A 240,512-nucleotide genomic window follows, 5' to 3' on the forward strand; every position below is an offset into this window, starting at 1 on the left:
GCCAAGGGGGTCCCAGTGCCTCTGGGCAGGACCCGGATCCGCACCCACCCCAGGAGGCATTGCTGCAGCTGGGCTGATGCTGGCGATGCTCAGGGAACGGGTGAAACTGCATCGCTGGCTCCCACGGGGTGTCCCACAGAGGAGCGACATCCCCAGGGCTGTGCCAGCTCGCCCCATGTCCCAGCAGGGTTTGGCTGCCTTCATCCCATGGGAGCAGGAGGACACCAGGGATTTGGCTCCTGGAAAATGTGCTCAGAGGCGTGTGGGTACCACCCTGCAGTGAGGCGTGCGACGCATGCGGCACTCATGCTGCAAGACCACGGCACCACCTGTGGTCCAAGCCTCTGCAAACTTGTTTCACACACTCAAAAATACCAAACAATCCATACTGAGGTTATACTGAACGCTCGAGCTCCCCACGGAAGTGTTTTATCATGTTCAAAAATATTTAATCCCAGCAATTTTCACATTGTTCTTATAAAAACAGACAGGTATGAAGGGAAATGAAATGCTTAGTACATTTTTGGCACATTTTTTTTTCCTTTTTTTTTTTTACTTTTACAAATTACAAACACACATTCATTGTTTTTAAAGGAAAAAAGAAACCCACCCTAAGTCTGAGCTGTACACTGGAGAGATGCACTCACCATCCCAAATCTAGATCAGCATCCCGTGGTTAAAATTGTTGTTTTACAAGGACAAAAGAAAGCCCCCAGCAGCCAAGGACACGTCGGTGGTTTCACTGCCCTCCCCAGGGCCTGGCTGGAGAGGGTCCCTGTCCTCACAGATAGAAGGGAGCCCCTCTGGTGTAGGGGTGAAGGCAGCAAAGGAGTGCAGGGGATGCTGAGGCTTGAGCTGGGGTTCGCCTGCGATGGGACCAGCGCTGATTTCTGCCTGTTTTGCTCCTGTGCTGGAGCCCTGCCTGGCCTTCGCATCCCAAAATAAACCTCCACCTCCAGCCTCTGCCCCCTCCGTCTGCCACCCCAGCAAGGTGCCAGCCCCAAGGGGCTCTGGGTGGGAGCTGCAGCCCCGCAGAGCCTGCCCGGCACCGTGCTGGCGTGGCTGCCCACGCACCGGGGGAGGCAGCGGATCCTCCTGCCATGAACAGGGACCGCGAGCCAGTGGGAGGGAGCCCAGTCCATCCTGCTTACCCTGAGATGCTACTGGGGAGCAAGGGGTGACCTCTAGCCATTAGAGGGACCAGGGTTTTCCTGGGAAGGGCCACGGTAAGAGTTGCTAAAGAGGAATAACGGGTGTGGGCAAAGAGGCACCAGCAGCGGAGCTCCTCATCGCTTGCAGGGATGCTTCCCCCAGCTCCCCCGGGTCACTGGTTAATGCTTCTTCTCCATCGAGCTCCGAGTCCTGGCTCGCTGCCTCTCCAGCATCCAAAGCAAAGCGGGAAAAGAAAGCAGAATCTACCTCGTGCATGCCAGGCCATCCCCTGCTTCCCAGCACGGCAAGCAGAGCTCTGCACCATCCGGCAGCTTTCCTGAGCCACGCTCCGCTTCCCTGAAGCGAGGAGGGTCCCTGCGCTGGTGACAGTCCCCGAGCCCCCGGCTGCACCTCCTGCTTGGGGCGAGGGGAGCCGGGAGCTGCGGGACGGGGAGGGTGGGCAGCGCCACTGGGACCCCGCGGCAAACCCTGCACCTACCTCAGCTCCAAGCAATCAACTGCAGGCTCTTGCAATGGAGACATTTTTAATTTCGAACAACATCAGAACTGCAAAAAAATGGCCCCGCATGTTGTGTGTGGGCAGCGGCGAGGGCTGCGCCGCTGTGCCGGGACGGGGACGGCGGGTGCCCCCGTGCCCCCCTGGCCTCGCCGGGACACGGCTCTGCCCTGGCTCCCGCTGCTGTCTGCGCCCGGGGCTCTGCAGCACGCCTATCGCAGTTTAAATAGAATAAATACAGTGAAGAAAACAGTAAAATCTTCAATAAAGAGGCAAAAGGAAAGACAACAGCAGGTCCAGGGGTCCAACCAAACTCCACGTGGTCTCTGGATTAGTTACTGAGGAAGTTCTATGAGAGCACATTAAGTTCGCAGCCGGAGACTCTCTTACCGCTGTCCTTATATTGAAACCTCGTATTCTCTTGTTTCCTGAAAAGAAGGAAAAGCCAGTTGAGGGCAGCAGCTGCATTTCAAGATAATCCTCCCATTCCTAGGCAGCAGGAGATGCCTTGGCTGTTGTTTTGCTCCTGGGGAAGCTGTGCCCTCCCTGCCAGGACCCTGCAGCCCCCTCTGCCTCCTCCTGCCCAGCAGAGCCCCCTGGCCCCTTGGGGATGGAGCTTTCCATCCCATTGCTCAGCGCTCCTGCGTCACGACAGCTTGCCTCATGCCCGGTGAAACCCACATTTCCCCACCCAGGGAGGAAGGGGAGCAGCAGGACTCACCCCTGTCTCATAAATCGGATTGTCGAACTCCGTTTCTACCGTGATCTGGCTGTAGGGGTGGGAGTACATCAGGGGCAGGCGGAGGCTGGAGTAGTACCGACACCTGCAGGGGTGATGCAGCCGTCACCAGGATGCACAGCATGACCCCAAGCATCGCCAGCCCCATCCTCCCACTGCCCCCCAGCACCCTAGGGACCCTGGAGCTGGAGGTTCGTGCCCAGGTTCCCAGGGCCGTGCCCAGGGCAAGTGGCTGGTGAGGACATGGTGATGCTGGGCCAGCCCTGGCCACGTCCCCACAGAGCTCTGACACTGGCCCCCCAGCCCGACCACGTGCCCCACCTTGTGAGATAGATGTACGCTCCTCCCAGCAGCAAGGAGATGATCAGCACGGGGATGAAGATGGCTAAGGCCATATTTCCCCCCTCGAGCGATGTCTCTGCAGCAGCTTCTGCTACTAAAAGGACAACAAGTGTTATGCTGGATTTGCAAGCACCTTCTGATCCCATCGCTGCCTCTGCTTCTCCCCTCCCTCCGCCCAGAGGCCATGGTTTACTCAGCACAGTGGGGTTAGGCTGACAGTTGGACTGGATGAGCTTAGAGGTCTTTTCCAGCCTTAATGATTCCATGATTCTATGACTCCTGGGCTCCATGCAGGGTCAGGCTGAGGGCCCTGTGCAGGGTTCATCCAGCAAATGCCTGTCACTCACCTTCCAGAGCATGTTCAAAGCTGTCTTGATTCACTGGAAGAGAAACAGAGAGTTACAGGTACGTAACGGGGTGCTGGCAGCTGTGGGCTGCATGCAAAGCCCAGATTTGGGGTGTCTCTGTCCCATTTAGCCCCAAGCCCCACTGCAAACTTTCAGTTTTCAATAAGCTCTCAGTTTCCACAAGCGCACACATGGGACTGAGCGGGCTGGGCAATCGAGACACCCGCGGGACGGCTCTGCCTGGGGTGGTGCTGCCCTGCGGAGAGCCCCGCGGCCCCAGAGACAAGGTCTCCACTTATTCTCACTAAGCAGTAATTAATAACAGCTCATCCCTGCAGCTTAGTGGCAGTGGGAGGCTCCACCTTTGTCCAGAAAGTGCTCTAAGACAAGACCTTATTTAGACCTAACGGGTCCCCTGGTGCTGAGCTCCCCTGTCTTGGTGGGTGCACGAGGAGAGCATCCCTGCTGAGCCTGGGCAAACCACTATAGGAAGCAACAAAGCAACAAGAGCAAGAGAACAGCCAGGTCCACCCCACCCCACCAGCGCAGTGGCCAGAGGGTTTGCTCCCCCTCCCCGGGGCTGTAGATCTCGCTCAGCTCACATCCAGTAAAGCAGCCAGGTCTCCAATGAGTTTAGCACTCAACTAGAGACCCATGGGGTGTCTGCAGCCAGACAAAGGTCCCTGGGCTGTCCCAGGGTGGGGACAGAGCGCTGGCTGCCCTCTCACCCCCACCGGTACCTTTGCAGATGGGGAGGGGTCCGCTCCAGTGGGACGGCTGGCCCAGGATGCATTTGATGGTGACCTCCCCCATCAGTTCAAAGCCCTCGTAGCACATGAAGGTCAGGGACTCTCCCGGCAGGTAGAGGCGCTTATAAAGTATTTGGTAGCCGTTCTCTGGCAGACCTGGATTATCACACGCCAGTGACTCCTCAGCTGAAAGAGAACACGTCACGAGGTGAGCTCTGGGGAGGGAAGGAGCCTGGGGGGCAGCAGAGAAGGATGCAGAGTGACAGGGCATGGGGAATGGCTTTAAATTGGGAGGGGGAAGAGTTAGATTAGACATTAGGGGAAAAATTCTTCTCCATGAGGTTGGGGTCTCCCCAACCTGGCCCAGGTTGCCCAGAGCAGTGGTGGCTGCCCCATCCCTGGAGGGGTTCTAGGCCAGGTTGGATGGGGCTTGGAGCCCCTGATCCAGTGGGATGTGCCCCTGCCCATGGCAGGGATGGAACTGGATGGGCTTCAAGGTCCCTTCCAACCCAAACTGTTGTACTATTCTATGGGTGAGCAGGAGAAACTGCCTGGACTTACAGACACAGTGCGGGAGCCGCGAAGTCCAGATGGGTGTCCCTGTCTCTCGGCTGTAGCAGGTGAGCAGCGAGCTGCCCTCCAGCACGAAGCCGGGGTTGCACGTGTACTGAATCGTGGTCCCCACCAGCAGTACCGGGTCGGAGATGAGGCGGGTCGAGTGCTCCACCTCCCCTGGGTCCGTGCAGTACATAACTGGGGAAAAGAGACCGTGTGAGGAGGGAGTCCCAGCTCGGTCACAGGGACAATACGGGGACAGCAGGACAAGGCGTGAGGCACTTACTCTTTTCGCAGAAGGGGGGGTCGCTGCTCCAGCTGAGGTCCCACTGGCAGGTGAGGGTGTCGCTCCCCACAATGTCATAGCCCGGGTCGCACTGGTAGGTGATCTTGGCCCCTCTCACCAGCTCCGTGTGGGACGTGGTCTTCCAGCCATTCTGGATCTCGGGCAGGTCAGAGCAGGAGTCGTTGCGGGACACCTCTGCAGCCAAGAGAGATGCTGGCTGTCACCCACCGAGAGACACCCCGTGGCACAGCCCTCCTAGAGCTGCTGCACATGGACACACAGCTCTTCACCGCATCCCTCCCCAAGAGCTCTCGAGTCCCGTGCATGGCCACAGCCCAGCCTGGTGGCATCCCCTGGGCATGGGGAAGGGGCAGCAGGGCAGCAGGAACTGGGCTCTTTGAAGCCACCCAAGCCCTGACCCTAAAAGTGGAATGCTGTGCTGATGAAACCAGGGATTTTTTATTTTTTTTTCCTGAACTCAGGACAAAAAGAGCAACCTGGGAGCACCAGGCTCAGCTCTGACTGACAGCTGGTTTGCTCCTGTGAGGGGTTTCTGCCCTGCTGTCCCTAACCCCGTGCCTGCTGAGCGCGGCCGCGTGTGCTGCAGCGCACAGAGCGGGGCACCTGCAGCCTCGCAGGTGATCTGCATTGCAGCTTGCTCCGTTTGTTGTAGCCAGAGCTGTCAGCTGTGCAAGGAAAACACGCTCCGAAGAAGGCTGCCAGGGGAAGACAGGCGGGAGCAGAGTCAAGCAGTGAGACTGCAGGCAGCCGTGGGGAAGAAACACCCTTCCCAGTCCTTGTCCCTTCAGCATCAGCCACCCTGGTCTGGCAGATGCACCAAAGAACAGTGCGAACAGGCGTCTCCAGGTGCAGCCTAAGCCTCTGTGGAACAGGTTGCTGTGAGCTGGGAACATCCGTCTCCGGAGCCCACGTAGGGATTGGCTTCAGTGATCTCTCCTAGGAGAACATCTCCCTGCGATGCCTCAGTACCACCAGCTTCGTGCCCAACAGTGTGTGTGGTGGGGATCCTACATCTCTGTTTCCACTAATTTCTTCCCCTGCTCTGCTCCGCAGTGGCACTGGGACAATAAAAGGCTGACAGGGACCAAAATTGCCACTGCCTTCCTGCCAGCCTGGGAGAAGGAAGACATACAGGGACACCCCAAAACTGACTGACCCAGGGACCTGAAGTGGGGCTGGGGCTTTCGGCAGGAGCTCAGTGTGATCTGGAGAGGGATGCTGGTGTCACAGCGATTCTCCCTGCTTCCAAACCCATCACGTGGACAACTTGGTGTGGCTGACTGTCACAGTCCCTGCCTGCACTGCCCTGGCAGAGGATGCACCCAGTGCCCTGCTCTCCCTACCTATGTAGTTCATGATGAATCCTTGCCCTTTTCCAAAGATGAGCCCAGCAGGATCTGAGTGGAACTGGATGGTGAGGTCAGGGCTAGAGGAGTAGAGCTTCTGGGGACCACTGCTGCCGATGTACTGCCCCAGGATGCGAGCGGTGAGCTCGTCCCCATCGTAAATGGTGAGGATGTCGCTGTTGGTGAGGTTCAGGCTGGAAAAAAGAGAGCTTGGTTAGAGGGCAGCTTGGGCAGGGAGCCCAGGCGGGATGTGATGGTGCTAGGCTCAAGGGGCAGCAAGGTGACTGCCTGCCCCAGCGCTGCAGCTCTTGGGATGTAGTGGGGTGGGAATTTCCCTGTGCAGCACTAGGAACTGGTGCTTCTTGAGGTTCAACAAGACCAAGTGTCTTCCAGTTAGGACACAACAACCCTGTGCAGCGCTCCAGGCTCGGGGAAGAGCGGCTGGAAAGCTGCCTGGAAGAGAAGGACCTGGGGGTGTTGATCAACAGCAGCTGAACATGAGGCAGCAGTGGCCCAGGTGGCCAAGAAGGCCAACAGCGTCCTGGGTTGGATCAGAAACAGCGTGACCAGCACAAGCAGGGAATTGGTTCAGCCTCTGTTCTCAGCACTGGTGAGGCTGCACCTCAAATCCTGGGTTGTTTTGGCCCCTCACTACAAGGAGGACATTGAAGGGTTGGAGCACGTCCAGAGAAGGGAATAAGGCTGGGGAAGGGTCTGGAGAACAAGGGTTTTGGGAGCAGCTGAGGGACCTGGGGTTGTTTAGCCTGGAGAAAAGGAGGCTGAGGGGAGACATCACTGTCTGCAGATCCCTGAAAGGAGGTTGTGGCGAGATGGGAGCTGATCTTTTCTCCCAGGCGATAGGAAGAGAGGGAATGATCTCAAGTTGCACCAGGGGAGGCTCATATGGGATATCAGGAAAAATTTCTTCACCAAAAGGGTTCTCAAGCACTGGCAGAGGCTGCGAGGGAGGTGGTTGAGTCCCCATCCCTGGAGGGGTTTCAAACACAGGCAGATGAGGTGCTCAGGGATCTGGTTTAGTAGCGGACAGGTATGGTTGGTGGACTCAATGATCTCAAAGGTCTTTTCCAACCAAGCGATTCTACAATTCCTCACGGCCAGCAGAGAGCAGTGGCAGCCCAGGAATGGTGCATGAGCTGGAGCTGCTGGGCAGGGCTGGCTGGGATCCTGCCAGGCGGCAGCAATCTCTGCTCCAGAGCCAGAACCAGCACTGCAGCCTCCATCCATCCCCTCTGCAGCAGGGATGTGGCTGCCTCTCGAGCAGGAGGGGACAAGGGGCTCTCTCCTTGCCCCCAGGCAAAGGGCAGGTGATGGATGCTTATCCCGGGGAAACATTGCTGTGGGGCTGGCAGCTGTTTCTCTTGCCTTGCCAGCTGCCTGCTTGGTGCTGGTAGCGGTAGAGTGGGGGAAACCATCAGAAAGACCCCAAGGATGAGCATGGACATCACCTTCTCCCACTGACGGCTCTGCCTCACCCTGTGTTTCAGCCAGGAGAGAGCCCCTCATCCCCTCCTGCTCAAGGGGCAGCTGCAGCCCTGCAGTGCTTGGGATAAATGCAGGAGAGGATGGGGAAGAAAGGGGCTGGGGCAGGGACACCATGTCCTCCCCTTTCTCCATGGGGAAGAGGGGTGATGGGGAGCATCAGGATGCTCCTGGCCCCACGGGAGGGGTCTCCATCAGGTTGGAGCCTGAAGCAACTTTCCGAGCCAGGCCTGGACTCCTGCACACAGGCAGGATCCGACCGGCTGCGTTTCATAAGACTCGTGGGCCCAGGACACGCTCGGTCACCACGGGACCTGCCCATCTCATTCAGCCTTGTCTGGAGATGCCTGAGCCAATCCCCAAATGTTTTATTAAGAATGTTCTTGGAAGGCACCCAGCTAATCCCCGTGGCAAGCTGACATTTGTAGTAAATCTCTGCTTTCTGTCAAACACGATTTTCCCGGTGACATTTATGTTTGATGACTTCAAATCACTTGGCCTCCAGATCTGCTCAGCCCAAAGCACCCACAAAGCCGGCAGAGATGCACGGGGAGCTCCGACTTGTGATTTTTACAGGAAGCTTTAAAGCGTTTATGATTCTAAGCCCCTGCTTGAAACATGCCCTCCTCTTCAAAACCCAAAATAGCATGGAAGGAGATTCCCTTTGCATTGGCAGCGTAATCATGCCAAGGGCTCTCAGCCTGGCATCAAATCCCATATCCCTCTGACCCCTGGACGTGCAGCAAGGGCTGCTGTGCCTGCCCATGCAGGATGGGATGGTTGAACCCTTGCTGAGTAGCTCTGCCCTGCAGCTTTCTGAGCTGAGCTGCTGAACGGTGCAGGAGCAAGCAGGCAGTCAGGAGGGGAACTGATGCACTTTGTAAAGACAAGTTGTTCCCATGAGAGAATGAACGCAGGGCACGGAAGGGAGGGCTGGGCAGAGCCTCCCTGTGCTCCTCACCCTCCCTTAGTGCCTGGATCACATTCAGCCCAGAGATTTAAGCTGAGGTTCCCAGCCTGTGGATGCCCCTAAGCTTCCCTAACCCTGTAGGAACCAGCCCGTGGTGATGCTGGTGTCACTCCTGTCACTGCTGTGGCATCGCTCCCGGTGACTTTGCTCTGGAGGAGTTCAGAAGCTATCTAGGGAGCAATTAACTGCTGCAATAGGTGCTGTAACAGCGCTTTGAATGCGGGCAGCAGCACTCAGCACTATCCTGTACTTCCTCAAGGGTACCCAGTACGTCATAAGTGATGAAGAAAGCTCCTAGTGGGAAAGGATCTGATCCCTGGGGCAAGGGGGACAGAGATACTGCAGCAAAGCGAGCACAGGCAGGGCAGAGGCATGCACCGAGGTCTCAACTACTCACAGCTGGATGTCCAAGAAGAGCCGCTTCTCCTCACCAACGTGGACCCTCCAGATGCAGTCCTCCCCCTCCGTGTAGGGCTCCGGCCAGTTCGGGGAGAGGATCACCCCAGCCACAGCGGTCAGCTCTCCCCCACACATGGCTGCAGGAGCGAGAGGCAGGCAGGGCTCAAACAGGGTCCCTTGTGGGGTTGTGCCCACTGCCCAGCATCACCCCGTGGTGCGGGACTGACCTCGGCACAGCGGCTCCGTGTCGTTCCAGTACGGGTCCCGCATGTTGATGCACTCGATGATGGCAGGACCCTGCTCCAGGGAGTGCCCGGGGTCACACGTAAACTCCACGGTGGTGCCCAGGTTGTAGGTGGGGTCGGAGGTGGTGAAGTTCCCATTCTGGATGTAGGGTTCGTAGCAGTGGCCCCGCTCAAAGGCTGGAAGAGAAACCTCCATAAGCACACGGAGATGGCTGGGGGAGTGGAACTGGCAGGAAGATGTGCCAGGAAGGGTTTGGTTGGACATAAGGCAAAGGTTCTTCACGCAGAGGGTGGTGGAGCACAGGAGCAGCTCCCCAGGGAAGCAGTCACAGCACCAGGCCCTCAGACACACAGTGAGAATGCTGGGGTCATCCTGTGCAGGGACAGGAGCTGGATTTGATGATCCTTGTGTGTCCTTTCCAACTCAGGGCATTCTTTGATTCTATGCTTCTCACATCTAGAGCTTTGGGGCTTTGCTAGATGAGCCCTGGTTTTTGCTGCTGTCCCAGCTAGAAACCCATCCTTCCATCCCCATTGTGCATGGATGGCTTCTTCCATGGTGTATTTTACAGGCAATTAGGATTAACAGCAGTTTAGCTGTCCTGAGCCATGCAGGCTTAACCAAACCTCACTTCCATTGTGTATCAGCATCGGTAATGCACTCGCTGGGTTGCCGGTTGCCGTATTTGCTGAGCAATCTCCCCTGGGATTGCTGCACGTTATTGAGCTTGCTCAGAGGCGAGGGATTCCTGTGGGACTGATCCCAGCAGCAGGATGCACTTAAATGACAACCGAAGCAAATCTGTGTGAGCTGCCCAGTGCTTGTCCACCACCCCGACCACGAAGGAGCTGCGGGGTGGTCTGGAGGAAAGCAGCTTGGCAAGCAAGCACTGCAGTGAGAGTGGGGGCCAGGACAGCCCCTGTCCCTGCAGCTGGCGTGGGCGCGGGACAGACTGAGCCTTTGGGGTTGACGGGCACTGCAGGCTGTGTAATTCTCACAGCACTAGTGGCTTTTTCAGCCTGAGTTTGGAGAGATCCCACCCTGCACACAGCACCCACTGCCCAGGGCTGCCCTGCAGCAGGCACAGGAGATGCATTCCATGGACACTCAGCTCACCAGCAAACCTTTCTGTTGGACTAAATGAGATTTAATTATCTCTTTTCCTATTTCTTGCTAGGCAAATCTACTCCACTCCCAGGTGAAGTTTGGATTGCCCTGCATGAGCAGCAGAGCATCAGGTCTCCAGTGCTGGGGGCACCCAAGACCCTTCCTACACCCGTATCTCTATTAATTGCCCAAATATCCTGAGTCTCAGGGTACCAAAATGAGAGCACATCACCTTCGAAGCGTATGTTGAAAGCCGTAGCAGCTGCGGGCTCCTCAGCGAGGAAGTCGATCCTGATGGAGGAGCCGTCGCTGATGACCCCTTCGAAGGGGACGCTGTCGGCACGCAGTGAGTCGTAGAGGATGGCAGACTGGTTTGTGTCCCCGCTGTACACCACCATCCTGCACAGGAGGACACGGCACGTTAGGTGGCAGGTGTGTCCTCACGTCCCCTCCCTAGAGCATCACTTGCCCCCTCATTGTCAGCGTCTGCTCTCTAATGCTCCCAGAATCCAGCATTTTAAAGAAATTGTGCAAACAAGAACTCGCCAACCAGATAAGTCTCTTTTACAGTGTCATAAACAGAGGCTTTATTCTTTTATTTTACTACAAGCCATAAACCTGCTTTACTGCCTGGTACCAGACTGAATGTTAATGCTCTTTAAACACAAGCATCGGCACCATAAGCGTGTGCGTTGTGTTATGGATGCTGACAGCATGGAACCTGCGGCTTCTTGTGCCGTGGGAATGAGGAGCACTGGGTGTTTGGGGGAAGGAGAGGACAAGCGTGACACAGCATGCAGCATCACCTCACAGCTAGCAGGATTGGAAGACCGGCAAGATGAGCTGGCACAAAGTGCAGGGCCTGAGGGCAGCAGGGGCTGGTGCTCTGCGCCTGCCTCTTGCGGCTCTTTTGGCTCAAAGACCTGTCTTTGCCTCCTGAGTGCTTGAACACTGAAATCGGGAACCTCCTCTTCCACACCACGACCTTCCTCTGCCCTCAATCCCCACCATTCTCTGGCTGGCAACCTCCTCCCTGCTGCATCCCAAGCTTGGGTCGGTGATGCTTCTCAGGATACCTGCAGCCCAGGTGTTGTGAGGGCAGGAGGTGCGAGGTGGGGGACATGACACCAGCTTGGACCTTGCAAGCCTCAGTATATTCAGTTCCTCACTCCTCACCTTGAGCAGAGCAAAGATCTCAGTCCCCAGAGGGGTCAGAGAGACAGGCTCACCTCAGACCTCACCACCAGCCAGGGGTACCCAGGCACACAAGCAGCTTGCAGAGCCTCACCTGTCCTTCTCGGTCAGCAGGAGCTTCTCAAAGTGCAGATGCAGCTTCTGGCCCAGGGGTGCCCCGATCACCCAGACGCAGTACATGCTGCTCGACTGGTTCCCGGTGTAGCTGGGCGAGAGGACGCGGCCGATGGTGGCGTTGTGGACTGTCCCCCCGCAGGGCGCTGCCAACACAGAGCACGGCCCCGCTGAGACCGGCAAGGAGACAGGGCAAGGCAAAGGGGCAGGCATGTGCACCCAGGACTTCTCTACAGCAAGGGGGATGAGCCCCTCCACTGATGCCTGTCCAGCTCTTCTCAGCAGTCTTTAATCTTGGAATGGTTTGGGTTGGAAGGGACCTCAAAGCCCAGCCGGTTCCACCCCTGCCATGGGCAGGGACACCTCCCACTGGATCAGGGGCTCCAAGCCCCATCCAACCTGGCCTTGAACCCCTCCAGGGATGGGGCAGCCACCCCTGCTCTGGGCAGCCTGGGCCAGGGCCTCCCCACCCTCACAGCAAGATGTTTCTTCCCAAGATCTCATCTCAACCTTCCCTCTTTCAGCTGAAAACCATACCTCAGGCTGCATTGTGAGCAGAGCTGGGAGGTGCTTTTGCTCTCTGCCAGGACTGCATTCAACTCATGATGCAAAGAAAGCAATCCTAATCTTGTTCTCTTCGGGGCTCTCAGTTTTCTCAGCTCTGAGACCATCTAACAAGGAGTGTACCTGAACAGATTGGCTCTGGGCTGCTCCAGTGTGGCCTCGATGCGTTGATGCACGTGAGCACCCTGGGACCCTGCAGCTCGTAGCCCAGGTGGCAGTGAAAATGAGCAATTCCTCCAGAGTGCAAATCCATCACGGTGACATCTCCAAAGTCAGGTCTCCGTGGAAAGTTGCAGCTCAGCATAAACACTGGAGAAAGAAAACACATTTTCGAGCTTAGGGCTTGTCTGCTCTGATCCACCCCATAGTCAGAGGAAAGCAGTGAGGACGTGCTGGATGTGCCCATGGTGCCACAGACAGACCCTGCGGTCAGGTGCCAGTCACAGGGCACCAACAAACCACCACGCTGCTGCATCTCCACCTGTTACTGCCTTTGCCCAGACCCAGTTTCTATTTTAAAAAGAATTTGCTTGAACTCATCTATTTTTCATAGCTCTTCAAGGAAAAAATAGACTTACAGTCTGAGTCTGCAAGAGGAGCTGCTGCATGGGGAAAGAAATGGGGCAAGGTGGGGTAAGGAGCACAGCAGGTGCCCAGGGCTGGGAAATTGCTGCCTCTTGAACCCTCTGCCCCGAGCATGACATGATCTGCTGCTCACCCCCAACCCCAGCAGACGCTCTAAGTGCAGGCATGCAGTGGAACAGGAGCCAAACTGGTCCATGAAGGCAGAACCCAGCGTCCTTCCATCCCTGCAGCCCCACATGACTGGTCATAGAATGGTTTGGGTTGGAAGGGACCTCAAAACCCATCCAGTTCCATCCCCTGCCATGGGCAGGGACACCTCCCACTGGATCAGGGGCTCCAAGCCCCATTCTATCCCTTCAATCCCTGATCAAGGGCCCCTCCCCACCTTTCCTAAAGCCCCTTTCAGTACTGGTGTCCCATCCCACCCCTCCTCGCACGCCAGCAGCAGGGAGGCACCCACCCTGGTAGTGGAGCTGGAAGGTCCCCACCATCTCATCCTGGAAGGTGCGGAAGTAGACAGAGATGGTGTTGGTGGGGCTGCGGATCACCTGGCCCTCCACCAGCAGGGTCTGGTTGGCCAGGACCACCAGGGAATCGCCGTCCACCCCACGGATGGAGAGCACCTCCCCGTCCGACAGGTTCACGCTCTTCACCTGGGTGGGAGCAGAGAACCATGAGCTGCAGGTTAACATCAAGGTCCTTGCAGGGTTCTGGTTGAGGGGTCATAGCCCAGCCCCATACACCCATAGAGCTTTGCACCATTGCAGCCTTCCCTTTGCACCACTCTAAGCAGCAGGATCTCATTGCAGACAGGAGCTGCTTTTCAGATATGACAGAATAGTTTGCACCCTGCATGAGCCTGAGGGACCCCCGTGACCACTGACCCCTTCCCCATCCCCTGAGACAGCCAATGGAGCTTCCTACTGGAGACACATTTAAAGCTGGACGCTCCTGCGCAGCACAAATTGACCCACGTTTAGGTCGATGCTGAAAGAGCATTTATGCAGGTGGGTAGAGGGGGTGAAAGTTAGAATCATAGAATCATCAGGTTGGAAAAGACCCACTGGATCATCAAGTCCAACCATTCATTCATTCAACCAACCGTTCATTAGGAGGAAGAATCACCACTCAGGGGAGCAGCAGGGTCCCAACCCCACTGCACCAGCCCCTCAGGGGGCAGACCTGCACCTCAGGGCATGAAGCAGCAGCTGAGCTGTTTGTCACAGATCTGCAACCAAACCAGGGCACCTTCCTAGGGCTCAGTGATCACCATCCACCCTCCCTGGGATCCCTCATCCACACCAGGGAGCGCAAGGGGAGTCACACAGCAAATGTGCCTAATGAGCAGTCCCAAAAAGCTTTAATTATTATTTGGAAATAGCTGAGAAGTAACCTCACATTTGCGTTTCACATCCATTTAGCTTAATAAATGGGCTTGTATTTCAGCCGAAAGATGCTCATCAGATCACTTGTTTCCTTCAGCGTGCGAGGCCCAGGGCTCTATATTTAGCGCACGCCACAGCCTTAGCCTGTAATTGCGAGCACTCCCGAGGATGTTGTGACTAGAAGGATTTGCTGCTGCTTTCACAACCACGTCCATCTACCCCACCCAGCGCACGAGGCAGGGATGTGCCCAGCTCTGGTGCTGCTCACAGAGCCACCCACAGGGCTCAGCATCCCTGGACCTTCTGGTTACCCCACTGGGTAACTTCTTGCCTCCCCTAAAGGTCTGTCAGCGCCTGGAAAAGTCTGGTCCTTGCTGTGGGGCTGGGCTGAGCAGCTCCCAGGCTGGGTCAGAGCATGCCAGGGTCCACTCTGACCGTGCTTTTAACCCAGGGTGAGCTGATTTTGCCTTGTTTTGCAGCAGAGCGTGGGGTCACTGCAGGGAGTCTCTGGTCCACAGTGCAAGGGGAAGGAGACCTTGGTCCTCATGGTCAGAAACATGGGGCAAGCGCGTGCCCTGGCCCCCAGCCTGCCCAGGATCAATTCTTCTCCAGGTTTTGTCCTGGAAAATCTGCCTTTCCAGCACAGCATCTACATCCATTGTGCGTGGTGGGCTGGCTAAGATTTAATTAATCCCATTTATTAATAATTAGATGTTATTGGGGATGAGTTATTTAGAGTGTGGGATCCAGGGATGCTAGCTGGGCTGTGTCCAATGCTAACGACTTCCCCCCAGCTCCCACTGGGGCAGAGTTCTGCTTCCTGAGCCAGGGCTGAATCACTGCAAAGATGCTTCCAGGATGTTTCTAACACATTTTGTTCTGAAATCACTCAAAGACAAACACGCTTCCCAGCTAACTTCCTCCAGTGATGGATGACTAGCATCAAACACATTAGGTAGCACTGAACCACACCAGCAAATTAGGAAGAGAAACAGTCAGGAGTGCCCCCCCGCGAGCAGCTGATTGCTCTCCATCCTCAGTTCTACTGCTGGGAAGGGGGTTCAGAGGAGTAGCTCAAGCAGACAAAGCTCAGCAGCAGGGAGGGAGCTGCCAGTACCAGGTAAGCGGGCATCCTCAGAGGACCCTGTCCACTCTGGAGTTACCAGTGGGTCCAGACAGATGCAGCAGCCTCGTGCCAGGGCTCATCGCTGGCTGTGAGGGACCACACGTGAGCCCCTGTCAGGGGCTGTGGAGGACAGGTTCTTACTTTAATCAAAGACTGCGCCAATGTCAGCTCCTACAGAGTCTGCTGGGAAGACAGGAGGGATCCTCGGTTCAGGCTGCCAGTCCTGCTCACCCACTAGAAAATCTCTTTAGGGAAATTCTATTTCCTGCCAAGAAGATTCAAGAATTTTAAAGATAGCTATAATTTAACTCAGCATTCAGCTCCAGCTGGAGCATCCCTTACTCCACTTAGAACCACAGAATGTCCTGAGGTGGAAGGGACCCACAAGGATCATCGAATCCAGCTCCTGTCCCTGCACAGCACAACGCCCATGTTCACACCTTGTGGCTGAGGGCGTTGGCCAAATGCTTCTGGAATATTGTCAGGCTTGGCACCTTGACTGCTTCCCTGGGAGCTGTTCCAGTGCTCCATCACCCTTTGGGGAAGAACCTGCTCCTAATGTCCAACCTAACCCTCTCCTGGCACATCTTCCTGCAGTTCCCTTGGGTCCAGAGAGAAGAGCTCAGCAACTGCACCTCCTCCCCTCATGAAGAAGCAAACATGGACAATTCTCCTGCACCCTGCTGTGTGCCTCTTCTATGGGCTCATCAGCACGAATTGTGTGTGACATCTCCTGCACGGATTAAAGAGATGGAGTAAATCTGTTGTGTCTCGCTTGCCATGAGCGCTATTTCCAGCTTCCTTGGGACATAAATCACACTGCTGCTGCTGCCCAAGATGGTTAAAAAGCTTTCTGCAATTCTCGCTGCCTGCAGAGGCAGCTGGAGCACATCAATCCTTGCCCATGGGACCTGTGGAGGTGCCCTGGGGTGCAAGGCAGGGTCTGGCAGCTCCCTCGCCTCCTCAGCCCATCTCTGCTGTGCTGCTGCTCACCCTGGGGCTGGGCACGGGCAGGCTTGGAGCTGCACTCAGCTGCAGGCAGCAGCTCCGGGGCACTCAGCATCGCTGCCTGCAGCCCCAGCACCCATCCTCCTCCAGCTCCCACCAGTGCCCATGCAGCCGGGGTAGCTCAGGGCTGAGCAGGGCATTGCAGGCACCTCGAGGGATGTTGCTGGACAGGCTGCATGCACTCTGCATGCTCAGCCAGCTACAGATGAGGCTGTGACCAGCCAGTGCGGACCTGCTGTTGGGAGTTAATTTGTTTGAAGGGCTCAGAAGAATCAGCATAGCGAAATGCAAAGCTGGAGGGGTGGAGAGGCTAATTTTATGCTCCATTAAAATCTCAGCTCACAATGGAGCGAGGTCAGGAGTGGTGTCACCTGATGGATTATGGACAGAGGTGAATTTACAACGGAGCAGCCTGTCTTTAGCACTCTGCAGGTGTGGGAAGACCAAGTTACTGCCATGGAAAAGTGTCTGAGATGCACACACATCCCAGGGCTCACCCTGGTGCTGCTGCTGCCTGGCTCTGCAGCTCCCAGGGCAACATCCTCTGTGGGGCTCACTTCCACAGCAGCTATTACACCACCGAGGTCAGTCCCTCCTGCCCTCCAGAGGGACAGCAGGAACAAGCTCACTGGAACTACTACTCCTTTCGATGCACGTTCTTAATTACATGGATCAAAAGTTAATGGATTTTCATTGGGTACAAATGGTGACATGGGGAAAAGGCGAGAACAAGAAAGGATTGCACACCAGAGCACAGAGATCATGGACTGATGAAACGTGTCAAGGTCCCTGCCCCGTTCCCACCCCTGTTAGGTTGTGGGATGGAGCATTTCGTGGAGAGCTGACCAAGCACGTGGTGATGCCCACACCAATGCGCTTCTTACCTGGAGCTCGACGCCGTAGCCCGTGTAGACGGTGACATTGTAGGTACACTCCAGGTAGCTGTGCAGGGGCAGCGGGGGGTAGTCCGTGGAGTCGATGTAGCCCTCGGGTTCATGGAAACTCATGCTGCAGAGGACTGGGAGGAACAAACATCAACAACTGCCCCTGGGAAACAACTCACCTGCAGTTCCCTCCCGCACCTGGGTGCTCCCACTGCCCTGAACCCCAGCACCCCGATCCCTGCTCCAGCAGCCAACCTCTCTGAAGTGCAGGAGGTTTTAGGCAGCTCCACAGAGCCAGGCTGCGCACAGAGCTGCTCCCCACCAGCTATCATGACCCCACTCCCGTGTTGCCCAGCACAGCGCGGCTCACCTGGCGTGGGCTCTGTGGTTATGACAGTGGTGGTGATGATGGTGGATGTGGTGGTTTCTTGGCTTTCTTCTGATGCAGAGCCGTGCGTCTCGCTCTCCACACTGTTTGTCCGGTTCACGGCGGCACTGGCAGGAGCCACAGTCGGAGCCTCCCCGGCATCGCCCGCTCCATCGGGGAAGAGCCGAGGGACCACCGGCGGCAGGGTGGATGGGGAGATCTGCAGTGCGGGGTGGCTGGTGGTGGCCCAGGGCAGCTCGGGGGGGCTCTGCTCCACATTCCCCATCCCAGCCGCTGCCTCTGCCGATGCACGTGGCTCCTGGAAGGCAGCAGGGAGCCCAGAGCCCAGCGGGTTGGCTGGGGTGACAGCCCTGGGGGGCGCTGGCAGGGTGGGCTTGGGCCGCGGGTGCTTCCTTGCGGTATTTACTTTCTTTAAAGTAGGTGGCTTTTTCTTAACAGGGAAAGTTTGTTTGGCATCAGCGCTGGGGGCGGCAGTGGGTGTTTGCAGGATGCGGCTCCGCACCAGCGGCGTTGGCTCCGCTGCAGGATCGATGCCGTCCTCTGCGGCCGGCAGCAGGTTGAGGGCAGTGACATGACCGAGCTTCCCGGCTCCACCAGCTGAACCCATGGTGTGATCGAGATCCCTGGCTCCACCAGCTGAACCCGTGGCGTGACTGAGCTTCCCAGCTCTGCCAGCTGAACCCGAGGGGTGCTCGAGCTCTCCTGCTCCACCAGCTGAACCTGTGGCATGCCCGAGCTCCCCAGCTCTCCTGGCTGAACCCGTGGCATGCTCGAGCTCCCCAGCTTTTCTGGCTGAACCCATGGAGTGCACAAGCTCCCCAGCTCCGCCAGCCACCTTCTCCACCTGCTCATCCACAGCAAGAGGGTCCGGGCTGGAGGGGACCAGCGCTGCTCCTGATCCGCTGTCTGCAAAGAAATGGGGAAAAGTGAGATTTGGGCAATTCCGGGCGTGAAATTACAGCTGTGCTTGTGGCATGAAATCAGCCCCTCGGGGAGCTGTGGCTGATTGAACGCCTGCTGCTCTCCCAAATGGGCCCATTATGGGAAAGCAATAACGAGCCTGTGCTGATTCCCTGAAAGCTGGGTTTCTGCTGGAACTCAGTGGCCTTATCGCACCATTTTAGAGCTGCTTGTTGGTCTCTTTATCTAGAGGTCACTTGTTCAGGGAGATTCACCCGCTCCTGCTGAGTCTGTTGCTCTGGCTCGGTCTCAGTGAAAAGCCTTTATTTTTGCAATGGTCATCAGCAAATAGGGCTGTTTCAAAGCACGGGATCAGGCTGGGTCTCTTTCCCATTGTTGTCCCCACACTGCTGCCTGGTGGGGAACAGATACCGATTAACCGGCTTCCTTCAGCCTCCTGCAGCAAAACACCACCCGCTTCTGCAAAGTCTCTCCTTAGGCACCACTAACCTTTTGTGTTGGGCAGAGCAATGCGCAGCAATGAGCCGGGGAGGAAGGGTAATCAAAGCCACTGCCTTGGCCAGGGAGTTTAATTGCATGCGATACAGATTTATCCACCACCAATGGGTCTGGTTGGGCTGCGGTGCATGGTGAAAATAAGCTGCGAGCAGTGCCAAGGCTCTGTGAAATGCTGCAGAAAGCTCCGAGAGGCAGAAAGTCAACATTTTCCATGGAAACGGCAGTTGCCAGGGAAGGTGTTTAATACGCGGTACTTAAAGACCGTAATTCCAGTCCCTTCAGCTCCCCTGGGAGGGTTTGGAGTCTGAGATTCCAAGGGGGCTCCCTGTCCTTGGTGTGGGGGGATGCCTGGCTGGGCATGGGGTGATGTCTTTGAGCCCCCAGCCCTGCTGCTTCCCAGGGCTCCCCGGGCACACGCTCCCCTCTGCGACTACAAACGGAGACACCGACCTGCTCCGAAACACGATTTGAGCTGCTATGGAACGCCCGTGGGATGCGTGTCTGCCACAGTGCCCAGTCTCCGCGGGACTGGGGACCGGAGCAGCAGCCAAGGTTTCTTTCCCAAAAAGACTTCAGCAAAGCTCGATGAACCTCTGGCTCACCCAGGGTGCTTCATTGCAATTAGCGTTGCAGGTATTTTAAACAAAAGCACAACACTTACTTTAAATTTAACTTGCGTTTTGGTTGGTTTTTTTTTTTTTTTGCATTTCAAATTCTAATAATTGAGGTAGGACTGGGATAAAAAGGAAGAAAGGAGCTTTTGGATGTGAAACCTTAAACACAAGGACACTGCAGGGTGATTGCCATGGGGGAGTACAGTTCCCTGGCAGTCCAACCACCCTTTCTATCACCCTGTGACTATAATGTGTTTCAACTCTTGCTTCTGATGCCTTAGCAGTCGTTTGGCTGTTACACAGCTGGTGAGCACCGTGCCGGGCACTCGGCATGCAGCGTGGCACAGCACCTGAGCCACTCCTGCTCCTTGGTCCCCAAGAGTCCCTGCATTGCCTGGGTTGGTCCCTAACTCTGGGTCCCCAGGACAGCCTGGGCTGTGCCTGCACCCGCCCCAAGCCACTGCTCCCTGCTCTCAGCCGGCCAAGCCGCAGACAAAGCTGCAGAAAAGCCAGTCCCAGCTACCCAGGGCTTCCTGCTCTCCTGTTACACTTCCCATGACTTAAAAAAATTAATCCTTTAATTAGCAGTGGCTCAGAAATTCATTAGCTGATTCCCTTAGCACATTAGGAGACATTTCACACACATTATCTGCAACCGCTGACTTGTGTTGGCTCTGAATAATCTCCCCCAGCTCCTTCTGGGGAGGCTGGGTGCCTTGGTGTCTCCATGCACTATGCTGGTGGGATAGCCCAGGAGCCCTAGAACCCTCTGCTCATTTCTGAGTGACTCCGTGGATGCCTCTGTGGGCATCCTGCCATGGGGCAGTGAGCATCCTGCCGTGGGGCGCTGGGGGGACATCGGTCCCCAAGGCAGTGCCAGCATCAGCTCTTCTTCCTGACAAATTTTGCAGGGCTTTCACATGCTTTAGGCTTCGTCTCCCAGCCCAAGCCCTGGACACACAGCCAGCAGCTGCTCTTCCACTGCTGCTGGTCTGGCCGTAGCTCAGCTCATTGGTTTTACTGTTTGGCAGCAAAACTATTTCTCCATCACAGGAGAAGATGGGTCTGTCACACAAGGAGGAGATAGCAAAGGTAAGGAAGAAAGCTTGGTGGGACACCACCTCATGTTGGGACAGCTGGGGTGTTCCTGCAGGAACCTGAGTCCTTAAAGCTGATGTGTTATCAGAAACAACAAAACAGCCTCCCCAGGTTATTTGTCATCCTAAGTCTAATTCTTAACGCATGTTGCCATTAAACCATATTTTATGCTTTTGGAAAGTTGACTAATTTCTTATTAGATCCTTTGCCAGGATGCATTTAAACAGTTCTGCCCTTAACAAAGCATGAAATAAAACACTCTGTATAGCGACTCTGTAATGAGATACTTAACATGCTTTAGTTTGTAAAGGGCAAATGTGTAATTCAGGGAAGCACATGTAGCCAGGCTGGAGCAGGGAAATGGAGGCGCAGGGGGCGCTGGCACCAGTGATTAATAAGGGCATATTCTGCGTTACCAGAAAAAGAAGTGATTAATGATCTTAACCACCAAACCAGAGCTGTGCTCCAGCGCATCCCTGAGATCTAAACGCAAAGAGCTCTTCTCCCACCCCCGAGAACTATGGGGTAATCACAGCGAGGAACTTGGCTGGGGCCTGGGGCAGCAGAGCAGGACCCTTCCCAGCTGCCAAAATCCATCCTGTTCATCACAAGCGATCAGTCCAGAGGCACCGGAGACACCGAGCTGGTAGAAGAGAAATGGTCACGTTTGACCTTGATCTAATCTGCTAACCCATCTCTGGAGGAAGTAAATGCTATCAAGACGGACGAGGGATTTATCTTATGTCTTGATCAGGAACACTCTGCAGGCAGTTGGAGACTGGAAAGGCTTCTCCAAATCCACAAAAGCCTCCAGAGTGGCCCTCGAAGTCCTTGTTCCCCTTGGGCATGGCAAGACATGTGGGGCTCTGCGCTCTGCACAGGTGGCTGCTCCTGCAAGATGGGACAGAAATGTCCAGGAGAGTTTGGAGCACAAATGACCTTAATGCAAAACGACAACTCATCTTCAGGTCTATTTTGGGATCTGCCTAGATACCGGCATGTAAACACCAAGGAAGGGAGCTCGGCTCTGGGGAGGACGTCTCCAACCAGCTTTCACTCCCCCGCGATTTATACTTAGCTGCCGTCGGAAGCGCTTTCTCCTCTGCAGGGCACGGGTGCCGAGCATGCCGTGCTGCGCGGGGGCCAGTCCCCAGGGCCGGGGTGATACAGCCCCGGGCTTCACCACCTTTTTGGTAAAGAAATTTTTCCTAATATCCAGTCTAAACCTCCCCTGGCACAACTTGAGGCCATTCCCTCTCATCCTATCACTTGTCACTTGGGAGAAGAGCCCGGCACCCACCTCACCACAACCTCCTTTCAGGGAGCTGCAGAGGACGATGAGGTCTCCCCTCAGCCTCCTCTTCTCCAGGCTGAACAGCTCCAGACCCCTCAGCCACTCCGAATATATTTGTGCTTATACAAATGCCCCCTTTAAACTTGCTCTCAGCAAGAAATATCAACATCAAAGACCATTGTAACCGTTGTCTCTCTTCCCCACACAATCCTCCTGCCCATAAAATGAATAACTAATTGCTCTGGCAATATTTTTGCAGGTGCAAACAGCCTGTGTTTTGCCATTTAGGATGGTTTTATCTCACTCTTTTGGAGAATTTCATTTTCCTGCTACTCAGAAATGAACCTGCTTATTGCCTGTGATCTGCGTGCACGCAGAGCACGTCTTGGGTTGTGGCCTGGAATTCTCTGTGCTGGCCCAGGCGCAGTCATGGAGTGAACTGCAATGTGTTAAACAAGTGGATGAATGAGATTGCGAGGCCAGGCGAATGAAAGAAAACTAATTAAACATGAGCTCAATCTCCCCCCTTTGCCACAATTTCATATGCTATCAGCTCTCGCTCTCCATCAAAGTGAAACAGGTGTTTTAGCATTGCCTCTCACAAAGCAGCTTGCAGAGCAGCTTGCACAGGGCAGGGACACGGTCTGGCCAGGCTTTGCTGCTGCCTGGTAGCCACAGTGCCAGCATCTCTACGTTCCTTCTGAGGGGCACCCAGATGCACTCCTGGGGCACCCCCAGACTCTGCCTCCTCAGAGCCAGGCTGCAGCCACGTCGTCCCCACAGGAGGCTCAGCCCCAGGCACCCACGGTTGCCTCCCCAGCCCCAAAGCTTCATCTCCATGAGAGAGGGTCCCCAGGACTCCCTGCAGCCCCAGTCAGGGAGACGGGATCACATCCTGCAGCCGTGGCCAGCAAGAGCCGACACTCCTGCGCTGCTTCAGAGGTGCCGTGGCTGGAGAGAGCCAGGCAAATCTGATTGCTGCCGGTATCTCAACCAGAGGGGCTTAGAGGAATTAGAGAACTGCAAATGCCTGATAAAAGGATGCTGAAATAATCAGGGAACTCATTTTGCTGCTGTGCTCCTGAAAGAGCTAAACCATGAGTAGCTGTATCACCGGGTTCCCATTACTAATGCCGATGCTATCGCTGCCTCGCTGCGAGCGCACGATCCCAGGCTGCTGGGGGATGGCGGCTTGATTGCTCGAGTTCAGTAGTTACCGTCCTGAAGGTTTTAGTGATCTGATTAAACCAGAAAAGCTGAGAAGCTTATACGGATGCTATTAATGGTGGTGTTCAGCCCCCGTGCTCTGCCTGTGCGACGGGCTTAGGCGGATTGCGCTGGGACTGGCTAATCCTCCCCGGAGCTACTTCTGCTGCCGATGTCTCACCCGAGCCCTCTCTGAGTGCTGGGACTGATCCTGCACCCCCTGGCACCCCAGACTCTGCACATCTCCAGCTCTTGGGAATGAGCCCCCTTCAAGGGTCCCTGGGAGCAGCTGGCCCCACTCTGCAATAAAGCCAGACCCAGGTGGATGGGCTTGGCTTGGGCATAAGGGCTTCCCACGGCTTTGCAGCAAGATGTGAGGATTTCTCTAAGTCCAGGCATGCTGCAAGGAAGTCCACCAGTCTGTGCTGTGTCACTCCATGCCGGGCTGCCTGCATGGGCACAGACGGTGGGACACACTGGCTGCCCAGGAGCAGGGAGGCATCGTGGTACCTTCGCAGGGATATCTGAGAAGAACACAGCCTTTGTGCATCTGCAGGGTGAGTCAGGGGTGGTGGCTGACTGTGGCCGAGGAGGGGACTCTCCAGGGAGTGGGTTGCTGGGAGTGGCACATGGCATCACTCTGGTAGAGAACCCGTGTTCAAGGATGCTCTGTGCTGGCAGAGCTGCTCCTCCAAACCAGCCAGGAACACACAATTCCCTTCAAAAGATGCTGCCTTGATTTATCTGCGGAGTGCAGTTCAGTTTTTTATTGTGTTCCCTGCTTTGAATGAGGTTCTCTGAAGGGTGAGATGGATGGCACAGCGGGGACCGAGGCAGCGAGGAGAGGGGACTGAGCAGAGAAATGAACCCCAGCAGATGGTTCATCTCGGCCTTGTCACGGGCTCCATCGGCAGGTGAACGGGGCGATCAATAGCCATAATGAGCATAACTGCCTCTGTGCGCTAGCCGGCACTGCTCCTGTGGCGTGAAGGATGAGCTCTGGAGCAGAGCCTGCCTCTGTTCCTGGGCTTGGCTGAGCGAAATGCCAAGGTGGGGTGGCTTGGGCAGGTCTCCAGAGCCATACTCTCCCTCGGCACTGAGCTGGGTGAGCCCTGGAGGGCCCTGGCTGGTGTTTGCCTCCCTTCTGTGTTTCCCTGTGCCCATCGAAGCCGCTCAGGTGGCCACGCCAGTTCTGCTGTTAACAAAGGAGCCCATCAGCCTCCGCTGCAGCCTGGGGTGTCAGGATGCTACAGCCACTTTGATTAAGCCAAATCTGTCTTCCCAAAGATAATTGCCTCATCACCTCAAAGCCTGCGGTGCGTGCAGGCAGAAGGGTGATCTGAAGCCCATGATGGTGTGTGAGCAGACACAGGAGCCGGCTGAACCCCCGGAATTCCCAGTTCCCACCAGGATGATGAAGGAGGGTCAGCAGATGCTGCCATTTGGCACAAGGGGAGAAACTGGATCACGTGTGCACAGAGAGATGTGAACACTTGCACAGAGCTACTGCACCCACCGCAGCGTGAGTACCTGTAGGCAACCATGGCTGGTCCGGAGAGCTTGGTTCCTGCCTGCAGGCAGAGGCAGGGCTCAGGCTGGCTGCTGCCAGGCTGGTGGGTGTGCAGAGCTCCTGTCCCGGTCATCCTCCTGCCCTCCAACCTGGCCCCCTGCCCACCTTGGCAGCTAAGGCAGGCGTGCATTGCTAATTACATCCAAAACGTCCTTCTGTGAGTTCATGCAGGGCTGATGCAGGTCGCAGATAAAATAGGGGTCTTGAGGTCCGTCTCTGTTGCAACCCATGTCGATGGAGAGCTGCCTGGGTGGGCAGGGGCAGCGCACATCGTGTTCTCCCAGGATCTCCATCCCACACCGATCTCCAGCACATGGTTTCATCATCAGGGAGGAAAAAGACAGAGGGCTTGAGTGTGAACCAAGGATGTGAAAAAAAAGCAGGTTTGTTCCATCGAAACACTGCGATGGGATGGACTGGAAATGTTTTGGTTCGATTTCAGATTTAAGAAGATTTTTACCTTAAATCTTGAAAAGCAGAAAAACCCGAATGAAAACAGTCTTTCACTTTCAAAACGTCAGAACAGACCAATAGAACCTGGATAGCCACGCGTCTCCAAACAAGGGATTTGAAACCTGTTCTTTTCTGTGGTTCCATTTTCAGCAAATTAAGTTTTTCCAGCAGTAAGAGAAAGTTTTCCTCAAGCACATCCTGGCAGTTCCACTTATAAGCAAATAAAATAGTAGCGTTCTGATCACCAGTGAGTCATCCATGTGGGAGCACAGATAAAGGCAGCCAGAGCATTATCTGCCCGTCGCATCGGGCGTTTCTGAGCCGCTCTCCTGCGTGAAGGCTGTTTTGTACCACCTGGCGAGGCGGGAGCGGGGAGGCTCGTGGATGGCTTTCATCCAAACCTTCCTATTGCAGTCAGAGAGCAGAAAATAACTCTCTGATAATTTGGTGCCCAGCACAAGGGATGAAGGAGCAGTACCCATCCCCAGATCCTCCTGCTCCATGGGCATGAGAGATCAGGTGTGCGGGGAGCCCCCAGACTCCAGCGCTCCATCCTGCTTGCTGGGAAGATGTGGATGTTGTGCGTTCAAGGGTGGGAGGAGTGCCCTGCAGTGATTCCCAGTGCTTGTGCAAAGCAAGTTGCTCTTAAAAATGAATGTTGGGGTGCAGTGGGGTGCTCTGGGGTGTTGGGGGTGGCTCCAGCTGGCTGTGGATGATGGAGCCAGCCAGCTCCTCTTCCCCAAAGCTGCCCCAAAGAGCAATTAATAGGAGATAATTCAGAAGAAGAGAGATGCCCAACCTTTGCTGAGGAGGAGGCTATGTTGGAGGTCAAGGAGCTTCAGAACCCATCTGCATCACTTTCCTGCGGGCATCTGGGTGTCCTTCCCGTGCAGTCCCTGGGTGCCGCATCTTCTGCAGCACAGGTTTGTAACCAGCACCTTTCCTTGCTCATTTGATCCTACCCTGGATCTCGGGGCTGTGCAGGGCTCTGTGCCGGCTTCAGGCCAGGGACCCAGCTCAGCGCTGGAGCTCCTGGGGTGGGATGGGGTCAGGGTGATTTTTCCTTCCATTTCCATGGCTTTCCTGATGCCCCAGAGGCTCCCTTGCCCTGGGGAGTTTCCGAACTGCTTTAAAATGCTGTTAAATTGGCCGTGTGCAGGGGTTTATTTATGCTCCTAGGACTGTGGTCTGAATATTTCATTTTAAAATTTACATCTGTGTCACTATCCACGCTCACATACGGTTGCCATGGAAACCTCTCATTACCGGCAAGGATGCTGACAGTGGTGCCCAGCCTGAGGAGCCGTGGCTGGGAAGGACCAGGCTCTCCTCGCTGCCCTGGCCACGACTCCCGTGCCCAGTGGGTTTGTCAATAAAGGCAAACAAAAGGAAAGATGTTTCATTGGTGTCTGCTACCCGTGGTCAGAGCAGGGTTTGATGAGATGCTTGGGGACCTGCTGTGCTGGCAGGGGACGCAGTCCTGGGTGACAGCCCATGTGTGGCTTCAGCTCTGGGCTGAGATAGGTGGAAAAGCCCCAAGGAGTGGCCATGGCAAGGGGTTTTTGGTCATGGGTGGGAGCAGCAGGTCCAAAAATGAAATGCTCCTATAAAACCCACTTTGGTGGAGGATCCACACTGCCTGTGCCTGACTTGCTTTCATCAGGAGCAGGGATGCTTCCAGGACTATGGGAGTTAAACTTGCAAACCTCTCCCCATCCTGTGCTCAGAGAAGCTAGTAACTGCTCTAACGATCCACAGCGGCCTGACTGATGCCTGGATATTACACACTTCTCCAAGCTCTAAGGAAAATGGATTTTCCTCCTCAGTGCTGCTTGGCAGAGCTGGAATCAATGAGACTTTGACTCTCAGGCATTTGTTTTGGCCAGGCCAGCTTGGCACAAGCACCTGCAGCTCCCGTAGCTTTGGGAGGACCTGCTGAAGCTCCCCTTTGCTCTGGAAGTAGCTGCCTATGGGTCCTTATGATGCTCCAGCCCAACCGTGCCCTGAGCACCACAGTCCTGGCATCCCCCCCAGCATCACCCCTGGCAGAGCTCCCCATCCCCAGGGATGAATCAAACTCACACTGGGAATACCCAACACCTTCCCAAAGGGATGCAAGAGCCCACAAGCCAGGTCGCTGCTCGGCTGCAGGAGGAGCAGCAGCAGCTAACGAGGAAATGGATTTAAAGAGGCTCATCCAATTACGGAGGAATCAAGAGATTTACAGCGTGGAAACGATATGACCTGTCGTGTGCTGACTTGTCCCAGCTCGGTACCACTGCTGCTGCCTCCTCAGCTGATGGGTGTGAATAATTACCCTGGTATTTCAGCAGAGATACACGAGCTGGTGGGGACCACAGAGCAGGGGAGTAAAGCCATTAGAGATAGTGACACTTTGATGCAGACGTTAATTTGAATTCGCAGCAGTTTTTTATAATTTCAGATGTAAGGAAGAAATGATCCCTGCATTGTTATGGGCAGATAGGCCTGTCTGAAATGAATTAGCAGGGTGGTTTCAAGGAGTAATTCCTTTTTTTCTGAAAGCTGAGCCTCGCTAGGTGTAAATTGAAAGTTTCCCGCAGAGTTTTCCAGTCTTCCCGGTGAATCCCCAATGCCAAACCTCCAACCTCGGCCAGATGTGCCCCAGCTGGGCCCCAAACACAGACAATTGGGGTGGGGGAGACCTGCCCTGCCCATGCTCTCTCCTGTCCTCTGCTGCCATGTCCCTGCTCTGAAGAGGGTTTGTCACATGGATGAAGAAGCAAAGACAAATCGATCCTGTGGCTCTCCTGGGCTCTGTGTTCAGGATGCTCATTCCTCAGGGTCTGCCTGGAGAGAGGAAATTGAGTAGTTTGGCATCTTTTCAGGCTACAAATTGAACTGCGGGAAGAGAAGCTCCTTCTTTCTCGACCAATCATCCAGCCTAGTCGTCTATATCAGGGTATAAAATTAAATGGGTTCCTAAAGAGAGGGTATATTTAGATACAAAAAGCCCATTCTAATCAGCTATCTGAGACTAAAATAATTAATCTCCCATCACTGTTAAGATGCAGTGGAGCAGATCTTGAGAAGTGAGTGCTGCAATTAACTCTTTGGGAGCAGATCAGCCCTGTGAAACGCAGCTCTGGCCCTGCTCTGTGCTCTGATGCCATGGGGGCTCCTGCCAGCTTCTGCCCCAGCCAAGCTGTGCTCAGCCTCACCGCTGTCGTGCCAGGGCAGTGCCTGAAGACTCGTGTCTGCCCTGTCACTGCCTTTTGGGTGATGGCAGGGATGCAGGAACCATGTCAGGGATGCAGGAACCCTGTCAAGGATGCAGAAGCCCCAGCAGGGATGCAGGAACCCCATCAGGGATGCAGAAGCCCCATCAGGGATGCAGGAGCCCTGGCAGGGAGGCAGCCCAGGTTTCAGCGGCTCTGCTGCAGGTGGGAAATTGCTTTTGGGGAGCCAGGAACCCTCTGCCCCTGTACCCCTCACTGAGGAGCTGTGGTGATCTGGCATCTGGGTTTAGTTAAAACTCTCAGCATCTGGGGATGGCAGGGAAACAATTACAGATACACAGCCATAAAACATCTGGAGAGACAAAGTTTATTCTAATTATAATAGATGGCTATTTCACTGCCTGGCTATAAATCATTCATGCTCTTACTTCCAGGCAGTGACATCCATGGATTATCTGACTCTTCAAACACTTCTCCTGTTGTTCTACCTGTCGAGTGTGTTCACGGCGTGGTTTGATTTGATTTCCCCTCCAGAATGGGAAATACGAAGTGACAATATGATGTTAGAGATCCAGGTGCCCAGAACAGCCCCGTGCTCAGACGCAGCATCGCTGCCCTGCGCTCCTCAGGCTGGGGGAGCTCCTGCACCAACTGCAAGGCATGGCTAGAGCTGAGCTGTCTTTTGCCAAATCTGCTTGGCAAGGCTTTATATTTCTTTCACAAGATGTAACAGGAATCACAGCGCGGCTCCAGTTCCAAGCTCCTGAGAGAGCAGATACAGGCAGCCCCCTTGGGGTCATAAATGTATGTATTTTGTGGAGGTACCCAAAAAGATGCTCTTGGGCATCTCTGCATAGGATTTGGAGCCTGCTAGATCCTGGTCATTTTCCCGGGGTGCAGAGGTGCCGCAGAGCAATGAGGGAAGCACAGGAGAAGCCTGGCACAGTGGTACATGCTGGGTTTTGCTGTCCCTGCCTAATGCACTTTCTGCTGTGTGGACGCAGCACCCGGCGATCGCACTGGGCAGAGCTGGAGATGCTCAGTGCAAGGGAAGGGGGACAGGGCTGGGGGTTCATTGTACCCCAGCCGGTGCCTTTGTCCCCTGCATCCCCAGTCCCCCGTGCATGGCCCATTTCTCCCTCGCCAGGGACAAAGTGAGGTCAGTGTGTCCATGTAGGATGCATCTCCCTAAAGGACCTGCCCTGGGAAGGAGAAACTTTTATCCAAGCAGTGCTTCTCTTCGCATTTTCTCCCTTCACAGAGGCCGTGCAGAAACCTGCTCACCTGCTGCCTGTGTCTGCACCGTGCCCTTGAACAGACCCCGTCGTACTCCTCGGAAATGATGTGGCTCTGGCATCTAATGATTCCTGACAGATTGCCAGCGGTCCTGCTGCCAGCAATCAGGAAGGCAGGGAAACTGTTGGGTTACTGATGTTTGTGGTTATTACAGCGATCGGTCTCCATCGATTGTGGGGACGGTCTGTGCCACAGAGGCTGTTAGTAACTAGGGCAAAGCCAGCGCTCCTCGTTCCCGTGCCGGCTGCCAGCCCGGTGAAGTGGCGTGATCGCAACTTAAAATCACACATAGATAAGAGACAGGACCCTCTCTGCTCCCAAACGCTGTTTAACGGCTCGGAACACCACCAGGCAGATGTGATGCAGTTTGTCAGCCAGTCACCTCCTCCATCCCTTAGTATTTTCCTTCTACAGAAAGAAATAAACTGCACTCCAGCTGCCAGACCCTCATTATGTCAAAACAATCGTGGGTTTGGCAGCCGAGCCGCTCCCTGGGCTGGCGGCACAGCCCACTGCTCACCTCCACGTGTCACCACGCATCCAGCCTGGCTGTGGATGCACCAGTGTGCCGTGCCGGCTTATTTTTTCCAGAAATCAGCTTGTTTCTGGACAAGACTCAGCTGAAGAAATACAAAATTCAAATTTTTAATATACTTTTTTACTTTCCTTCTTAAAGGCAGAGTTGTTCTGCTCGGGGCTGGCACCGGCTTCGACATCCTGCCCTACTCTGCATCAGGGCATCCAGGCTGCTGCTGCTCAGCCCTCGTATGGTTTCCAGCAACGCTATTTCTTATGTAATTAATTGTCAGCTGTATCAGTCATCAGTGATTTGTGTTTTAAAGATGGCCTGGCAGAACTAATTCCATTTCTGCACTGTGTTGTGCTGGATGATGATAACCTATGTACGGCTTCTCCCACAGAGCCTAATGACGAGCCGCTGCATTTTATTTTAATTAATGCAGATAGCTAATATATTTTCATTAGCCATTAGGATGTCAAGAGAGAAGCACAGTCATCCTGCATGGTGAACAGCAGTGGTTTCTTCCCTCCCAGGGCAGCATGCATCCCACAGCCCTGCCCAGTCCCCTCTGCTCGGAGGTCTCCCCACAGCCTTCTCTTCTCCAGGCTGAACAACCCCAGCTCTCTCAGCCTGTCCTTGTACAGGAGATGCTCCAGCCCTCAGATCATCTCCGTGGTCTCCTCTGAACTTGCTCCAACAGCTCCACATCCTCCTGTGCTGAGGACTCCAGAACCGGACGCAGGGCTCCAGGTGAGGTCTCACTAGAACGGAGCAGAGGGGCAGAATCCCTTCTCTCACCCCGCTGCCCCCACTGCTTTGGATGCAGACAAGGAGAGGGTTGGCTTCAGACCCTTGAAAAAATGAATTTAGCTGTGTTGCCTGGGGGTGCAGTGCCTGCAGGGCCAAAAGCTCTCTGTGGGGCAGGCACTGTACTTTCTCGGAGACAAAGCCTTTCTCAAGGTCTCTCCTCCCTCCAGCGCATGAGGACATGCAATTATAAGGCATGTTTTCAGTTCCTTTGAAATTTAGAACAATTAAGCTGGCTCCCTGGTATTTTGATGAAAGCAGCCCCTTGTTCCCTGAGGGACTAACAGCCTTCCTTGACCTCTGCTCTATTATTCCATTTGATTGATCTTAATTATATTGGAAAGGATAATGATAGTTATCGTGGGGGTGCAAGAACATGCGGAACAAAGACACCAGGCTCTTTGTTGAGAGCGCACGAGGGCTTCTGTGCCCAGCTAACGAGCTTGACGAGGTGCGGGATGCCTGGTCCTCTGCTCCCAGTGCTCCCTGGGCACCACCAACGCCCAGGAAATCCACTATTCCCCAAAACGGAGCAGGAAAAGGCTAAAAGTGTATCATAAACAAGCAGAGAGGACTTGGTCCTCTGGCTGGAGCATGGCAAGCAGCAAGGATGGTGTCTCTGCCTCTCCTGTCATGCCTCAGAAGATGCTTGCTGTAAGTAACTCCCTGGTGTTCTCCTGTGCATCCTGCCCGCACGGAGATGCCTCACGTTCCTCTGCACCCATGCAGAGGCCCCATCTGGTTCTGAGCTCCAGGCAGCAGGTTCTGCGCCCCGACAGTGGCTTCACTGCCCCTCAGCCATGAGAGCAGGTAGAGGGATGCTGAAGAGGAGCATGAAAACACCCCTCCCTTTTGAGGGAACTGGCACTGTCCCCTTCCCCTACTCCCAAGAATTCCTGAAATTAAAAAAAATCAGAAAAGAGAAATGTGTAAATGATCACCTGGTTTGTTCATTAATCACAGCTGGATTGAGTTACATAAGAAAGCCCTTAAATGCCTGCCCTCGAGGCTCAGTCCTACCTCACAGCTCTCTCCAGCTCCCTGAAAGGAGGATGTGGCAAGGTGAGTGCTGGTCTTTTCTCCTGAGAGAGAGGAAACAGTCTCAAGTTGCACTAGGGGAGGTTCAGATTGGATATTAGGAAATGTTTCTTTACCAAAGGAGTGATGAAGCACTGGCAGAGGCTGCCCAGAGTGGGATGGGGTCTCCATCCCTGGGAGGGTTCAAAAAAACATGTAGCTGTTGCACTTTGGGACACGGTTCAGCAGGCTCAGTGGGGTCAGGCTGATGGTTGAACTGGATGAGCTTGGAGGTCTTTTCCAGCCTTAGTGATCTGATGGTTCTACCACAACCCCTGTCTCAGGCAGGGTGTACTGGAAAGCGGGGTGCTGGCAGCTCGGAGCTGGCTGTGCTGTGGGAGCATTGGGCTCTCCTTGGGGACAGCTCTTTGATTTGCAGCTTTTCTTCTCCCATCCAAACAGCTTTAGCATCGTGTGACACCAGAGTGGCACTCAACAAGCCTCTCTAGAAGAGCTTTGATATTGGAATCAGTGTGTGGAGAGAGGGGCTTTGTCAGATGTTCCTCATATATTCTTGTAAAAAACACATGTCGCGTTGCTGGTGCCTGTGCGTGTTCCCTGGTGATATTATTTTTGACACACCCTGCTGACTGAGAAATGCAGAGAGAAAGTACCTGACTCTGTTCCTCCCAGCAGGTAATGAATCAGCAAATTATAAAAAGCAGTGTGTCGTCCAGCTCGGATAAGGGCTTTTTCTACTGCTGCTATTGTTTAGGATCCTACAGGGTAATTGTAATTTTTAATATCCTTTTGGTAGCATTGTAGTATGATTAAAATGGGCACATTGGAGAAATAAATCTGGTTTTAAAGATTGCCTTTTTGACATGCAATATTAACTGCTCGGGGAAGGACCAGGAGCTGCTAGAGGGGACCTGGGCTGTCCCTGGGTGAGGACAATCCTTCCAGATCCTGCAGGGAGGGCAGTGAGTGGCTGCAGAGCTGCTGAGGCTCAGACCCCACCATCTGCTCCTTGTAAATTTATGGCTCATCACCTTTACGGGTGTTGCTGTCACCAAAATGATGGTCACATTCTGTGCCGGTGGCTGCTGGTGCTCAGCACAAACCTGCAAGGTTCAGTGTGGTTTCTGGGGCAATAGATTTGGTCTCTTTGCTCATGCAAAATGCTTCAGCTGATTCAAGGGAGCAGGAAGAGCAGCAGCAAGTTCAACATCAACTTGTGCAAAGGGGTTTCCATCAGGGAATGCTCTGGGCTGTAGCTGGGAAGCGGTGCTGGGGGGCTTGGGAAGGAATTGTTCAAAGCTGAGGGCCTTCTTCAGAGTTGACTCCAACTCTGGGCTCATAGACCAGATGCTAGTAAATGCTGTAATGCTGTAAAATTAGAGAAAAACTTTGCTTGTGAGGCTAGTTTGATGGCTGTGGAGCAGAAACGTGGAAAAACACAGCCCTTGCCCATGGAAGCCAGCGTGGATTGGATAATCTGAGTCACTCGGATGTTATTTGCAGTGACTCAATTCAATTTGTGCGGTTGGGTGACGGCGCACCGATGAGCGATAATGAGTCGCAATCGCCCTGCCCTGCGTCCCACTGGCAGAGCTGGGCGGCTTGCACCATGGAGCATCTCCCCAGCATGTTTCCCCATCAGCTGCTGAGCCGAGCTGCCTGCAGCCCAGCTCCACGCTCTTCCCATTGCTGTGCCCGTGTCTCTGCCGCCTTGGTTTTCCCTCGTTGACTTGCAAGAGCTGGCTCCTCGCAGCATGGGCAGAGCGTGAGGTGGTGCTGGGCTTGCAAATAGGCTGTCTTGCTAATTCCTGAGGCTGGCAAGCATTTTTCCAGCTCCCAGTGTAATGCTGAGGCACGCACGGTTCCTGAGCCTGCAGGAAATATTGGATGCTTTGCTCAGATGAGCAACGGGCGCTGTTGGTTCTGCCATCGCTTGGCTCTGAGGGAACCATTCAGATGCTCGCTGGTGCCGAGGGCTACAGAGCAGCAGTGATGCTGTTGTCAGAGCAGACAAGGTGCCTCTGCCATGAGCCACTAACGTGCTGAAATGGCTCTGCCCACAGAGCAGGGTGGTGGGGACACATCCTTCAACCCTCTGCTCCACGCAAGTTTTCAGCATGCGCAAGAGCAGCCAAAGCTTGTAGAAGACAAGTATGGATGCTGACATCTAACAGAGCCATTTAGCTATGTCAGGTGGGTCCTAGAGAAGGAGCTGTGGTGGCTTCTGTCTGGGACTCAACTGCTGGAGAACCAGCAGCACAGCTTGTCTTTCACTGCAGAGACTCTAGATAAGCCCCAACTCGAGGAAAGGAAACCGCTTTCTAATTTAGATGATGTAAAAGACATTTTGCAGGGGAAAAGCTAAAGAGATTTGCCTCTGGGGGAGCAGGCTGATGGTCCCCTGTGTCGCTGTCAGGAGAGGCTGCAGCTGGAAGGGCTCTTGTTTTGCCGCACGCTTCCCTCCCTACCTTTCCTAATGAATTCCAAGAAAGCCTCAATGCATTCCTAAATGGGAACACAGCCTGTGTCCTTCACAGTCATCTACACAATAAAGACAGCCATTTCACCGCTGCCAGGCATGGGCTCCTCTGTGTACTGGAAACAAAAGCTGAAAAGCAGCTTTTTTTTTTTTTTTTTGATTAGATAGCTTGAAAAGTTTGCTTTTAATTGAAATTGCCTCACTGATCTCATCTGAGTGTCAGCTCCAGCCCCTCATGGGGGAGCAGCTCCAGCTCCTCACAGAGGCTGCACAGATCCCCAGCCTCTCCTGGGAGGTGTGCATCAAAGGGCCCAGGAGAAGCAGGAATCTTTGTGATTTTTAGGGTGCTGCTGTGGGTTAGGAGACCAAAAGCTGGTTTTGCTCTTTATGCAAGGAGCAGCGCTACTGCTGAGCAAATGCCAGAAAGCTCAGCTCACCCGAGAACAGTGATGCTGCCAACCTGGGACTGAGGCCAGGACCATAGGAACCTGGGATGGTTTGAGTTGGAAGGGACCTCAAAGTCCATCCAGTTCCACCCCTGCCATGGGCAGGGACACCTCCCACTGCATGAGGGGCTCCAAGCCCCATCCAGCCTGGCCTTGAACCCCTCCAAGGATGGGTCAACCAGTTCTTACCCCAAATCCACAGCCACCCACCAACACCATCCACCCCTGGGGACGCTGAGGGATGCCTCATCCCTACCATGTGGCTCCAAGCATGCTGTGTGTGCAGAGAAACTGCATTTAATTTGGGTTTCTAGAGAATGAATAAGGCGAAAAGATTATTGGGGTAATTTTCTTTTTGGGAAACTCTGGCACCAAGACAAATTGAAATATTTCCATGCCGGCTGGGGACTGAATCTTGGATAAAAATAAAGCGGGAGGTGGCAGCACCTTCCCGATTACATTAGCTCCATTCATCTACCCACTGACACTGCAGCCGTTTCACTGGCAGCGTACAAAGGCAGTAGAAGCTACGTTTCCCTTCACTATTTCTCAAATATATTTATTCTGGGAGATGTTTGTGGAGGTACATCGTGTGCCTCAGGCAGAGGATTAATTCCGAACTGTCACCTCGCTTTCTGACGAGTTTGTAAATTCTGCTCTGTTGATTTGTACTCTCAGTAAATTGATAAAATCCTCTTTCCAAAACCTAATACACCATTAAGAGCTCACCAGAGTTTTAGACCTCATTGGTTCACATATTTATGTAAATATAGTGTCCGACAGCAAGTTAAGAACCGCTATATGAATAATCTGGATGGATGATAAGGGGTGAAGGGAGCCAAGTTGTCTGATGGGAGCTGTGTGCTCTGGAAAGCAGGTTTTCTGTTTCTTGGGATGCTTGGGCTTTGCGGGTGGGAGGTTGCTTTGGGCAGGATCTGTCTCCTCTGCACCTCTGCTGACTAACCATGATGGCGTGGGGTAGGTTTCGTGTCTCTAAGGATGCTCTTGGCACCAGGGCACAGCCTGGCATCCCACCCCAGGCCAGCCTGGGTACCAGACTGACAGAGCCACGCGCGTCCCTAATAGTGAAGCAGCATTTGGATCATGTTTTCAATGTTGTTAGCACCATCTACTCCTCTTATTTAAAATCATCCCCTCATTTGTATCCTGTGCAATGGGGGAAAGGACAGCTGATGTGTCCAAGTGGACATCTGCTCGGTTGTATTTGCAGAGCTCCTCGCTGTGGGCAGAGATGCTACCATTGTGCTGGGAGCACTGGGAGGCTGTTAGGGCTCACGCAAGAGTAGCCCTTCAGATGAGGGACTTGGTATCTTTGCAAATGGAAGTTTAGGACTGTCAGGAATAGCCTGATCTTTACTGAAATGGCATTTAAATCATCATCAGAGAACACAAGCCTGGTTTCTGCGTGTCCTCACGCAGCCCTGTTGTTGGGGGAAGAGCTGCGGGGCTGCAGGCGGAGGGCGTATCAGGAGTGATGTCCTCCTGTATTGTCCCCCAGCCACCGATCTACCCGAGATGAAGGCTCTCATCCACAAAATGTTGACATGCTCCATTAATCCACCCTAAAAAGTCAGATGGAGATCCTCTCTTGAATTTTAAATATTTTCAGCTGTTCTGACTAGCTCTGAAATCACCATGAATTGACCAGTTTCCAGAAAATTCCCTAACTCCCCTTGAGTTATTCCTGTCTCATCACTGCCTGGATGCTTGGAATAATTTAATATCTTCATCAGTTGATTGCTCTGCTCGCAGGACTGCACCGAGCCCAACGGTAAGTGCCACAAGACCTTGCAGGAGACCCCTCCAGCTGGCTCTGCCACCCCCTTTCCTTCCCTGTCCAGAGAGGATCATTCCCACTGGCACCTGCCTGCTCTGCCCCAGCTCACTGCTTCACTGACAGGTCCCACAGTAGCTCCCTTGTCACTGGGCTGAAGCACATCAATAAAACTCCCCGGCACCCTGGGAAGCACAGTTGCTGGCCCTTCTCTGGGGCCGCCCCTGCAGAACCCCACCTTGTGAGCACAGCTCGTGGTGCCATGGGTCCTTGCTTTGGCACGTAATGCACAACTGTGTGAGACAGTGAGACTGACAAAGATGAAAATCCTTTTTTGCCAAGCAGATTACAGTGCTCCGGAATCGGTCCCACAGATATTCCTTCTGTTGCGCTTGAATTCTTGGATGCCTTTGCATTTGGCACCAGATTTCCTTTCCAGACTCAGGCTTTACATTTGGAATCGCACCTCCAGAGCTGGGTTTAGTGGCCAGGCTGCTCCTACATTCCCTCCCTGCTGCTGCCAGGAGCTTGGCTTTCAATTGCATGAAGTTCCCTTGTGCCTTCCTGCTCAGCCATCTGTCCTGGGACGCTGATGTCCTTTTGCTTTCTGCACCCCTCACTCCTGCCAGAGGGGACACAAAGCAAAGTCCCTGCCCCAGGGGGAGTCGTTTGCATCACCAGGGTTTGAAATCTTCTACTGGGGTTGGGAAAAGGAAGAAGGATCTGGACAAACTCTGCTTGTCCCTGTGCAACGCAGACTTGGAAATCTGGGCAAAGCTTCCTTGCTTTGCATCAGGAAAGCTCCTGGTTCAGTCAGAACTTGAGTCCCTTTTGGTCAGCTGCTTTTCTGGGTGCTCCCCAGGGAAAGAAAAAGGAAAAGATGGGGCTCTCTGCCCACACTCTGAGTGCTTCAGCCTCAGCTGCACCACAGCCGTGAATTTTAACAAGCAAAGAAGAACCTAGAGGAAACCAGCTTCTCGCAGTACAATGGGAACGGAGTCTCTGCTGAGCAAAGATGCTCCAGCACAGGGATGGCATTATTTCCGTGTGGAACACGGCTCTGCAGTGGAGGGTCCCCCGTCGCCCCTCCTCGCCACCCAGTCTGGGATAAGTGCCCACAGAGGGGACCACGGAGCAGAATTCAGGCTCCCCCTGCTCGCTCCCCTGCAGGCTCTGGCTGCAGGCAAGGATTGAGCCACTCAGCTGGAGCCCTGCTTTTACAAATCAGTGCAACTCCAGCGGCTCTAGCAGTGTGACGCTAACTCACAGCAGCACACTTCAAAGGGTTTGTTATTCCACACCCATGTCATCTAAGAAAGATATTAGGCCAGAAATAGTGTCTTCTCGAAAGCACGGGAGGAGCTCTACCTGCCTGTGCCAGCTTCTAAAGGTCCCAGCAGCTCCTTGCTAATGTCCCACACCCCCATTTTTGGGGGTCCCAGGCCTGCCAGGACACAAGTACTGGCTGGGACTGCTTGAGCATCCCCAGCTGTAGGGACCATGGCCATGTATTCAAGTAGAAGATAGCAATGCTTGCCCTTGTTTACCAAGCCTGTGCCAAAGCCTCTGCTAGAAATCCACAACGCTTCACGCTCTGTGACTAAAAATGAGTTTGACTTCCTCTAGCTGTTTCCCAGCTTTGCCTCTTCCACCCCAGGCTCTGGTCAGCTCCTCCTGTTTCCCAGCTCTGTGGATCTCCTCTGATTTCTGAAATCCTTAGAGATGAAGCCTGAGAGTTATTATGGGGCCGAGTAACAAGGGGGTCACTGCAAGTGTCCAAAGTTCATTTATTCCTCTTATTCATCTTCCCAGTGGTGCAGTTGCTGTTGCAGGGGAGCTGCCTGTCCTGCCCAAGCTGCTCTGCTTTCTTTGGGACAATCGCTGAAAGGCGTGGGGTGCAGAAGGTCCCTGAGAAAGCATCCATCTGTCCTGAGCTTTCCTCTCCTGCTGGGGTAAGGCTGCAGCAGGTGGATCTTCACTGGAGGAGGATGCAGATTAGAGCAGACCATAGAGCTGTGCAAGAACAGCCTCAACAACTTGTCTGTTAACAAGCTGTGAAACGAGACAGGCAGGCAGGTATCTGGTGGCCTGTCCTCTGAAATGAAGGACACCTTCCCTCAGCAGAAAAGGGCTGCTCTCCGCAAAGCATTTCTCTTTTACTTAATCCAGGCTCATGGAGATGGAGTTACTGAGTTGGACTTGGGCTGCAGTGAGAACAGCTGAGGCACCTCTATCGCACGGGTCTCCTCTGTGCATCCAAACTGCTTATGTGCACATCAGCATGAAAAATAATCTTGTGAAATGGGTCCTTTTGGGAAGGGCTCTGGGAAGCCATGGAACAGTTGTGAGCAGCAGCTAAGCTGCAGAAACCTGAGACAGAGTGACACCAAATACTCCCTTGTCCCACTGCAGCCACCTCAGAGCCTTCCTGACACTTGTGATTTGCTCTCCTTCCCGGCAGGGCAGCAGCGTGCAGCACCGTCCTGTGCCCAAGGGCCTCACGGCGCTGCTGCACAGCCTGGCTGGAGATCTCCCAGGCTTCAGCCGGGATCACAGAGCTCCAGCTCTGTAGCATCCAGTGTTTTTACCTTAGGACACTTTCAAGATCATTCTGTCTCTCTTTGAATCACATTGTCTGCCAAACATCTTTCCCTTGGAGTCAGCAGAGGGGACAGTGCCCCTCCCAGCATGGTAGGTGCTGTGGGGTGGGCAGTGGGGCTCCCTGCCCCTCTCTGGCAGCGCTCAGATGGCTTTGGCTGGTCCAGCTGCTCGTGCACAACCTCCCTCTGAAAGCAGCTGTGGAAAAGCAGCTCCCCTGGGCTCTGCCTGTGCCCTCCCTGAGGGACATTGATCCTGGCGCAGCACAAACACAAGGATTTTGAAGCACTGTTGTTTGCAGCCCTGCTGCCCCCAGAAGAGAGAAACCCCTTGGGGCACCTTCCTCCTTGCTGCTGCCCTAAGGCCATGGTTGGAGGGACAGCAGAACCCCATCCCCACCACCAAGGGTTCTCCTGAGCTGCAATCTGCTGGAAACATCAGCTTTGGCCCAGATACCACTTTGCTAATGAAAGGGAATGGCCGGACATCACCAATGGCACCGTGTTTGACACCAGCATGGCTCATCCTGGTGCTCGTCCTGCAGAAGCCCTGAAGGTGAGCAGGGTGCTGGGCGCTTGTCAGGGTGCCCAGATGGGCAGGGGGATCCTCCTACAACCTCTTGGGTCCCTTGGACTGATGTGGGGACACAGTCCTGCCTTGCCAAGCACCCTCTGCCCGCAAGGTAAGTGGTCAAAGACACAGAGCTATCTCACTGCTGAACACAGCAATTTCATACCCCTGACAAGAGTGTAAATCCATCCTGATGGACTGGAAAATTGGAAAGCCAGTGCTCAGGCTGTATTTTCTATAGACATCTATTTGAACTCCCCAAAGATACATTTATTGGCAGGCTCCAGTCCCAGCCATGTAACTGCACGTTATGCTAATTAAAATATAGCCTGTGTTTTGTAACAGGATTTCCTTGGAGCATATTTGAGTGTTCAGCCACACTTGCAAATATTTGAAAAACTAAAATCGCATCAAGTAAATAACTTTGGGATTGCTCACAGAATGTTAGGATGTTGGTTTGGTGCTTTTTTTTTTTTTTTTCCCAAAGCCCACTGGAACTGGCTGTACTCATTGCAATGATGGAGGGATGTAAAATACACTGATCTTGGAGGCTGCTTGTAGTCTAGATCAAAAGCTGTCTGTTTTATTTAATCATATAGGGCTCATTTCATTAAGAAAACAACTTGTTTGTACAAAATGGGATATGGAAGCTTCACAGAGCTTGGCTGTGACCCCAAATACCTGTGGAAACACCCCTGCCCTCTGGCACAATGTGCTGGTCTCACACCAGGCACTTTTAATGCCTGCATCACCCACACAGTGATGCCCTGCCACACTTCTGTGCATGCTGCCTCATCTAGGAATTATTATCTATTAATTTCTGAACCCAGCAGAAGTTGACGTAGAGATTTATACACCCATATGTTCTGCACTTCCCTTTTTACACGGTTTGCTTTAAGAAGACTTCTGTGAGGCATTTGGTATGGCAAGTGAGCACAGTTAGCTTAATACTTGTGTCCAATTCCCCACTGCCAGAGGAGTTAAAAATATATAGAAGGAAACATTGTGATGGTGTAGCATCCACAAAATGTACATATTAACAGCATCTTTATGTATTCATAATGTCAAAAATAGGGAGAATTAGAAGGCTAAGAGATATTGATTTCACTTGCGTCTGATTCAGACTTTCCTTATTCTTTCTGCTAAGGAGGAGAGGAGGAAGAGGAAACCTCTGATACCTCCCCATCAGATAAATTCCACTCCCTGTTAGCTCTGGCCGCACAACCCGCTGGCAGCCTGACTGTGTGCTATTATCTCATTCCTTGAGATGATACCGCTCGGGGTGCTGCTGATTGCAGCGAGAGCACAGCACTCACTTGTTGCAGCCCTCACTGAGCCCACGCTCTGTTTTCCTCCCTGCTGGACACACCTGATTTTCAGGAACAATTCTCCTGTGGTGCTTTGCTCACCACGAAGCCAGGTGAACCTCTGTGGCTTGTTATCCTGTGATGCCAACCAGCCTGGGGGTGCCCGAATGCTTTGAAAGAAAGAAGGGGGAGCGCAAATGATGGCGCTACGGAGGAGCTGGATGCTCAGCACCACCCGGGCTGTGTTTCTGATCCTGGCACCGCGGGAAGGATTTACCAGTCTCATCACAACCTCTAGTGGACGTGAATCTGCATGGCCATCACCACATGAAAGGGGGATATCTTTAGAAACCCTGTCTCTCCCAGGGGTCTGGATGCGTCCCTGCCATCCCCAGTGATCAGGCTTTGCCCAGCCCTGGTCCTGGCCCGAATCCACCTGGGAGCACAAGCAGTGATGCCAGACTGTATACACCTGCCCACACCCACATGGTTCTAAATATCTGTGCTGATGACCGCACTCCTTGCACGCTGCCCAGAGCCTCCTGGCACGAGTCCTTGGGAAGGGACGCGCCTGTGCTGCCTGTTCCGCTGCTGTGCGCGATGCTGGTGGGTGGGTGCAAGCGGATGTTCGGAGGAGAGGCTTTCACACCTCCTCTCTGTTGATTTAAATGGTTCCACAAGAGCAAAGCACCAAAAAGCCAGCAGCTGAGCAACCGAACAGTGCAAGTCATGTGAAATTAGTTGTTTCTGTGAAGAATGAACTGAAAGAGCAGGCAGATGGAGCACAAGGAACAATCTCTCTGCAGGGTCTGATCCTGCTCCCCCTCACAGTTTGAGAGCAGCGGGGTTTGCTAATCTGGGCCCTGGCTGTGACCTGTGAGCAGAGTGACGAGCCTTCCCCCGGGCACAGGCAGAGCTGCCAAGTGGCCGCTGGCTCCTGGGCTGCACGTGCAGGAGTTTGGGATTTTACAGCAATAATTCACCAAGCCTCATAAAGGGTCAACTATTTATCAGCTCCCTCTTTGCCAAGAAAAGCAGAGTTTGGAACGCTGTGTTCTCATACCCTGAGATTCATGACAGATTGTGCTTGCTGTAAGGGCCAAATCCTGTTCCTGAGGAGCAGGGCTGCCTGCTGGTGCTCCCAATGGGTGCTCGGGACCCGGGTGCCCCATGTAATCATGGAATTGTTTGGATTGGAAGGGACCTTAAAGATCAGGGGCAGGGGGGGTGTCCTTCCTCCAAGGTATGAGGCAGCAGAGCTGTGAGCCCCTTCCTGTGCCCAGCACTCAACTTGGTTGGTTTGCCCGACTCCCCCAGACGCTCTCAGGGCAGCACAGAGCAGCCTGTAGCAGCCTGGACAAGAGCATTTGTGTAACACATTGGAAAAAAGGGTATTTCTGTTTGTTCTGCTGCTGAAACAGGCTGCCAGCATTTGTGGATAGAGACTTCGGGTGAGATTCCTTCCTATGTATGTGCATGTCCATACACAGAGCACAAATCCACGCAGGTGAGAGAGAAAATGCTATAATCTACGCCCAGTTCTGTTTTGTTACCCAGAAAGGATAGATTGTGTAATATAACCTCCATATGAAAGCTAGGTAAACCAAAAAGTCAAAGACTCTCAATGCAATCTGGACTAGAGAGCAGAAATGAAAGCCTGGCGGGCAGCACTGCACAGCACTCCTGACACAGGGAGCTGTTAATCTTTGCTCAAACCACACCGCTGGCCCCAGAGGTCGGTCTCCAGACCCTGCACAAACACTGCAGCACAAGCAGACGTCGGCCTCTCCCGTTCTCCCTCTGATCAATCCGCATCGGTAACCACGGCCAGCAGCGCACCAAAACCCATCTGCCTCGTCCTCACAGCCTTCCAGCAAGGGGAGACTGGGAGCAGCACAGATTTAGCAGCCTCTAAGCACCCTGCTAGTTTGCAACGACTTCGTCAAGTCACCCGCAGACAGGTCCCGAAGCCTGTTCACAGGCTGTCATCGCAGCAGGATGACAGGGGGAAAGGGAGAAGGAGCGGATTCGCGTGGAGACGTGAAACACGTGGAATGAACATGTGGCCCCTGGGTAAACACTCACCACCCCACTGCCCCCAGGCTGGCGAGACAGGAGCACCAGTGGGGACCAGGGGTGCTGTGGGTTGAAGACACCAAGGGCTGGAGACACTAGAAGGCTGGGGATACAGGGAGTGGGATTACTCGGGGAGCTGGAAACATTGTGTGCTGGGGGCACCAGAGGGTTGAGGACAGCAGGAGTGGGGACATCATTGTGCTGGGGATAATGGGAGCTGGGAACACTGGAGGGCTGGGGACGTTGGGAGCAGGGATACTGGGGATACTGGGAGCTGGGAACACTTGAGGGCTGGGGACATTGGGAGCAGGGATACTGGGAGCCTGGGACACTGGGCTGTGCTTCCTGCAGGAGGGAGGCAGAGGGTCCAGGACGGCTCCCTGTTAGCTCACGAATCTCCATTAGGGCACGGACCCCGCCAGCCCGCGGACCCCGTTCGGAGCGGCCCGGCGGCGGGAGCTGTCCGCGGTGCTGAACCCCCGCCGGGCCCCGTTACCGGAGCCGTTACCGGCGCTGTCCCTGGTGCTGCTCCCGGGGCCCCTCCCGGTGCCGTTACCGGTACTGCTACCACCGGTGCCGCTCCCGGTGTCGTTACCGGTGCTGCTAACATGGGTGCTGCTCCCGGTGCTGCGCCTAGTGCCGTTACCGGTGCCGTTACCGGTGCTGCTACCACCGCTGCCGTTCCCCGTGCCTTCCCCAGCTCCGTTCCCAGCGCCAACGCTGCGCTCTCCCGGCAATGCCAGAAGTTTCGGCTCGGCCCGGGGAGCAGCAGAACCGGGGATCCCCGCTCGGGGCCGTTTCCAGCTCCCCTTCCCGGTCCCGCTCCCCCCTCCCCGGTCACTGCTGCACAAACACCATCGCCCCCCCCCCCCCGCCCCTGCCTCCCCCTCCTCCCGAGGGCCGGTGCCCCCGGGGTCCCCGCTTACCGGGGCGCGGGGCCGCGGGGCTGGCGAGCAGCAGGGCGAGCAGGCAGAGCCCGCGGGGCCCCGGCATCGTGCGGCGGCGGCGGAGCCTCCGCGGGGCTGCGAGCCGAGCCGAGCGGGGCCGGGCCGGGGGCGGGGGCTGCGCCGGGGATGGGGCTGGGGCTGGGGATGGAGCTGCTGCCGGAGCCTGAGCGGGGGAGGGCGGAGAGGAGGGGAGCGAGGGGCGGGGAAGGGAGCCCGCAGCCTCTCCAGCCCCGCCCGCGGCTCCCCCGGTTAGCCCCGGCCCCACCGACCCCCTACTCTTCCCCGCCCGGGGCTCCCTCAACCCCCCCGGTTCGACCCAGTCCCCCCAACCCCTCTTTTTCCTCTGTCGGGGCTCCCCAAGTCCCCCCACCCCAGCTTGTCCCAGCCCCACCGACCTCCTCCTCCTCTTCTTCCCCTGCTGGGGCTCCCCTGGCTCCCCCCAAGCCCCCCGACCAACTGCTCTTCCACTGCCAGGGCTTCCCCAGCTCCCCACATGCCTCCCCGCCGCCTCCCTGGTCCCGCAGTTCTTCCCTGTTCCCCTGTTCACCCTCCTCCCCCCGGCTCCAGGAGCCCCAGTGCCCCCCAGCCTGGGCAGCGCTCCCCGCTGCAGGCCAAATCCATGCCCGGTTTCTCTTATTATCACACTGTCCCTTGTCCCTGAGTTCCCCATGGCACCCCAAGACCCTCTCAGCATCCCAAACCCCTCTCAGCATCCCAAACTCCTTCAACATCCCAACCCGTGCTTGGCATCCCAACCCACTTTCTGCATCCCAAGCCCCTCTCGGCATCCCCAGACACTCTCAAGCACCCCAAGACCCTCTTGCCTCACCTCCCACCCTTCCCTCGAGGTCCCCCAAAGCAGGGCAGTGGTGCCATAGGAGGGGCAGACACAGTCCCCATCATCCCCTTGGGATCACGGGGGCATCAGGGGCTGATTCTGCTGCTGCAGTCCACTCAGCTGAGGTGGCCTGATGGGCTCTGGGCATGTTCATGGCTCATGGAAGCTGCACAGGCTTCTGTGCCCTGCGATGCGGGGCTGGCACCACGGCCATGGGTGAGCACCGGCGTCTCCTCAGTCCTGCTGCAAAAGGAGAAACACACCCACTCAGCACCCCAGACCAGAGCTCCACCACCCCTTCCTCTGTGGGTAGGACTGTTGGGTTTGATGGAACCCCCTGCCCAGCCTGGTCCTGCCCGACCCTGAGCCACCCGCAGCCTCAGTAAGCTGAGAGCTTCCAGCAGGGCTCTCCTGAGCCTGTCAGAGCGCACGGTGTAATTACACTGACTTTGATAAGAACAGGAATGGAGGCTTCTTTCTCTTGAAACCCCAAATCCTACCCTGAAATGTTTACTGTAAATCACTTCCCAGGGAGAGATGCCTGGTCCTCCCAGCCACTCTGCCTGTCAACTCAAATAGCCGGAGCAGTATCACAAAGCACAGCACTAGTGTCAAACACCACAAGAGCAAGGCCAGCCTGCCCCCAAATCACCAGTTTGTTGACGCTGCCATCTAAGAAGTCCCTGCTACCTTTGAGAGAGCAATTACACTGATTCAGTTACCTCAGCAACAATAATCACATTCTGGGATTGCTACAAATGCCACCACGCAGAACACACGGAGTCGAGGACCTGTCCAGACATGGGGACTGATCCTGCTGCTTTTTCTCCTTGCTGCAGAGTTCCAACGGTGCAAGGAGGAGAAGCAGCAGCAGCCGGGGGATTTTGAGGAGCGTGAGGCTGTGCAGGCAGAGGGGTCATTTGCATTCCCTGTGTCACTCCTGGCTGCTGCCAGCTGGGAGCAGTTGGGCAGCAGGCGAGAGAAGGACAAAATAAGAAAGGGAGAGAAATCACTGAGAGGTGCAGTATATTATTTAACACTGTCATTTTCATATACAAAGTGGGATTCGCTTGCTCAGAGGTTTAATTTGGTCTAACAAAGCTATCTGCAGCAGAGCGAGTGCAGCCTGCTCTGGTCCCCACTCTGCTCCATCCCCGGCTTCCCTCATGACCTGCTGTTATTAAAGATAAAAGTTGCCTCTCATTTAGCAGTTTTCCTTGAGTGATTTTTATTGCATTCATCTGCATTGTAGTAAACTCCTAAGATAACCAGATAATAACACCAGCACCATGGTAACAGGCAGGGGAAAAAGAACAAATGCTGGATTTGTGTTGTAGAAATGCCCGCTAAGTGGCAAAAGTTGTTAGTGATGGAGAGGGAACAGTTAAGCTCAAGCCTTGGCTCATCAGCCGGGATTAGGGAGTGCAGCTGGGCCCAGCTCCCAACCCGCACAGCACCTCGTGAGCCCTGGACATCACATCTGGAACAGGCTGGGGTTTGCTGATGCCCTGCTGAGAGATGGTGAGGCTCTTGGGGCACGTTTCCCAACTCCCCGTGCCAGGAGAGGCCAGTGGCTGCTGGGGACAGTGCTGCTCAGTGAGTCTGGGGGTCGCACAGAGGTGCTTAGATCCTCAGAGGCTTCACCAGGGTCTTGGGTGAGCTGGGAGGCAGTGGAGAGAAGGGACTGTGTGCAGGGGGGATGCCATGCAGGGGAGGATGCGCCATGGGATGCACTCCCCATAGCTGGTGTTTGAATAATTTTCTTCCCGCAGCCTCCCTGCACAGCCAGCGCGAAGCCTAATGGCTTGTGAAATTACAGTCTGAGTAACAACCTCACTGTGCGCAGTGGGAAAACCAGCAGCCTCGGCATTCCCTGGTCACTGCGCTCCTGCTGCCCCTGCCCGTACACTAGGACTCGTGGCTGGGACTCGACACTCTGAGCCCCCTCCAGCCAGATGAGCTTCTTCAGGTCTGTGCATCACTGTGCATTGTCGTGCATCACTGCACATCATCGTGCATCACCATGCACCACCATGCATTGCTGCACATCACCATGCTTCACTGTGCACCACCACTCATAGAATCATAGAATAACCTGGTTGGAAGAGACCCACTGGATCATCAAGTCCAACCATTCCTATCAAATACTAAACCATGTCCCTCAGCACCTCGTCCACCCGTGCCTTAAACCCCTCCAGGGAAGGGGACTCAACCCCCTCCCTGGGCAGCCTCTGCCAGTGCCCAGTGACCCTTTCTGTGAAAATTTTTTTCCTAATGTCCAGCCTGAACTTCCCCTGGCAGAGCTTGAGGCCATTCCCTCTCGTCCTGTCCCCTGTCCCTTGGGAGAAGAGCCCAGCTCCCTCCTCTCCACAACCTCCTTTCAGGTAGCTGGAGAGAGCAATGAGGTCTCCCCTCAGCCTCCTCTTCTCCAAGCTAAACACCCCCAGCTCTCTCAGCCGCTCCTCATAAGGCACCGCTGTATATCACTGTGTTTTGCTGTGCATCACTGCACAACAACATGCATTGCCATGCATTGCTGCACATCACCGTGCATCACCGCACATCACCATGCATCACCACACATTACCATGCATCGCCGTGCATCGCCGTATGCGCATCCTGGCTGCGTTCAGGGAGCGCTGCGGATAGGAGTGGGCGAGACAGGGAGCAGGCAGGGCCAGAAGCCACATGGGTGCATGTAAGAAAGAGATATTGTTATTACTCCTTCGGCTACGCTCAAGGCTGGAGGTGTTTGTGTGGTCAGAAAGCTGAGGTATTTGAAAAGAAATAAAGAGCAGCATCTCCTGGGGCCACTTTAGTGGGCATTGCTCTAATTAGCACCATGTTCATTGGCAGTTACCTCAGACCTTTGATTAAGAGTGAAGAAAATCAATAAGCACACTAAAAATTCAGATAAGTTTCACAGCTAATTTTAATTTCACATTTTAATCTTGTATTAATGTCAATCTTAATTACCATAATTAAGTCAGATGTGACTTAGCAAGAGAAGCTTGAAGATAAGACGCTACAAGAAAGACAGTGGCTTTCTGGTGAGCAGAGAAGTGCCGCTCACTGTGCTTGGAATTTGACTGATGCCAGCATTGGGCTGTGGCTGCTGGGTGTCAGAGAGCAGAGGGCTTGCACGTAGGAGCCCAGGGCACTGTGCTTCCCCACGCCTCCCTTTGTCCCCAGCCTTGCCTGGCATTTGTCCCCTGTGGTGCCAGAGAGAGCCTGAATCCCTCAGACTTGATTTGGGATGCCGGAATCTCCAGCCACCTCCCAGCTGCCACCCCTTCTGTGGCACACAGGAGCACAGCGAGGCGTGATCCCCACCGTGCTGGCCATGCCTGCGCTCTGCTTGTCACAGCTGGTGAGATCCATGAGCTCCAAACCTCCCGGAAAATCAATCTCTCATTTATTTGCCTGATGGTGCTGCAGCAGCCAGCGCTGCTGCATTTGTTCTGCAGTTCCACCTATCAATAGCCGTCCGGCTCAGCTCCCTGCACCTCGCGGGATAGGAGCAGTGCTAGTGGGGGCTCCATCCAGCCTGCCCATCACCTAAGGATCCTTCAGACACGTCCTCCTAGCAGGAAGCATCCCACAGCCTGGCATCACCTGCCCACAGCGGCGTGGGGCTACCCTGACCCCATTGGAGCCCCCAGCACCTCGCAGGTGGCTGGTGGGCAGAGACCAGGCTCCACACAGCGCAGAAGGGGCACAGACACACAGCGGGGTTGGTTGCTGGGCTGAAACCCCCCTGTGCAAGAGCAGGGATGAAGTGAGACGTGGTCTGTGTGCCTGCACACCTTGGGTCCGGCCATCCCCACCCGAGCAGGGAGGCTGCAGGGGTTTTGCCTGCGGTGTTTGTGGCACTGCCAGCGAGGCAGCCAGCATCCTCATGGGTTTTGCTCTCCCACAGCCACACTATGAGCCTCGCTGAGTGCCCAGCCTGTAAAAACACTCACAGGATGACTCCCTGGCTCTGAAGTTTTCTAGCTCAGCTGAGAGACTAGACCCCTTGGCTGATTTCATGGGCAGTGACACATCTCTGGGTCCTGGTTCCTAGCCCTCCAAGGATAGCCAGGTCCCCCCACGAGCCGAGGCCAGAGCATCACTGCTGGGTGGGTGGGGATGGATGCACCAGCAGCAGCCAAGCAGAGAGCAGACCCATACCAGCTCTGCCCCAGCAGCTCATAGCAGGAGCAGGCAGCGGCAGCTCCAATGCTGCAGGAAGGAGCTTTCCCAGTCTGGGTACAGCTGTTTCTCCTGATGAGCTGAGATCCCCACCCTGAGATACCAGAAACCCCACAGCTTAAATGTGGGTTGGGTGCAGGTCCCTTTCCCTAGTGCCAGTGCAAAGAGAGCAGGGGCTCACAGCAATGATGCTGTTGGTCAGCAGCAAGGTGGGTTTTCCCTGGTGCTTGTGGGGTACTGAGGCCCCAGTGTACATGTGGGGTGAAGGGCAGCTGGCTGGGAGAGGGGGATGGAGGTAGCAGAAGGGCAGACCCCAGCCAGGGTATATCTGGGGCTCCTGGCTCCAGACCCGTGCTGAGCTGCCTCAAAGTGCTTGGGGGCTCCTGTTTAGACCTCAAACTTGTATATCTGCTCTGTGGTGCCAAGGAGGGCTCCTGTGAGGCACACAGGGGCAGGTGTGGGCTACAAAGCTCCTGCCCCACCATGCACATATGGGGCCAGCCTCCTCCCCACAGCTTTCTTAAGAAGCTTCCACTCCCTTCTCCACGGTGCCCAAAAAGGCTTTAATGGCAGGAGGAAGCGGAAAAACAGCCTTGGCTTTAGAGTTAGAAGCTGAGGTCTCCTGTAGCGAAGCTGAATGGTGGCTCTGAGGAGCGGTCTCCAGGCTCTGCTAGCTGGGGGGGCATCGCTGCTCCCAGGGCAGAAAAGGCCTTTGTCCCTCTGAGATGGCAGAGCCACTTCAGCTTTTGGCTTTCAAAGCAAGCTGCCTCCCTGCTCTGCCTTACAAATGCCAGCGCTGAATGGGGGGTTTGAGTCCCATGCCAGGCTCAGTTCCAGCCCCTTTGAGCGGGCGCAGCTGGGGGCCCTTTCAGGAGGGAAGTCCTTGTTCCTTGTCGACAGAAGAAGACTTTGCACAGCTCAAAAATAGGCTCTGTATTGCCCACTGGGGTTTGGAGGGGGCTGAGGGAAACAAACCCGCTGTGGGGATGGCAGGCAGCGGCGTCCCTGCAGAGTGGGAAGGAAGGGACCCTGCGGGATGCTGGGTGGCCTGGGCTCTGGGCAGCTCCTTGGCCAAGCACTGGCCAGGGTTGGGCAGCTGTGACCCGTAGCATCACCTCTGAACCCCACCTCCCATCCTTTAGCCATGCAATGCCCCTGCAGGGGCAATCGGTCACAGCACGGCTGTGCAGACAGAGCCCCTGTGGCTCTGAGGGAGACATCCCATCATCAGAGCAAAGGCTTTCATCATGCAGCAGGGATGAAGCCTGGGAGCACTTACCTGAGTCCGTGGTACCTCAGTTCCCCAGCCATAAATCAGAATGTTGTCTGATCCTCTATGCATAATTCATAGCTTAATTAACTAAGGCTCCTCAGAGCAGCACCCAGAGAGGCTCCCACCCCCTTCAGGCATGGCAGCTCTTCCAGCTCCCTCCAATCTATGGTTAACAGGCTCTTTACCAAGGCAATAATGCTGTTCTGGTTGCCATTTCCATAACTCACTGCTGTGCTGTGCTGTCCAAAAGTTTTAAAGATTTTTTAGTAGTAGTTTTCATTTTTTTACTCTGCCAGAATTTGCCTTGGGGAGGTTTTAGTCTGAGCTCCAGGTCCAAGCTCTTCAGTGCCCATGAATCATTTAATGATTTGTGTCTGAAGGGACCTCAAAGCCCATCCAGTCCCACCCCTGCCATGGGCAGGGACACCTCCCACTGGATCAGGGGCTCCAAGCCCCATCCAGCCTGGCCTTGAACCCTTCCAGGGATGGGGCAGCCACCACTGCTGGTCTCCTGTGGACTCACTCCGACAGCTCCATGTCCTTGTGCTGAGGATGCAGGGCTCCAGGTGAGGTCTCATGAGAGTAGAGGGGCAGAATCCCTTTCCTTGCCCCTCTGGTCATACTTCTAATTTTTCACTAATATTCTGTGTTTGTTTCAGCCTCAGTTTTCTCAAAGCTCTTCTCGCCTCTCCCCTCTCCAGCAAGGCAAACCTCTCACCACCCAACAAGTCTTCCAGCTGCTTTGCTCCAAGAGACGTGGGTCTGGATCTTTGCAAGGACAGGCAGTGTTCTGGTATTTCTCTTCCCGATGAAGCTCAGTACTGACAGCCTCGAGCATCTCGAGAAAACTACCTTCTACACATCACCAGCTGCCAAAAAAATATTTATTCTTTTGAGGCTTCCTACCTAGGCCTCCGTTCTCAGTATTCATTTCAGAATCTGTATTCGTGCCAGGACACTGCTGGTATTTACTCATCGTGTCCCATATAAATTGCAAGGTAAGTTACTCTGTGCCAGCTACTGTTACTGATAGGGAAAAGTGAATTTGTAAATTCATGAGTACACAGAATTACATTGTCCTCACTAGCACTTTTTCCTTGAAGAACAAAAAAGTTCTGTTAAAAGTTTGTTTTCAAGTGAGGCACATCGCTATGACTTTCCAGTACCTGAAAGGAGCCTACAAGAAAGCTGGGGAGGGACTGTTCATAAAGGCTTGTGGTGATAGGACAAGGGGGAACGGTTATAAACTGGAAAAGGGCAGATTTAGACTAGACATTAGGAAGAATTTCTTCACCATGAGAGTGGAGAGACCCTGGAACAGGTTGCCCAGGGAAGTTGTGGCTGCCCCATCCCTGGAGGTGTTCAAGGGCATGTTGGATGGGGCTTGGGTGACCTGATATAGTGGGATGACCCTGCCCATGGCAGGAGGGTTGGAACTAGATGTTCTTTAAGGTCACTTCCAACCGTAACTATTCTATGATTCTATGACTTTAGTCCAATCTCTAGAAAACTGTTTTCTTTGCCTCTGCACTATTTTACACTTGGAGTACTCCATTAATCATCTCTGGGAAGATGTCCTGGCTCTCTCACTTACATCAGCATCTCCACATGCTTCTCAAGGTCCCTTTTCAGGGCACAGCACCAGTGCTCAGCACCTCGAGCTGGGCAGGAATGCCCTAGGGAGGGCTTGAAGTGTCTGTAAGACAGTCTGAGTGCCACCCGCAGACCTTGGGCCCTGAGCATTGACCAAAGATGGATATCTTTAATCCAGTTGGTCCAAATGATTTCCCCACAGGAATCCTAAGAGCACTCTCTGAGGAGCTGATGCAATCGGCATCTCTCCATCATGCTGATTGGGAATAAAACGTGAGATACAAGAGCGACTGGAGGGAGCAGGTGAGCACCAACGCCTGGGCCAGCAAACCCAGCCACTGGGTGGATAGAGTAAAAGGAACAGTGACATGAGGGAAGCAGGAAAAAGAAGGGAAGAGGAGATTACAATTAGCACCAGTAACCATGGCATTCTGAAAACCACGTTTTGTCAAATAGCTGATTGTAATCTTTGAAGAGATTATGCATTTGATGGAGGAAGGTACATGAATCACTGTTACAGGTTGTTGTAACGTATTTGATGTGGTATCAAGCAGTATTCTCATGAAAAGCAGCAGGATGCAGTATCAGTGCAGTGCATCTTATGTGGGTTAAGAACTGGCTCATTGACAGATCTCAGAGAAAAGCAAGGAGGAATCATCTTCAAATGAAGGAATTATTAATGAGTCCATTAAGAACTGGTGCTTAGCTCTGCTACTGCTTCACGTTCTCGCTTATTGTCTGCAGGTAGATATAAAATCACTAGTGATTAGATTTACAAGTGGGAGATTAGCAGGCTGGTTAATTTGCGTGGAGACGTGCAGTCATACGGCACAACCCAGATCGCAATGCAGAATGAATTATGAAAGTAAATGTACTTTAGCCAGTCAAATATTAAATCCTGTGCCATGAGAGAGCCTTGGGAGGGGAGAGCTCTGTGCTGGGCAGCAGTGAAAGGGATTTGGAGGTCCAAAGGACTGACGAGTCCTTCCGCAGTGGCAAAAAGCTGTTGGCATCCCTCGTGTCAGAGAAACCCCTGTAGCAACGGCAGCTCCTCCAGCTGCTTGAGAACCTTTTCATCTCCAAACGGAGAAAGGAATTATGCTTTAGTTAATCACAGCCTTGCAGAGAGGCCGTGGCAGCCCTCATGCACAGCAGATTCCTGATGGTGTCTGTGCCTTGGCTGTGGGGTGGAAAGGACATACTTGCAATTCCCATGCTTTGGGCATCACCCAGAGAGCCAGAAGCTGTGATCTGGGTGACACAGGGAGAAGGACAGTGGCACTGAGTGACAATGACTTATCTTACCTTGGTGGGGAGGCAGTGATTCCCTCCCTGCCCACTGGTGGCAGCCCTGTGGGTGCTCCCCAAAGCCCTGCAGCTGGTTTTCTCTGCAGGGGCTGTTTGCTCTCTTTGTGTGGGCAAGACGATTTGTTCTAAAGCTCTTTTAATGAAAAAAAAAGAAAAAAAAAAAGAATAATCCATACTGTGCTGCTTTGCTCTGCCCCGTCCTCCAAGCTGTGATGCTTTAATTGATTAGCTTGTAAGAGCTTGGCAGCAGAGCCCGTGCTTTGTTGGTAGTGTTTCCGCAGCTCCCGCAGGTGGAAAGCTATTAACTGCCTCCAGACCCGTCCCTCTGCCTGTAAAGTGCCTTTGGGTGGATGCTTTTCAGTGGTTTTCAGAGAAAAGCCACTAAAAGATGCAGCCCACGTGCCTGTGGCTGTGTCGGTCCTCGTGCTGTGGCTCCAGCGAGGAGGTTGGGGTGCGTCCCATGCCTGGTGCCACCCCCACCCACGGTCCTGCCGCGCCGTAGGGTTATGTGGATACAGGTTACATGGATACAGCCTATTTCTTCCCAGAGATCTTAGCAAAATAATAACGGCTCACTTGTGCAGAGCTATTATCGAGGCTCGCTCTAACTTCATGCTGCCGAGTGTGTCAGTATGATGAGGGGCTGGTAATAAAGCTACCAGCAGTCACTAAGTGCTGCTGTAGAAATGCCTCATCTCAAAGAGCAGCACTTTGGCTCTCCAGCACCTGCTCAGGGGCCTGTGAGCAGGGATTTGTCAAGGCTGAAAGGTTCAGTGTCAGTTCCTGGTACTTTGTGCAGCTGGTTATGGGCTCCAGCAGATCTTACGCACAGCACAACCTGATCCAGTGGGAGGTGTCCCTGCCCAGAGCAGGGGGTGGAACTGGAGGGGCTTTAAGGTCCTTTCCAACCAAAACCATTCCATGATTCTGTGAAGTGAGGGACTGGATGCAGCACTTGCAAAGTCACAAGGGCCGGAAAGAGGATGAAAGAGGTTAAAAATCAAATCCTTCTGTCATTCAAATAGAACATCTGGGCAGTTGTGGTGTGCTGGATGCTGGCGTGCTCAGCTCAGCTCACTCGAGCTGCGCAGTGCGGAGCTGTGAAGTGTCTTTGCAGCAAAGCCCCTTTTGCAAAGCCTCACCTCAAAATTCACCTCCACTAGGAGGCTGAGCCGCGTGAATTGTGGGTGCTTAGCCTCCAAGTTGCAAGCTCTCCTGTCCCCAGGCTAAGGACACAGTCCTGATGATCATGGAATGATAGAACAGCTCCGTGTTCCCAGCAAGGTCTGGCCCCAGGTCTGTGCAGGCATTTGTTCTGAGCAATTTAGAAGCTGGGAAGCCCATCTCTGCCACCGTGCTGGCTCTGGCACCCTGCAGCATCAGCTGGCACATGAAGACATTGGAGCCTCAGCCCCATGTCCCTTCCCTGTTTGTAGAGGGTTTCAGTGCCTGGGGAGGCTCTGTGGGGATCCAGGCATGACTTGGAAAGGCAGGAGGGAAGCTGAGGAGGAAGGAGGAGCAGGCAGACTTGGAAAGAACACGTGTGGGGCCCTGGCAGGGCTTCAGCATCGCAGTGTGTGTGCATGTGCATTCACATGGTGGGAGATGTAGTGCAAACTGAAATGAGATTAGCTAATGTACTGCAAACACAAACCATCTAGGAAGGAAATATCTCTCTCCAACAAATGTAAACCTTTACGCCCAGTTTACTGCATAATGTTGCCCATTAACCCCTGTACCCTGCCTGCTGGGGAGGGGAGGCAGGTAAATGCTTGTGTGGAGAATGGTCCCTCGATGGAAAGTAACCCGGTGTTGTGCCCTGCAGCTCTGGCACATTGCAAGCAGCGCTTGTACCACTCTGAAAGGACCTGCCTCTTCACAGCACACTCTTCACAGGTTCCAAGAGCTGCCAGGCATGGCCCTGCCCATGCGCTGCCTGCAGCCCTCGCCCACAGGCAGAGCTTACGCCTGCAGCCTGCGTCTAGGGACAGGAGCATGGATAGTTTCTCCAGGCACATCTCACGTGGAGCAAGGCCGTGGTACCTTGTAGGATTGCAGCCAGCTGCCCTGGAGGCAGAGCCTAAGGGTTCTGGGGTCGGTGTGCAGCCGCTGATATCCAGTTATGTCCCTCAGCACCTCTGTTAGAATGAGCACAAAGCCACGTGTTTTCAGATGCTGCTCTTGGCCAGGATCGCAGGTGCTTGGCAGAGCAAAGTAATTGTCATGGAAGGGGCTTCTGCAGGCTGCAGGCTTGCTTTTAACCCTCAGTACCTGCAAGCCCCAGAGCAGAAAGGTCTCTGCAGACACATAGCTGCACTTGTAATGTCGATGATGGTGACAACTGCAACAGGAGAGATTAGTTTTTCTTCTCTCCTTTATGAACACATGTTCCACAAGAGGACAAGCTCCTTGTAGAGCAGAGTAAGGGCTCCTTACCAGTGTTAAACACCTCCGTGCCTACATCTCTGCACGGGAAGAGAAGATGTGTGGACACAGGCAGCCCCTGCACAGGGAACATCCCTAGTGGTGGCATCCCTCCCAATCCAGGAAAACAAGTCATGTGCAGCTCCAGCTGCTTTGCAGCCCAGTGAGTTTAGTTGCCTGTCAGGGAAACACAACAGCGTTACTTGCGGTTTGCAATCCATTCTGCAGTGCCATGTCCGAAGAGCTCAGCACCCCCACACAGCTCCTACCCTACTGCCAGCACTGCAGAAGGAGTTTCCAGTTGCATCTGATTACTGTGCAAAGCAGCGAGCCTGCTGCGATTGCCAGCTGAATGACACGAGTGCGCTCAACGGCAGCTCAGCTCTTTATGGCCCCTGGGGAGATGTCCTGCCCAGGCCTCTCACCCTGAGATGGCATCGAAGCACGTAGCTGCTCGGGCTGCGGCTCAGACAGGGCTGGGAGATGGGCTCTGCACTGGTGAGCGGCTGGGAGAGCAGGGAAGGAGTGATGTCTGCGGGTTAAAGGGAGGTCATGCTGTTGCAGGGATGACTGCTGAGCTGCCCGGAGCGGCCGCAGGGTTAATAGAATAAACCAGTGGAATTTGTAAAGCATTCCTGAGCGCCCAAGAGATCAGTTTGGGCTTTGTGTTTGGCAGTAGAAGCAAATACTATGCCACTTTCCCCTGACCTGGTGCTCAGGATGACTTAGGGAGGACTATTTTTGACTCCCAGGAGGTTTTTACACACCTTAGCAAAGCTCTGTGGGGTCAGGCATGCTGCTCGCTACCCGGGCTCCGTGAGTGCTCAGTGGCACATGCCCAAGCCCTGCATGATCTGATGCTGCTGATGCCCTTCCCATGGAATGCCCACAGGGTTCGTTCTGCACTTTTATATCATTGCCAGCTGTGTGTGAAGGTGTGAAGTTGGGGATGCATATCTGGAGAGCTTAAAGTCATCATACATTGACCAGTCTTCTGCAGAATCTTCACACAGTCATGAAGTGGAGATAGGAGGGAACAACTGACGGCAAAGAGACTGTCCCGGGGCTGTGTCTGGCCTTGGACTTCACCTGTTCTTGGGGTAGGTGCCCTCAAAGCGGGGAATGGTGTTGCTTTTACTGATGCTGCTACTGGAATTATCCATGGCACCAGGGTATCCTGAGCTGGCTTTCTTCCCCTAGTTTCAGGGAGCACCCACTGACCGTGCAGAACCAGCTGTGCTCTGGGGCAGCCCCGTCGTGGATGACTCTCTCATATATCTCCAGGAATAATGATGTCCTGCTGATACTCACATTGCATCACTGCGTCTCCTCCAAAACATAGCCCTTGTTTTCAGGAAATCACTCCTGTGGGCTTTCCCTCCCGCTGCGGGTGTGTTTCTCCACCCCGAAGCCCAGCGTGGTCGCAGGAGGACAAGGCTGCAGCCCCGCTCTGGGCTGAACGGACACAATCTGCACGGCCCCCTGAGCCCGATGAGTTAACAACATTGTGGGGGATTTAAAATTGAAGGAGCCTCCTGACGGCCCTCATGTAGGTCTAATAATTTACTATAACTGCTTTTATGGCAGACCGTAAAAATCTAAACTAAGGCTGGGAATTGTCAGAGAAACCCACATGGAGCTGAATTTCTGCATAACCACAATTTTTTTAGGCTCTGGAGCCTTTCTCTGGAAAGCCTCAGTCCCCAAGTCCCTGGGAAAGTCTTTTTGCTTTCGTGAGCACAGTTTCACATCATTGCTGCTGCCCAAACCCTGACACGTTCCATGGGCTTCCTCAGCACTGGTGATGGGTGGTTGATTGATGGGGTCACTGATGCAGCTGGACCAGGAGATCTCAAGAAGTCTTGCCCATCCTGAACAATTCTGTGATCCTAAAGGTCCCCGGATCACATCCAGAGGCTGAAGAGCAGCTCCTCGCCTTGCACCCTCCAGACCATCTTCCCACCCTCCCCAGCCCCTCCCCAAGGACCACCATCCCAGGGGAGGCAGAGAAGGATTTTTTTCCCAGGTTTGAGCTCTCCAGGCCTTTCTTTATGGCACAGGGAGACTATTGCCTGTCTCTGGAGGGTGACATTAAGCACTGAGGTAATTCTGCCTCTGAGAGCTAACCCCAAGCAGTAGTTACTGCAATTACTCTGAGTGCCACCGGATGATACTCGGTAATTACACAGCTCTTTCATCTGGGGATCTCTGAGCACTTACTGATCAATTAATTAAACTTTGCAGCAGGCTTTTGCCACAGCGCAGGATGCCGCTGGATCAATAATCCCTCTCCAGTGACACGGTGGCTCCAAACGGTGCAGCTGTGCCAGTAGGGCTCAAACCCAGGGCCAGAGGGCAGGGGAGAGATGGGGGATGCAGAGGATGAGGTCGTGAAAAACTCATTGCTGAGAAGTACCAGAGGAAACAGTTGGAGTCCCTGGCTTTTCTCCCGAGAAGGAAGGAAAACATTGGGCATTTTGTTGGCTCTTTTGTTTGTTTCCTTGGGCTGTGGCTGCAAATTCCCTCTGAGCCTAAGCCTGATCTAAGCTTGATCCCAATTCTGATCTCACAGCTCCGAGCAGCACCGTGTTTGCAAATCCCTTTCTGAACATCTTGCTGCCTGCAGTCAGTGGGGTGCAGTCCTTGCAGCTCCCCTTCCATCTCTTCCCCACCCTTCAAAGGCCTCATGCACTGGCTGCCAGGGACCCCAGGAGAAGGGGAAGCGCTGAGCAACTCCTCATCGTCCTCACAGCCCCGAGACAAGCTGTTTACTTCAAAAGCTTTGGGCACAACATAAACCCCCGCCGTTTGGAGGAGTCCTGGCAGGAGCCTCGCTGTTAGCACAGATTGTAAATCTCCTCCTAACGAGCAGCCTGGCTTTGCCCAAGTCTGGATTTATAAATATGGATAAGATGGAAAGCAGCAGTTCCCCTCGGGGCACACAGAAGTGGAAACCACATGTTCTCCCCCCAGAAATGCACCTTTGCATTAGTTACTGCCAGCAGGAGGAAACTTCCCAAGTTCAGGTTATTTTTGGTACCTGGGGTAAGTCTTTATTGGTCTCTTGGTGTTTGTCTTTCGGACAGCTGAATAAATCACCCTGTGGCAGTAGCCCAGCAGGCGCTGAGGCAAAGATGCTTTGCTGGGAGGCTGGGCAGGGAGAGAACTGCCAAAAGCTGTGGTTCCGTGATGGATCCATCACCCCCCTGGCAGGCACTGAGGGTGGGTTTGGGTGGGAAAAGCAGCAGGCTCTGCCTTTGGTTGGGGTGCTTGTGCAGGGGCTGAGCCCAAGTGGATATGGGAGCTTGTGGCTTGTTGGGACCCATCCATGGGCCAGCTGCAAGTCCACAGGTTTTCTTGGGTTTTAGTACAGTGATCTTTTCCTCCCAGAGCTGTCCTGCATTAAACTAAATGACACAGTTGGGGAGTTGTCTGTTCTCTCTCTTTACAGAGTCACGGGATGGTTTTGGTTGGAAAAGACCTTTAAGATCGAGTCCAACCATCAATCCAGTCCACCACCAGACTGTGTCCACAAGTATGACATCTACCAGTTTTTTAAACCCCTCCAGGGTTGGTGATTCAACCACCTCCCTGGGCAGCCCGTGCCAATGCTTGATGACCTTTTCAGTAAAGAAATTCTTCCTCATATCCAACCGTTCCCATTGCATTGCTGCACTATCAGCTCTTCAGAAATGCAAGACTGAAAGCCAAGGTGAAACGAGTGCAGGAGCTGTCCTCCATCAGGGCACCAAAGCTATTTGACAACCTGGAACTAAATTGAAGCATTTGCAGCCTGTCCCTGGTAGAAGAGCTGCAGGTTGGACCGTCCCTAATCCAACTCACTGCTGAAAATCACCAATCGCAGGCGGAGAAACATTTCCCCCCCGATGTCCCCACTGCTCAGCCGAGCTGCTCTCATTCACCTCCTGCTATGGCCAAAGGGGGATTTATCATTCCTCAACCTGACATCGTTTTCCTGGCTGCCCTCAGCAGAAATGTCCTCTCCCCTGCGATACCTGGCTAGCAGAGCCGTGGCACGGTGCTTTCTGCTGAACCCATGGCTTCCAGCCTCTCCGCTTGGCACCGGTGGGGGACAGTGGATCACAATGACGAGGAATAGGAGGCAGAGTGATTTTGGGGGGCTGGGCTGCAAGTGGCTCAGCTTTTGCTTGCCCTGAGCACTTGGCTGTCCTTCCTTCCTTCCTTCCAGGCAACCTTTCAGCCCAGATGGAGAGCACCATAAGGAGTTTTGTTTCCTTCCCGTAACACACGGCACGTTCTCCGCCTGTCTAACAAGGTGTCTGCGCAGGGCTGCGCTACGCGGCGCAAGGCACAATTGGCTCGGCAGGAATCATTCATGCTCCTTCCCTCAGCCTCTGCGGTGGGGAGCAATGGGGAGCCCTCTGCCCCCGCGTGCCACGTGTTCAGCTGGAGCAGAGCCCCACGTCTTGCACCCGGGGACGCGTTGTGGATTCGTGACATGCTGTGCCCAGAAGGCACCATGCGTCTGCCCCGCAGCAAACACGGTGCCAGCCTGCTCAGAGCGTGCAGGGGATAACTCAGCTACACCAGCATCAGCTGGGGATGCTCACCTCCACCTGGAGCTCATTATTGAGAGCCTTAAAAAGGGCTGGGGCTGCCTTTCCCAGGAGGCTGCTGGTGTGGAGGAGGCTGCAGGTGGAGGATGGCTGGGCTGATGCTGTGCAAATGGTATGTAGCTGTATGCTAGCAGGGCTGGCTTGTGAGAGGGTTTCTTGCGGAGAGCCCCACTCAGGACTTGGTATCCTCCATGTGTCCTGGTGTTGGATGCCAAAGCCTGGCTCTCTGCAGTGGGAAGGGGAGATCTGTCAGCGGAGCTGGGCTTCCCACCCTACTTTACAGCAATACCCTTGTGTTCGCTGGAGTCTCTGGCCCCTTGGTGGGTAGATGAGGGAGGGTGTGCGGAATGCCAGCCTCTCCAGGGACCTTGTGGCAGGGCAGCAGTGCTGGCTGCTTTCCCCATGCACGTTGGAAGGTTTGGCACAGCTAGGGAAGGTTGCTGGAGCAAACTCAGGCTGACCTGGTCTGTTACTCCCACTATAACCAGCACCCAGGAGGTTGTAGGACCATCCCCAGCTGCTGTGTGTTTTCCCCCAGAAGGAACTGAGTTTGGAAGGTTTTGGAGGGGGTCTGGAGGCTGAGGTACCGCTCTGCCCCTGCTATCCCTATCGGCAAGATCACAGCATGATCCCTCTGGGCACCCAGCACAGCAGGGCTGCTTATGAGGGTGAGATAAGGCTGAAGGACACAGGCTCTGCTGCACTGGAAAACAAGTGGTTTGAGGCAGGAAAACAAATGGCTTGAGGCAGCAAAAAAGAATCGGTGCCTTATGGTGCTTCAGGCTCTGATCTTGACAAAATCATGAAGGATGGGGATGGGGGGAGGGTCTGAGAGGGGGCGCAGGGGGGATGCCCAGGCACTGGGGTGAGGGCGGAGGAGGGAGCTGCCAGCTGGGATTGCTCCAGCACTTCAGCTAACTTCATATTCTCTGCTATGAAACACAGCCATGATTTCTGCGTTACAAGTGTGATTGCTTACAACAGCATGAAATTACAGCCAGAACTGATCAGCCTGGCAGCGAATAAGGGAAGCTGTCAAGTGTGGTAGTGTGTTATTGCACAGGGGGATCAGAAGGAAGGAGGCTGGAAGCCCCCAGGCAAACCAGCTCTAGGACAAGCCGCTTCTTCAGGCTATCTCAGAGGGATGGTGATGCTCCTGGGGCGATGGCTCTGCTCACTGCTGCAGGATTAGACCTGGCAGTGATGGAGGCTGGAGAGGGCTGGACGAGATGTGCACTCAGAAAGGCTCAGATTTGTAATAAATGTGTGGTCTGCCCAATCCAAAGCATCTTTAGTTTCTCACTAGGGGGGGCTCCAGCTCTGCATGCCCTGGTTCTAATGATTTTGTGTTAATTAGCAAATAATTAGAAGGGGAGTAGTGGGGGCAGAGGCAAAGTGGGGCAGGTGGGTAAAAAAGGGCAGAAGGGGTAGAAGAAAGGATGGAGGAGGCAGCATGGGGGCAGAAAGGGGACACAGGGGAGAAGGGGGTGAGGGAGGAGATGGTCTGCAGCCAGAGATGACAGCTTGTTGTACAGGAGTGCCATCATTCATGCTTATGTCATACCCATGTGCTCACAGCATGGATATCTGACAAGGTGATGATCCAATATAGAAGTGGGAGGTATTTATTTTTTTCCTTTCTGGGATTGTGTTTATTTTCTTGGCATGCTTCAAGAATTTCTGCTGTAGGGGTGCAAGGGATGAACAGGCTGTCCCAGAGGTGCCTGGATGCAGGTTTGAAGAGGGAGCCAGGGTTAGAGACTCAGTGTGAGTGGTCCTGGAGCAGAGACTGACTTTTTCTTTAGTCACTGCATTGCTTTTGCCTAAGATGCTCTGGGGCTCTTGGCTTAGGTGGATCAGAGAGACCATTTTGTCATAGTTCCATAGAATGGTTTGTGTTGGAAGGCACTTCAAAGCCCATCCAGTTCCACCCCTCTGCCACAGGCAGGGACACCTCCACTGAACCAGGTTGCTCAAATTCCCATCCAACCTGGCCTTGAACCCCTCCAGGGATGGGGCAGCCACCACTGCTCTGGGCAACCTGGGCCAGGGCCTCCCCACCCTCATAGGAAAACATTTCTGCCTAAGATCACATCTAAATCTCCCCTCTTTCAGCATAAAACTGTTCCCCTTCATCCTATCCCTGATCAAGAGCCCCTCCCCAGCTTTCCTGGAGCCCCTTTCAGCACTGGAAGCTGCTCTAAGGTCTCCCCATATCCTTCTCTTCTCCAGGCTGAACAACCCCAACTCTCTCAGCCTGTCCTCGTATGGGAGATGCTCGACTTCTATTTACTCAAGTTTGCTTGGTCTTGAAACAAAAAGCTGAAGGGAACACAAGAGCTTGAGCAGGGAAAGGTTCTTGGCTATATGAGAAGGAAGTTTTTGTAGTCTCCAGCTGTGGGATCCAGGACTGCATTAGCATTGACCTCAGGTATGGCAAGCTGCAGAAATTTCTTCACTCAGCACACTGCTTCTACTCTAAATCTTACCTAATGCTGTGTGCATCGATAGCACCTGCCTTGCAGGAGCGTTTAGGGGCTTGATTAATCAATGTCTGCAAAAATGCATTTGTGCCTGGAGATGAACAATGCTCTGTCAGTAGGAAATGCTCCTGTGGTTGCTAATTGTGTGTCATGCACAAACGTGGCATCTGTAACCTTCTTGTGCAAAACAAATGTTCTGCTGAGCAAGATCCTCTTGGGGAAGGAGGGAGAGAGGCTGCCTCTGAGCTGGGCTGGGGAAAATAAGGCTCCTCTTGCTCTTCTGCCTGGGCAACAGGCTTTGTTGGGGGGGGAATATAGCAGCGAGGGAGTACTGGCTGCTCCCTGAGGAGGGGCTATTGCAGTAACACGGCACTGTGCAGGGCAGGAGAAAGTGATGTGCACCCATCTCTGGTGCAGAACATCCCTGAGCAGCTCATTCTCCGTTCTTGGTATCGGTGAGGTCCTTGCACTGCAGCTCTGCCCCAGCACAGCACCAGGCTGAAATCAGAAAGAACAGGAGATGGTTGTAAAGTCTTGTGCCACTTGCAGGGATGAACGATCCAGGAAAAATGCAGTCTCTTTCCCTCCGTGGGCTCCCAAACTGCTTTGGCTTTCATAAGCTTTCTTCTGCAAGCAAGCAGAGCTAAAGTGAGGGTGAAATCAGAGCTGTCTTCCCCCAGCAATTCGGATCCAGTCAATCTCGGGAGGCTCCAAATACTTAATTAATACAATGATTGGGTGATTTGGCCATCACTGCAGCTGTCTGTCACAGCGAGAAAGAAAAGCGTATTCCTTGTTTTTTCTGATGTCTCCTGGCATGCTGTTCCTCCACTGCAGAACACAATGTAAAAGCAGGGTGAGTCACAGTCAAGGATTTGTATTCAATATCAGTTCAGATTACATTAGCTTTGCCTAATGCCTTAGCAATAAAGTGCCTCTTCATTGTATAGCTGCAATTTATTTCAGCTCCTGGGTTGGTACAGAGCAAACATCAGTCATGCTGCAACACGTGTGCCCTGCGATGGGAGCAAGCGGTGGATGTTTGCTGCCCTCGGGGATGGTGGAAGATGCAGCCTGCACACTGGCTACTGTGCTGCCTCACCTCTCGCTCCTGGCAGGAGCTTTGTGACGCTGCTACCGCTGCCCGGCGTGCTCTGATGGCAGACAGGCTCTTTGACAAGGGCAGTTTTTAAAGCCATCACTTGGAAGCTGAGACGGACGTGTCTGTAGAGGAGAGCAGCCAGGCAGTGTCACGCTAGGGGTGCATGAGGCAGGACCCCCCGTTATCCACTTGTACAGTCATAAACCTGCCCAGTGCTGCAGGTTGGCTGCTATTTCGAACAGGAGGCTGCCTGAAAGTGGTGGCTCTTTTCCCAGGTGGGGTGTGTTTGCTCCAGCTCAGCACTGCTGCTGGGTGCTTTGCTCCAGGAACACTTTCTTTAATCCCCTTGTAGCAAGCTGCAGGTCCTAGAGCAGCATTTCAGCCCCTTGCTTCCCTGGGGCCATGCTCCCCACACTGCACAGGCTGTAAGAAGTGCTTCACAGCAGTGAACAAGGGTTTGGGCTGGGGTTTGAAGCCACCCGAGTCCCTTGAGACCTGCTTTCCCAGCAGGTCCCTGAGCTGATGGAGTTCAGGTCATTCTTCCCCTGCTACAAATGCTGCTCTCTCGGCTCTGCCTTGGCTCAGGGTGCCTTTCCCTAGCGCTTCTCCCCTGTGTGCAATTGCCTTTGCAGAATAAAAGGCATGCAGGAAAAAAAAAAGGGCAGCAAAGACTGCTGAAAGCACAGTTAATTCTGTGTTTCTGCACTGGCTGCAGATGCTTGGCAAAGGTTTCTTGTGCTGGGACTTTGGCAGCTCAGCACTGCCAACAGAGCTGAGAACAAGGGCGAGGGGACAGCCAGGATTTCTTTTTATAGTGGGAAGGCAAAGGTCCAGGAAAATGCAGCATTTTCCTTTATGACTTTATGAGACCAAATGATGATTCACGTGGGCGGCAGTGTGAGGGTCTTACCTTTACTTGGTGACTTCTTGATGCTGGAGTGGAGCACCTTGTTCCACAAAGACCATCCCGGAGCACTTCTGCAAGGCCTTGGCTCTGGTGAGAGGAGGGATGAGCAAGTCATCAATGATTCATAAACCTCCCCTGTGCAGGGCAAGGTCCCCATCCTGCCTCTCGCAGAGGCACCCAGCTTGACAAAAGGAAACTGGCCTCTGTCTCGCTCAAAGAAGATGCCAGAGATCCTCCTTATTGCTGAAGAAACACCCCCTCCGCACATCCTGCTGTGTTGTGGTAGGTGTTGCGTCTCATCTCGCTTGTTTGTCACCCAGCCAAGAAGCAGGAGTGATGCTGTGTCAGTACACAGCCACCAAACACAAATAGCAAGGCGTGAGTAATCCCAGCCAAACTCTCTGCGGGCATCCCCTGACCTGGAAAACATCCACGGATGCTGTTTGGTGAATACCTACAAATGTCAAAGCCACCCATCTGAAAGGGGAGCCAGGTTCACCCGGTGGTGACACGAAATCCCACACAACAGGGAGAATCATAGAATTGTAGAATGGTTTGAGTAGGAAGAGACCCACAAGGATCATCGAGTCCAACTCCAGTCCCTGCACTGGAAAAACTCAACGGTCTCACGTTGGGGCTGAGGGTGGTGGACAAATGCTTCAGGAATATTGTCAGGCTTGGCTCCATGACTGCTTCTCTAGGAGTTGTTCCAGTGCTCCACCGCCCTCTGGGGAAGAACCTTTGCTTACTGTCCACACTGACCTTCCCCTGTCACGTCTTCCTGCCATTCCCTCCAGTCCTAAATGAAGAGGTGAAGAGCTTGACTGCAGGACTGGGTTGGGATGGATGGCCCTGGGCTGGGATTGTTAAAGCTAGCGCTAGCTGAGCACTGCGGTCTCTCCTAATTAGAGTGTGCAGTGCTAAGATTGTGATGCTTGTGCTAACGGTGTCGCTGGGGGCTGGGTGGCTGGGCAGACTGCTGGTGTCAGCAGGCAGGGAACAGAGCTGTCCTACTCGCACACTGCTGAGCTGGTGGTGATGCTCAAGTTGACATAGAATTGCTGAGAACCCCTCAGGCTTGCTCCCCTGTCATTGCAGGCAGGACTGGATTGGTTCTAGCACCGGGTGCTGTGGTGGCAGCCAGTGCTTGCCCAGCCTGGGGTGGGGTGCTCCTCACTGGTCTGCTCTGATTTCTAAACCACAGCTCTAGGGGATGCATTCTCACACCCCCACGCACCTCTGCCTTCTCCTGGGGGGTGTCTTGACCACCCACGGCACACCAGTACGTGCCACTGGGAAAGCCTTGGGGAGAGCTGTGAGCACTGAGCAGGGCTGGAAGTTCCCCCAGTGCTTCCTGGGATGTTGTAGCTGATGAGAAGGGCAGTGGGGATCCCTGAGAGGCAGCACTGCCCTGATCCCCGCATCAACACACTGTTACTCCCTCTAAGGAGCTTAAGCCATGGGGCCCGATGCTAAACCTATTAGCACTGGCAGTGGTGCCTGGGATCTGAGCCGCTTGCTGCTGAAAGTGCCAGTGCCGAGGGCACTTCTGCAGGATTAAGAAACAGCTCGAGCTCTCTGACAAGCTTGCTGTCTTGCAAAATTTGGATGCCACTGGTAAGCAGCTCCAGAACTGTATTTGAGACCACTGGTGAGAGGGGAGGGGGTCTGGGTTACATGGTAAAGAATGTGTTTTAATACAACGCAAGGTGATGTTGCAGTCTAGAGACAGAAAATATGGGCCATGCACGCAAACTGGGAGCCTGTGTCCCAGAAAATGTGATGTTTCGCATTATCAGATGTAAAAATAATTTGGAGGCTGTAGGAAAAAGCAACTTGACAGGAACTCTTAGAGCTGCACTTTGTGATACGCTTTGACACTTACCTTCATGCTGGAGCAAACAGCCCCAGCACGGCTGTGATGTGTGGCCAGGGTGGTTTTGTCTTTCCAGGACCAAGAAGAACATCCCAGGCAGGTCTGGGAGCTGTGGTTAATTAAAGAGGGGTTTGGGTAAACAGGACAGGGTGAATAAAAGAGGTAGGAAAACTCTTTGAGATCTTGGAAAAATGCCTCTGGGAAGTGAGGGAAAGCACGGTCCATGTGGTTTAGCAAAAGGAGGATCCAAAGGTGCCTTGAATCCACTGTGAAAAGACTTTCTTGGGATAAAGTGGGCTCTGAAAGGGCCCTTTAGCAGGGAAAGCATAACAAGAACTGATGACTGGAAGCTGGAGCCAAACACACTTTAATTAGAACAAAGGACACATTTCTAACAGTGAGGGTAATTAACCACTGGAACCAACTGCTGCGGGAAGTGGTACTTTCTCCATCTCTTGAAGTTTTTGCATTAAGATGGGATGTTTTTTCCAAGAAGAACCTTTACTTGAGCGCAAATAACTGGGCTTTGTCTAGCAGTGACTGGAGGAATTTAATTGCCTGTGCTCAAAGTTCAGCCCAGACCCTGCAGAGCCCCTCAGTGCAAACATGTTTTGATGAGGCTGGTGGAAGCTTTAAGGCAAAACTAAGTTCGAGTCACCACCGTGAGCTGGGAGAGGTGAGGTGTTTCCCAGCATAGTCCCCATCCTCAGCCAAGCCAGGGCTGCTGGCCCTGCCAATGTCCCTGCTTTTACATGTGGTGCCAATGGGGCATTTTCTTTGCTTATTTTTTTTTTTTTTTGATGCAGTGGTGCTCTGTACAAAATTTGAAGTTCAAAAGTGGTCTGGATGCAGCCCCAGGGGCTCTGCCCTGTGTGATGGGGCTGCAGCTCCTCAGTGCACCCTGGAAGTGGAGCCCTATCCAAGCTGGGTCTCTTCTCGCGGAACTCTGTATATATAAATATATACCTATCTATGCATCCTGATGGGCAGTTGCTCCTCAGCTCCTCCAGCAGCTGAGCGGGTGCAGGCAGGGGCTGGGATGCTGTAGCAGCCCAGTTGCAAAGGCCATGCTCGATACGAAGGCATCCCTGCGTGTTTGGTGTCAAACAGCTTAACCCTCCCTGTGAGCCAGAGCTGATCTGGGCAGGGAAGTCAATCTGAGCCACTCCACAGAGCCATGGTCCTGTAATTACTCTGCGATTAAATAAAAACGTAATTCCTTCGACACCTCTGCACTCCTGCTGTATTGCAGGAGAGCCCACACAAGGAATTAATGTTTAAATAATTGCTTTCTTCCCCAGGAGCAGACTCCAAAACAGGCAGGAATGTGTTGATGCTCTGTCCCACGTATGGGAGCGAGAAGCTCTTTGCTGTGGGGCTGGGACACAGGGGGCTGCAGTGCAGCATCCACAGGGAGTTTCCCAGCAACTGGTATCTCCAGGACTTCTGTCCTCTCTGGATGTGGTCGAGGGGTCCCTGCAGGCAGAGCCTGTGCATGCAGCCCCCGCAAAGCACTTTCCAGGCACCTCTGTGCTGTTGGCTGGTGCCAGGTACCTTCCTTGGTGCGGCGCCAGCTCATGCCGGGTTGGAAACCACCCAGTAAATTTTGCAGTTCAGATGTAAGTTTAATGACCAGAGGAGTGCAGAGAATTTCAGCTGCTTGCTGCACTGATTTTCTTTTTATATCAGCAGATGCCAGCTAAGCGTACCTTGTGAAGAACGGCCTCTCCCTGCAAAGGGCTACGCCGTTTCCAACGTCTTTATTAAACTGAGCACAATTCTGTGCAATAGAAATGGAAGAGAAGCCCCCAGTAAGCAGGACTAGCCATTTCCTCAAGTTCCTGATCTCCTTGGTTACAGCAATCCCACGCAACATGTGATACCAATACAGTTTTGGAGACCAGGCTGTCAGCACCAGCTCCTCAGCTAGAAAGTTCGAATCCTAAGTTTGAGAGAGACAGCGAGGTGGGGAATCTCTCCACCTCATCCCACCCCACAGGACCTCGGGGCTTTGGTGATGGTGCTGGAAGGATGCTCTGCAGCAGGGGACAGCGTGCAGGTGCTCACACTTGGGTTTGCAGAGCTGGCTGAGCCCTGCAGATAAGGCAGAGTCGATGGTTTCAGTGCAATCCCAGTTACCAGCTGCTGCCACTGCAAGCGTTGCGTGGGGTTGGTTTTTGGTTGCCTTCAGCCATGTCAAAGAGCAGCATTGGTTTGGACCAAAGCAGCTCTATTTGCATGTCTCTGCAGGGTCTCATCTTCTGTAGCCATGGCAGGAAAACTGTAATGGGCTCAGCTCTTCCCGAGGGGTGGGAGCCTCATTTTCCTCAGCATGGGGCAGGAGCTGCATGTGTGGCACCTCTGGAGACACTCCCCAGAGTCCCTGTGCTCCAGTGTGAGGGTTTGGTTTGAACTGATCTTGTCCTTTTTTGCTGCTTCTGAATTCAGACCAGGCTTTGCCCCAGACCGTGGTCTCCGGTGCCTCTCCAGCTGCATCCCTGGGCCGTGCACCAGCTGCGGGCAGCACTCGCAGTAAGGTAAGACTTAGGAATCTGTTAAGATTTCACAGAAATTGTTTAATGTCTCTTGGTAGTGATTTTGTTTATTTTTTGATGTTGGAGTTATCTACAGCCAAGCCCAGCCTAAACCTCAGGCCAGGAGATGGTATGGGAAGAGGAATCCTGTGAGTGCGTGAAACCAGAGATGCTAGAAAGGGCAGTGACTGGTGCAGGTTGTCACTCAGCTTCCTCTCCAGAAGGGAAAGGAGTTTTCCCCCAGCAAAACAAGCTCTGATTTCCAGGAGCCCTTGTCCCTGGGCAGGGAGAGGAGCTGCAGCCTCCTCCTCGGCACTCACCAGAAGGGATGTCAGTGCAGAAGCCCAAAGCCAGTGGCTCCTTCCCCGCAGCTTTGCTGTTAGGCAGGGATTTAGGCTAAGCCCAGCAGGAGAATGAGCCAAAACCTGTCCTGTAACAAGTTTCCCAAGGCTTCAAGAGCAGCAGGAGGACCTGGACCTGCAAAGTCAAAGTGGTCACCCCTGCCCAGCTGCTAATGCTCCTAATCTGCCTGAAATCCTGGGGGATTTGCTCGCTGGGCTGAGAGGAACAGCCTGTGTCGTGCCCTGTGTGGGTGAGGGTAGCACCACCCCAGCAAGCAGGGAGTGGGGGAGCCTGGCCCGAGGCTGCGGGGTCACCCAGCGATTGCTCATCATCACAGCACCGGGGCACAGCGCAGCCTTCGCGCGGCAGCCAGGGCAGGAGGCCACGGCTGCTGGGGGATTGCCCTGCGTGTTTCTCAGTTAATCTCTATACAAGCGAAAGCCAGAGCTTCTCCCCTCCCTCCTGTGCCCTCTCTTGCTATGGTAATTTAGCAGTATTAGCTCCAGTTAGGAAATCGGCTTTGGGAAGCGCAGCCCGAGTGGTACCTGCACAGGGATCTCTGGAGCTGGGATAGCTCTGCTGTGCCCCTGGGAACATCCCCTGGCCGTGTTCACCCCACAGCCCTGCCCTGACAGAGACAAACCCCATTTTAGGAGGCTTAGCACAGCCCAAAGAGCAGGATGGGGCATTTTCCAGGTAGGAGAATTAGAGGAGGAAACAAAGTCCTGTGCAAGGTGTCTAAAGCTTCTGCTCTCAGGTGGCTGAAGGTGAAAGTTGGGGTTGTTCAGCCTGGAGAAGAGAAGGCTGCAAGGAGACCTTTGAGCAGCTTCCAGCACTGAAAGGGGCTCCAGGAAATCTGGGGAGATGTATTTTACAAGGGTGTGGAGTGATAGGACAAAAGGAATGGCATTAAACTGGAAGGGGAAAGATTTAGATTAGACAATAGAAAGAAATTTTTTACAATGAGGGTGGGGGGCCCTGGCCCAGGTTGCCCAGAGCAGGGGTGGCTGCCCCATCCCTGGAGGGGTTCAAGGCCAGGCTGGATGGGGCTTGGAGCCCCTGATCCATGGGAGGTGTCCCTGCCCATGGCAGGAGCTTGGAACTGGATGGGCTTTGAGATCCCTTCCAACCAAAACCATTCCATGATTCTATAAATAGGATTTTTCTGGCAGGAAACGCCTTGGTAGCATCATTGCAGAAGCAGTTCCTCCAGCGTTATTGGCCTCGTCCTTGACACGAAGCTGGGTGCTATTAATAGGGAGCTGCACACACTGTGGATGCACCAGCCTGGGCCAGAGTGGAGCTCTCTGGCTCCATCCTCCTGCTGGACTCCCAGAGAACATCCCGTCCGTGCCCCACAGTTCCACTTCCCACACTAATTTTAATCACTGCATAATTCCAGAGCAACCTCCCCACTGTGCTGTATTATTCATCAAGAAGCAGACAGGCTCATGCAGCCCAGACAAGCTGCTCTGAGGTGAGGTATTAACAAGGCATAAGATTAATTGGCTGGTGGGAGCTGCCAAAGGGGGGATGCACTCCCCTTTCTACCTGGCGTGGGACCTGGCACAGGGCTCAGTTTGCCTCTCCCAGCACCTCCTGTGAAGCAGGGTGATGTTCTGAGTGCTGGTGCACCAGGGAGATGTAGGTGTGGTGCTGCTATCAAGGAGATGCAGCTCCACGACTGCATTGCCCTGATGCTCTGTAAGCAAATGCTTTCTTGGGTCCTGCTTCCCCTCCAGGGCTGAGTGGGGCTGGGCATAGCCTTGCTGCAGCATCATCCATGCCTGAATCAGCAGCTCCTTGCCCCTTTCCATGTTCCCTCTGTGCGGCCACCACAGCACCTTGCAGCTGGGAAACAAGCCCTGGTCACAGGGCTCCCCAGCTCCTTCCTAAAGACAGCCCTTATGAGAAGGCAGCATGCTCTTCTGGTGCAAAATGTAAAATAAAAGGTGCTCGGAGGATTTTCTCACCCTCCAACCTAGCGCTGGGTGCAGGGTCAGCCTTGGGAGCTGCAGGATGCTCGCAGGACTGGGGGATGGAGGCAAGTGACCCTTCGCTAGCTGGGTTTGTCACATAGCTGCCATCTCCTGTGATGTGAGCAGCTTAAATCCAAGTAGAGGCTATTTTCTGTGTTGACCTTGCATCCATAACACGCCCGCAGTGCCTCGTGCAGCTGATGCTGGCTCTGTGGTGTCACGCAGGGGATCACTGTCACACGGACACGCGCAGCCAACCTGTGCCGAGCCATTAGTAACACGATCCACTCGCTGGTCAGAGCCTTCCGTAGCTATGGTAATGAACCACCATAATTCACAATTATAATGTCAAACTTAAACCCTGGGCTTGTGCAAAAGATAAAAATACCTCTTTGCTCATGGGATTTCAGTATTATTTGCTTAGCTATATTGGAAGCTAAATGCGCTCTGTAACATCAAGCGATTGCTCTGAGATTAAACACTTCTCTTCCGTTTATGCATGTTTCGCCCTTTTATGGTTTTATTAAAATGCTGGCTGCACTTTCAATTAAGCAAATCCATTTTGCAATTGTAAGCACATTTTGTATGAATAAATAATTTAATTTGCAGGGTGTTTTGGGCTCAGAACCACGATTGGCGACATCAATGCAAAGATGCTTGAAGGGTGCAGAGCTGGCAACCCCCACCGAGGCTCCTTTGCAGCAGAAGGGAGTTGGACATCACCACTCCTGCTTGGTAAGTGGGCAGGAATGTCAGCACGAAGCCCTCGATCTCTTCCGTGGGTGCACACCTTCACATGGTTGGTCTGCACCATGGGCTCTACCAGCCACCCTTCAAACTGGGGAACCTGTGGGGTGAGAGGGATCCTCATCAACATCGCCCACAGCTCCCCTTCCCACGCACCTTCATCCCTTGCATTGTCATCAGCCATCGATCACGGTAATAATCCTTGACCCCTTTCATCTGAGGATCCCAAAGCCCTCTGCAGATATTAATTAATTATCAAAGCGGCACAGCTTGTGCTCTGTGAAACTCACAGTCATCGTTTCAAGGAATCTCTCATAGAAAAAAAAATATGTCTGTTTTCTGCCATTTCTTAACCTCCAAATGTTGCTTTCTTGGCACTTTCCGTAAAGCACATGTTCACGTTTTCAGCACGGAGCCGTGTTTCCCTGGATCCCAGCCTGCACTCCCCAGGTCCCAGGGCTGGTGTGCGGCTGTGTGCCCCAACCCCTGGCACCCCAGCAGCCGTGGGAGCAAGCCCCGCTCCTCCTCACCAGCCCCTCTTCTCAGCAGCAGGAGCTCTGGCTCAGCGGGGCTGTCCGTCTGTCCTGCACCCTGCTTTTTATACAGCTCTGTGCTTGAAAGCTTCCAGGCAATCACACTTTTGTTGGGAAGCTTTGGCAAAGCAGAACGGTTTCCTCCTATAGGATGGCAGCTGACAAAGCTTGTGCTGTTGGAAAGTAATGAAAATGGACAGATACCAAACCCCGTGACCTTTGTCTTTAAATAAAATAAAACAAGATTTTGAGCTATTTTTAACATTCCAGCAATAACAAAAAAAAAAAAGCAGAAGGGTGATTGCCTCCTCTCACCATCCCAGGATCACAGCTGCCTCTGAGGGCCCCGTTTCCCAAGGCACAGTCATTGTGCCTAGGCCCTTCCAGACAGCAGTTGAGAACATTAATATTCATTTTAAAAATAATTTTCAGCATCAACCGTTTGCCCCAGTTCTGGCTTGTGCAGTCGCTCCTGTAAGTGATGTCTGGGTGGGTTGAATTTGTCTTGCCGGTGCCGAAGCTCCGCAACAGGAATGCAAATGAACCTCAGAGTAGTGATTTTCTTCTGCTGGGTTTATTTTGTTCCCTTTACAAACCTCCCTCTACTCCAGGTTTCTTAAATGCCAGCACGTTGCTCTGAAAGGTTCCTAGTGTAGAAATTTCCCTCTCCAGCTGCTTTGCACGAGCACAGGGACCTTTGCCTCGCAGAGCCGGCCGGCAGCACCAGGAGGGTGAGAACCCAGCGGTGCTTGGAGGCAGCAAAACCCTGAAACGCACCCAGCACCCGTGTCTGGAGTCCAGCCCTGCTTAGCATCATCACCACCCTCAGGCTCTGAAGCCTGATCTACAAATGCTGCCTGGACGAGGTGTCCCTTTGCAGTTCATTTTTAATCTCATCTCAAAGCGTCGCATAAATTGCTCATTATTTAGTGGCTGTAGCAAAATGATCCCTTTGACGCCGAGCCTTTGATTGGGAATCACTGCAGCAGCGGGTTCGCTGAGCATTAAGCTCTCACTACTTAAACTTGCAAAAGAAAAGCAGGTTTGTGTGTAATACACTGACTTCTTTTTCTTCTTTGTGCTTTGCAGGACACGATGGAAATTGCGTTGTCACTTGGAATGGCTTCGCACATCCTTTAACAACAAACCAGAGAAAAATGATGCTTGGACTGGAGCTTTTCAGGCTGAGTCCAGAGAATTGTTTGCCCTTGAAGCAGCCCAAGCAGGAGAGGAGAGCGATGCTCATGGGCAGCAAGAACAAGCCATCCATCAGTGCTGGCCGGTAATAAATACCTCACATATACAGCACGGGGTGTGAAAATGCCCATTCACAAATGTGCAGGAGACAAGTAACCGATGGTCAGGTCAGTCAAGTTTAGAACCACGGCAGTTTATAGCCTGGAGTAGGAGGACAAGAGTTATTCTCTTCGCCCCTATATTTTAGCCACATTTACCTGCTTTCAGCACAAGAGCTTTGCCGTTTGTAGCTGTGAGGGATGGTGCCTGAGAGGAGGAAAGCACCACTTTGGGAAGAAACCTGTGCCTCCACACTATTCAAAGTGGCTACGATGGGCTTTGCTGCTGAGACACAGGTGTTGCCAGCCCAGCCAGGGGCTGCTGTGTGCTCTCGCTTGCAGGGGACATCCCTCTGGGGTTGTCCACGTCACCCTCAAGGAATGGAGGGTGCAGCCAGTCTAGAGCCTGCGTGCACCCCAGCGCCTGGATCAGGCTGGTGTTGCAATTAGAAACTGCCAAGTTTCTAAGTAGCATAATTAAAGCATGCTCTTTTCTTCCAATGGTTGTGCCTTTGGAGAGCCTTGATCGGAGAAATGATCTCTGTAAAGAGCTCCTTCGTTTGCGAGATGCTTATCATTTAAGATCGAGTGTCCAAAGCCATCCTGCTGCTGACTGCAGTACTGATGGAGCCTGGGCCGGGCTGGTCTCCTGCTGGAAGATGCTTTCCTTGGCACAATACGCCCATAACTGATAGAAAATTGAATGCAGAGTGGGTGAGGCCAGGCAACGCACACTCCCAGCTGCAGAGAGTACCGGCTCCCCACCAGTGATGCCCTTGCAGGAGCTGGGGGTCAGGGAGATGCTCTGTGGGCCCCTCCAGTGCTCTCAAGAACTCTGTTATACGTCTGAGCTTATTAACCAGGTATGTGACCATCTTTTGCAACCAATACACTGTTTTTCACTGTGCTGGCACCTGGAATCACTCCGCTTTGATCCATAACCCTGCTCAGTGGGGTGGCGGTGCACATTCTCACCACGACTCTACTGGGGACAGGACCTGGTAGAGCAGCTGGGGTTTCTGTGGGCTGATGGCTCAGACAGCCGGGAGGGGAGCGAGGAGCCTCCCCTCTGCCCACACAGCAGGGCTGGGCAGCACTCGGCTCCCGCCCCGCATCCGACAGGATTCAATTTCACGCCTCTTGGATGCAGGGAGTTAATACCCGATTGCTGCCATGCACGGAGCCTCTGCCATTTAAATGTCTCCCTTCCAAAAGGGAGATATAATTGAAATTATTCTTCCTGCAGGCGATTCAACAGGCGTGGAAGCCTCCTCTTGCTCTCCTCAATGTTTGCCATTGTGGCTGGTCGCACACCCCAGCAGCTCTGACAGCAGCCAAGACCACCTTCATTAAAATGATTTGTTGGGGACCTTCAAACGGGCTTGGGCAAGGGAATTTTGCTCTGCAAAGAGGTGAGACAAGGCTTTGTTGGCATGGTGGAAAATGAAAATCACCCTCGTGCAGTCTTGGCCCACCTCCCTGTGTGGATGGAGAGCAGGGACTGTGCCCCCAGGCGATGTGGGAACACTAAGTGTCACCTCCAGCCCCAGGTTCTCACCAGGACTGGGGGCAGCAATGCCCATCCCTGCCTGGAGTGTCCTCCCAACATCCAACTCCCACCCTGGCACGGGGACCAGCGGGGAGGAATGCTGCGTGTGTGCCCACAGTCCTTGGCTGGGAGGATGGAGGCAGGATTTGTGCTCCCTGCCCAGCTCCCCACTGCTGCTTTTCTCCCCAGCTCAGGGCTGAGCGGCTGCGGATTCAAGACCATCTGTCAGATTTGGGAATTTGTTTTATCAGGCTGAGTTTTATCCTTGCCGAAGTCCCGCTAGGTTTCCTACATCAGCGCGAGGCAGCTCGCACCCTCCTGCCGCGCCGGTGACAGTTGTGTGCCGTGCTCCGACGAGGCTCCCCATAATCCCAGCGGAGCAGAGAGTGTGCAGGCTAATCTGGTGAATAATTAACTCCACCGTGCACACACATGCCATCATGTCATCCTCGGAGTGGGAGAGATTCCCTAAAGTCAGGACAAGGACCTGGAGGAAGAGCTGGTGTCTTTGGGCTGAGGCTCAGCTTCAGCTGGCACTAAATACTCTGTATTTTATGTGTCTTTGTATTATAGAGATGCTTGGTACATCATCAAATAGCTGGTACAGTATAATTACCCTCATTCTCTTTTCCAGTACTCACTAAAGGTACTTTTGTTTGAACTGTTACAATTAATTTCTGTTTTCTTTTTCTTATTTTCTTTTCCAGTGTAGTTCCATGCAGGATTTTCCTACGTGTATCGAGAGAGGTAATTTTTACCATACACTCACTGATGGCCACCCCTGCGTGTTAAGCAAAGCTGCTGCAGAATGAAGCTGATACAACTATGCTTCAGTGGAGAAGCAGTAATCATTTCTAATAATTTAGAAGATGATCAGAGGGCTGGAGCACCTCCCATATGAGGACAAGCTGGAAGAGCTGGGGTTGTTCAGCCTGGAGAGGAGAAGGCTCTACAGAGACCTTATAGCATCTTCCAGAACTGAAAGGGGCTCCAGGAAAGCTGGGGAGGGGCTCTGGATCAGAGAGGGCAGGGAGAGGATGGGGGGGAACAGTTTGAAGCTGAAAGAGGGGAGATTGTGATGAGATCTTGAGCAGAAATGTTTTGCTGTGAGGGAGGGGAGACCCTGGCCCCGGCTGCTCGGAGCAGGGGTGGCTGCCCCATCCCTGGAGGGGTTCAATCGGCTTTGAGGTCTGTTCAAACCCAAACCATTCCATGATGCTACGAAATTGGAAGGGCGGACCATGTGTTAGCTGAATGACACAATCTGTGGATTTTCTTTTTTCATCTGAAAGCACAGAAGGGAGGACAGGCTTTTTTGTACTCTTATTTTTTTTTTTCTGTGCGTTGCATACTTTATGCAGAGAGAACTGAGGAGAAGATGTTTTTCCCTTAATTTGTGAAATTGCAGGGACTGCAATGATGGCACAATGCACTGCAGTTTGCCAGTTTCAAGGGGAAAAAAATACTTTAAAAAGCCCCAAGCCATACACATGCTGTCTTATTGGGGTTGCACTGAGTTCTGAGGGAACTGAACGTGCTCACAGAAAGCACCACTAACAGCCAGCACTGCAGGGACCCTGAGAAGGAGTCACAGTGGTAAAAGCTGGCTCCTCACTTCCCGAAGCGAAGTGCATGTGCAGATAAACACTGGAGATAAATCATCTTAATTGCATGTGCAATGACACCCACCTATGACTCGTCAGGAGGAGTCTGGGTGAAGGACCACGCTGCAGCTTGCTGTGCGGTGGTTTTCTTGCTGTTGAGCTCTGAAACCAGCCCAAGGAGACACCCATCCCTGTCCTCAGGAGCATGAAATCCAGCTGGAGAACAAGAATTGCTGCAAAGAGCAAAGAACAGGGTGTCCTGGCCCTGTGGTGATACAGAGCCCAAAGCCACCCACCCAACTTGGTCCTCAAGGGCTGCGTTACCCCGGCAGCATCGTGCTGCCACGCGTCCTGCACCCGCCCAGGGTACCAAACCAGCTAAGAAGGAGCAGAATCCAACCAATCCCCCAAAACACACGTACCTGGGGGTGATGCCCCTCCAGGTGTGTGCTGGGGGTGGTGCTGAGGCACACAAAAACCCCAGAACACAATGGAATGCATTTTTCTTGTTCCCAGGAATCACGGCATCATTCCAAAGACCAATTTTAAACTCGTTAGAGTCAATTTCTGCATTCATCGTCTTCTTGCGTGAGTCACACCTTGTGAAAAGGAGACCTAGAAGTGCAGGGAATGTCACCTTGTGCAGAGCCACCTCCTGCCTGCTGGGCCGCGTGGAGCTGGCTGGGAGCGAGGAATTGCTGGGAATTGCTGACAGCCCAAGGCGGGGGCTGAGCAAACTGCTGATGTGAACCCACATCCGAGGGGTTCGCGTTCATCTGTGACAATAAAAATGCCTCCTGCTGCAAGACTTTTCTTTAGATTAGAAACGAATGTGAAGAATCCAAGAGGGAAAAAAAAAATGCTGAAAACCACTCAATTCACCTTTAAAGCCGACACTGCAGAGGGTCCGGAAAGGTTGTGTAAATTGGTGGAAATGTCCCTGTTGAGCAAATCACTTAGAAATTACTCTTGGAAAGGAGAAGTTGTTCATCTACCTGTAGAATTTTGCCACAAACCTTTGGTAAATGAGTAAGTTTGGACCTAGTCTAGGAAAGAAAGCTGGGGCTGAAAGATCTCTTTGTGAGTGCAGAGAGCTGGAGAGGGATGGATCCAGCTCTGCACCGCGCTGCTTCCATGGATCTGCTCTCTCTGCCGGGAGGGGAAAGACAAGAGGAGGCTCGTATCAAAGAAGCAAATATTTTATTGTGTAAAAACCAAGCAGACAGTCCAAGCTGGGTTTGAATTACAGCACCAACTCCTGAGTTAAACAACTGCAGGAGAACAAGAAAGTCCCTCGTCCCCACGGCTGGCCCTGAGCTGAAGCTGCAGTGAAGGGAAACAGCGCAGGGGCATAAAGAAAAGCAGGGTGTGTTTAAAAACAAAAGGTCTCATCATCTGTAAAACCATCTCATGGCTTTTGGGGAGGCACTTTCAGTCTCTGTGTAAATTATCCGATCAGAGAACTCTTCCAAAGCAGCAGAGAATGGGTTTGCCTGGTCACAGCTCCTCTCTGGGCACAACGTTGAGGCCAGTTGCTGCGGTTTAGTGAAACAAAGGCTGGAGAAAGTGGGATGTTTCATTATGCAAATTGTGCTTCCTGGAAAGAAATGTTTTATTAACGCGCGCTCCCTTCTTGTGTTGGCTTAGTCAATTTGGTCACAGCTTGACATCCAGTAAGTTAGTCTAAAGGCAGTGGTTTTACAAAATGTTTTCCTAATCTATTTTAAACACTTAATTACAGTTGTGGCGCATTCATTAGGGATTTTGCTTTCAAACCTGGATTGCAGCAATAAATCCTAATTCTCAAAGTGTCAGTTGCAATACAGAGACTGGAGCCAAATGGTTGTCAGAGGCAGTTGCTAACTAGGGGAAGCACGTCTGATCCAGGCAGGACCCTCTGCTCCAGAGGCGCTGACCTCCAGCATCCACACAAAGCAAACTGCAAGTTAACCAAGCTAACACAGGACAGGGCTCAGGAGGATGTAGGTGGCATGGTAAGAGCTGGGGGACACTATGTTCTGGAAACCCAGAGGCTGGGAACCCCAGTGGACTCAGAGCTGGTGTTTTGGCCAGCCTTGATGGTGTTCTCAGCATCAGCAGTGTCCTCATTGCCCAATCCCACCACATTCCCCTCCTTGGGAATGCTCAGCACCACAAACCCACCACCACTGCTCTGAGCTATCGGTCAGCAGCTCAGCACGGTTACCTTAGTCTTTTCCCAGATACTTCTTCATGATGCTGCTGACATCGTCTTCCTTCCCTTCTGCCTCCGCTCGGCGGCTTGTGCCACTGCTCTGGGTGCTGGCTTTGCCCTCCCCATCCCCTCTCTGGGGCTGTGGCCGGCGCTTGATGCTGCCGGTGCTCCGGGAGGAGAGGGCAGAGCCAGAAGATGAGGAGGAGTCGGAGTGCTCCCCAGGGTCCTCGTGGGGTGCTGGGCTGCGCTTGGCCATGCCCTTTGTCTCCGAGGACGCCGAGCTGCCCACCACAGCCTCATCCTGGAAGCGGACGGTGAGGGGCCGGTGGCCGTCCCTTCTGTCCCTGCCGGGCTTGGCCAGGCTGCTGGTGGAGCGGGATTTGCGAATGGCTGGGAGGAAGTCGTCGAAGTCAACATTGGTTCTCCTCTCGAAGTTGAGGGTGGGTATTCTCCAGAGGAAGGGGTCGCTCCCCTTCCCCTCGCCCAGCACATTGCTGGATGGTGAGCTCAGGAGCCCCCCAGAGCCCCTTTCCACCTCCACATCTTCCACTGATGGCTCCAGGCAGCTTCTCCAGGAACTCAGCCTCAGCTGGCCTGTCGTCTCCATCCCTGCAGCTGGAGAGCTCGGCCGGTAGCCAGAGCCATCGAGGGTTTGCAAGAGGGAGTCGTAGGAGCCAAACTTCGATGCTCTTTTCAGCACCGGCGAGCGTGCTGGCTCGGCTGGCTCCGAGGCCATGCTCCGCAGGCTGGAGGAGCGCACAAGGCTGGCACCAGCTCCTTCACCTTCCCCTAGCTGATTCCTGTCCAGCTTCCCCTGAGAATCCTCCACTGCTGGGAAAGGTTGGGAGCGTCGCAGGGCTGCGGCACCAGTGGTGCGGTAAATGGGAAGGGGAGAGGTGTCACGCAGTGCTGGGAGCCCTTGCTCCCGCTCCGCTCCCCGCTGCCGCCGCAGCTCCTCCACGTACTCGGAGAGGGCAGCCGATGAGCTGGGCACCGGCCCTGCTGCCGGAGAGAGCCTTCTCCTCCTCGGCACCGTTGGAGACAGGGGGCTGGGGAACCTCCCGTCTGGGGCTGGGGAGCCCCCGCGCCGCAGCACCGATGGTGACGTCCTTCCTATCCTATCCTCAGGCTTCTTTGGGCTCTCCAGCTCCTCTTCATCTGCTGGAGATTTTCCATATTCCCGTCTTCTAGTACTGAGCAAGGGACTCCTCATCCTCCCCAGATCTGCAGCATCGACAGACCTGGCAGCGCTCTGGGAAGAAGCTGGACGGCTCGGTGCTGGTTCCTTGGTGTCTCTGCTCCCCCTAAACAACAGATGTTTGTGTTAGTTTAAGCTTCATGGTTTCCAGTGCCTACAATATACATTTAGCAAGGACAAGGCTGAGCAATGAAACGCTGGTATTGGCATGGTAGTCTCAGAATAAACTCCCGCTGCAGCATCGAGCAGATGGGCAGTGCCCAAAGATTTTATCTTAAATAACTCAAAGTCAGCCAACTCGACTGAATCCACCACGTAGGGTATGCAGCGTGAGTACCTTTAGCTCTACACGCTCCTCCTCCCCTAGAAGCATCTATGTTGGGTTGAAGGGCTAAAAAACTGGGGGGGTTGCCCATTCCACTGTAGGGAAAGGCAAAGGACACCCATGAAACAAAGCAGGCGCTCTGCAGAGCTGCATGGTGCCTCTCCTTGGCATGTTGCTTTAGATCAATGCTATCCAGATGCTCTCTGTATGCTGCTCGCATGCAGACGCTTGCCGGTGAGACAAGGAGTGTAGGTGCCTGCGAGCGATGTCGTTTGACAAAGGCTGCACCCAGTGCAGCTGCTGCTGGTGGATTATCCCCACTTGTGGGTACCTTTGGCATCACTCAGCCAAGGGGGACTGGAATTTGCCCTAATGAGAAGGCTTCCAGGATGTAAATTTGTCTGAGAAAGAAAGGAGAAGGTAAAAACAAAGCAAAGGGTAGAATAAAGGAATAGAACCTAAATATAACTACATCTCTGGGAGGCCAGCAGGCTTTGAGGTGTGGGAGCAGTGGTCAAGTTTTACATCGCCAGTAATGAAGCATCCTGCCCTGGGAATGCTGGGGTTGCCATGGGAACGGGGTGAGAGCAGATAATCTCAGCCACCACGCTGGACCCATTTCCACCAGGCTGCTCTGACCCGTGAAATAATTTACATGCCGAGATGAGTTGAAGACAATCTTCACGGCTGGGAAACGCAAGCGATTACAGAAGCGATGGGATAATAGAGTGGCTCCAGGTCCCTGGTGCCCACTGGCACAGCCCAGGGCACGGAGATGCCCACCTGGTTCCAGCACTCAGAGCCGAGCTGTGCACCCATGGTTCATTAAACGATCCCAAACCTTTTGATTATCCAATGCAAAATGAATTAACCAGAGATTTAATCTGCCTGGAACACAACTACCTTCAGGGTTACCTTACACCACTGCACCCAGCACTGCTGAAGTCTCACAGCTGATTAATAGTTTGAGACGTTTCGATAATGCTGGGTTTTAGGATTCTAAGTCACAAATTACATCTTACCTAAATAGCTGGTGTAATCCTTCCATGAGAATTCGTACGGAAATTGCTCCAATCACTCTCTACGTTCCCAAATAATATTGTAAACTGACTGCAGTGCAATCGTCTTTCATAAATTAAACAGCCAGTTTCAATATTTTCCTTTGGTTTTTAGGACAGAGATAAAAGTGAGCTGAGGAGGTAAGAAACACTAATGGGCTGTGAGCATGGACAGTTTACATGCTGCTGTTTATTGTCCTGTTCAGTGTGACAGACGGTTACTATTTTCATGAAAACCTTTAATGCCTGAATTGGAGTGAAAGCTGCAAACACAGCACTGTTCCTCCAGCTCCCATGGAAGGAACAAGCCTGGCCACCGAGGCCCTGGAGCCCTGAGGGTCATAGAATCATAGACTCACAGGGTCATTAAGGTTGGAAAAGACATCTTAGATCCAGTCCAACCATCATCCCAATCCCACCGTGCCGACTAAACCATGTCTGAAGTGCCACATCTACATGTTTTTTAAACCCCTCCAGGGATGGAGACTCCACCACTTCCCTGGGCCACCTCTGCCAGGGCTTCACCACTCTTTCAGCAAAGAAATTTCTCCTAACATCCAGTCTAAACCTCCCCTGGCAACACTTGAGGTCAATTCCTCCCATCCTATCACTTGTCACTTGGTTGAAGATACCCGCGCCCACCTCATTACATCCTCCTTTCAGGGAGCTGTAGAAGGCAACGAGGTCTCCCCTCAGCCTCCTCTTCTCCAGGCTGAACAATCCCAGGTCTCTCAGCCGTTCCTCACAAGACTTGTGCTCCAGACCCTTCGCCAGCTCTGTTGCTGTTCTCTGGACTTGCTCCAGCAGCTTCATGCAACATGTTCTTGAAGGAACAAGCCCAGAAGCCTGTGTTGCTGCTGCGTCCCACTGCAGTCCCATGTCACTGATCAAGCTTTGCCACTGTGGCTGCACCCCAACCTCATCATTTGTGTACCCGTACCCTGATGGCTACCAAAGAACCCCACCCCAAAATCATGGCTCATCTTTTTGCTGTCCTCAAGCCTCCACCCAAGGCAGAGCACAAGTACCTACAGCATCCTCTGCCCATCCATAGCTCTCACAGATTGGAATAACCCTCAGGAGCCCTGGCACACACCCTGCAGCTGGTCCGGGTCTCCTGCTCAAGGTGGTGGGAGAAGTATCAGGAGCTACAGCCACCAAGCAAACCATCACTCCTCACCTCGCTGTCAGAGAGGATTTTCCTGAGCCAAAGGCAAAAGCGGGGCCCAATGCAGAACTCCGAAGGCATCTGTAAGCCAAACGGAGTTCTGCAATATGCCTTTCCCACCAAAGCAAATGACATACAACAATAATTAGTGAAGATTACATAGCAATTAGCATGATTACAATTATGCTAGTTGAAACCATTTATACAATAAATTCCACACATGCACAGCAACACATGACCAGGGATGAAAGTGTGGCTTGGATGCTTTTCCTGGTAGCTCAAAAATAAAGCCCAGACAACTGCATTTCAGGGAGAGAGAAGATACTTCTGTCAGAAGAGGATTTTCTTGTCACTACAGAAGAGCTCCCTCTTCCCCATAAAATAATTTGCTTCCTGACACAATAATGTTTAAAAATAAACATGCCAGATCCACACCAGGCACGAGACCCAGGCTCCTTCTTTATGGAAGAAGAAGGTGAAAGGATGTGAGGGTGATGCCGGGGCTGCAGATACCACAGGATTCAGGAGCACAGAGGCAGAGCCCTGTGCTGCAAGTCCATTTGCTGCTGCACCTCAGGATCAGCCCCTCTACTGCCTGGTCAGGGGAAGGATAAATGCATCAAGGACTTGGGGGTGCTGGTAGATGAGAAGCTCAACATGAGCCAGCAATGTGTGCTCACAGCCCAGAAACCAGCCATGCTCTGGGCTGCATCCAGAGCACTGGGACCAGAACAGAGGAAGCCCAGAAGGGGCTCCAGGAAAGCTGGGGAAGGATTTTTTACAAGGACATGGAGTGACAGGATGAGGGGGAATGGGTTTAAATTGGAAGGGGGAGATTTAGATGAGACCTCAGGAACAAGCTCTTCAAGATGAAGATGGGGAGACCCTAGCCCAGGTTACCCAGAGCAGTGGTGGCTGCCCCATCCCTGGAGGGGTTCAAGGCCAGGTTGGATGGGGCTTGGATCCAGTGGGAGGTGTCCCTGCCCATGGCTCAGGGGGCTGGAACTGGATGGGCTTTAAGGTCCCTTCCGACCCCACCCATTCTAGGATTCTGTGATTCAAAGTTTTGAATTGGCTTCCTAAGGAAAAAAACTAACATTTTATTCCACCTCTGCAATGTGCCGTATTTATTGAGGCTTAGCCCTGCTGGCCAACATTTTGTACAAGCATTCAGATAGCAGAGAATTAAAGAAAATGTTAATCAAATCTTTCATTCCTGTACACTACACTGACGATAACAGCCTCCTCTGCTCTCCTCTGGCTTTTGGCAGCTGTTTGTTCAGGAAATATCCCATATGTAGTGCTGAGAAACGCTAGCAAGATTCATTTTTCATTACTGGGTGCTTGTGCAAGACAAAGGAATCTTAATAAGGAAGAGCTCATTTCGCTGATCTCATTTTTATTACCTTACCAGCCTCATCGTCTGTTTGTTTGCATTTCATACAGCCTCCTCTCTCACATTTCCATCTTTGATTAGCTGAAGCCAAACACAGCTACGACACCAGCATTTGCAATTTGCCTCTTCATGACCCCCAGGACAGAGGCAGATTGTCACAGTCTTTCCAGGTTTAAGTAAAAAATTGCCTCTCACAATGGCCATGGTCAGTCCAGCCCTTTTATTATGAATCCAGTGTATTTCAGCTCAAAAATACAATATTAGCCATAACTCCTGATTTGCTGCCATTCATTTATGAACAGAGTTGGGTCATTTGGACCAAAGATCCCTAAGCAATAGTAAAAGAGGGGTGAAGAATTGGACCAGGCTCCCTAGGGCAGTTGTGGAGTCCCCGTCACTGGAGGGTTTCAAAAACCCTGTAGATGTGGCACTTTAGGACATGGTTTAGTAGGCATGGTGGTTGGACTGGATGAGCTTTTCCAACCTATAAAGGTTCTATGATACTGTAATACCCAAGATCTGCTTCCCTGAGAGGTGCTGGGGTGGGGTGCATGGAACCAGCAAGCTCAGCCATCTGCTCTCAGGTCTCCCATCCATCACATCGCTGCAGGTCCCAGCCCTGCTCAAGTGCTCTTAAACACTGCCTTGTATCAGCAATTGACCCCTTCAAACCACTCCAGCAACGGCTCTGCTGCCAAGGGACTTGCTCTCCAGAAAATTAATTCTGGCAGTAGTTATTTTACTGTACAAAGCAGGGGAGTGCAGTGGGGACAGATCTCGCCAGAATCAGAGCAGGGAGCTTAATACTAATGTCTGTGATGAAACAGCAGCCTGCAAACCCTATTAAACCCTGCCCGCTCTGAGCATCTCTCGACAGACGTGCACATGAACAGGGAGCAGGCAGGTGCCTCGGGGAGATGTGCTGAGTGTCAGCTGAGCCCCTGCCCTGCTTCCCAGGGGAAAAAAATGACTTAAACAGTGACACCCATCCTGATACACCATCCCTGAGAAAACAGTGTGGCAGGGAGCCCCAGGGCAGGGGCCACAGGCCACCAGACCTGCCCACCCTGAACTTGGCTACTCATCTTTCCTCCCCCTTGCACTGCTGGCTGCCACCGCTTCCCACCGCAATCAGTGCTACAGATCATGCATTATGTAAAAAGGTGAGCTTTTATTTTTTACAAAGCTATCACTTTGCAGATGCCAAGCCTCTTGCTTACATGGGGATGATGCTCTCTAGAGCCACTTCAGCTTCCAGCCCCAGGACTCAAAGCTCCATCTCTGCTCTCCCAAGCCCCTAGAAGACCCGACAACCTCCTCTGTCCCATCACCTCCCTTCTGAGACGCACCAACTAAACCCAGAGCTATTCAGACCTCAACCCATACAATTGCTTCACATCTGAAACACAAAGAACTGATTTCTCTGCGACCCTGTGGTGTCAGGAGAGCTGTAAAACAGGGTGTTTGTCTCTGGGCTGATAGGAATGGTTGGACTCGATGATACGGTGGGTCTTTTCCAACCTGGTGATTCTATGATTCTATGATTCTATGATTCTATGATTCTACGACAGGCACCCATGCGAGGTGGCACCCCCTGAGCCCCATACAGCCCAGCCACGGGGCAGCTCCGTGGGAGCCAAGCTGAGGCAGTTTGGCCACGCGAACGCTTGGGCCACTCTCCAACTCCCTGGCAGCCCATTAGCATTACCATCAAAAATTAACATATTTTATATTAGAACTGTATAAATGCATACTGTTTCCTCAGCAGCGAAAAGCGAGCATATGGTGTACAAATCCTCAAATAGGCTGCATCGCCTCTTTAAATTATCTCTAGAGAATACATCAAGGGATATTATAGTGCTTGAAGCATGTTTTTGATGTAGCGTCTTTCATCTAGTGTTTCACTGATCCTGGCGTGGCTGTGACTACCTTCCTTGATTTGATGTTTTGACCTTAAATACCATGAATCTCCCCAAGCTCCTTTCTGCACATCCTGGAAGGATGTCTGTGGTCCCCTGACCAGCATCCGCAGCACTCCCAGTGAGCCAGAGGGGCATCCCTGTCCCCAAGAAGCCACCAGCCACTGCAGGGGGAGCAGCCACACGTCTGTCACTACTGGAGGTGGCCGTGCCCTGGATGGGCTGGGGGTCCCTTACCTTGCGCCCTGGGTGCTACGGCTGCTGACAGACTGCACCGAGATGCTTCCAGCCATGCTGGCGCTCGCTGGGGAAGATCGGCTCACAGACGACCCCGGCCAGGACTTGATGCTCTCTGCGGGCTCCAGACTGAGCGTGGAGCTAATGATGGAGCAGGTATCCCTGTGGGGAGAGATGAGACCACATTAGCTCTGCAAGTGAAGGCAGGAGGGCCAGGTTTTAGGGGCAGCCCGGGCACAGACCAAAAGCTCCTTCACAGCAGCAGCAGCTCCAGCTGGTGGCTCTGCTTTGGCTGTATTGTGATACCAGCAGAGATTAGAAAAACCAAACATTTCAGGCAACCTGGTCCCTGTGCCATTGCTGCTGCCATTAACTATTTCCCTTGTGCTTTTATTAGCACCCTGTAACCTGTGGACAGTGGGTAAGAAAAGCCTGCGGCTGCCTGCAGTGCCCAGGACCAGAGCTGCAGGGGCCACTGTGACCCCGGGCACCCCACTGCACCCCTGGGCTCCCCCAGGGCCAGAGCTGCCCCTACCCACCCATTGGGACCCCTCAGACCAGCTGTGGCAGATTAAATCCTTTAGGATCTCAGTTTTCCTTCAAAGTCATGGATCAGTTTTCACATTCTCAAATTGCAGCCTAGAGAGATCATCCTGCCTGGTTTAACCAAGGGAGCTTGCAGGAAAGTGAACAGCTCAAAGGGCAGGTAAGGCACACAAAACCAGCACCCCCTGAAGCCCACCCGTGCCCAAGCAGACAGGCTAGTGGTCCATAACCCATCACACAACCCAGCACAGGCTCCAAGCCTTCGGCTGGCAGCTCCCCAGGGCTCACTCACATCTCTTTCCTGGAGCTCAGAGACTCCCGCGCTGTCTGCACGCTGCAAGGGAAACAAAGAAGAGTCAGCTGCGGCACTGCCTGTGGCTTGCATGGTCTCCCTGATGCCACCACAAGAGTCTGACAAGATGAAAACTTCCCAGACTGACGGTGTCTAACTCTGGCAGCTGGTACAGCTGGAGCTGGGTTTTGCCTGAGCTGCACAACATACCCTCACAACAGCCTGAGAAGAGCTGCAGTGGGGACTGGAGCAGCAGCCAGCATGGGTAAAAACCATCTCACCCGCTCCCTGCACTGGCCAGGCCCTGGGATGCAAGAGTACCAAAAGGATATGGAGCTGGTGGAGCATGTTCAGAGGAAGACAGCGACACTGGAGAGGGGTCGGGAGCACAAGTCTTATAAGAAGCGGCTAAGGGACCCGGGGCTCTTTAGTCTGGAGAAGAGGAGACTGAGGGGAGACTGCATCACTCCCTGCAGCTCCTGAAAGGAGGTTGGAGTGAGGTGGTGGTTGGTCTCTTCAACCAAGGAACAAGTGATAGGATGAGAGAAAATGGCCTCAAGTTGTGCCAGAGGAGGCTTAGATTGGATATTGAGAAAAATTTCTTTACCAAAAAGAACTGGAAGAGGCTGCCCAGGGCAGTGGTGGAGTCTCCATCCCTGGAGGGGTTCAAAAACGTGTAGATGCAGCACGTCAGGACATGGTTTAGCAGGTACAGTGATGTTGGGCTGATGGTTGGACTGGATGAGCTTAGAGGTCTTTTCAACCCTTAACGATTCTATGATCCTATGGTTCTAGGGACCCCAGTGCAGGCTCCCCCATGGCAGAGACGGCAGCTGCTGCAGCGGTTGTTGCATTATTACTCTCAAAACACCTCGGGGTGCTTGTGCTGGTGAAGGGCAGGGAGCAAAACCCATCACTTTCCCTGCCCCAGCAGCTGCAGTCAGTCCCTGCTGGGAAGCGCTTCTCACCTCCTGCTAATGTGTCAGTTGTATTGGAAATCACTTTTGTTTTACGAAGGAGTGAATTTCTGAGCTCACGGTTTCTGTCTCACCCTTCTCTGGTTTAATCACTACATAAAGAAAATCTCTTCTCATGGCAGGGTGACAAGTACTTCTCTAGGGTTTTTTCATTTTTAATGCATTTATCTATTTTGTCTCCATTTGTTGTGTAGCAGAGGAGAAAATTGAAGGGCCCTAGAAATAACACCTGAAAAATTCTCTGGAAATTTTTCCTAGTAGAATATTCCACTCAATCTGCCCAGCTTCACGGGTTCCTCCACTCCCCAGCTCCTGGGGCTGAGCAAAATGCAGGATTTTCAATCCATCAATCCAGCACTGGGGCACCCACAGAAGGGCAGCAGCGCACATGCTGCTTGGGTGGGAACTTGCTCTGTGAATGGGGCTATCTCCACCTCTTTTGCATACTTTAAGCTGAGTCACACTATTATTTTTAAGGGTAACCATTATTCATGAAATCTTTCATTAACATGAAGTTCTGTGTTCATAATGATGTGCTGTTGCAGCAATAATGTACAAGGATGCATGGCCCTTGCATGGTGCAGCATCCTCCTCCACCACAAAGCATCTGAGCCTGCCCCTCTGCAGCCCCACCACCCAGCAAGCCACCCACAGCCTCCCAGTTCCCAGCACTCCCCACCTCTCGGCATCGCTCTCGTCGCTGGAGCGCAGCTCCTCCAGGGCCACCTGCAGATCTGCGATGCGCCGGATGGAGGTGCCCAGATCCGCCTGCAGGACCTGCCGCACCGCTGCCAGCTCTGCCAGCTGCTGCTCCTGTGTGGACAGGTGATTCTATGATTCTATGACAGCATCAGGTTAGTGCCTGCACCCTAAACTGTGCAGCAGGAGAGCAAGGCATCTCCTCAAGGTCCTCCCACCCCGGTGCTCCCATCACTTGCTGCCCATCCCTGCACCCTGCTGCCCGTGCAATAGTTTGTGTAATGCAAACTTCTTACACAAGAAAAGGAGCAAATGAAACTGAACCCCTTCACGACTGACCAACAGCTTCCACAATGGAAAAAGGGTTTGAGGAGATGAGCCTAAAATCCTGAGCACAGGGCAGGACGTAAGGAGCCACCAGTGATCACCATGCAGAATTGAACTGAGGGGAGGGTGACCTTGGTTTGAGGGACACGGCTGCACCGGGACACTGTCAGGTTGTACAAAGCCTTCCTCGAGATAATTACTACAGAGCGATGCTTTTGTGAGCCAACCAGACCAGCTGCCAGGGGAACATAGATGTGGCTCAGAGCAACCTCAAGTATAAAACCTAGACAAGTAATAAAACAAACTTTGAAGAACAACAGGCTTGAGCTGGCTTCGCCCTACACATCCCTTCCTGCAGCTGTAGCATCAGGTCTGAACACTGAGTGGGGTGTATATCACAACTGCTGTACGGTGCCCATGCTGTGATTTCAGTACACCATGGTATTGCTCTGTTAAATCAAAATGTAACACTGCTATATCATATGAGTAAATCCGATATTAAATATTAACTTCCTCTCTGCACCCATGTAAAAGTAATGACTGTGAGAGCACCACGTCCCTGTCAGGGATAGGGCAGGGCACAGGTTGCAGGGATGCTCCCAGGCATTTCAGGGCTGCTCTTCCACTCCCACACACCACATACCTGCTTGAAAACAAAAGCACCTTCCAGAAACACTGGAGCAAATAACAAAACCCAGAAACTCAATTCATAATTTAAGCTACGGGGAAGAAAATCTGGACGAGTAGCACAAGGCAGATGGCACCACGGACCCAGCATCGCCCATGTCCGGGCAGCCTCACAGAACCCCAAGGATGCTGATGTGGCTCTGCCCACCCACCGTGGCTGAGAACTACCACGTTCATTGGATTCCAAGTCCTTTCAGCTCGGAAGGAAATCTTCTAACCCATCACACAGCGGAGAGAAAAGGAGCATGAGCGTGAGCTGCAAATTCAACGTGATTGAAGCTGCCAGCTGTAAAATTGCCATCTCAGTGGTGACAAGGTGAGAGATGATTTGCAGCGCGGGCTGCGACAGGCTGCAACGCAGGAGCCAGTGGGCTGTCAGGGTAAATAATGAAAGCCCTGGGATCACCGGGCATGCAGGCCCAAGGGGAAGAGCATCCCAGTTCATAAAAACAGGGAAAGAAAAATCCCAGCTTGGACTGCACAGCATCACAGTTGCTGCTGGAAATGCTCCAGTATTGGTAAAACCTGAACGCTGGCAAGAAGCTTTCTGAAACTCAGCACTTTTGGGCCCTTTGTGCCCCTCCCAGCTCAGGCAAATGCAGAGGGTGGAATGGACCTGTTTTGTTGTAGGAAACTGCTCCGAGTCACAGAGAGATGGTCCAATGCCCAGGCAGGGGCAGGTGCTCCTCACACCAGGGCCAGCCCTGCAAGTGGCCGAGAGCTCAGGAGAGGACACACAGTGAAACACTGACCCTTGAGAGAGGGTTGAGGCTCAGGATGCCCAGAGAAGTGGTGGTGTTCAAAACTGGATGGGGCTTTGAGCCCCCTGATCCATTGGGAGGTGTCCCTGCGCATGGCAGGGAGTTGAAACTGGATGGGCTTTAAAGTCTCTTCTAACCCAAACCATTCTGTGATTCTATGAGAAGCCCAAGGGGAGAAAGGCTCAGTCTTTGCCTGGCTACGTGCCTGTATTCAGCTATTTGCAACTGCAAGACCAGGCAGTAAAACAACCACTAACCGCTAGATAAAAAGCTCAGCCCTTCAAACAGGCTGATAAGAGCCTCTATTGAACTAGTTCCTCAGCTCCAGGATACGGCGCAAATTAAATATAGTTCAGTGGCTGCATTTAATTCCTTTCTTTCCTTCTCCTATTATTGACCTGACAGTGACTGGCAGGGAGGCAGCACATAGTGGTGTGCACCCCTCCCAGGACCTCAACCCTGCTTCCTCTGGCTGGTGACAAATGAAATCGCCTGGGTACACCAGAAAGAGCAGCAAACAACATGTCCTGGTGGCTGGTGGGGTCCTGTGGCACCCGTGCTGTGGGACAGGGAGGAGCTCGGCTCCTCTTGGGGATGCCCCAGTCCCCGGGCACCCACAGCCCATGGCACTCGCGCTGCCCCAGGAGGGGCTGCACAGGGCACCCAGGTGACTTTGGGGACTGCTTGGCCACGGGGTCTGTGTACCATGCGTGGCCTTGGAGTCCCCTGAGTGTCAATTTGAATGCGAGCCTGAAAATACCTGTTTCTTAATGGAGTTGACACTGTTCAAGCAATGCAATGTTGCTAAACCAAACACCTTCCAGCGGAGACACTGTCACCCCTGGCATCACCCCAGGTACCCGGGCTGGTTAAATGCAGAGGAAAGCACCAGCCACATTCCAAGAGCAATCTGGGGCTGCTCCATGCTCACTCTCTCCTGAGTGACTTGCACAAGCCTATGTGGAAAGTGGATTTTAGCTCTCAGGGCTCAGGCATTACTGTAAAGTGAATTCTGGTGACATAAATCTGCAGAAAAAGGATGTGGGTAAGAGAAATGGTACTGCTCGGTTTCTGTGCTCTGCCCTTCAGCGTGGGCTCAGCACATCTGCAGCTCAGCAAGGAGGAGGAGGAGAAGGAGGAGGCCAGCAGAGCTGCAGCCAGGGGAAAATCTTCTGAGTAAAGGTGCTGCTCAGCATTTTGGGCTGAAATCAGTGCAAAATAGAAAAGTTTGTGCTTACAGAGCCACAGAGCAGCTATGTTGATCAGCCCCAAGCTCATAAAGACAGCGTGGTCATGGGGAGAAGGCTGCAAACCCCACGTCCCACCTATCCCAGTGCCCAGTCCCAGATCCTGTGCATGGATGCACTTTATATTTTACTCTGTACCACACAATTGTCTCAAGGACAGGAATAATTATGTCAATATAATTAAATATCAAATTAAAAAAAAATACCTTTGTAATATAAACTGACAAGGATGGTCCCAGCATCAGGACACTGCTGTCCCAGGAGCGATCAGACACCTCTGACTCACATTGTTTCAATCTAAATGTAAATGCAAGCAGCTTTTCCTTTTTAATACGGCAACCAGTCTGGGCTTTTACACCCTCACTCAGGATGAGCTGGGAGCGTTGCTGGCTTTTTGTTCCCTCTGAGCAGAAAAGAGTGGGGAAAAGGAGGCAATACATTGATTGAGGAAGCTCTTAACCCACCTGCTCATGTGGCTCTGGAGCAAGGGCACTGCCTGGGAGAGAAACGCTGCCTGGAGAAGAGCGAGCGCTGATGCACCCACAGCAGTGCCTTCTCCTCATCCAACCAGACCCTGGGGTTGAGCCCGTCCCCCCCAACCCCAGGCAGCAGCCAGGAGCCAAGGGAATCACCCAGACACAGAAGCACTGGGCGACAGTGTTGCTGCACCCCACCAGCATCTCCAGCGTCCGCAGAGCCCCACCTCACCCATGCACGAAGAAACCTGCTGCCCCCCTTCCCTGCACATCGTAACTTGGTGGCCACAGCCAGAGCCAGCCACCCACGACCCTTCATCACGCACAAGGAACCACGCAAGACACCGAACAAGAGGCTGCCAAGGACTAGGGTGATACGCCAGGGCTGGATCTGAGGGGTGGGGGTGATGGAAGGTGACCTAGACATCATTTTACCCGCGTTATTCATTGCTAATGCCTGTTTTCAGAGCCTCTGCCTTCCAGCTGGCACTGCTGATGACGGGGATCCCGGACGGCCACTGGGGTGGCTGCAATCAGAGGAGCCGTGCTGATGAACGAAGCTTATAAAACAACGGCTGCCAGGGGAATGAGCCCTTTCTACCTAATCAGGGAGAGGGCAGAGCCCGGAGCAGCTGCCCTCACGCCACACAGCGCCTGAGGAGCAAGGCGGCAATTTTCCAACTGCTTATGAGCTTTCTTATTCTGCTACTCTTTAGCCTCCACAGGGATCTAATATTCATTCCCGGGCAAACTGGTTTGTAGGGGGAATTCATCCCTGACCACACACACACCACTCAGCGAGCTCACAGCACACTGGGAGCGGCTCTGGGGCTGCCCCGTGGGAGCCCAGCACCTCCCGGGGTGGGAACTGGACCAGCACTGGAGCTGCTGGCTAGGAAGCTTCTGTGTGCAGGACTGCACTTCCAAAAGGATCCCCGTCAGCCTCTGGAAGCACGTTCCCTCCTGCCAAGACACACAGATCATTGCCTTCTCCTTTGCAGAACAGCAGAGAGAAGGCTTGTGGAAAGCTCCAGTGCTCCTGAAAGGGGCTACAGCTACCACCACAAACCAGAGAGGGTGAAGCAGAGCTAACCATCCTTTGCCTCACATGCGTGTTCATTTTTAGGTGAAGGCTCCGCTAATTTCCCCCCTGCCTTGCAGTGGTTTGGAGCAGTCCTATCCTCTCCATCCACCAAGGCCAGCAAGGAACCTACCCACACACGTGGGGAGCTTGAGGAGAGATGAGGACGTGACACCAGCTGTAAGCCCAGGGAAAGATGCTCCAGTTTCCCAAACAGGGATCTGAGAGCACTTCTGCTACACAGGCTCAGGAGCATCCTCTGCCATCACACCCTGGTCCCTCTTGGCACCAGTATATCTGGCTCCTTCCACCACACCAGCCAGTCACGTGCAGCAGAAACCAGCCTGACCAGCTCAGAACCCCTGGCTGATGCATATTTTATAATCAATAAATAAAACAGAAGTCTGCCTGGGTTTGCATACCTCTCCTAATTCAGGTCTCCCATTCATAGCATATCCACAGACAGATCACCCCAGAGCACAGCACGCCCCAAACCCAACAGCACCAGTCTGCTGGCAGGTCGAAAGCATTTCTGCATTTTAGGAAGCTGAGGTTAATTTCTGCTGACAGGGAGCCTGAGTTGCAGGCTCTCTCAAGACAAGGGGGACAGGAGCTCGCACATGGCAAACCCCATTGAGAGGCTGGTGCACCCAGCCCCGATTCGTGTCCTCACTTGCAGGGTGCTGCTGCACATCCATGCTTGAAAGACCCCAAAACCATGAATTACACCACAAAAAAAAATTGATTCCTAATGCGAGGGTCAGAGCTGAGTGCTCAGCCACCTTTCCTTGCATTTCATACAGCTCCTCTGCACCCATCCTGCCCAAAGACCTCGTAGCCACCACCGCACCCACCCCTCTCACATTGCAAGAACGAAAAGGAAGAGGAAAAGGAAGAGATTTCCCACAAACAACACAGCCAGTTGGTGGGTGCCCAGGCAAGAGAAAGCTGAGGGAGGGTTGGCGAGGGCGCAGTGCGGTGCTGTCACGGCACGGCAGCAGGGCTGTCACCCAGCAGGCAGCCAGCACCACGGCGAAAGAGGTCAAGACAAATGCGTGCTCGGCACCAGGCAAGGATAGCCAGCAAGGAAAGGAGAAAACATGGGCTGGCAGGTCCTGGGGGGCTCCTGCTGCCCCAGTCTGTCCCTGTGCTGCTGGCAAGGGAACCCTCGATGCCCACTGTCTCCTCAAGCATCGCTGGGGCTTTCTCCTGTGCTTCACCAGGTTTTTTTCCAACAGCCAGGAAAAGATGGTCCACATGCCGCTGCTCAAGCCCTCGCAGCCTGCACTGGGGGAGCTCACCCACTGCAGCACCCACCTGGAAGCAGGGGGAGAGGGGACACCTCAGCTGGCAACTCCCTACCTCCCACCTCTGTCCCCCTCTCCCCCTCCACATCCTGCCTTTGCTTTCTTTCCTTCTCTGGAAAGGATTTTCTAAACCCTCTTTTTCTTAAGAATTTCTTTTTCATCTAATTTTGTCTCAGAAGCATTTGAAGATAAGTTAAAAGGAGCGGAGCAAAAACAGGAGTGAAATAATTTATGGGGCTATAAAGGATGCTGAGGCAGACACCGCGGAGCATCCAGCACCACGTCCTCATCGCTGTCTTTTGTTTTTGTTTGTGGTTCTGCTGTCACAACACAACCTTTGCAAGTTCCCATCCACCTGAAGTGAAGTGTAATCTAATTAGTCCAATTTGGATTGCTCCTATTTGAATAACTGAGTGTACAGCTGCGGTATTCATCAATCATTATTATTTTTAATTAAGTAATTAACTCACGAGTTTTTCAGAAAGTTTGAAGTGACAAAATCTGGAGTGAGATGGGGCGCGCGGCTCTTTCTGCGTTTGCGAACGCCGGCGTTACCGGTAATTGGTGTGAGCAGCCACAAGTGCTGATTATTGCCTGAAGAATTTACTTCTTTAATGGCAAACCAGCAATCACAGCCTGCTCTACGGCAGCACTAATTAGCGTGTATACTGAGGGGTTTGCACTCACAGCTCCTCCATACCCAACCTCACCTCTAAGGACCGGTTCCCTTTGATGATAATTGTTGTTATACTTCACCAAAGTCATTAGCTTTTATAGAAAAGAGCAGCTCAGAGAGACCCAGGCATGGGTGGTGCTGGGACCGAGGGCTGCGGGGACATCAGAGGGTTTGGCTGGGACCCTGCTGGGACATCAGAGGGTTTGGCTGGGTGGGAGTGCAGCATTCCCAGCTGGAGGCACAAACAGCCCCCACTTCACTTCTCAAGTTCACTGGGAGCACCAAAAAAATAGATCTTTAAAGCTAACAAACGGAAAAACAAAATCCCTACAATCATAGAGATCAGAATGTAACGTGCTTCGGCACTCAGGATTGTGGGGTGAGAACAGGGCTGCGCTACAAAGGAGATCCACTATCAGAGGAACGAGGAAAAAAAAAGGTTATTTACACTGTGACTCTCACCTTGTTTTGAAAAGAAAAGTGTGAAGAATATCTTCGCACCTGTGCTTCAGTTTTCAGGAAAAAGAGTTAATTATTATGCTGATGAATTTCACAGCTTCATTAAAGAAAGCTAATTTTAACATAGTGCCCTCAAGCCCCCCCCCAGCATGGCATTGGAGGGGGGTGCATGTTTAGCAGAGTGCTCCAGCCCCCTTCCCAGAGCTCCCATTCCAGAGCTCTTTTCCCAGAGCTCTTTTCCCAGAGCTCCCATCCCAGAGCTCCCTTTCCAGAGCCCCCTTCCCAGCCTCCAGCAGCTGCTTGTTTTCTCCTGTGAACTCCAAGCTGCAGGGGCAGCTCAGTCATCAGCAGCACAGTCATAGGTGCTCCCTTTAAGCCTTTTAGCTATTGTTTGGCATGAACTGGAAGAATCACTCTCTCAAGGGTGGAATTAGTCCATCCTGGCTTGTTAGCAGTGTGCATCTCCCTCCTCCGCTGCAGCAAACCCGCAGGTAAGGAGTGAGATGCTCTGCCAGAAGCTCTGGGAAAAGAGCCCCTCAAGGCAAGGCGTGGGACAGGAGGTCCTCAAGGAGCATCCCTGCCTCTACCCCAGTCCTGTCCCTGCCTAGAGCTTCCAGTGGTGGCTGTAGACACCCACAGCAGCTGAGATGAGCCTTCTTGCAAACACATCCTTGTCTCCCTGATGCTTACGATGGACCATCGACCCAGCCCCAGCACCATCTCCAGAGCAGCAAAGCCATCCCAGCACCCAGCACCACCCTGACCTTGCAGTGTTAGGAGGGAAATCCCACCTGACTGCAGTGCTGGCAGCTCATCACCCTACACACCTCAGCTCCTGCTCCATCCTCCTCTCCACCACATCGTGCAGCTTCTCCAGGGGATGCTTGTATCGGCACAAGCACAAGTACCTATACATACATGATGAGCGAGGAGACCAGGGCTTGTTTTTGAGCTCCCCAGGACTTGGTCTAATTTGGAAATGCATCTCTCACTTCTCGCTATGACTCAGTTTCTGCCACGGCCTGAGGAGATCAGGCGGCTGGGTCTTGCCTGTTAAGCAATGGGTGTCAGCACAGCAGCTGAGAAACAAGGAGCTGTTGCAGACTGGGATCCAGATTTTATCCAAAGAGGAGCTCCAGCTCCACGGAGGGAATTCAGTAAATGCAACTGGAGCAAAGACAGAGACAACTAGGGCCAAGTACTACCCCCACCATTAGAAACATGCCTCCCTCGCTGCGATGGCACTGGGCTTGGAAAGTGTTCAAACCCCATTCTTCCTACAAAATTCATAAGGCAGAGCCATCTGCCTGGCAGTCAGTTCTCCGGCTTCCATCCCTGCTTCCCGCTGGAGTTTCCCTGCTGCCTGTGCACGGCTGAGCCTGCTCCCCACTGCCCAGAGCTGGGGTGAAAAGGCTGGAGAGATGGGAATAGCTGCTCTGAGACAGGGTGAAGGCGTGGGGACAGGGGGACAGGTTTTTCAATTGCCTCAAACGATGATAAATGTGAGCTGTGAGAATAAAATACCTTATATACAGGCACCAGCTCTGAGGAGTGCAGCAAACAAGATGGGATTTCTCACCCAATCTGTACAATGAATTTGTCTCTTCTGTGCATCACTTAAACCCTGACAGAGTGTAGCAAGTCCACAACCTCGCAACTGTTTATTTAAATGCATTTTAAAAAATTTGTTAGGTGCAGACCACGACTTAAGTAATGTTAAGTGAATAATTCATGCAGTATTTATAATTGATGGGGGATTTAACAGGAGCAGAGCCATAAGTGGCTTTCTATTAACTATTGATGCTCTCTGCCAGCCTCTCGATGAGCACGGCTGGGCTCTGTGATCACAGCTCTCCCGCGATGTTTTATTTAAGCACTGTTAAGAGTGCACACAGTCTGGGGGAATGCCCCTGCTCCCAGGGCACGCTGCAATGCTCTGCGTGGCAGCTCCTGGTGTGGTTGTGCCACTGTGGGCTCGTGGAGCCCCTATCCCCACAGAGCAATCACCCTGACCAGCGGGGAGAAACCTGGAGCTGGTGGGATGTGTCTGGGTAAGCTCAGCACTGCAGGGCTCACCTGGCTCCTTCCTCCTGCGCCTGCCACAGCAGATGCCAGATAATCTCTAATATCTGGGTGTCTGGATAAACCCAGGCCCCTCAGTAGTGGCTAACCAGTTTGTCCCTTCATGGAGTTTTGTGTCTTATTCCAGGGAGGTGCCTCTCAAATCCCTTTCAGGCTTCTTTGCAAACTTCATTTGTGAGAACAGAAGCGTGCTAAGAAGACCAAGCATCTTGCTGCACCCATCATTCACATACCGACATGAAACATTCAACAAGCTTCTAAAAATACAGGCACAAATACAGAAATACAGTTAAAAGAGCCCACCCGCATCCTACCAGACGGCGCATCTGTGTTCCAAAACATCACATTTCTAACAAAGCTGCAGTGAACACACAGTTATCAAAGCAGCTGAAGCAGTGTCTCGCTCGGCACCTGCAGGGGAAGCAGCAGGGTCTGGCCCTGGGGTGCGATGCTGCGAGCCCAGCGGGCAGCCCTGCAGCCCAGGGAGATGCTCAGCATGCCCAGCGCCGGGCACAGCATCCAGCAAAGAATCTCATTTTTAAAATGAGTCTCTCCAGCCTAGTGGAGAGATTCCTTTTGTGCCGGGGTGAGGGTGTTCTAGCAGCCAGAGCTGCGTGCGAGCACGTAGGATTCGGGGTGGCAGCCCAAGGACAAAGCCTGTTCACAGCGCAGGCAGACGAGGTGGAATAATTCACACTAAAGCACCGTTCCCTTCAGAAAGACTGGCAGCCTCAGGGCAAAATAAATGCTGAAGTCTCCTTGATTGTTAAATAAAAGATTATTGATAAAATAACTGCTTCTAACATGGCTGTGGTGCCAGCAGAAACACAATATCTTTCAATTACTACTCGGAAGCACGGCTTTCCTTTTGTTTACTGAAAAAAAAAAAACATAAAAGGGTTGCTCGTAGTGGACTGTAAGATGAAGGTGAATCTATTTTTGCCACGCTCCAAATCTGGTTGGGGCTTTGCCTGCACAGAGCAGGTTAGATGCTTGTCAGCACTGTCTTGCCGTGCCACAGGGGAGCTATTTGGCCAGGGCTGGAATCACAGTGAGGAGCTGGTTCCTGAACCAAGCCCTGGCATGTCGAGCCACGCTGTCAGCACGTGGGGGGCACAGGGAATTTCTCCTGTGCCAAGGGACCATGTGGCATCACCACAGTTCTGCCTGACACAAGGAAAACCAGCACAAGGAGGTGCAGGAATGACCCGAGCAGTTTCCTAGCATTTTTTCGAGCTGAACAGGCAAAGCAATGTCTTTCTTGGAACAAAACACGGAGCAGAGGGACTTCCCAGGCTGTCAAGCACAGCTACGGAGATATGAAATGCTAGGGGCCTCAATAACAGCTTTGGTTCAATGGTTTGGGGCTGGGGAGGCGTGTGACACAATCCACTGCCCTTCCAAGCGTTCCACGGCTTTGCTTGCCAAAGCCAAGCCTGACACCTCAGTGTTAGGAACACCCAGGGCAGCCGTGGTGGAGCTGCTGGGAGACACAGCTTAATTGCAGGGGGGCCAGGGAACAGCAGATGGGGCAGCTCCTTCTCCAAACGCAGAGCACACAAAGCACCATGCTGAAAATTGCTTTTCTGGGAGCTTCAGGCCAGTCTTCAACTTATGGAGAGGTAACCTACAGCAACACCGAACCCACCCCATGGGAGCAGCATCTCCTTACCAGCTCCACACGCCGGCGGCTGGACTCCAACTCCCTCTGCACCAGCTCGTCCATGTCAGCCTTCATCTCCTCCATCCTCCTCTGGTAGTACCGGGTGCTTTCCTTCTCCCGCGCCTCCGACTCAGCCGCCTTCTCCAGCTCCTCACCCATCTTTATGATGCTGTCTCGCAAGCGCAGCACCAGCACCTGGAGAGGCAGCAAGGAGGGCACAAGGTGGAGCACGGGAGATGGAGTCGAGGAGTTACGAAGCCCTCCATGAACAGGGAACGGCCTCAAGCTGCACCAGGGGAGGTTCAGGCTGGACATTAGGAAAAAATCTTTCACAGAAACAATCATTGGGCACTGGCAGAGGCTGCCCGGGGAGGGGGTTGAGTCCCCTTCCCTGGAGGGGTTTAAGGGACGGGTGGATGAGGTGCTGAGGGACAAGGTTTAGTGATTGATGGGAACGGTTGGACTCGATGATCCAGTGGGTCTCTTCCAACCTGGTGATTCTATGATCAATTGCTCCCTCCCCGACTCATGCACAGGACCAGTTGCTTTTATCATCATTATCAAGCATTGCTCTGGTGCCAGCAGCAGGTGTCTGCAGAGTGTGTGGACCCCAGTGACCCCAGCCCATCCCTGCACCCAGCTCTGCACCCACCATCATCTCCAGTGGCCACACCGTGTCCCTCAGGGCTCCCACAGAGCCAGCTTTGAGAGCACAAGAGAATCTCCCTGTGTCTCTGCATCCTCTCTGCAAGCCATGAAGATGTGATACCTCAAAGCGCTTCATCTGCACGGCCTGGAAGTCCAGCTGGCTCTCCAGGTCGCGGATGCGGGCTTCCTGCCGGCTGACGATGGAACGCTCAGGCGGGCTCTGCTCCAGCTGCACCACTCTTGCCTGTGCTGCCTGCAGCTGCAGGAGGATGGGATATGTTAGCACCTCCCGATCTCCTGACCCACGCTAACACCTCCTGGTCCCTTTCCCACACCTCCCATCAGTCCCAACCCCTGGCGTGGCATGCATCGAGAACCTCTCACAACTCCTGAGACAAACTGGATGTGTAGGATCTGGCTTAGGCTGCCAGGCACTATGGAAAAGCATTGCCTGCAGTGGCCTCAAGGACTCCCTGCTGTTGATGCCATACAATAAATGCATGACTAACATGTATTTTTTTAATGAAAAATGTGCCAGAAGATGTGCAGAATACATTTGTCTGCACCTCTTTGCTTTTCTCTTCTCAGCAAACTCTTTGAGGACAGCAGGCATAAAAATATCACAATTTATCCCTGTGTGGAAAGCTGCCTGGACCAAGTTGTTTCTTCAGCCGTTACACCAGGCTCTCCAAAGCAAACTGCCCTTTTAGGGATCCTGGTACGAGTTTGGTTCAGACTTTTTATTTGACCAGGAAGCATGGGAATTTGTCTTTGTTTATCTGGCCTATCTCTAAAGCACCACCTGCTCCGCCTCGGATGGAGCAAGTCCTGCTGCTGGTTCCTGAGCAGCTGATCTACGGTCCAGTAAAGCACTTAAATTAATGGGATTACTGCTGTGTTTAAAATTAAATCCACACGTCCCAGGAAGGCTGGTGTACCAGCAGAGGCGAGACAGTGCAGCACCCACAGGTACCCACCCTGGGCTCAACCCCATCCCAGGGTCAGGCCTTATCCCAGGATCAGCCCCATCCTGGGATTAGTCCCCACCCCAGGGTCAGCCTCCATCCCAAGCTTGCTCAGCCCCATGGGGCCGCTCCTGCCATGGAATCATCAGCTCGGAAAAGGAGGAGGGAGAACTGGGGCTCTCCATCCTAAGAGCCTTGCCAGGGAAAGCTTTCTCCAGCCCAGGGTCATTCCCAGCAGAGCCCTACAGCCCATCCTGGCCACAGAGAGGAGAGGAACCTGCCATATTACAAAGGAGAAATGGTTTTGCACCACCGGGGTGGACACTTGGTCTGATTTCAGACAAGAACATGCCATCCACATCTGGCACCAGCGACGCACCAGGCACAGATGTCAGAGATGTCTAGATGCCTTTCACTCCTCAGCCCCAGGTTCTACAGGCCAGGGAGGAATTACCTTCTCCTGAAGGCTCTGCTTTTCTTTCTTCACATCCTCCACCTTCGTCTGCAGCTCCCGTATCTGAGCGATATCCGTTGCCGACTGCGGAAAGAGAAAGCACAGTTGTGGAAGCAGACCCGAGGGCTTGGAGCAGAGGGCATGTGCCTTGAGAAGCGCAGTGTTAAAGGCTGGCTGGTGCCTACACCTCCTACCACCACAACAGTTAGCCGCTCCTGCACTGGACTGAAGGAACTTAATCCTCCTGATGCAACGAACTTTCTAATTTTCACAAGTACTTGCAGCTCAGGATAGAAAGCATGCTGTCAGGTCCTTGGGGTCCCTTCAGAGACAGACTTCTAGCTCCATAACAGTGCTGCAAAGGGCACCAGACTGTGAATTTGCAGTCTCATCAGCCTCTCCCTGCTCCACCGGGAGCCTTGGAGTCCCTCAGCTCCAGGCACAATCCTTTGGGAGAGCCTGCCTTAGTCTGGATATTGCACCGAAAGCCCAGGGCTGTCTGTCAGCACTTCTTAAGCTCTGCATGAGAAAGTAGTGAAAGAAAGACCAGAAAGGGATCCAGACAGGGATACTATAGGATTTTCCAACTATTGAAACTAAAACCAAGACGCCTCTTGAAAGAATACACAAAACTGTGAGTGAGAGGAGCTGTAGCCATAGGGCCTTTCTTCCTCTCACCTTATTTCAGGAAGGACATGGATCTGTTGGGGTGAGTCCAGAGGAGGCCACAGAGATGATGTCAGGGCCGGGGATGCTGCTCATCCTCCACTGCCCCAGCTCCTACCTGGGCGATCAGAGCCTTGTGCTTCTCCATGAGCTCGTTCAGGTCTTCCTGGTCCTCATCGATGCGTTTCAGGAGGTCGGCTCTCTCGTGCTGCAGCTGGTACAGCTGCTCATCCACCTGCAGGAGGACCAATGGGGCTGTTGATTATAGCATTCCATGGAGAACCCACCACACAGCACCACCCAGACCGCAGCATCCTTTGGGACATGACGCCACCAGCCTCACACCCCATCCTGGCACCAAGAGAGGCAAAGGGAGCTCCTGTGTGTCTGTAGAGGACTATGGGATGCTGCACCCTTATCCATCCGTTCAGCCAACCATGGGCTGTTGTTCCCGAAGAGGTTGGGTGATTTAGTAAATACACTGGCTATTGCCGCTGTAGTACAAAATATGAGGGTTGCTATCAAACAGGAGGGCAGGGCCACCACCCCAGCCTCATCTCTGTACCAGGGTCTTGTTTCTGTTGAGGGTCTCCAGCTCCACATGCAAGTTCTCCAGCTCCGAGGCTGCCATCTGCTGGGACCTCTGGGCCTCCGCACACTTGGCTTCGCTCTCTTCCAACTGGGGAAGAAAAAAATAAGGGAGATCATCATTAAAGGAGGGTTTGGTGTCTGCAGAAACCATGTGCTGATTATTCTGTTCCCCTTGCTGCACAGCCACGTCTATTTACACTTCCCTCCCAGAGCATTTTCCCCTGCTAACGCACAACGAAGCTCGACCTTTTAAAATCTGTGCTGCTTTTCAGCCTGGTTTACAGTGAAAAGGGCTTCCTTGGCAGCTCCTGGCACATGTAACTGTGGATCCTGACACCACCGGCCGTCCTGCTGAGCACTGGAACAAGCGCCTTGATCTGCACATCCACCCTCTGCCTCAGCGCTGCCGTGGGGAGGTGGAGCTGGCATCGTTAATTTGCAAAACTATGTGAATTACATGTAATTCCTGATTAGAGCAATTCACCATTCGGAGTTTGCAAATGGGCTTTTCATGTGGCCTAAATTGCATTTGCAAATACATAAGAAATCTCACATTTATAAATGCTAATTTGCTCTTATTCTTTTATAGTGCAGCCATTAAGATCACAATGATCTTAAGTGGGCTGCAAACATCTGGAAGATGCAGCATCATCCCCGAAACTCACACCGCCAGGGTGGAGGGGATGATGTAGGCTGTACCTGAACATCCAGTTCCTTCCCTTGCTCACTTGGGTTTCTTTCTTTTCTTTATGCAAAAGCAAAACCAAACCCCAGCACTTGCTACTCATCTCTTGTGCCTGGTCCCTGCTCCCCTGTGGGGGATGCGGAGCTTCCAGGGGCAACAGGAGGCACTGCTCATCATGTAGAATCATGGAATGGTTTGGGTTGGAATGGATCTCAAAGACCAGCCAGTTCCAACCTCCTGCCACGGGCACGGACACCTCCCCCTTGGATCAGGGTGCCCAAAGCCACATTCAACCCAGTCTTGAACACCTCTGCCTTTGAACCCCAAACCATTCTATGACTTTATGATCTTTGAGTCTCCAGCTACAGTGACCACCAGAAGCGGCTCACTGTGGGGAATAAAAAGCTCTGGCACGAAGACATTTAAGCAGTTTGAATCCAGCACATGCTGATGGATTGTCTAGCTGGTCTATTCATCCATCTGCAGAGCCGCTCTCACAGCGACACATACCGGGTTCCCCTTTCTTCCACCAGCTGAAAAATAGCCTTTGTGTTTTGCATAAAGCTTGTGTTTGTTGCCAAAGCGGCCTGAGCAATAGCTGCTGGGAAGCGTTAAAGATTCTCAGTTCGACTGACTGTTCAGTTTACGGCCAAGGGACTTCCACCTGCCCAGCTTCGGGCTCCTCCAGAAGCAACCCCTGGAACTATTTCTTCCCCTGCCATGATTACACTAAAACTCTATGTTTGAATCAGAAAAACATCTCCAGGACCTCTTCTTAAATACCAGCTTCCATTTCACTTCACGTAGTGGAATTTTCCCACTTTGGAAGAAGATATTGAAATCCCCCCTAAAAAAATGTATAATGTATGAACTTCTGAACAGCGTTAGTTTGCTGTGTTCCACCATCTGTTAAATACCTGCGTAAAAATGGATGCTCCAGCCTTATTAAAAAACAATGCTCTACTTCTGGCCATATGGATTTTGATTAACAGAAATGTAGTGTTTTAGCAAAGCTTTTATTCCTGTGGAGGTTTGTGGGCTGGTGGGAGGAAGCATTGGCTTTTGAGAAAGTCGTCATGAATGCCATTAGAAATCATTTACATTTAAAGGGCAGCGTAATCACGAGGCATTTTTAGCACACGCAGAGTTGCAGTGTTGGTAGCACAATAAAAACTCAATATCCCCCATGTTAAGGCTTTCTGCTTTCCTTGTCCAAAGCAGCTGGGAAAGTCACCCACCGAGGGAGCTGGGATGGTCTGCAAGGCTCCACGAGGAAGAGAAAGCAACATCCCACGTGATTCTGCATCCCTGCAGGGACCAAGCTGCTTGGGGCACAAGATTTTCCCCTAGTAAGATAGGGCTGGATGCCACGGGGATGGACATGCTCGCCAGCATCACCATGGCATCCCTAGCTGCTCCTTCTAGCGCACCTCGTGGACCTCACGTCCCACCATGGGGGCACCTCAGGTACCCCACACAGTGGGTGTTCACCCAAGAGAACTTGGAGAAAAGATCCTGGGTCTAAGCACCACAGCTCCTGTTTGCATCCTGCTGGAGAAACAAGCAGTGCAAAATGTAAGCCATGAATTTGCACAGAGCTGGTTTTCCTTCAGCCATTTAGGGATATGAAGTCCTTGAGGATGCTGGCCCTGCACTCTTGCGTGTGGCTGCTTGGTCCTTCAGATCAGCACGTGGAAGAGGTCACAGCACTGCCCACTGCACCAGTATGGGTAGAGATCCTTCTCCGTCGGTGCAGGTGGGAACAGCTGCTGCTCACAGATGTTATTTACACAGAACTCTTATCTCAATTATATATGGATGTTGTTGGAGACACTCGTGTTCCCCCATTAGTTTGTTTCCAGAGGAAATGTACGGTATGGATTAATTACTGAGTGGTTTCAGAGGACCATCACCATGAGCTCAGCCCTGGGATGCACACGGACAGCCAGCCTGGGGATGGATAGCCCCATGCCACCCCTGTCCCACGTCCCCGAGGGACCCCAGCCTCCCTCCAAGGCTGAGGCCACCCCTGGCTGGCGGCACAGTGGGCACGAGCATGGCACGTGCAGGCAGCCGCTTGCTGTGAACCTGGCTTGTCTGCACTAAAACCATGGCAAATCCACCACGATCTCCGCTCCTGCCTTAGAGCATCCCTATGGCAACACCTCCCTAACCCAGCACCGCTGGGGCTCGTTATTAGACAGATAGAAAGGATGCGGAACAGAAGGTAATTAACAGGGCTGGGGGGAAGGAAAAAAAATACTTAACCACTGTTGGCTTAATTACAGAGAAGTGCTGATACAAGGAGACCCTCATCAGTGCAAGAGGCGCTTCTCACCCTGGCCCAGACGGAGGGATGCTCACCCCATGGGATCACCATGCATAAGGAAAACCAGGAGATGTACAAGTGCTCCCTGCAATTTCCCCTGGGCTGATGGAGAGGGGGATGCTCACAGGGAGATGCCCACTCACCCAAAGGCACCTACCTGCTTGCGCAGCCGCTCCAGCTCCTGGGTGTCGGCGCTGGGCTCCGCGGGGGCTGCCAGCAGCAGTTGGACATCGGCGAGAAGAGCGCGTGTTCGCCGCAGGTCCCGCCGCAGACGCTTCTCCATGTCAAAGTCACGGTGGCCAATCTGGGGAGGGAAAAGGGGGTATCTTGAGCCCTACCACCCCATAGAAACCCTGTCAGACCATTCCATCCCACCCCAAGGCACTCCCCATGAAATTGGGGAATAGGGGATTATTTTGGTCGCACTGAAGTCGTGATGCAGGAAGATATTAAATATCTATGAGTAGATATCACAGTTTTCTCTTTCTATCCAATGAAACTAATTTAATAGTTAAATAAATGGGAGAAAATAAATTACATAAACATCAAAACTAGTAAGTTCCCCTGAAACACCACGTTTTTTCCTCACCAGAAAGCTGTTCCTCTGAAAACATCAGCCCACCCCTGCTCTCCAGCCACAGTGACTACCCCTGAGGCCAGAGGGACAGCCTGGATGCAGATCTGGGGACAAAAGCAGGCACTGTGGGTCCCCAGAGCCATCGAGCCCTGTCCTCACCAACACCAGGAAACTACTGTGGCACAGAAAATGCAAACGAGTGACAAAGGCAGGAGAGATTCAGCCCAAAATGGGAAGAGAGGGAAAACTCTGATGAGGAAAGCTTCATTAGGAGTTATTTACACATCTCTAACGCAAGGCATCTGGAGTCCCCGTCAGCTGCAGAGGGACATAACTGATGCTGCCGCCTTCTGCGGGGGAGGCAGCGATCTCTCGTGCGTGAAAACCCAGCGGTGCTGGTGGAAAACAACTGCTAGTGATTTTAGAGGCACGTCCCCACGTCGCTCTGAAGCCTTTTAAAGAAGGGAAGTAGGAAGCACCTTAAAAAAACCCAAAACCTTCTACGCTCCCCCCCCAAAGCTGAGAGCAACCATGGTTACAAGGATAAAAGAATTAGAAAAACACCAGATAAACAGGGATGTGGTTTCAGTGCTGGATTTCAGACCAATTGAAATACAAGAACATTTTCCATTTAGTCTACTCTTCACAGCTCTTCTTGGTTTGAACCCATCCTCCTGTTTTCTGTTCACTGGCTAAAATTAATCGCGCGGATGTGACCCTGTAACCTGGTTTAGAGCTGGCTGGCATTTGCTGGAACCAGAAATCGTTGGCATCTCCATTTCCTTAATTAGTTTCCTGGACTGGCTTCTTTTTTCCCCTTTTTTAATAAACTGCTCTGAAGCACCCTGGCCACTGTAAATCAGACAGCGTTTATAACCACGCTGCAGAGCAGCAGCTCTGCTGTTATCCCTCCCATCCCTACAGACTCTATCTTGGATGCCGTTCAGCAGCATTTTTCTGTGGTTCGGGGTCTGCCTGATGCCACAAAGGATGGATTTTGTGTCGTAAGTGGAAGCAGCAGGTACACCCATCGCCTCTTCCCACTGCAGCCCAGTGCTTTTTGAGTTGCAAAGCTGGAATTTCATTTAACAGCTGCCTTCAAGGCTCCAGCTTTATCCCCCACACGCTATAGCTATCCCCACTGTGCCACCTCCCCTTCTCTCAGCAGGGGCTGGTGCTGCCAGGGCAGTGCCTGGGGACAGTCCAAGCCTTTCCTCAAGAGCCCCCCTGGCTTTTTGCAGCTCCTGCTGCCTCCTCATTCATCTTTGTTCTGCACGGAACAAGAGGGACGTGTTGGACAGAGTGGTAGTTATAATAAAACCTGCTTTTAAAGAGCAAGGTTTATTCTGCCAGTTCCCAAAACGTTTTATAAGCTGGGAGCTGGGGGTTCATTATGGATAAACCTCATCAGAGGATGTTTTGCCTACTTGAAATACGCCCACCGTTCCAGTGTTGCACAGCTCCCAGATTCATCCCATTTAATGAACACACGCAATTGCCAGGGCCAGTGAAACACTGAAATCCAGCCAGCTCACGCTGGAGAACACGTTGTTTAATTACCGTAACTGCAGACAATCAGCTCCTCTTCTGCACGTGTGAGGTGAGTTGCAATGCCATGAGGGCTGTGCAAAGGCACAACCCCAGCCTTGCTGAGCTCCAGGGTGCCCTGGGGTGCAGCATCACCTAGAGACAACTCATTCCTCAGCCCTGGCACCACCGTGGCACCAGGGCAGGGCAAAGTGGGACCTTGCTTAGCCACCAGAGCTCCTTCAGCAGGGGCTGGTGCAGGAGGCAGACACCAGGCCTGGCTGCTCAGCGATGCTAAGTGATGCCCAGGCTGATAAACACTGTTGAATGATGCTGAGCTCAGCCCCTCGCCTTCTAATTTAACAGGGAGCAGCTGTGTGTGCTTTTCCCATTAGGTGCACTTCAATCACTGCCACAGACATATTAGAGAGTGAAAAAGGATGCGTTCAACAAATGTGTCTGGGACAGGATTCCTCTGCAAAGTGTGGAATCTGATAAAATGCTTTTCTGGGCAGTTGGATCTGTTCCAGTGTTCGTACCGAGTAGTCTGGCTGTCATGAAAATACCAGCAAGAAGTGGATGCTGCCCCCCTGCTTGGATAACCCTCCTGGAGAAAAGGGAACCGTTGCTGTCTGTGGGTCCTTGGTGGAACCGGCTGTCTCCTTGATGATGCCTGATGTCCCCAAGCCCCCCCGGGTACCCAGTGCCAGCTGCAGCACACGCTGCTGCTCTGACAGGTGGTGCTGGGAAGAGGTGAGGCCTGGAAGGCATCACAGCCAGCTGCACACGTGTGAACAACCAAGGTGTTGCACCATACACACACGCGTTCACACTCCCTCCTGCATTTGGAGGCAGGGCGCAGCTATCCAAGCCGCTTGGCTGGCTGGGAGGGAGCAGCAAGGAGAGCAGACAACGCTTCTCCTACCCCACAGCCCTGCTGGGCTGGCCCTGTGGTGGACACCGTCCTCTTACCTGCTCACACAGGGTGCCGATGAGCCCTTCCAGGTCCTGCTTCTCGTGCAGCACCTTCTGCTTCTCCTCATACTCCTGTTCCAGCTGCATCTCCAGCTGCCGGAGCTGTGTATGGGAGACAACCCCAGCCATGCTCAGAGCCTGGCCAGCCCTTCCCAAAGGCTCACAACCCAGAAAGGCACAGCCACCACCACCACGAGGACCTGGGTGGCTGAGCAGCTGCTGGGAGAGGGTGTGCACCAAAGCCTCCCATCACTGCTGGGGACCAGGACTGGGAGATGAAACTACTCCTGGCAGGACAAGCAAAGGGAAGCTTTCCAGGAGCTTGCAGGTCTTTCAGGGACACAATGGACTCTGCTCGCTCTGGCTCCTCACCAGCGAGAAGGTGGCACTGGCCTCACAAGGCAGAATGTGCTACAAAGGCAGGATTTGTGCTGCTCCTGGGAGCAAAGGGAGCCTTGGAACCACCACCGAGTGTGGGAGCCTGCATCCCTCTGCCTTTGCCCTTGCTTAAGCATCGCCATCCCGCAGGGCTGCAGCAACAGCAAGTGCTTTGCAGGAGGGAACTGGATCTGAGGGAGCATTGCAGAGCTGCGAAAGGTCCAGCAGGTCCAGCTGGTGGTGGTGGTGGTGGAAACACGTTAAAAAATCAAGACAGCCCATTCCACAGGCTGCTCCTCCCCTCGGAAGCAGCTGCCTGGCTGTGCCTGCAGGAGCAGACGTGCCAGGCTGAGACCCTGGCACAGATCCCCGGTGCCTTCCCTGTCCCAGCCGCCTCCTGCACCCGCAGCTGCTGCTCAGAAACAGGGTTTGAAAGGGGAACAGGAGCAGGCTGCTAAATACCGACTGCTCTCCAGAGTGTCTCTGCCATTTACTCATTTGGAAAATAACATTCAGGCCAGGCAGGGGGAGGGAGAGAAAGGATGAACGACACCTTGTCAGCTGACAGCAGCCACAAGGCACTGCATCCCCTGTAGTGATGCGGGCAGCACCTTGCTCCATGCACAGGGCAATGAAACAGAGAAGGGCAGGGAGAACCCTGCGAGGAGCCCTGAGCAACGTGTCCTTGCGACCACATGGGAGCTTCAGCGAGGGCTGGAGGATGGAGAGGGGCAGAAAGCTGTTGCTGCACCATCCAGCAGGTGGGCAGCACCGCAGGAAGGCATCGCGGTGGGAAACGGCAGCACCTGCAGCCGGTGCAGCCCCCGAGCAGCCACCCCAACACGCAGAACCTTATGGCTTAGGATACAACCGCGCTCTGACAGGAGCAGAGATTGCCTCGTTTGCCCTCCCGTTTGTCCTGCCTTCCTAAAATAGCACATGCAAAGCCCCACCGACTGCTTCATGAAGCCTCAGCAATGTTAATTCGCTATCGACAGCCAGGTACACCCCAGGGCTAATGGGAACTGGCTGCTACCATGCAGCCCCACATAAAACACCCTGGTGAATTCAGAGAAATCAGAATTCGTGTTTGTATGCTACCAACCTCACAGCCTTGTTGTAAGGGTGTTTTCTATTCATATCATCAAACACAGAGCCCTAGATGTCTGGAGCTGGTGCCCTTGGCACAACACTGGTGTTACTGGGAGCACCATGCCCCTGTGCCTCATCACACATGGTTCTCATGCAGTGTCCCCAGTAGCTCCTCCAGCACAGCAGGGACTCATGCCAGACCCAGGCATGCACCACAAGGCTGTGATGGGGCTGGTGGTGGGGAGGAAGAACCCCAGGAACACCTCCTCCTCTGCATTGTGGACAGGGGGAGCTCAGGGGGAGCACCCAGCATCGTCCCCCCCTCTCCCCAACACCAACCTACCCTCTTCTGGCAGGACTGCCTCACGTCCTCCAGCTCCTCATCTTTGTCTTCCAGCTCCTTCTGGTGAATCTGCTTCATCCGCTCTATCTCCAGCTCCAGCCTCTGATGGAGCTAAAAGATGAAAGCACAGCGGTTGCACATAACACCAGGAGGAGGAGGATGGTGTTGGTGCAGGCTTGGCATGCCCATGTGGGGCTGAACATCCCCAGGGTACCTCAGGTAGGGGCTGCATTACCTGCTCCAGGTGATCAACGGCAGATGTTTGCCGCTCCAGCTCTTTCCGCTGCTCGGCAGCGCTGGCCTCCAGGTCCCAGAGCTGCTTTTTGAGTGCGGGTGCGGTGCGGGCATCCAGGGCACTGGGGGTGCTGAGCTCCTGCACCCGGCTGGCCAGCATCGTCGTCCGCTGTGCCAGACTGGCCACCTCTGCCTCTTTCTGCTGCTCAACAGGGGCAAAGGAATGAGTCAGCTGAGCCTCAAACACAGGGAGAAGCCTTGCACGCACACCTGGCTCTTAAAACCCAGACTGTTTCCAACAGCATCACCAAAAACTCCCCCTTACCTGCATCAACAACCCCATCCCCATCACGAGCCCTGAGCAATCCTTTCCCTCTTGGTTTTGGATGCTCACTCCTGACCTCACCGCCTTCTCCCCACGGGCTGTCCCGTGTCTTTGCTAAATTGCAAAGATAACAGCTTTCCAAGAGCTGCTCCCAACCCTGGATATAATGCAGCGAGGCTGGATGCTTTCCTTCTACCTCCAAGCTCTGCTGAAGTTTGCCCATCTCCCATCGGATGCTGGTGTTCTCCTGTGCCAGTTTTTCCCGGAGGCTCTTCTCAAAGGCAGATTCCCCCAGGGCCTGGGCCAGCTGCAGGTCAAATCTGGAGGGAGAAGCACACAGCATCTCTCCTGAGCAGGGCTGTGCCAGCGGCACGGCTGCCTCCTGGCCTGAGGAGCTGCGCCACGCAGGCAGGGAGGGAGCCTCAGCTGGCAGCAAGCAGCTTCTCATGCCACTGGACTTTGTGAGGGCTTTAAAGAGGACAAACCCCCCCCAGTCTGTTGTCTGTAAAGTGCTGGTATCGTTTGGTGAAAAATTACTCCACACAAGTGCCAGCCGCGGGGAGCAGATGGTGTGGAGCAGCAGTGATGTGCACATGGGCAGTGACCAGGACCAGAGCGCAAAAACCTGCTGCGGTTGGCTGCTCCAGACCCAAAATACCCCAAAATGCAGGGCAGTAGCCCTCTGCCTCCCATCACCGTGGGCAGGTCTGTCCCCAGGGCCAGCCAGGGCTCCACCACATCCAAGGGTTTGGTTTCTGCTCAGGAAGTGTTGCTGTTTCAGAGCAATAATCCACAGAGCTTCTCAGCATCTCTAGGTCAGACCAAGCCCAGCCCACAGTCAGTGTCTCAGCACAGGCACACAGGGAATACCAGTGATGAAGAATAAATTACAAGAAACTATAAGCAATTGGTGATTTCCATGTTTTCTGTGCCTGGTTGGTCTCAGTATCCTATTTTGGAGTAGAAAACCTATTTGCTTTGTGGGTACCAGAGAGCAGCAGTAAAACACTGGGTTCATTTCTTATCTACAGGGCTCCTCTTCACTGTGCTGGGTGCCTGGTTTGCTAGCAGTGTTCCCAGCATGGGCACATCCACACCAAGAGCAGAGCAAAGCCTGGGTTGCCCAGTGACAGGGGAGCCAGCATGCTCCACGATGCCACCAAGCACTGCATTGGGAGTGATTTCTATTACAGAAGCGTGTTTCAGTCCCACAGCAACGAGATGCAAAAATAACCTCCTGGCTTGGAGCAACCTCCAGCAGTTGAAGTGGATGAAAATAGCAGCCCTTCCAGGAATTCCTCACCCAGAGCCAGGCAGGGACCTCGCTGCACCTGAGCTTTGCGCTGCAGCAAAGCGATGAGCCTCCCTCCCACTGAACAGCCCCAGCCCCTCCAGGTTCTTCCACCAGCCTTACTTCTTCTGCCTCTTCTCCAGCTCGTGGCTGCGGCTCTGCTGGCTCTCGGCGAGCACCCGCGCATCCTCCAGCTCACAGGCCAGCCGCCTGCTCTGCCGCCGCAGCTGCTGGGACACCTTCTTGGCCATCTCGCACGCTGCCTGCGCCTCGCTGAGCTGTGGGCAGAGGAGGAGGTGAGCAGCAGAGGGTCCCCCCAGCGCACGCAGCCCACAGATACTCCCCACTACTCTGACATCAAGGGATGGTTCACCTTTTGCCAGACAAGGATAAATTTAGGTGACCTGAGCCCCAAGACTCCAGGCAGCCTCCTGTGCCCTCCTGCTGCCCCAGGGGCAGATGCCCGATCCCATTTCTCCATAAAAGAACAGTGTCTGGACCAAAGGAGCTGGATCCCCTCAAGGATTTGCATCACGTTTGGGGCAGAGATAAGCAGAGCTCTCACCAGCCAGAGAATGGAGTCATCAAGCAATGACTTTAAATAAGCAAAACATCGCATTAATGGAGCCTGTAATTCCAAACTAACTATCTGAAAGCAAATGGGCTGGTTTGCATTACCCAAGCTCTTAAGACAGGGTTGCTTTTCTTATTACTTTTTAATGTTCCATGAATAATATGCACTTCTTTATTTTATCCTTATGGGAACTGACCTGACTCCCAGACACTGCTCAGGGAAGCACGTTGGCTTTTTCCCTCCTCAAGGAAAAGCTCAGGAGCTGCCAGCTCTTTACATCAGCAGCTCTTCGCACAACAGATGGTGCAAGCACAAGTCCAGTATCCAAAAGCCAGACCAACACCAAGACCCACCGCTGAGCCCCTCTCCTCCCCATAGCCTTCCACTCTGTGCTCATGCTTGACCAAGGCTGAATTTCCTCACGTTCTGGTGCAAAAGCAATATTTTAAGCTTTAAAGGAAGCTCAAGCCAGCAGAAAACAGCCAGTTTCCCCTGCTCAGTGAGAGCATCAGCAGAAAAAAAACTGTGTTTCTGAGCCTGTGAAGCTTTGCCTGCCCCAGGAGTGAGGAGAAGATAACAGCTCCAGCAGCAGCCCTGCTCCATGCACGCAAAACCAGCAATGCTTGCCTTTTGCTCGAGCCCCGTCCTGGTGCCCAGCTCGGACTCCAGCCGCTCCTCCAGCTGCGCCAGCCGCTTCTGCAGGAAGGCGATCTCCGTCTGCGCACAGTCAAAGCGCACTTGCCACTCATCCTCTGCAGAGGGAGAGACCCAAAGGTGCTGGGTGGGAGCTCAGGCCTGACCAGCCATGCTGGGGTCGGGTGGATGAAAGCACAACAGCACCGTGGCTCCCACAGGGCACGAATGCTGGTGTCAAGCTCTTAGGGTGCAGGTCTGCCTTGTGCATCCAGGGCTGCCCTGGCTCACACAGCACATGTATCCCTGCCTTGGGCAAAGCACACATCCCATTCCATTCCATTCTGTCCCGTCCCACTAGTATCATAGCAGCCTTCTCATCACTCCAAAACATGCTTCAAACACACTTTGAGCCACCCAGAGTGCTGGGGAGTGTTAGCAAGTGCCAGCAGCCCCCTTAGGCCAAGCCTCTGCTCATTGCTAGAGGCTTTGCTGCCCCACTGGGGTGGCTGTGCTGGACGTCCAGAGCATGCGTTGCTCCCAAAGGGATGCCCCTACCTCCTCCAGAGCCACTGATCTTCATCTCACGCAACTGAACCAGCTGCTGGGCCTCTTCCAGCTGCTTTTCCACTGAGCCTAGTTTCTTCTGCACTTGGTCGTGTTTGCTCTGGGAAAGGAAGGGAGGGAGCAACTCTATCTGTCTCCAGGGTCCAGCAGTGCAGCATCACCACCAGGATGACTCGATGGCTCAGGGCTCTCCTACCTGCAGCTCCTGCAGCTCACGGACACACCGCAGCCTCTCTGCCCGCTCCCCATCCAGCACCTGGCAGGTGACATCTCCCTTGTACCGCTCATCTGACAGCTCTGTCGTCAGGTCGATGATCTGGGGGAGCAACGTGGAGTCAGGCTGGGCATCACCGTACACGCCGCATCAAGCCAAGTATCCTGACTGCTCTTATTTGGCAGCTGCCCATTGCCTAGGGGATGCGGTGAGCACACACCATCACCGACCAGTGTCACCAGTGCCCAGCAAAGAGCAAGTGCTGCTGAGCCTGTGGCTGCACCCCCATGGCAAGGGAGCTGCCCGTGACGACCACACAGCCAGCACCAACAATGCCCTGCGCTGCCTGCATTTTATTCTGCACCATTCTAGTTGATTAGCACCAAGATTCACTTAAAACAAGCAGCAGCAGAATGAAGGGGGGAATTATTAATCTGGATTCCACTCCCCACAAAGCAGAGGTGAACAAGGTCCATCCCGCTCAGCGAGTTGAGCAAGGGGCTTCAAAGGCAGCAGGGCCACACAGGCTTCCAATGCTCCTTTTCCTCCGTCTGACAGCTTTTTAAGGCATTTCACATTTTACGGGCTCACTACACAAGCTCCTCAGGGGCTCCAACAAGTTTGACTCGGTCAGTAAAACCCAGCATGTTTCCTCTCCCTGGGGAGCCAGCATTTTTCTAGGTCTGTCCTGAAGCGTTAGCTTCACACAGCAGCCCAGTCTCCTGAGTGTGATTTCAGTTTTCACGCAAAGCTTAAGCAAAACCATGTTTAGATGCTTCCCAGCGGCTCCCTGGACCTCGGGGCTGTTGGTACCAGTAACCAGAGCTGCAGGGCTATGCCCAGACCACAGCTCAGCCACCCCTCACGAGTGGCAAACGCTGCAGCCCAGCAAGCTGGGTAAACTCAGGGTATTTATAGCAAATTTGGAAGCTTCTTCTCCTCCCTTGCTTAACAAAACCTCAGCTGCAATCGTGCAGGAGTCTGTGCATCAGAGAGGACACTCCGCACAGGACCAGCAGCCAGCTGGGGATGCATGTGGTGCCTCCTGCTGCAGTGTAGCTAGTGCTCATATTTAACCCAAGATGGCTTAATTTCCAACTTGACCAAGCAGGGATGGGGCAGAAGCATTTTTGGTTTAGACACTACCTTGCTTTCCAGGTTTTCTGCCGTCTGCCTGAGCTCGCTGCATGCCTGCTCGGATTTTTCCAGCTTCCTTCTCAGCGCTGCCAGCTCCTCCTAGGGAAGATTGCAAACTAACACACATGGAAATCTCCAGCATCCTAAATTTATTTATAAAAAAGTCATGGTTTCTGTTAAAAATAAGTCAGAGAGACATAGCTGCCTTATTAATAGAATTTACCAGGCAACTTTGAAGGCTGCTCACTGCAAATTGCCAGGACTACAGCTCCTGACATGAATTTCATTGGAGGGAATGTCAGCTTTGGTGTGCGTACAGAGCACATTTTAAACCTCAAAAGCCTGGGATGAAGAGCCAAACATCTGAATTTTGCTCATGGAGCGTTCCTAGGGCCCTGGCAGGTTATCACAGAGCGGCTGCAAAGGCACATTGTTTTCTGTGATTCTTTTTCAGGCAGCCTGGCTGTAACAGCAGAAAGAGCTGCTCCGTGCAGCCTTGTCCTGCTTTGATGTTCAACACTGAGCAGAAGCAGAACGTGCAGAGTTGTGATAAAAACAGGGGTTAACGGGTGATGGGGCCTGACGGATCCCAGGCGGGTTTAGAGAAAGAAGCAGAGGCTTGGGCAGCTTTTATTTCATCTGAACCAGCCTGAAAACCTCTTGTTAAAACCACAGTAAGGTAAGAGGAGGAGCAGGATGCCAAGAAAGAAGGACTAAGAATTTAGCGCAGTCCTCAGACAGTGCAGAGGGGACAAAGGTGCTTTTCCCAGGTCAGCAAACACCCATTAACATCTGCATCACCAGCAGCAGCTCAGCTGGAAGACAGAGGAGTTCTGGTGACAGCACAGAGCAGAGTCCCCTGTGTCAAGGATGTGTTCAGGCCTGCGATGGGGCTTCAGCTGCAGGGACACGGTGGATTTGCTAGTGTCCCTTGAAGGAAGGAGAGTTATTCCTCCCTGCACAGCTCTGCAGAGCAGATTACTTTGGAGAAAAATTGCAGTGCTGAGAATAGGTGATTCCTTCTGTATGGTCAGTAAAACAATTCAGCCCTGGCAGGAGTGACTTCCAGTTTGATGACCCCGCTGGACAGAGACCCTAAAGCATCCCTTCCCACCCCATTTCATCCCACCCCATCCCATTTCATCCCATCCCACCCCATCCCATCACTTGGTGTGTACCTCTTTTGCACGGAGCTGCTCTTCTACAAGGTTAACACTGAGCAAGGGCCGCACGCGACTCAGCAGCTGCCACCACGGCCAGTGCCGGACCACCTGGAAGACCCCCAGGTTCTTCTGGATGCAGCGGATGGCGAGGCGCTGGATCTGTAGGGAGACAAAGCTGGCAGTGACTCTCAACCAGCCACCACCAAGCCAGCCAGGAAGAACCAGGCTGGGCCACCAGGCTGGAGAGAGATGAGGTGGAGGAGGAAATCTGCATTGCAGGGGATGTCAGTGCAGCACCTTATGGCTGACTACAGAGCAGGTTGCTGCAAAGGAGCAGTGATTTGGGTGCTCTGGGTCATATCACAGCAGCACTGAGCCCCTGCAGCAGCCTGAACCCACTTTTTGGTGGGTTTCTTGACCCACAGGATGGATACCTTCAACCTCTTGAACTTCTGACGGCTGAGGAAGCCCTTGCAGGCAGCCTGGAGAAGGATCATCTTCTGGGCTATCAGCTTGTCACGCTGCTTCTCCAGTCGGGAGATGACCCCTGGCTTCAGGAATACCTGGTAGCAAGCAACAGAGGTTATAAATCCCCAGGATGAGGTCTGAAACCTGCTCACAGACAGCAGGAAGCATTTCTGGCTAACACTCTGCAGCCTCCCCCAAGACCTCCAGGAGACTGAAGGTCTTTGGACCAGACAGGACCAGAGAGTGAAACCACTGACCAGTCTGAAACATCAGGCTGGAAGAGGACTTCCTGGCACACAACCAGATAGCAGCAAAGATCACAGTTTACAATAAGAAAAACAAAATTAACCACATCGTTTTCTTAACTGAACTCATCAGAACTCCTCATAAATTATACAGATTTGCTGATGCCATTGAATTCAGCCCAGTATCGATCTCTCAGGGTAAGACATCTCTTGGTCATTGCCTGGCAAAGCTCTTGGAACATGGGGCCCATCACTCCTGAATACTGCACCTCGTTTGCATAATACAGCTTTCATAAAAACTGAATTACACTTGTGAAGCCGGTGGCATACTTAAAGAGCTGCATTTTTAAGATGCCAAATTGAATCAAAGGACAATTCCAAGGAAACTCACTTCCTTGAGATAATGCTATGATTGCTCCACCACCTATTTGATTGTCTCATTAATGTCTGTATTAACTTCACAAGCCAGCGAGTTTTAGAAGCTAGGACAAAATCAATGCTCAAAGCGATGGCAGAACTAACTCCTCTATAACAAGATGTGACTGGAGTTGCTCTCGCACTATTGATTAAGTGCAAGGGTTTCATAGGAGAGATAATTGCAAACTGCTCTGTGCAGGATAAAAGAAAGTTATTTTGCTCCTCAGAACTGTTTCATGAGTTCTTTCTTTATACGCTCTGAAGGTGAGCGTGCATGCAAAATGCATTTTCCTTTGCGATTGTCACATTTAAGTTCAAATGCTGTTGCTGCGACAGTTCTCGCAGCTGCCTGGCTGTGCGGCATTAACCCCAGCCCACCAAAACCATGAGCTGCCCAAGCCCCACGAGACATCAAAGGTAATTAGGAGCTTCAGTGCCACGAGGGGCCAGATTTCCATAATTAGGCACAGAGTTACGAGGGGCCAGATTTCCATAATTAGGCACAGAGTTTAGGCAGGGTAACACTTTCAAATGTGAATTAGGAGCCTTCTGCTTAGGTTTTCATCAAGGCTTGGTTTCTCAGCCCACCTGGGTGCCATGGGGAGCAGTGGAGGAGAGGTTTTCTCATCAGATTGGGAAGCTTTGAGCAACTGGCAGTGCCCAGCACAGGGCTGGCTGTGCCCTTACCCACCCAGAGCAACGGGGAAGCAGAGACCAGAGCCATCGTACCTGGCTGCGTCCTATCACAACGCTCTTCTTCTCCAGATCCAGTGCCTGGAAGAGCTCCTCTATGGCCTGCAGAGAAGGAGCACATCACAGAGAAACATTTACACCCTGTATAAGCCTGCTGAAATGGGGTGCAGGAAGCCCCAGTCATTTTGAGATCCAGTAAGGGTGCATCCAGCTTACAGGTACCCAGCAGGGTTGAAAGGAGTGGGGGAAGCAACAATGCCCCTCTTGAGCCCACCAGTGCAGAACCAAGCCCCCACATGGAGGCAAGCAGATTAGTCCTGAGCCATGAAAAATTCCTGAACTCAATTACTCTGTGTTCTGACCAACACGGAAACGTAACAGCGAGCAATACCGTGCATTTCTGCAAGGCAGCAAACATTATCAGGATGGATGGGTGATTCGAAAATCCCAGAGCTCCACAAACTGTATCAAAAATCCCCCACTAATACTTCACTCTACAACATCCTCCAGCTGCCTCGCATCTGCTCCACAAAGGACAAACCCGAATACTTCATCTCAGCCCTGGGAGAACATCGCTGCAGCAGAAATGCTCCCCTAGCCCTCGCCACCTGCTGTGCTTGCCCCGGGGCAACGCAGGGATGGAGCATGCGAGTGGTATGAACCACCACAGGGCATGAAACTGTGCTGGAGAGAAGCTCCTGCAGCGCTGCTGCGACTGGGGCACAGGGCTGTGCAGGACCAGTGCATCCCGTTGCATCCCATTGCATCCCATCGCATCCCATCGCATCCAATCACATCCCATTGCATCCCATCGCATCCACAACGGCACAAGCACAGGGGCGGTTGTTTCTGCACCATCACCCTCACTACCAACAAGCATCTCCTGTGCTCCAGTGGCCGAGTTAACGCAGCATTCTCCACGTGGCACCAAGCTCTGGGGAAGATGGGATTTTGCTTGCACACTGCTGACGAGGCGCCCTCTGCCTCCTTACAGCGTTTAATAACAATATTGACCTTTACTGACTGTCAAACTTGCCTTATTAAATCCCGAGGTCTTAACTGAATTTACACATGCTGGCCAGCAGTTTGCACAACAGAGCACGTGCCTATGTTTAATTCATCTCCTCTCAGCTCTTCCCAGCTCCCCGCGCTTCTTGGCTCACTCATAGCCTGTTCCAGGGGCAGGAGTTCTTCCCATTTGCTGTGAATTTATTATGAAACAATTAAAACTGGCAAATCTCTGCCTTTGTTGCTGAAGTCCTTTGACTTCCAGTCTTCATGGGGCAAGGTGAGGAACCACCCTGGGCTGCTGCTTTACAGGGATCTGAAAGCAGGTGGTGCCCAGTCCCTTTAGAACCTCCCTGTGCTCTCTTAGGACCCTGACAATGCTGCCTGGCTTGTCCTCAGCCATCTGGTTTTTAGGGGAGCTGGCATGAAGGATGGGGCATCGCCAGGACAGGCCAGAGCAATGCACAGATCCTGCCCTCCTGTTTGCGTCCTGCCTTGCAAAACCTACCATGTACACAGGACCGAGGCACAGCCCTCAGCAAGCAGGATTTTTAAAGTATTTCCCCCTTGAGTATTAAAAAGTAACAATAACAGGAATCATTTCCAGGCTGTTTTCTCCAAGTCCTCTCCACAGTGCAATAACGTTGGCAAATGCAGCCCACGCCAGGCATGTTTACTGCCTCTGCACAAACAGTCCTTGGGGAGAAACTCCGGGATGAAGAGCGGAGCTTGGCTGCCCTGCCAGGAGCCGCCACGCCGGTTGCTGGAGGACCCACATCTCTCCGTGCTCGGGCACGTGTGGGAAGGGTGAAGAAGAGCAGGATGCAAATCCACCCCCTGCAGCCCAGCGCTGCACCAGGCTGCAGTCCTGCTGCCAGGTCACTCCTGGTCATTGCTAGGAAGCTCCCACAGCCCAAGAGCCCGAATCCCCAGGCTGACCCTGCAGGATCCCAAACCCAATCTCCATCCTTTGGCAGCACTACAAACGCTGGTTGGACTCGATGATCCGGTGGGTCTCTTCCAACCTGGTTATTCTATGAGTCTATGATTCTGCCCTGAGCCTTGCCGAACATGGTTTTACTCCTTCATCCCCAGTTCCCGAGGGCAGACTCGTGTTTAATTAACCCTTGGACCTGCACTGGCACCTCTGCTACTCAACAACTCTGCTTCACACCAGCTGTCCAGATGTGTGCTCCCACCCCTGCTGGGTCCTGCAGCAACAGAGCAAAGGAGCATCCCCCATGGCTGTCAGCAGACACTGGAGCTCAGCAGCCCCCAGAGAGTGGAACCTACAGCAGTCAAAGGACAACATCAGCAACACCATGAACCTAAGTGAGGCAGGGACTGGAGAACAGCTCCTGTTCCAGGGCGGAGAGGTGCTGGCCATGATCTAGCTTGTGTGGATAGAGTACAGCCGGTCTCATGCAGGATACAGGCAGGATACAGGCAATGCCTGCACTGGGGCTGCCTGCAGGGAGCTCCAAGAACTGCAAATAAAGCCTTGACTATGTTGGGGAGGGCTAGAACTCCACCACCAGCAGAAGCCTGAGTGAAGCTTTCAACCCACGCTCTCCAGCCCAGCCCATGACATACCTTGCTCTCGTCCGGCAGCTCGTAGGCTGAGGTGTACTTCTTCATGACATCAGGAGCCAGGACCTGGAAGCGCCTTCGGAACTGGGTCAGGAGCAGGCGATCCGCATACCCTGTGGGCAGGCAAATATTTCTAGTGGGGGCTGCTGCAAAGGGTGGCAAGTCCTGCGCACAGCAATAGGTATTGCAGGAGGTGGGGACCAGGGGAGCTGCCCTTAGCCTAAAGAAACCCCTGCAGCAAGGGCAGGGCGGAGAAGCAGTGGAGATGCACTTGAGGTGGCCAAGCACCATCCCAGACTTTCTTGTCATGCAGGAGATGGTCAAGTTCTCCTGCATGGGTGCCTCTCTCCCTGTCTTGGATGGTGAGTGAAGTCAGTGTAGGTCTAGCCTGATGCATGGATGCTCCAAGGAGGACATGGGGGAACCCCACCAAGCTGCAGCCACCATGCTCAGGCTGTGCCACCCAGCAGCAGAGCAGCCTGCAGACAGGAGAGGGGCTGGGAACCCCTGCAAAAAAGCAGCAATAAGAACTTAGAGGCTTTCTGCAGCAGGGCTGGCAAGATGTAGGTAATGAGCAAAGCGTGGAAGGGCTGAGTAGCCAGCAGGGCAGCACTGGTGGGTGGGACTGGCACAGCACACGGCAGTGGTGGAGGGTTGGGTGTACCGATGCGGTGGAGGCGCAGGGCATCCAGGAGCTGGCTCGCCTCCAGCTGGGCACGCAGGGCCGGCACGTCCAGCCGCAGGGCTGCATCAGGTGGTGCAGGAGGCTGAGGGTCCGACCGCTCCATCCCTGTTCCGGGGAGGAAGCAGTGGACAAAGTGCAGCTGGGACCGTCGGAGAAGGTTCATGAGCGCATCCTGCCAGGCAAAGAGAGATCAGGGGGAATGGAGAGAGGCAGCATGTGGTGATGGTGGGAAACACGCCCTGTGCATCCACTGCAGGGTGTCTGAGCAGGTACAGGAGTCATCCTCAGAGCCTCAAAGCCCAGGTGCATGTTAGGAACAAGGGCTCTGGTCAAAGAGAGCCTGAGGTGCAGGTCACAGATGTTGAGCAGGACTCTTCCTCTTAATGACCCATGTTTTCACTCAACAGGCTACAAAAAGTCCTCAGGGTTGAGGTTTGCTGGGTTGAGGTTTGCCAGAGGTCACCAGGACCACAAAGAGGGCTGGCCAAGGAGTCTACAGAGCCTGATCCTCATCTCCTCAGGAGAGTTTAGGCACCTCATTATGGCCAAGATCAGCAGAAGCTTGGCACGTGCCCAGCATGGAGGACTAGTCCCCTCATCTGAGTGCTTAAGAGGATTAAGCAGCAGCACAGCAAGGTGCATGTGTAATCTGCTTTATGATTTGTTTGCCTGGGATACTTTTCCTGAGCGACAATGATGCTGGGGAGGCTTGTGGCCACCTGTGGCCAGAGCAGCATCCTGGCCAAGAGCCCTGCAGGACACAGAGCCACCCCACTGCCCCCCAGCCCTGCATCACAGGAGGTGCCTGTCAAGGGGTGCAGGACTCCCCGATGAGGAGTGTGTCTAAGGCAGGGTCTCATTGTGGGGTCAGGATAAAAAGAGCTGCAGCACCCTGTCCTGCAGCCACGAGGGTCCCAGTGCCCACACTCACCACCTGCAGTTTGAGCTGAGCGCACACCGATCTCTTCCTCACGGCCGCGAAGCTGCTTGCGAAGGTCTTCCTCACACAGCCGTTGCGGTGCAGGACGGCCTGGGAGCGTCCCTCCAGCCCCGCCACGGCTCGGCAGGCCAGCGGCACCCGGGAGCGTGGCAGCACCAGCTCCTTCACGGTGGCTCTGTCAAGGTGAGGAATGAATGGTGGCAGCAGCACCAGGAAACCTCGGCTTCCCAACCCCTTCAAATAGGGATGCAGCACCTGGCACCCCAAATTCAGCACTGGTGCTGCTGCAGGGCACTCATAGAATCATAGAATCATAGAATAACCAGGTTGGAAGAGACCCACTGGATCATCGAGTCCAACCATTCCCATCAATCACTAACCCATGTCCCTCAGCACCTCGTCCACCCGTGCCTTAAACCCCTCCAGGGAAGGGGACTCAACCACCTCCCTGGGCAGCCTCGAACAGGGAACAATGACCCTTTCTGTGAAAAATTTTTTCCTAATGTCCAGCCTAAACCTCCCCTGGCAGAGCTTGAGGCCATTCCCTCTCGTCCTGTCCCCTGTCCCTTGGGAGAAGAGCCCAGCTCCCTCCTCTCCACAACCTCCTTTCAGGTAGTTGGAGAGAGCAATGAGGTCTCCCCTCAGCCTCCTCTTCTCCAGGCTAAACACCCCCAGCTCTCTCAGCCGCTCACTCAGACACGGAGCAGAGCAGGATGAGCCCACACACCCCCTGTTCCTCTCTGGTTTGGGCACCGAGCCGTTCACTGCTGTTAAAACAACCCTGAATTGAAGCCTGAAACCAAATGAACTGGGAGTGTTTAAGCAGAAGGTTAAAATCACCCCATGCGCAGAGATACCTGCAGCAGCTCAGTTACATTTCAATTCCAATTTAGTGTATGAGCTTCCTCAAAATGGTAAAGAAAACCTAGGTGGTTGCTGCATGAAAAATTGTCCTCTGCTGGTGATGTCTCACAGCCCAAACCCATGCCAGAGACCCAGCCCCATCACCCTGCAGAGCTGAGGACATTGTGGGGTCTCAGTGATGCTCCCACATGCAGAAGGGCCCCCACTGAAACATCAACAGCCTGGATCTGCTGACTCAAAGCAAGCAGACAGCTTTGATGGAAAGCTGTTCACAGCAGCATTATTCACCAGCTCGCTCTGTAGCGTCTACTGCAATCACAACGTGTACATCTGGCTGTCAGTCAGCCCGGGGGCTTGATGGCTGCAAGTCAAACGGTTTGACATCTGCTCCCCCCGCCTTAACCGAGCTCTCAAGATCCCCACAAAGCTGGGTTGAAAGCTGCGGTGTTTTCTCTGGTTTCCTTGCAATTTTTCCTCCAGGCGGAGCTGGACTCAGGCAATGCGATGCCAGTGATGGCAGATACCTCAGGCTGCCTCAAAGATGGGATCTGCTGGAGATTCCATCCTCTCCTTGCCCACCCAAGGCTGGATCAGCTCCATCCCCATCGGGCACAGGCAGGGATCCCTTCACAGCCAGTGCCGAGGTTGGTCTTGGCCAGGCTATGGGTCTCTCCTCTTCACTGAGATGGCTCACAACCCTCTGCTTTCCCCACCACAAAGCACCCCTTGGAGCTGGGGCAGGTTTACTCTCTCCACCGCAGCTGGAGCAACACAACTCATGATGGGAGCCATCCCAAACCACTCTCATGGACGTGGAGATGACCAGCCTTGCAGCACCCCCTCGTACTTACACCTTGGAGCGCTGCAGCACCTGGATGGCGTTCTGAGCCGAGAGGTTGAGCTTGGCTTTGCTGACCCAGCCCGTGAGGTCGTAGCGCACGGGGTCTGTGCCCAGCTGGTGGGAGATTTCGAAGTGCAACGCCTGCTCACACCTGCGCATGTAGGCATCCCCTGCACCAGCATCCCAGAATCGCCAGGAGAAGAAAAGCCCAACAAGATATTTAATTTGCTGCGTGGTATCTTAGATCTTCAAAGCTAAATGGCGATGCCCAAAGATAGGCATGATCCAGACTTACCATCCTGATCAGGTCCCTTTGTGGCAAAGTAGGAGCAGAGGCGGTCAAAGGCAGCACCGTCCCCAGAGCCTGGGATCAGCACCTCCTCATCCAGGATCCAGAGCAGCCCCCTGCGATCAGCCCCCGGGCTGCCGGGCAGTGTCTGTGGCTGCCGAAGGGAGGTGGCTTTGGTGACAGGGAAGGAGGGCTGTGGACAGCCAGCTCCGGCCACAGCCATGCCAGCCTGCTCCCACCCCGCTCCCCAACACCTCTGTGTCCCCTGCCCCAGACGAGGGTCAAAAAACCCTCCTGGCTTGATCCAGCTCTTGGCATCCCCCCTGAGGCCCCTGCAGTCAGACACTGTGTCCTGGAAAGACCAGTCATCCCAGTTCTGCAGCCAGGCTGGGAGGGTTCTTCAGGTTGCAGGGCTTGAGTAAGAAGGGTGATTGTATTTTAAGAAGCCAAAAAGGCCTTGGTCAATGCCAACACCTGCAACACCCAAGGCTGCTCTATGCAAAATACACCATGGGGTCCCACTCTGCCTCTGAAATCCTCACTCCTCTGAGCACAAGGATGCTCCAAGCACGGCCAGAGCAACCAACTCCCACCACGGCCACAGGGACAGGTTACCTGTGAGCAGCCCAGGTCGATGATGGACAGCGTGGCCAGTGGTGAGCGCTCTGGAAGATCAAAAGACACCTCAACATTTTCCTGGAAAACATTATTTAAAAGCTTGCTTCAGTCATGGTCTGGAGTCTGGAAGGCAAGAGGAGACCGGTTTGCAGAGAGTGGGAGGAGGATGGCGAGGGCCTTGCTCCTACTCAGCTTTGTGGGGATCCAGCGCCAGCAGAGCAGCCACCAGAGACGCCTCTGACACGGAGGCACCTCCACCTCTGCCCCCACAGGCAGGGCTGTCGGTACCACCACCCCCACCAGGCTACTGCAGCGCTCCGTGGATGTCAGACAAGCTGCATAAATCACAGGTGCGATAATAACCAAAGATTTCACGAGAAAGCACCAAGAAAGCAATCAATTATTTAATTTGCATCTTGCAGGCACTGTTTCCTTTCCTCAGCCGAGGGCTTCAGGCTGTGAACCCCTGGCTGCGGGGCTCATCCAGCATCCACAGCTCCAGCATCCCATCCCAACACCCCCACGCTGTGCCCTGGAGCATGGGATGTCCCCGGGAATGGCAGGGTAAGCACGGCTTGCTCTTGCTCACGTGCGACCAGGGATGTTCAGCAGGAGCCATAGCTTTTATGTCTCTCCATGGTAACATGGTGAGATCTCGCTCAGGAATTCAGGTTTGCAGCCTGAACGTGCCGGTGGAGCAGAAAGCAGCAGCGAGGCCCGAGTTTCATCCTATCGAAGGCGTGTGCCACCCTCACCCATGTGCATGACCCAGTTCTGCGAGTAAATGGGTCACTGGGGCTCGGGCTCCCAAGCGCAGCCCTGTGGCTCGTGGGGAAGCGTCTCGCACCGGGGCAGCTGTTTTTAGCCAGCAACAAAGCCAAGACAAGACGAGCCTGCTGAGCCCGCTGCCATTTCAAGCTCAGCCAGTAACTATAACATTCCTCGCTACTGAAGAGTCCATACACACTGACCTGGCACAAGTGATCCGTGGATATTAAGCCATGGGAATTCAACTATTTTCCCAGGGCTAAAGGTGCTGAAGTAATTTCTGCAAGCCTAGTAAGTTCATCTCTGCTTGTAGGTTCTTCAGCAGCTTATTTCTGCAGTAATTTATTTTTTTCCTTTCTATTTTCTGTCATTCAGCGCCAAAGGAAAAACTTGACTGCGCAACATGGGAGTGCAAAGCCTCTAGCTTTGGTTCTAGCCAAGAGTTCCAGCCTTGAGTTGGAACAAGGTGGCCCAAAGAGATGCCCAGACAGCCTGGCATCTCTAGCATGTTGGAAATACCTGATAAGATATATGACTGGGACAGAAGGGATGAGAGACACAGCTCAAGGCTACTGCTCCATGCAAACTCCTCATTTCTGCAACAGCCCCCTTGTTAAAGCTGCTGGGTGTGTTATTCTGTCACACCACAGCACAGGGGCTGTCCCCAGGTGCTGGGGAGCTGCTTCCCAGGATGCTGCTCCAAGCCCTCGCTCCTCACCTCTCTGTACCTCTCCATTTCCAAAACAAAGGTTTTCTCGTAGAAGAGAGCCTGCAGCCGCTCATGCACGTAGTTGTGGCAGAGCTCTTCAAAAGTCGCCGCTCGCTCAGCCCGCTGGTGCCGTGGGTTGTGAAAGCCAGGAGTGTCCACCACCGCGATGGAAGCCATGGAGAGGTGCTGGGAGGAGAAAGACCTGGAGAAAAAGCCACACACACCAGTTTTTACTCACAGATGCACCTCAGTTCTCCCTTCAGAGGCGACGCTGCCTTCTATCCACAATGTGCACCATCCCATGGAGCAGTGACCAGCCCAGGATTTCCCATCTCCCACTCTCCCAGTGTCTCCTGTCAGGGTGCACCCACACCTCCTAGTCTGGGGACCTGGTCCTTACGCCACTGTTAAATCATTGCATTTATCTGAGTAGATAATTTCAGATAATGTCCAGTGCATAAAAGGGGGCTCCAGAAAGCTGGGGAGGGCAGGGGCAGAATGAGGGGGAATGGTTTTGAGCTGAAAGTGGGGAGATTGAGATGAGATATCAAGAAGAAATGTTTTACTGTGAGGGTAGGGAGGCCCTGGCCCAGGCTGCCCAGAGCAGGGGTGGCTGCCCCATCCCTGGAGGGGTTCAAGGCCAGGCTGGATGGGGCTTGGAGCCCCTGATCCAGCGGGAGGTGTCCCTGCCCATGGCAGGGGGTGGGACTGGATCATCTCTAAGGTCCCTTCCCCTCAAACCACTCTGATTTTATGAAGGAGCATCGCCCACAGACAATCCCAGCGCAGCGCCCAGCAGTTCCGTACCTGTTGATCAGGGAGACAACGGCAGCAAAGAGCTCTTCATAGAGACCCGAAGCCATCCCCTCCACGCACTCCACACCCGTCATCTTCGGCCCTGGCACAGGCAGAGAGAAGGGCAGGCAAAGCCACATCATTTATTCCCAGCCAAGTTCAGCCCAGATGGAGCTGTGCTGGTACCAGGGATTCCCTGGCTCGACGGGCAGGATACCCCAACCGGCTCCAAGCCTCTGCCTGCCAGGCACAGCATTGCTCTGGTTCCACAAGCAGCGCACATCCACCCGCTTGCCTTGAGCTCCTCCAATGCCCCCCACCTAATGTATGTTTAAGAAATAAAACTATTGCCACTTTCAAGGCCAGTTCTCCAAGTTCTTGCCTTGCAGCGGCCCAGCTGTAATTCTCCTGCCAAGGACTTGCTGGGTGTGGAAAGGCTGATTCTGAAGCCAGGAGATATCTCACACGCCCTGCATGCTGGATCTGCCTCCATGAATCAGATCCATCTATTAAACTGGGATTTATAGTGTTTCAGCAGGAGTTTGTCCTTCAGGAGCACAACCCTCTGCCGTGGCCAGGTCTCCATGCAGGATGTGGGTGTGCAGAGCACAACTGAGGCACAGCTTCATTTGTGGGAACAGGGAAAAGATGCCCACCCCTGCTTTGAGGGGTTTCCTCATTTTCTAGAGAGAGCATTTAGACCACTTATCTGGCAGAGGCAATATCTGAATTTACCTGATCTTCGTGTGCCCCTAAGGATGGACAGGCAGGGCCAGCTGAGGGCAGCTCCACGATAGAGCACAGTTAATGATTTAATTAACATGAACAAGCTTAAATGGAGCTCACTGCCTGAAAAGAGTGGATCGCCTCTCCCTGCAACACTCACCCAGAGCACAGTATTCTCCCATCACCCATAAATAAAGGAAAAAGGGATGCAGCACCCTGGTACCTGCTGGGCTCTCCTCCTCTGGGGGCAGCTGGTGGCCCCGCGCTGTCACCTGTGCCAGGATCTGCTTCAGGTGGTGTTTGAAGACGGCAGTGGTGAGCTCCTCCAGGTCACAGCCCAGCACCTCTGCGGCGTTGCTCGCACATTCGAATTTCATGAACTGCTTCCTGCCAACTGGGGAGGGGGACACGGTGGGCACGAAGGGCACTAGCAGAGCCAGCCTGAGCGGAGCTGAGCAGGGGCTCCATATCTCCGGTTAGCATCCCTACCCACTGCCATGTACAGCCCCCCAAAATCAAAAGCAAATAAAATGAAACCACACTATCGTTTGCAGCATGGGATGGGGAGGCAGGGATGCTGTACCAAGGCACCTCAGTTTCCTTCCATCTCTTCAAAACTGCTGGATCAGCCCTTCCCTCGCATCCCTAACAGGCAGTTCCAAGTAGGCACTGCCCTTGCTGACCTGATCACAGCAACAACCCTGCAGAGCACAGCCTGGAAATGCCCTTTGGGCCAAGACCTGGCCTGGGCAAAGCAGGCAGGAGCTGTGTCGGTGGGCAGGGAGAGGGATTCTGTCCCCCAGCAGCACTTCGATGCTTGGCTATATATTAACCTACACAGAGAGACCGTTTCCACCTTGAAGGCAGAGCTGCTAGGATGAGTTTAGCATTACCTAGCTGCTCATCTGCATAGCATCACCAACCGAACTGGAAAGATTATTTCTCCTTAAAGACGCACAATCCCTTCTCCTTCAGACACAACTCTAGTATCCCTCCCTAGGTGCCAGACCCAGTCTGGTGGCTGGTCCTGCTCCCACAGCACCCCACACGTGGGGCCCGGGCTCCTGCTAACAACAGCTGTAGGGATTTTCTCAGCTTTGCAGGTCACTTATCATATTAAAGGCTGGCTGACTCAGAAAGTTGACAGCTTTGTCCCTTGGGCAATCATTTAGAGTAAGAGGACCTCTTTTTATCGGTCAGAAGATCATTCCTATGAATGCTTTTGAACCTATACTCCTCACTATAGTGCTCCTTGGGTGCTTAGAGCATCCCATCTGCGCAATGAGACTGAGCAGAGAGGAAACCTGCTCCAAGGAGATGTTTTGAGGCAATTCAGAGCAAGTCAGGAACCAGGTGGACCTGGAACCTCCCCAGCACAGCATCATGCATGTCAAGAGCTTCAGTGGGGCAAAGTAGCAGATGTGCTTATGGAAGCTGATGGGATTATGAACCAATCCCTCAAAATCCTGGATCGCCTTCCTCAGCCCCAGGAATGTTTGCTGTCCCCATTAACCCAAGAGCAGCACTCCTCCCAGCGCCATCGCAAACAAAGCTGGTGCACAATGTTTACATCCAGCAACAGTGATTCCGCAGTAATGACTAAAATCAATAGCAATGCAATTTGCAGGATAAATCTTTTTACAAATCCTGGGTGGGAAGGTGCTGTGGAGGCAGCTGGCCAGCACATGTTGAGGACAGGCAGAAACAGGAGCAGATGAACGAAGTCACCCAGAGACATCAGAGCAGCACTTCAAGGTGGTGACTGATGAGGAGCTGGCCCAGAAGCTAAAGGCTAAGATGAGCCCTTAAGACATGGCTGGCAGCTGGTGGCAGGGGAGAAGGTTTGGGATGGAGAGCAGGAGATGGCCAGATCCTGGTCAGCCCCACAGGGGACCTGGGCCCCCTGCTCCTGGTTGAGGTGATGCACAAAGCTGCAAAAGGCCACATTCCCCAGGGCTGAGAGCAGAGAAGCTACTTGACAGCATCCGACAAGAGTCATCCCCCTCTTCCCCTTTGATCTATTCCCATTATTATTTATTCTGACTGAAGGACTCCAACATCAAGGGCTGGGCTGGAGCAGACAGAGGAATTGCCCCCACAGTCTGGGCTTTGATTTATTTTGTTTTCACTTGGTTTTGTATTTGCTGGCTGGACAGAGGCTGATTCCAGTCAGACAGAAGATCTCTGCACATTGCTGCCCTGCCAGCTAGGCTCCTGCAGCTAGCATCTCACACTGCCACCTCCAGCACCCCTCACTGCCACCTCCAGCACCCCACACACTTAGAACCATTTGGCTGGAAAAGATCTTTGAGATCACCAAGCTCAACTGTACCTGTCCATTACTAAAGCAGATCTGCTTGTCTTTGTCACCATCCCTCCAGGGGATGGTGAATCCATCACCTCCCTGGCAGCCTCTGCCAGTGCCTGAGAACCCTTTTGGTGGAGAATTTTTTCCTGATGCCTAATCTGAGCTTGCTTTCACTTGCTACTTGGGAGAAGAGCCCAGCACGCACCTCACCACAACCTCCTTTCCAGAAGCTGCAGAGCGATGAGGTCTCCCCTCAGCCTCCTTTTCTCCAGGCTCAACAGCCCCAGGTCCCTTAGCTGCCTCTCATAACCCCTGTTCTCCAGCCCCTTCTCCAGCTCTGTTCCCTTCTCTGGACATGCCCCAGCCCCTCAATGTCCTTCTTGCAGTGAGAGGCTCAAAACTGAACCCAGGATTTGAGGCTTTGTCAACCTGCTCTTTTTCTTCCACTTATTTTGCCATTAAAACATTTGCACTGCTAATGGGACAAATAAAACAGCCTGTTTGTTCCCTTTTATTACCCCAGGAGGGGACAGGGAGAGAGAGGAGGCTCCTCCTGGCTCGAGCGCTTAATTTATTTGCCCTGCACTAAATTCTCTAGTCTATTCTCTGTTGACCCATCGCCTGATGTATGACATATCAAAGCCTATATATAACAAAGGGAAGAGCTGTGTAATAGTGTGATTAAAGAAATCTGCCATTCTGGCTGCATTTCCCTGACTGTTTGTAATAAAGACGTCAAAGAGCTGAACGGATGGTGCCATAACTCGATGCGTGGGGAGGCAGCCAGCCTGGACCGGGGGCCGTGGGAGGGATCGTAAAAACCTCCACAAAGGAAAAGCAATGTCAGCAGGAACCAGACCCCAGAGCTTTCCCCAACACCCCAATGAGCCAGCAGCAGCAGCCAGGATCCAGCCAGGATTCCACTTTCTGCTCCCGCTGGCCCAGCTCTGGACCCTGGACCATAGTCGGGATATGGAGGAAAATCAACTCTCACGCTGAGCAGGGATGCATTTGGGTGCAGACCCCTCGGCACCTGCCTCGCATGGGGCTGGATCTCCCTCCTGCTCCCTGCGTGGGGCCTGAGCTGCTCAAAGCACAATTTCCAGCAAATCACCTCGTTTTGCAGACCCAGGCAGGAGATCATGAAGCTCTTCCCAGTTTGTGCTCCAAACCAGGCTCTCCCTGCCCCAGCAGAGAGGTGTAATTCTCTCTAAATCCTCTTGCCTGGGGAAAAGAAATCTTAAGGACATCCTCCAATGTACAGAGGCTTGTGGCTGGATGGTCACTGCACCAAGATCAAGCCCCTGGAGACTGGGGCACCCAGGTTTAGGTCTTTTCCATGAAGCCAACAAGCTTCATCCGGGCAAAACTACTGAAGAAGCACAGAGAACCACCACCCTACTGAAAATAAACCATGCAAAATCAACTGTGCTTCTCTCTACAGTAAGAAAACCAACGTGCCAAAGAGCAAAAGGCTTTAGGAGAGTGAGAGAGAGAAAAATTGGCAAGATGGAGAGGCCAACTCTAACGCGATCCTTTCCAAGAATCATTTTGATGAACGATGCTGGAAAGCAGAGGAGCTGTTCCCGGCAGGAGTGAGGTGTCTGCCACTCACTCGTGGCACAGACCTACAGCAAAACCAGTGATTTAACTGCACCCAAGGTCAGTGTCGGGGCAGCAACCCCAGGACAGCTGCTCTGCAAAGGGACAGCAAAGCTAAAGCGGAGGCAGAGGCTCCCTGTGCTGAGTCCTGTTCACCTCCAGTGCCAGCACGGCTGTTGCAGCCGGTGCCAGGGAACACGCTCTGGGCACCACGAACAAAGCAACAGTCACTGACAAAACCACGACTTGTAAAGCCGTGTCCTCTACGTCTACAGAATCCCAGGGAAAGGAGGAGCTGGAGCAGGCTCCCCACACACAGACAGGTCCCTGGGCAAACTGAGAGCATCTCAAATTGGAGAGGAATGATCGTTACACGGCTTCGTGATGTTGCTGTTTGCATTTTCTGCCTGACCCCCTCTCCCACCTCAGCTCCATCCCACCCACGGCGCTGCAGCCACCGGCGCATCCTCCCCTCCACAACCTCAATCACCCCAGGGATGGGTATGTTAGTGATGGAAGGGAAACTCTGGTGCAGTGCTGATTATGGGTATGATGTTCCCTCCTCCTTTTAGCAACAAGCAGCAATCAAAAAATTAGGGTAAATCTGGGCATCGAGCTTGGATGGAAATAAGAACAAAGTGTCATTTCCACATCAATTAAGAAAAGGTCAGTACATCTCAGAGGCCGTAAAAAGGGAGCAATAATGCAGGTTTAAAGCTTTTTTCTCATCTCTGCTGGGAAAGTAATAAATCAGCCGAGTCCATTCCTGATTGACACATATACTCAGGATGCTGCATAATTAATGCCCACCAGATCCTGCCAGGTACTCTCCCTCTTAGATTTTGATGGATATCCCCATTATTGTACTTGGCTAAATGGCTTCCAGCCCTTCTGGAAACTTTCACAAAGCTAAAAGGGTGTTTGTGGGGTTTCATCCCTGCTGCCCCTGCCAGCCCCATGTCCCTGCAGACAGACGGCAGGGCAGGGCACACCAGCACATGGGACCCCAGGCTCAGATCCTCCTTCTGCTCCGGCCCTGGCACCACACAGGCCCATCTCACGAGATGCTCAGATGCCTGTTTTCTGGGTTTGAAACAGGAATGCTCATTCTCCTGCATCCTGTGAGGACACGATGCTGCAGCAGTGGGGCTGTGCAGGACCCAGCCTGGGACACAGCAGCCTGCACCTGCTGGAAGATCAGGAACTGACCCCTGGCTACTTGCTGGGGGTCTTCCACACCAGACCCCAAAATCCCTTCTGGCTACCTGGGCATTCCCACCCCTCCACCATCCAAGCTGCTGCTGCAGGGAACCAGCCCCGTCCCCGCAGCCACCGTGTGAGGATGCTGCCCTGGTGCCACCAACCTCAGCAAGGCTTAGGGGTGCTTGGAGCTTCCCCAACCTGAGCAGCAGCTCCAGCCCCCTCTCCTGCACTTCTGCTCTTTGGGATTTCCTCTGTTTAAGGTGTCGAGGCTGCTGTTTTTGCAGAATCCTCTGCTTAGTGCTCTGCGGGGTCCAGGAGGAGCCCTGCTTGGTTCCCATCCACAGCGCGCGCCCGCCTGCAGCTCCAGGAGGACTCCAGTGACTTGGAGCTACTGGAAATCCAGTCGCCTCTATTGAAGGCGCGTGGTGGGAAGCCCTGCAGCACGCAGGGAGCTGCGGCGCTTTATTTTTATTACAGTCAGCAAAACGGGCAGCTTGAGAGCGAGCTGAATGCTGACCCCCAGCTGCGCCCGAAACTTCCTTCCTGGTTAAAGAGGCAATGAATAAATGGAAATATGTAATATTCTGCAGCCCACAAAAGGAGCTGGAAGCACTTAGGTGAATGGGTACCTGGGATGCCCTGCTGGCCTCCGGCTGTTAGGCTGCTTCCTCACAAAAAGAGCTGCTCTAACACGTTTCAAAGGCAATGGGAAATGCTGACACTGGGATGGAGCTGGCTTTTGAAATTCAACCTTTTCTTCTCGATGTTTTTCTAGCTGCAAATGTATTTTCCACTCTCAACCAGAGACGGGCGGTGCAATTCCCTCCTGCTTTATTCCTGGGCAAACTGAATTAGTGACAAGATGATAGGCAGCAGCAGAAGGGAAAAAAAGATGCATTTAACCTGTGCTGGGGCAGAACAGCCGAGCAGGGCACGTGGAGGGGCCACTGTCAGGGGACGGCAGTGGCGGAGGCTGTGACAGTGCCTGCCTGCACTCCTGAATGCCGGGGAAAAAAACAGTGCTGAGGCTCCCTTTGGTGAGATTTCAAGGAGAGGATTCTGAATATACAACTTCAAAGTGCATGAAAGGGGAAGGGAAGAGATGGCTATCAGGAGACAGGTTTAACAGCATTAAAAGAGTCATCACCCCCTCTGAGACTTTTGCTCCATCCAGCTTTGATACATTTTTTATCCATACTTCCTTTCATTTCTCCCCTTTTGTTGATGCACGATGGGGGAATCAATAGCAGAGTGAGTGATGCTGAGACATGCTCTGGTTGTTAATCCCATACCCAAGTCCGCTCTGAAGCCACCAGCCCTGCCTGGGCCCCCTATCAGCATTCCTAGTCATGTTGAAATAATTCACAGAATAGTTTTGGTTGGAAAAGACCTTTAAGATCATTGAATCCAACCATTAGTCCAGACCTGCGAAGTCCACCATCAGACCATGTCTCCAATCTACTAGTCTTTTAAACCCCATCAGGGATGGTGACTCAACCACCTCCCTGGGCAGCCTCTTTCCATGCTCGACAACCTTTTCAGTAAAGAAATTCCTCCTAATATCCAACCTAAACCTCCCCTGGTGCATCTTGAGGCCATTTCCCCTTGTCCTCCCTCTGTCTACCAGGGAGAAGAGACCAACACCCACCTTGCAACAACCTCCTTTTAGGTAGTTTTAGACAGTGATGAAGTCTCCCCTCAGCCTCCTCTTCACCAGGCTAAACACCCCCAGGTCCCTCAGCTGCTCTTCATAAAGCTTGTGCTCTCAATCCTAATTACAACAAGATTTGTTGAGTACAGCACTCGATTCATTTCTAGGCTGACTTGCAGGATGCCTGGGACAGAAAGTTCAGCAACTTTGAGCAAACCAAACTAGCTCACCCAGCAAACCCTTCAGGGCCAACACAGTAACTGTCCCTCCATCTGCCTTTGAGCTGGTCACTGTTAAAATGAGACACATCACCATCTGCTCTCCTGAAAACTTTTGAAGCAGAAGGACTTTCATTCTTTTGCCAAGAGCCTTATCACACGCTGCAGCCTGAGACAGCAAGTTCATTGTTTTAAAAGTTGGAAGGGCATTAGGGGAGATGGAAACGGAGAAAGAGAACACCAGAAAGGAGAAAGAGAACTCGCTGTAAGTGCTGACAACATTCATCCTTTTAAAATAATTAATAGATGATTAATTGCATAAATTACCATAAGGTATGTTATGATATGTTGCAGAGACATTTATAAATGTCTATGGCTTATTTTATAGCAGCCTTTATGCAGCCTTCATAAAGTGAAGTGTGTAAATCAATGTGGCTGTGTCTAAAATGGGTTAGAGCACACCTTAAAATAATTTATAAGGAATAAGGCAATTTCTATGTGCCTGCATTAACAAAGTCTTTACAAATACAATCTTCATCCAGACTCATCCTATTATAATTCAGTTACTGTACTGGGCACTCAAGAGATGATGGAATTATTGCTCCCTGAGGTCGTCCCTTCGCAGTGTCACTGGGGACAAAGTGCCAGCAAATGAGTTACCTACCCTGGTCCTTCCCAAAGAGCAGGTACAAGGTGATGCCTTGCAGCCACTGACCTGTCTACCCATGGTCGGGAGGACAGACTGACTCCAGAAGTCTCCACAGGACAGGACACCAGCACGCAGAATCGCTCAGCTCCTCCAGAGGCAACGAAGAGCTCAGAGCAAAACCACCCATGCAAAGCCTCTGGGCAAGCATCACTCCTGAATGCTTCTTGGTGTGCAGCGCACACAAGCACCAAACACTTCTAGGACATGTTTTCTCACCCTCCTGTAACCACCGGCTCTGAGAGGAGGTATAAGGAAAAGAAATACAGAAGATCCGCTTACCTTTACAGGCGCCAGCGGCTCCCAGGTGGTAGATGCCAGCTAAGATGCGCCAGACAGCCGCCTGCTCCTCCGCCGTGATGCCCAGCGTGCCCATGGCAGCCTGGAGCTGGGCGAATGCCACCGAGGCTTTCTGCTTCTCCTCGGACTGGGAGAGATGGGAGAGGAAACATCACTGCCTCTGTCGGAGAATCCTGGGCGCTGACTACAGGGATACACACCGGGGGAACCACGTTGGGCAGGAGTGTTGGTCTGTTTGAGGGCAGGAAGGGTCTACAGAGGGATCTGGAGAGGCTGGATTGATGGATGGAGGCCAATTATATGAGTCTCAACAAGGTCAAGTGCTGAGTCCTGAACTGGGGTCACAACAACCCCGTGCAACAGTCGAGGTTTGGGGAAAAGAGGCTGGAAAGCTGCCCGGCAGGCTAGGACCTCGGGGTGTTGGTCAACAGCAACTAACCATGAGCTAGCAGTGGCCAAGAAGGCCACCAGCATCCTGGCTTGCAGAAGGAGGATCAAACCCCACCTCTGAACCCAAATTTGCTGCTGCATCAGCAGGATGAGGACCCATGGTACCTCGCTGTGCTCTCCACAAGAGCTGCTGCTCAAAGAGCTGATTCCTTTGGCCACCAGACCACAGCAGGAGCTCCTTGATGAAGATCAAATATTGAATTCATCAATAGGTGATGTAACTGCATATTGCTGTGATTCATTCCAGCACTTTGGCTCACAGGCAATCTGCCTGATCTTTGCAAACAGCTCTGACTAATAAGGAGCTGGTGCTGGAAAGCAAACGCAATACTCTATCCCCTAAAATATCACATTCTGGGCTCTCAAAGGAGACATTCTCCTCCCACCTCAGGATCTGCTGCCACAGGAAAACATCAGAGGTTGTTGGCCCTGAAGCAGCAGGCTGTGTCCTTGGGGTGGACTGACAGTGTCCAAAACCTGAGCACAGATACCAAGCAGCATCCCCCTGCAGGCAGTTGCATGGATCCAGCATTTTTCCCTACCTTCGAGAACGGCTTGATCCCAAAGGAATTGCTCTCAGCCGTCTGGTGCAAGTGCAGTGTCGTCCTGGAAGCAGTTACAGAAAATAAGACTCAAGCTCCTTCCTGTCCCCAGCCCTTCCCAAGCCCCCTGCTCTCTCCTCAGGGAGCATCTCTGACTCCCACAGACCCCTTTGCCTTTACAGGGATGTCCAAGGGTCTCCATCAGGAAAGGCTCCTGCATCTCTGCCCCAGACAGGGGGATGAAGCCAGCACCAGATGGGACAGGACCCTTCACCCAAGGTGGTGCTAGTGAAGGGGCAAAAAAAGCACAGAAAATGTCCCTGTTTCCTAGAAAATCTCTGATATAGGAGTGTATAAAAATCCCTGCAGCATCACTAATGTGATCACCCTCAAAATCTCCTTATCAGAGAGGTCTCAAAAACCACATTGCTGGAGCAAACTTGGCTATAAACTACGAGGGAGCTCCTAGGTGATGAGGGTACCCATCAGCTGAGCATCCAGGAGAGGAGTGGAGCCGCACACCCACCTCTGCGCCGCATCCAGCCCTGCCAGCATCAGGGGGAAGACGTTGAAGTTGCTCTCTCCGTGGGGCTGCTGGGCGACACGGCCCCTCTCCAGCAGCACGGTCTGGGAAGGGAGCAGAGGCAGGTGTGAGCAGCACCCCCCAAACCCAACCAGGCAGGGACAGCCTCTCAGCACCAGCAGCGTGGCTGGTGCTCCGAGGCAGCCTGGCATGTAGGGAAGAGAGGGGATAGTGGAACCCAGAGACTGGGAGATGCTACTGGGAGCTGTGAAGGAGGGGATGGATTTCTCCTTCCAGGGGCAAAGCTGCTTTTGAGGTAGCTTCTTCTGCCCTAGGTGTGCACCAAGGGGTGACATTTCAGCACACGGGTGCAACACCCACGGTCCCTTCCCACCTCCAGAGGTCTGGGCAAGGGGATGGCCCTAGCAGAGATGCCACAGTCTCTGGATGAGCCATTGCCTGGGCTTGAGACGAGCCTAGATCAGCTTCCAGCCTTGTCAAGGTTGTTCAATGCCAGCACCAGCACCAGGAGAAAGCCCCTTTAGAGCCAGGACTTCCAGTTGTGCTGTTCTCTCCATGAGCATCCCAGGATAGAACTGGTGGTCTGGAGAGCTCCCACGGGCACAGTCCCACCCCTGCACAAGGACAGCTACACTGGACAATCAGCTCCCCACCAGTGCCTGAGGCAGAGCAGGGGCAGCCACGGAAGCCCTGATGTTCCAGGACACAATCTCGAGCTCTCTCCTCCATCAGAAGAGCCCTGGGGCACAAGAAGCTCTGATTAAAGTGCCCTGATGTTGATGAAAGCCCCCAGACAATTCTGCTCAAGGCTGATGTGTAAGGTGCTGCTAATGAAATGATGAATTATACATTTCCTCATAAACATTTCATTCCAGTGCTGTTCTGCGCTCCCTGCCAGGGGAGGGGTGATGGGCTGCATGGGACCCCACCAAGCCACTGACAGAGCTCCTGCTCAGCTGTGATTTGAGGCATCTTTGGTCTGGGAGAAGCAGAAGGGAGCATCATTCCTGTACCCCTCCCAGGGCCACTGCCACTCTCATCCCTAAGCTGTTGGCCCTTGTCATCCCAAGGACACCCAGTTTCAGCCACAGCCCTTCCCATCTCACCAGGCAGTAGGAGCAATGGGATACCTGGAGATGAGCAGCGGTTATCTGGCCAGTGGCAGTGAAATCCAGTGACAGGACCATGGAGAAGCGCGTGGAGTTGCTGTTGTGGCTGGTGGTCACTGACCCAAAAGCTCCCAGGACTGTGAACATCGCTTGGATCTTCTCCACTGCAAAACCAGCACCGGCAGCACCGTGAGCCTCCCTGCAGTGGCTGCAGCTCTGCATTGCTCCGGTGCTCGCTGAGAGAGAGACAGACCCTGCTGCTGCTGCACCAGTGCGGCCTCAGGGCTGCAGCCAGGTTCTAGAGGAGGCTTCTCCTCCTGCCTGCACCTCTGCCTGCTCCTCTCAGGGCTCTGTCCCAGCGCATGGGGACCCAAGGTACCAGCTGAGCTTAGCATGAGGTTAGCATCCTGTACCATGACAGCACATGTGTCCTGGGAATGCACCAGCCTGCCCACACCTCCAACCTCTCCCAGACCATTTGTCAATCCTTTGTGAGAGCATGATGTACCCGGAGCTCACCCGGACCTCTGAAATCCAAACCTGCCCTCTAAAGCTACTCATTGCTCAACGGCGCTTCCTCTCCCATCACCTGTAACTTGAGCAGATGGGAAAAGCACTGCCCCAAGCACACAAGTAATTCCCTTCTGCTGCTTACTCGGGTGTTTATCAAAATAGCAAATCTGTTGGGTCTGGGAGGGGTAAAAGGCAGCGACACTCACAGCCGTGCCTCTCATCTTCTTCCCAGGCTGCAGCCTCGTGGCCCCAGCAGCCCGTGCTGTGCTTGCACAGCCACACAAAGCCACCCCAGTAGGGCAGGAATCAGACTGGGAATGAGTCAAATGGAGACCACCAGCTGGTAACAGCTTCTCATTCACATTTCCACACGTTCCCCAGACTCTTCTTGCCAATTCTGCCACCCTACAGCCCCGTTGCTTTGCTCCAGGGCTCACAGTGGCCACACAGCCCCATACCTGAGACCCTGCCGTCCACGCTGCCTGCCGTGCCCACCAAGTACTCCAGGGCTCTCTGGCAGCACGTGGTCTTCCCAGCCCCGCTGCGTCCCAGGGACACGATGGCCTGATCCTGCCGCTGCATCAGGAGGTTCCTGTAGGCTCTCTGTGCCACCGAGCAGATGTGCGCGGGCATGCTGTCCCGCTTCCCCTTCAACGCCTGCGGAGAGAGTGGGAGAGCACGTCCCAAAATAGGCTCCTGGTAGAGAAAGTCCTGAAGAGGTGTCACACTCACGGTGATGGTCTCTCCCAGACCACCCCCAAGATTCCCAGGAGAAGGGGAAAAGCCACCCAGCCCAACAAGCCTGGCGTCGCTGCACCAGCACCCAGGGAGCCCCCAGCAGGACCTGCTATGGCTTGGCTCATGAGCAAACACCACACCAGGCACTGCGCCCTGGGACCGTTCTCTCCCCAGCCTTGGCACCCCCAGGCCACTCAGGGGGCGCACTCATAGCAACACAGCGATTTTCTCATGGAAACCATGAAAAAAATCTGTGCTGGGAGCAATGCCCAGCTGAAAGCATCCCTGGCTCTGAGTGTGCACAGCCCCAAATGTGCTCAGAGCATCCCTAGTCCTGATTGTCCTCAGAGCATCCCTGGTCCCAAGTGTCCTCAAAGCATCTCTGGCCCTCAGTGTCCTCAGAGCAACCCTGATCCCAAGTGTCCTCAGAGCATCCCCGGCCCTCAGTGTCCTCAGAGCATCCCTGGTCTCAAAGTGTCCTCAGAGCATCCCTGGCCCTCAGTGTCCTCAGAGCATCCCTGGTCCCAAAGTGTCCTCAGAGCATCCCTGATCCTCAGTGTCCTCAGAGCATCCCTGATCCTCAGTGTCCTCAGAGCATCCCTGGTCTCAAAGTGTCCTCAGAGCATCCCTGATCCTCAGTGTCCTCAGAGCATCCCTGGTCCCAAAGTGTCCTCAGAGCATCCCTGGTCCCAAAGTGTCCTCAGAGCATCCCTGATCCTCAGTGTCCTCAGAGCATCCCTGGTCCCAAAGTGTCCTCAGAGCATCCCTGGGCCTTGGTGTCCTCAGAGCATCCCTGGTCCTCAGTATGCTCAGAGCATCCCTGGCCCCGAGTGTCCCCAGAACATCCCTGGCTCTCAGAGCATCCCTGGCCGTTTTGCTTCCCGGCCGCGGGCCTCTCCAGCCCCGAGCATCCCTGCATCCCCGAGCATCCCTGCATCCCCGAGCATCCCTGCATCCCCGAGCATCCCCGCATCCCCTCCCTGCGCTCTGACGGTCCCACGGTGCCACCTGCCGGCCCCGCACTGCCCGGCGCCCTCGGCCACTGTCCCCACGCGGGTGGGTGACCGCTTCCCACGGGAGGTGCCCCCGCTCACCTTCCCGGAGCTGCTGCTGGCCGCAAAGCTGGGTCTGATGGCCACCAGGCTGGGTCCAGCATAGGTGCAGGGCAGCCGGGACTGGTAGCGCTGCTGCAGCGTGTGCACGGCGCTGCACTCGTTGAGGCTGATGAGCGCGGCCAGATCCTCAGCGTAATCCAGGTTGGGGGGGTTGGTCTGCAAGAAGAGAGCCAGAGGTGCCCCCAAGCCATGCCAGGCTGTGTCCGACCCCACCAGCACCCTGACCCCTCGGTCCCATCCACCCTGGGACGATGGTTTGAGCAGCGGGGATGCTCCGGGTCTCATCCTGCCTGGGTGCTGCCACGCACCAGGTGCTGCAAGGTCCCTCCCTTGCAGCAGGCAAACCCGAGGAGGGGGCTCACCCGCTGGATGCTGTCCTCGTCCACCTCGGTGATGCTGCCGTCTGCCTCCCGGCGTACCCTCACCCTCCCTGCTGGCAGCTCAGGGGTCCCCTCGTCCGGTTTCAGCTGCGTAGCTGCAACGAGAGGCCACTGAGTCCCACCAGCACAGCACGGCCGAGGTAGCTGCGACCTTGGGACCTACCAAGGGACCACGTCCCATCACACCCACCCTGGTCCTTATTCACTTCCCAGTCCAGAGCCTCCCCAGCCCCAGCCATTCCTTGTCCTGAGCGTCCTCAAGCATCCCTGGTCCCAAGTGTCTTTGAGCATCCCTCGTCCTGAGTGTCCTCAGCGCATCCCTTGTCCTGAGCATCCTTGAGCATCCCTGGCCCCAAGTGTCACTGAGCATCCCTCATCCCGAGTGTCCTCAGCACATCCCTTGTCCTCAGTGTCCTCGGAGCATCCCTGGTCCTGGGTGTTCCCAGATCACCCCTAGCTACCATGTTTCCAACCCAGCCCCGAGCCCCCACTGGCCCTGAGTGTCCCCAGTCCCAAGTGTCCTCAGAGCATCCCCAGCCCCGAGTGTGGGACAGTAGCCCAGCACCAGAGCAGCACCTGGTGCCCCCCCTGCCCCTGACCCCACAGCCGGGTCAGATACAGCTCTCAGCTTGGGGCAGAAGAAGGCAAGTTACCGAGAGTGAATCCATCCTGCTGGACAAGCCAGACCTTTTCCGCTTCGTACCAAACGTCCCTCGGAGCCTGTGGGGAGGAGAGAGGGAAACGATGCAGGAGCCAGAGGAAAACTGAGCTGGAAAAAACATCCCTTGTCTCCTGGACAGCAACACTTCCAGCCAGACCCTTGTCTGGCCCCAGGACCACCTTCCCCAGCCCCAGCTGAGCCCACAGGACAGGAAGAGCTACATGAAACCAGAAAAACAGCATCATTGCCTCGAGATGAGGGGTAACAGCCCGGCAGGTCTACAGACACTTTACCTGGTCTTTGTCCGTGCTCTTGCCTTCTTCGCTCTCTCTGGGTGCCTCTTTCCCCTCTCCCTGTTCTTCTTTCACCTTTTCAATCTCCTTTGCCACATCTTCTGACTTTTCTTGGATCCCTCCCTGTTCCCTCTTGAGTTCCTCTGACTTGTTTGTAGTTTTTCCAGGCTTTTTGATTTCCTTTGGTTCCTTCTTCCCACCTCCAACATCTTTCTTCATCTTCTCTGGCTCTTTCCTGGCCAGCCCCAGCTCCTTCTTGACTCTTGCCTTGGCTGGGGGCTCCTTGTGGCTTGTGAGTGCTCCCTTCTCCTTCTTGGTGCTCTCAGAACTGGTCCCCTCGGGTTTGTCCCCCTCTGCCACTGGGACTTTGCCGCAGTGCTGGGCGTCCTTGGTGGGTGCAGGGGCCGGAGCTGGGGGGCTGCCCCCTGGGGAAGGGTCCGTGGGGCTCTTCTCAGCACTCGACGACTTTGCTGCCTTGGAAGCCTCCAGGAGAGGGGTCTCCACTGGTTTGGTGGCAGCTGCCGCCGTGCTGGGTGTGGGGGATTTGGCTTTGCTGGAGGTGGCCCCCGGCACAGCTCTCCCGGGGTCCTGGCGTGGGGGCACCGAGACCCCCTCGCTGCCTGCGTGCAGCCCGTTCTGCAGCAACTGCCCCTCGATGGCCACTTCTCCCGCAGAAACTGGGGTGTCCCTGGCTTGGGTCTCGCTGTCCTCCCTTGCAGGCTGCCGAGCAAAGGAGAGGAGCGGGTCTGACAGGGACAAGGGCGAAGGACCCAACCCCAGGAGCCGCCGTCCGCTCTGGGATGCTCGTGCAGAGCAGAGCCTGGCGGGACACGTGGCTCCAGCCCTGACCTCGTTGCTCTGGGCACGGTCAATGCTCGTGGGTGCTGGCCCAGACCTGGCTGCAGGGCAGAGTTGGTGGCATCCCCCTCCTTCTCCCTCTTGCTTGGCCACATCCCCTCCCTCTACCTGCTGTCCTGGGTCACTGCTTGATGCCGTGTACCTGATGCCCCATGCAGTCCCCTTCCTGCACTCATTGATCTGAACAGGAGCGTGTCAAGCTCTGCTTAATTACTCACCTTCCAACTAAGCAAGACAGGAATGGCAAGCAGCATTAAGAAAACCTGCAGCATTAATTGCTCGAGGCTAGGGCTGCACTTTGCTGCAGCTACGAGCCCAGACCTCACCATCCAACCCATCTCATGCGAAAAACCCCTCAGGCTCCCAGCTGGGGCTCCCCAGCCCCCCAGGAATCGCTTTGGGATGGGGACAGGCGGGGACATCTGGCCAGTGCCGACGCAGGACACGCTGATGCTGTGTGGGGTCCGTTGTGGCTCACCTCCTCTTTCAAGCTCGCTTTGGTCTCCTTCCTCAGCTTCGCCGCCTTGGCCTCCTTCTCGGTCTCCCGCACGAGCTGCTTGATGAACCCCCCGGGAATGACGGAGAGGAGCAGAGGGGGGGCAGAGGGAGGTGGCCCCCGGTCCTCCTCCCGTATCTGTTTGCAGAAGCAGAGGTTATGGGGCACAGCGTGGGGACAGGAGACCCTGCAAAGCCAGCCCCACCAGCACATTAGCGGCACGAGCAGCAGAGCATAGAGTCACAGGACGGTTTGGAATGGAAGGGACCTCAAAGCCCATCCAGTTCCACCCCCAGCCATGGGCAGGGACACCTCCCACTGGATCAGGGGCTCCAAGCCCCATCCAAGCTGATCCTGCACTGCCAGTGGGACCAGCTGAGGCTGCAGCCACCCTGCAGGCTGCCAGCGAGGCCGTGGGCCACCCGCGAGCCCCACGCTGGGTTGTGGATGCTGTGGCGAGCAGGAGAAGCACTGAGAACAAAAGCCCCACAGAGAAGCACGGAGGTTTCTGCGTGCCACCCAGGGCTGGGTGCAGCGAGGAGCCCGCGTGCACTGCCAGCTCTGCGCAAAGCCCAGCAGCTCCGACACAGCCGTGGGAGGAACCATCCTGGCCACAGAAAGTCAAGAAGTGGTTCCTGGCATCACTGGGGCCGCGTGCAGACCTGCAGGTCCCTTCATGCTGGGCCCCAAGCTGAAACCTGGCCCCACATCCCACAGCTCCCCCAGCAAAGGGCTCTTCCAGCCGTGCCACCGTGCAGCAGCGCCAGCACCAAGCCCTGCAGCGAACCGCTGGCCCTGCACACTAGCAAAATGGCTCAAACCAGAGCATCCAGGCTGCCAAGGTGCCCACAGGAGCAACATGCGCAGTGAGGCGAGGGGATTGACCCCGAGGAGTGCAGAAAATGTGCTGCGGTGCATCCCCCCGACCCAGCACCGAGCATCCAGCCCCAAACCATCGCTGGTGCCACCCCAGACCGAGACTTTCCTTCTGCTCCCAGAGCGCAAGGCGCGAGGAGATGGCCATGCCGGCGGAGAGGTGGGACGGTGCTGGTGGAGAACGGTGGGCACGTGGGGCAGAGAGAGAGGAGAGAGTTAGCCAGGGGCTCCCACCAGCATCGGGGCCGCAGAACCATCACCTCATCCAGTATCACCCACGGCAGCGGCTGGAGCGCAGCAGCCCAGGCACGGAGAGGATGGGTTGTTTGGTGGTGCTGGGGAGGGCACAGCCATGTGCAGCCACCTCCAGTCCCTGGTACAGCCCAGCGAGGGGCCAGGAGGGGTGAGGAGGTGGGGGCACAAGGTGTTGGTGGCACCAGGATGGTGCTGGGACCCCCCTGCCCCGGGCTCGGTGGCACAAGGCAGCTGCGGGAGCTTGTTCACGCCACATTTCAGGCTGACCCCAGCTTCACCTGTCGGGATCATTCATGCACCGAGCGGGTCGGGGCTCATCTGGCCCTGCCGCTCGCGCCAGCAGCCTCATCTCCTTGTACAGTAAAGGGCAGGAGCGCCGGGAGCGGCCAGGACCTGGCTGAGGAATGTCACTTGCCTTCTAGGGCGGCAGCCCCGAGCACCACGTGCCTTCAGTCCTGTTGGGAACCGGTGCTGCCCCCCACGCCGTCCCCCCAGCATGGGGGAAAACCATCCCTGAATGGCTCAGCCAGAGCCCCAAGCCTGGAGGGTGCTTGTGGCAGGAGCCCCACACCCGCCAGCTGGAGCTGGGTCCTCAGTCCCAGCTCTGCGAATGGGGAAACTGAGGCACAGAGGGAGACGTGCCTCAACCAAGCAGACAACATGGCACGAACAAGGGCTGAGGACCATCATCATCATCGTTATCTGTCTCCCCTGGCCCATGGAGCAGGATGTGGCCCTGTTTGAGCCACAGCCACCTGGGTCTGGTCTCCAGGCAGAGCCCAGCTGGGAACTCGCTCCTGCTGCCACCCAGGGCCCACGGCCACCCTGGTGAGCACCAAGAGCCAAGGCCATCAAGGGGTCCCTGGCCACCGTCCTGCACAGGACACGGATCACCATCCCCATTCCCATCCCCGCTCCCATCACAGCCCTCCTGAACACCTCTCCTCGGCACAGAACGGTGCCTGGAAGCCTCCCCCAAAGCCGGCGTTGCCGCTATCACCATCCATCCCCACCTAAAAATAGCCCTCAACGCCAAGGGGCCCACAGCCCAGCTGCCAACGCTCCCAAAAACCTCCATCTCAACCCAACCCCTCGTCTTGAAGCCCCCGTACCTGGGTGAGGGGCTGCGGGCACCGGGGGGGTGACGGCCCACGGCAGCCCCGGGCTGAGCCGCCGGTGTGGGACCCCAGCGAGCCGGAGCGCGAAGGCGGCGTGCGGGACAGCGGCAGCAGCACGCGCCTCCCCCCGCCACCCCCTGCCACGGCGGCAGCTGAGGTGACACATGTCATGGCTAAAAATACTCGCGGCGGTGGCACCGGGGCCTCGGCGGGGGAGAGATGGCACTGGGGGGCCCTCCTGTTCCCTGGCCTCTCCGCATCACCCCAACACGTGTGTGTCACCCGCGTCCTCCCTGGCACGGGTGTCTGTGCCCTCCCCGCCGCACGGCTGCGCCCACAGGACTGCTGTGGGGTGATACGGAATTTAGAACGGTTTGGGCTGGAAGGGACCCCAAAGCCCATCCAGTCCCACCCTTGGAGACACCTCCCACTGGATCAGGGGCTCCAAGCCCCATCCAACCTGGCCTTGAACCCCTCCAGGGATGGGGCAGCCACCCCTGCTCTGGGCAACCTGGGCCAGGGCCTCCCCACCCTTCCCACGAGCCACCCGTGAGCAAGATGGGGCTGCCCCCAGCCCCCCAGGGCTGCCCTGGCTCTCTCTGAGTACCCCAAATCCCTCCCACCAGCCCCAGCCCTGGGACGGGGGAGCAGAGCTGCGGAGGGACTCGAGGGCAGAGCTCAAAATAGCCTCTCCCGTCGGTGGAAAGAAAAAGTCACCATGGCCCCGACGCCAACGTGGTCAGCAGCCCGGCCAGGTGGGGAGGGAGCGGGAGCCGCAGTCCCCAGCCTCATATAGGAATGGTTGGACTCGATGATCCGGTGGGTCTCTTCCCACCTGGTGATTCTCTGATTCTATTCTATGATTCTATATCCCAGGGACAGAGCACAGAGCGGGGCAGAAGGTGACCACGTCGGGTAGAAGGACCAGCATCCCACCCAGCACCAGCATCCGACACCCAGCCAGGTCCGCAGGACGCGGGATCAGCTGCCAAGGTGAAACCCACCCTCTGCAGCTCCGTAGCTCCCCGATCCATCCTAGGATTCTATGACAAGGCACCATCCACGCAAAGAACGGCTTCTCCAGCGAGCAAAGGGACTCACCTGCACATAGAGCAGCGTTCGCCCCACGGCGCCGTGCGGGAAGGGGCAGGCGAGACGGAAAGAACCAGGCGGCAGCAGACACGCAAAGGACGGTTTTTATTGGGGTTCTCGTCGTATGAGAGCAGTTGTACTGACCAACACACAGAAGCAGCTTAGCTGTGCCAAAAGAATCCTTTTAAAAAAAAATAAGGGTGGAATTAACCAAGTGGGGCACCTCGGCCACAAACCGCAGAGGGCTGCGAACTCGGGGACAGTTTGTGTGAGCGGCACGACCGGCACGTGCAGCAGCATTCACCGGCACAGCCTCCTCCGCACAATAAATATGAAAAGAGCCAAGTACAGAAACAAAGAATGATTCTCATAGATACAATATCTAAAGTTATTTACAGATACTGGCTTTGCTTACCATTAAATTACACATTGAAAACAGGTTCTTTGTCAATATATCTCTATAATAGTAGCCTTTCGTGTGATTCTGCTCCTTTTTTGTTTTAAACCGAAATGTAGGCACTGAAACAGTGCTTGTAAAACACCTCTCCTAGGATGCTCGTGCTTTATTCTGTTTTTCAGAGTTGTTTTTATTTGCCACCTCACCTGGTATCTCCCTTTCTGCCCAGAAAGCCTCTTCCCAGCCCCACAACCAGACACGCCTGTAGCTATATCTGCTCTCTTTTTCCGCTCTAGCAGCCCAAAGAGCTACACAAACCCAGATAAATCCCGACTCTGGATGAAGAACCAGCTTCCTGATCCCCTCCCCAGGTTTTCTAACGCAGCCCTATTTGGGCAGGCGTCGGGTTTGCAGCTCCAGGCTCAGCACTATCCCACTCACCGCCTGTTTCTGGCAGGTGATGCCGAGAAACCACGATCCTACTGGCTCCTGTGTGGTTTCACACCCGCTACTCGCCTCTCCCTCCCTCTGGATGCTCTCGGGCAGAGCAGCTCAACACCACAGGTTCTCAGCCGCAGGAAAAAAACACAATCAGGCAGGCATGAGAGGGGAAAGTGGAAAAAAAGGCAAGAACTACTACGAGGGGGAAAGTGGGCACCCCTACCACACTTCATGCAGCGCCTCACAAAGAGGCAGCTCCAGCACGTTTGGCAAAAGCCACATTTCACCCCCGAGATGTCATTCGTTTTAGCCCCGAGGAGCATGTACTTTGAGCTCCACTCCAGTGAAAATTCAAAGCATGTGCTGCAATACCTTCAGCGTCCCTCAAACTGCAGAGCCCACGGCTGCAACTGGAATTATTTTTAGCCAACGAGTTATCTGATGAATTTGGTGCTATTTCTGTGCCTGGCTGGCGAGGGAGGTGCCTGGCTGGGCTGCGTGCAGCTGTGCCCGGAGGCAGCAGCGCTCCAGCGAGCACACCTGGCAGGCAGAGCGAGCCCATGGGCTCTCGGTGCCATGGAGGATGGCAGCGAGGCTGATCCTGCTCCCCGCCTGGCTCAGCCTTTCCCACCGCTGCTCGCAGCTTGGGGAGTGCAGGTTCACCTTCTCAACACCCCAGGTGCCAGGGGGGCCCAACTCCCCTCCTCGGTTCATGGGGGCAGCAAACAGTCCTGCACCATAAAAACCATCTCCAGTACGTATTTTTGCAACCACTGATGCCCATTAGTCCTTCTCTGCCCTAAACCCACACCAGCCGACACAAGCCACTGCCCTGAGCAGAGCTGCACCAGCCCTGCTCCAGCATCCAACACCGCAGCCTCGCCGGGCTTGCCCTTCCACTCAGCCCTTGCCCCTGGAATTAGAGCTTTGCAAATATCCGAGCTGACATCTGAGCTTTTCAACAAGTCCAGCTGATTCTCTGCCCCAATCTGAGGTCATTAATTCTCATTAACCCCACGCAGATTCACGTAAATAAAAGCCCGGTCTCCAGAATGCAGAGGAATAAAGGGGAAATTTAGAAATCAAATCGAGGGGGTTTACTTGCAAGAGGTTTTCAGGTGTTTCTGCGCTCACTGCACTTCAAGACGGCTCTTGGCAGCGCCTGGAAGTCACGATGCTCTCATAGAAGGATAAGCTGGACGGACTGACGGAAGCTATTTCGACTTTATTATGAAAAACAGAATAAAGCTGACTGATCCCGCTTGAAAGGAACTGCCGTTTCTATACAGATGCAGAGCAGAAACTCTGTGGAATGTCAGAAGTTGGAGAAAACATGTATTTAATAAATAATATAAAATGCTTTGTTTTGTTAAAATAGAAATCTCGGTTTTATCCCTACATAGCATAGCAACCTTTACGTAAACAAAATAAAGCTGAGTCTGTGATGATTAGTTTAACACAAAATAAAAATACAATTTGACAATAGTATTAAACCAGCCGATGTTCAATCCACACAATATGTACACCATGGAATAGAAATCGATAAAAACAAAAGTAAATTATCTTGAAATCCCTCGGACATCGGGATATACATATGTTCTCTCTATAGTTTAGATATCTTCCTTTTTTTTTACAATAGTAAAATTAATACTTTGCTTTTTCAAAATACGCTTTTCAGAGTTTTCTCTTTAATTTGCAGAATTGACTCACTCCGTATATTAATCAACACAACTAGAATTATTTACTTTCTACTGTACACTTCAAAATAATCCTTCCTCCATATACATGAAAAGTGTGAGCATTTCTGAGTTAAAGGAACCGCATCGCTGCCACGTGGGGAACAGTGGAACCACTGTGCCATCGCCAACACCCGCAGTTTGCAGACACCTATGTGACAGCACAGGACAACGTGGTCCTAAAAATGACCAGCTGCCAGGAAAAAAGTAACACAGAGCTCCAGGTATTTCTATTTTCATCTGCTTGCAGCCCCTGATCCAGTGGGAGGTGTCCCTGCCCATGGCAGGGGTGGAACTGGATGGACTTTGAGGTCCCTTCCAACCCAAACCATCCTGTCATTCTCTGAATCTATATTAAAACCAAACCCAATGATGGTATTTCTCTTTTTCTCCCTTGTCAGAAGTGGGAGAAGCACAACTCCTGCTGCGTTTCCAAAGGAGAGCTGTTGAAATGAAGGACAACTGGAAGGTGCCTAAGCTGAGGTGTCCCTCCTGGAGCTGCGAGCCCTCACCACGCAGCCAGCACAGCGTGATCCCTACCTGCCAGGCTTCCCCTCCGCACATCCAACTATTATTAGCATGCTCGCAGCCTTTGTTTTTGAAGCCTAACGGGGCGGGAACATACCAGGAACATTGATGCAAGTTGGATCAGCTCCAGTATTTACACCAGCAAGGCTTATCTCACAGCAGCCGTTGAGCTGTAACTCGAGAGACTGCAGCCCTAGACGCTGCTGGACCAGTGACAAGACATAAAGCTCAAACACAGCTCAAATGAAGATTTTCTACTTGGAAAACCGGATGGCCTACACTTAGATGAAGGATGCAAATTATTCCTAAATATTCCTTTAGCAGTTTCATGAATTGGCCAAATAATTACCAAATAAATACGAAGAACAATTGCCTAAGTTATACCTGCAGTGATGGGACATCTCGGCTGAGACGCGTCCAGGGAACACTGCAGAGCCAAGCTCATGCCCAGTCCAACAGGTTTCTCAGTCACACTCTGCTCGCAGCAGGAATAATTCACTTAAATTTCAACTCGCCACAGCCTGGTTTGGGCTAGAATTTGCTCTATCCCTATTCCTGAAGCAAGACATTCATTTACACCAACTCCCACATATCAAAGCCACCACCCTACCTCAGACTGGAAGAGCACATGGGATAGAGCTGGAGCTCTCCTAAAAGTCACTGCGACCCTGAGCCCAGCTCTGCAGGAATCACACAGCTTCCTGCATCCCGTCACTCCTGCTTTCCAGGATCCAATCTTACTGCTTGTACATCAGAGACAAAGAATAATTAGACACTAATCCCCACAGCACCGCAGGCGTGGGGAGGTGTCAGGGGAGTGTTCAATACGGCTCTAGCTGGCACATAATTCTCTATTTTGAAACACAAGAAACAATTCCCATACATGTGTAAATCTCCAGCACTACTGATTTTTTTTTAAAGGACTTCCAGATAATTTGTTTAAAAGCCCATGTTTAATCATCCACTCAGCACTGTTGATGCCTGGAGCTCTAAGTTCTTTTATCTTTACTTCCCTCAACATTTAAAAAAAAAAAACAAAAGACTCCTACAAATGTGGTCAAAATCTGTAAAAGACAACACTGCGCCTTATACTCTGCGTTCAACAAGATTTCCTACACAAGCAGCTGAAGACCCTCGTGTAAAATAATACCACTGAGAACCTCTGTCCAAGAAAAAGCTTCAGGAAATCTGGTACCTGAACCAGGAACGAGCAGCCCAGAGCAGTATCCAATATTTTGCTTTGGGGGGCAGAATTCCAGCTCTCCCTCCGCACCAGAAGTTCCAGTCCCTTCCACGCAGAACCCCGTTTGTTACTGGGATCCCAACGTCCTCCGGGTGTACGCGAGATTTTGGCTACGGGAACCTCCTTCTCCCCTAACAGCGCTGCTGTAGGTGAGTCACAGATACAAAGCTTTTATAAAACTTTCCATAAATCAGTTGACTAAAGAAAAATAAGGATTACAGTTCTTTTACTATTCCATTCCCATCTGACACTTCCAAGCAGTGTCAGCTGCCATGTGCCTGCACAAGGGAATAAGGACTGTGCTAACCAGCATGTTCCAGGGCCATCCCAGCTCCGCTGCCCTTCAAAATGCACACATTTCTCTAAGTCGATACACAGCCTTTGTTTCATATAAAATCTATGCGTTTGAGGCACAACGTCCTAATTCCAGAGCTGTCTCTCCCCTCCTCATGGACACCACGGTCCAGAATCCACAAAATCCTCATCAGAAACTGCCAAACTCTGCCTACAAGGATTGAGCAAAAAGCAACCACAGAAAAGAAGAAAAAGAGAAGAATGGAATTGATAACTAAGAACAACTTGCATGAGAATGAAAAGCAGCTTTTAGCACATTCTGAGGGGTTTTTTTGCAAATCAAGAAGAAAAATAAGAGCATTGCATGGTATTGTAGGAAAAGCTCAACAACATCCAGTGCACAGCCAGTGCCAGTACATGAGATATTTTCTATTCCAAACCTCAGTAAAACACCACCGCTGCTCCTTACAGAGGATGCTGAGATGCTAAACATCACTTACCAGTACAAATGATGAAGTTGTGATTCTCTATACAGAATAATTTGAAAAGTAAAGGGGGAAAAAAATTATTAAACGCTATCCCCTGACTCACACGGGGTATTTTTCCTTTTAGGCGACACCAGACAATAAGCCAGAGTTCACACAGCTGTGAAAGCACGTGCTACGCAGAGTTACATCACTCCCACTTCTAGAAGCAAATACATCCAATTGCATTACAAGTGTGTTCAGGATAAACAAACGCTTTCAAAATAATTCTCCTATTTTTGCCAATTTGTACCTTTTCTGCAAGGAAACAGGTCTAGAACTGTGTGGTTACCTGCTGGCAGCACACGCTGGACAAAGAATGCACAGGAGGTGGAGAGAGGAAGCTGTCAGTGCGACCGCTGTTCCCATTTACACAGGTGCAATTCCCATCACCTTCAGGGACCATGAGAGCTGCACCACTGTAACCGGGCAGAAAATATTCTCTAAGGTGTTTACTGAATCAGAAAAAAGCCTAACTTAAGCCCTGGCCTGTCTCTTAGCAAACATCACGATAATCAGGGAAAGGCTGACTTCACAGGCTTAAAGTGATATCTTTACTTCAGTAAGATGATATCTTTACTTTAGCAAGGGCTTCCACATGACACGACTGATGCCTCAAGTAGAATACATACAAATCTGGCATTTGATCAGCTCCCTTTGCCAGCTCCATCCTCAGAACTCTCAGACTGTTTTCAATGTGGGCAGTTTGGAACTCTCTAGGAAAGAAAATCAGAACTCCTTTCGCGAGCTGCGCCGTGTGATGTGCGCGTGAACCTCCTGGGCTGAACTACAGTGACAGCCTGGGGTATCTACGCTATGAGAACACACTTGCTTATTGGTTTTTGTGTACAACAGAGAAGGATCCACACGTTCCACTGCTGAAGAGTGATCCAGAATACATACCGAGGCAGCCAGACATTGTAACCCAGTACATGCGCTAGAATGCATTGGATTTGAATAACTTCTTTTTAATATTTAAAAAGTGCAGTTGACCTGAAATGGAAAAGAACTGTCTTTATGTTCACTGTAAACTTGTCAAAAGGAATCTGCTCTTTAAAAACTGTGCTAAAATAGTCAATTTATACAACAGAGCACTAGATGAAGCTACCATAAATTCCTCTTCACCAATTATTACTCTATTGTGTCAGTTATAGTACTGCATATATGTAGAAGAAGCAAAACGGTTGTAGGTACTATTAGTGAGTACAACAAACCAAGTGAATAACTTGAGTTCAACGCTTCCATGAAGTAGCAATAACATTTAAACCACAGGACAGTTAGAATTCAGTACGTTGAAGTGCATAAGAGTCACACTGTTGATCATCAGCAGTATGGAGAAAGGTTATTATAAAGTCAGCAGTAATGGTTGGAAAGAACATGGCAACACGACAGATTAAAGGTTATCCAACATGGCAAGTCTGCAGCTCCTTCCACAGTTGAGGGTTCGTGGGTATCACACACGCAGGTGTAACCCTAGCCAGCAGTAACCATTTCAGTCTCCAAGTTTGGTACCCACCACATGTGGGTATTGCAGAGAAAACACTATCTTCCTTCCATCAGTAGTTCTGGAGTAACGGACCATGTCTGAGGCACCGCCAGGGTGCAGGGACGCATGGGAGCAATAGGCAGCCTCTACGCTTGGTAATTTCCACCACTGCTAGGAGCATGAATTTGCTTGCCATTGTTCCAGTCTTCACTACCTCCAGAGACAGAGTTCTGACATTATCCCATGCTGTAAACATCTAATTCTTCCTCTTTTAAGCACATCCCGCATCCAGGATTGCACAAAGTAATTCATAAGGATTCTGTGAAACTCAACATGTCCACGAAGTAGCTTTCCCTAAGCGAACTTTGTTCCGTTTCTCCTACAGACCATTGCTATTCCTGTGGCTGAGCGGTGGTTTTGAAAGCTCTACAACTGTTGAGCGAGATTTATTGAGAAACTTTGGAGCCCGACGCAGTAACCTCTGTGCCTCAGTAAAAGCTTCTGTCAGCTCTTTTTTCCATTGAACAAATTCGGGGTCACTCTGAAAGAGATACAGAAGTAGTTTGGCACTTCATAGTAAACTGTCAGTAGTGTCTGTTCTCTTAAACACCACTTCAAGCAACTTAGTTTAATTTTCTGAAGAAACAGGTAACTTTGGATACCGAAAATGTGAAACCCTTTGCTTCTCTGACAAAGCGGGCACGAAGGCAGCAACTACAGCTGGTCAAGATGCTTTGAGGACTTGTGTTCTTCCTCCCGCGCTACATAAATGTATTAATACATTTGCTACCATGAACTAACTGCACTGAAGCACATGCCAATAAGGCCTTCAAAGCCCACATAGGTCGAGAAGTTTTCAAGTTTTTAGCCATTTAATAAACAGAACTAATTTTGGCCCAAATACCATTGAAATCTGGGACAGAAACTGGCATCACTGCAGGTTTCCTGCGTCAAAATTTGAGAGTGATAAAAACTTCCTGGTTTTGCTTAGGTTCAGCTAAGCTTCATAACGTACCCTTAGTTAATCTATAACAGGAGGACCTGAAATACTTCCATCATGTGCAAACCTATCTGATTAGCAGTTATCGAAAAACAAGGGGCTCACCTCACACTGTAGGACAAATTGCTTCCCTCCTTTAATTCGCAGCAAGATGCATTTCTTATCTTTAATTTGTGTTTCTTCAACAGACACTATTTGTTCCATTGTCAGGAGGTTTTGCTGTGGCATTTGCAAAAAAAGCAAAGAGATGATTCGAAATAAACTGCTGCCCATCAAATAAAGCCAGTATCTAAATTTTCTGGATGAGCCACATAAACCGAATGATGAACATTAACAGTCATCACACAGACATTTCTTTATTTCTGAGGACTAGGTCAGGAGCTAAAGATAGATCATAAGGTAAGAGAGAGATATAGCAAGGGGCTTGGTTGTTCCAACAGAGACAATGAAACATAAGCTAAGAAAGCCAGTAATGACAGCATGAAATAAGAATCTACAAAGAGGTGTGTCTACAAACAAAAGTCACTGGTTTCCTTCCAGAGTTGCATATAATTTTATATATCTTCCAAGTATTACTGCTGTTAAAAAAACAAGGGCAATCTGACTATTTCCAAGAGCTGAAAGGGAATATTTAAGCACTCTAGACTTGCAAAGAAGCAAACATACATGACAGTTCGCACTAAAGCTTTCCCTACAGACTGTAAGAGGAGAACAACGTTCTGGAATTCCCAAACCTTACTTGACTGAACATACAAATGATCTGCCTCACACATGGGCTAAACTAAAGGTACTATAGCATTTTGTCAGAAATAAAATGCTATAGCATTTATGACCTTACCAGTTTATGTTTTTTTGTATAAATAGTCCAGAGGTCCTAAATGAAAAACAACACCATGAACTACCAAATCCTTTTTAAAACATAACAACACATAGTAAACAGGTTTCTCAAGTCAGCTTTATGTTTCCTCAATGCAGTGTAGCTACCCATTAACTAAAGCGATACTCAAGATAAGTTACGCAAATCCTCTGGTTGTTTACTTGGACAAAAACTCTACTTCCAGGGAAGGAACACCCGAGTACGAGTTCTCGGATTTCCTTCAACATCCTCGTGTCTTTCATGCCCTCGGAAGCTGCTGCTCTCCAGAGTAACCTCACTTACCCGTGACTCTCCTTCTCCTCGCCATTCAAGTCGGTTTGGGAAGAGGTAAAAGTAACGCCGTTGCCACTGAGTCAAGAATGGGTTCCCCAATTTCAGCATGTATCCATGCATAATGCAATCCTTCCCAAGTGCGTAATCTAGAACGGGAGGAAACATCAGCCTGCAAACCAAGGTACTGCCTTAAAGCATTCTGCTCATGTGCTGTGTTGAGGAAGGACACAGAGCTGATCACAACATGACTCCATGTGCTCTCACAAGGCTTGCAACACCACTGCCATGTGCACAGGAACACACAGAGCCAATTCTGCTTTGCTTACATGAGCTGATGTGGGTTCCTGACAAACTATCTTATTAACTATTAATAAAAAGTACCTTGCTAAGCAAAGTGGTGTGAATGCTGGGGTTGTCCTATGCAGGGACAGGAGTTGGACTCAATGATTCTTGTGGGTCCCTGCCAACTCCAGACATCCTACGATTCTATGCAAGTTCAGAGTCTGAGATGCAACGAGGGAATTCTGCTGTACAGGACCTCCCGTTTGCCTTCCTGGCTTCCTCATCATGAAATCAAAACCCACACACTCTTTTCCGAGTTTACACCATAAACAAAAATGATGAAAGGCTGTACATGATAATCTTCAAAAGAGAGTACAAAAGATTTTCCAAAACATTATGTCATCACACAGCATTTCAAAACATTAAGAAATGGCTTAAAAAACACGATACTGCCTAAATGAATTCTAACAATTACTGGTGAATGACAGTAATATGAGAGTTTGCTGCGGGGAACTTCAAACACATGAATTACTACCTAGCAGGAAAAGATGGAGAAATGTATTTGAAGGATTACCTTCTTCGTGGCCAAGCTGCTTATTTTTAGCCCTTTTCCTGGCCTCGATTTTATCTGTGTCTGCATTTACTGCATCATAAACAGTTTCTGCTACTTCTTGCTGCCAGCGCTCCGATATTACCAGAGGGAAGTTCTTATACAATTCCTGGTCACTATCAAGCAACTTGCAAGAGAAAACCAACAAAAAATCCAACATTTTAATAACTTCTACTATTTTTATCCCCGATAGTTAATAGATACCCATATAACACCATTATTTTAAAATACATATTGATCTCTAATCTTACCAAAACAAAAAAGTGCAAACAAAAGAAAGCACAGATAATAATTGAAGCAGAGATATTCATTTATACACAGAGAGCAGGCCATCTGCTCAAAGTTGTTTGGTTTGATAGCTCTAAAAGCCCTACTGTGTTGCATAATCAGCGTTAACAAAATGCCTAATTGTGTTAAAAACTTTCCCAGCACACAAATTCCATGAATAAATGAAAAGATACCTTTTACACAATGATGCCTTCCATGTTTCCACAGCTTAATTTTACATTCTTAATAATTAACCTACAAAATTCAGCAGAGCATGCTGCAGACCTCAACTTTCCTGTTTCATAGATACTTTTCTCCCCTAATCCTTAGCTACAGACTTAAATTGAATTGCACTGACAGAAACTAGAATTACTGGATCTTCAGGAAGGACTGTGTGTTGCTTGACATGGCCATACTCTGGGTTTAGCCACAAGGCACTTGGATGCAGCACGGAAAGGTGATCAATGTTTTCCCTGTAAAATCATTACATGTTTTCATTTGGGGATGAGTTTAAACTCTCTACAGCTACCCCTCAGCTGCTTCGATTTCTTTCAGTTGGAAGAGAAACCAGACCTTTCTTGCACAGAGAAGATAAAGAGGTATCCTTGGTCTTATGAAGGTCTGGTCCTCGCTGCGCCAGGGAGCAGGAGAAGGCAGATCCCAACCAAAGGAGACACACACATTGCTGCTCTTAGCAAATCCAGTGACTCTAGCCGCTGCTGCAGGACACAGCAGGAGTAGAGTCTTCCTGAATTCTTCTTATGCAGCCAGGCCAGCCATTCCCCAAGTAGATCTTCTCCTTTTCAGAGCTCCATAGCCATATCACAGTACGAAAATATATGGTGGATCCAAAGGGAGAAGACTTCTCTGCAGTTCTGGCATAACCAGCTTACAGGGACCCCTTAGAGCATCCAAGTGAGATGGAAAGCCACAGGCATCCACTGGTGGCTTTCCAGTTTGTAACCTCAATGAACACATGTTCCTTTCGGTGTCACAGGACACTCTGGAGTATAAACATAATCCACAGGGGCAAGGGAGGAGAGCAAGGCACTCAAACCCAGTGTCTTCACAGGCAGAGATGGCTCCTGACACCTTAATGGAAGCCCCGTCTGCAGCTGACTCAGAGGCATGAATTATTCAGCCCCTTTTTAAGGCTGTGACATCCCAGCAAAAACGCACAGCAAAGACTCTGTACATGATACCCCTCACTGACTCATGACTAAGAATAAATTCATCTTACAGGCAGCCTGAACAAAGATTACGTAGAGGTGATCCGGTTTTAGCATTTACAGGCCTTGCTGAGAATACCTGATCCCCTCAATAAATAAAAAGACCACCTGGTTTCTCCTTGCAAAATGTTCCTCTGCATTATGGCACCCCAGAATTGCAGGGAACTGGAATCCTGTTGGACTAACTCCAACACCGAAGATGTGAAGTCCTCTAGGCTGAAGAACATCTTGGGTTCTCTGAGTTTCTCTTTAAACATGTAAAATCTTTTCTGTGCCAGCATCTGTAATTGCAGCTGGTGACACTGACAGATAGGATCCTTTTCAAGTACAGTCAGTACTGAACATGTTTATTTGCTTATAAAGTTTAGAAAATTAGTTTCTCTCCCAATTCCATTCTGCAATAACAAGAATAAAGGTTGATCTACTGAAGTAATGTCTGATAAAAATAACAAACTGGGCAGATCCAAGACAAGCACTGATCCACCGATTGTCTCAAAGTGCCAGGGAAGCTCCAGAACAGGCGATGAACACGCAGGGTACATCACACCACCTCCACATGAGCCAGAAACGGTCCAGCAGCTTTAACTTCTCATTCTTTTCCTTTGCGTTGTTTTCATTAGATTTTGGATAAAATTGAAAGTTTCTTCTATCACCTTTCTACCTCAGAAAGTTGTTACCATTAATGCATCGTTTGAGTTTTCCACTGCACTCTCTGACCCTGAACGTAACGCTATTAAATAAGGTTTCATTCAGTTTATCCAAGCTACCAGAAGAGAATTACAATTTTTAAAACTACAAACCATTAAGTATTCCTGAAAATCTGAGGATATCCCAAAAGTTGAATTATTTTCTTTATCATATAACTCTTTTGATAGGGAGGTAGATTTCAGTCAATCTAAAAATAAAAACACAAGAACTTGACAAAACCCAACAAACCAGCCCAAGCTACCTCTGCATACCTCTGGATTAAGTTTCCAAACTTGAATGCGATTCCTGGCACATTCAGTAGTCCCCGAAGTAAAGGAAGGGCACTCACAACAAAAAGTTAAGCCCAGCAGTCACAATGCCATTCTCTACCTATTATTTAAAGTTATTTACCTTAATGCCTTTAGTGTCCTCTTCATCAAATGACCCAATATCAAAGGCATCCGCTGCATTTACTTCTCCCCGAGGAGGAATTAATGGTGGAGGATACTAGAAATTAAAAGCAGAATAATTAAAGACAAATTAATAGGCATTATTGAAATCTACTCTATGATATATACGGCCTTTTTAATTATTGCACAAATCACACGTGACTGTGTGAAAGGACGTTCCTTGAAATGAAAATTCGGTCCAAAGAAGCTCTCTACTCCTTTAATAAACAGCCCTCCAAAAACTAGGGAATAAACCCTACAGTTTAGAAACTGACGAGCAGCAGTAACTAAACAGTCATTTGACCCTGAAACAGCAACAACTCAGTACAACCAGTCAGGAAGAGTTGTAGTGATGAATATAGAGCAATTTTCATCAGCAACCCTCCATGCATTTGTGCAAATGAGCACAAGCGACAGGGATTGGAACCCTGTCATTTTCTGTCCATTAACCTGTTTAGGCTTAATTTCTTTTTAGTGCTTTACCAAGTCAGCCAAGGTTACTGTCTTAATCCTTTACCTTTTGCAAATAGACCTGCTGCCAATCAATGCCTTTGAAGAAAGGATGTTCTTTAACTTCTTGTGCACTGCAAAACAAAAGTAACTGAAGTCAACAAAATCAAGGAGCTTTTCAAATGCATTTGAAAAATAAAAAGCCTTCAAAGGTCACATTTTATCACTTGAGAATGCTGGGAAAATGCTTTTTTTCCAAGGAAAATAGAAGTCTTCCTACGTAAACAACAGGAGAGAAAACTTTCATATGGAAACATTGGAAATTGTGTTGTAGGTCTGGCAAGCAACTGCTCTTGTTTTGCTGTGATATTCCATCATCTCTAACAACAAACAACACCATCTCTTGTCAGATCCCATACACTACTTCTAAGTTACAGCTTATTCCATGTCATTTCCTATTATACATATTTCATGGCAAAATAAGCAACTGCTTTTGATAGGCCCAATGCTGGAAAGCAATCTCAGGCCACTATCACGGAGGTTTCCATGACAAAAACCCCTCTGAACATCTTGCTGGAATTGGGGCCAGCCCAGTCTCAGGCGCGACTATCAGTCAGCTGTTATCACCTACTGCCCATAGTTTCTCAACAGTTATTTACTCCTCCCATACTTTTCTCTCCTGGATCTCACCAGAGGTACACACTGGCTTTTAAGTAGGTACTAACAACAATTTCAGCTATGAGCAAGGTAAGCTTGGCAGGAGCAAGCAGCCTTTTATAGACAATAAACCAAAAAATGCCCTTTTCCTTAGAATTATGAAATGAAAAGTGTGCCTCTAGAAATAGAGACGACCCAAAATGAAGGCAGTATTCAAAGCTTTCTGGTGGGTTTGAGATTCAGGATTTGAGTATATGATGTAATATACTCATAATTCCAGATACAACATAAGCGATAATTTTTAGCTATCAGTGTATCTGAGACAAGTAACATGAGTTCATGCCAAAAAGATCAGGCAAAACTATAAAAACAACTCAGGGATGAAAAGTATGAACACCACCCAATGTAACCATGACTGCTGAGAACTCAGGGGACGGCTCTAATGACAGAAATGGTCCAAAAATTTGTCCAAAGCAAAGGAAGCCAAAACGTAATTCCATACAGCAGCACTTTTTAATGTTCTCTTTCCAAAATGAAAATCATCACAACAGGACGCAGATTTTTACTTGAAATGAATTCATTCATTTACAGAGAAGTCGAAATTTTTAGAGGCAGTGGTCCAAGGAGAAGCCAACACCTACCTTCTTCCTTGGCACCCAAGCCTCTTGCTAACATCTCGTTGCAGGAGCCCTTCCAAAAGGGACTTCAGTTCAGGAGAAAACGAATCTGGTAGCTCCACATTCTATGAAAAAAATAAGAACAAAAAAGAGATGCGTCATTATCCAAGTAGGGTGATCTGCTTTCCTCACACAGGAGAGAAGCTTTTCTTTGATGGTGTTTGTAAACAACTCTCCCACATGCAGATACAGTTTCTTCAGAAAGCAGGCTACAGAGTTCCAGTTTTTAGAGGAAATGGGGCTTTACTAAAACAAGAGGAATGTAACCACGACTGTCATCAGGCTCCTTACCACGGTGAGCGTCATCCGGTCGATCTCATGCTTATCTTTGGTTTTGTGTTGTCTGAAAGGACTGTGACTGTAGAAATAAGAAAATGCACTAATAAATGTAAAGCCATAACATATCACGTTATTTCAGCTGTGGCAACCCCTGTAGAATCCTTTTACCTTTTAGAGGTAAGAGCTTCTAATTAATTATATGTGAGGGTAGAGGATGATCTAACCAATGATCAATCTTTACAGAGGAGCATTCTGAAAAGCCTAACAGTTGATTTCTGTTTTACCATTAACACTGAGGATGCTATTTTCAACAAACACTGCCAATCAGGGCTTACTGAGTGTTCAAATAAATCCTTCACCTTAATAAATCCTACATAGCCTTTTACATTTACTGAGAAGGTAATAAATAGTTGACAAAGCTCTAATTGCCATATACTTTTGTATACGATTACAGGCCAAGTTCAGCAAATGGAAGCATCCACACATTAGAACTTACCCCAACACTACAGAAGGAAAAGCTGATTATCACACCAAAAAGGGAACAGCGCAGCAAAGAGTTTCACGGGAACAGAAGGTCTTAAGCATAAAATGAAGTCCATAATTTAACAGGGCTGCTAGTGTATATCAACAATGAATAACATCATATCATTTAAAGTACTAACGACTGTCAAGAGGTGAGTAAATTGCCTGTCAGTAGAAGTCAAAAGAGAGGACAGAGCATCTGCCTTCTTCACTGCCCCACACTGGCACCTACTAAAATGAGCAAGGCTTGTGTTTTGGAAGCAAAAGCAGCCTGGTTTAGTCTTACAGGCAGACGTGGTCTAAATGGCAGAGATGGCAGTAAGATATCATTTCCGATAATGTGCAATACGTTAGACACTAGTATTTCAAGGGACAGAGAATGACGAGGCCTGGGCTAAAGAAAAAAGGACCCCTGGATGTGAAACTTCACTCACCCTCTGAGAAGTTTGAAAAGCATGCAGCCTAAGGAGAACCAGTCCGCACTGCTGTCGTAGGCTGTTCCCTTCTGGAGCACCTCTGGGGCCATGTATCCATGGGTACCTCTGACAAGCAGAAAGGGACAAAATCTTAATTACAACCAACACTACCACTGGGAAAAAGAAAGGTGTTTTCTCAATCAGACAGCCTAATTTTAAAATAATTCATTTTAAACATGATTTTATTTTGCTTCTGCTTTGGCCAAACATACATATGCATGTTTTGTGTGTATTTACTGAGGAATTACCTTACAACATAAACAACAGAAATCATTAGGCAAACTGAAGTGGGCACAGCAAGATGCAGCAGACTCAGTACCAGAGTCAGCCAGCAGCCTTCTGTCTAAGAGCAGAACACATCAGAGAGGTGGAAACGTTGTGGAAACGTCCTTGCTTTACAGGGCACAGGCACGGCCCCTAATATTTCAAGCCAGCCCACACCAGCCCTGGGCCCTGCAAGACTGAGACCTGCTCATACTCAAAACCCCAGAAACAGGGTAGGCAGAGCTGCCTTGTGCTTTCTCGATGCATTTCCCGTCTCTCCTCCCAGCTAACACTGTGGGCTGGATTTAACAACAAGACACCTCCTCCAGCAGTCAGCGCTGGTCACCACGAGAAAGCAGCCACCGCATGCTGCTTCCACCCTTGATGCAATCAGAACGCATGAGCCTTTACAAGAAGCTACTGAATTGCAAATCTTTTAAGATATGACAGGATGAAGCTTTCCTTCCTGCATAAATTCTGAGACTAAATCAGGGCAAATGAGGACCTAAGAATAAAACGTGCCAGATAAGATATGGAATCCAAGCACAACCCAAGAAATTCGGATCCCAGTTACGACCTGATGCCAAGAGGCAGAAAGGAACACAATTTGCCTCCAGTCCTACAAAGATCCAGAAAGGGAAAGACACAATAAATCCTGGGGTTTTTAGTCATTTTCAGAATATTTAATTATCATTTAGGACAATTAAAACAATCTGGTACTTCAACTCAGTCAGGTTCCTATCTTCTCTTCCCTGAACAGTGAATCATCCCGCAATAATGTGTCATCTTCCAGCCAAGCCTACACATCAGCTGCTACAACTGTGCAGGAAAACAGAAAGAGGAGACTCAAAACCCTTATTAGTGTACCCAGCGTAGCTGTGTTATAAAGCAAGCCCCTGCCACACAAGTGTTATTTTTTTCCTTTAGGCAAAGTTAAGTTATAAAGACACACAGAGGATTTATTTAGCAATAACTGTACCTGCAGCAAAGCTCCCATAATACTTACACACTAGCATGTGGCTTCTTCTTGGAGAAATCACACGCCAGCCCAAGGTCTGATATCCTCACGTGCCCATGTTCATCCAACAAGATATTTGCAGGCTGGAAGTGCAGACACAGAAAGGTTACTGCTTGGTATTTTTCAGTAGAACCATGTTAAAAAATAATGGAAAATCAGTTAAAGATAAACAAATAATCTGTATTCTTCTAAAGAAAAGGTTTCAGGTAAGACACGTCATTTAACTCATCAGTATCTCTGGGTTGTTTGCTGCTATCTAACAACCAGCTGTGTGAACACAGTCACTACGTTAACAATTACCTTTAGGTCTCTGTATACCACAAAGCGATTGTGCATATGTTCTAAACCCAGGATGATTTCAGTAGCATAAAACCTCATTTCTTTTTCAGAAAACACTCCATGCTGGGAGAGGTGGTAGTGCAAATCTCCTCCTAAAATTAGAAGAATTGAGATGCAATTAGAAGTAAAAAAAAAAAAAAAGTAAAAACAGTAAAATCTTGCCTCCCAAGCAGACAGGATGATGGAAGGAGGGAACAGCATAGCATTTGTAGGTTATAGTGGAGCATATAGGAACTCAGACAAACACTCTGCAGGTACACATAGTGACAAGTTAATAAATAAATTAGATCAATATGGTTTTAAAAATACAATTATCTCATACACGTTTGAATTCAGTGACAAATACAGCAACTGCACCTCATCGCAAAAGATTTCTGCAGGAATTAAATTACAATTGCATACGTGGGTTTCTGGAGAACTCAACAGACTAGCAGATAGACAAGCCCAGGTCAGAAGGGACCTCAAAAGGTTACCTGGGCCAAAATACTCAAATATTCTTGCCAGGGGGTGTTTGCACACTTCCCTGATCAAAGAACAGCCAAAATACAATGCTCTGTGAGCTAACCCATACCATCAACACAGAAAGTTGCAACTATTCCTGGAGAACTGCTCCTAATCAAGCTACAGATTTAAAACAATCAAACCAGTTACGCAACCAGTGAATGTGTCTTACAGATTAGATTGCAATGAGAATCTTCACTTGCAAAACACCAAAACCAGGCTCTTACTTACAGGATATGAGCTCTATTTCTCAACTAAATGTTGAGCTTTGCAACACGGTACATGCAGATGCATCCAACACCTTTTGGTGCTTACTGCAGGACCACAGTCATGGTGGAGTCTAAGCCCCAAAAGGGCTGAGCACCCTTAGCTAATAAGTGCACTGCAGCATCTTCGCTCTCTTAACTCTGCCAATTTCTCTGTGTGTTCTCACAGAGTTATGCTAAGGCTCCTGGGTATAATTCCTTTCTTTTGAGGAAGGCTTCCCCCATCCATTTCCTTTGCAGACCTCTTTACAGAACACAAGTTTTATGAGGAGTGGCTGAGGGAACTGGGGTTGTTTAGTCTGGAGAAGAGGAGGCTGAGGGGAGAACTCATCGCTCTCTGCAGCTCCCTGAAAGGAGGTTGTGGCGAGGTGGGTGCTGGTCTCTTCTCCGATATGACAAGATGGAATGGCTTCAAGTTGCGCCCGGGAGGTTTAGGTTGGATGTTAGGAAAAATACCTTCACAGAAAGGGTTGTCAAACATTGGAAGAGGCTTCCCAGGGCAGTGGTGGAGTCACCGTCCCTGGAGGGGCTAAAAAAACATGTAGATGTGGCACTTTAGGACATGGTTTAGAAGGCACAGTGGGGCTGGGCTGGCGGTTGGACTGGATGACCTTAAGAGGTCTGTTCCAACCTTAATGACTCTCTGGTTCTGTGACAGCAGCCTTTTATTTTCCTTCTGAAAGCTGCGTCCCTGATCATCTCACATATTTCTCCACATGCCAATGACCTCCTTAAGCTTCCAGGCTAGCAAGCCCTTTAATAAACGTCATTTCACTGTGTTAACACTATAAGGTAACAGTAATTTTGCAGCCTGCTCTATGCATTCCCTGGTTTAGATCAATTTACCCTTCCTGCTCACAGGCTGACGCTTCACACCTCAGTTCATTTTCCTTCATTTTCCTCATGATCTCAGCAAGCCCTCCTGCCACTATTTCTGTAATACTGTCATCTTCAGCATCAGCCTTGCTTACCATTCATCAGGTCCAGAATGAAACAGAGTTTGTCAGGGGTGTGGAAGGCATAGGTCATACACACTATAAATGGACAGTCCTGGAAGGAAAGGACCAGAGAGTTCACGTCAGATGATAAGCAAAGAACTACTTAGAGAAGCTAAAAATACATGCAGTATTTTTCCTATGGTATCTTGTCAATATTCATAGCAATTTTCTAAAGCAGTTTGTGTACTTATCTCCATACTCTGAGGTTTCACTTAGAGATCAGAGATCTGAGATTTCTGTGTCTCTTTTCAATACAAAAATAAAAAGCGTACAGCAAGGCAAAGGCTCAAAACAATGCAGACAGCATCCCTGTCTTCTAAAGACTTTCAACTACGGCAGCTAGAAATATTTAGGTGAGTTTGCAGCTGACTTACATGAAAGATACACTAAAGCTAACAAGCTTTAGGCCAGCTCAGACAAAAATAAAGCTGTTCCACGCAGTGTAAAGGACACACATTATTTCCTACGATTGAATATTCGGCTGTCAGAACACCGAGAACCTGAGTCACATCACGTTCAGAATCCCAAAGGAAAGGAAGATTTTCCCTCACCTATACATTACAAGCACCCTGTCCACGTCGCTGAGCTCCCTGCAGAGCTGCGCAACGGCGACAGGGAGGCGTTCTGCCACCCGCTGCTGCCCTGCAGCCCTCCAGCAGCAGTGACAACTGATGATTAAAAGCAACAGAAATACACGAGGAAGGAAGTCACAGCTCTGACGTGTCTAGAATGCACGGGAAGCAAGGACAGCAAGGGCCAGATTAGGCAAAATCCAGCTAACGAGCGTGGTGGGGCGCAGATGCCAGGTTGTCGCTGTGGAGCAGCCACGCACAGGGGTGAGGTACGGGGAGTCCACTCCTGCTTCTTGATTCACAGGGATGTTTTAAGACAAGCAGGCGTAAAAAAATACACCTAGAAAAGCACCTCTTCACCACCAGCACTCGACATAACACAAGACACTGGGTCAGGCAGCTGGCAGACTGAGGAGAGACCTCATTGCTCTCTCCAATTCCCTGAAAGGAGGCTGCGGAGAGGAGGGAGCTGGGCTCTTCTCCCAAGGGACAGGGGACAGGACGAGAGGGAATGGCCTCAAGCTCCACCAGGGGAGGGTCAGGCTGGACATTAGGAAAAAATTTTTCACAGGAAGGGTGATTGGGCCCTGGCAGAGGCTGCCCAGGGAGGGGGTTGAGTCCCCTTCCCTGGAGGGGTTTAAGGCACGGTGGATGAGGTGCTAAGGGACATGGGTTAGTGATTGATAGGAATGCTTGGACTCTTCCAACCTGGTTATTCTATGATTCTATGATTCTCCAAAGCCACACGAAATCAGGGCTGTTCAGCTGCTCTACAATAAATCTTCAGGAGAGCCGTGCTGTGGGACGAGCCTGGATGGCACGGTGAGAGCGACGGACGGTGGCCTGACCCCAGAGCGCAGGGGGCTGGCAGGAAGACCAGCTAAAAGGAGCTTAACTGCTGACAAGCCAGGACACCACACAGGAAGCACCAACGTGACCTAATGTGACTTAAACAATGTGTTAATTCTTGCGGTGCTGATAGTGAAAGCTCTGGGAATCTCTAACAGAAACCCATTTCCTTCCCAACGGAGAAGCAGCACAACAGGGCGGCCTTGGGCAGAGCGGGGGCCGTGGGACCCGCCTCGGGGTGCCGAGCAGGAAAAGGAGGCAACAGCAAAGCCATCCTCACCCATCAAGGCAGTTTGAGGTCATCCTTCCACTAAACCTCAAACACAAAGCTTTATAAACTCAACCGTAACCCCCAAGGACTCCCACACCAGTTGACCTGATCCTGCAGTAACGTTCAGTCCTAACTGTATTTTATTGTTTACAGTGCAAACACCAATCCCAAACGCATCCCTGCAGGTATCTGAAACAACCTGCAGAAATTAATTAACGCTTAACAGCTAAATGGTCCTAGAAATAAGGAGAACATAGGCAAGGCAATATAGCATCTAACGAAGATATCACCTCTCCTTATAAACTTTGTGTCGATCAGAACTGCTCCCTACTGTAGTTACCTCTTAACTTCAGAGTAAAAGCTTTAGTATAATTATTAACTTAATTTTCTGAACGAAGTGGGTAATTCAGAAGCACCTTCAAGCCGGCTTCCTAAAACCTAGAGCAAAATAGTTACCCAGGAGGATTTAGTCATAGAACTTAGTCACCATGCACTGAAAAATAAAAGGTTGTTTCTACACAGTGCATGTCAGTATTTTTATGGATCTCACTTTTTAAAAGAAAATAAACCTGCAAGTGTAAATGTGATGCATAATTCATTTTGTCTAAGCCTTCCTAATATAATCACTACCTTTTCACTGTTTATCAGATGAGAAATTGTAGTGCCACAATATTTTTCTGACATACAAACCACTACAAAAGAGTATTTTCCAGAAAAACAATAACAAAAACCTTACAGCTGTTTTTTTTAAATGAAGCATAAAGCAAATTTCCCAAAGGAGTAATAGCTTGCTGCACTCAAGCTTCTGCTCTGAAAAAAAAATAAGCAACAATGTGTGAATTAAGAATAGTTTGGAAATAGTTCCTGACATGCAAACAATCCTGGATTAAGTCAAAAAACTTCCAGAAGAGAAATTACTGGCAATAAAACCATGCAGAAGCAAAAAAAAAAAAATAAAATCAGAATAACTATAAAAAAAATTGTAGGAACATAATAATTTAAAGACATTACCACACTAGCAATGACTTTAGAAGGAAGCATTTGATTCTGACTCTGAGAATACAGCCTTCAAGCACGGCTGTAGGAGTGACAGCAAGCAGGTTAAAAATGTGTTCAGAGCTCGGAGCAGCTGCACAGCATCTTTAAGCAAAGGGTGGCTCTGTCTTGACAGCTCTCGCTCAGGAAGATGTTCAAGTCAGCGATGGAAGCACAGAGCTGTTATCTGCCATGCCCACGGGTGTTCCCTCAAGTGAGTATCAAGATTTGGGAATATATTCTGGTTTTTGAGTGAAATTGAGACTCCTACAAACCTCAGTTCAAAACAACGTACCTGTTCTTGGAAAAAAACACTTGATGATTGATCTCAGATGTTTACTATTCGGCCTGTCTGCTCTTGCCATACCTTGTATTTATCAACCCTTGAGGGAATCTTGAATCCAATCTTAAATCAAATTATCCACAAAATATTTTGGTAAGAGCTTAACTGCCTGGTTTTTCAGAACGAGAGAAGCAGAAGACATGGTGGATAGGAGCCACAGCCCTGCCAAGCCCCTGCTCTTGCACAGCCTGCTGGAATGACCCCCTTCTACCCACTGGGAAAGGATTCATTAAATAACTGCTTCCTTCCAAAAACAGCATCTTTCGCAGGATTGTTTTACAGTCCATCAGCAGCGATGGGCTTCATCCTTCCGATGTTCCATTTCTTGAATGCCAGGCAAATATTGGGTATTAAATACGTAATTCTTTTTCTTTTAGCAGAAAGTATTTCCCTGACTATGCTAAGAATATCAAAATGCATTTCAGCTTCCAGCCTGAACATCTCTATGGGAGAAGAAGACAGGGCTCGCATCTTACAGAACAGGAAACCCAAACCTCAGCAACAGTTTGTCCGCGTTCCACCAACAGCCAGTGACAAAGCAAATACACCAGAGGAGAATCCAAGCAACACAGAGCTTGCTTTTTGTATCATCAGGCCACTCCAAGCAGCTTCCTGTGCCCTGCAGAGGTGTCTGTCCAACTCCTGAGCTGTGCTGATTCGAAACACGACCATGACAAGCTACTCTCACAATGCAGCCACGATGTACTTGACTTTGGGAGCTCCCTATTCAAGAAGTAGTTGTGAATGCCAAAATTTTACATGGATTATCAAAAATGATTACACAAACGTATGTGTAATCTGCACAGCTGTTATTATGTGCTTTGCAGAGACATCTGGATTCCCAGTTAAATGACTAATTGTACTGTGATGAACTTACCAGTTCCATTTTCTTCCAGGCAGCACATGAATCCTGTTGCTGGGGAAGGCATGCGCCATTCAATCCTAACAGTTTATACACAGGAATTAAATGAATCACCTTATTCTACTCTTTTCAAACCTTCTTAATTCTGCATATTCACAACCGCTCCGGTTTCTTTTGCACCAGCAGGTGGATCTGACCTGAATGGGCAGCATTTTGTACAAAATTTCGCTTTTCAAACTCTCTTTCAAATTTCTGAGAATCTAAGGAAGTTACGTTCCAATGAGTTGATAATCCTGAACAGAAAAATCCGACTGGTTTCTCTCGCTGTTCTGTTGCTTAATGACTCGCTGTGCGCTCTCACATAAGAAAACCAGCTCTGCCATTAGCAGCCTTATGAGCAATTTTCTTTTTGAATCGCTAAACATGAACATTCACATTCAGCACTGCAGCAACAGAATCACAAATTCAAGTTAATAGGACAATTATTACTAATTTGCCTACATGCCTTGTCTAGCCTCCACTCCAGGGCTTTGCCCCACCAGCTCTCAAGACTCATGACACTTCTGGACAAGCTGCAACTTCTCTGCAGTGACAAAAGTTAATTCAAAATGTCTAGCTGACAAATCCAAATTGCTAATTTCACAGATAAAAGAGCAAAGAAGTGCTTTCCAGGCCTTTGTCTATCTTTATGTTCAAGCCAAATGCAAATGTAATTCTGTGTTAAAGGAAATTCACTGACTCTTCATTTCAGCGCCTGCCTGCCCTTCTGCAAGGAAAAGTTGAGGAGAGGAGTTTCCAGTGTAGGATACAAGAAGAAACACCTCGTCCTTCCTTTAGAGCTTTGCAACAAGGGAAAAGTCCAACCCTGCAACGACACCTTGATGTGTAGCTTCCCTAGTTTCTGGTTTAGGACTTGCTTTACCAGGCTGTTTCTAACAGTAGAGGAAAATGATCTGATAGGTGGGAAGGAAAGTTCAAAAGCTCATCTTCTAGGGATGAAGCAGCAGCTTTCCTGTTCTGCCAATCTGCACCAGAGAGCACCTCAAATGTGTCTTGAGGCTGATAAGTACCAAGCGTGGCCTGATTCACAATGTTTCCACTTGACAATAAAAGGGCGCTGTGCAGCAATTATAACTGTAATGTATATGTAAGCCCTGAAAAAAACACCTCCATGATGTCAAGTCATGTTCACAGAAGACAAGGGCCACCACAGCCCGGGCAGCTCTCCTGCAGTGCCAAGTCTTGGACTATTGGTGGCTTTGAGACAACCCACCTTGAAGGCACTCAGATCAATGGACTCCCTGAACAACAGAACACAGCATGGAAGCTGTGCATGCACTTAAAGACAAAACAACGCGAAATGCATCACAAGTGAGATTTTGTTTTAAAAGAAATCCATATTTACTAACCCACCTGCGTCATGAGAACCAAAACCAGGATTTCCCTAATCTCTGCCACCTTCTAAGCCAAGTCAGCAATCCTCCCTCACGGTGGATGTTACGCTATTTGCACACCTATTGTACAAGCCTAGAACAAAATCACGCAGGATTCCTTCTCTGGGATGAGAAAAGGGGACGCATTTACACCGAGCTGCAAACTGAAATGTTTAATTCGTACACCACAACAGTCATGAGGAAAATTAACCTTTTTTTACCAGCACCACCTGTAACCATGGTGACACAAGCTGATTTCAAGTTTGGTTTAATGAGGCCAGTGTGCTCAGAAGGCTCTGGCACTGCGACGCCTGCTCTGAAGCTGCCTGAGCACAATGTGCTGTGGCCACTGCCCAACTGCTCTTTTGCAGGTAACACAGTCTGGAGAGACGAACGCCTCTTGGGTTGCTTTTTATGCACATTAGTGATACCAATAACTTGTGTGCTAGACAGGCAGACGTACTTTGTACACCTTGATAGGTTCTCAGCTGAAGTACATAAAGAAACAAAATGGAAAAGCTGGATAAGCTAATGTCAGTCACAGGAAAGGGAGGACAAACAGATCACTGAATTTTTTTCTCCAAAATAGCACCCTATATTCTACCAAGTCCTGTCTAACTAAAGCAGAAAAGGCAATTCTTTTACAAGGTGGAATAAATATTGGAAAAAGGAATATTTAAGAAATCAGAAGGGAGGCAGAGAGAAAGAGAGAGAATAAATTACTGAAGAAACAGAAACCTCCTCAAGCCTCTTTAGCACCCAAACTGAAAAACAAGCCTGCTTTTCCATTCTTATTCCAGACACGTTGCTAGTATCAGGGGGAAGGTTCTGGGTGGGTTATCTTTTGCACGTCACACAGGTGAACTGATGGAATATTTATCATATGTAACAGCTTTTATATTATTTGCAATAAAAAAAGAATAACAAATCAGTGATACTTACTCCTGTACTGACAAGAGACAGCATAATTCTTTCATTTAAGGCTAATGTTTCTCCTTGCTTCATCTTGATTCTCTTCTTATCTAAACATTTCATTGCATACCTGAAAATATTAACCGTTCAGAAAAAGTCCAAGAAAAAACCCTCCTATACTCAGAATTATCCGCTAGCAGTTATGCCATGCCTATTTATGGCATCCTGAAAGCAAGCTCTTTAACGACATACTTGGTACTAAAAAAATCATTACACGACTAAACAAGCAAACCTCACAGAATTAAAACATTCTCAACAGAAGCTTCCTAGCAGAGAAATGTGCTTTAACAAATAATTCTGTGTCTAAACAACCAGTGATAGAGGAATTACACATCATACATTCATTTTTTCAATATCTACAAGCAAGGATTTGCAGTGTGAATTCAATAACAGAAACCCTATTACAGTGGAGTAATTAATTCGAACAGTCTCAGCTCTACCAGGAAAGTAATATCTTGAACACACATCGAGTTTTTTTTTCACAAAAGAAAGGGTTTTTAATCTTCTACTGTCTGTATTAAGGTAATAACTTGTGCTCAAAAAAAGAACGTCACCCTAACAACCATCAAACACCAGCAGGATATAATTAGTCTGTGGATAGTTTTTCAAACCGTTAGGTGAGCCTACGATGAGAGAACAGCTGAGAAGGACATGTGTACTCCTCCAGAGAAGGTTTCCAGACACGGGCAGCCCTGGATTTTTAGGCCATTCGGTTTAAAATATGCTGAGGAAAACACCATCAACTGCTCATCAACTGCCTACGCCGTGCCAGCTCCGCACAGAAACAGGGCCTCGTATCACTTTCACTCTGCGCTCCCTGGAACAGCCACGTCATCCCTCGCCATGCATGTGTGGGGAGTGGGGGAAGAGTGAGCGTGAACATACTGGAATTTGAAGTTTCCAAAACAAGGAATATATTCACAGCACGTGCTCTCACTGAGAGTTCTGTAAACGGTGACTATAAATAACATTTCACACGCTACCCTTCATTTATGCTTTGACACCGCTGATCAGAGTGAACGGCTGGGGCCGCTTAAGGCTGACTGAAATCAAGGATCTCATTCTTCTATCGAGCTGCGTGCTCAAAAGCACTGCCGTCCCTCCCGCTTTGGACTGCTTTCTGCATTGTGCTGCTGGCCCCTATTTAGATGTCCTTGAAGGAGGTGATGTGAAAGAAGCCTCAGGTGTATCTTGGTGGGTTAGTGCAACACCGATGGCATTTACCTTAGAGGGGTGGCTTCCCAAGCTCCTTGCAGGCAGTAAGCGCAGCAGAGGCAGCCATCTAGAGTGGACGGGATCTGGATTAGGGATGGGTAAACAGGTTTGGATTAAGAAAGAACTAAACCAAACCTCTACCCAGAAACTGAACCTAATCTAAAGGTTTGCTTCAAATTTGAAAAAAAGGTTGGTTTTCCCACATTTCAGTTCTCTTTGCTCTATTTATACTTGATAAAAACTGTCCTTTGCTTCCCTTGCCAGTCCCAAGGTTTATCCACCTCTTGCCAGAGCAAAACTCAGACATGAAAATGACTGGGAATGTGAGAACTACCTCGTATGGGTGGATGCCTGCTTAGCGTGGCTCAAGCTAAATAAAACGTTTGGGTTGGTACACGGGCAAAAAAGTACCAAAGCAGGAATAAAGACAGTTTTGTTAGTACCAGGATTAATATAAATGCTTCAGGTCACTGCAAAAATACTGACCGTGATAGCAACATTAAGATGTCTTTCACTTGTTAATAGCTCAGAAATTTATTATTGTGAAGGATGCCAAGCACACACAAGTGCCAGTGAAGCCAGCCATAACCACAGAGACTTGGCACTTCAAACACGACACTCTTACTTAGAAAAGCGTAAGGATGGTCCCTTGGACTAAAATTGTTAGGAGAAAAGGAAGATGAAAGGGGTGGGGTGTAAATAAATATATAGATATTGGGAACAATTCGCTAAATCAACACTCAGATGTTCAAATCTGAACAAACCAGGACAATTCTGCCTAGGAATTGAAAACTGGTGAACAGTAAGACTAGAAAAAGAAAAATGCACACAGGGCTGATTCTTGGAGTTCTTACCAAGAGCTCTGTTAAACAGAAGTTCAGCACTGAACCTATTTTATTCCAAATGTACGTGAGGATCATTGCTTTCACCAGCGGAATGTGCTCATCAGGGCAGAAACCTCTGCAACTACACAAATCTAGAGTTTCACATTCAGGCTCTGCCCAGACCTGGCCCTACAGACTGAAGAGCACTGAGGTCACACTCCTGAGTCCTCCTCCAATGTTATGTCAGCACCAGCTCCGTGACACACTTTGCTGTGTGAAGAACAACAGGGGTAACCCCTCACACAATCACCACAGCTTCCACAAGAACATCGCTCGGCAGAGTCAGGCTCTGAGCCAGGAAATCATTTAAGTACATACTTAATTTTCAATACGTGTGCAGTCTCCATTCATTTTGACAAGAGCATTTAAATAAAAGATGTGCTTAAGAGCTCTGCCAGACTGAAGCCCTACTGCTTGGCAGGATTAAATATCAAAATATCCAAAACTCAGAACCTCTTGGGATAAAATTTAGTAACAAAGAACTCCACAGTAATGCAATGCTGCTTTCCAGTGACTTTGTAAGAAACAACTGCAAAGATTTCCTTACTAGTTCAGAGTTTACAATTACCTCTAAAAAAAGTGTGTATATACTCACATTTTTCCAGTGTCTGCTTTTCTGCAACCATACACTTCACCAAATCCACCTCTTCCTATTATTCTATGTACACTAAAATCATTCATTGTCAGCTGCAAATGACAAAAACCAAAACAAAATCAGACTTGATTTTTCAGTACTTAAAAACTTACTGTAAAAACATCTAAATCATTATTAGCTGCAACTCTAATAATTATTGTCGAGAAAACGGCCTCAGCTTGCACCAGAGGAGGTTTAGATTGTTTATCAGGAAAAATTACTGAAAGAGTGGAAGAGGCCGCCCAGGGCAGTGGTAGAGTCTCCAAACCTGGAGGGGTTCAAAACACGTGTAGAAGTGGCACTTTGGGACGTGCTTTAGCAGGCACGGTGGTGTTGGGCTGACCATTGCACTGGATGAGCTTAGAGCTCTTTTCCAACCTTAATCATTCTATAATTAACGTTTTAAAATACTTAATCATTGTAATTTGTAGTGCATTTATTGTTTTGGTAAAAGGAGCCCCTTTATTGTTTCTGTTTCAATATCAGTGCAAGCACTATGGTCTGAAGGACAAACAAGAGGAATGAGAGTGTTATTGCCAACGACTGACCACCTCATTTGTACCACAGCCTGCAGGAGAGGAGGGTTCTCCCTACAGACAGGGGCGTAATGGAGCCACAGACAGGGACAGAAGCAGGGGCACTAGGGACAATGTCAGAACGGCAGTGGGAAAAGGAGACGGACGGTGTCTGAGGTCAAGAGAAGCAATTCTGGCAGCTCAGGTTCTTTCAGCTATGATCAAAAATCAAAAAAACTATTAACTTAAGACAGGACATCCAGAAAGGAACTGTTAGGCCTGGATCATCTTTAAGGTCCCTTCCAACCCAAACCAGTCTATGATTCTACAACTGTTCACAGCACCTTCTCTACTGTCTGAGAACAGAAGAGCAGTTCAGTAACATTCCCCACCCTCCTCAACAAGGCTTTCCAGAAGCAGCTTTCAAACCCGAACATCATCTTTCCCGCATCAGCATGTGACAGGATAAATACACATAGAGCTACTTACATGAATATTTAGTTCTACATTTTTCCATTGACAAAATCTTGTAAACTTGTCACTGTAAAAAAAAGTTTGAAAGTTGTCTGAGACCACTGTGAATTATTACAGGAAATGTCAAAATTCTGGTATTTAAAATAAAGTTTGTGCTAGGGTGTGTTGTGATATTTATTAAACAACAGCCTTCCTTTCAAACAATTGTAATCTTACCCCCACCAAGAAAAACAATTACTGGGCAGTACACACTTAATATTTTACATTCTTCTAATAGAAAGATCTCAGATAACCTTATCCCTGTAACTCTAAGTGCTCAGCGTGTCCTCACAGCTCTCCTTCAGAGTTTTTAATTTTTAAGACAACTCAGTTTGGAACTAACAGACATTTAAATTGCGTAAAGAGGAAGATAATTCTACGAAAACAGAGGCAGCTCATTTATGTTAATGAACCTCCGTATACTCCAAGGAACACTTTAAACTCATTTTATCTTCAAATAGGAAAAACGTCAATAATACCGCAAGCTGTTGCCAAAAAATAGTTTCTCATTTCTCCATAAATAATTAAGTATTTGTTTTCAGAGTAAGAAATAATAGCTCGATGGAAGCGTTTCTACAATTATCTCAATTTGGCTGCAGCACATCACCATATTGGTTATACAGCAGGTTTGGCTGCTGCTGGATGAGAGCCGTGCTTCACATACCCTGCCTGAACGAGCAGCTCCGTTAAGGGTAAGGGGGCTGCTCGGCTGAACCAGGTCTATGTCTCGTACACTTTACCAGACCTTTCCTGCCCCACCCCTGGAGGTGTTCAAGGCCAGGTTGGATGGGCCTTGGGCAGCCTGATCCAGAGGGAGGTGTCCCTGCCCATCACAGGGGGCTGGAACTGGAAGATTTTTAAGGCCCCTTCCAACCCAAACTATTCTATGATTCTAAGAATGTAGTTCTGCATTCTTAAACCTCTGAGATCAAACTGCAATCTACTACTAGTGCTATACAGAGCAACAACAAAACCTATCATCTTAACAACCTTTCCATCTTGACATTAATCACGATATACAACATGGCTACTCATTTGCTGATAATTCAATTAAATGAAGTTTATTCAACATTTGTAGCCTTATTTTACAGTAGTACTTAAGGGACCTGGCTTCCTGCTCCATCAGGTACAAAGTCCAGACAATGTCATACTCATACCTTTCCATAAATTTCTGAAATATTTTTCCTCGGAGACTATCACAAATTTCTTCTATATATGGCTAAAAGGGTGAAGAAACACAAATAGTATTTAAGCATACAACAAACCGATCATGCAATACCACCCATTACAGATATCCCACACTGGCCCTACACAACCACAGCAAAGCATTCTCTTTAAGGGCTCCATGAAGCATTTCAGCTTCCTTTGGCCTTCAAGATCCGAGCAGGTGCCCTGAAGTCAAACATAAAATATTGCCATGAGCTAGAAAACCTTAAATGTTTGCCCTGGGGGCTGTACCAAAGCACAGCACATGCCTGAGGACAGGACTGACAACAACAAATCCTGCAGAGCCTGTACTTCCCAGAGCTCCTGCCAGGCTCCATCCTTTTGGTGCTTCTTTCTTCTCTGTCCTTAGTAAGGAACCAGCACCTTCATTTAACCAGTGACTCTAAAGAAATGCTGTCTCTCAGCGTGTAAAGGCAGGCAGTGATCTCAAATCCCAACCCAATTAGCGGTGAGATATAACTGCAGCGATGGAGTTATCAATTTGTCAGTTTGTCCAATTGCTATATCAAAACTAGTTCGCAATCTGCATATTTTTGCAATATATAAAAATACATTCAGAAACGTTGAGGCTTTGAACAACCTGATCCAGTGGAAGGTGTCCCTGCCCATGGCAGCTGGGGGGAACTGGATGGGCTTTGAGGTTCCTCCTGATCCAAACCATTCTATGATTAATTTGTAATTTTTATTTGACATAGAAAAGCATTCTAATATCACTATTAGCAAAGCGTAAGTCCCAGTACCAATTTATTCCGTCTCCTTAAATAACAGGTACAAAGTCACTTACTACGAAAGAAGTGAAGAAAACTCTGAACATTCAGACTGTCTTAACTCACCTGAAAAAGGCTGGCTGGCACTTGTTTCTTGACTAAATGTGTTTGTACATGATCTACAGCTTGTTTGGAGAAAGGCTTTGGAAAAAGAAAAAGAATGATTTCAAACAGTTGAAATGTAAGAAGTTTCATTAAGGTCCACAGTACTGTTGTTAAAGCTTCAAACGTATTAAAAAAATGCACACACTACAGCATAAATGCAATATATTAAATACATTGAAGTATATTCTTGTGAAACATGCAGAATGAGCCAGTAAAACAGATATCCTAAAGCAGAAAAGTGGGAGAAAGTAATGTGAGGAGGAGAAAGGTGAAGGTAAACGGGCTAGAAGATCCTCCTTTAGTGAATTCATGACAAATCCCACACACAGGATCAGCTCCAGGGACAGAAAATGACAGGGACTTTCTAACCCTACAGAGCTGATAAAGCACGCTTGACAAAAACTGCTTACACCCTTCATCCAAAGGGCCTAGAGAGCCCTACTGCAGACGTAAAACACAATGGAAATTTTCCTTTAAAATAAGAGTAAATTAAGCTGTTCAATACGTATCAATGAGCCAAAGCCTCAGATGGGAGAAACACGCACTGTCATCAACAAGTCTTAATTGTTCTCTGAATGAAACAGCAGTTACTTTGAATTATCACCATGTCAAGCTACTCAAGTAAGGTGAAGAGCAGTGTGAAACTGGAACAATACACACATGGGAACAGGACAGAAGCTCCTTCATGATGTACGTGTCATAAATCTGCCGACTTCGGGTTAGACGCTCATCCTCAGAATCCAGTTTCTCATATTCTTTTATCTGCAATAAAAAAAGAAGGATCCACTGGATGAGCCCATTCCTAATGAATTTCCATTAACAATAGGACTCCAGCTGAAGTTTGATTTTACTTTATTCTTGATTTAATAAAGACTTAAAGGAAAAACATCTGCAGTACCATCATTATGGTTGACCTTAGACTATCCCCCCCTCCTAGGATTTTTATGCAAGGAAACCAATTTGCTTAAAAATACTACAAAGCTTTGTGTTCTTCAATTGGAAAGGGACTAAGCTGAAGCAGCCTGTTTCCCTCCACCTACCTGTCGCCAGAGCATGAACCTGTGCAGGGGAAGTCAGAAGCAAACTGAGCGAGAGCAGGACAAGCAAACGTGCACAGCAACATTGCTGAAGGTTTTCTTCCCCTCTGCTCTGTTAATAGATGACGAGCGCTGACCCTGCTCACCTAACACTCAAGAGCGCTGACCCCTTTCTCGGATTATTTCACTCGATGCTCTGTACTATGCATGCACATCAGACCGTGCCCTTTTCCAAGCTCCTGGGACTGGCAGAGGAGTTGTGATATTACCCAGGCAGCCCAACCATCGCGTGGGGACAGCCCTTGGCTACCAGCGCAGCGCCTGAGCATCCCTCTCCAGGGCAATTACTGCACGCTAAGGACAGATATCCAAGCAAGAATGTAAAGTACGTTTCAAAGTGTTCACCCAGCTCAGCTACACACTGAATGCGAATCCTAAAGGTGGCTAGAAAAACAGTTTCATAAAACATGGTGAGTTTCTTCAGGTGTGATGCAGGAGGTCAGTGTGTTCCAGGTGAAGCAACAGCAATCACATCAGAGCAATTTACAGAACAAACCCAGAAAATCAGTTCCAGACCAAAAAAAAAAAAATCTCACTAAGTCCAAGGGTCCTTTGGATTGTATTTAGGGAAAGAGTTCATCAGAAGGGACCTCAAAGCCCAGCCAGTCCCACTCTCTGCCACGGGCAGGGACACCTCCCACTGGATCAGGGGCTCCAAGCCTCATTCAACCTGGCCTTGAACCCCTCCAGGGATGGGGCAGCCACCACTGCTGTGGGCAGGAAGCTGCTGCTTAGGAAGAACAGTTCTTCCTAAGGTCTCGTCTAAATCTGCCCTCTTGCAGCTGCAAAGAGTTCCCCCTCATCCTATCCCTGCGCTCCCTGATCAAGAGCCCCCTCCCAGCTCTCCTGTAGGCAGGAGTTCCTCCAGGTCCGACAGAATGTGAAAACGCATACAAGATATTTAGGGAAAAATTTAGGTCAGCTCTCATTGCTGGACCCCCCTAGCATCAGCCTGTGAGGTCCCAGCATCCATTTGAACGTCAGTGTGCAGACTTGCTCTGGATCCCTACAACAACCCAAGAAAACCAGGGCAGAGTTAAAACCCAGCTGGATTTAATTCAGTGCCTGTCTGAGAAGGAACAGGCCATACCCGAGCCGTCTGTGCTGTCAGCCCACAGACTAAACCCTGCACAAACCATGTATCAGAGCATCTCCTTCGAGGCAGTCAGAACATCCTGGCTGGCCCTCCAGGCACGAGAAGTACAGCTCGGCTGCTCCTGCCAGCCACGCTTTAATAGCCAGAGCAGCACCAGGGCTGACAGAAAGCACATTTTTCAGGACTTTTAAAAGTAAAGACTTTTAAAGATGAGATTTGCCTCTACATCACAATAAACTTTTCTTTCCCTTCATTCAGAGGCTGCTCCTTTTACCAGATGAGCTGTACCTCATAGCTCTTGAACAGGTCTCCACATGACAAACCCAGGCCAATCTATCCTGGAAGGTAGAACACTGTAATTAAACTCGTTATTTTTCTAGCTGTAATCCTCTTGTTTGCTGACTACGATAAGGCAACAGTTCCACCACGATTTGCCATCTGTGACTACTTCCCCCTTGGTACCGATTTATAATTAAAATGATTCAAAACATCTTTGCCAAAGAAACACTTTTTAATTAATGCAATGCTGGAAAATAATTAGAAGCACAGGAGAAAGCCTAATGCATATCAGATTATCTTACCTGAACATAATCTCCTGCCTTTCAATACCTATTTTATTAAAGCACCTAACTGCACCCAAAGCAGAGGGGGCTCTCAAAACAGCCCCCCCAACACGCTGGCACCAGGACAGCAGCTCTCCCACCTGCACTCACAGTGAGCTCTGCAACCTAAGTCCCTTTGCTTTAAAGGATCATAGAATAATTAAGGATGGAAAAGATTTCTAAGATCATCAAGTCCAACCATCAACCCAGCCTGCTAAATCATGTCCCAACGCACCACATCTACACATTTTTTCAACCCCTCCAGGAAAGGAGACTCCACCACTGCCCTGGGCAGACCCTTTCAATGTTTCACCACTCTTTCAGGAAACAAATTTGTCCTACTATCCAATCTAAGCCTCTCCTGGTGCAACTTGAGGCCATTTTCTCTCATCACTTCCACTTGTTACTTGGGAGAGGAGACCAACATCCACCTCGCCACAACCACCTTTCAGGAGCTGCAGAGAGGCATGAGGTCTCCCCTCAGCCTCATCCTCTCCAGGCTGAACAACCTCTCGTCCCTCAGCCACTCCTCATGAGACTCGTGCTCCAGACCCTTCCCCAGCTCTGTTCCCTTCTTCAGACACGCTCCAACCCCTCAATGTCCTTCTTGTACTGAGGGGCTCAGTATTCAAGGTGTGGCCTCACCAGCACTGAGTACAGGGGCACAATCGGTTCCTTGGTCCTGCTGGCCATGCTACTTGTGATGCAACCCAGGATGCTGTTGGCCTTCCTGGCCACCTGGGCCACTGCTGGCTCATGTTCAGCCGCTGTTGACCAGCACCCTCAGGTCCTTCTCTGCCAGGCAGCTTTCCAGCCGCTCTTTTGCAAGCCTGGAGCGCCTCACGGGGTTGTTGTGTCCCAAGTACAGGACTCAGCACTTGGCCTTGTTCAACCTCATCCCACTGGCCTCGGCCCAATTCTATTTGTAAAGATTTGGAGAAGGGGACAACAGGTGACAAAGTCACATATTCCCCAGCTGCTCAGCTGAGAGAACGTCCTCCCAAACGCACTGCCAGACACCTCTCCTCATACAGGTGATGTGATGAGACACCACTCCTGTGATCACATTGAACATGCGCCTCTGACATATCAAACCAGTTTTACAAGTTCATTAAACAGAACATTACTGCACCTTGCCAAAAAAGACAGCGACAGGCAGAGCTGGGAGTGTCACCATTTATACTCATCATCTGTCTCCCTCAGTATCGCTCCCGCCCCACAGAGAATGCACCGTGTCAGCTTGCATTTCAACCCTTCCCTGGCAAACTCCAGCTCGCCTCAAGGAAAGTGTCTGACAAGGTATCTTTTCAAAAACTGAAATCGGAATGCATCAGTTTTCAAGCATCTAGCAGCTCTTTTTCTTCTTTTTTTTCCTCTCTTTTTTTTTAATTGAAACCGATCTGGATGAATCATCCAGCCAGTAAATGCTCGATCGTGACTTAAACTGCAGTAACATGAAATCCCTGGAGTAAGGAGCCCTTCTACATGAAGCAGTTTTTAACGTAGCAACGTACTGGAATTATCCTACATGTAATAAATGCAGTCAGTACATCAAATATATGAAAAAAAGACAAGCTTCTGAATCGGCTGTCATAGAAGAAAACGCAATGAACCTCCCTTTAAATATCTTTAATGGGATCTTTCGAAAAGTAGATGACAAAGCACTGAAATTCTTTTTAGGCAACATTTTGCTAATAACCTAAAAATACAATCTCAAATTGCTTCAGAGATAAAGAGGCAGCCAAAAATATCTCACTAAACAATCTTTTACAACACCTCTTTTTGATTACTTATGAGAGTGGTATCTTCAGTGCATAAAAACATGAAAACAATAGAGAAAGATTCTTTATTGACAGCAAGTATCTAATTTGAGTGGGGAAACTGCGTATTGCTGAGTCTTTATCTCTGAACTGATAACCGGTTCAGCCTATTTTGTGCTGCTAGCCCACAAGCAAGAAACGTTTTATATCAGCAGCTTCCCAGTAATCCAGACAAGAGGTTATCTCAGGCAGCATTTCTAATTAATACAGAGCAATACAGGCTGCATTCACAAAGCACGTGTGCCTGTTTTAACCAAAGCCAGCACCTACGACAGGATTAACCGCAGTTTTATATTTAGAGTGTCACAAAAATAACAAGGAATGAATGGAGCGATGAGACTCATCAGGTTTCCGGAGCAGCCCTTGCAGGAGCGCTGCCGGGGCCCTCTCTGCGAGGGAAGGACACGGCATGCTCTACCCGTGCTCTTCAGAAATATTAATCCCTCGGGATGCATGCCTGCCCCAGGCACCATGCCTGTTTGTTTCTTTGTTCTTTATCTCATGATAATGGAGAACAACTGACCTTATCGATCTAAAGCATCTCCTCTACTTCATTCTGCAGGATCCTCTTACCCATCTGCAGTGCTTGGCAGGGCTTTTCTGCATCCCTGTGGCTGGGACTCCTTAGAAATCTCAGAAGCCAGTGCCAGCCTCAGCTGTCCTTACATCACTCATACAACACCATGGACAGCTGGACTCTGTTGTCTTTTCTATAGGTAAAGGATGTTTGAGAAAGCAAAGTCCTCCTCAGCCTCACCCCCCTGCAGCCCAGACCCCAAACTCAATGAGCACCCGCTTACCTCTTCATAAAACTTGAGTTGAGGGACGGCTTCATCGATCTCATTCATGCAATAGTCTTTAAAAAGCAGAAATCCTGGAAAGAAAAGAATAAAACATATAAAATTACAGATAAAATGTATCATTTAACTTGTAAGGAGAGATACAAACCCACCCGGGTAATATCATGGATTGCACATACCTGTCTAAGTACCCCTGATTGCCAGGGCTTAGCAATACTGACTATCAAGCAGCTCTGTTCCGAACACAACAGCATCATAAACCTCTCTCACCTCCCATAGGTATACGAAGCATATTCCAATTTCTAACTGCTTACAGTTCTACAAGATGTTTTCACAATGCACTGAAATATCTCACTCCTCTTCACGGAGAACATTTGGTTTCTTTTTTTCAGAGTAAAACCTGGCTGCTATTCATGTTTTGGGTTTTTTGAAACAGATCTACCTACTTTTTATTGATAAAATACCAACCTCTTCTGCGCTCCAATTTTGGAATTACTGGTTAATATCATCTCTAATAGCGTTTACAGCACAATAAACTACATCGTGATCTTTATCATTCCTTTGCAAGTAATTGAAAACATGACTTCTGCAGCCTGCTGATGAGTATTTTCCATTATAAGCATTTTAATGCTCTTTTACAAGCTTCATCTCATGGAATTGCTGTCTTTACATCCACCTGAGCTGGTACCTGCTGCCCTTTGCAGGGGTAACTTGGTGCTGTTCACTGTATGGGACATCCGCAAGCCCCTTGGAGCTGTAAACGGATGGGCTTGTAGTTCACTGCAGCAGGCAATACCTTCCTTTCTTTAAAATCACTGCACACCCATCTTTTGGAGGTAAGAACACAAAGGCATAAACCAAAATAACAACACAAGCGAGAGAAGGCAGAGCAGCAAACACGAGGGCTGGCACTGGCTGAGAACCGCTCCATCCTGCTCCCCTGCTCCGTTCCTTTCCCAACAGGGCAGCGCATCAAGATATAAAACACCCCTTTTTAATTTAAAACATATATATATATATATTTCTTTTTACATTTTTTTAATCAAAATGTAATTGTAATTTGAACTTACAACAAAATTCTATAACCCAAAAATGAGCACAACACTGTATGCTCAACAAAGAAATAAAGGGACCCTCTACACCATCTCATGTTTTCCAGAGCTTCTTTAAAAACCTGCAAATCAACTCCACATGCCTGGTACTGATTTCATTGCCGTGCATTCAGGGAAGCACTGAACTGTCAGTTATGAACATCACATCCTTTCAACTCGCTATCACCTCATTTTATCAAAGACTTAAATAAGAAAGAAACCCACCAGCTGCCCAGAAGTGAAACCATCAGTCACAGAGGGACAAAGCAAGGCTAATCAGGCAAAGAAAACCTTTAATTTATGTATAATGACATTAATCAGCTTCTTGGTAGCCCCTCCAGCTATATCTGGACCCCAAGTTATTTTTCCTATTGGAAGTGCTTGTTTTCCTGGAGTCCCCTGGGTTTATTTGGTCCCAATCAGAACACTAGAAAAGGGATTACAACCAGACAATTCCTATATTTCACTTCACTTATTTAGCCGATCACAATGAGATTTCGAAGATTATACAAATTGAGTTTGGTTGCCGAAATAAGGGTGAGATCTAATTACGAGATTCTCTTATGAGATTCTCCAAACTTTCTAATTATTGTCAACAAAAACAATCATTCTTGAAATGTTTTCTAAATAACTGTGCTTTTTCCGAAAGCAAACAAACAAACTGACCCTGAGTTTTCAATTCCTTAAAAGCAATTTGCAATTAGAGTGCTTTTTTTTTCCTCTCTTTTTTTAAGGGCTTCTCTTGGTTCCTATTTTACTGGAAATGCTCTCAATAAGTTGCCTTCCCTTCTTGCAGAGGAGACTGAAGCACAGCCCAGGAGCAGCCCCTGCAATCCCTGGGATGGAAACAGCAGCAGAACGGAGCAAAATAACGCTGAATTGACTGAACTTTTATTTGGACAATGAACCAAAGACGATTACAGCCGTGTAATTAAGAGACTAAAGAGTGGCACAAACAGCAATGAATGCAGTGAAAGAAAAATCCCTGGCATGGTCCCAGCTCCTGGCTGGTCCCCAACAAAACCCACAAACAACAAAAAAAAAAAGCCCACAAAGACAACTGTGGGAGGAGTGTGAAAATATCCCAACACAAATTTGCAACAATGCCATGCCAAACATTTCAGCCCTGCTTAATATTTTCCAAACTTTTTAATTTAATTATTGTAGAGAAAGAAAAGGCTTGCAAGGCTGGAGAACAAGGAACAATAGGCGGCTTCTGCTGCCTGCCTTACCCAGCCCGCTTCAACCCAAGCCTCTGTTCTAAACCACAGGGCTCTGCAAAAAAAATGAGAGATATCCAAACCAAGGAGTTAGAAACTTCTATAGATGATCTGATCTCTCCAGGGAGACCTCATAGCTGCCTTCCAGTAAGTACTGCTTATACACAAGTATAGACATTCAGAAATGGGCCAAGAAGGCTCAAGTGAGTGCAGGCAGAGAGAAAACACCATCTTTGGTATGGAAATCACTTTGCTCTGTATCAAGGATGGGACAGGCTGAGAGAGTCGGGGTTGTTCAACCTGGAGAAGAGAAGGCTGCAGGGAGACCTCAGAGCAGCTTCCAGCACTGAAAGGGGCTCCAGGAAAGCTGGGGAGGGGCTCTGGATCAGGGAGGGCAGGGGAGAGGACGAGGGGGAATGGCTTTAAGCTGAAAGAAAGCACATAAAGATTAGAAAATAGGATGAAATGTTTTGCTGTGAGGGTGGGGAGGTCCTGGCCCACGTTGCCCAGATCAGGGGTGGCTGCCCCATCCCTGGAGGGGTTCAAGGCCAGGTTGGATGGGGCTTGGAGCCCCTGATCCAGTGGGAGGTGTCCCTGCCCATGGCAGGCGTGGGACTGGATGGGCTCTGAGGTCCCATCCATCCCAAACCATTCCATGATTAATACAGTCGCAATAAGTTACAGCCGTATGAATCAATACTGAGAAAGCACTGTTAGGTTCCAGCGAGGATGAGCGAATTATAACAGCAGCATTTTAAAACGCATGATAAAAAAAACCCCCAACCATTAAAAAATGCTGCAGTAAAACAAATTGTAGCATGAAACATCTCTTCTCCATGAAGTTACCAAGGTTGAATTATTCACTAGTAGGACATCCAAGAGACGTGCAAGCCCACGACAGCAGCGTTCTCCCAGCAACCTGAAGATCAGCTGGGCAGTGGGAGACAATGTGGTCCTCAGCCCCGGTGGGTGGGTACCCCGCACGGGGATGGATCCTGCTCTTCACCCTGAGCACAGCCCTGTCTGTTACGGCAGGAGCTCACAGGGAAATTTTCTTGTAATGAGAAGAATGGTTAAGTGCTTTTTTTTTATTGTAATTTTTACAAGTTGCAAGAGGGGAAAAAATAACCACTTGAAAAGGTCAGCACCATTTGAGAAGAATATTATTCTAGCACTTGGGGAGTGTTTAACACATAAATTAGTGCATTGGCTTTCATCAGCTATTCACCACTGTCTTTAACAAAAAATACATTACCTATTCAGAAAAGCTGTTTGATAGCAGTTAGGTTTAAAGAAAAATACATTTTGCAAGTTTAATGAAGAGTCTATGGGCTGGAAGCATTTATGTCCATAGATCAAGATACATTGAATACGCACCTGCAGCTCATCAAAAACCTGGGATTGCACACAGGCCAACTCCCCTCAACTGAAAGGTTTTGGGTATTATTTTTTGAGAAGATGTGCTAGAACCCAACCACGACAGGGAATCTGTTCCATAAGCTTTCCAGTTTAGAAAGCCAGACACACGTGCTGCTTTGCAAACGAGCACCAGGCTATTTCACAGAATCACAGGATGGGTTGGGTCAGAAGAGACCTTAAAGCCCATCCAGTCCCACCCCTGCCATGGGCACGGACACCTCCCACTGGATCAGGGGCTCCAAGCCCCATCCAACCTGGCCTTGAACCCTTCCAGGGATGGGGCAGCCACCCCTGCTCTGGGCAACCTGGGCCAGGACCTCCCCACCCTCACAGCAAAATATTTCTGCCAAAGATCTCATCTCAATCTCCCCTCTTTCAGCTGAAACCCATTCCCCCTCGTCCTACACCTGCCCTCCCTGATCCAGAGCCCCTCCCCAGCTTTCCTGGAGCCCCTTTCAGTTCTGGAAGCTGCTCTGAGGTCTCCTTGTAGCCTTATCTCCAGGCTGAACAACCTCAACTCTCTCAGCCTGTCTTTGGATGGGAGACGCTTCAGCCCTCGGATTATCTTCATAGCTCTCTTCCAGACTCACTCCAACAGGTCCACGTCCTTCCTGTGCTGAGGATTCAAGAACTGGACACAGGTAGGGTCACAGAGCGGAGCAGAGGGGCAGAATCCCCTTCCTCCCTGCTGGTCCCAGTGCTCTGGATGCAGCCCAGGACAGGGTTGGTTTCTGGGCTGTGAGCTCACGTTGCTGGTTGATGTTGAGCTCCTCATCCACCGACAGACCCACATCCTTGTCTTCAGGGCTGCTCTCAATCCATTCTTACAACTGGAACCTACAGATTCTGAACGCCTCTGAGAACTTATTTCTAATGACGATGTGACGGTGCCTGCACCAATCACTGAAATTCTGTGTGGTGGCTCCAGCACTAGGAAAACACTTAAGAATGGACCTAGGGAGCCAGCTGCAGAATTCATTACCGCTCCTGCAATGAAAGCAACCACTCGTCCCACATGGGAACCACGCCAGCAGCCTCAGGCAAAGGGGTCCAGGTGCTACAGCCGCTCTCTCCCTGTGCTGGGGAAATGACCTTCCTCCCAACAACGACATTCCACGTCTGACTGGTGGGAATCAGGTTCTTCCGGAGTTCTGGTACATCCTAATGCTCGGCTTCATTAGGCAACCCTGAGTGCTGCTCTTAAAAATATTAGAAACACAGGCATCAGGGAAAATTTGTGGGTGTCCAGCACTACATTTGTTGCATCTGGGGAAGTAGAAGCTGAGTGATGGAGTTCTTGTTAATTAATTGCTAATCTTGCAATCAGTATCTGAAGAAAACAGGGGAAAAGGTTGTCAAGACAGGCACTTTCTCTGCCAAATTGAGAGCAATGCCACACAGCAACATGCAGGCAGCGCAATGCATCCCTCCTGGCTCTGCCTGGACCGAGAGCTGCTCTTCTGCGCAGGTTCCGCGTCACTGGCTGAGGAGCAGCTGCATCCCACGGCCGTGCTGGGAAGTAGCTGGAGGAGGGGAATCGCTGCCACGGTGCCAGGAAGACGGGAGATCTGCAAGAAAACTTTACGTCCAAGGATGATTGATCTGAGGCTGATGGTAAAGGACCAGGAATGAAGAAGGATCTGGGGACTAAAAGAGGCTCTCGCAGAGCCTGCAGGACAGAGATGTTATGGAAAAATCTTCAGGGAAACCAAGAAACAAAACCAGATTGCCAGGCAATGACAGCTGGTTTTAGTGACTTGTAACTAGTTCACTGAAGGTTTACAACAAAGGAAAGCAGAATCAGAATCTCCACTACCTAGTTGAGAGCACTGCTTGAAAGGAAGTAAAACTCCTAAGTATAAAAAAAAAAAAAAATCAGAATTCCTTATTTAAGAAGTCCTATTCTGTGTTTTACCTTTTTTTTTGAATGATTTACTTTAAACTGTTAACTCTTATAGCACAAATGCAAACACACTCCTCCTCCGTCTTGCACTTGCAGCTTGTCTGACCATGCAACCCACATCATGGAACAGTTTGGGTTGGAAGGGACCTTAAAGCTCATTCAGTTCCACCCCTGCCATGGGCAGGGACACCTCCCACTGGATCAGGCTGCTCAAAGCTTCATCCACCCTGCCCTTGGACACCTCCAGGGATGGGGCAGCCACCCCTGCTCTGGGCAAAAATCTTGAATCTTTAAATATTCCAACTTTCCAGAATTCAAACACACACAAGTAGAGCCCAACATTCTCCATCCTGAAAGCATTTCTGTTCTGACCTCCCATTGTACCAACGGATTCTGCCCTTCAGCATAGAGAAAATCACCTCTTTCACTGCTGTTCTTAGATCGAGTGCAAAATTATTAGCCAGGAACTGTAGCTCTCAGATAATGGCAAAACTAATTGACAGGCACAGCACTGAATAAGTGACAGGAGCTTTAAGAAGTTCAGAGAGAACTGACGAAAAGCACAATAAGTACAGTTCACTCCACACAGGAAAATAAGACCAAGAACAGAAAGCAGGAATTAAAAAAATGATAGCGTTAAGTAACAGATAAAAGGAACCAGCAATTATTTATGAAATAAAGATGCTGACAGGTTTTGCTTTAAAGATTCCTTCTCCTATACCATGTAATTTCTGCAACAACCAGATCACTAGTTGTTAAGGGGGGAAAAATAGTTTTGAAAAGCTTTTTCTGGTAACCCTGAAGTGATGGATGATGTCAATAATACATCTATGCAAGTGCCTCGGCTTCCCCAGTCTCTAGACATTATTCTTTTCCCATTATCTTTCTATGGACAATCCCACACAGCTAAGCTTGCCAAATGCCATTAATTGCCCTAACTCCATTACCAAGACAAAACGACTCTCCAGGAGGGATAGAGACAGCCCTTGAGGTTTACAGCTCAGTCTTAACCAGGCGCTCACGAACAGGTAAAGATGGGGAGATCCAGAGAGGAGCCAAACACCAGGGGACATGTGCGAGAAAGCTGCACCCACTTGAGTAAAAGAGCCACTCCCAGAGCTCATCCCCAAGCGGACAAAGTCCATTTCACGACCCTCTTCAGTTGCCCTGGTTTGATGCAACCCAGCACTTCCCAGCAGCCACCCTGGACTCTGCATCAAGATGATGCCTGCAGGACGTATGCACCCAGGCTCCATCTGAACCCCCCCAAAACAGCCTCCCAGCATGGGACTGCACAGCACTTTGAGACCAAGGGAACCAGGCGCTGCAGTGCCAAGACACGGCATATTTAAAAGCTACCTGTTTGTTACTAGTTTTTTTGAACAAAGAAATAAAACCCACAATGTAGAACCCTTCTCTTAGAGTTTTAACAAAGAAATGCTGCCCTTTCCCCCTCATACAGATTAAAGTTGCCTTCTCATTTCACAGTTACTTGTAATTTTCCTGCCCTGCTCTCAGTACTATTGAAGCAGGACACATCGCCCCGTCAGCGGGTTCTGCTGGCGTCAAGTCACGCTCAGCCTGGACGGCTCCTCCAACACTCACCAGCGCGACCGCAGCTCAAGCCACGCTGCCAGCCAGCCAGAGGGCGAGCACTGGCCTCCTGTCTTCTGCTACCGGCTAAAGGTCACCTCTGCATTCCTAACGCCGTATCCTGATCCTCACAACAGCGTCAATTAACTGAGAGCACAGAGTAATAATAAAAAAATTAATGAGGAAAACTCTGTAATAAAACAAACCTTGAAGAAAATTACTTACCACATCTTAATTGAAATTTTATTAGTATCTGATTCAAAACCCTTTTAACAGGAGTAAGTAAAAATGTTATTAAAGCAAACAGAAGCGACTAGGTAAGACAGCAGGGTTAAAAATAGAGACGTTTAGCCCTGATCTAAGTACTCACAATGCCACTGATTGAAAGGAAGCTGCAGCTATTTACAGCAGACCTGAACGTGGTCCAAAATGCTGATGTCAACTCTTTCTAGTAGGCAAAATAGCAAATTAGAAAATAAAAATATCAAGCTGTTTCCAACTCCTAACTAAACGTGCTGTGTATAAATACGGAATAATGAAAAACAAATAAGTAGCGACATCTGCACCAGAACCAGCGCGGGCTCGTTTCCCATCGGCTGTGGCTGACGGCTCCGACTCCCAGGCAGAGAAAGCTTCAGTGCGAGCTTCCCCACACCAGGCTGCTTGGGAACATGTGCTGCTGGCTCCGCCAACAGAGCCACACAAGGATTTTTCCTCATTTGGGGCACCTCCAGGACTCTATCCTAAGTCCTTCCAAGACCTCACCTGATCTTTCTTTGGTTGCATTCAGACAACAGCATAAAGAAGCAGAGGTGTGGTCTAGCAGAAGGTGTCCCAGTTGGAACTGGATGATCTTTACGGTCCCTTCCAACCTAAACCATTCAATGATTCCACGAGCGTAAGCAGAAGGACATCTGTACGCATTGCTACTCCGACGCCTCAGCCCCAGGAAAGTCTCTGTGCAGAACTGCTGAGGAAAATGCAGGACAGCACGCAGCAATGGCAAAACCCAGCTAAAGCACCGCACTGAAGTTATTGCTTGTGTGCATTTAAACCCAGTTGTTGAGGGTTTTAACCACGAGAAACGGCCCTCACCTGGCAGCAAGGCTTTGTCACCCCTCACTGAAACGGTGCAGGTTTGCTGTGTGACACCCAGGAGCTCTTGCTCAGTGCATCCTGCAGCCTCTGCTCGCCAGGAGCCAGGATCACGAACAGGATCACACTTAGCTTTTCTGCTGGAAGACTACCATCCCTCCCAGTGTGCCATCTCACCTCTTATTTCCTTTGTCTCAAGCAACGCAACAAGCCCACCACGGGGACTGAGAACAGATCCAGGTCTCAGACACAGAACCTTAAGGGCAGAGGTCTGTTATTAAACCATATAAAAACTGTAATTCCAACCAGCCTGCAGTCGTTACAGAACATCCAGTCAGTTCCAAATCTTGTTCTGTACAGTTTACCCGCTCAGTTGCCATAGCACAAGATAATTAAGACCACCTAAAAGCTCCAGAACTGAGAGAACCACCCATTTTCTTGTTTGGGAACAAAGATATTTGCTACTACCAGGGAGAACTCGTCTGCGTAGGAATCACAGCTTTGGCTCAGTACAAAGCCACAAAAATCCTCACAGCCCAGAAGGCACCACAGATTTCACTGCTTTTCTTTCCAATTATGAGCTATTTGTCCTTAACCTATTTTTCCTAACAGAGCCTAATGTACATTGACTTTTCATTAAAAATAATACATCATAACAAATTAAAACATCTCTGTGCATACAAAGCAAGGTAAAAGAACAAATTATCTTTTACAAGGCAGGACTTGCATACAATGGTGAGGACTGCAGAACTATTTCCCTAGAACTGAATCAAACTGAGCTCAAAATTAGTCTGCGAGTTGCCAGGTAGCTTGTTTAATTATGTCTATAAATCATTATAGGAAAACAAACTTTTGTTAAAAGGTTTCAAGTGTCTTCAAAGAAAAATCCTTATTTCCAGGCATGTTTTTCATCAAGTTTTCACCCAGTGCAACCACTAACATGTGTTAAAACTTGGTCAGCCTTCTTCCCACATGCGGGAGGTGCGCGTGCCTTGAACTCCTGCAGCACGTGGGTCTCTTCCAACCTGGTTATTCTATGATTCTATGATTCTACGAGGAGCTGAGGAGCTGCTGCTACCCGAGCTTAGTCACGAGGGAAGGGGTTTGACACGGTTCTGCGCCAAACCTCAATACAGGCTTATGAGGTAGGGGATCTTAAACAGCTGACGTACGGACTTACTGAGAGCATTCCATTATTATTCCGCTTAGAGCCCAGAAGAGCAGTCTGGAGGAAAACACTCGAGGTGGATTACAGTCTGCATTTCAAATGAGAAGGCGCACAGTAAACACCCTTCCATGTCCTCTGACAGCAGTCAGGAGTTCGGTGCTTTCAAAGGACAGGACCAGTGGCTGTCAAGATGTCAAGTGGAGGCACACATTTCAAATGATGAAAGGATTTCTAGAGAAAAGAAGAATGTGCTCTATTTTTAATACCTAGCTGTAAATCATTAAAAGAAAAAGTGATGCCTGTGCTTCACTGACTGTAATTGCCACTGGATCTTTGCCTCAACCCCCCGCACCGGGTGTCATCTTAAGACCCTCATGAACCGTACCTCTGAATATTGAACATGCAATACATCATTTTCTTAAAGCCATGAAAAGAAAAGAATGGGGAAAACCAATATTTGAACCACATTTACTGCATGTCTTTCATATTTCAGTCTCCCTTACCATGCAGAATTCCAGTGGACTAAAGGAGATCTATAGCTACATGGAAAATGGAGTATTCAAAGGCATTCAACATAGCACAGGTGACAATAAAGGGTTGTACATAAGAAAAAGTGCCTCTAAGAGATTGAGGACCAATATCACTAAACAAAGATATGTAAAAATACTCTAATTTTTAAAGCACAACTAAATACAGAATTGAAGCGTTTCATTTCAATCACTTACAGCAAAGAACGGGATTAAATTCCTTCACTAAAGCTGGTCAAGAAACACAAAGAACTTGAGGTTTTGTTCTTTTTTCACTTGTAAACAGAAGAAACTCCCACGGTGGCAAATGCAGCTACCAGCAAGCTATTATCAAGCTAACAAGTATTAGCAGCTTAAAAACATCATGAGGGTTGGCTGTTATTTGCTGTATGGGTTCCTTCCCCATGTCACAAGAATATTCAGTCCCTGTGAAGGATGTGACAATTTTTATTTTTCTGATCCACATTTTCCCATTATACAACTTTTTAGAATTACCTAACGCAAGCCAATCTCCCTTGATTACCGAAAACCTCGCTAAGCTATGAACTACTCACTGCTATGAATTATTTATCACCAGGAGGTGCATTTCTGTTTCTTAGAAAGGGTCTAGATCCACATGTGTTTTTTCTCTTGGGGAGAGGGGAGCGATAGGATCATTTCACGAAGACCTGGAATAATTTCACAGCAACAGCATGTTCTCAAGTCTCTGCTGGCAGTGTTCACCTCAGCAAGTACTGTTCAGTATCTTAACCACCAGAAAGAATCAAACTGTTCTGCAAGAGCATCTGTTGTAGTGTGGTTAAAATCAAAGCACAAAACCAGCAGTGTTCAGTTAGTAAATACACACAGCACTTTGGTAAAGAGGAGCAAAACCACTAAAACAACAGAGCACAGATCATTCTCCTGCATGAGTTTTAAAGCTTTCTTCTGCTTAACTCTGTGCACTTGAAGAGAGAAGAGCTGCGAGCTGGAGGCTCGGAAACAGATGGCTCCACTTCTCGTCACTCCTTCCCCTTGTAATCAAAGAAATTATTGACAGAATTATCTAGAAACATTAAGAAGCTGCTTTGCGTATTTCTAAACCTACCTACCCAACCACCGCAGACATGCTCGCATTAGAGAGGAGAATCTCAGAGAGGTGCTGGCTGCTGCTGTCAGTGGAAAGAGGCAGGGAAGAGAGAAGCAACCACCCTGTAAGGCTACTGCTCCGTTCCCCTGAGTTGGAAGACTCAGAGCTCTGAGGTGCAGGTTACTCACCTCCTGAAACACACTAAACATCATCCTGCAACAAGAACTTTGCAAATGTGGACCAGTTCCTGAGGTGGGTTGGGGCAAGTCATATTATGCATCATTCATTTATAGGGCATATATTGGCACAGAACAATAAAAAGGCTTGTATAGAAAGGCTTGTATAGTGAATATCCATGTCTGTCCTCTGCTGTACAAATGAATTCCCGAGATGAGTGATAGCAGAGCTCTCCAGCTTCTCTGCTCTGCAACTTTCTAACTAATCTACCTCTTAACAGCACTGCTGAAAAGTTAGACTAAACAGCTTCAGTAATTTAGATTCTACTTACTCTTCTGGTTCCCAAGCTTTTCTCCCATTACTAATGAGTTATCCCACAGAGATGAATGAGCAGCACTGGCAGGACCAGGGAATCTGTTTTATCATTAGTATGGAGCTATGCAGGTAAATCTCATTAAAGTTGTTATCATGCCACATTACAGACACGGAAAACTAGTATTTTCCCATTTCACAGTAGTTTTCAGGGGCTTAATTGGGCTGTGAATTGTTTCAAGACATGTTGATAAAAACTCCATGGGAGTGCAACTGTTTTGGAGTGACTGAGAAATTGCTGGCCGGGGGGAGGAGGAAATCAAGACTGTGCACCATCCCTGCTTATACACAAGTATAGATACCAGAAATGGGCTGAGAACACTCAAGTGAGTACAGACAGACAGAAAACACCATCTTTGGTATGGAAATCACTTAGCTCTGCATTAAGGATGGGACAGGCTGAGAGAGTCGGGGTTGTTCAGCCTGGAGAAGAGAAGGCTCCAAGGAGACCTCAGAGCAGCTTCCAGCACTTGAAAAGGGCTCCAGGAAAGCTGGGGAGGGGCTCTGGATCAGGGAGTGCAGGGAGAGGATGAGGGGGAATGGCTTTAAGCTGAAAGAGAGCACATACAAGTTAGAAAATAGGAAGCAATGTTTTGCTGTGAGGGAGGGGAGGCCCTGGCCCAGGTTGCCCAGAGCAGGGGTGGCTGCCCCATCCCTGGAGGGGTTCAAGGCCAGGTTGGATGGGGCTTGGAGCCCCTGATCTAGCGGGAGGTGTCCCTGCCCATGGCAGGGGTGGGACTGGTCCCTTCCAACCCAAACCATTCTGTGATTCTATGAATCTAACCCCAAAACTGTACAATTGCTCTGCTCTGCTGAAATAAAGACTATTCTTCCCCCATGACTTAAATCTTCTGAGAACTATATTGTCTATAAATGCTAATATAGATCAGCATGTGTACATTATCCATTATGTGAAGTTCCAGATGACAGGATATATTTTTCCTATTTTAAAGCTCAGACTTAATCTGCAAGTTCAATGGGAAATCACACAACTGAGTATCCTCAGTCCCTGCACAAAGAAAGGTGCAGGAGCACAGCAGGCTTTGTCCCAACAAAGAAATGCTCAATTATTTATGATCAGAGGAATAACCTACATGAATAAATGTATTTTTTAGTGACTTTGAATACTATTTGTCTCTGACACACAAGACGACCTCTTCCTCAAAACTGCCTGCAGGTAAAACACATAAAATCTACAGCAGGAAACTTCAACAACATCCCTCAAAATGATCTTTAATGCAATTCCTGCACGTACTGCATTTATTTTACCACAAAATAAAACTATGTTTGAAGAAATGTAGCTCCCAGTAACATTCAAACTATGACATAAAAACTAGATCTGAAACCTAATACTAATTTGGTAAAAAAAACCTGCACACAGCAAAAGAAACAGAGTTTTACACGAAAGCTCCGAGTGCCCGTTTTCTCTCTTTCAGTGCCCACACACCAGGTTGGTACAAGAGGAGAATCGCTGCAAAGGAACAGCTCCACTGTGAAACGTCTTACATCGATAGTTTCTGTTTCAGTTTATAATCACACAGTTTCCGACATCGACTTGTGGTTTGCTTTCTGTGTTGTTTTTAACCGATCACAGGGACGGTGCAAGGCAGGGGTGGGTTCTCCAGATTCATAAGACCTCCTGCAGCCCATCCACAGCTCAAGCTTTTAGTCTGAACTCGAATTGAAAATAAGAAGTAACACAAGGGAGAAGAAGATTGGTTTTCAAACAGTATTTTAAATAGGGTTTTTTTGTTGGTATAGTTACTTCCTAATTTTCATGCTGTCTACTTCTGCGTGGTGGCTGCCTTCCCCACGTCAGAAAAGGAACCTCAGAACAGAACCACTTGAACAACCAACCAGCTTTCTTGCTCTTACAGAAAACCCACCAAGATAGCAACTATTTTTCATATCACATGGTTGCACAACATTAAACATCAATATTCTGGAATAGAGTGCAATTATCTCATGAACATTATTAAGAAATAAGTCCAAGGATGCATTAGTTTCAACCATTCAAGTCTTGGATCAGTAGCCAACGTGTGCCCTCAGCTGCCTTTGGCTCTACATACACTCTGGTTTTAGCGGAGGTTTTTGAGCAGCCCCTCCTGTTCACCACTGGCCTCTCCCTGGAAGGACAAAGGCCTCAATCCATCCCAGCCAGCAGCTCCAGACCCACCAGAAGCAGCTAGAAGGGACCAGAAGCAAGATCTGCTAATGATTTTGTCATCCCCTGCTCATTCAAGAGCCAAAACCTAAGGTGATTTTCTTAACTTCCAACCAAGTTTTATTGCTTTTGTTGTTATTTCCTCAGAGGACTATTTAATTAGTTCGGAATGCCAACGGCACATAGATCTTACACGTAAATTCAACAATAGCTTAAATAATGCTCTGGGGAGGTACTCTTCCCAGCCTGTTATTTTTAGGTATCTCAGGGCGAGCTGTGCTACCACACTGGCAACAGAAAGAGGAAGAGCACAAATGTTTTTCTCAACAGATTTTAACTCAAGATCCATCTAATGATTAGCATCAAAATTCTGAAGTAATGAAATATGATGGGTCCAGAACTAGAGGAATAAGCAACAGAAAGCATGATTCACTGCCCTAAAAAAACTCTTTAGCTGTTCTCACCCTAGTTTGTTGGGTTGTTTTTTCCTTTCGACAGAAAGTTGTCACTGACAAAGCTGAAGGAAACAGCAGCCGGAACAGTTGGGTGCACATTTCCCTCTAACTGCAGAGGGCAGGCAGAAAAACCCCTCCCCAAAGTCGTAGGTTGGTTGTGCAGAAGGAATGACACAATAAACCAAACACTCATCTGCTCTAGAAATTCAGCTAGAAAGCTATTGGAATATACATGAGCTGTGGTGCACAGGGAGCAGATAAGGAGCGAGAGAGCCCCTTAAGACACATGTGCTTAGGAAAAAGCAATGATACAGATGGCAAAATGCTCACCCTGGCTTGGACGACCTCCAGCGTGCTGCCCGCTGATTAGCAGGATGTAAAAGACAGTTAAATGAATCACCCAAGAAAGATCTTTCCTCACCATACAGAAGTGGATGGTAAAGACGGAAAAAAAAATGTTTGTACGGTGCTAGATCAACTACAAAGGGGTTTAATTGCTTCTTTTTACAAGTGTTAAATTTCAAGAAAATAAAACAGAAGTTAGATCCAGCTTCAGAGGAAAGATTGCGAGTTCCTTACCGCGCAAGGTGAAAAGCTCACATGGCAGAATAAGCAGCTGCTGACATAGCTAAAACATGTCCTGTTCTCACCTTCCCCAAGCCCCAAACCCAACGGCTCCGCGTAACCGATAAGCAACAAAGAAGGTCTAGACAAACTGCCATGTCCCACCAGCTTCCGAGCAGCCACCAGAGAACCCAAGGCCAAACCGAACCCAGGACCTGAAGCCATAGGAAGCTATATCAGAATTTCTAAGCCAGCTTTACTCATTGCCTGCCAAGTAGATGCAATTTGTCAGAAAGTCCAGGGTCAGACATACGAGTCACTGAACTATAACTGGCGAAAAAGTTTCCTTCAAGCATTTAACTTTAATAACCACGATAATCCTGTTCTAAAGTAATATTATGACCTAATTCACTCCCTGTAACACCCTGGCAGTTCCACTCGCTGCAGCGGATCCCAATCCACCCAGCAGCTCCACTCATATCAAAACTGCCCTCTGGAAGCAGCATTTTTCTAAGCGTGCCCATGGGGCAGAGCAGAGGAACACGACAAGAACTCCACGTGCAATTCCAACGCAGGTGTGAAACGGAGTGGTTTCCACATGTAAATTATAGATATTGGGATACCAGAAAACGTCTTTTTTTCAAAAGCAAACGCATAATCTGGCGTTGTAGCAAACAGGATGTGGTAAAAAGAAAGCTAGCTAAAGGTGGTTACGCGCTCCGCTTCGAGACAGGCTGTACTTCCCCATGAAGCTTCTGCTGTGAAGGAAGCAGCTTCTGCGGGAACAGCTGGCTGCTGGGCTGTTAAGTGCTGCCAGAGCATTTTTCTGGGTGGCTCTATTATCTTCATGTCCTCTGACTCATGAGGAGATTCTTAGAGAGTTCAAGACCATCCTGAAGCATCACTCCTGCAAACAGCCATGTTTCAAGAGGTGAGAGCAACCGATTTGCCCACATGAAAAAAAACATGCAAATAGAGGACAGACACTTGTTTAGGCAAATTTTATGAAGTCCCCAGGCCATTTTCATCCCTGGAAGGGCTGCTGCCACTCTGCAGGCTGGTGGAGTATATCCTGCTCTTATTTTGATCCTAAAGGGTTTTGATTTCCCAGCCCGTGCTGCTGTGTGTGTTCTGCAGTTCCACACCTGGGGGAGGTGGGAGGGAGGGAATTTGGGTCAGTCTTCCAGCAAGACCTGGAAAGCACTGATCCTAAAAGGATTTAAGAGCTCCTTAAGGATAAACACTTGCAGCTGATAATATCAGCACCATAATTAGACATGCTCATAGGAAAACATCCAATAGGAACAACCCCATATACAACATCAGAGAGACTTGGATCAGACAACTGATCAAAGCCTTGGTTTTTACATTTGAAAGGAGGACACTGAAAACCAGAAAGAAACAATGACCTGGAGATGTAAGAACTACCTGTGGTCTAGAAAAAAATGCTTAACAGTCCTTACATACATTGCTTGGCAAAGGAAAAAACAAGTGGCTTGATGAAGTTTTATAATTAGTACATAGGGAGAAAGCACTGTATACTAGAGGGTGCTTTAACTCATAAAATAAAGGCATAAGAAGAGCGAGCACCAAGGAGATGAACCAGCAGAACTGCAGCTCATGATCAGAGCTTCCTTTGACTCCAGTTGATTTAAACTCCTCTGAGCCAGAGCTGCCTCCCACGCGGTGTCCAACCCAGAGCTGCACATGCAGGTCCAGCCTCAGCTGTGGTCCCTCCAGCCCCCCCCCACCCACAGAGACAACAAGAGTAAAAAGATGATTAGACTCTTAATTACCTCACCCTATTTATTTTCACAGACTTCTGCATAATGCTGCCTAAAATTGAAGGTGCTTTACCACAAGCAGTTATGCTAATGTCTGGAAACAGAACTAATTGAATGGCAAAGAACAAGCTAGAAAACACAATAAAATTTAAATGAACCACCGCAGTAAAGAAATACAGTATTTTCCAGCGCAATGCAAAATCTTCTGTTAAAAACAGTCATGGCTATCTTTAATGGGCTTTTTTTCTTCCATTCTAAACCCTTCTTCTGAAGAAACCAGCTTCAGAAGTAACCGAAACTCCAAAGAGGTCACAGAAGACCTCCTCATTTCCAGGTAAAGGAGGGCAAGTATTGCTATGACTGTACCAAGGGGCAAAGAGGAAAAACCTCTCTGCCCAGCTGTGAACCACACACCTCAAGATATGGGGTAGAAACTAATTTGTTAATGAAACTCCTGGCTCTAAAAAAATCTAGGTTTGATGGCTACCAACATGGGGGGAGAAAGATAAAATCTGCCCAAGGTTACAGTTACCCATCTATAATTGCTATATCTTACCAAAATAATCTTCACTGTTCTTTGGAACCATCTATTAATGAAAAGTATTCAATTACGTAAACAGAAATATCCATTACACAGATGATGTTCTATTTGACTACAGTTTTTTAAAGGAGGAAAACCAGGACTTCTTCATTTCATTGTCACCAAACAGAATCAAACAGTTAAAGTCAGCCTGGGTTTGGCTGCTTACAATTCCACTTATTTTGCAGCCACCATGCTATTGAGCATATCAATGATTCAGCACACACATCTAAGCTGAAGCCCATACTGGGAGATGTCAGCACAAGCAGACGAGGTTTCTACACATTTACAGTGTAAAATTTCTGGCCAGAATAAAAAGCCATAGTTCTTATGCACAGACTCCACTTCAATTACTGTAACACAATGGAAAGCTCCATGAGGCTTCTATAAACACACACTTTGGCGTTTCCACAACTGTCTTTGTAAAAAGCTATGAAACCCATTAATGATAACCTGTGATACCATACATTAATACTACTTATTTAATCTGGCAGTACTTAAAACTCTTACTCCAGAACAGTCTCATACCTACTGAACTGCACGTTTCCAGGTTCACAGGAAGGCTGGACATTCCTGCTCCAGCCAGGGAGACAGACCAGCTAAAGCTCATCCAGCCCAAAGATGACCCCATCACACCACTTTTGATCTCCTCGAGTCTTCCCAGCCCGTTTTATGGCTTTATCCCCATTTTGCAGCTGCACTGTCCTAGCAGGCATATGCCAACGCACTCCTCAAAGGTACTGAACAAATCTTTCACAAGCCCCTCGAGAAGTCCGCTCCCCTGCTTTATAAACCATCCTACTACTATAATGGTTTTATCCATATCCAGGCATTTTTTTAATTCACTTGTTAAACCTCTGGAAAATTGACTAACCTCATTATTTCTGCAACAGCTCTTCTGTTTTTCAAGATTGTTCAACCTCACTTCTCTCTTTCAGAGCCTACGTAACACCCTGTTTCAATACTTCCCCGCAGGTCATATTTAGCAGACTGCTAAGTAAGGTCTGCTCATTCCCGCTGCTCTTCCCTGGACTCTTTCCAGCCGGTCCATGTATATTTTGTAGTCCAGCGCCAGGACGGACACAATATTCTGCCAAAAGAGGATTACTTCACATGCCTTGCTGGCTACAATCCTGATTTTCTATTTGGCATATGATCTAGCTGAGACAACACAGCCTATGGCTCACTGTAACAGCCAAATCCATTAAAAATATCTACCTGATCCACAATTCTCTGTATTTCTCTAATTACCCCAACAGAGGCGTAGAAGACCCTGCTTGTTTTGACTGCATTGCATCTTTTCCAGATTTCCTTCTCTAGTTTATGGAGTTCTTTTGTAATGCTGTCCTTGTCCTTGGTGTGGTTACAGCCTTTCTCAGCACACACGCAGAATGCAGAATTTCTTCACCCCAGCACTCACACTGTTGACTGAAATGCTGCGTAATAACTGATCTCTGATGCTATCGCTCAAAATCCTTGGATACATCCCTCCACGGTCACACAGAAGCACTGATAATTGTCCCTCCAGTCAATTTTCCCAACAGCTTTGCCCCCTGCACACAGTAGCTTCACCCAGGCTACATTCCCCTGTGTTCCCAGCAAGAACACGATGTCAGACAGTCCAGACATCATGTACAGTATCTTTTCTACCACTGCTCCCTTATCAACAAGGCTTATTACCCTGCAGAGGAAAAGTAGTTTAACTGATGTGACACATTATACGCTGACAAGCCCATACCAAGTAATATAATTTTCTTGTCAATGTTTCCAAATAATTTAATTATTTTTTCCAGTAGTTTCCCAGAACACGAAGTTGACAGATTGCCTTGCTTCATCTTCTTCCCTCATTTCGTTTTATTGAAGACCTTTGCCTAACTGAGTCCTGTCCATATTCCAGTGTTCTTCAGACCATCTACAACACTGATTTTTCAGCAGTCATTACAGAGAAGTGGCAGGCAAGCCAACCTTAAAAATACTTACATGAGTAACATTTTATTGAACTATGACTTACCGATTTTCTGATGAAAGATCTTGTCAAAGGTTAATTCACCCCTTTCCTCGAGGTATTTCTGCATAACACTGCGGATACTAAAAGAGAAAAAGAAAAGAAAAAGGAAGAGTTACTTGAAACGGCTTATTTTAAACCAGACCTTTAACATACTTTGGAGAAAAGGATCTCAGGCAAAATATGATACCACTGCCCATCTACCTCATCAACCCATAGGCTGATGCTCTATCTATAACCCCAAGAGTTCGTCAGGCTACAGCCATTAACGTCAAGTCACAAACACAGAGAGATTGTCCCCATCCCTGAAAACATTCAGGATCAGGTTGGATTTGGGCTCTGAGCAACCTGCTCCAGTTAAAGATGTCCCTGTTCCTGCAATAAAGGGGGGGACTTGATGACCCATAAAGGTCCCTTCCAACCTAAAGCATTCTGTGATGCTATGAATTCACAGCGCTTCCCTGGGACATCCTGTTCATTGCTTCCTTTCTTTATTCTTGCAACAGATTTTAGCTTGCATCATGTAAAATAAATGTAGAAATCAATCAAAGCTCCACCAGGCTGTTAACACTGCAAATGCCATATATCATTTGGAAAACAAGCCAACATAAGCTCCATTAGGCCCCTAGCTTGGCAGCACTGCACTCAACATCTACTTTGCCTAATTTATAATCTCACAATCACTCATTTAAACCACATTAACAAAGATTTCCTGTATTTGTCAAGTAACCTCAATATTCATTTTAATATAATGCCTATAAAAATTTCATATGGGCAACAATACAAGTACATAGATTTGAAAATCAATGCAACCCAGCTTTGGTGAAACAACTGCATCATTCAGCTGTTAAGATAAAATTTCACCAGATATTTTCTGTTTCCAACCTTAAAATTGATATTTTCATACGTACTATTTATTTTAATAAAAATAACCACAAATACCCGGTACAAAGTACTCATACCCTAAACATAGAATCATGGAATGCTTTGGCTTGGAAGAGACCTCAAATCTCATCCAGTTCCACCTCTGCCATGGGCAGGGACACCTCCCTCTGGATCAGGGGCTCCAAGCCCCATCCAACCTGGCCTTGAACCCCTCCAGGGAAGTCCTGGAAGCTGCTCTGAGGTCTCCCTACAGCCTTCTCTTCTGGACTGTTAAACATCACTCAAATTTCTGCAGCTGGAAGACTGAGCCCTTGATCCTTGTAAAAAGCACATTTTGAACTAAGTCGTGTCAGGAAAAAGTCACAAATCTAATTCTGAAATGCAGCACAAGAGGCTGGTTCTCATAGACAAATTTTAACATTGTCTGGAGAGAAAAACTTAGATTTCTGTGGTTATTTCTCCCATGCTTGCAAGGTCCCCCTCACCAGAGCTCCTGAAAAACCTCCCAAACCCCAACAAACACCTCTTCCCTCGCCTTTGAGGGAGTGAAGTATTCATATTTCTCCTCAAATGAAGACCTCGAGGCGTGAAGGCTGAATAACTTGACTAGATAAGAGCCTAGAATAAAAGCCAACTGGAAGGCCCTAAACGCCAATTCAGGAAATCATTCTATGAATAGTTTTTATGTACATCCCAAAGCCCCACGTGGAACACAGATTATGAACACTGTGATCCAAAGCGAGAACTCCGGAGGCCAACCACCACATCAAGTTAAACAAGAACTGGGAGGGCCAGACGCTGTTAATCAGGTTTCAGACTATAAATAATTCAGTGACAAACGCTAGTCTTTTTATTTGTTCATTAAAAACTAGGTCTACTCTCCCTGTCTTTTTACAACCTAAATGAAATACTGATTCCAAATGAAGAGGAAGCAGTAAATAGAGATCGTGTTCTGTACTCGGGAAAAGCGAGGCAGTAAAATAAAATTTATCACATAATTGACAGAATTGCAAAATTTGGCTGCCTGTTCTATGGGTAGATTTTAAAGAAGAGACATCCTAGCTTAGCATGTTTAAAGTAGTGACTGTAAAACTTAATTCTTTTCTTAACTCCATAAAATGTTAGCACGTTGATGGCAAAACACCCCCAGCTGTACCAACCCTGTGCTGTGGCCGTGGCACTTCAGGACACGGTTTAGTAGGCATCGTGGGGTTGAGCTGATGGTTGGACTGGATTATCTCAGAAGTCTTTTCCAACCTTAATGGTTCTATGACCCCTGCATGGACTGGATCAGCCTCCCCAGCAGCAGAGCAGAGCGGTGGGGCTGACCAAAGTAGGGACAGGGCTGGAGGCAGGCGGCAGCTTTCAGCCTGGGAAAGTTCAGCACCTCTGCTCGCCCATGGGTCCTTCCCTCTGCATCCCTCTTCTCCCAGACAGACCTTCCTCCTGCCTCCCTGTGCTTAGAGGAGGACCAGTCTATCCAGGACCACTCTGGATATGGTGTGCATCACCCATGACCACAAACTTCCCACTCCTGGCTGACCTGAGCCCATCTCAGTGCCCGCACTTGGAGCACTCACGGGCAACGTCCCGTTCCCACTGACCACTAGACCATTAGTAACATAATAAGCCTTTTTAATAATAATGACATCAAGAAAGCTTTCCTCTGCTCTAACAAGCACGCTGCAAGAAATTACATAAACGTATCTCAGTCTAGACAACGGGGGAAGAAAACGAAAAATTTAACGTATGACTGAAGCGTCCAGGAAAACACTCCAATTGTGTAACGAACAAACCGCTCCCGCGCTTCTCCTCCTCTTCCTTGACATCCAGCACTTCTGGTCAGATGGATAACATGTCAAAGGAACAAAACGCTTTTGCAGTGACAGAATCTGTAAAATGATCACAGGCTACGGAAGCCCACACTGCATTCCAGCTTCTAAACAACGGATTTTCACACCCACAAAATTGTTTCTCCTTATCCATATGAATAAATAGGAATAAAATACATGGAGTGGATTATGACTAGCCAGAATAATTAACCTCTAATCGTCACACAGAGGTTAAAGATAAAAAAACTACTGAGTTCAAAAGAAACGAAGCAGAATCCATGCATGTTCCAGAAGGATGGAAAATTGTAAAATGGAGCCTAGCGCAATCAGAAAGGAAGGTTCACTCTCTGCCTTTGCATATTGAATCATTAGTTGCCTTACACGTAAACAATCTGGGATTAAAAACCGCATTTCACACCAAAGTAGTCATTTCTGAAAAGCTTTCCATATCCAAATATGCCTTCAGCACAAACAACACGCTAATGCAAGAAGCCGACTTTTTGCATAAGTTCATCTCAGTTCACAGCATGATCTACCTTAATAGCAACACTCAAAATACGCAGAAACAAAAGCGGGCTAAAAATGAAATCCAGGGAGACTTCAGAAACAAAAGCATATCCGACTGTACTGTAGCAAAACCTTTTGGCCGTATATTTTTTTATTTCAGAGAGGAAGAAAATAGCAAACAACAAAAATTTCAGCAATGCTCCGTTTGCTGTCCACATACCACAAGTCGACTGAAATAACAGGGCGAGTATATTTAGGGAAAATCAAAAGTCAGGCTTACAATTCTGTGAGAAATGCAATCTGGACCTCTTTGGACCCTCTTTGGATACCTCTTTGCTGGTTTAACCAGGAGCAAATTGAAGTGGGTACCTGGGAGCACAGGGTAGCCCTTCAGGGCATAGCAGCCCCCGTGTTCACATCAGAGAGAACAAACGTAGCAGTGAGACAGTAAAGAAGTTTTTGGGGTTTTTTTTATTGCAAATAACAGGAGCCTCTTGATGCCCAGCAATGCAACGGTACCCACGTAGCTGATGTTGAGGGGTGCGGGGCAGGTGGATGTTGCAGCACGGCCACGGCCGCTCGTCTCTTGCAGCTCCATGGGAGAAGCCGCTCTTAAAGAAAGTGTTGAACAAAACCACCAGGCTTGTGAAGAAGCTCACCACGCGCTGCCTGCCCAGCAGCAGGCAGAAAGATGACTATCTGCATCACCATCAAACTATAAAACCTCTCTGGGCAGCACAGGTCGCTCTAACCTGGTCAGAAAAGAGGTTTATTGCAAGCGTGAGCTGAACAATCTCTTAAAGGGAGCTTCGAGCTGCATCTTGAAGCTGTAACTATTATAGCCAGCATCCTCGTCTTTCAGACTTGATCAAAGACACTCACTGAAAAGCAACCTGCAAGGTTAAAATACGTCCTGAAATTAAAAAGCTCTGTCTCCAAGCACACATGGTGGCATGCAGCTTGACAGGAGACAGACAACAGCCGCCATGCCAAGGTCGGTACAGGCAGAAAAAGTCGACTTGAAAACCCATCTTCCGCAAAACTAAGAAAATACATTATGTTCTTTAAACACAGCCGAGGACACGTGCAGAGCAAGAACACCGTTCATCTGCAATCCTCCTCCTCAGGCAAGGCACAAGGGAAGCAGCAAACCAGGAGATCCCCTAGGGAGGGAACTCACCCTGGAGCCAGGATCTGTCCTTGGCTGCAGCCACAGCCACGTGCCAGTGCCGGCAGCAACAGTCGTGCCGGCTGCCCACCCCGAAAGAGAGCAGTAATAGTCTGTGACTCCAACAATAAGCGTACCTATCAAAAGAAATAAAACTTCTGCTGGGTGTATGAGCATCTCTGCACCCACAGAGCCTGCTGGATGGCCACAGGCATCCAAGGAAAAGTCCATCGGGCAGCCCAGGACGGTATAAGCAGCTGGAAGCACAACCACGACAGATGCAGGCACACGTAGAAACTAGAAGTTACAAAGGAGAGTAAAATCAACAGCACTCATTGTGACATTTCCTACAAGTTCTGATATTAATTTCAAAGATGCATCAATTTTGTCCTTGCAGTTTGTCACACTAAATGATTCTGGATGAGGGGGAACACCTTCAAGCTGAAAGAGAGCAGATATAGATTAGATAGGAGGAGGAAATGTTTTTCTAAGGGTGGGGAGGCCCTGGATCAGGTTTCCCAGAGCAGTGGTGGCTGCCCCATCCCTGGAGGGGTTCAAGGCCAGGTTGGATGGGGCTTGGAGCCCCTGATCCAGTGGGAGGTATCTCTGCCTAGGGCAGGGGATTTGGAAGTGGATGGGCTTTGAAGTCCCTTCCAACCCAAACCATTCTGTGATTCTATGACTCTTTTGAAAGCATCTCACATCTCAGAAATTGAAAGGGTAAAGAAAGATGCGATGATATGTATATATATACACACTCCTACTATGGGAAACAGATCGAGATGCTACTCCCTATTGACTTTCTTACTACTGTATCTTAAAGGAGCTTTTAATTCTTGACCATAAAAGCACATTATTTTTTCTTATAAATCAATACAAGTTCACATTTGTGGGACATTATCTATTGTAGAGAAGCACACACACACCCCACAGCTTGAAAAAAAGTTCGGCCTTATAGAAGAACCATACCCACATCAAGAACGACCAGCTAAACATATTAATACATTCATCTATAAGCTGAAACCAAAAAAGGAGAACAGAAAACCAAAACCAGAATGAAACGGCAGCTCTGCAGAGGCTGGTCTGAGCGAAGCAGAGTTCAGTATTTAACCCTACCAATGTTTCCTGAATCATCTCAGGCAAGTCACAAACATATCTGCCTCCATCCCCAGTTTGTAAAATAAAGCTGTATTTCTTTTTTTCCTCCTCTATCACCAGGACAGGTATCATCCTTCTGCCACGTGTGTCCCAAGACCAGCACTGAGCTCCTGATGGCTCCTGGCTGTATTTATTATGGCCCCTGATCCCATCCAGCTTCCATCTCTGCTTTCTTCTCCTCGTTCAGCAGAGACACTCCAGCCCGCAGACACAGGGAAGTCTCACCAAGCCAACAAAACCTCAGCTTGCCTGCAGTCAGAAAATAACTAAGCCCACTTAGACCCAATTTCAAAGGAGAAAACCTGAAAGGCTGAAGCACAACGCTACCGACGCACCGTTACTGACACAATTTCTCCTTCGAAGTATTTTTACAGAGGTTTTGCTGAGTAAGAAAGAAAACTCGCATGAAAAGATGACAACGGGGAGAAGGAAAGAAGCACAACAACATAAAAAGCAGATTTGTGTAAGCAATTACTAATGATGCTATTATTTTCCTGCAGAGTGTTTCTCACTGGCATGAAGCACCTCTCCAACTGAACAGAAAAGTCCCCTGGAACAAGACTGAGACCTGCACTGAGTCACTGGATCCCTGCCCCGGGTCAGCCTCGCGCCGCGCTCTGGGGTGGACGCCAAGGGCCGGCACTTGATGCAACCAATAAAAAAGAATTAGCTTCCCTCCAATCAGCTTTGCCTCCAATAAGAGGCAAAACACAGTGAACGTATCACAAACCATTCGATTCCTTCCATTTTGCTTCCTCTCCGACTTGTACCCAGTTCAAAGTTCAGCAGAAGTTAAAGCTTCCCCAAACGGCTTTGTTCTCAGAAGCTTTTAAAGGTGTTTTACACATTGCAGCTTTTGTTTGAGAAGTTGATGAGGCAAAGCAAACTCCCATCATACAAAGCCAAGAAAGGACCATCAGACCATCTGATCTATCTCTCTATCACTTGTGAAATTCCACACTTGAACAGAAAACAAAACATTAGAAGACTGAAAAAACAGGTTTTGATAACAAAATAACATGGAAAAAAACTCATTCCTTCTATTCTTTTATTTTTGAGCATCCTATAATATTGCTAGAAGACACCGGGCAGCAATGCGATATCCAACCGGGTTCATTATTTAATGGAGAAATAAAAGTGACCATTAGTGCTCCATGAATGACTGCACATGCTCATTGTACTCTTGGTCTTGCCAGCTGACAAATAAAGCAGCAACGAGTGAAACCATGAAGTTTCACTTCTCTCCACGGCACAGCACATCCCCACGCAGCCACAGCTGGGTGCATCCCCACACACAGCCACGGCACCCACAGTTCACATCCCAGCTACTCCTGCACTGGACGTCATACAGGACAGGAACAGGGGTCTGTCCCAAGTTCACCTGTTTCAATCTCATTTTTTGTCTTCACACACCCTCCAAGCTCAGCACCAAGTCATTTCACTGCAGTGAACTAATCATAGAATGGTTTGAGTGGGAAGGGACCTCAAAGCCCATCCAGTTCTAATCCTCCTGCCATAGGGGGACACCATCCACTGGACCAGGTTGCTCCAAGCCCCATCCAACCTGGCCTGGAACACCTCCAGGGATGGGGCAGCCACCACTGCTCTGGGCAACATGATCCAGGGCTTCCCCACCCTCACAGAAAAGTATTTCTTCCCAAGATCTCATCTCAATCTCCCCTCTTTGAGCTCAAAACCATTCCTCCTCATCCTGTCCATACACTCCCTGATCAAGGGCCCCTCCCCAGCTTTCCTGAAGCCCCTTTAGGTCCTGGAAGCTGCTCTAAGGTCTCCCTGGAGCCTTCTCTTCTCCAGACTGCACAACCCAACTGTCTCATCCTATCCTCACACGGGAGATGCTCCAGCCCTCGGATCATCTCCATGGCCTCCTCGGCACTCGCCGCTCTTACAACACTCAGGGATGGTTAGCAGCATGTTCCACCCAAGAACCCTGTTTGCAATCAAAGGACTGCAGCTCAGCAACGCTTTCCCACAGCCCTGCTCTGGTACGTCTCATCCAGGAGATAACTTGTGCAAATTATATTAATGGAGAAAGTTTACAACAAGGGAGCCAAAAGCAATAGCTCTGGAGCGACGGTTTCAAAATACGCGCTGTCTTCATGTTCCTTGAGGATCATTCGCTTTAGCATTGCTGAAATCTGAAACTAACATAAAAGCTTCTAAGTATATGATTTTTTCAGGAATTATTACTGAATTGTAATGTCAAGGACTTGCCCTTCCACCAGACGCTGCTACTGGGAAAGTATAAGAAAGAGAAACTGGACCAAAATTGCCTCTCCTCCCTCTTGCTGCAATTAAGTAATTCGTCAATCATATTTTTTAAACAAATACAACATTACTGAAGATAATCCAATTTGTCTTAGTCTTTCCCTATCTATAAAATGTTTAGAACTTTCTTTACAAGTAGCATGCAAGTATAAACATTAACGGAGCTACTGAGAAATACGGCCAACGTTGAATGGAAAGCGCTACATTTGCCTGTGATTTATTTATTCATTTATAGTCTCAGGATGCAATTTTACAGAGACTTAAATGTTTATTTGCACTACCCACATCCATCATAAAGTTGCTAAAACTGGACCAAAGCTCCTGCCCCAAAGGCCTCTGAACTGAAAGCACGACAGGGTCGAGTACAACTCAAAGCAAGGGCAGAATGGCACACGGCCACTACAGCCAGAGCTTTTTTTTTCCCCCCTTTATAAAAGTGCATTTAAAAGGTTTAGCAATGCAAGACTGATCAAAAGTGAAAACTGTTATGAAATACTTGGGCTAAAATCAGATCTTCTCAGGAATCTTTTAAAGAAGTTAAAACTACAGAAACATTTTCTCGCCTGGAGCACACAAACCCCTTTGACAGGCAAGCATCCCCCCAGAGCCCCGCATCCCCAACGCCGCAGCAGCAATTCTTCTAAATCACAATTAAAAAAGCATGTAAAACTGTCCTCATTCGTCTTTTGCTTCTCATTGTGCATTTTAACCTGGCCATTGTTTTAAGATCCCAAAAGTAAGGGAGATGTGAACAAAATAATGGCAATCATTAAAATACTTTGGAAAGACGATGGGCAAAATTTGAGGGTTAAAAAATGCGAAAATAAATGAAGCAATCCAAGGACTGATGAACAGAGACATGGAATCGCTGAAATGTGAAAACGAACAGAACATGATGGGGAAGCCAGGCTGGAGACTTGAGAAAAACAGCAGATGATGAGAAGGCTCAGAAAGCAAAGTCACCTTAGAGGCAATATCTTGGTTGTCCTTACATACATCCTTATCCTTACATATATCCTTATCCACTCAGGGCTGGGAATCCAAGCCAGCAAAGCCAAAACGCTGAAGCTCAGCCGGCGAGCGGCAGCCGCCCGCACCAAACTCCTTCCCAGCCGCGGCTGCTGATCGTACAGCCAAGCTGGTTCCACCAGGCACTTGGGGCCTCAAAAGCAAAACACTGACCCACACTTTGTTTTCTTTTCAGTCTAACCCAGGCTTGCTTTCCCTTCTGGAACTAAGACAGAAATACGATAAACAGAACAGCAGCCGAGGCGCATCCCCCGAGCCGTCACATGGAGGCTGCGTTCTGCACCCAGCCCCGCAGGAGAGGGGTCTCTTCCTCTCAGGTTGGAAGCACTGAGCATGTTATTGGGTTCCCCAGCACCTTCTAATCTTCTGGGAGGATGCAGAGGGAGCTCATTCCTCATCTGAGAGGTAGCAGCTCCTCACGAGTGACAAGCACTCACCCACTCCCAGCTCCATACAGCGTTTCTGCAATACGTGGCACCCAACTGGTGCTTGCCTGGGGCGGTGTCCGGCAAACACCACACATCAGCCGGGCTGAACTTCTCTGAGCATTTAATGAAGGCTTTGACTTGCTACCAGATTCTGAGAAATCTGCCCTTTGCTCAGTCCTCTTCTCAACAGGACAAATTCCCAACACACTGGAAGGGGACTGGGTGCTTTCTATAGGGAATTGTTTGCTCCTAACACTCTCAAATTGTTATTTAGTTATGCAAGCCACATTTATGTAGAGTTTATCCAGCATTGGAATGATTTGCTTGGAGAAAGCATGGGGTGAAACTCTTTCTGTGGAAAACAGCTGTATTTTCTAAAGCTAGAAACTGCCGCTTTTACATCAATTTAGTTCAATTAAATGATGTTATTTGGTTTATGCACCTGGACCTGACGGCTCCTGATAGGATTTATTCTAATTTTATTAATTACAAAAAAAAAAAGTTATTATTGATAAGAAGATTAAATGAGGCCATTCCACATGATTTCACCAGAACACAAACGAAGAGCTGCGTCCGTTCATTTCCTGATGTTACAGTTCCATCATTTCACTGAAAACATTCCCTGCGGGAATGAAAAAGCCATCACACCTATAAAAGGAGTAATAGCTGAAAGGTTGATTAATTTTAGTGAAAGGACAAATCTGCCTGTACTTATCTCCCACTGGAACACCAGGCGTGCTCTGTGCGCTCAGCTGAGCTCTGTGCAGGCGATGCACCCAGCCCTGGAGGCTGCTCCAGGCGGGTCCCAGCAGCACCCCCAGCCCATCTGCACCCAAACGGGATGAATTTACCTATAACGCAACAGCACGTCATGGAAGCTTTCCCAGAAAACGCTCCTAGAAACATTCCCTCTGTTTTTAGTACGGGAACAGAAGACTGCACACAGATGTCTTCCCAGATTACCCTCATTTACCTTTTTTCTTAATTAAGGTAATGACACCCAAGGGAAGATCAATGTTTCAAAACGTAAGCTTCAGCCTTAGAGCATCCCCAGAGGAGAGCTAATTGGAACATCTCCCTTAAGGCCAGATCTCTTTCCCATGCCCAGAGATGTTCCAAGCACCACACGCTCCGGAGCTGAGACAGTCCAGGGTCTCCACTGCTCATCAGAAGCCTGGAAAATCCAACTTCAGCTCCCGCACCTGCCAAACGTCCTCTGTGTCATCATTTATTTTCCAACTGGCTTGGCTTCTGAGCTGTACAATACAGGCAAGAGCCGCCTCTCGCTCCCTGTCTATTAAAGCTGGAAGCACTTTGCAGCAGGACCTTCGCCTTCCCATGCACTTCTGTACAGGCCTGTCTGTCACCGAGGTATCAGACGCTGCGGTTACAACAACAAATGACCTGAATTCCCAAGTAAGAGGACACCCAGCTGGTGCAGAGAGCAGCATCCACAGCAAACGGGAGCCCTCCTGTACAGCTCCTACCATCTTCAGCCTCAAGCACATTCTTCCTGCAAAGAAAGCGCCGTAGCCAACCTGGGATAAATGCAACTACACTCTGCTAGCAGCCCTAGCTTTGCATGTGTATACTAAACTATTTGGAGAAAGCCATCTCTTCACCACCTTCCCAGCCAACACTTCCACTAACAGCCAATTTCAGAGGCTGAATTTCTAAATAAAACTGAGCTTTTAACTGCTCTGTCATCTCTGCTACCTCTGAGCAGGACAAAGCAATTCTACAAGAAAAAAACAAACGTGCAAACTTTCTTGTAATGCTAGTTCAGCAAAAAACCCAAGATTTCCCCCCAATCCTTTAACAGCGACCATATAAATATTCAAGCATGGCTTTTTACCCCACCAACATAATATACAAGATAAGCTTTAGTCCACACACTTCATTCCTGAACGTGTAAACTGACCTTTGAAACACATATATAATTGAATTGCACTAAACTAAACGAACGACGGCTTTCTTCACCGTAATTTAATAATTTAAGTAACGAAATAAAAAAATGGAAGGTTAGTCTGCCAAACAGTGCTGCTGCTCAGGGGGCGGGGGGACACAAGGCAAGCACAAGCGTCTCGAACGCGCTCCGATGGGTATTTTTAGCTCTTGAAAATGGGCAGATGATCTGCCGTCTCACTGAGCCGAGAAGACTTTCACCATCTCAGAAAATATGAGTTGCACCTACTAGATGTCAAAGCTTAAGGAAGAACAGTTGCACGGATCGCATCCGTTCCAGCAGTTCACTACCTGCTTCAGCGAAGGGCCCTGGGAACTCAGACGATCTGTTCACTGCTTGCCTCCAGAACACACCTACATCAGGTTCACACACAGCTTTTATCCCAGTTCTCACCACACATTCACTCATTTCTAGCTCTCACCAAGCTGAATTGTCTTTATTCCTTGCTTAAACGCTCAACTCAGTGCAACAGAGCATAGCTGCAAAATAACTCATTAGTTCATAAAACCATTTCATTTAGAACTCTTTTTTCCTTCTGCAGTTTCACAAATTACCTGTTGATGAAACCATTTTGAGTGTCCTGCATGCTGGTTTTAAGTTCTTACTTAAATGTTTTCAATTCAATGTTTAGTAAGCCCTGGAAATAGTATAAAAATACCAGGAAACAATCTTGTAAATGTCAAGCACAAACCTAAACTGTTTTGCAATTTTAGAGAGCCGAGCTTAAGAAGTTCGACGGAAATAATTTACAGCCATTTTTGCTACAAGCAGATGGAACAGGTATCGCTACCTTACAGAGCAAAAGTCCCCGTGACACAAACTCATCTGAATTAGCCATTAGATCCTTAATCCTCCGTATCATCCCCAGTTTAATTCCACATTCACTGGCACCATTCCTGTGCAAATCCCAGTAAACACATAAGCTTTTGCAAAATCCATCCGAGCCTACTTTTTTTTTCTGAAAACAGGAAAACAGCACTTTTGAGGGTTTCTACCATTTGCATTCAGACAGTGAGGAAGCAGCACAACACAGCACAAGGCTTCCTGGGGCCACGCCATTCTCCAAACAACCTGCATAGAAAGCAAGGGGGGGTTTGGTACGGACATCCCTGATGAGACCCCGTTAGACCCTGCCCAGAGCAGCAGCACACAAAGGCATTCCAGGTCCCACGCTTCCCATCCGGGATATGGGAATGCAAATGGGATGGAGGGAGACAAGACAGGAAACACCGTGAGTAAACACAACAAACACTGCATCAAGCATCAGCGGATTAATCACGGTCAAACTTCATAAGCTTCAAAACAAGGGAGTGTTTTAATGAGGGATTCAGGGGAAGGGTTTTTTGGAGCTGATGGCAAGGAACAGCACGGAGCAAAGCAGGCAGGAGGGGGCTGACGGGAGCTGGCAGCACCAACCAGCTGCAGCAGTTTCCAGTGCCAGGACGTGGAGCAAGAGATGCTCGGTGAGTTCAGTGCCACCTGCAGAAACCCAAACCTGAACAGCACGCTTGAAGCAACAGAGGCAGAGAAGCACCTAGAAAGATGCAAAGGGATGCCAGGAGCGTTGTAGCAATGAATGTGCAAATTCCATAAGCAGTTGTCAGGAAAGTGTTCTTAAGACACTGACAGCAGAGAGACAGAGGAGTTCTGGCCTGTAACTCAAGAGATACTTAAGAGGATTTCCAAAAGGTACAAGAACACACTGAAGGACACATCAAAAACAACTGCAATTCAGAGAATGACTACAGCAATGCCAAGAGAACAAAAGTGCAAAAGTAGCAAATAGAGGAGAGAGTAATGATGCTGAACTCCTAGCAGGAGATGTTGCTTGGGTTTCACCAGCCTTCAGCACCATAACAGGAAGAAAGCAAATCACAAATAGCTCAGGATGGAATTGGAAAAGAAAAAGCAACCTCCCTGCATTCCCTGAACCTCAAATAGAGTTTTAAACCAGTTGGTTTGAATATTAGGTAAGAAAGCAGAGAGCACATCACAGACTAAACTCACAGAGTCACTGTCCCAGTGAGATGCGACTGGGGTACCAGCATGTTAGTCTTTATCTCTAGAGGTAAAGTGAAGATGGAATAACTGAGGAAAATGTCATGTTATTAAGCTTGATTTCTGAGAAATGTGACCACAGCATGACATTTTTCCCCCCCGTAGGATTCAGAGGAAGGTAAGAGACCAAATTAAAAAGGCTGGGAGAAAAAGAAGAGTTAAGTTGAAAGGAAGGCAATTACTGAAATAAGGAAAGATGAGAAAAAGAAATACCTACAACTGAAGCAAGAGAAGCAGGAGAGAAGCCTGGACAGATGCACGCTGTGTTTGGTTACCATGCCCTTGCTATTTGTACACCGAAAGCACCCTAAGCTTACGTGATGTTTATAGTAAGGAAGCTTTAATGTCAACTCTCCCGGTGAGGACGGCGCGGGGAGCAGTGCTGCACACAAGCCCTCTGCCAGCCCTGCACCCTCTCCAATCCCAGTTATCTGATTTCTGGGACCATTTTTCTCAACTTCACGTTATGCAAATCCTCTACTCAAAACAGAAGAAGCTGTAGGCAAATAAAAACAGCTGCTACATACAGGTTTCCCCCACTCCCTTCGACCAAAATAAGGAAATAGACAATTTACATGGAAGAAGTGAAAAACATCAGGAATCTGCTGAATAACCTAAAAAAATTAGGAGTGTGGTTCATTTACTGGGTTCTCCCAAACTTAAAACATTTTATGGTAATTCTGCAGCAAAAGACTAAGGTTTTGTATGTGCTTGTACTTCAGTATGTGTCGCCTTTCCCATTTTCAGCTCCTGTTCCTGCAGGTCATTTGGCCCTTGACGGCCCTTCCTCCACCCAGGCAAACCCACCCGCCAAACTGGCTTGGAAGAAACAACCTAAAACTAAAAGACATCACAGCTTTCCCAGCTCTTGGCAAGGCTCTGAGGAACGAAAGGAGGAAATGCAGAAGGGAAGGAAAAGCAGATGACGGAGGATGGAAAAAGGCTTGTTTTGTTTTGGCATTTAAAAAAAACAACACGCTAAGCTTCTTCCTTAGGCACTCTAGTCTCATTAGGGTTTGCTGTCCTCTTTCTTCCCAAACTGTGATATTTAACAATTTCGGTTCAAAAAGAGTCTGAGGATGCTTCGTGTAAACTCAGCAATAATCAGCCCCACGGCCAATAAACTCTTCACCCTCGTAGTTTATTTGCTGCTAAGCCTTGGCCTGCAGCCTTGGAATTTATTCTGCCTGCACTACAGCTATTTCCTTGTAAACAGGAAGCCCCCTCAAATTTGCATTACAGTAAACAAGTTTACTTCATTTAGTGTCAATCTTATCACAGAAAGATAAAACGGTGCCGACAGGTGAACCGGACTCCAGCGAAGAGACAAATTAAGAGGGTAAAACCTCTGTAGTATTTCTCCAAGAGATCCCGTCAGCAGCACAGGCTGTCGCTGGGCAGCGGTGCCCGTCAGAGATAAGCTGACACCGAACGCATTCCAGCGAGGAGAGCGCTGCAATAAGGCAGAGACATTTATTTTCAAGCATGGATGTGATATTCCAGTGACCTTCCTGCTATCTGTCCCGGTGACAGCCAGTAGCCGAGCGCGATGCTGGCTGCTGACAGCCTGGTGTTACGAAGCTGTGCTCACACACACATGCAGAGAAATAAAAAAAAATCAGAATTATTTGGAAGAATTCTTGATTCTATACAAGAGAGGACTTTGTGTGTTGCATTTTTTTTCCTGTTACTATACCAACCTGCACTTAACCAGCCGATTTATATAAATGAATCACTTTACGGGTGATACAGAATATTTAAGTATACACAACACGCCGTCTGTTTTAATGAGGGGGATCAAAAAAACCCAACCAGAAACCAGCATGAAGACACCTGACACCAGAATAACGGTCACCGTTTCCTCCTGTGTGAGGAAATCCCTGGCTTCAGTTAGAAGCTGAGAAGTTCAGTCATTTCGAGCAATCTAGAGCCGTTTGTGGTCCCAGGCTTAGGTAAGTCTCTGTTCTCATTTATGTCCACGCTTCCTCCCCTTCATCCGCTGAGCTGCCTGACACAGCCTCCGTCCCACGGCGCCTGGCACCACTTACAGCTGCAAACCTCTCCCTCTCCTAAGGCCTCTCACCTTCTTCAGAGCATGACAGTCCAGGGGGGATGGCAAACAACCTTTTCCCTTTAATATTTCATCCGCAAACAGGTTCTTCCACACGCAGCTCGAGGAGCAGGGCCCTTCAGCCGCCTGACCCTTCACCTTTCCTCCCACTGCCACGCTTCCTCTTGCACCTGACAGCCCTTTCCCACCCTGCAGAGCCAACTGCAGGTGAACCACCTCTCCGAGCTCAGGAGAAGCTACCAAACCTCAAAAAAAAACCCATGCAAATAGTGAAGAAGGCCAGCAGCGGGCCACAGGTTCTGCAGGCCTCGTGCTGCACTCTGAGGCTGCGTTTGCACAAGGGAGACAGGGGTCCCAGCAGCAGCTTTCGGAGCTGTTATTTCTCGGGGCGCTGGAAGGATTCCTTCCCTGCACACCCCCAGCATTCCTACCTTTCAGTCCCTCAGAGGGATCGTCTCCCTGCTGCAAACAGGCACGTCGCCACCACTGAGGACAGAAACAGGCATCGCTAAAGCACTGATAAATGTCAAGCTAGCAGCACTCCCAGCACACCACCCTTCAGGATAACGCTGTTATTTTATGGAAAAACAGCCACCTCCAGCAGGCCAACAAGCCACCCTCAACCACACCTGAAAACGACCACCAAACTTCTTCACCTGAGGTTTCACTGCCTCTGCGGGGAGGATGAAACAGGCAACCCAAACCCCTCGCTTTTCCCCTCACTGCACTCCCCCGAATCCAAGCACAACGGCAGAAAATCAAGGGAACAAGTGAGAAGAGGGCTCAGTGCTCTCTCCCTGCGAGCAGACAGCTCGGCTAGGCCACCGCCGGCTGCAAACTGCCTACACGTTTTGCAGTAAATTTTGCTTTCATTTTTTCTGTGGCAATGTTATGTTTGCTGCCTAAATCTTCGTTTTACATACATACACAGAGCCACGAAAGAGAGGGAAAGCTCACTTTTAATGCCAGCAATAAATAAGCAAGCGATGCTCAGGTGATTTTATAAAGCATGCATAAGCAGGGACTGTCATTCAGCAGAAAAGCTGCTTTTATCACCCAACGCTAAGAAAACGCTCTCAGCCACAGCCAGGCACCCAGTGAGATCGGTGGAAGCTCACAGTGATTAAACCAGCCATGGGACTGAGATCTACACCCGTTCATCGCTGCACAGCACCACTGCTCCGAGAGGCTGCCCCCAAAGAGAAAAGCCCCCTCCCAAGGGAAAGGCCCTCTCCCCCTGGAGGAAGACCTCTCTCCCAAAGGAAAAAACCTCTCCCTGGAAGAAGACCTTTCTCCCAAGAGGATAAAAATCATGCCTTCCAAGGGAAAAACCCTCTCCCAAGGGAAAAGAAACTCTCTCCTGAGCCAGTCCTCCCTCCCTGCTCCACTGTCAAACCTGATGAAGCATCAACAAAATAAAAAACAACAAACCCAGCTCTGCAGAATAAAACAGCAAGAATGATCCTGGTGGGTTCCACCGTTTTATTTGCCACCCCCCTTCCAAAGATTCCTCACCCCTCCACACACCCCTAGTCCAGCATCAACTTTAGGACCAAACAAACACCAGGGCAGAGGGGTTTTTACCCTGGGACAAGTGGGTGGCTGCAAATTTTTTGCTTAAGGAGCATCCCCTTAAGTTGTGCATGTGCACCCCAGTCCTGCTCCTCCATCCCTTCTCCCCATCCTGCATCTCATCTCCCTGTCGTGCATCCCAGCTCTCCATTCCACATCCCAACCCTGCATCCCAGCTCCCCACCCCTGCATCCCAGCTCCCTATCACGCACCCCAACTCCCTACCCCACATCCCTGCATCCCAGCTCCCCATCCTTGCACGCCAGCTCCCCATCCTTGCACGCCAGCTCATCCTTGCACCCCAGCTCCCCATCCTCGCACCCCAGCTCCCCATCCCTTCACCCCAGCTCCCCATCCCCGCATCCCAGCTCCCCATTCTTGCACCCCAGCTCCTCATCCCCGCACACCATCTCCCCATCTCCGCACACCAGCTCCCCATCCTCGCATCCCAGCTCCCCATCCCCACATCCCTGCACCCCAAGCTCCTCATCCTTGCACCCCAGCTCCCCATCCCCGCACTCCTGCACCCCAAGCTCCTCATCCCAGCACCCCAGCTCCCCATCCCAGCACCCCAGCTCCCCATCCCGCATCCCAGCTCCCCATCCCTGCACCCCAGCTCCCCATCCCTGCACCCCATCCCGCATCCCCGCTCCCCCGGACCCCGCGCCGGGCCCCGCCGCTCCCGGACCGTTATGTCCAGCCCCGGGGCTGGGGCGGGGGGGGCCGGCGGGGCGCCAGGCGAGGGGAGATGCGGCCGTCGGGGCTGCCGGTGCCCGCGGTACCTGGGCTCGGGGAGGGTGATCTTCTTGCTGGCCCTGGCCGCCGGGGTGCTCTTGCTTTTCTCCATCGCCATCAGGTAGCTGACATCGGCCAGCACCGCCTCCAGGTCCGCCATGTTCCCGCGCTCCCGGGGCTGCAGATGGAGGCTCCGCCACCCCCGGAGGCGGCGGGGGCTGAGAACGGGAGGACGAGAGAGCGGGCGGGGGCTCCCCCTGCACCGGCACCGGCTGCGCGTGTGCGAGACGCGATGGGGTACGGAGGGGGGAGGGCGGGGGGAGCCTCCGCCTCCCCGCCCGGGGCTCGAACCCGCCGCGCAGGGAGGGGGGCGGCGGGCTGGGTGCGGGGCGCCGGGGTCCCGGGCAGCGCCCGGCAGCGAGAGCGGCCCCCGCGGCCCTGGGCGGGGAGGGGGGGGGGGCGCCGGCGGGGCCACAGCGGCGCCCGCAAAACGCGGACATGGACTGCGCCGCCGAGCGGAGCTGGAGCGGGGCGGGGGGAGGGAGGGAGGGAGGGAGAGGGGAGGGATGGGAGAGAGGAGAGGTGAGGGGATGGGGGGGGAGAGGAGGGATAGGGGAGAGAGAAGGGATGGGGGGACAGAGGGATGGGGGGACAGAGGGATGGGGGAGAGAGGAGGGATGGGGGGAGAGAGAAGGGATGGAGGGAGACAGGAGAGATGAGGGGACAGGGGAGAGAGGAGGGATGGGGGAGAGAGGAGGGATGAGGGGACGGGGGGAGAGAGGAGGGATGGAGGAGAGAGGAGGGATGGAGGGAAGGGGGAGAGAGAAGGGGTAGGGGGAGAGAGGAGGGATGGGGGGACAGAGGGATGGGGGAGAGAGGAGGGATGGGGGGAGAGAGGAGGGATGGGGGGAGAGAGGAGGGATGGGGGAGAGAGGAGGGATGGGGGAGAGAGGAGGGATGGGGGGAGAGGGCAGGGGTAGATGGGAGAGAGAAGGGATGGGGGAGAGAGAAGGGATGGAGGGAGACAGGAGAGATGAGGGGACGAGGGGAGAGAGGAGGGATGGGAGAGAAAGGATGTATGGGGAGAGAGAGGAGGGATGGGGGGAGAGAGAGGAGGGATGAGGGGAGAAAGGAGGGATGGAGGGACATGGGGGGAGAGAGGAAGGGTGGTACAGGGAGATAATGGGGGTTAGAGGAGGGATAGGGGACAGAGATTGTGAGACTTGGGGGGAGAGATTGGGGAGGAGACATGGGGGATATGGGGATGGAGTGAGAGGAGGAATGCGGGTGACGGATGGGGGATATGGGGATGGGGAGTGAGTGGGGGGAGCAGGGGCAAGGGGAGAACTGGGATTGGGGGGCGTGAGGAGCTGGGGCAGAGGGGATGAACAGTGGCTGAGGTGACCAGAGCCTGCTGACCCCAAGGAACTGGGGAGGCTGGGGCCGGAGCCTGTAGATCCTGCAGAAGCAGGGAGGCTGGCTCCTGGTGCATCTCCTTGGGCTGGGGAGGCTTTGAGCAAAGCCCCTGGTGCCATGGCTTTCTGTATCTCCAGCAACCAAGGAGATGAGCAGAGGGTCCTTGGTGTTCATTTACCTCTGGGGCTGGGGGCTGCGGGGGCTCCCCAGCCCCACTGAGAGCCAGGAGAATGGGAACACCAGAGCCGGGCTGGCACGGCACGCATCCAGCCACGGTGCTGCCAGCCACGCCGAGCCGAGGGTGCGATGGCCTGGCTGCTCGTCAGCCTCGGCGCTGGGTCGGACGCGTGTCTTTAAAATTAATTTCCTCACGGTTTATTGAAACATGATGTGCATAAGAAGAACTGGATATGAATAAACACATCCATATGGAACCCTGCTACTGCTCATCAAAACTCTTCCGCTGATGCAAAACGAGGATCCACGCTGGATCCAAAGGGCCAACTGTGCCCGTGCCATCTGGGTGCTCCCGCACATCCTTGGCTCCAGAGCAGAGCTCCTCGCTCGTATTCCTGGTTAGAAATCTAGTAGTAGCTCTACCACAGCCAAGCAGATATGCAGATTTCCACTTCTTTCTTTTCTGAATTTCATCAAATATGTCATAAATAATTGGCTCAATGAAAGGCTAAGTCAATGACAAGTCTGAAGTTTAAAGCTCAGCTTGTTTTGAGCTCTTTTCAAGTGCCGCCACTCCTCCTTCCTACATCTTTATGAAAGTTAATGATCCGATTAAAGCTAGGTAGAGTATACAGCTGGGAGGATTTCGCTGTGTGGCTCATTATGAACCATCTGAGAACCTGCTTTTTGCTGAAAATGTTAATTTAAACCAACACTTTTCACCAGAACAGACCGGTTGCAGAAGGTTTCTCCTCCACGGGTGACATTCCTGATGACAGAGCAGTGCTGAGGCCCAGGGTGTTCAAGCCAGAGCAGAGCAGGACGTGGGGCACGTCCCTTTTGGAAGTTCAGTGTAAAGTTCCTCACCACCCCTGTCTGCAGTTTTCACTGAGCCGAGCTATGAGATGGAAAGGGATATTTTTATCTTCATAAATCTGCTCGGAACGCTGCATCTGGCGTGTGGGTCACGACGTGCTTCCCATCACTCCTCAGGCTCAGTCGAGACGCAGGTCTCCCACTCCAAAGCTTCTTGCGGTGCCTCTGCACGGGCTCTCCTTCTGCAGGGGTCGTGATGGGAAAGCCGTTACACCTAGTTGTGGTGATTTCAAAGAATCATAGAGTGGTTTGGGCTGGAAGGGACCTCAAAGCCCATCCAGTTTCCCCCCTGCCATGGGCAGGGACACCTCCCACTGCATCAGGTTGCTCAAAGCAGGACTGGGGCAGCCACAACTCTTCCAGACAACCCAGTGCCTCAACATCCTCACAGTAAAAAAATTCTTCCTAATATCTAATCTAAATCTTCCCTCTTTCAGCTAATTATTGTCTAATTCGTTGTAAATACGTGATGCTCTGTGCTGTAGCACACTGATCTATCGACTAAGGGAAGACCCATGGTCTGCATCTCATCTGCAGAATCAATTTAGAGTTGTGACATGTTGGAGTTTTGATGAGAAAGGCTGGCGTTGTCTAATGATGGGTCCAAAACTGTTTGGCTCCGCTGTTAGAAGGAATAGTCTAATTTGTTTAACCAGAAATAAACATTTGCAGCCATACCAGGGCCTCAGCCTGTGGATACATAAGGTCAGGGGTGCATTTTGCTGGCTTTCCCAAGGTGACAGCGAAGTTGCAGCTCCTGCAGCCCCTGTCCCTCACTGCTTACAGAAATCTCATGGAGAAAACTCGTTCTCATTTCCTGGAATGTCAACGTGCAAAAGAAGCTGGGAGGCCGTCAGTGCTGACCTGATGCTAGTGTTGCTAAACACCAGCATCCCGATGTGACCGCACCGAGGAGAAAGCAAACACAAACCCATTACTGCCCGCCTCGCTGAAGGAGGCCCTTTGGCTTTCTAAAATATTTAAATGACTGTACAGTGATGGTGAGAGCAATAATGGCCACAAAAATGCCACTTAGCATTGGTAATGCTCTCCTTTTTATTCCTGTGCCACAATTTCACCCTTATTATCTGGGCATTATTATAATGTGCGCTTCAGAGGCGTTCTTGGAGACAGCATCTAGAAAGTCATGTTTGGTGACGAGTGCTGGTCTCTTCTCCCAAGTAATAACTGATAGGACGAGAGGAAATGGCCTCCAGTTGTGCCAGGGGAGGCTTAGAATGGATATTAGGAAAAATTTCTTTACCGTAAGAGTGGTGAAGCACTGGCAGAGGCTGCCCAGGGCAGTGGTGGAATCCCCATCCCTGGAGAGGTTCAAAAAAATTGTAGAGGTGGCATTTCAGGACACAGTAGGGTTGGACTGGATGAGCTTAGAGGTCTTTTCCAACTCTAATGATTTTAATACAGAAAGCTGTTTAAGAAACTTGTTCTTTCTGCTGTAGTGGTTCTGTTGATGTCTCTGTGCGCCGGCAAGCGCAGGGGAGGTCTTTGTACTAGTTCTCCTCTGGCAGCACGTAAAACTCACACATTTTGCAGTTTTATATTCAGAGGTCACTTGAATGGGTGCTTTTTAATGATGGAGTGGAAGCAAACCTGATTTTTTTCCCCGAAGCTGAAGTGAAGAGAGCAGAACAGGTAGCGCTGGCAGCCGTTGCAGGGAAGTTCAGTCCCCCAAGCGCAAGCCTGCAGCTTTTCCTGGCATTTGTCTGTATCCCAGGTTCAGTGTTTGTTTGTATTGCACGTGGGGTTTGCTTGTTGTTTTCTGTGTTGTTTTATGTGTTGGGTTCAGTGTTTGTAGTATTTGTGGGTGTTTACAAACAGTGCTCTGTCTGTCTGTCTGTGTGTATTCCCCTAGGTAAACCCTGAATTAATCGATGCCATGATTAGTAGAGGTCAGAATATGATACCCTCACGCACGCTCTGAATGCATTTAAGTATCTCCTGACATTTCCGTGACTGCTGACTGATGCTGCTCAATCAATTTAAAAGTGTCTTGAGGCCCCTCTGGGCTCAAGTGCAGGGCTTTGCGTGCATCCGTTGCCGAGCCAAGAAACCCTGCCTCCTCCCTGGTGTTCCTTCCTTCCGCAGAGTGAGTTTCTCCTACCATCTGTAGAAGATTTAAATGTTTAATTTTGCACTGCTCTGCTTCAGAGGACGACAGATGATATTACTGGAAGTAATGAGTCTAAAGCTGATTTATTCGTGTGCTCTTATCCTAACACCATCCCATCAGGATGATGGTGCAAAACGGCTCCCCAGGACAGAGGCACATCGGTCCTGCTGCTCTCAAACCCATAGCAAATTTCATAGTAAATAAGATCTCTGCTGCTAGGCATAGCTAGACCTAACAACTCTTGGAGGGAATGTTCACATAGGAGATTTTTAAATGCTATTTTTAAATATTTTTAGTAATAATTCTAATCATATTTCTAATAATAATTCTGATAATACACACAGTTTTGAGGTTAAGAGCATTACGCAGGGTTCAGCTCAGTCCCCTCCGTGGGATGCTGCTGTCTACAGAGAGGGCAAAGCCTACAGCAAGAAACCCACTGTGTTCCTTGCTCCTCCTCTGCAGCGCTGGTAGAGGATAATATATTTATTGGTGATGGATCGCTATGGGATCTGACTCTCCGTGGCTTGTTTGTGTAACAGCCAAGCAGAGAGGTTATGTTTTGCTGCTTGCTGTACCTCTGGCACTATTATCTGGGGTGCAACCTCGTGCTTGGCTGAAAGGGAGAGGGCAGAAATCCCTTCCCCACGCCGCCTCCTCCCAGCTCCTCTCCTCAAGGTGTTTTAAAGCAGCTTCTGACCGCAGGGTTACCTGGAGGTAAAGCTCAGGAGGAGCAGCTCCTGCTTAATGAGGTTGTGTGAGGATTCAGCAGTAGGAAAGGTGATGTGCCCAGAGGACAGTAAGAGATAAATAAATGCAAACTATTCTTAGTAAAAATTAGGCAAAGGAGGCCCTCCTCAGCCTGCTGTGCTTTCCTAACCTTGCCCTGCAGCAGAGACAAGAAGGTGCAGGAGTGCTGCTCTCACGCTCGGCCATGCAGGGGACAGTGGAAGGGAAAAGAAAATCCCAAGAAAATGGTCTCGCACTCTCCTCTTGGCCCTGCCAGGCTTCCCCAATTCACTGGGCTCCGCACTGGCTTTGTCCTCTCCCCCAACCCACACAGTGCGAAGCCAGGAGGGCATTCCTCTGCAGCATCTGCACCCAGACTGAAGTTGCATCCCATCTCCTTTAATGTTACGCTAATAAGCAGTGAGAGCCAATATGGAAAACTAATAGGGTAATTAATGGCCATTTCTGCTGCTGCCTTTGCTCACTGACTATTCCAGAAGGAGCAATTTTGCTGAAGCCAGCCTCTGCCTTGGCAGCACCACCGCGTTAGGCACCCTGAATCTCAGGAGGGGAATGAGCACTGCAGCTCCAGCCTCCTGGAGGAACGTGGTGGCTCCTTTGTGTCTCTACAAATTCATCCAGCTTTCTCCGGAATACTCTTAACAGAGGTACTTGAGCTGCCCCTGATAGGCAATGCACCTGATGTGGTTTATCAGAGAATCGTAGAATAATTTGGGTTGGAAGCAACCTTAAAGCAACCTTAAACCTTCCACCAGCTGCTTCTTCAACTTCAAAATGGTCCCACAAGGGCAATCTGGAAGAGTCTCGCAGTCTGTCGCAAGGGCAGCAAGTCAAGGAGGCTGCGCTGAGGGCACCAGGAAACCTCATCCTCTCTGCTCCACGCAGTGGCAGCGCCTGGCTGGACTCCTGGCATGGCTTAATCCTCGAGGAGGAAATATGTGTTCCTTAGAGATTGACCAGAATGATTTCAGCAGTAGTTTTTATCAAAACAAATTGTGAAGAAATAACGAATCTAATTCAGATGATGGTAACATCAGAATGCATTCTTCTGGCCCCTTGCTAATTCAATTACCAGCCACACAGGACATTCTCCAATACAGATCATCTCATAAAAACTGGAGCCCGAATCCTGGGCAGATGTTGATTTATGTGGCTACGTTGGCTTTGGTGAGCGGAGATGGATGGCACCCCAGATATCTGACCCTCAGTGGATCTCCTGCCACTCTGTTTTAACCAGGCTCGCTCCCTAAAGACAAAGAGCACCCTGGTCCAGGAGCTGCGGGCTGACAATGGATTGACTTACTCATCTTGACATCTGTGGGAGCCTCCAACCTGGCTTTCATGGGCTTGCCAAACAGCCCATGTGCATTAAATGAGCAACACAGAACCACCCCCTGCCCAAGCTCCACCACCAAGGGCTCTTGTTTTTTGCAAGGAGCTTCTGTGCAACCCTAGACTGGAAAGACGAACACATTGCATTGGCCCAAAATATGAACCAAAGCTGCTGGAAGAAAAAAATACCTTCCAAAAGTGCAGTGCCTCTCTCTGGTGCCACCAAGCAGAGCACATACCCCTCTGAGCACCTCATGCTCTAAACAGGAGATACCAGGAGCTGAAAACCTCTGAAGGGCCCCTTGGTTTGGGGATGGCTGTCCAAAGGAAGAGTTTTACTTTGGGAGTTACTCACAGAAATGGTGTTCTCAGGTTCCTCATAGAGATGACGTTTCTCATCTGGATTATTGTGCGTTGAGCCCTTCGTCTGGACATTTGGCCAACCAGGCAATCAAACCACATTGCCTTAAGTGTGAATTGTTGAAACCTTGAACAGTTAATGCCACAAAGTTAATCTGCAGTTCCAAAATTATGTACATGAGTGATTTCTTCATTTTGGGTAACAAAAACATTCCAATCTCAGCATCAGCGAGTGGAAAACTCAGGGCTGGTAAGAGGTAAAAGAGATGAGTTGATGTTTCAACCATCTTCCCATCTACATGGTGAACTAAGAATGAACTTCCCATGGAGCATAAATAAATTGTCATGTGATGCAGGAATTCCTGCATCAAGTTAATGTGAAAAATGGCTGAATACAAAGTGGTTAAATTTAGGCAGTTCAAACACATAAAGAGATTTTTTTTAAAAAAGAAAGGCACTCTCTTTATCTAAGTACACTGTCCCTCCTCTAGAATGACTCTAGATTTTTAAGACCACCTTGCCACCCACTTCCACCAACCCTGTGTTCCCCTTTCAGGGGTGGCTGCCCTGCACGAATTGTCCTGGGGCAAGAGAGGACTGAGAAGTTCAAACCATTTTTGCCCCTAAATCTCCACCCTCAAATCTCCTTACAGCTTAGTCACAATACTGACGTAGCATCCCTCCCAGACCTTGCTGGAGAGGCTTGTTGAGGGTCTCTCTGTTGGGTTAGAGGTGCCTGACAGGAGTTAGAAGTGGGGCAGTGACTCCTGCAGACCTTGCCCCATCCTGGCGTTGCAGAGGACCTTCCTTTGCCCAGCTCAGCGCTGACCCAGCTTGCAAGATCTCCCTGATTTAAAAAACAGCAGAGTACATTGCTACAGTTTAAAGCAAATAAACCCAATGAGAACTGTAACAGCAAATGTTTTAAAGCCCTGAAAAAAGTCCCCTTCCAGCACTGTACGGGAGAGCTAATATCAGCTGACGTTAAGGAAGCATTTTCCCTGCACAGACTGATTAGACAAACAGATGCCAAGAGGGAACCATTGAACATTCAATGTTCCACAGTCTAGCCTGAATGTAACTTGATAAAGGAAAATAAAACAACCCAATGAATAATTAACTAATCTAGCTATAAATTTTGAGGGATAGAAGGAGAAAACCCGACAACCGCGTAGATATTGGAATGACAGAAGTTAATTCAGATTCTGTCACAACATCTTGTGGAAGGTAAATCACACAACATTGAGAATAAAAGCCCTCAGTCTCCAGGGTGGTTCTGCTGCCCGTCGCAGGAATATATCAGAAGGACACAATTAATGGTGCCAGGCAGGGGGAGGACTCGGGGCAGCCCCGGGGCGATGCCGAACGCACCCAGGGGAGTGGGAGCAGGTTGGCAGCTGGAGACTGCAGCACCGCTTCGCTGACATTCCCCTAGAGTGTCTGCGACGAGCCAGCCAAGCCAGCCTGCAAGAAAACCTTCAAAATACGCTGCTTGGAAACAATTCTAGTTATGTGGGAAATGCTTTCTAGTTATTTCTCTTCCCTAGCTTTTCATATTCAAAGTTTGCACACGAATCGGTGTTTGCTGCTTGGCTGACCATTCACCTGAATCCAATATTACACGACTGGTCTCCACGCTGGACCCACAATGTCAGCTGGAAGGTGCCTGGTGGCAGAAACAGAAGTCGTGGTCCCCCAAGCTGCTGCAAACTGGTGCTTCCCCAGAGCTCTCCCACGCTCTGACACCAAGAGCTAGGCGACACCGAGAGCCAGGCATCAGCATCTCACCCAGGACCCGCATGTGGAGCTCCAAGGCCAGCACACGTGCTTCCAGCAGCGCTGCAGTCGGGGTGTCCCCTTTGGTGCAGGCTGGCAGCTTAGAGCAGAGCTGGGGTGTGCAGCTCAGCATCCCCCCCAGTGCACGCAGCCCTGGGTGCTGCTGGCTTGGCCCTGCTCGGCCACTGATGTCTTGCTGGAGGCAGGAGCCTTCTGGCCATCGGGAGAGGATGCCTGATGCCTTATGTCTGCAGCATCAGCCATCACACCCACAAATTAAAGAGGTGTGAAGGGAGACTCATTTCCATCAGCTGCAGAGGAAAGAAGCAAGAAATGGGAAAGCCAGGCTGCCCCAGCCTGCTGCTCCTCACTGCCTGTGTCCCAGCCTTCCTTTCCTTCTACCCGGGCATTGCATCTAAAACCTACATGGGAAAAGTCCTCCCTCCAAGGCTGCTCAGGAAACCAGAAGGGAAATCACAGTGTTCTGCCTGAGCCAGCCTTTACGCTGTTAAATTTTCTACTTGGCTGCATCGCTCTCTCTATTTCAGTGAGAGAAAACAACTCTGCCTGCAAAATAGAACCAACCTGGTTCTTTCCATGTCCCGTGATAGCGCTGCGGTGCCACCGGCTGCTCCTCGGCCACCCCAGCTCCAGAGCATCCCAGGTGCTGCAGATCAAGTGCTCACACAGCAACCTCAGCAGAAACGCGGGGTGAGGTGTCGGGAATTCACTGCCAGCCTGGAAACAAAATGTCATGGAGTTTATTTGTATTTCTGTCACATTAAAAGGGGCCCTTGTTTGAATTCCTCGCCCTTTAGCCTGGAGGAGAAGAATGGTAAAGATTGGTTCCTATTAATAGCCTCGCATCCCACAAGATCCAAGCCTTGCAAGAAGCCATGAAAGACTGCGGCATCTGATTCTCTGAATAAATGAGGTAATTTGGGAAGAAGTGTGTGCTCAGCAGCCTCAATTACTGCCTTCTCCAGTTTGGGAGGAGATGACAGTAATGACTTACTTTGGCATCGGCAGCATCCAGGTCCCACAGGAGCCGTGCGGTTCTACTGTGCCGGGAGAGCCACCGGCACAGGCAGGTGCACTGCCTTTCCCCAAAACTCCCTGCTCTTGCAGCAAACAGCCCCGGGACTGGCACAGAGGGAGGGGAAGGGGCACCCCAGCAAGCTGATGGGCTGGCAGAGGAGAGGCACAGCTCATGGGAGGGACCGGTGCTGGTGGCAGGGCACGGGGATGCTCAGGACATCATCTGTAACAGAGACAAAGGCATCAGGGAGTGAGAACACGCAGTGCAGCTCTGGTCCTGCATCCTAACACGATAAAGTGACCAGGGACCTCCCTGCTGTGGGGAGTGGCTGGAGGCTACAGGTAGGCTGGCCATTTCAGAGACATCTGCTGCCCATCTGCAGGCACCTAACATCATCCCACAACAGGATTTTTCTCTCGTTGGCTGGAGGATGGTGCAAAGGAGGGTCCTACTGTCCCAGCTGTGGTTAAAGCCCACAGGGTGCACCATCCATGGGCACCTGCCTCAAATTAGCAGGAGAGCGGGGAGGGATGAGTCCCCACTTCGCAGCGCACACCCTGGCAACACACAGAATGATGTCAGCTTTCCCTTAAGCAGATTTTCAGCTCTCGGTGCCAGGTTTAATCCAGACACCAAAGGTATGTGTGGCAGCAGGTGCCTCTGGCAGGCAGCGATGGCTGCGTCATCACCCTGCGCACGGAGGCTGGAGGCTGGATTGCCCTTTGCGCCCCAGGCACTGGTTGTGCCGTCCCCAGGACGCTGGTTCTGCCCTTGTGCCAGCACCCGAGTCCCCGGCTGCGGGAAAGGTCCCCTGGGGGAAGGAGCCCACAATCACCACGGCGCAAAGCTGTGTTCCCGCTGCACTGTGCATAACAATGAAGCAGAAGGATTTGCAGGATCATAACCCATCCTATCTATAGTCCCCATATGCCAGACAATTAATCTATCCTCTCGGTGCCCTTGTAAAGCAAACCAGTAAATTATCTTCATTTCACAGCTGAGGAAACACAGTTCCAATGAGGCCACCTTGCCCAGGGGTGCGCAGAGCCTGTCCGTGGATGGGGTCCACTGGCACATCGAGGCAGGTCACTGCGGCATCCCCAGGACAACCTGCCCAGGGAAAAGAGAGAGTGCTCGCAGAGAGATTTGCATGTCAAAAAAAGCACAGTGAATAAACTGTCAGTGACCTCAAAAGCATCTTTCTGCTAAAGTGCATTCACGTGGATTCAGCTTCTTCAGCTCAGCTTGACCCACTGGTGGAAGCACCTCTCCTGCAGGACAATTTAGTTTGTCCTCTAAGAGAAGCAGTCGTTGCCATGCTCTGTACTTTGAGCAAATCAAGCCCAGATGGGTTGTAGGAAAGATACTTGTTTCAATTAAACAGTAGAAGCAACGAGCTCCTTTCTGCTTGGGTAGGGCAGAGAGGACTAAAGGCCAGTCACCATAGACAGGAAAATGCTATCTATTAATTACTGTTGTTGCGTAGGTTCATGCATTGCAAACTCAATGATTAACACCTTTCGTGTTGCATTCACCCTGTGAGAGCTCCGGCGCGGCAGGTACATTGCACACAGGTGTGCAGGGTGCTTAAACCAAGCATTGCAAGCCCTTGTTGCTCACATTTCTCGAGTAACCAGGCTGCTCCAAGAGAATCACCACTTAATATAGGTACCAAAATGCCATTACAGTGGCAAGGGAATGGCCCTGCTGCGGTCCTTGTGCTGGCATCCTTGCAGCAGCCACCAGCCCCGCAGGAGGAGAGCTGCTGTCCTTCAGACACCAGCTTGAAAGCGACTTTAACAGTTAAAGCATCCTATTTCCCCGCTCCGCACGGCCTCTCCCTTTGGAGTTCATCTCGGCAGATAATGGACTTTGCCTTCTGACTTAATCTTCTGTAAATCTCTCTCCCTTAATTGCTTATCATCCGGAAACCTCGGAGTGAGCCAGGGCAGGCGCTCCCCTCCGTGTGATAAAACCATCCTCTCCTCTCCTTCCCTGCCAGCCTGCACCCAGCGCACCCAGCGCCCGCTCTCCTCCTCACCGAGCACATCCCAGTCAGACCCTGTGGTGGCACGAGCTGGGGCTGGTTTGCAATCTGCGTCTCTAAAGGCACTTTCCGTGAACGAAATACCAGGAGGCTTTTCTAGCCACGCTCCCCGTAGCCGGTGCTGCTGTGTTTGTCATCAGCCACTGCAGCTCTTGACCAGAATTGAGATCACAGCTGTCCCGCTCGGTCCCTGAGATGAAAGGGCTCTCTTCCACCCCCAGCCATGCGCCAGCTTCTTTCTACCCAGAAAAGAGCAGAGGAAACCATCAGGAAGGCAGCTCACAAATGTGCTGGTTTAAGTCAGAGCCAGCAGGACTCCAACTGCCCCTCGCAGCACAAAGGCTGCCTGAGGTCTAACTCCAGGCTCACAAGCCTGAATCGAGAATTTGATGTTAATGGGAGCTGGTGTGTCTTTATATTCAAACTGCCTGTTATGGCAGTTGGGAGCAGCGTTTTGTTCTCCTGGCTGTTGAAGGAGCAATCCCGTCCTGCAGAGGGAAGACGTCATGCGATGGGAAGGTTGCTAAGCGAGCGGTTCCCTCCTTATGATGCACGACTTCATTATTCGGCTCCCTAAACGGATGCTACATATAAACGACATTTGCCTTAGAGCCTGTGAGCATCCCAAAAATAGTGTGTGCGTTTCTGTGTTATTTGTATGGGTTTCTGAAGAATGTCCCTGTTGTCTGCTGGGTTTGCAGTGTCTGATGCTTGGGAATCGCTGCCTGCTGCTGCGCAGAACCCTTTTGTGGTGGGTCATTTGTGGTGCAGGAGGGATAAGGAGCCCCAAAGCAGCTGAGCCGTGCCTGGAATCCCACTGCCAAGCACCCTGCATGCAGGATGGGGCAGGCGTATTGGCTGCTGTGAGCTGGGGGCATGGGATAGAATGCAGGTTTCTCTCTTACTTTGATATCTTTCTCTCCCTGCCTTCAATTTCTTCTCTCCTAATGCTTGGCTCAGTGCTTTTCTACAGGTCAAATGTTACGAGCAGAGGACACAACCCAAAGGGCAGAGCTTCTCACCACTGCATCGCAGGGATGCTCGCAGACACGACCTCACTCCTGCATGAGCCTCTCACCACTGCATCCCAGGGATGCTCGCAGACACGACCTCACTCCTGCATGAGCCTTTCGCTGCTGCTTGGCTCCTGACTCTTGCACAAGGCTCTACCCTAAGGACCGAATCCTGCTCACACTGCCCCTTCCAGACCCGCCAGCAGGAGCAGAGGCTGCACAGAGGTGGCAGAGGGCACAGCCACCATTTCACACCCCAGGCACCCAGGTAAAGCCAACTCCGATGGGCTGTGGCCACTCACTGTGCAGCCAGAGACCTGGAGAGCCCAGCTGCTCGCACAGCCATTTCATCTAAAATTGCTTAAACTCAGCTCAGCACAGGCTGTCTTTATAGATGAACTGAAGCATACAGAGAAAAGGTACAGCACCAGCTCCCACACGTTATGTAAGATACAAATCAGAAATAAGACAAAAAAAATAAAGGTTATGTCCATCCTGGGGAGAGAAATTTGTTTTTCCCTGGTTTCATAAGAACATCCACAGCAGCTGATCTTTGCAGCGCTCCCATAATCCGGTGATAGATTTTAATCCCATTATGTTGCCATGTGGTTGCTCCTCGTCCTCCTGGACTATGAGGAGCAGATGTTTCCTAATTGGCACTTCTGCTGCCCAGGAGTTTACATCACTGGAAATAGTTCCTTTGCCTTTCGTGTTGACATTGAAGCGAGCCCCCCGCCGCTGGTTTTTGCAGCCTAAAATTATATAATGGCATTGGCCGCCCGTATTCCCATTACCCACCTGGAGCTGCTGTTTTCCATAGAGCCGCAGCAGCGCTGGTGCCAGGCTGGAGCCCGTGGACACAATGGATGGGTCATGCCACGTTTGCTGGCGATCAACGGGGTTTAATTGCTGGCTGCAGTGAGATGAGGAAGCAATCAGGGCTGAGGGAAAGAACTTTTTCTTTTTTCAGATGGGTTTGGGTAAAGCCATTGGAGGCAAAGCCCCATCCCACAGCACAGGATGGCAGGAGAGCATCTGCAGCCCCTGCACAGGAGGATACTCACCCTCAGCTGTGGCCAGCTGGCTATTTCCCAGCACATACCTTTGGCTTTTCCTATTATTAAAGCGTTTTGGTTCTGTCCTGAGTGTTTCGTAATCAAGTGTTGGGAAAAACACACTGAGCTGACTGTAGCGCATGGGGCAGGAGCAGCATCGCTGAGTCCTAACTGCTGCTCTAATCCCCTGATACGTTTTAATCCCATTATGTCTCCATGTGGCTGTTTCCAATTCTGGCCTTTGAAGAAGTGATGTTTCTTAATTAGCATTTCAACTGGACAGGAGTTTTACTTGTTGAAAGCAGCCTAGGAAGCTCTAAAGCTTTCTTTCCTTCCTTTTTCTCCCTCTTGGACCTAATGTGAGGAATAAAAACAAGTGGCAGGAAAGCAAATGGGAGCCTGGCATTCTGGACAAGAGCATCCATCAGCTCCGGTCCCCAGCTCCCAGCGCAGAGCAGAGCCCCAGGTACCACAAAGCGACCGAGGCGCATTTGTCTCGCCGGTTGCTGGACAGGACCTGGTATTACCTCTGCCTATAAATACCAGAGATTTCCTCTGCTGGCACGCACAGCCCCCTGTAAGATGGGGGAAGCTGTGATGCCAGCAGGTCCTGAGCCAGCATCCAGCACCCATCAGTCCCGGCTTATTTCCTTCCCACTTCTAATCCTGTGTTTTGGCTGCAGCGTTCAGAGCCTGAAATGGAAAAATTATTTGACCTTCTCACACCCTTCACACACGAGCAATAAACACTGGTCACTGCAAACAGAGGTGAATTTAGAAAGCCAAGCCAGGACATTCTGCTTTTCGTGCAGCGTGGTGCCAGCGCCTGCTGTGCCCCCCAACCCCTGCTGCTGGTAGGAACCCACCACGCAGCAGCTGCTTTTTCTCCCCGGATGTTTTCTCTAATCAGAAGAGGGGGAAACTGAGGTAGCAGCGGCTGTTGGGAGCTCAGCATCCAGCTGCTCAGCCCCAGTGCTTCCCATCACCCCAGGGACAGCAGGAACCCAGCATCCCTTGCCAACGAGGGGAGATGCTCAGCTGGACAAATAATCATAGAATCATAGGTTCATGGAATGGTTTGGGTTGAAAGGGACAACAAAGCCCATCCAGTTCCACCTCCCACTGGATCAGGAGCTCCAAGCCCCATCCAACCTGGCCTTGAACCCCTCCAGGGATGGGGCAGCCACCCCTGCTCTGGGCAGCCTGGGCCAGGGCCTCCCCACCCTCACAGCAAAACATTTCTTCCTCAAATCTCATCTCAATCTCCCTTCTTTCAAAAGAAAACCATTCCCCTTCATCCTTTCCCTGCCCTCCCCGATCCAGAGCCCCTCCCCAGCTTTCCTGTAGGAAATGCTGGGTTCTTTCACTCTTGTCCAAGCTTTCACGTTAAGCAGAAGTGAGATTACTTTTCCCTGCCACAAGCAAAAGCTGAGGATTGATAAATCATAAATCTACCCTGAAAACCTCAAGACTTTAATAAGATATGTTGAGTTTCTGCTTATTTTTTTCTTCCTTCCTTAAGCTGTTCGTATTTGTGGCTATGGTCCGTGCATGCACAAACATGAGGCTAGAGATTTAATTTAAAGGAGAAAACAAAATATGGAAGCTAAGAATCTCATTTAATCACTTGGCTCCAGAAGCTGGAGAATTAAACATGACAATAACAATAATTTTCAAAAGACAGGAATCCATGAAACCCTCAGTAACCTCTGAACAGTTGGCAAGGCGAGTTCAATACCCAAAGTATCCAGGCTGCTGATAAAGCTCCTGCCTCACAATAAATATCTCATATTTATCAAGACTAGAGTTTTTTAGCCAATGATTTCCCCAGTCCTGGTGTGGCTCCCAGGGCCTTTGAATCCTGTGCACGAGGCAGGATTCACCCAGGCACTCAGCACGAAGGCAAAGGAAAGTCAGTGGGAGCACAAGAGCCCTTTTTCACCTCTTTTCATTGCATTTGCTTCCTCCTCCTCACCAGCCAGCCCGGGCCACATCAGACACGATCCACCATCCTTTCAAGGACAGACAACAGCCGATGCCCAAGCTGAAAAATAAAACAGCAAGAAACAGGCACCTTGAATCTCAGATGCAGTCTTGGTTTTACATTATTTTTGTTCTGGCATTAATTATTCTGCGGCAAATCGGTGCTGTGCTTCCCCAGCCCTCCACCTCCAGCCCACGGGCACAGCCTGGGCTCCCAGCACTCAGGAGGATTCACCTGCCGAGGTTCCCAAGGGATCCCCTCCACCTACAGCTCCCCCAGCGACTGCGGGCGTTGGAAGAAACCTCCATCCCCGGGGGCTGAAACCCAGCGTGGCTGGTGGCAACGGGGTTTGAGCCCCCCTGGAGTATTTCCTGGCTGAAAAAAAAAATATATATATACTTTGGCAGTCTGGAGAACAGCTTTAGCTCTTCCATCTCTTGGCACGGCAGCAAAACCACCCACCCGCCCGCAGAGCCATGGGACTGATGAAATAGCACCAGCTCCCGCTGGTCCCCCCGCAGCGGGGCTGGGGGCAGGAGGAGGGAGAGGGTCCGAGGGACACGGTTTGGGGGGCTGGGGGCACCGAGGCGCTGCGGCCGCGCCAGGGGTGGGTGGGGAGCAGGAGGACAGCGACGTGCCAGATGGCGCCGCGGCAGCTCGCGTGGGATGGAGGAGATCTTGTGCTTTGGAATAAAATGTCTTTAAAAATTTAAAAGGTTTAAACCAGAATTCCCAGCACCTTTCCATCCGAGGCGGCGACGGCGCCTGCTCGGACGCGCCCAGGAGCTGCACTTTGCAGGTGACCACGTCTCCCAGAATGCTCAGTTCAGGGATGATGTTTCCAATGGTGGCGAGTCCCCTCGAAGCCAAGGGTACGTCTTGCTCGGATTCATCGCCTTCCCCCTCACACCCAGCCCTTGCTCCTCCACTCAGCACTTTCAGCTTCGAGTGCCAAGCGGCGGCTCCTGCTCTTCTCCCTCTTAGGCTCAGATTTCACCTTCCCTCCCCAGGTTCTACTACTTCTAAGGTTTCTCCAAAAGCAAAATGGGATCAAAGGGAGGAAAAATCCCAGAGGAGGACATCGAGCCGGAGCAAGCAGCCCACACTGCCTTGTGCAGCCCCACGCTCCCGAGTGGTGGATCCAACCACGTAAGAAGCTGAAAAGCCATCGCTGTCAAGAGGAGGGCTCTGCAGCATCGCTCCTGCCAGAGCAGAGCCCCGGCTCCCCCTGCTCGCATGGTGCAGCCACCCATTCCCTGGGGCGGGGGCCGGTGGGTGCCCTCTCCTCTGCCCCCTCATGCCTCGTGCACAGGGTGCAGCAGCTCTTCTTCACACCATCACCTTCCAAGCGCTGCGAGCAGCCCCTGGGTGAGCTGAGTGGCAACAAGATCCCTATTGGGTCCTGACCAAGCATCTGAGAGCTCCCATCTCAGCGTTTGGCTCAGGTTGATCCAAGACTCGGCTCTGCCCCCCAGCCTGAGGGCTGCAGGGATGGGCTCTCACCACTCACTGAGTCTCTGCTCACCACCCCCAGACCCAGCTTTCCGCCTCTCTCAGCCAAGACCATCTCTCTGGGAAGCCTGGGAGATGCGCCCACCGTTCCTGGGTTGTCTGCGTTGCTGGGCAGATGGCTTCACATTTGTTATCTGCGTCTGCTTAAAATGCAGCCAGATGGGGAAGCGGCTCTCTCTGGAGCTATCCCTACGATTAGCAGCCAGGAACAGCAGTGATGCTGGGAGGCTAACCACGGAATAACGCCTTTCCCATCCAAGAAGAGAGCTAGGGACCCGCCAGCAGCACATCCGAGCTCAGCCCCAGACACGGGGAGTGACGGAGCCACGCGGCCGTCCGGCTCGCATCCCCGTGTCCCAGGGCCCTTGCTGCAGGCAGCAGGAGTAACGTGGGCAGTGGGGAACGTGGAGAACATTCTCCAGCCCCCCAAGGATGCCTGTGTGCTGGGGCACAGCCACAACTCCTGGCAGCACCGTTCGCAGGGCGGGATGCGACTTCTTTGGTGGGAACAGGTTTTGGGGTTGAGGTTACCGGTGAGCAACCGTGAGTCAGAACCAGAGCAGCTGCTGAGTAACAGAAGCCCTCACTCACTCAGGAAAACACATCTCCTCCTACGTGAGCCCCTGCAGAAACCACCCGGCTCTGCTGTGCCCAGCGAGCGCTGCGCAGCCCACCCACCGGTGCAGAACGCCAGCGTGGGGGCCACATCCTGCTCTCACCATGGCTGCTGCGTTCTTCTGGCCCAGGCCATGAAAACTTGGGGTCAACATCCCTGGGTTCCACCCTGAGGAGGTGATGCTGCCAGGCAGGACCCCGGAGGGTCAGGGCGTCGCGGGCACCTGGGGTCCCTGATGCCCCAGGGAGCAGCCTGGGGACAGAGAGCAGAAAAACCCACCTCAGCAGAGCGAAAGTTGCATTGAGGTGACCTGAGGGCACCCACCTGAGTGCAACCAGCCATCCGATGAGGAAATTCCCGTGACAGGTCACAGATGAGCCATCTCGGAACATTTTCCTCTTCTGCTTTCAGCACTTCCCCCCCTCCGGGACCCTCCCAGCTGGGTTCCATGGTACCCAAGGGGCATGCAAGGACCCCAGGTCTCTGCTCCCCACCTCCTTGCTGATTTGAGCAGTTTGCACAGCTACAAGATGCCATTTCCCACTGACAATTCACAGCCTAGAGGTGGCAGAACTCGCCCAGCCACAGTGCAGAGCAGGGGTGTCACAAATCTCATTATAATCCCGTTTTTCACAAGAAATTTTCCAATCTGCAATCATTCTGAATACCCCCCGTGAAGGGAGAAGCACAGGTTTGTGCAGGGGAGCGGGTCGGTCGAGGCGCCGCAGCAGAGCGCTGCCAAAGCGTGACTCGCCGAGGAGCTGACATTTCACAGCAACACTTGGCAGATGATTAATTCACATTATTGCCTGGTGGAGCTGGGCCTTGCCAACCCGAGCTCAGTCATCCTAAGCGGAGCGGAGAAGACTCTGAAATATGGA

The 240,512-nt window shown here is 50.8% G+C and overlaps 3 protein-coding genes across 8 annotated transcripts; all 3 read right to left on the reverse strand.

Annotated features, from left to right (window-relative positions):
• Positions 1 to 1,063: 1,063 nt before the first annotated feature.
• On the reverse strand, positions 1,064 to 44,399 carry SEZ6L (seizure related 6 homolog like). 3 transcript variants are annotated; one of them, XM_069871411.1, is made up of 18 exons: positions 44,255 to 44,399; positions 18,284 to 18,430; positions 17,507 to 18,244; positions 17,137 to 17,270; positions 13,194 to 13,386; positions 12,272 to 12,457; positions 11,565 to 11,730; positions 10,509 to 10,675; positions 9,151 to 9,345; positions 8,922 to 9,060; positions 6,052 to 6,248; positions 4,688 to 4,882; positions 4,408 to 4,599; positions 3,838 to 4,032; positions 3,098 to 3,130; positions 2,730 to 2,844; positions 2,391 to 2,493; positions 1,064 to 2,097 (listed from the first exon to the last, which is right to left on the reverse strand). In XM_069871411.1, exons 1-18 carry the CDS (start codon positions 44,319 to 44,321, stop codon positions 2,068 to 2,070), a joined length of 3,192 nt encoding a protein of 1,063 aa, XP_069727512.1. In that variant the 5' UTR covers positions 44,322 to 44,399; the 3' UTR covers positions 1,064 to 2,067. The 3 variants fall into 3 exon arrangements, with proteins under 3 accessions (XP_069727512.1, XP_069727511.1, XP_069727510.1); XM_069871410.1 differs by having other exon boundaries at positions 2,730 to 2,841; positions 17,507 to 18,430; XM_069871409.1 differs by having other exon boundaries at positions 17,507 to 18,430.
• A 34,238-nt stretch (positions 44,400 to 78,637) lies between these two features.
• Positions 78,638 to 147,355, reverse strand: MYO18B (myosin XVIIIB). 3 transcript variants are annotated; one of them, XM_069871383.1, is made up of 44 exons: positions 147,184 to 147,355; positions 145,926 to 145,987; positions 144,923 to 145,078; positions 143,587 to 144,306; positions 143,286 to 143,352; positions 142,615 to 142,727; positions 142,232 to 142,408; positions 140,858 to 141,056; positions 139,908 to 140,050; positions 138,760 to 138,860; positions 138,234 to 138,297; positions 137,224 to 137,368; positions 129,477 to 129,647; positions 128,540 to 128,630; positions 127,742 to 127,934; positions 126,253 to 126,333; positions 125,644 to 125,791; positions 125,359 to 125,518; positions 123,635 to 123,818; positions 122,683 to 122,875; positions 122,022 to 122,131; positions 119,457 to 119,522; positions 118,032 to 118,160; positions 117,613 to 117,756; positions 116,444 to 116,533; positions 115,280 to 115,399; positions 115,075 to 115,183; positions 114,511 to 114,635; positions 113,433 to 113,587; positions 112,215 to 112,338; positions 111,695 to 111,895; positions 111,460 to 111,570; positions 109,644 to 109,748; positions 106,725 to 106,871; positions 103,528 to 103,641; positions 103,081 to 103,197; positions 102,297 to 102,380; positions 100,999 to 101,136; positions 100,239 to 100,424; positions 89,444 to 89,577; positions 87,788 to 87,829; positions 86,950 to 87,111; positions 79,661 to 80,952; positions 78,638 to 79,011 (listed from the first exon to the last, which is right to left on the reverse strand). In XM_069871383.1, exons 1-43 carry the CDS (start codon positions 147,353 to 147,355, stop codon positions 79,662 to 79,664), a joined length of 7,344 nt encoding a protein of 2,447 aa, XP_069727484.1. In that variant the 3' UTR covers positions 78,638 to 79,011; position 79,661. The 3 variants fall into 3 exon arrangements, with proteins under 3 accessions (XP_069727484.1, XP_069727483.1, XP_069727485.1); XM_069871382.1 differs by having other exon boundaries at positions 78,638 to 79,051; XM_069871384.1 differs by lacking the exons at positions 145,926 to 145,987; positions 147,184 to 147,355 and adding an exon at positions 145,762 to 145,919 and having other exon boundaries at positions 78,638 to 79,051.
• Positions 147,356 to 150,324: 2,969 nt separating this feature from the next.
• Positions 150,325 to 221,888, reverse strand: GRK3 (G protein-coupled receptor kinase 3). 2 transcript variants are annotated; one of them, XM_069871433.1, is made up of 22 exons: positions 221,595 to 221,888; positions 203,856 to 203,932; positions 184,664 to 184,737; positions 179,909 to 180,010; positions 179,210 to 179,284; positions 178,307 to 178,368; positions 177,126 to 177,177; positions 176,083 to 176,174; positions 173,359 to 173,458; positions 167,025 to 167,103; positions 165,248 to 165,378; positions 164,936 to 165,030; positions 163,624 to 163,731; positions 162,680 to 162,746; positions 162,353 to 162,453; positions 161,122 to 161,188; positions 160,567 to 160,662; positions 157,937 to 158,099; positions 157,090 to 157,226; positions 156,769 to 156,804; positions 156,036 to 156,149; positions 150,325 to 155,471 (listed from the first exon to the last, which is right to left on the reverse strand). In XM_069871433.1, the coding sequence occupies exons 1-22, from the start codon at positions 221,705 to 221,707 to the stop codon at positions 155,310 to 155,312; spliced, it is 2,103 nt and encodes a 700-aa protein (XP_069727534.1). In that variant the 5' UTR covers positions 221,708 to 221,888; the 3' UTR covers positions 150,325 to 155,309. The 2 variants fall into 2 exon arrangements, with proteins under 2 accessions (XP_069727534.1, XP_069727535.1); XM_069871434.1 differs by lacking the exon at positions 156,769 to 156,804 and having other exon boundaries at positions 221,595 to 221,885.
• Between the last annotated feature and the right edge of the window lie 18,624 nt (positions 221,889 to 240,512).

The sequence above is a fragment of the Phaenicophaeus curvirostris genome, chromosome 17 (assembly GCF_032191515.1).
Source record: "Phaenicophaeus curvirostris isolate KB17595 chromosome 17, BPBGC_Pcur_1.0, whole genome shotgun sequence".
NCBI classification, from domain to species: Eukaryota; Metazoa; Chordata; class Aves; order Cuculiformes; family Cuculidae; genus Phaenicophaeus; species Phaenicophaeus curvirostris.

Coding starts and splice junctions, on each gene's coding strand:
- SEZ6L (XM_069871409.1), bottom strand. CDS start 44,321: ATGCCGGGGCCCCGCGGGCTCTGCCTGCTCGCCCTGCTGCTCGCCAGC. Junction 12,458..13,193: donor CTTCCAGCTCCACTACCAGG/GTGGGTGCCTCC, acceptor TTCTTTCTCCAG/TGTTTATGCTGAGCTGCAAC. Junction 2,845..3,097: donor CTTTGAACATGCTCTGGAAG/GTGAGTGACAGG, acceptor TTGTCCTTTTAG/TAGCAGAAGCTGCTGCAGAG.
- MYO18B (XM_069871383.1), bottom strand. CDS start 147,355: ATGTGTCACCTCAGCTGCCGCCGTGGCAGGGGGTGGCGGGGGGAGGCG. Junction 129,648..137,223: donor AGCCGCTGGCGCCTGTAAAG/GTAAGCGGATCT, acceptor CCCCCTCCCCAG/TTGGCAGGAAGCAGTTCATG. Junction 115,400..116,443: donor CAGAAAACCTGGAAAGCAAG/GTAGTGTCTAAA, acceptor TTGCTCCCCCAG/ATCATCGACCTGACGACAGA.
- GRK3 (XM_069871433.1), bottom strand. CDS start 221,707: ATGGCGGACCTGGAGGCGGTGCTGGCCGATGTCAGCTACCTGATGGCG. Junction 179,285..179,908: donor AGCTTCTGTCCTGTTCCCAT/GTGTGTATTGTT, acceptor CTTTTTCCAAAG/CCTTTCTCCAAACAAGCTGT. Junction 165,031..165,247: donor TGGTATACAGAGACCTAAAG/GTAATTGTTAAC, acceptor CTGCACTTCCAG/CCTGCAAATATCTTGTTGGA.